Here is a 288,358-nt window from a genome sequence, read left to right as displayed (position 1 = left end):
TTTGGACTTCAAAGTTGGAGATTTGGTATTTCTTAAAGTGCCCAAGACACACTACGCTTCATTGAAGGGTGGGAACAATAAGCTAGCTCACAGATTTTATGGACCATATTTGGTAGTGGACAAGGTTGGAGAGCTTGCTTATAAGCTTCTACTACCTTCTTCCACTAGAATACATGATGTATTTCATGTTTCACAGCTTAAGAAGCAAGTTGGACCTGAAGTGTAATATTGGAAGAGTTGCCACCAATGGATGAAGCGGGACTTGTTATATATGAACTTGAAAGTATTATTGGAAAGAGAGAAAAAGTGCTCAGAAATCGTACTCTTACTAAGTACCTCATTAAATGGAGGTGCTTACCTATAGAGGAATCTTCTTGGCAACCATCCACTTATGTGAATGATTTCCCTTGGTTATTGCAAGATGATACATGACAGACTGTGTAGGGATAGCTTGCTATGAGATATTTCTGTTGCCAATAAAGCTGTCCTGACGTTATTAAAAATTCATTTTGACATTATGGGGTGATACTAGGGATTGTATACTTCATTTCTATACTTCATATGTGTCATTTGGACCATTCTATCAGAAGTTATGACAGTTTTTGTAAACCAGCCCTGTTTGGACAATAGCCAATTTACTCACAGTTTGGTATACATAAAGGTCTCTCTTATATGGAAAGTGCTTTCCTATCGTATTGGAGCTACATGGACATGATTAATATCATCCTTGGCTTGGATTTGGTCCATTTATCTTTGGTTTTGAGGACAAAACCATCTTAGGATGGGATGGTTTGTCATAAAAGAAAATACCTTGATACTTTTGTAATTGGGAATCACGCTAATTCCATACCTTGTAATTTCCAGCCTTTGTAAATTCAACCCTTGCCTATGTAAATGTTCCCTTAACTTTGGAGATGAGGAGTTAGGATAAAGAAGGTAAGAGGCTAAGAGAAGACATCTTTTGGTTCATTCAAAAAATTTTAATGTTCACTTTCTTGAAGATAGCTTCCTTCTTGTTAGATGAAGCATGGCTATCATGTATTCTTTGGAATTCTCATCATCAATACATGGCAAGATGTCTTGGTGCAATAGTTCTTTGTTACTTTATGTCTAATTCAGTTTAGTTATATTTCTTGTTAGATTTCTTTTCCTGGTTGAATGCTTCATTACATTGGTATCAGAGCCTTGCTTTGATCCAAGGAAGGCTTTAGTTCCATCATTTTCATGATTATGACCTTGCTAGGGAGGTCATTGTCCATGTACAATTTGGCTACAGCATGTACAATTTGATTACAATACGGTTTGGTTTGGTTGGAACCATGGATTTCTGTGTCTAGTTGACTGGTTGTGACTTGCACAGTAAACCGTGGTTAGAATTGAAGTAACTGTCATTAATCTTGGTCAAGAAGGCAGTTCTTGGCATGATCTTGGTCAAGATGGAGGTTCTTGGCATGATCCAGTGGATAATGGCAGACTCCAGCTAACTTTATCAGGTCGTGGTCCATTTTGAGGTCTTTTTGGAGGTCTTTTGGCAAAAAGAAGGCTACAGGCATTTGGAAAAGGGTAAAACCTTCACTACTTTTTGGAACAAACACGTTTCTTTCTCTCTCTTCAAGCTTCCATTGAAGCTCTTGTGCAAGAAATCTTCTTCCATTTCACTACCTTGGCTCCTCACTTGACTCCAATGGTTTCCATGGTACCTTGTGCTTGAATCTATAGCTTATAAGCTCTCTACGGAGCCCCATTTTAACCATGATTGATCTCGTTTTTCTTCAACAATAAGGCAAGCTGATTTTGCGTTGTTTGCACTTGAAGATCCCTTCTCCCTTCTGCTAGGGTTTCTTCTCGGACAGCAGGAGCAGATCTCGGCTGTGCTCTCTGCCAAGGCTTAGTCAAAGTGATAGAAGACTGTGGACAGCACCAAAGAACTTATGCACAAACTCCCCAGCATCGATCTCGTTTAGCAGTGAGAGGTTCTTGGCTTTTTCCACAATAGAGATACTGGGAGCAAAAAGCTTTGTGGACACAGTACTATGATCCCCCCAAGTACCAGGAAGCATAGTTTGTAATACAGTTAAGAGACGTCCCAAAAACAAATCTCTGGCTGCAGTAAAGCTTCAATTGGATTCCATTGCAGCAAGGGCTTGTGCACGAAGTCCGCACTATGGGAAGATAATCTCCAAGTCCTGTGATCAATGCAAGCATCTCGTCATCATTTCCAAAATCCCATGTGCCATCCACGAGCTCGGAGAAGTCCGCACTGTTCTCTGTATCGGAAATCCTGCGTATCATCACTATTCCAAGTAGAAGTAGCTGGATTAGGGTGTGTTGCTTCAGATGTGAGAGAGCTGGCCCCTTTCCCCTCTACTTTTATGAAGCTCATGGCTGTCTCTAAACGCAAGGTTAGCAGGTCGCGTAAAGGGATACGGAACAGACCTAAAGCTTTGAAGCCCTTTCTAGTGATTATCAAATGCAAGACCTGTAGTCGGGTTAAGCTTCCTCACTTCTCCTTCCCAGGATGGAACAGAAGCATATCGAATGCTTAGAGTAAAGGAAGAGAAAAACTGCTTCATCTCATCTGTTCACTGAAACTATGACAACGACATTCTTCACTGTGCATCCTAGAAAGGCCTCTGCTATCTCCTTCATTTTAATCAAGACCATGGAGGAGATCTCCTCGACAGCAAACCTCTTAGGAGGAGGACTTGCACCTTCTCATTTCCCTCACCATTAAGAATCGCAGCCTGGACAGCAGTACCATAAGCAACTGCCTTATCAAGGTTGATGCTCTTGCAGAGCTCTTTCCCATTGAAGAAACATCGTGAATGATGCTCTTGTCCATCTTTGCATCCCTCAAGCACTTCTCCACTTTCTCCATACATTTCCTGAACAAATCCATGTTGAGCTTCTCAAATCTGGTTCGAGTAATGGTGGAATAGAAATCAATACCCTCATACAGAGAGTCAATCTCAATAGTTATTTGAGCAATAAATGAGAGGGTTCTCTTCGTTCTCTCACATGCAGTTCTTAGCCTGTGTAAAGCCCTTGCATTACCAGTGATATCTTTATTGTACTTCCTCTTAAATTGAATATGGTTCTGTCAAAGGCTCTTTAATGCACTCCAGAATCTTCAGAAGGATTGGAGACTCCAACTTGTTAAGCATTTTTTTTTTCAAGAGCTCTCGAGGATTTGGATGATCTCAGCAAAAACATTACAAGCAAGTGGAATGATGAGACATCGTTGTGAGGCTCGCAGCCATCCTGAATAGGATTTTCTAGAAGGATGCGGTGTCTACCATGTAATAGCACCAACCATCCAGATTCTTCGAACTACAGATCCTCACATGTCTATACAGGAAGGCAATCTATGTCATCTGCCTAGTGTTCAAAAAAAAAACCATTAAATCTACATATTTTGGAGCTTATCCTTATCTTTGGAAGACCAGCAAGCTAATCACAAGGACTGGCAATTCATATGCTATAAATGTAAAGAACGATGGACTCCTAGTCATGACAACTACTACAAAAACAAACATTTTGCTACAGCCATTGTTTTGGAGGATTCAAGTGAATATGAAGAAGGGGATTACCAAGTTCAACAACAAGAGTTTTATGGAGCTAAAGTTGAAGACAAAGTTGAAGATAAAGCTGAAGATAAAGTTGAAGATGAAAATGAAAATGAAGATGAAGATGAAGATGAAGATGAAGATGAAGACAAAGAAAGGATTGATATTAATGCAGACAATGTAGTCAAAGAGCAAGGTAACATGGATTACCAAGAAAAAGAAGACAACTATGATGATGATGACATACAAGAGGGCAGCATTGGGTATAATGAAAGATTTCATGAGTCCATTCATTCCCAAGAAGAGTGTGATCATGACAATTTTAGCAATGCATTTCAGCCTATATCTCATGAGGATTTTATTGAACTTGATTATGATATAGTATTTCAGTGGACATAGAACATGCTTACTTGGATGATATTATGCAAAATGAGGATATCTATGCTCATGATGATGATCTTTATTTTTCCTATGATCCGGGATCCTATGAGGGTGCTTATGTGGATCATGGGCAGGATTGGTCATACCCATTTGACCCGGGTAATGATACCTATTCTCATGATGATTATCTCATTTATGACAGTTTCTATGATGGATTTCCTTTCGATCCGGGTGAGGGCAACAATGACTTGATGGATGATGACCATTATTTGGGTATCCCATATGATTCGAGATAATATTTTGCCTCTTTCCTATGTCATGGAGCAAGGAACAGCCTACTATCATAATTTTCTATCAGAGAAATAATGTGTATAACTTCATCAAACACGGAAAATTTTGTCATGAGATGATAATTTATGTTATGAACTTTATTTCTAGAGTTCATACGCCTCAATCGGATGATTCTACTGAAAGTTATGCTCATTTTTCTTCAGCTCCCTGTTTCAGGCTTGTTCACTATTTCATGGCATTTTCTTCTACAAGTTGAAGACTATCCTTTGAAGATCTTTTCTTGGAGTTACATTTGGGTTTCAGCTGCTATTATCCTTGTAATCATTGTACTTCAAGCTTTGAGGACAAAGCTTCTTCAGGAGGGGATGGTTTGTCATGTAGGAAATTTTGGCATGTAATTAGGACATAACCACAACCATAAAATGGGCTAACATTTGTAAATGTAACCAAAAGGCTAGGTTTAGCTATAGTTTGGCTAGGGTTAGCTATAGCTATAAATAGGAGAACATCCACTAATTGGGGATATCATGCTATTATGGAAGATGGAGTTTGGTTTTGTTCTCTCTGGTAACCATTTCCATTTTTGGTAGTTTAATGGCAGCTAGCATTAGATTCTTGTTTCTTTCTCACTTTCTTGTCATTTCTATTTGATTCTAGGCTTGAATAGGCTAATTTAGTCTTAGGCTAAGATCCCTTCATTACATTTTGTCATGTAGGAAATTTTGGCATGTAATTAGGACATAACCACAACCATAAAATGGGCTGGCATATGTAAATGTAACCAAAAGACTAGGTTTGTGGCTAGGGTTAGCTATAGCTATAAATAGGAGGACATCCACTAATTGGGGATATCGTGCTATTAGGGAAGATGGAGTTTGGTTTTGTTCTCTTTGGCAACCATTTCCATTTTTGGTAGTTTAATGGCAGCTAGCATTAGATTCTTGTTTCTTTGTCAATTTCTTGTCATTTCTATTTGATTCTAGGCTTGAATAGGCTAATTTAGTCTTAGGCTAAGATCCCTTCATTACATTGGTATCAGAGCTTTGCTTTGATCCATGAGCAAGGTCAATTTCATGTCACTATCGAGTTTCAAACATTAAAGACAGGGTACTACAGTTAAAGATTTAGCTACAGGGATTGGTTACACCATAGCTGTGACTAAATAGGTTCTTCTTCAGCAAACCATGGTTATTTTGAAGCATTTTACCAAGATCCAGGGAAAAATGGTGGAGATCTCCCGAGTTTAGCAGGTCATGACCATTTGGCAGGGTATTTTGGAGGTCTTTGGTTCAAAATGGGCTACAGGAAGTTGGAAGAGACTAAAAGTTTCACTACTTTTTGAAGAGATAGGGTCTTCTCTCTCTTCCAAAGCTTCCGTAGCTAAAATCTTCTCCTATCTCTTCCCCCAAGCTTGAATGACCTTCAAAGCATCCTTCATTTGATTCTCTTTGCCCAGGGCTCACAGTAGATAACCATTTTGATGCAAAAAGCTGTTAACAAGTAAGATCTAATCAAAATGCACTATCCTAAAGCTCTATGTGATAAACATAGAAGGTAAGGGAGGAGGAGGGTACAATGCTTCTGGCTACTACATGAGCCTACTAATCTTTGTAGAGGATTACTGTGCCTGCTGAGATTGCTGCGTTTCTACTGTTGAATTGTTGAAGCCATAGTGTCTGAGAGCTGCAGCGGCGGATGCACCCTACAACAAGGCATGTCAGTGATACCCTATAGATGTATGGGAGAGAGAGAGAGAAACTGTCAATGAAATAAGTTCAGGGGCATGGCAGACGGCGGATGCACCCTACAACGAAAGTTTGGTTGTTTAGAGAAGAGGAAGTTTGACTGATCGAAGGCGTGAAGGAGGGCAAATGGCTTCTTGCTCTTCTTCGTTCCCTGTGGTTTCCTCTCTCCGTTTCTCCTCTTCTTAGGACTTGCCATGGCCTCTGCGGATGTGGAGTTCCGTTGCTTCATCGGTGGCTTGGCCTGGGCTACTGATGACCACGGCTTGTGACCCATTCCGTCCTTACGGTGAAGTTTTGGAGTCCAAGGTTACCAATGACCGTGAAACCAGAAGATAGACACACGAGGCTCATATCATCAAAGCTTGCGTAGGAAGCTCATCAAAGCCACAAAGGTCATCAATAGCTTTCAATTCTTTCATAAATGCTTGTGTTGATGCAAGGTCTACCGAGGAAGCCAATAGATTGAAGTAGGAGAGGCCAGGGTTGTTGAAGATGTTCATCTATTGTTATTCCTCTTTTCTTCTTCAACTTCCACAACTCTCAATCTCCTGTTGATCGGTTCACTTTCATCACCATCATTGAGGTCATTAAGACCTCCTACATCTCTAGCTTCAACATCATTGGATGCCATAACCATCTTCAATCTTTCTACTTCCCATTGAGGGTGGAGGCTTTGAAGGAAGGCAGTCGATTTCAAGACCCCTTGTGAGCTTCATTTGGTCAATAGCAGAGCCCGATATCACAAGAAGTGATGAAAATTGTTGCAAGGCATCTTCAATAAGAAGATTATATCTTCATCATCCATTCTTCAATCATGGGGCAACAATGGAGTCCATATGAAGCTGGGAGCTTATGCTACATTGAAGCATGTTGAAATTGGGATTTCTGTGGATCTTTGCAAGCTGAAGACACATTCCACAAGTCCATGTGAATCACAGGAAGTAATGAAAATTGCAGCAATGCATCTTTAATAAGATTATATCTTCATCATCCATTCTTCAATCATGGGGCAACAATGTAGTCCATATGAATCTGGGAGCTTATGCTACATTGAAGCATGTTGAAATTGGGATTTTTGTGGATCTTTGCAAGCTGAAGACACATTCCACAAGTCCATGTGAAAGGTTTGAAGGATCCACCAATTCCCTTCTCCTCTTCATCAACCATTCAAGGGGATGTTTCCACCTACTTCAACATTCTACAACTCTCTCCTACTCATTTGAGTGTCTCCGTATTGGGGGTATTGACTCAAGTTGGATAAGAAGTACTCAAAACACTTGGAACAGGGCCAAAACAGCGTGCTATAATAACATGACAAAATTGGTAATTTTGCTACTGGAAATTTTCGACTCATTCTAACAAGAAAAGAAAACTTGGAGTGGATACTAGACATCACAAGCTTTGAGTGGAGCTCTCAAATGATTCATTTGGACACATATTTCTCAAGTTAGAGCCTATTTAGTACCGGCAGTTCACTAGCAGTTCACTGTGGACAGTTCTGGAAATTCTTAAATAGAGAGGGGTATTGCTACTCCTAAATTCAAACCAGCATTTCTACTTGATAGTAGACATCTTAAGCTCCGAGTCAAGCTATCATACATTTTATTTGGACTCATATTTTTCAAGATAGGGCTAATTTTGTACCAGCAGGTCACTATGGACAGCATGTATAACAGGGGGTAGAAACATGTAAGTGTGAGACCTATGCTCAATCAAAGGCAACAACCTAATCATCAGCATTCCTATAGACATCAAGTGCATGAAGGGCATTGTTCTTATGATGATAGATCTCATAGGTATTCTCCTTATGGTCACCAAGAGTATGCAGGGAATTACCATATGGGGCAGCATTCAAATGTTCAATATGGATAACACTCATTTTCAACATCAAGGACAACCTCAAGGACATTATTTCCAGCCACAAGGTCATGGTATGCAGTATGGACAGCAAATCCCATTTGCACAAGGAACTTGGAATAATGAATTCCCTAGGAAAGGCTCATTTGGTAACTCTTTTGGACAGCAACACCATAATGGACAACAGCACCACAATGGGCAACCACCTCAATATGAGAGAGAGTGTAAAGAGAAAATTGTCATCTCAAATTTCAAAGGGGAGAATCCTTCACCTACGGAGTTGGAGGAGCAGTTTGACAAATTGGAGATGTACTTTTCCCTTTATCCAAGGCCCGAAAATGCCAAAGGGAAGTTTGCAACCCTTCATTTAGAAGGCTATGCATATACTTGGTGGAGATATATGACAATAATTGGGCATGCCTTCTTAACTTGGGAAGCACTAAAGAATGCTACGATTGAAGTATTTGTCTCTCCCATTGAAAAAGAGCACTTGGAAAAGAAATGGTACACCCTTGAGCAACGTGGTCTTCCGGTTAGAGAGTATTCAAATCAGTTTTTAAACCTCTCAATGTATGTTCATGGAGTCTGTGATAGTGCCAAATTGAATAAGTATATATTTGGTTTGGAGTCTACCTTATCATCCGAAGTTGGAGCCATGAAGCCTACATCTTTGCAAGCTGCCATTCAATTGGCTGAGCGTTATGGGCAGAAATACAAGAGTTTCCAGCCAAAAACAGGGCATTTATTTCAGCCTACATAGTTCCCAAAGACATCAGGCCATTATGGGCATGCAAGGACTAATTTTCAGCATGGTGGAAAGCCAATAAATGTTCATAGCAATACCTACAGCAAGATACCAACTTTTCCCACTATTTATGGGCCAAAGCAAGGCAACAATTTTAGATCTAATACTGAAAATAAGTTTGATGGAAAAAGGACTGATATTAGTGCCAAAATTTTAGCCCCTACCCAAGGCAAGCATGTGTCTAATGACAAGCTCAAAAAAAGGTATGCCAAGGGCCTATGTTTCAAGTGCGAGGAGAAATGGTCACCTGACCATAAGTCCAAGTGCAAGGCTAAGAATTTGAAGGTTAGTATGATTTTTGAAGACGATTCTGATGCTAAACCTATTGAGGGAAGTCTAGCACACCTTGAAGGATCTACTACTCAAGAAGAGATGCATGAAAATGAAGAGAGTATCCCTAACGAGTTTTATGACCCAATGGATGGCTTTCCTTTTGATCCAGGTGGTCATTACATGGATGATTCTTGGACTGATTTACATCCCTCGCTATGTTCCATATCAAATGACGCATGGAGTGGTTCAAGAGAGGACAATACCCTACGCCTCAAAGGCCAAATCAACGGAAGGTCCGCTCACATACTCATTGATACGGGCAGCACACATAGTTTTAATAATTCCAAATCACTCAATGGGTTGAAATTGAGTACACAGGATATGCCTTCTTCCCTAAAAATCCAAGTGGCCAATGGAAACTTTGAAAATAGTAATCAATGCTGCCCAAATGTTCCTATCACTCTATCTCCATTGTGCACTACGTTAATGAGTTTGATCGCATTAGAAATGGTTCCCATTGACATTATACTTGCCTGCAATTGGCTGAAATCTTTGGGCAGGTTTATATGGATCCTAACAAACTTGAAATGGAATTTTAATGGTGTGGACAACAAGTAATCCTACATGGTGTTGAGAAGAAGAAAATAGAGGTGACCAGCCCTAAGAAGATTAAAAAAGAGATAAATGCAAAGGCATGCATGTTCACTATTCTTCTTTCAAAGATTGATGAGGATCAGCCCTCTCCTTCTACCAATGACACAAATCCATGTCTTTGCAGGTTGTTGAAGGATTATGATGATATTTTTTAGCCACCTTCTTCTCTTCCTCCCAAAAGAGAAGTGGATCATCCTATAGACTTACTGCCCAACATCAAGCCTATTAACAAACCACCTTATCGCCTCTCCAAGGTGGAAAGGGAAGAGGTAGAGCGTGAAGTGAAAGAGCTATTAGAAATGGGTTTTATCAAGGCAAGGCAATCGCCTTTTGCCTCTTCGGTCCTTCTTACAAAGAAGAAAGATGGCTCTTTTCGCATGTGTGTCAACTACTGCGATCTCAAAGTCACTATCAAGAATAGGTATCCAATACCTAGAATAGATGACCTCTTAGATGAATTGAAGGATGCTAAGGTGTTCTCCAAAATTGACTTGAGATCGGGGTATCATCAAATACGTATGAAGAAAGGGGATGAGTTCAAAACAGCCTTTAGGATGGAAAGAGGCCTCTATCAATTCATGATTATGCCTTTTGGTTTATCCAATGCTCCAGCCACATTCCAATTTCTTATGAATAAGATACTTCAGCCCTTGCTATTTCAGACATTTTTGGTGTTCTTTGATGACATTTTAATCTATAGCAAGAGCAAAGAGGACCATTTACAACATGTAAAAGAAGTCTTCGATATATTGACGAAGCACAAATTGTTTGCCAAGGCAACTAAGTGCTCATTTATGACAAAGGAAGTTGAATACTTGGGTCATATAGTGGGAGAAGACGGAATCAAAGTGGATCCTAAGAAGGTACAATGCGTCAGAGAATGGCCTAACCCAACTAATGCTACTTCTTTAAGAGGTTTCCTTGGATTATCATCTTTTTACTGTAGGTTTATGAAGAATTATGCTCATGTTGCAGCTCCTCTGACCAATCGACTAAAAAAAGGGGACTTCTTTTGGGACGAAATTGTTGACAAGAGCTTTAATGAGCTGAAGCAATTGCTTGTTTTAGCACCAATACTAGTTTGCCCTAATTTTTCCAAGACTTTTACCATCTACGCGGATGCTAGTGGTAAAGGTTTAGTGGCTGTTTTGGTTCAAGAGCACAGTGTCATTGCATTTGAGAGCAGAAAATTCGATGATAAAGAGAGGGAGATGCATGTATACGAGCAAGAGATGCTTTCTATTCTACATGCGATCAAGAAATGGCATCATTATCTCGAAGGGACACATTTTAAGGTCAAAAGCGATCATAGGGTGTTGAGGTATTTCCTCTCACAACCCAACCTTTCTCCCAAGCAAAAGAGATGGTTGGCTACCTTGCAGTCACATGATTTTGAAATAGCATATATGGCTGGAAAGGATAACGTTGTGGCTGATGCGTTATCTTGAATGTAGACATGTAGTTTATCTACAGTATCTACAATTTATAAGGATTGGATAAATGACATCCAAGAAGAATATGTGCTGAATGAGCATGATGTCCAGATTTTACAAAAATTGCAACAAGGACATGATGAAGAATTTCCAAAGTTCAAAGTGCATAATGGACTCTTATGGTTCAAGGGTAAAGTGTACTTGGTTCCTAACAGTAAATTCAAGCTGAAAGTGCTCCATGAGATGGATTCATCACCAATGGCTGGACATTTGGGTCTTTTCAAGACCTTTGACAAGGTCCATAAAAGTTTTTATTGGAAGGGTTTATGGAAGGATGTCAAGGAGCATGTATCCAAGTGTTTAGAGTGCCAACAAAATAAGGACTCCACTTTATTACTAGCCGGACTCCTTCAGCCTTTACCTGTTCCTACGGGCAAATGGACCAACATTTCCATGGACTTTATAACAGGATTACCTACTACTAGTCATGGATGGAATAGTATCTATATGATTGTTGATAGATTAACTAAATCAACCCACTTTATTCCAACCAAAATACAATATTTAGCAAGGCATGTGGCTGAGCAATTTATGGAAGGTGTGTTCAAGCTGCATGGTATTCCAATGAGAATAGTATTGGATAGAGATACAAAATTTATGGGAAACTTTTGGAGAAGTCTATTCTCTTCTATGGGTACTTTTCTCACTCCTTCTACAACCTATCACCCCCAAACCGATGGGCAAACGGAAAGGGTCAATCACTGGGTAGAAGTGTACCTTAGGCATTATTGTCATGACACACAAGCTTTATGGGATCGTTGGATCCACCTTTCCGAATTTTGTTATAACAACACGTATCACATGAGCATAGGTATGCCTCCATTTGAAGCACTTTATGGGTACCAAGTCCAAATTCCATCAGTTTTGTTTCATGAAGATGTCAACCCCCAAGCAAAGGAAGAGTTAGAAAGGATGGAATCGCTCATGGGACAATGCAAGGACAGCATAAGGAAAGCACAAGAAGTAATGAAAGCAAATGCAAATGAGAAGAGAAGACATTTGGACTTCAAAGTTGGAGATTGGGTATTTCTTAAAGTGCCCAAGACACACTACGCTTCATTGAAGGGTGGGAACAATAAGCTAGCTCACAGGTTTTATGGACCATATTTGGTAGTGGACAAGGTTGGAGAGCTTGCTTATAAGCTTCAACTATCTTCTTCCACTAGAATACATGATGTATTTCATGTTTCACAGCTTAAGAAGTATGTTGGACCTGGAGTGCAAGTATTGGAAGAGTTGCCACCAATGGATGAAGTGGGACTTGTTATATATGAACATGAAGGTATTATTGGAAAGAGAGAAAAAGTGCTCAGAAATAGTACTCTTACTGAGTACTTCATTAAGTGGAGGAGCTTACCTATAGAGGAATCGTCTTGGCAACCATCCACTTATGTGAATGATTTTCCTTGGTTATTGCAGGATGATACATGACAGACTGTGTAGGGATAGCTTGCTGTGAGATATTTCTGTTGGCAATAAAACTATCCTAACGTTATTAAAAATTGATTTTGACATTATGCGGTGATACTAGGGATTGTATACTTCATTTCTATACTTCATATGTGTCATTTGGACCATTCTATTAGAAGTTATGATGGTTTTTGTAAACCAGCCCTGTTTGGACAGCAGCCAGTTTACTCACAATTTGGTATACATAAAGGTCTCTCTTATATGGAAAGTGCTTTCCTATCATATTGGAGCTACATGGACATGATTACTATCATCCTTGGCTTGGATTTGGTCCATTTATCCTTGGTTTTGAGGACAAAACCATCTTAGGACGGGATGGTTTGTCATAAAAGAAAATACATTGATACTTTTGTGATTGGGAATCATGCTAATTCCATACGTTGTAATTTCCAGCCTTTGTAAATTCAGCCCTTGCCTATGTAAATGTGCCCTTAACTTTGGAGATGAGGAGTTAGGATAAAGAAGGCAAGAGGTTAAGAGAAGACATCTTTTGGTTCATTCAAAAAATTTTACTGTTCACTTTCTTGAAGATAGCTTTCTTCTTGTTAGATGAAGCATCAGTCATGGTTGTCATGTATTCTTTGGAATTCTCATCATCAATACATGGCAAGATGTCTTGGTGTAATAGTTATTTGTTACTTTATGTCGAATTTAGTTTAGTTAGATTTCTTTTCTTGGTTGAATGCTTCATTACATTGCTCTGATACCAATGCAATAAAGCTAACCTAGCTAGCCTAAACTAGCCTAGCTACTTGTCCAATCATGGATAAAGAAACAGGAAATCAACAAGATAAACTGAAAATGGAAAGAGATTAACCTTCATTAACATGGCAAGCTTCCATAGCTAAAAATGGAATACAAGAAAGAAAGTTACCTAAAACAAGATATCTTCAAATGATCAAGAGATAATGCTACATTTGGCTGGCTGTCATTTTATAGGTAAACCCCAGCTAACCCTAATTAAGGTTTCTTTACACATGTATGCCCTGATTCATAAAGGTATTTACAAAGGCAAAATAGGAGGGCCAAATTTCCTACATGACAAAAGATCAATGCTCTGATACCACTTATCAAGGAGAGGGCTGAGAGGTGAGATAAAGAAGAGCAAAAGAGAGAGAAAAGAGGACAGAGAAAGAGTGTCTAGGAGAGAGAAATACTAGAAAGATAGAAAAGAAGAGAGAGAAGCCATGAAAGCTATGAACAAGGAGGTGAGATGAGAGACAATAATTGTATTATGATCAAAGATGCCAAAAAATTACATGTCTTATACATTTTATACCTACGTCATTGTGACATGGTATTATTAATAACTCTCTCACTAACACATATATTACAAGCTTCTTACAATATGGGCAAGAGTGCTTATCACCTCTTAATTTCTCTTATGTATCCATAAAAGTAGAAGCCTTAAAAAGGATGTTAGATGATATGCAAGAGCACATCAAGGCAATCTGATATCACATAAAGGTTGCACAAGATTGACAAAAGACCTAAACTGACCCCAAATTGACTAACCAAACCTTTAAGAAAGGTGACATGGTTTTTTAAAGGGTTCGACCTAGGAAAAACTCCCTATCTCTTGTGAAATATAAAAAGTTAAGTCCTAGATATTGTGGACCTTATAAGATCACAAAATGCATTGGAACTCATGCATACAAACTCGCCTTACCCCCTCATCTTAAGATCCATAATGTATTTCATACAAATCTACTCCAAACCTATATTCCAACCTTGAGCATATCCTTAATGATGAATAAGTTGTAATTTCAACTCAAGGAATCCTTGAAGTTTGAGACAGTCCTAGAACTTAGGGAAAAGTGCTTGAGGAATCATACACTACAAGAATATTTAATTCAATGGAAGGATTTCCTCTAGAAGAAGATGCAACTTGCATAGATGAATCTATCTTTCTAAAAAAACACCCCGAGTATCTCTCGAGATGAGGACATCTCAATTTCTCAAAGGGAAAAAAAATGTAACATACCCAAAAAATTTGCAAGGGAATATATTTAATTCATTATTTGAAAATGGCTACATTAAGTCAATTAGTGTTTTTTTGGACCAAAATGAAATTTTAACAAATTAATTAAGAACTCTTCAATTTTTTATATAAATTAATTTAAATTTTAATGGTTTATGATTAATTGTTATATATTAATTTTTTATTTATTTTGCTAAATTAAAATTTATATATATAATTTTAACTATTTAATAATTAATTTCAAGTTTTAATAGAGTTTTGAAATTTTAATAAATTCATAAATAATTTTAAACCAAAAATCCCCCTTCTCTTAGTGGAAACTTTTTTCAAGAAAAAAAAACCTTATATTAAACCCATAAAGGATGGAAAATAAGTAATTTTTTTGTCATAATTTAATTTAATATTCCTTTTAAATATAAAACAATAGAAACACCTTTTATAATAAAAACAAAATTAGTTCCCTCCTTCCAAAAACTCATAAAAAGACAACCCCCTCCCCCAATAAAGGATGGGCCATTTTCTCATTTTCAATACACAATCACAAGTCAACTCTTATGAGTGAGGGAGCAATAATCTTGAGTTAGAGATGAGAAAACTCTACATGAAGGAGCTAAAGGATATTAGTATGCCATTGCCTTTTCAAAAATTTCTTCTTTTCTCATCCCTATTATCCATGATGGTCCCTCACTGACACATCGACATAGTGGGATCCTCTAGTAGCCACAATGCCAAAGTTCCAACTGTTGATACAACCAATGTATAATATTTCATTCTTTATTTTTTGTTAAAATCAAAATTGTACTTAAATTTTTAGGAGATTTAGATCAAAATTTAATATTTAATTTTATGATCATTAAATAATTGAAATAATACCAATTTTTTAAAAAATTAGGATGAAAATTAAAAGTATTTCCTTTAGTAATAAAAACTCCTTTAAAATTAATAGAATAATCCTTATCTTATTATTGCGATATTCTTATATTTTAAAAAGAAAAAATATAGCTAAAATAATATTAATAATTTTAAAAATACATGAGAAAATTAAATTAAATTAAATAAATTAGTTTTAAAATTAAATTTATTTAATTATGGCTAGAAATATTAGGTTTATGATATTTTAATTGAAAAAATTAGTAAAGTTTCTTGAAATAACTAGAATCATTGTGAATTTACATGAAAATATCATTAACACCTAGGTTAAGCAATCGTAAATAATTGTTAAATTCATAAACTTAGATTTTTTAGTAAATTAAAAATTAAATTTATCATTATTTAATTCCTTGCATAAATTAAGATAGTATCTCAAATTGTTGAAAATTGTACTCATTTTACAAAGAAAATTTAATCAGCGTCTTGGTATTAAATAAGATGTGCTCACATGTATGAAATTAAAATACATATAAATACGTGAGATAAACTTGTGTTTATGTTTTGAAAAGATTGATTGGTAGAAGAATTAGTAATTGATTGTGATTGCCTTTAAATGTGATAGAAATTCTACTAATTACGTCCATGGCCTAAGCAAGCAGATGGGAATGAGGTCTATTGCCATCCCCAAGACCACCTCGGTTACTCTTCATCTAGAGTTTTTGTTGCCTAATGTGGTTGACCACCACTAGGCATGTTTTTGGTCTTTTGTATAGGAATGTTCTCCCTTATGTCAAGCAAGAACTAGTGGGGCTCTGGTTTGAGTTGTAATCTCAATCCTAAACCTAAGATAGGGTTGGAAACCTATTCCGTGATTTATGCACCTAAAATTATTGCTTGACTCAAATTCTTAACCTTTTTGGACTTAGGTCTCAATTTCATGTGAAGAAGATTATTGAGAGATTTATTTGTTCCTACTTTTGGTTCGAATTTCTCACGAGTGCTCTAATAGTGGCAATGCAATTAGTCATGTCACTAGGCCATATGGTGGTTGCACACATATTCCACAAATTGTTCCTCTCGAATTCTTGGTTGTGCTTCCCACTGTTGGCACTTCTAGTGAGTAGATGCAAGAATTAGTGCTACTCTTTGCCTAAGTGATGCACCTTGCAAGGCATGATTGCATCCATTTCAGTTCTCCATGGGTGCCCAAACTTATGGGATTATGAATGCTTACTGCCTTGTTGATATCCCACTTATGTATCCTACCACAATCTTGAGCTTGTTATCTTATAACAAATTCCTCTCTCTTTAGGCTTTTAAAGTGCATGTTCAAATCTAGTTCACTCAATACTTATCAATGCAATTTTTCTTAATTTACATCTCCCAATTGCATGTGCTCCATGTTTGCCCCTCAATGTGACTATCTCCTCTCCTCAAAATTCTTTCTCAAACTCAAGTTGGCCCCATCAATCTCCCAAAGCAATGTCATTATGACTTCGGACAACCTTTATGGTCATTATGAAGGTCTTGCTACAAATTCAATAGTAGTTGATTGAATTGCTAGGGTCACTAGTAGAGTATTTTTGTTTCCCACCTCGATACCGTGATACATTATGAATACCAATTGTACCTCTTAATGATTGCTCTCAAGCTCGTAGCCAGTGTTTGAGTTTCCTACCTTGATACCTTGATGCATTAAGGGTACCAATTGCACCACTTAAGGGTTGCTCTCAAGCTCATAAACAATGTGGCTCCAAATCTATTTCATTGCAGGTCCTCTTGGGTTTTAGGAAATAGCTATGAATGTTTAGTTGACTTATCGTAGCTTTCTAGCCCTTTGACCCACATGCAATATCCTTTATCCCATGCCTCTATTTGCCTAAGGTGTTATGGGCTTGTGTACCACTAAGCTAACCCTAAGTTTATGGTGACCTAAGGAAATGTGGATCTCCCTAACAGAAGGTGAGATGTGTGAACTTGTGAGTGCCTTTATACCCTACATAAAATGGTGGCTCTATTGGCCTAAGGTTGTATGTATTGTTAAAACATTGCAAAACAAACAAAATCTAATAAATGAGTATAGAATACACACAATATGAGAAAAAATACTTTTTTAATTTCAAATAAACTGATACAAAGATGGCTCTAGCCACCCATGTGCTTCCATTATGAAGCTTACATGGAGATCCAAACAAAAGATAGTTGAAGAGCTTAAGGCTAGCTAAAAGAGAATTGGGTGAAAGACAAATCGATGATAGCTTGGGGGTCTTTCTTATCGGCATGTCCAACCATATTATGAATCTTCCTAGTTAAGACAAGAAATATTCCCTTTACATTAGATTGAGGGCCTTGCATCCAGACCCCATCAAAGGGGCCAATGGTCCCTCTAAGAGCCCCTAACTAGGGCAACTTTCATGGCCCCTAGATCCCAAATTAGGGGCCCTTGATAACTCCCACACCCCACAATTCAATGTAGTGTGCTTCAAGTTGCTACAAACTTATTGTATCCAACCCAAAGGCTAGATCCATAAAGGTCACCTTTTTGCTATCCGATTACATAGACCTCATTTGATATACACATCAGAATCCCACCAATGCCTGAGCTCACACATGGCTTCTCCTCATAATGGGGGCCTTACAACTTAGAGCACCATAGATAATTGATGGCACCTTACAAGGCTGGGGCATTCATCATAGCTAACACCCCCCCTCAATATCCATGAACTATATCCTCAACACAATGCTGAGTCTATGAAGGTGAACTCGAAGAAGATCCTTTGTAAGAGATTTGGTGAAGATATTTGCTCCATTCTCCTCCCTTGATCAATAAGTTTACTATCCCATTCTTAATCAAATCACACACATACTGATACTCGATTTCAATATTTTTGGCTCATGCATGAGACACTAGATTTTTGGCAATGGTGATGCAACTCTGATTGAAAGAAGGTTGACCATACATAGGACATAGTAACCTATAATAAGAAGGTCATCCATATATAGGACATAGCCTTTTGAGTCTATGGATCATATCTTCATAGTTGCCTATAATTAGAAGGTCATCCACATATAAGACAATTACTACATACTTTCACCATCCTTGTAAACATATGACTTAGAATCTAAGGCACATCTATTGAAAAATAATTCAAGAAGGAATTTATCTATTTGTTGGTGTTGGAAATACAATCCACACTTGCTAGAGAAAATTAGCTCACTATTAATGCAGCAATGATGTGTTGACACTAGGTTTGAATACTAAGCCAAATGGAGGAAGATTTCCATAATTTCATAGACCAAAGGTCATCCATCACCTTAAGGTAACGAGGGCTAGATGGCTAGCCCAATTATAGAAAATTTTTGGTTAAGTGCATACTGGCATGAATGATTCTAGGATGGGTGACATCCCGGAAAGGGGAGGTACAAGGGCCCCCACCCAGTTTCTAACTAATGGTACCATGCTTTGGTGGCTTGTTTTATCCTATACAATGCCTTCTTTAGCTTAAAACTTTGTGCTTAAAATGCAAGACCTCAAACCCTAGTGGTTGAGCCACATACACATCCTCCTTGAGGTCGATATTTAAGAACATTGAGTTAATATCCATTTGGTAAATTGGTTGCTTCTTATGGGTAGCCACTGCAAGTTTTGTGCAAATAGTGGTCATTTTGAAAGTTTGATATTGGCTATGTGAGAGCAAAGTCCTTTCTTTACTTTATTCTTTGAGAGCTCCTTGATCCATTGCTTTTCCCTCAACAATTATAGTCATAGGATTACTACAATCAGAGCTATTTTACCTAGCATGGTAATGGCATTTTTGGTGGTATGATTACGAATTGGTAACCTTTTCTTCTCATACTTCCTCCTACTTGACTGTACAAATAGCTCTTGAGATAGACTCATAGTGGACTACTTCACTTGATGATAAAGTGAGAAGGTAGTGGTGAGTTCAACTCAAAGAGTTTGAAGAATTTTGCAAGAGAAAAGAGATTAAGTGCCAATTGATGATGCCTCATACACCTCACCAAAATGGCATTGTGGAATGCTAAAATTGCACCATTGTGGAAATGACAAGGTGTATGCTTAAGGGAAAGGGATTGTTTAACCAATTTTGGGCAAAATTTATTACTATTATAGTTTGCATCCTCAATTGGAGTTAGATAAATGCTCTTAAGGACAAAACTCCTCATGAAGCCTATACTAGTAAAAACCATCTATCTTGCACTTTAGAACTTTTGAATGTGAATGCTATGCAATATTCCAAAGGATAATTGGAATATGTTAAAAATAAAAATCACCAAATATATATATTCTTGGTTTATAGTGATGAGAAAAAGGGTTACCAATTGTATGACTAAGAGACAAAGAAGATCATAGCAAGCCGTGATGTGGTATATAAGGAGCAACCACATATAGTGGAGAAGGAGAATGCAAGTCACTATTGCTTGAGAGAGAGAGAGAGAGAGAGAGAATAAGTGAAGGATTGGGGTAGTGAAGCTCTTCTCTATCTCTTGCTTTCCTTCTCTTCATCTCATCTTGGTAAGAGGTTGAGTTTGAGATTGTACATGAGATTGAGATTGTGAGAGACTAAGGAATCTAGTGAGGTGAAGCTTTCTTCATCTTACTATCCTCCTTCTGCTTCTATATCTTTTTCTCTTGATGTGGTGGGTGTGTCTGTGGTGGATGCAAAGGAGCTAAGGTGTTTTGCTTTTAGAGAAAACACTTGGATCATGGAACTATCTTCAAGCCTTCAAGCTTCAAGCTACAACATAGGAAAGTAAGTTGGTGAGTTCACTACACCTTGACACCAGTCTTGTGTTCCTTGCTCTCTTGGGTAGGAAGGAAGGATGTTTGATGGGTAGAGTTAGAGTGGTGAGATAGTTAGGTGAGAGCTAGTTAGCTAAGGAGGTTGAAGCGTCTAAAATAATAAAGTCTATCAAAATTTCTTAGATTGTTGTACGTTTAGCCCAACATTTTAGTTCCTTATCAAGACCAAGGATGGATCAATTATTTGAGACCATGTCCCAGAATAGGAGACTAGCCCCATTCATTGTGGATTAGATTGGTGAGGAATCATTGTTTGTGTTCACAACTTTCCTACTCTGAAACATACATGGCTAGGCTAGGAAGACCAATCAGAAAACTTGATTGCTTCACTAGTCTTGGGTTATGATACCTTGTGTCGTGGATTTCACTATATCTTGGCTAAGCATGAAATGTTGTAGTGATATGTGCTTGGCATGATAAAAAAGCATCTAGGATCTGGTTTTTGTCATAGTGGTCTCTACATCACCTCATTAGAAAGATAATAGGGTTTGGGTTTGCAATATCATCACATCATTGTGTGTTGGATTGCCTCTTGGATTTGAAATCAAGTTTGTAATAAGTCAATTAGTGTTACTGTAGAGACAAGCTCAAGCTCATCGCCAAGACCCACGGACTACTTATTCTTCAAGCATTTCAAGCGAGCACTAATGGCTACCTCTCACATAGCCAACGTGCCATCCCTCTCTACGAGTGTAGTGAGCTTACCTTGATGCCCAATTGCGTTTCTTTCTCTCTCAAGCACTCCAATAGCTCCACGATTCTTGATGCAAGCTCAAGCATCCTTAAACCTCCACCTTCAAGCTCCATCCTCCATAGCCACACGTGAGACAAGAGAAGAGAAGAGAAGAGGAGAGAAGAAGAAGAGAGGAGATGGTGGAGAGCTTCACCTCCTTGATCCCTTCCCCTCAAGCACTCACTTCCTCATACTCTCACACTCCCTCCCTCAAGCATACACAAGCAAGCAAAGAGAAGGCAAGAAGAGAAGAAGGTGAGTCTCTTGTTGCCATACATCAAAGAATGAGCTCTCATTCACTTTTTGAACTTTATATACAAAGCCCTAATTCCCCTTTGGGTGATCATCCCCTTTTTACATGGCCGGCCATAGCCTAGGCTCTTTTTTCCATTGTTCTCCTATCTTCCTAGCTTCCTTCCTACCGCCCATCTACATTTACAATTTGCACGGGTCAAAGCCCATGGGTCAAAGCTTGGCACTCTTTAAGTAAACCATGGTGCACCTTGTGCTCTTTCACAGAAGTATTGACTTGCGCTTTTTCTTGTGCGCCTCTCTTAGATTTAGGGCTTTTTCACATTTCTTGTGTTTCCCGATTTTTATTGGTGTGACTTTGTTCTCCATTCCGCTTTCTCCTTGGCCTTGTCTTTTGCTTTAGATTTTCTAGATTTTCCACCTTGTTCGTCTGAGGGTTAACATTATCCCCCTCCTAGTTGAGTGCTAGTCCCATGGCACTTGCTGGGTGGTGAGTTGGATGGTGTTGTTGGGATAGCCAGGTGGCTTTTTGAGTTTGTATACAAGCCGTGTTGGGAGGTGGGTTGGTGGGATGTGTAGAACTAGAAGGTGCTGGAGTTGGGAACGAACCCTAGTGTTGGAGGGATTTATGGAATTGAACAGCTCTTGCGTTGGATATGATCCCTGGTGCTAGAGGAATTTATGGATCTATTAGAGGGATTTATGGAATTGAAAGGTCCTTGCATTGGATATGATCCCTGGTGTTGGAGGGATTTATGGAACTTAAAGGTCCTTGTGTTGGATATGATCCCTGGTGCTAGAGGGATTTATAGACCTGTTGGAGGGATTTATGGAACTGAAAGGTCCTTGCATTGGATATGATCCTTGGTGCTGGAGGGATTTATGGAGGAATTTATGGATCTATTAGAGGGATTTATGGAATTGAAAGGTCCTTGCATTGGATATGATCCCTGGTGTTGGAGGGATTTATGGAACTTAAAGGTCCTTGTGTTGGATATGATCCCTGGTGCTAGAGGGATTTATAGACCTGTTGGAGGGATTTATGGAACTGAAAGGTCCTTGCATTGGATATGATCCTTGGTGCTGGAGGGATTTATGGACTTGAAATTGACAGTGGTGTTGAATGGATCCTGGTGGGGAGAGAGGTTGATGGGCGGAACCATCTTTAAAATTGAATATGGTGTTAGGTGGATCTATCTCCTAGCCCTCTGCGGTTGCCTTCTCCTGCACTCTTCCAAATGAGCTTCTTCATTTACTTTTTGATTGGGGCTGTTGTGTCCATTCCTTGCTTTGTTGTGCCTACATGGTAACATGTTGCATAAGATGGGGAGTGCATTGCATGGATGATGGGGTCTTTAGAGTTGGTGGTTGGAGCCTTTGTTTGTACTTGGGGAAGGAAAAGAAGGTGCACTACCTACGGGTGTGCCTAGCTTACTGTGAAGTGCATGGTGCCGGTGCTTGTGGAACTGGGAGATGGGTCCCAACCTTGGGCAAGTCTTCGATGTGTCCCACACTTGAGGACCCGGTTTGTGCATAGGGGAGGTGCGGTGTATGTAGCTTAGGGTGACAGGTATAGCCATGGGTGAGTGTTATATCCCTAGGTGCGTCGTGCCCTTGAGTTGCCCTAAGCGTGAAGTGGGGGATCAAAATGAGGCTAGGGGGTTAGGGATGGAGCCGGCAGAGACCAGGGCCACCGAACACATTAACTTGAGAACCGCTAGGTGCAGTGACTGTGATTGATCTGCAACTTGCAATGTCTTTTTTTTTTCATTTCTCTTCTTTTCTTTTCTTTTCTTATTAAAAAATGAATTAATTATAACTCATGTTTATAGTCGTGATAGAAGTTAGTCTTCGTCATCTGAATGGGGTGGAGATGGGGGGATTAATAGATTTATTAAGGAATCGGTGGCTTTGGAGATACCCCTTGAGGTTTAGGTGGGACTTTGAAGGGTGGTGGTGGAGAGGAATGGATGATTGTAGCGGGTGAAGTGGCTAGCATTCATGTCCTCTAGAGGAGTTAAGTCAATTGCACTCGTGTGCTCCAACCAAGTTCAATCACTGTCCTTGTGTCTAACTCCTTTCTCTACCCTCGTTTGTATTCTATGGTATTGATTTCCCTTTCACTTTCTTCACTAAAGGAACAACAGTCCTCATATTCGTCATCAGAGCTGTCTTCGTCCGGTTGCTCATCATTCTCCTGATTCTGAAAATTCTCTTCTTGTTGGTTGAGGATCAAGGCCCAATTGTACTTCAAGTTTAAATTGTGTACCTTGGATCATCACCATTCGGGCTCATCCAAGAGGCCTTGGAGTGGCTTAAGACTCATTGCTAGATTGCTAGCCAATTGATTGGTCAAGTAGCCTAGGATTTCCAGAAGCTCTCGTCTATTGTTTGGGACTCAGAATGCAACAAGATTGGTTCTTCCACTTAGGCTCCTAGTCATCATGCAAAATGGTATTGACGGTGTGTCCTTGAGCTTACCAGTTGCCTTGATGGCTTGTTTGCACTCCTCAGTGTTTGAGAATGGTAGATAAATGGTAGCAAGAACATGCATCTAGTCTCACTCATCCTCAGGGCACGGGATATACTTGGTAAGGGCCCTATAGGATCCCCTAGTGTGTTCGTAACCCCTAAGCATGGTGGAGATGGTTCCAGGTCGACACGGGTCATCTTCCATGTGTCCATCTCCACTCTTACGGCCTCCATTTGATTGTCAAAGAAGGTAAGACCGTTGCCCCAGTCCTCCACGACTCTCGCGTTGCGTATCCAAGACCGGCCTAGTAGGATGTCGTAGTCCACTCCCTTCATTACTATAAAGTCAACAGAGAATTGGATTCATGAAATCTTCACTAGCCAATTTTTCAACACTCCAAATGGTTTCACCTTCATTCCGTTAGCCAGTGTGACGTTGAACTTAACAGTCTGGACCAGTGGGTTACCCCAGATTTGGAGTACTACATGGCTTAGCACACTCACTCCTGCCCCTGTGTCTACAATTCCCTTTCTTGTGACATCCCCCAGAGCTAGGACTGGCAAGACTGCATCCTTTCGTGCCTTCTCAAAAAGCATTGACATGCAAGGATTTAGGTGTGGAGTGCAGCGTCAGACTTGGTATTTGAGTTTTTGCATCATGCTCAGGCAAGTCTGTGGTAATTGGATCATTTGATTTTTCAACCCACTGCTTCAACTCTAGCCATAATTTTGGATGCTGCCTAAGTAGGTCACCTAAGCTCAGAGTTATGTAGGTGGTCACTAGTGTATTTAGGAGGTTGCTAGTCACTTACCTCTCTTCTAAATTTGTGGCTCTTGGCCAATGGTCTTGACTATTTTGCTGGCTCGAAGCATTTAGCCTTTGTTTAGGTGGCCCTACTTGCGGTGCCATTGCCTCCCTTGATTTTGGTCATGGGAGGGAGATCAACATGCTTATACTTGAGAGATTATTGATCTCGTCTTCTAGTATGGGCTCCGTACCCTTTAGGTGCTCATGGGCCTCCTTCACCCATTCCTTCACCTTCTTGAGTGCTTCAAGTTGGCGCTTTGGGTTGGGATACTCCCTGACCCTAGCACTCCCCTTTTCAATCGTCCATGGAGCTAACGTTTCTTCCTCTGCATCCCCGACTTTCTTTCCAACTGGTAGTGTTGTGACACTTTCGATTTTGAGGGTGACCTTGGCTTCTGGTCTTTTCTTCCTTCAACTCCAACTCTTCTTTCCAACCGAGGTTGTGTCAAGGTTGCTAGGCCTTGGCAATGATATGCCGGCCTGCTTCGTCTATGCACGGGTCATGACATGTAATGGGATAGGTGTGGCCTCCCCATCGAGTGTCTCCACATCGAACAACCCCAACAGAACCGATGGCTCATTCACCGAACTAGAGGATTGCCTCTGTCTAGGGCCATGAACAAACAGATGAGTGATTCTATATTCAACACATCTCAAGTCAGTCTTATCTCTATTTGCTTGCTTCCTCTCAGGGCAACGCGAAGAAATATATCCTGGGTGACTGCAAGTCCAACACACAATTGGATCTTGGGCTTGCCCTCCTAGGCCTCTTCCTCTTCCTCTACCGAATGCCATCACTGGTACTGGTCGATAGTCCATGAGGATAGCATTGCCTTTGTCATTGTATGACACATATGGGTTTAGATAAGGCTCGTCATTGTTAGGCTCATCCACATAGTGGACTGGAGTATCACTAGGTGGATGGGTCACGTAGGGTCTAGGTGGTCTAGGGATACCTGCTGGATTTATGTCCATCCTAGGAATGGATGGCTTGGCATCATTAGGTGCTGGGAGAGCCAATGGGGCTCCCCTTCCAATGAAGTTCAGTGGCTTGTTTGCAAAGTAGGGTTGACCGTAAGGCTACGGGTAGTGGAGCCTCCGAGGTAATCGACAATGCATGGTGTCATGGCCAAACCTACCACAATTAGCACAAGGTCATGATCTAGGGTCCTGACACTCAACTGGCAAGTAGTTTTTGCCACCACAATGCACACATTGAACATGTGGGTTCATTGGTTGCCTCATCATCTCTTGTAGTTTGGCTATGTCCATCCTAATCTCTGCTAGCTCTTGCCTCGAATCAGTGCCCTTCCCTTTGTCTTGCATGCTTGGGTCTGCTCTTTCACTCATTGTTGAGGCTCTCTCAGAAATCCTTGCACTGAGCTCTTCTTGCTTCAAGCCTCTAGAGCCTTTTTCCTTGAGCTGGTCATCCACTCTAATAGCTTCTTCAAAGACCCTTGCCAGTGCATCTCCCTACAAGCTTGAGTTGCTGGCCAAGGCTTTGTAGAGCTCTTCGCTTCATATTCCGTGGATGAATATGATGGATACCGCCCTTTTGGTTAGTCTCTCGCCCACGGGAATTCTCTTGAAGAGACTCCTCGCATGGGTTACATAATCTCAAATATCCTCTTTCTCTTTCTGCTTGATGTTCATGAGTCGCACGAACAGGTTATCCGAATATCGAGGTTCAAAAAATCTCTTAATGAAGAGATTTTTCAAGCCATTGAAATTGGCACACTCCATAGCATCTAGACTTGTGTACCAGGTCTGACCCTTGTCACCTAAGCACTGAGTAGGATCTGTAAGGTTGTTGGCCTTGCAAACTTGCTCAAATTGCTCCATAAAGTTGTACGGGTCATCGGTCGCTTGGTATTTGTCCAGCTGCTTTGCTACCACGGGGATTTTCGATTGGCTCTTAGATCCTTGGTTGACTCCCAACACTGTCAGTAGCGATGTTGCCAATGTTGCAATGCTTTGTTCTACAGTCATGTGATCTATTAGCCACTTCGTCAAGAGCTCACTCAACGTTAGGTCTCCTTCTAGTGCTCTCTCTGACCAATTTTTGCTTGCTAGGGCTAGCACTCTCTAGATCTCTCACATTTATAAGCTCTGGCGTAAGTTCCTAGTTTGTTGTTTCTGGTTACATGCAACTAGGCCTTGCAAAGCCCTGCAAGCCAACTTCCTTTCCTCTTTGAAGTCTGCTATGATGTCCTCTATCTGTCTACCACGAAATTCTAGCCACATTTGAGCATCGTATTTGTTCACTAACTGCTGGGTAACCTCAGGAAAGTCTCCTAGGTTAAGCTCCTCATTGCTTCTACAACCTGAGCTTCCCTCTTCCATGTCTAGGACCTCCTGTAAATTTTTCGATCAAGTTGATAAGGCTAGGTAGATTCACTTCTATGATAGTGCCTAGTCCACGGCTTTTGACTGTGTTCTTTGCTTGGGCCTACCTTTGGGGATTCAATCACCCGTCTATGTTTTTGGGTCTTCTCTTACTGGTGGGTTCCTTCAAGTTCTTAAATCTGGGAAAGTTCCTTGTTAATTACAACCAGTCCTCAACTTACCCCCACTCTGTGAGTGTGTGTTCTTTTTCGTGCACTATGCGAAATCAGGCTTTTAGCTCTTTTCAAGTGTGCTTCGAGTGATGGAAATCAGAGTCAGTGAGAAAACAAAGTGTCTGTAGCTCTAGCACTCTTGTCTATGGGTTGGCTTAACAGAGTCGTGTGTTCAGTTCCTAGCTATTCTCGTCGGCTTCTAGGGTGTTTTTTTTGCTGCCCTATCCCGTTTGGCTCGGTCAAGGTCGCGAGTTGGGGTCTTGCAATCATCCCACAACAACAAACACCCTTTCAGACTGTTCGACCACAATCTCTAGGTTTGTAACTACTTGTGAGATGTTCGGTTGGTTATTCTGGCACGGGTCACTCTTTTCTTAGTCGGGATTCATAAAATTCCCAGGTTTTCCTTCTCAATCTATGTCCAATTTATCAATGTTTGATTCTCAGAATCGGACAAGATCGGGTTCGATTGTCACAATCGGACAGGTGTGTCCGATTGGACAACTCGAGTTGGTCCGATTGGGATATGTCCGATTCTCAAAATTGGACATAGTTGGGTCCGATTGTCACAATTAGACAGGTGTGTCCAATTAGACAACTAGAGTTGGTCCAATTGGGGTATGTCCAATTCTCAAAATCGGACAAGGTGCTTGGTCCGATTGGGGTATGTCTAATTCTTGGAATTGAACAGGGTTGAGCGTCCGATCGGACGAAGTGGTGTCCGATTTGAAATTGGTCCAATTTTCAAAATTGGACAAGGTGTTCAATCATAGACCAAGTGGGTTTGTTGTCCAAGTTTGATTCTGGGAATTGAACGGGTCGCTCGGTCTGATTCTGGGAATCAGACACTATGGAAGGCATCTGATTTTGCCAACCAAATTGTGTGACAATCACGTTTTCACCACAAATCTCCACCTAAATGTTGCTAGTACCTATAAGGACTTCAAGGAATCAAGAAGGAGTGTAGGGAAAGGGCATATTATACCTGGATCTCATCGAAAGCCCCGATATGCTCTGATCGATCTGACGTAAGCCTGGACCTGCAAGCTCTCTCTCTCACACACACACACACAAAACCAGGAGTGCAAATGAGGTTTTCCTTGGTCATCCAGGACCTTAAACCCTAGCTGGTCAGCACCTGAATCTTTCCAATCACTCCACCTACGACTCCAAGACAGCTGAGCCTTCTTCTTTTCCCATTTTTCCATGTTATTACCCTATTCAGGACTATTTTATAGCAATGAACTCCAAGCTTCCCACTCTGATTTTTTCCTTCATATCCTACTCTAAATGTGACAAAAATCAAAAGCAAAGTACTGAATTAATTTCTCTAACCAAAAATACTTACTTGTAGCTTGGATTAAAACCCAAAGCCTCATATTTATCTCAAGCTTCGGTTCGGGGATGAAACCCTTACTTCGATACTCAATTTGAAGCGCTCAAGCTCGAATTCGTTGGTCCCGAAAAAATGGAACCAAAATGTAGAGGCAAGTTGAAGCTCACCGCCAAGACCCATGGACCACTTATTGTTCAAGTATTTCAAGCAAGCACTAATGGCTACCTCTCACATAGTCGACGTGCCATCCCTCTCTACGAGTGTAGTGAGCTTACCTTGATGCCCGATTGAGTTGTGTTCTCTCTTAAGCACTCCAATAGCTCCAAATTCTTGGTGCAAGCTCAAGCATCCTCAAACCTCCACCTCCAAGCTCCATCCTCCATAGCCGGGTGTGAGACAAGAGAAGAGAAGAGAAGAAGAGAGAAGAAGAAGAGAGGAGATGGTGGAGAGCTTCACCTCCTTGATCCCTCACCCTCACGCACTCACTCCCTCACACTCTCACACTCCCTCCCTCAAGCACACACAAGCAAGCAAAGAGAAGGGAAGAAGAGAAGAAGGCGAGTCTCTTGTTGCCACACACCAAAGAATGAGTTCTCATTCACTTTTTGAACTTTATATACAAAGCCCTAATTCCCCTTTGGGTGGTCATCCCCTTTTTACATGGCCGCCCATAGCCTAGGCCCTTTTTTCCATTGTTCTCCTATCTTCTAGCTTTCTTCCTACCGCCCATCTACATTTACAATTTGCACGGGTCAAAGCCCAACGCTCTTAAAGTAAACCGTGGTGCACCTTGTGCTCTTTTACAAAAGTATTGACTTGCTCTTTTTCTTGTGCACCTCTCCTAGATTTAGGGATTTTTCACACTTCTTGTGTTTCCCGATTTTTCTTGGTGTGACTTTGTTCTTCATTCCGCTTTTTCCTTGGCCTTGACTTCTGCTTTAGATTTTCTGGATTTTCCACCTTATTCGTCTAAGGGTTAACAGTTACATCATTGTGCATTGTGTGTAAGCATTGATATAGCTAGGGTTTTGTTTTTGGCATCAAGTTGATTCGATTGCAATATCATTTCAATAGGGATAGGTTTTTTTTCTACTTCCAATTATTGTCATCAAATTGCTTTGGCTCATCTACATCACAAATAGTCTAATTGTCACCACAGGCACCCTAGCACTCTAGGCCACACAACCACATAAACATAGGTGCTTAGCCACATAAACATAGGGACTCGGCCACCTTTGCACTCATGTGCATTTGAATCAGTCACCTTGGCACACTTGGCCACACAATAGGCACTCATGCACTAAGTCAATCATGCACTCAATGATGCACACACACCATAAGCTGGTTGTGCACATAACTACCACCTTTTCATTCCTCACATAGACTTTGCCATATGCCTCACTTGTGCACATAGTTGGCCTTTCTCATGCACTGGGTCACTCATGCACATAATTGTCACCCACTTATACACATGATCTTCATTTACTCTACCCACATGATTGTCTTTCAACCATGCAGATAACCACCGCCTTTATACTCGTGCATTTATGTGCACTTGATTTTCATTACTCATGCAAATGACAAGCATTCACACTAATACACATGACCGTCATTTACATTAATGCATATAACCATCATTCACACTAATGCACATAACAGCCATTCATTGATGCACATAACCATCACCTTTGCACTCATGCACATAGATTGGCATAACACACTCATATCCATAATTAGTTGTGCATATAGGCACATAGTAGCACACCTTATCTAGCTTCTCTCATAATGTACAATAGGCACTCAAGCACAATAGGCCTTAGTTACTTAAAAATCACATTTTCACATATCCTCATTAGTTGTCACATTTACTTAACTCACACATACACAAGTCATATAAGCCACTCTTGCACTAAGGGCACTTGTGCAACACTCAGTCACATGCACTTAGGTCACACCTAATTGTAGCTTAGGGCACGATATGTTTAGGCAATATGAGGATACACATACTATGTCTATTCTAGGCATATATTCATGCATGGCCACCTCCATCTTTGCATATAGGAACCCACTACTTTCAAGCACACACCCACCTTCATAGCACCCCATTCTCACTTTAACACCCACCTTCATAGCACCCACTACTTTCAAGCACACACCCACCTTCATAGCACCCCATTCTCACTTTAACATCATGTAGCAAGGGTTGATCCATTGCATCCATTAGGCATTACACATTAGGCCTTCATTCTCCCACATTAATTTAAGAAAGGGCACATTCACCTTAGCCATTTGAGTTAGAAGTTGGCCTTGCTTCTAGAATTCCTCTAGACCCAAGACTTGAATGGGGCATCACTGCACTTGATTAGGATTTCGTAGGAACTCCACACTTTGTGCCACATTGTAAACTTGCATTTAGGTGCATTTAGGAATATCTTTACACCTAGCCATTAGGGTTTTCTCTTAAGAGTAATTCAATACATTATCTTGCAACTAGAAATTGTAGATTGATCCACTCGTAATCATTTAGGGTTCCATTCATTCAAAGTAATGATTTTACCAAAAACTAGAAAGGATAATTGAGTTGGTGAAGCCATTTGTGCTCTTGTTTTTCATGGTTGATGAGGAAAATTTTGTGATGGGCCATATTTATTGACACTCCCACGAGGCACTTAAAAAGATAGAGGAGCTCACATCTTCCAAAAATCACAAAATAAAGGGTTAATGTTAAACTTTAGAAAGATGTGTGACCACCTATTGCCAAGCAACCAAGGCAAGGAGGCATATTTGTAACGAGTAAAGTATGCATACAAGGAAGGGAGGTTCACGGATTCTTGATAGATTGTTGCATCAAAGAGTTTGGTAGCACAACTTGATGGAAAGATTTTGGTTCTGACTCTCAAGCTTCAAATATAGCTACATTGATATTATTTATTCCTGCTTCATCTAGTAGGTCTGAACAAAATCAATCTATATTATGATATCATGCACTCAAAGTATAGGAATAGTTTGAAAGTGTCTAGAAATAATGACTTGGTATACTACTTCTCCAATCTGTGCATCTTACATAATCCCTTTGTTATTGCACCTTGTGTAGTGTCTTCTCTCATCATCAAGAAATATAAACCAAACCCATGAGGTCATAGTAGAAGGAATTAGAAGTGAGGATGAAGGTGAACTCGAAATGGATACTAATATGGATGTCATTGAGAAAATAGATTATTTGATACATGTAGTTGTTGAAGAATAAATCATTTGAATAATCTTTTGTTCATTATCTCTTACTTGTAATTATAAAGTTTTAATGTTCTTATATGTTTGTGATTATTAACTATTATCATGGACTATAGTGATAGGAATCTTATCTTGTTTAGTTAATTAATACATCAAGCTAACACAAAATATATTATTGAATTAGTACAAACTTTTGATGCTTTATCAAATACTCATTTTTTATTTTAAGTTGAAATCAAGTTAGTACAAAAATATATAGTTAAATTTCTTCAAACTTGAGATGGTTTATCAAATTCTTATTTTCTATTTTAAGTATATTATTTAAAATCATAATTACAATATATAATATAATTAGAAATTTACTAAAAATCTAGTACCCCTATGTTATGTGATAGAGGACATCTTCTTGATTTTGAGCTAGTTATTTCTGAGTGATTGCTCAGAGTAGACTCTTTGTTATGCTTCTTCTTTGCCATCTTGGACTTAAACTTTATAAATCCAAGAAGGCATAAAAGAAAATGTATGGCAAACCCCTATTTTGGCATGATACATAAAACCACTAAGCTACAAACCGAGAAGTATGATCTCCACTATTATGTTTCAATATTCTTCAAAGTATTTTCTTTGAATAGTTGGCGATGCATTGAAGGCTCTTCAATAATAGCTAATAGATCTAACTACAAAAAATTTCATATGAAAAATATTTTTAATAGAAAATATGTTTCATACAAAAGGTTATTGAAAACATCATAATTGTGGCATTATATCCTTTATACAACTATATTGACATATAAAATATATTTTTAAATAATAAGGGTATTGGATCTCTCTAAACACACCATGAAAATAGGGCAAATACTACAAGAAAATCTATCTTGTTACATAACCAAGCTCGTTCTTCATGCTTCAATCAACCATAGGAAGAAAAAGAACACCATGAACAACAAATTCTTACACAACATCATATTTAAGATCTTCCATGGATTTATCATAACAAATCTTCAATGTGTCTTCATAGAAACCACCAAAGAACCAAAGAAACAAAAAGAAATGCTCAATCTTGAATGGAACTAATCACATAGCATTCACATTTCCGAGTCTTCATAGTCTTTCTCTCAATCTCTCTCATATAAATACAAGGTTTCTTCATAGAAAATGTCTATCTCTCATGCACAATCTCTCTCACATGTGCTCTCTCTCAATAGAACATGAGAACAACAAAGAATAACTCTCAATAATCCTCTCTTGGTCATGGATACACCTCCCAAGAGATATGCCTGATATGAAGAGGCACGAGAGCCACTATAATGACCCTTCAAAGCTCATCAGTGTCACTATCACTTCAAGTCTTCAACAACTATTTTTACACTTGAGCTAGCTAGTTCGAGCTTATATTATTCCCCTTCCAAGATTGAAAAACGTTCCCAAGCTAAACATTCATCCAACAAGACATATACAGAAACATACAAAGACTTACAAAAGGCATACAAAAAGATCGATAGTACATTAAATAAGATCAATAAAAAGCACAAAACCATACAACTCATACAACGACTTATAGAACAAGACACTCTCAATCATTCTTCAAACCACTTACCTACTATCTCAACCTCTCAAATAGAAAGAAAATAGATCAAGATAATGGCAAAAATAAACCTAATAGCACTAAACAAACACACCACAGCACCTAATCAAAACATCATAACTCAACCAAAAACCATAATGAACTTCTCAAGCCTACTCAAACGATTCTAGAAGACTCCAAAATACTTCCAAACTCATCAAAAAATAATCAACCACCACAAAGTTAACCATCAAGCACAAAAAAAAAAACAAAAAATAGGCAAAAAAATCAATTCAGTCCTCAACATATCCCTACACTTAGATAGGGAGCATCCTCGTCACAATCTTGGAAAAAGAGTAATACTAAGCTCAAAACCAGCTAAGCACTTCTATCTTGAACATCGATCGATTAGCATCCACGAACCAACCTCAATCCCATCAAGCTTCAAAATAGCCTACATCTCTTAAAAAGATTCATGAAAGAAAACACCTTGAACCATGAACCAATTCTTATCTTACAAAAGATAATCAAACAAACTAGTAAAGGATAGAAGAGGTTCTTTGATTCAATCGCAATTCTTCAAAAATTCAGCCATATCAAAAAGTCAACATCTTTGAATCTCATCACCTTACTTGAACCATGTCTCCATAAGGATACAAATCAAATACACCCACTCGCAAACTCATAAAATATCTGAATGACACCCCAATAAGAGAGAATGAAAAGAGATTCTAAAAAAGATCATCCACCAAATACAACCAAGAAGAAACCATCAATGAAGTTGTCCTCTTTTAAATGCATGATGATTCCTGAACCTATCCAAGGAATATGCCTCATCAACGAATGTCCTGGGAGGGTTTTGCAAAAATTGCAAATAACGCATACTCTCCGCAAGTACAATGTAATAGCTAGGAAAGAATGAGCATGGAAATACAAAATATCCAAGTGTTAAATGTCAATATCGATATTGGAATTAAGGTATAGCTTTGGCACTAGCTTTGGATCATTATGAGAGTGTTTATGCATGAAAGCCAAAAACCATGAAAAATGAGTAGCTACACGAACTAAAGGATTTGCTAATTGGCAATGGGTCTTGGCAAACTAAGTGTGAGTTTGAAACACTTTTGAAGGAACATCCCATTCTCTTAGAAATACACACTAATTAATCTGAGAACTGGTTAAAACGATTTTTCAAACTCTAGTGTCTTCTTGTAGGTACCTATGAATCAAGCTCAACATATCCACTAACCAACTAAGGTGGATAAAAAATAAGAGAAGTTGGGGAAGGAATGGGAACAAGAGTCAATGGATGAAGGAGAGGATAGGCAAAGTCATTAAAGAAAGGAAGTGATAGAGATAGTATTTCACGGAAACAAACAAAATCCAAAAAAAATGGAGTAAGACCATAAGCTAGAAAGGTAGAAAGGACAAAAGTAGGAGATGACTGAAAAGGACTAGGAGAAAACATACAAGTAGTAATGTACGGACAATGAGTAAAGATAGGAATATGAGGATTGAAAGAGGGTTGGAATAAAAGAGAGGGAATAACAGAAGAGGGATTTGTGACAAGGGAAAGATAGGCTTCAAACCTATGAGATAATTGTTGATAGCACATTAAGGAGAGAATGGAAGGCCCTAAAGTTGAACTGTTGATAGTACGTTAATGATGGGAATAAGAAGCAAGTTTTAAAAGGAAAAATTTAGGCAATGTAGGAAATAAGATTTGGCACCGTCAGTTTGTTATTATTCTATACCAAAGTAGGGACTTTCAACTATCTCTAATTCAAGACCATAAAGTCCATTATAGAATGCCAAGAAGTCTCAGAACATTTGGTCACTTTAGAGGGACATCCCTGAAAAGCTTCATCCATCTTAATCTCAAGGGAATGAACATATTAAACTACCTGAAGGAATACATCCCCTACATACCAATTGATATCCTCGTCATCCGAAATCAATAGAACACCTCTAATATACATGTAGGATATCAACATGGTGTCAAGTGGCACAAAATCCTCAAAAACCATATTGACAGCTTCTATTAGGAGATCTGATGACCAAGGACTATCCCAACCATCTTCAAGAGGAGACAAATCCATAGTAGATAACTTAATATAAAATGCCACTTTTTGTTGTTGGTAATAAATAAAGAATAAATGATCCCATGGAACATATTCCACATACTACTCAAAGACTCTACACAACAACTCCACCCTAGTTTGTAAGCATTCCACATTATCTTTAAACAAAGGACACAATGTAGCACTACATTGAAGAGCAACAAAGTTCATGGGGAAAAGCGTGGGCACTAGAGAAGAAATAGGACTTGGGAGAACAAAATGGGAATGAGCTAATTGTTCTTTAGAGCCCCAAGAGGAGCACCAAGAAAACAGGGAATCTACTACAAGAAAATTTATCTTGTATAATCAACAAGCATGTTTTTCATATTTTAATCAACCATAAGAAGAAAAACAACACCAATCTTCTCAAATCTTCACGTAGCATCGTATAACAATTCTCCCCAGATTTATTACAACAAAACTTCAACACATTATTCATATTCTTCACCAAAAGGACAAGAGGACCCAAAGGAATGCTCTACTTTGAATGGAAATCATCACATAGTATTCATCTTCAATAGCTTCATAGTCTTCATAGTCCCTCATAATCTCTCACTCATAGATACATTGTTTTGGATGGAGAATTTGCTATCTTTCACTCTCTATCACTCTCACACATACTCTCTCTCAATAGTATATTTGAATCATCAAGAATAATAATCCATAACCCCTCTTTGGTCATGGATACCCCTCCCAAGATGTATGTATGATATGAAGAGTCACCAGAGCCACTACAGTGTCCTTTCATAGCTCAACAATGTCACTATCACTTCAGTCTTCACTTGAGTTTTCAGTATCTACTATTTTTCACTTCTTTGAGCTATTTTGTATTTGTATTCATCTCTTCTAAAGATTAGAAAACTTCCCCAAGCTATGCATTTATCCCACATAACACTTATAGAGACATACAGAACAGAAATAGAACAAAGATAGAGGCTCTACAAATGGTCAATAGAGGGCCTACATAAAGTCATCACAAAGCATTTAGCTAAAATAAAGCCATCAAGAATCAATCAATAAGATTGCAAACACTTTCAAATTCCATCAAATATCATTTCATTCTCTTATACAAAAGGAAAACAAAACAAAACAGAAGCTCAACATAACCGATTGGAACCCATCAAGCACTCAATAGAATCTTTCAGCACACCATATCTCCACTAAAAAACATCATGAGCTTCTCAAACCTATTCAACCTTATCCAAAACTCTCTAAAACACTTCTAAGACAATCAATTATCATATACATCATACAAAAATCACCCAAAAATCCAACAAAAAAATAGCAAAAAACGTAGCCATATAAACCCTCAACATATCCTTATACTTAATCAGGGAGTGTCCTCACAATCTTAGAAAAATAGAAAAAAAGTTTAAAATATAGCTTAGCTTGATCTTCCGTAACATCTTCAAGAAACACCATCCAAACACAATCCCAACTCATAACCTGCATCCAAGAAAGAATGCAACAAAAGGAAAACACCTTTATCCATTAACATAACTTAAAAATAGAAAATTGTGAAAATTTTATAAAGGATATAATTGGTTTTTACATCTTGAGCTATCCATCCATCATTATCACCACAAATATCCAAAAAGATAGCTTCTTAAATAAGTTAAATATCCAACCACCACGACCCCATCACAAAGTAAAATAACCATCACACATAGAAACTAAATACAAAACAACCATCTGAATGGCACCTCCAAAAGAGAGATATCATTATGAATAATCAATAATACATCCATGGGTATCAATGAAGATGATCTTGCTTAAAAGCTTGGCGATTTTGGAAATGATCCATGGATAGAGATTCATCTACAAAAGTCTTGGGAGGATTTTGGAAAAACTGCAGGCAACACATCCTCTCCATCAATATAAGATACCGGCTAGGCAAGCAAAGGGCATGAAAGTATAATATATATTGTTGGTAGGGATCAATATCTACATTCACATTCATACACAATTTCAAGATTGAATTCTGATCATTATGCGAATGCTAGTGCATGTACGCAAGATACCAAGCAAAGTGAGTAGTTATTCTCATTGAAGGGTCTAAAGACCGAGAATACTATTGAGCAAAATATAGATAAATTTGCAAAGCTTGGCTAACAATCGTTCATTCCTCTGGAATCAGCGGCCAATTTATTTAAGGTCCTATAAGAGAATCTGATGAAATCCATCACCATCATCTGAGGATCTTTTGATCAAAGCTTGTATACCCACTAACACAACAACTAAGGGGGATGAGGGATAAAAGTGGTAGGAGAGGGAAGAGGAATGTGTAAGAGAGGATGAAGGGATGGGTAAGCAAAATCATAAAATGAAGAATGAGTTAAGGAGGGATTAGCTAAGAGTTTAGGGAAATCAATTAAAATGGGTGTTAACAAGTATGCTAGAGAAGTGGAAATGATGGTTGTGGATGGGGAAGGACAAGAAGAAGGGGGAAAAAAATGATCCTTAATAAAAGAACAATGGGTGAAAATAGGGGTTTGAGGAGCACTTTGGGTTTGAAACAGAAGGGGTAAAATAACCTATGGATTAGATTGATAAAATGAAAGATAGGTTTCATATCTATGGGCCATCTGCTAATAATAAGATAAACAAGGCATTGTTGGACCTAAGACAACAAATCTGTGATAATAGGCATCAAAGGAGGAATTAAAAGGAGGTTGTTTGGAAAGGTGGGCTAAGAGGTCCACCCTCAATTGGTTAGTATTTTGCACATGAGCAAAGACTTTGGTTTGAAGCTGATTCAAAATTACAAAATCAATCATTGTATGCCATGAAGTCTCACGGAAAGCAACCACTATGGAGGAATATGCCTGGAACATCTTATCTATCTACAACTCCAAATGTCTGATATACAAAACACCTTGTAATACTACATCCCCCACAAACCAAGACAAGTCTTCACCATCTGGGATCAACAAGTCACCTCGCAAGTACATGTAAGATATAAGCATGGTATCTATAATCAGAGAATCCTCAAAAACCATTTTGACCACTTTAGTCAACAAATCAAAAGACCAAACTCCACTCCAACCATCATCTGGAAGACACAAATCTATTATTGACAACTTAACATAAAAGGCCAACCTATGTTGCTGATAATGCATAAAGGAGTGATGAGGAATGAACTCCTAGAACTACTCAAATGAAGACCACAAGAAGTCTATTCTTGATGACTGAACCCTTTCCACCTTGGCTTGGAATAAAGGGCATAATGTGGCATTTCTTTGAAGGATAGCTAAATCTGCAAGGGATAAGGAAGGAACTGGCTGCATAGAAGGACTCTGTGAAGCATAATGAGATTGAGCCAATTGTTCCTTGAGCTATTGAATTTGAGTATTGCTCTGATCTAGGATAGTTGTAGTTGATTTGAGATTTTCTATCTAGGTAGCTATCAAAGCTTTTAGTTCTTGGGCCTCCTTCAACAACCTATCCCTCTCCTCAGTCATAGTAACAACTTGGGATTTAGTCTCTACCAACTAAGCTTGCAAAGAAAGTAGAGATCTCCTCTTTCTGGGTATCAATGACCTTAGTTTGTTGCTCCATCTGTATATAGAGGTCAAAAAAAATTTCTTTGGAAAAGGCTAGCTCAATATTAGATTTATTCAACTCCTCCTTGGACTACTGAACCTCTTCATAAAAAGAAAAATAAAGTTGTTGGATACAAAGTAAACTGAGAGTTCAATAGAGCTCTGGATGTCTTTGCACCAAAAGAGAGTTGGATCTCTTGTCACCAGATATTGCACAGAGGGAATGGAAATATCTAGAGTACTAGCTCTATGTGCTCTGAAAATATTTGGCATTGTAAGACAAGTGGGTAGTGTACTCCAAGATTGAATAGGAACTGGAACTGAAGGAGTGGGAACTGGTACTAATTCAACCACTCACTTAAGATGCTTCCTCTGAATAACCATAGGAGGGGGAGAATCATCATCCTCAATGATAACAACATCACCTTCAATAGGAGGAGGAGGAACCTCTGGAGTATTAACTGGTAGTGTGGGAATTTCCTTCGCAAGGGTAGCATATGTCAAGAAAACATAGTGTTAATAACCAAATGTGACATTAGTCACATTACCCCTCGTGGCTTAATAAAATGCTGATCCATTTTAGCCAAGAGATATGAACTCCAATCAATGGTGATACCTTTCCACACCATACAAGAAGCTGTAAATAACTCCTATGAAAGATAATTAGAAGGGGTTTTGACGTGTCCTGAAGAAACTAGCACAATTGCTTCTAGAAAGGATTGGAAATCATGGATACACTAACTCCTAAAGTAGTGATAACCTGCTTAGGATCCAAGACATCTTGGGTTTGCTTCTGTAATAGCTTTAGAATATCCTCATTAGAGAACATTTGATAGGCAATAGGAAAAGGTTTCCCATGGTATGGTAAAGAAAGAGCTTTGCTGAGGCTCTTAGGTGTCATGAGAATAACTGTATCATGAACACAACCATACCTCTTGTTGTAAGAGGTTAAGAACTGATTACATATGTCAGAGTCATCTGCGATAAGTGGTAGTGGAACAGCCACAAATTTGGATAACCCAGCCTTAGTAATAAGGCATGAATCCAACAATAGTGAATAATCATGCGACACTAAGGAAACATATTGGACTAAAGTACGAGGTGCCATTCAGATGGTTCACACACGCACACACCACACACACAGAAAATCACAAGAAATACATGCAAAAGAGAAAAATAACAACATATAAGTTATCAACAACAAAAAACCCACATGGACCTGACCGACTGACCAACCACCCTAAGCAATCCACATCCTGAAAAATATCGGCATGATCTCTCCACTTACGCAATTGAAAGCTTCGTGAAATGCATACAAACATGCACCCAATATCCCTGTATATCAGGCAGAAAAGAAAAAGAATACACAATGTAACCTGACTGAGAGCAACATAATCAAACAAAGACTAGACTGATCCAAATCACAACACACTAATGACTAGACCACAAATGACTAGAACGGTCAATAAAGACTCAGACTGGTTAGCACGTCACCCATCCCATGTAGCGCTTCATTTAGAAGGGGAATTCTGCAATGTGAGGGAAAATGAAAAATTTAATTGAATGTTCATTTTACATATTAATTAACAAGGTGTGAACTTTTATTAGATGATAAATCTTATTTAAAAAATGATGGTTCATTTTATCCATATAAAAAAAACTTATTAAGCTTTATGGTGCTTGTTAACGTCCTTGGACTATGTCCCAACTCAATGTCTCTAAACACAAGTTCATTTTTAAAAAAATTAATGTGTGTATAGCACATTTTGGTTTTTTTGTTAGTGCGTGCACTTATGATGACAAGTTCATTTTATTGTAAATTGGAAAGGTGTATTTGGCGTAGGAAGTGCGTGTTGCTACGTGAACTACTAGTTTATTTCAATTAATTAAAATGTGTGTTCAACATGAATGCACATGGAAAATGTGGTCAATTGGTTCCTTTTAGCAATTAGTTGTGATGTTTGGTACAAAAAATAAAATAGGGAGAGGAACGTGATACACACGGGAGGGGGTGTGAATGCAAATAAATATGAATACACCCCCAACAACTAATGTGATGGGAAAAACCACAACCACAACACAATCCAAAAAGCCATCTAGCTAGCTAGAAAATAGATATCATAAGAAAAAAAAAACCAAAACACAATATCTAAAAAATTTCAATGTATTTGGGTGTTTTTGTTTTAGGTTTTTTTTTTCAAATTAAAAAGTTAGATCAACATGATGTGTATCAGTGGATTGTAACAATTGGAACCATGTTGTGTTGGGTTGTGTCTAGGTTTTCTTTGCTTTGAGGTTTGTATTTATTTTTGTTTCCCTTTTTATGTTGTTTTGGCATGGTTGTGTTTGATTTTTATTTTCATTTATTTCAATCAACAAAATTTTGGCTAAAAATTGTACATGGGAATCCACTTTATTTTTTGATAATTTTTAGTATATTTGGCTATTTTTTTAATTTTAAAAATATTTTTTAAGGAATTTACTCATTTGAGGAGTTAATTCTTATTCAAATAAATATTTTTTCAATTTGTTCTGAAAGGTTTCAATGCATGTCAATGTGCCATAATTATGGAAGAAATTTGCTAAACTTTTGTAAAAATTTTAATATATTTTTTACTTTTTATGCTTTTGTAAAGATTTTATTGAGTTTTGATGAAATTTCAAAGTTTTATGAAGTTGTTTTAATTTTTTTATATTTTGATTGGAAATTTTTTAGTTGATGAAAATTTATCAAAGTCTTCACAAAATTTTTAGATTTTATCTACTATTTTTATGTAAATTTTCTCATTTAATTTAAAAGTTTAATGGTTTTTGGAAGTATTTTAATGTTTTTCGGGTTTTTTCATACGTTAAAATTTCAGGAATAGGGTACCCAAGTGTGGACAGTGTTTTGACTACATGTGAATAGCAACGCCACAGTACGAATGAAAGAGGATGCAAGTCCTCGCGTGTGAATGGTGGCTTACAACACACGAACTCACGAATGCACGTTTCCACACGCAAACATCAGCAAAATCACAAGCAAGACCACCATGCGCATGACAGGGGCTTGCAAAAGGGTGGTCACAAAGGTATGAAACCTTGAAGTGCAATTAATAACACACACATATCCATCACACAAGGCGTTCATGGGGTGGAGAGGGCATTTGCACAGAGGGTAAGGGTAAGGGTGGGGGGTTAAAATAAATGGGGGGGGAGGGGGGGATTAATGTTGGGGGGGTAAGTAATGTGGGGGGTAAATAATGTTTTGGGGGGCGGGGGATATAGGGTGTGGGCAAGTAAGATTAGTGGGGGGGTAGAAAATAGGGTGTGGGTGGGGTAACTGAGTTAGATGGTGGGGGGGAGGGGTAGCAGGGTGGGGTAGGGCGGGGGTGCGGTGGGGTGGGGTGGGGTGGGGTGGTGGGGGACAAGTAGGTGGTAGGGGGGGATAGTGGGGCGGGGTGGCATGGGCGACGGGTAGGTGGTAGGGGGGTAATAGGGCGGGGTGGCGGGGGTAGCAGGCAAGGTGGCAGGGGCCGCTGGGGGAAGGGGCAGCTGGGGGTGAGAAGGGGAGAGGAGAGGGAGGGAAGGGGGGAAGGGATATGGCGAGAAGGGAAGGAGGAGGAAGGAGGGGGGAGAGGGGAAGAGAATGCATAAAGGAGGGGGCCAAGGTGAGAGAAAGAGAGAGAGAGAGGGAGAGAGAAGGGGAGGGACATGAAGATGGTAGGGAGGGTGAGAAAATTTTTTGGTTGTTTATTATTGTTATTGTTGTTGTTGTTATTGTTGTAAAAAAGAGAGGTGTAAAGCGTGCCCCGTGCATCCCGCACATGAACACAAGCGCAGGGGGGGGGGATTTTGTGTTGATGGGAACGACCGGGGATGGGTGTGAATCCAAGTGATTGAACGCAACACGACGAACAATGGAAACACGTGTCAAGGCAAAAATTTGCCGTGTACATGACACGTAGGGGTGAAAATTCAAAAATTGAACGGGAAAATTAATTCAAAGAGATCCACGCATCGGATGAAGATATCGTAAAAAGCAAAATTGGGCAAGGCAATGGGAGAAATGTCACATACAATACGTTTGACATGTTTTTCAGCAAAGATGGGGGTTCATATGGAAAAATATAAAAAATCAGTCATTAAAAAGCACATGAAAATTAATTTCACAAAATCTATCAATCGAAAAAAAATGAAAAAGGAAGGAAAATCATCCATAATGAGGAGTTGGACATGCCTATCATGTCAAAATGCAGTTCCGATGAGAATAGGACCCGTTCATATGGAAAAAATGAGAAAAATACACTTGAAAATGACATAAAAATTAATACGGAAAGATCCATCAATCAAAACTAAGAGAAATGAAAATAAAAAATATTTGTAGGGAAGCGTCATATAGAATAGGTAAGGTCAAACACGGGTTTGTGGGTGGTAAGGCAAGTTCACACAAAAAAATTTGTAAAAACGATCACAAAAACACATGTAAAAATTAATAACACGAAATCGGTGGGCTAAAACATGATGGACAAAAAATAAAAACTATATAGGGTAGCATGCCAAACAAAAATATCTAATTAGAGTTGAATTTTGAGGAGAATAGGGCATGTTTACATGGAAAAAGAAAAAATTTACACACGAGAATACTTGAAAATACACAATAATTAATAATGGAAAAATTGTGCATCGGAATGACAATTACTAAAAAGGAAAATGTAAAGGGGAAGGTGTAGGTTGGGACTATTAGATTAGATCACTGTTCCAAAGTAAAAAAGATATGTCGTCTGCTGTAGGAGTCAGGTGCACTGAGAAGTTGCAAGATATAGCATACCAAGGGAGGCAGCTTTGAAACTACATCTTGGAAGATTGACTAATGATTTAAATGATTTGGAATTTGGGGTATTGCCACCTTTTCCATAGCCAACTTCTTGTCCAAGGGTGTTTGCCATCTTTTCTTGGAGCGAGGCCTGTAATGAGACAGGGAATTACTTTTTTTTCTCCCACAACAGATTTTATTTCTTTTTTCTTTTTTTTCTCTTCTTTTTTTCCTCCTACTCGCAAGGGTGTTTCCACCTTTTCTCAAAGAATAGTTAGGCATGATAGGGGACCAAAGTCCTTTGCACCCATGATTGATATACGTTTATGTTTTTTTTTTTCAAAAGGAGAATGGCAAGAGTACCATGTATCAGAACCATCCGCGCCACCTCTACTGGATCAGATGAGAAGAAAACAAAATAGACGTGGGAGGTGACGGTGAGGGTCTAGCAAAATGAGGCCACCTCATTAGAAAGAGCATGATGATTATCAGTAGTAGCATGAGAAGAAGTACAATGTGACGCCTAAAGGGTCGGTTAACTGAGATTGTCAAGATCCCCAAGGAGAGAAATACTTCTTAAGGAAATAGCCATTAATTAGGAAGGGATCATTAGAGATATCAATTGTTTGTACTTGGATAGAGCCATTAGGGTTGATAGTAATTACCTTATAGGGGCCCATTCAACGCTGTTGAAGCTTGCCTAGAAACTTGCCAAAATGTGAATCATAAGCAAGAACTAAGTCGCCTTAAACTCCTTATGCTTGATGAGGCTATCATGATAGGCCTTTCGTCGAGCTTGTGTGGCTTCCATACACTGTAGGGCTATCCTACGAGTCTCATCCAAACATTCTAAGTGCAAGAGATGGTGCTATAGGGACTCATCATCTTCCAAGTGCTCTTTGATAGCCATGCGTAGAGAGGACAATTCCGGTTCAATAGGGAAGATGGCCTTTGTGCCATACATCAGTTGGAAAGGGGTATGTTCTGTAGCAACCTTATAAGAGGTTTTGTATGCCAGAGGGCCTCTATAAGTTGATCGTCCCAATCACAGTGATGTGCAGCAATCATCCTTGTCAAGATTGAGCAAAGGATGTGATTAGTGACTTTGACTTGGTCGTTGGCTCTGGGGTAGTAAGGGGTGGACTTGCGATGGCAGATCTTATATAGCTCTATCAATTCTTCCATAATCTTGTTAAGGAAGTGAGTATCTCTTTCACTTACCAACTCTAGTGGATTGCCAAAGCAAGTTATGATATTCTCATATAGGAATAGGGTCACACTCTTGCCATCATCCCACTTCAAAGCTTTGGATTTATACCACTTTGTAACATAATCAGTACATACGAGGATGTATCCGTTCTGCTTTCTTCTAGTGGGAAGATCGATTGGGCCCATGAAATCAATTCCCCACTTCTCAAAGGGCTTTATGGGAAGGATGGGTTGCAGTGGCATGGCACTAGTTTTGGAGGCTTTCCCATTCTCTGACAAGCATCACAATGTTTGCAGTAGTCATAGGCATACTTGTGGAGGGTCAGGCAGCAATATCCTGCAAGCAAGGCCTTTCTGGCTGTTGCTTCTCCTACAAAGTGTTCTCCAAAGGGCTCATCATGACATGCTTTTAGCACTACTCCAATCTCATCTCCTAGCACACATCTTCGCAACATTGCATCTTTGCTCCTCTTGTACAGAGTGCCCACCTAATAGGGTATAAGAGGTTAATTCCAATAATAGCTTCTTCTTCTCATGGCGGTTGAAGATACCAGGAGGATACTGTTGAGTAGCCAAGATGTTGGTTAGGTCCGCATACCATGGGGTTATAGTTTCGGCTAGAAAAAGAGAAGCGTTAGGGAGGTCAATGTCATCCTACTCCTCGTCGTTGCTCTAAGGGATCCGTGACAGATGATCAACTAGGGCATGTGAGCAACCAAACTTGGTAACCACTTCAAAATCAAACTCTTGGAATAGAAGGATCCACCTCATCATTCTTCCCTTCACATTTTCCTTGTTCATCAAGAAGGACGGGGCCTCATGATCCACAATAGAACTTGAAGTGAGCTGATAGTAGGTAGTGTTGGAATTTCTCTAAGGCAAACACCATTGCCCATCACTCAAGCTCTATCACTATATAGTTCCGTTCTCTATCGGTTACTTTTTGACTTGGATAATAGATAGGTTGATCTAACTTCGAGGAGCCTTTTTGGCATAAGACTGCTCCTAGCCCTTCTACAGATGCATCAGTGTGTACATGGAATTCCTTCATCCAATTAGGAGGTTGCAAGATGGGTGCTTCAACCAGACACTACTTCAAAGTGTTGAAGGCCTTGTCACAATCATCTGTCCAAATAAGCTCTACATCTTTCCTTGCAAGCTTATGCAAGGGGGCTACCTTTGTCACAAAGTGTGCAATGAACCTTCTATAATATCCCACATTGAGGAATCCCCTCAATTATTTAAGGTTGGTTGGCACTATTAAAGCTGCAATCTTCTCGATCTTAGTAGGATCTGTCGCTATCCCTTGTACAGAGAACAATATGGTCCAAAAGAACTCCTGAAGAGAGTCCAAAGATGCATTTGTCGGGGTTGAGCGAGACCACATACTCTCAATATCTGTCAAAGCACTGTTCTAGGTGTCCCCAATGCTCACAGATTAGGCTATAGACATAGAAGTCATCTAGGTATACCTCAATGAAATCATGCAAATGGTTTTGGAATGTGGCCATGATCACTCGTTGGAAGGTAGTAGGAGCATTATACAAAGCCCAAACGGCATCACTCTGTAAGCATAGGTTCCCCGTTCTGTTGTGAACATTGTTTCTTATTGATCTTCTTCTGTGATCTAGACTTGGTTGTATCCACTGAATCCATCCAAGAGGAAATAAATCTCATGGCCGGACACTATGTCCAACAGTTGGTATGTGAAAGGAATAGGGAAACAATCCTTCTTAGTCTTAAAGTTCAGCTTTCAAAAGTCCACACATATTCATAGCTTTCCATTCTTCTTGGGTACTACCATGATGGGTGAAACCCATTCACTATTGGCCACTAGATAGATAAACTCAATTTCAAGGAGCTTCAGCAATTGGGCCTTCATTAGGGTAGAGTAATTTGGATTCGTGCGCCTCTATATTTGCATCACATGCTTGTTATCAGGCTCTAGGTCGATGTGATGTTGACACACCATGGGATCAATCCCCTTTAAAACTTTGTAGGACCATGCAAACAGTCCAAGTTCTCTTTTAGAAGGTCATGCTGCAGGACACTGAAAACTAATTTTTCAGAAGACAATTACCCACCTTTAGGTGATGTTCAGTACCATCTATATCCATGAATGCTAATTGCTTTTCACCTTTCAGTTCATGGATGAAGGTCCCACGGATTGCTTCTAGATAGAGATCTGACTTCTTCAAAGGAGCGGTCTTCTCTTCTTTTGATTCTCTACTAGAAGCAACTTCCTCTTTCAATGAGGGCTGGGTTGACTCCTTGGGATGTTGAAATGGTATCATTGATATTTCGAGTTTGGTTTGGAAATTAGTTACTTCTTGGCTCAAGGACTTGTCTTCTAAGGATGCATCTAGGGACATCACACAACAGGAACCTTCTAAGTTTTGCTTGGACTGTAGGACTGGTGGCTATTGGCAAGGTGCATCATCATCATTCTCTCTTAAGAAGGGTGACTTAGGGTGACAAGAGCCACTACTGAAATAAGTCTTATTCTGATTAATCCATTTATTGTGGATATTTTGCATATGATGTGACTCATTAGCTAGTCCAAAGGGTACCATAGTCATTCTATCTAACAGCATGGGATCTTTGGTTTTGCAGCCTTTGGAACTTCTTCATCATTTGTATTCTCCTCAAGCTTGATGGATTCTTCCAATGCACTTTTATGATCTTATTTTGCACTACCATCATCATTGTCCTCTTCAGACTCTATTTTTTCCTTTGTAGGGACTGTGTAAGAGAAGAACGGATTCTCTATTGTATCCTCTGCCTCTAGTTCTGCCTTTGACTCTACTCCCGTCTCTGTCTTTGCTTTTGCCTCTGTCTTTGTCTCTATCTCTGTCTTTATCTTCTTTGTCTTTGTTACCGTCATGTAATAGGGAGAACAATACATCCATACCTTTATCTCACTATCAGAAGTGATTTTTTGAAGTCATTCTTGGGTCAGGCAAGAGGTCTTCACCCATTGACAAAGACTTTTCTTCTTTCAGGGGTTGTCTTACAATGCCCACTATCAAGGATTGTGCCTCCATTTTCTAGGAAAGGATTTGTTTGACAACTTCTTTGTCTCCTAATGCACCATTTATTACTTCGTTGGAAGAGTCTATTAAGACTTCAACGGAAGTGGATCCATTACCTTTTTGTGAGCCATACAACTTCAACACCACTTTGTTGACTCCTCTACCAAGGGTTAGAGTTCCTTTGAACCAATTTGTCTGTGCCCTTGCTTCAAAAAGTGATGGTTTTCCCAACATTCGAGGATATGAGGTTCGGTAGGAATTTCGTTATATCACCAGATAGGTCAGGCATATTCTCTTCTTACGAGGGTTGTCTTCATATATAGGAGAATGCCTGAAGGCTTAATTTTGTTTTGGTTTTCCATTTTGATAAGCCACTACATAGGCTGCATACCTTGCAAGCCTAGATCCTTCATTGTCACATCTGTCATTATGTTCATTGATGATGAGCCTCCATCAATCAATGCATTTGCTATAAAGCATCCTTCAATCCACATGTCAATCTCTAGGGTACTAGGATCCAAGAAGGCATTAGCCACATCCACTTCTTTCACAGGCTCTAGGGCTTCACTCGACTTAGGGACAATGGTAGGAGAAATCTTTCAACCTCTTCTTCTTGTCAGTATGCTTTTGAATTTCCTTCGATATAGCTAGAAGACAATGTCAACAACTATCAGAATGTTAGGTTTGGTTTAAAGGCATCTAGGTCTTTGACCAAGTCATATTCTTTGATAGGATCTATGGGCTTCTCCATTTGCATCCTCTATCTCTTGGATCCCTGGTCCTATCTCTGTAATTGTCTCTATATCCTTCTGTATTTGCTGGATGGCTCTGTACTATACCATTCTATTTTGTATTGTTTTGTTTCTCCTTGGGAAGATTGAACTCCATTGTTTTGGTAGATGGTTCTCTTTTGGAGCTGTGGGTTCTCTTTTCTTTGCATGTGTTACTGCGGCAACTTCCAATTCCACCAAGTTAGAGATAGGTTCTTGGGTTTTCTATTGGGTATCAGTGGTAGCTTTCACAAGAGCTGGACTAGGATACTCTTTTGCAGTGTGGCCTTCCCCTCTACATCTACTACATAAGGGTTTGTAGTCCATGGATCTTCTAGGGTTTGGATAGTTTGGTGAGATATGTTCCTTTTCTCTGCATTTGTAACACTCCACTTCTGATCTCTGGCTATCGCCAAACTGTCAAAACCTCCTTGGGCCAAAATTAGGATTGAACTCTCTAGGCTTTGGTCTAATATCCTTCGTGGTCATCTTGGATTCCAACAAGTTGAATCTTGCTTCTTCGTCTTTCTTCCTTCTTTCATACATCTCCTTCAAAGAGTAGTCCTTAAATAGTACGAACAAACGGTTCTAGGGATAATTGATTTTTTAGTACATTTAGTAGCTAAATGTTCCACTTGATGGCACTTTCTACACCATGTACTAGATTGCATCACATCTCTTTCACCTCCTATAGGACTGGATATGTTGGTGATATTCACCTTCAACATCTGTAATTGTTCTGTAATCACATCCATCAACTCCTTCTTGATGCTTGCAACTGAATTGGACAGATAGTCCTTCAAAGTTTCACCTCATGGAGTACTTGCAGTGGGGTTTTGGGAAGCCTCTAGAATCACTGTATAAACTAGTTGGGTTGATCCAAAGGGTCCTCTATTCTAATTTTGATTCAGAGCTCCTATTGAGGTTGGGGGTTGATGGTTCCAGTTGGTAGGGTTCCACTATTGTTATTGAGTCACCAATGGGGAAACTGTTTGAGGCCATTGTTGTTGTGATTGCACCATTATTTGAGGTACTATCATCTATGGCCAATGTGGATTTGGTGCACTATACTGTAGCATTGTTTACATCTGAGGGTAGGGGTAGGGAGCTGTCCCTAGGATTACATTTGGTGGGTATACCATTCCTAACATGGGAGGAGGTAAGACTCCTCTTCCTAAGGTCATCGACAACCTTGCTTCAACTTCATCATACAGTCTTGCACCTTCCACTAGCTTGCAAGTTGACTAGTCTTTTTAATTCCATAAACTTATGAACTTTTGGTTGTAGGACTCTAAGAAAAACTCCCTTCTAGATGCCTTCATCCAAGTAATGGTCGGTCCATCTCTTCAGTATGGATTCCATTGTAGAGAAATATGCTTCCATTCATTCACCAGAGGTGACTTAAGCTCATGAACTTCTCTTGCATCCGTTCTTCAAAACCTTCACGCCTAAATTTAGTAAGGTACATTTCTTCTATTACCTTCTTTTCAATGTCTCTGAATTCAACTTTCATTCTACCATAGAAGGAAATATATTTAGTTCTAAAGCTATCGATACTCATTCTTCTAAGGTTCGCCATAGTGACATTGCCCTGATAATATCAACTTCAGAGGTTTCAATAGCGTAGATTGCGAAGAACACTCTGTCTACTAGCTTCCAATGGGTTGCTAATTGGAGAAACAAAAGGTTGTTAGTGCACCAAGCATCTCACATATCTTGCTGTTGAGCACATTCTTTATGTTCTTCATCAAAAGGACAAGAGGACACAAATGAATGCTCCACTTTGAATGGAAATCATCACATAGTATTCATCTTCAATCGCTTCATAGTCTTCATAGTTCCTCATAATCTCTCACTCATAGATACATTGTTTTACATGGAGAATTGGCTATCTCTCTCACATATACTCTCTCTCAAAAGTATATTGTAAGAGTCACCTTAGGAGCCACTACAATGTCCTTTCGTAGCTCAACAGTGGCACTATCACTTTAGTCTTCACTTGAGTCTTCAGCAGCCACTTTTTTTCACTTCTTTGAGCTATTTTGGACTTGTATTCATATCTTCTAAATATTAGAAAACTTCTGCAAGCTACATATTCATCCCACAGAACACTTATAGAGGCATATAGAATAGAAATAGAACATAGACTGAGGCTCTACAAATGGTCAACATAGGGCCTACAGATAGTCATCAACTAAAACCATCAAGAATCATTTAAGAAGCCTTCAAACACTTTCAAACTCCATCAATTATCATTCCATCCTCTCATATAGAAGGAAAACATAACAAAACAGAAGCTCAATAGAACCAATCAAAACCTATCAAACACTCAATAAAATCTTTCAACACATCATATCTCCACTAAAAAACATAATGAACTTCTCAAACCTATTCAACCTTATCCAAAAATCCCTCAAACACTTCCCAAACAATCAATTATCATATAAATCATACAAAAATCACCCAAAAATCCAACAAAAAATAGCCAAAAACATGGTCATATCAACATCAACATTCTTTCAACTCTTTAATCTTGTAGCCTAACTATCAATAGCAATATTAGTGGATTGCAACTCCTCAATCTAAGTAGCTACTACTAATGCTTGTAGTTTCTTGAACTTTCATGGATACTCTCTCTCTCTCTCTCTCTCTCTCTCTCTCTCTCTCTCTCTCTCTCTCTCTCTCTCTCTCTCTCTCTCTCTCTCTCTCTTTGTGTGTGTGTGTGTGTGTGTGTGTGTGTGTGTGTGTGTGTGTGTGTTTAGTAATAGTCATCAACTGGGTCTTGCTATCACTAAGTTATGTTTGTAAAAGGAGGATATATTAGCCTTTTGATTTTTCAGTAATTGAATGGAACATTCTTCATTTGTTTAAAAGAATCCGATAAAGTTTTCTTTATGGAGCTAAACTCAGCAATAACTTTATACAACTCCTCCTTGGTTTGATGCATATTCTCATTAAAAGATGAGCATAAATGTTGGACACAAGTTGTAACTATCAACTCAATAGAGTGCACTGAATGTACTGGCATAGGAAAGGAATAGCCTCTCTTGCCATAAGGTCATGAAGGAAAGAATCTTGAATCTCCACATTACCTTCTCTTTGTGCCAAAAGCAAATTAGGGCAAGTAAGAAACATAGGAAGAGAACTTCTCGATGCGGTAGGATCAATGATAGGAGGAACGTGATACCACCCACTTTAACCTTTTGCATTGGATTACCACAAAAGAGCAAAGTAGTAGTGTCATCCTCTTCAATAGGCAAAGGATCCTCTACAGGAGTAGGAGGAACAACAAGTGGATATGCATATCCTATGAGGGGGTAGACTAGGTAATGATCACATATAGATAGGAACCAAAGGTCACATTGGTTACATTACCCTAAGTGACCTATAGCAAGTGTTAGTCTATCTTTGTAAGGAGGTAAGAACTTCAATCAATGTTAATGCCCTTCATTGCTATCCTAGAGGCAATGAACAAATACTTAGATAGGTAATTTGTAGAATCTTAGCTAGCATGAACCTATCCTGCAAAAACTGGCATAGTTTCTTGCAAAAAGGACAAAAAGTCATGGACACTGAGACACCAGAAGTAGTGATAACTCATTTAACATCTAGGGTATCTTCATGATTTCTTCATTATCTAATAGCTAATGAGATGCCAAAAAGGGTTCTCCTTGATAGGGAAGAGACGAGGCCTTCCCCAAACCTCTGGGGGTCAATGTGAGGGTGGTATCCCCAACAAGACTTTCATGCTTGCTATACGATGAAAGAAAAGCATCGCACATAGGGTTAGATCAATTGGAACAAGAGGCAAGGCACAACCCACAAAGTTGGATAGCTAGCCTTTTGATTAAGGTCTAATTGCAACAAGGGAGAGTAGTCCTTGAAAACCGTGGGAACATACTAGATAGGCTAGGGTGCCATTTAGATTTGCACAAAACATATACACCATAGATACGTAGAAAGATGCCTAAAAATAGCAAACATAACACTGATAAGATTTTGACCAAAAAATGACATACATACGACACAACCAACCATCCTAAGCAAACTACAATCCTATATAAAAATTTTGATATGACCTACACACATGTGCAATTGATAGCTTTGTGATATGCAACACATGGGCACCTTGATTCCCATATGAATGAGGCAATAAAAGCAAAAGAAATTTCAAACCATATCTCTAATGTAACCGACAAAATACCATGAAACAAACAAACCACAGCACATCAACAACTTTGTACCATGGATTGGACTTAATTGAACACAGGTACAGAGACTCATTATCAAATTGTGTTACCCAAAAACCTCATAGCGTGTTCATTAATTAGGTGAGAGATGTGTAGCATAGATGGATTGAGATTTTGATGTCATGTGGATTTTAAGAAATTATTATCAATGGGTGAATTTTTTAATTAGATGATCAACCTTTTGTTAAATTGATCGGTGCATCAAGCACAATCTAGGACTACGATCGCAACTTATAGGGTCTCTAAATGCAAAATTTGCTAATTAAAAATTAATATGTATAAAGCACTCTTTTGCCAGCGCATGCGAGAGTGATGGTTGGTTTATTCTATTACAAATTAAGTGTGTATTTGGTGCACGGTGCCCATGCAATGTGAACAATTGATTCCTTTTATTTTATCGAATGTGTGTGTTTTGGGTGCGGATACACGTGTTAGATGTGATCAATTGCATTCATTTATCAATTAAATATAAGTTGTCATGCACAAAAAAAAAAACCTAATGGGTGTGTGAATATAGCCCAATCTGAATGAGCATATAGAAAATCAACCACCACGTCCATGAAGAAAACCAAAATGCAATCTAGCAAATCTGAAAATTTATTGTGTGAGAAAGAAAAAATATCATGTATATTTTTAGGAAATTTTATTTGTTTTTATATTTTAGGAATTTTTAAGATTTATTTAAATTTTTGGATTTTAAAAAAAGAACCAATTGGTAAGGTAGCTAGCAACAAAAGATTTGGAAAATTCTATGGTATTATTTTGGATTTTTCTTTATTTCTTTATATTTTAATATTATTTTTAATCATTATTTTAATTTTAAGGATTTTTAATGTAATTTACATTTTTATGGGATATTTTTAGTTTTAAAAAAATTATGTCAATTTTTAGCTTATATTTTCTATTTTAAAATTAAGGTTTCTTATTTTTTCTCTATTTTAATACTTTTTACTATTTTATTTGAATTTTCGGTGTCTTGTTAAAGGTTTTCAACGATTTAAATTGGCGGAAAGGCGTATACCTGGACCTGCTATGCTGCACGTGAACAACAACTCTACGGTATGACCAAAACCACATGTGTGTCCTCGCACATGAACAATAGCAAATAAAATCCACATGAGCACAAAATGAACCATGACAATCCACATGCAAACCACAACTAGCTAGGGACACGTAGGAAATTATTAGTCGTCATGTGTGTGAACATTCGCAAATATGCGTGGCAACAAGGGGCATAGTTTAGCATGGGAATAGGGGGCACTTGCTTTTTGTCTGTGTTTTTCCAGTGCAGCGGGGGGTGTAGGTGCAAAAAAGTATTCTTAAATGGGGAAATGGGGGAAAGGAAGAAGTTATGCAAGCAAATTGGGGGTTAGGAAGGGGTAGGGGAAAGGGGGACTTATGAGGGGGTGGTTTGGGGGGGAGGGTGGTTTATCCAGTGCAGCGGGGGGTGTAGGTGCAAAAAAGGATTCTTAAGTGGGGAAATGGGGGAAAGGAAGAAGTTATGCAAGCAAATTGGGGGTTAGGAAGGGATAGGGGAAAGGGGGACTTATGAGGGGGTGGTTTGGGGGGAAGGGTGGTTTAGGATGGGTGGTTGGTGGTGGGTTGGGTGGTGGGTGGAGGGTTGGGTGAAAGGTGGCAGGTGGCAAGTGGCAAGTGGAGGAGAGGGGGAGGAGAAAGGAGACAGTGAAGAAAATGGCGACAATGATTGGGCAACGCCATAGACAGGGGGAGATGGTGCCTTGGGGGAGCCAAGTCGATGAGGGCAAGAGCAAAGGGTAGCCATAGAGACGGTTGGCAGCAGCTCCAACATTGCATCAGTGGGTGGCACCACAGATAGAGATGACAAGAGTGACGGCGAATGGCCAAGGTGGCCAACGGGCGGGCGAGAGCGGAAGACAAGGAGTAGGAGGCAATTACTAGATGATGGCAACGGGCGATCCACAACTAGCGGGCAGGGGAAGGGAGGAGGAAGAAGGAGGAGGAGGAGGCAAAGAGAAAGGGGAGAGGGAAAGGGGATGGAAGTTGCAAGGAAGGTGAGAGGGGAGAAAGAGAGAGAGAGGGAGAGAGATGTAGGAAGGGGTGGTGGGAGAGAGAGGGAGGGGGAGGGTAGAGAACACGGCCCCCTAGTCCCATACACATGCATAGGGTAGGGCATAAAAATTTACACTAATGGGAGTGGAATGTCATGCGAAAGCACGAGTGAGGTTAACGTGACACATAAGACAATGGCATGTATCATGAAACTAAAGGCAGATGTTCATGCGGGCATGCGGAGACAACACATCCAAAAAATCACAGAAAAATTAATTGCAAAACATTTGTTCATAGGATTGATGGGCCAAGAAAAGGAAATTTGGGCAAGGCAAATGGAGGAACTAACTAGACAACTCAAATAATGCATCCACATCAAAAAGGGACGTTCACATGGAAAAATACCCAAAATTACAAACAAAATCAGAAATTAATAACAAAAAATCATTATGCCAAAACAAAGTATAGGAAGAAGGAAAAATATCCAAGTTGACGAACTGCACAGGACTATCAAGTCAAAACATAGTCCTGACAAGAATTGGGCACACCCATGTGAAAAAACTTCAAAAATGCATAGGAAAAATATCCAAGATCTGTCAAAAATTAAGAATAACCAATCCATGTAGTGGAAATATGTACTATAAAAAGAAAAAATATTCAAGAGAATAGGAGCATCGGGATATAAGGTCAAATCACAATTCAGACACAATGAAGACATCTGCATAAAAATATACCTAATTTACATTTAAAATTTTAAATTCATAGTAGTAAAACCATAAGATAGAACTAGGGGCTATAAAAGGGAAAAGTGTCTAGTTCAAAGGGAAAAATAGTGCTATAACATCACATAGTGATTCCAGTGAACTTAGGATGCAGTCACATGGAAACCTGGAAAATAAAAACATTGCAGAAAGGAAAGGGGAGAACTTGCGTGTAAGGGGTATGACATGAGGGATAGGTGAGGAAGGAACCCCATTAGGTATAGAAAACGAATCTCCATGTTTGGAGATTGGATAAGGATGTTTTCAGGATTACATGTAGAACAGATGTGTGTAAGAACGTATCCCCACACTTGAGTCTTTAACAAGCCAATTATGTTGATCAATAGGGACCTAAACATTGACACTTGCAACCCAACCCTTGCGTCTCCACACTTAAAACATGACATATACACATAAACACAACCGATAGAGTTAGAAGCACTTGGCATGTTCAACATTTGTTTGTGGTTGAGAATAATTAGCATGTGAGCTATTAAAGGCGTTCATTGTCATTCAAGGGGTTGACATCGCGACTAGAGGAGGTATCATGGCTCAACACAATATGCTCCAATCAGGGTAGTGACCATGTAGCAACACCAAGGAGGTATCACTCTTGATAAAGACCACCAGGTTGTTGTTGATAAAGCACAGAGCTCTCAATCTCACCAACCACTCAAGTTGAGTATGATAGAGCAATCACTCGCCCTAGGTACTCACAACACTTGAAGAGGGATGATAGGAACCCATATCTCACACTCGATTTAGAAATAGACAAGAGGATAGGTAAAGGGGGAGTATACACTATGCACACTTGATGTGCATTAGTGTGTCCCAACCCATCTGGCATAGGTGTGAGAAGGAAAGCTAGGGAGCCTTGCGGTGCAATGCTTGGAGTGACATGTCCTATTATGGGTGTAGAGGTTCATCTTGTGTGTATAGGGAAATAAGAACGTACCTGTCAGCATCGTCATAACATTCCTCAATCCTTACCTCTCTGTTGGTGAAAATAGAAGGTTAGTCGTGATTTGCCCCCCTTGTCTCATGCTTGATTACTAGTTACAAGAGGGCAATTTGATTCATGACACCCATTGATGTAATCCTTGTTGCCACTTGTACTAAGGTTGTATGCCTTGTGTGCAGTTGAGGGTGTAGTCATGCATCCCACCTTATGCCACGTATACAGTGCAAGAAAGAATGGCCAAGGAGCCTTGTAATGCCATATGCAAAAGAGATCGAGCTTTGTATATTAAGAGGCCCAACCCATGCATGCAACACCCCATTTACACAACTCACCTCTCATTTAAAATTAAAGGAAAATAGACTAGTCACTCACCCCACCCTCTATCTCATGCTCTGTTGATAGATACAAAGGGTAGCCCATACTTACATCCCCATCTAGTTAAGATAAAATCCTATATCACTTATTGTCGATGAAAATTGCCTTAGGCTTGGCGATGATGTCAAACGGTGTCTGTTGATAAAGAGGCATACCCAAGGAGGTAGCCGATAGATTAGAAACTTAGAATGTGTGTAAGAGTATTCTATTTGATGTAGGAGTTAGATGCACTATGGAATCACAAGACACAATGCACCAAGGGAGATGGCTTCAAAATTGTAGCCTGGAGATTTCAACTAATGACTCAACTACTCTAGACTATGGGGTGCCATCACCTTTTCCACAATCATCTTCATGCCCAAGGGTGTTTGCCACCTTTTCTTGGAGCAATGTTTGTTATTATGATAGGGAATTTCTTCCTTTTCTCCAATAACCATTTTTTTCTTTTTCCTTTTTCTCTTTACTCTTGAGGGTGTTTCCATCTTTTCTCAATGAGTAGGTTGATATGGCAAGGATTGAACTCCTTTTCTTCCACGACTATTGTTTTGTTTTTTTGCCACGTCGATTGGATTGAAAAGGAAGGTAATTTAGTAGATTCAAAAGCACAATCCAAGATAAACAAGCTATTGCAAATGGCAGCAAAACAACCCCAATGGTGGAGGCTGGTGGGTCGAATGGCAGTGCTATCCTTAACACTGAGAAGTTGGATGGCACAAATAATAGCTTGAAAGTTTTGATGCATAGGATTGGGAGGAATTGGATAAGTTATGTAAGTCTATAATCATTTTGTCACTCTCTAAGTAGGTATACTATAATGTTTTCTCTAACAGGCAGACCATTTGACAATTATGGGATAAGATTTGTAATGTCTATGATAAGTAGAGCCTTGCCTCTCAAATTTATTGGCTGAAGTAACTTACAGACCTTCGTATAAAGGAGGGTACCTCTATGTACACCCACTTAAATGAGTTTTATTCTAGTTTCGACCACTTGTCTTTGTAAGAAATTGAATTTAAGGATAATATTCCTTCTTCTTACTAATTACATTGCCTAAGTCATGGGACATATTTTGTACTATTATGCATGAAAATATGTATGTTGATGGATTGAAATTGTAGGATATAGAGGGTGTGCTCTTGAATGAAGAGGTTAATAGAAAGAATGTAGATGCTTCCCACACCTCTTATGCCTTGACAATCAAAGGAAATAATGGTAGGAGTGATATTGACCACCATGAAAGAGACCCTTAGTAGTCTTGTTCTCAATCATGAGGACAATCTCACATAAGTCCCATGGTTGTAAGTCAGCATTGACTTGTCAGTATTGTGGTGGGAAGCAAGGTCATATTTGGCCATAGCATCATAAAATGTGTAATGACAAGTGTAAGGAAAAGGAAAAGGATAAAGTGTAGGAAAACAATGATGATCATAGCATTGTTCCTAGCAATTTCAGTGTCAAGATTGAGGAGATTAATGTCATACAGATTGATTTTGATGAGATGACTACATACTTGCAACTTCTTTCTTAATGTTTTGCAGTTGACTAATGCCTCCTCTACCTATGCTCTTTGTTGGCTTCTTGGTTGAGGGGCTTTATTTCATGTCACCCATCATCGAGAGTAGTTCCACTCCTATTATAGCATAACAAGATCTGTGAGATTAGGTAATGACATGGCATTAGATATCGTTGGTATTAGAGATGTCCGGATGTAGTTTTCTTCAAGTAGTATGTTTACTTTGCATGATATACACCATGTTTTGACTTAAAAGCCTACTTTCCGCTTGGGACAATTGGATGATGCAAGTTATGCTTTCTCTTTTGGTGATTCCTCATGGAAGCTTACTTTTCGCTTAGGACAATTGGATGATGCAAGTTATGCTTTCTCTTTTGGTGATTCCTCATGGAAGCTTACCTATGGGAATCTTGTCCTAGTACGAGGTGCCTAGTCTAGCACTCTTTATCCCTTACTCGTATCTAGGTCTATTGACCATGTTTTGATAGTGGATGCAGTATCACATGTATCATTATGTCATCATTTCCTTGGGCACACGTTTTTAAATAAAATAAAAATGCTTACCCATTTATAATATCTCCCGCCCCTTGACTATAAGTGTTTTGATTCTTGTGATCATTGTCTTTATGGTTGGTAGACTTGTAGTTTACATAAGAAGTCTAGCATTGCACGCATGGGTGAGCCTCTAGCTCTTGTTCATTCTGATGTTTGTGAACTTATGCCCTACAAGTCTTTAGGTGGCACGAGTGATTTTGTTACTCACATTGGTGATTACTCACATAAGATCTAGGCATACCCCATAAAGAAAAAATTGGAAGTCTTGGCTATATTTTAGCATTGGCTTGCTTTTGTTGAGAATATGTTTGGGTATAGGTTGAAATGCCTATGATCTAACAATGGGTATTGGCTTGCTTTTGTTGACAATAGGTTTTGGTATTGGCTTGCTTTTGTTGAGAATAGGTTTGGGTATGGGTATTGGCTTGCTTGTTGGGGGTAAAGGCGCCTTTGCCTAACTACTCATGTATTACTACATTGACAGTACCCGCCACTGCATACTGCAGGTGGCGGGTGCTCGACACTGTCACTTTATTTTTTATTCTTTTAGTGACAATTTGAATAAAGGAAAGCCCGGTCACACATTGTGACTGTTAGAGTTCCCATTTGGTCTCTCTCTCTTTCTTTCTCTTGCTCTCCTGCCATAGCTCTTCCAAGTAAGCTTTGATCCTTCTCACCTTTCAAACAACTGGTATTAGAGCATGGTTGCTCGAGCATTCTGACTTGGTTTGTGACTCCTTTAGCTTCCTATCAATTACCTACACTCATTGGTTCTCCTTCCCGGCAACCATATAGCCGACTCTCTCGAGCTCCCATCACTTCCCAACTTCCCGATCACCTACCCGTCCCATTTGGGCACCCTCAAGGCATTACTTCAGAGTTATGGAGCTCTCTTTTGTCACAGGTTTTGTGAAGTAGGGCATCCATGTTCTCTTGCCTCTTGTGATGCCCTCTCTACCGGTGACTTTTCCCTTCAAGAGGGAGCTCATGGGGGTCCTTGACTACTCCCCCAACCTTGCATTGACCTTGCCCAACCCTTTCATAGGCCCTAGATCAATTTGGGCTAGCTTAAAGACCTACAAATAATTCATTGTTTACTTCAGCCCCCCCTTAGCACTCATTGGCGGCTTGAAAATACTTCATTTGGCACTTGGGAACACCTCATTGATGCTCGACATTGGTGGTTATCATTGGCATTGATTTGTGGATTGATTTACCTCAATCTAGGACTATTTTTCACAGTCCACAGGTAGTCACAAATGGTGTTACGTCAACATTTTATGTTTATGCTTAGTTGGCATTGACATTGGTTGCTTGATTGGTCCCAAATGCTCCGTGAATGTTAGGGGAATGTATGCCTATGATATGAGATGCTTTTGAAGCTAAATTTGCTCAGTCATTGATTGTTTTACACAGTCCACAAGCAGCCCAAAATAGGGCAGCTAGCCCCTTATCATTACACTTTATGCTCATGCTACATAGTCATTTGATGCCCGATTATGCTCGATTGGTGCCTATACATATGGGAAAGTATGCCTATGGTTTCCCTATGGTTTTAAGCTTGGATTGAGCCATTGTTTGCTCAATTTTGGACATTTATTTGCTTCTCTAATATTAAGGGTTGAAGCTTATTTTCTTATGTTTGGATATGCATGTTGGATTCGGGCTATGTCTTGGATGTATACATTGATGTAGTGACTCTCGAGGATCGACATAGCTTGGATTTGCTCTCAAATAATTGGTTGATCACTATGCATAGCATTGGGATCTTCATCTCTGATGTACTTATGGCATATACTTTGCTTATGTCTAACCAGTCTTGACATGCTTGGCCTATGCCACAACTACATGTCTGTTACATTGTTTGGAATTGGATGCTACTAAGCCTTGCTTTGTCTTGACATTTGATTGCCCGAAGCTTACTTTGGCTATTTCTCAGCTTGCTAGAGTTATAATTTGGATGTACTTGATGTTTATGGATGCTATGTACAGATGCTATACGGCCTATATGCTCATGAGGTCTTATTCATGCTTGATCTTGGATCTTCTGGCATTGGTGCTATCATATGCCCTTGTTGAGCTTCTTTGCTTGATACTTACAGCTTTTGTGCTAGTGGGAGTGTCTTGATATGCTTGACAGACATTGAGCAGGCGGTTTATACTACTTGAGCATTCGGATACTTGAGACTAGGATCTTCACTTGGATGTTGCATGGTTGATATGCCATGGTCCTCACATATGTACTTGGGCTTATTTGGGCTTTTGCACTCCCTGAGCATACACCTCTTTGTGTCAGGTCTTGCCAATGTTGTGTACACTTTGCCCTATTACACAGGGGGAATGCCAGCTTACTGACAGATTCATTTGACATGCTTGGGTGTTTGCTTGATATCCGTATGACTGTCACATGCTGATTTATGCCCGCTTGATGTTGGTTATGCTTTGACAGTAAGTGGTGGTTGACTTGGTGCAATCATTTTGCCTACAGTTTGCTCTCATTGTACATGACTGTAATTTATTACAACAAGAAGTTATGCATGGAATGACATGGAATTTTCATGCTGAATCATCCTAATTTTATGTACTTTTGATGGTACTTGGTGCAGCATCATTAGCTATCAGTTCGTGGTCATTTTGCCTTGGTTTTTGTGGTATTTTGATTGTTTATAGCAAAAAACAGTAAGCGATTTTAAACTGCATGCACCATTTTGGACTATAGTATGACTTCTTCTTCCACTAACAATGCTATCTTCAACATCATTAAGCTTGATGGTATGAGTTATGCCTATTGGAAGAGCCAAGTTTGGTAGGTATTGGTGCAGAAATCTCAGATCACCCACTAAGGATGCATGGCAAGTAGCCTGAAACTATGACTGATGACGAATGGGATGAGCTTAATGAGTTACGCAAGTCCACCCTCATCTTGTCTCTCATTGAATAGGTGCATTACAATGTAACACAATATTAGGGAGTTTGGGAATCTCCCAATTCCCATTTTTTGAATACTAAAAAGGTGGCACTCAGATAACATGCCCATAAGTTTCTCAAAACCATATGATATGACCTATCATTGGAAAGCACTTGAAAAATGGAATCTATTGAGCTATAGAGCGCTCGATTTGGAGTCATATTGTTCAAGTTATGAGAAATACAAATATTTGACCACGTGTCCCAAACTTATGGGAAATTCCCATATTCCCCAATATGGTGTTATGTGGTTGAGGAAGCACAGAGTGCTTGGTAGCTTTGGGATAATATTAAGAACCTCTATGATAAGAAAAGTCCGGCAAGTCAGATGTATTGGCTGAATGGACCTGCACATGAAGGAGAATTCTGAGTGAGTCATGGGATGTTTTTTGCACTGCCTTATGTGCTCTTGCTACTATTTTGAACTTACTTGATGTAGAGAGTGCTCTTCTGCAGGAAAAGATCAACTGTAAGAACTTGGATGCCTCTCGTGTGTCACATGCTTTAACTCTTAGAGGCAGAGATGGTAATGGAAAGAATGACCGTGGGAATGGCCATGGAAGAGACAAATAGAAGTCTAGGTCTAAGTCGCATGGTAAGTTGCGTAGCAAGTCTTGTGGGAGAAATGCTAATGTGACATATCATCATTGTAGCAACAAGAAGGGCCATATACGCCCATAGTGTCATGAGTTGCACAATGAGAAGCGCAAAGAGAAGGGGAAAGACAAAGTACAAGAAAAGTCCTATGATCACAACATGGTACCTGCGAAATCCAGTGTGAAAATAGAGGAAATCAATGTCATGCAGATTGATGACTCTGATGGGGAGTACATACTTGCAGCTAGTTCTTGTGATGCTATGCCATTGACCAAGGTTCACTCTATGTATGCGCAGTGCTAGCAATTGGATTATGGTGCTTCATTTCATGTTACACCATGCCATAAATGGTTTCACTCCTACCACATTGTCTCTGGTTCAGTTCACTTGGGTGATAACAAATCACTTGCTATTGTTGGCATCGGAGATGTACGGCTGCAATTCTCTATTGGCAGTACTTTTATGTTATAGGATATACGTCATGTACCTACGCTTCCACGTAGTCTTATGTCTGTAGAGCAACTTGATGATGATGGATTTCATGTTTCATTTTGAGATTCTGTGTGAAAGATCTGTCAAGATTGTGGGAGAGAAGGAAGGAGTCTCACTTGTAGCTTTCTTGCTTGCACAATGGGGGAATACACACAAAGGTGGAGGCTGAAAATAGTTTTCCTCTTCTTAGTTTTGTAAGCCAAAAGAACACAAGTACATAAAAATAGAAGAACCCTATATATGGGTCTCAAACCAAACTCAACTAACTAAGATGGCATACTAACTGAGCCACGAACTAGAGTAGATAAGGATAGCTGTCATCTGGCTATTATTCATGGGCGGTGTACCAACCGCGTGTGCAACTGACAAGTCGGTGACATAAATGCACAACGGTCACCCTGGCATATCACGAGTGGAGCTCGATATCTCAACACTCCCCCTCGAGCTCAATCCCAATTCCTGCACACCAAGCAGGTCTCTAAACTTGCGCAGCTTCTCTGCGCCCAATGCCTTCATGAAAATGTCAGCTACCTAATCCTCTGTGCTGACATAAACTAGATCAATAAGACCTAGTAAAACCCTCTCCCGCACATAGTGATAATGCACCTCAATGTGCTTTGTTCTAGCATGATAGACTGGGTTATTTGCCAAGTGTATACTACTCATGTTGTCACAATAAATGACAACTGGCCCATCTGTAGGCTGGTGCATATCATAAAGTAGCTTATGCAACCAAGCTACCTCACATGCAGCCATTGCTGTGCCCCTGTACTCAGCCTTTGTGTGCTCGACAAGGCAACTGTAGGCTGTTTCTTGCTACTCCAAGTGACTGCAGCACTCCCAAAAGAGAACACATATCCATTGGTAGATCATCTATCAGAAATACTACCAACCCAATCAGCATCAGTGTATCCATACAACTGTATCTGAATCCCAGTCTCATAAAGTAGTCCATACTGCAATGTGGACTTCACATACCTGAGTATGCGTCTAGCCGCATCCAAATGCGGTTTCCTTGGAGCTTGCATAAACTGACTTACCAATCCAATAACATAGCTCAAATTTGGCCTGGTAATGGTCATATAAATCAAACTTCCTACTATGCGTCTGTACATAGCAGGGTCTTCCAAAAGCTCACCAGCATCTGCGCTCAGCTTCACATTCTGCTCCAAAGGAACTGAAATAGGCTTATAGCCTATCATCCCATATTTGGACAGCATGTCCAATCCATACTGCCTCTGCAAGAGCCATATCCCACTTGGTGATCTAATCACCTCAATGCCCAAGAAATAACGCAGCTCTCCCAAATCCTTCATCTCAAACTTCTACTTCAATAGCATTTTCACATGAAGGATATCTTCATCATTATCACCTGTCATAATCAAATCATCAACATAAATGACAAGTAGCATAATACATTTCTCTGTTTTTCTCACATAAAGTGAAAAATGTGCCTTGGAAATTTGAAAGCCAATAGTGACAAGATAATGTCCTATCTTGTCAGACCATGCTCTAGGTGCTTGCTTCAAGCCATACAAGATAATGTCCTATCTTGTCAGACCATGCTCTAGGTGCTTGCTTCAAGCCATACAAGGCTTTCTTCAACTTGCAAACAAACTCAGGATGAACAACATGCACATAACCTGGTGGCTGCTCCATATAGACCTCTTTTTGCAAATCACCATGCAAGAAGGCATTCTTTACATCCATCTGATGTAAAGACCATCCCTTTGATGCAGCCATAGCAATGACTTCTCTTACGGTTGCCATCTTTGCAACCGGACTGAATGTTTCTTCATAATCAATGCCATATGTTTGTGCATACCCCTTGACTACTAATCTTGCCTTGTATCTATTCACAGAACCATCTGCATTGTGTTTCACCTTATAAACCCACTTACAACCAATTGCATTCTTATCTTAGACAAAGGTACCAATTCCCTTGTAGCATTTGCTTCCAAGGCATCAATGTCTTCATCCATGGCTTTCTCCCATTTTTCTTTTTCCATGGCTTGCTCAAAAGAAGTGGGTTCTAGTTCCTGTATCACTTTGACCATATATGTATAGTGAATGGCTGTAAATCCATCATATTTCAGCCTATCCATAGGATACCTAGCTCTGGTAGACCTGCGCAAAGTAGGTTCACTCCCAAGTGCTCTCAAAACATCCCTGGTCTTCCTTAATCCAGGTGTAACAATAGAAGGAATACCCAACTCATCATCAATGCTCTGTTCTGAGCCACTGGATTCACCATCCACATAAGAGTGACCTGCATTCACATCGAACATGGGCTGAGCTACCTTCTCTTTTCCTTTTCGTGATACCTGCATACCACTATCTGCATTGCTTTGAGAAGATTCTCCTGATCTCAATCTGCCTGTCCATGGCGAAGAATGTGAACCACTGCTAGAGAACACTCCAGGTCCACTAATATCTTATCACTGCTGCTGTGAATTCTGTGCAGCATTACCATTTTGTGCATCTACATTATCAATCACATTTACTGGTTTATACCAGCTACTCATCTCATCAAAAACAACATCTCTTCTCACTGTAAACTTACGAGTAGAAGGGTTATAGCATCTATACCCTTTTTGCTGCAAAGAATAACCAATAAAGATGCACTTATCAGCTTTTGGATCCAACTTGGATCTCAACTCATCTGGCACATGAACATAGGCAATGCAACAAAAAAATTTCAAATGAGAAATATCTGGTTTTCTACCAGTATACCTCTCCTTTGGATTCATGCCATGTATTGCTGCAATGGGAGTCCTGTTCATTATGTAGACTGCTGTAGCAACTGCCTCAGCCCAGTAAAAATCTGGCAGGTCTTTTTCATTGAGCATGGCACGAGATACCTCTCCAATATGCTTGTTTTTTCTTTCTGCAATTCCATTTTGCTGTGGGGTATGACTACATGAATATTGCTTCTTTATACCATGCTCCTGCAAGAACCTTGCAAACTCATTTGAGAGGTACTCTCCCCCTCCATCTGACCTTAGGCATTTTATTTACAAGCATGTTTCTTTTTCAACCATAGCTTTAAGAGTTTTGAAATGCCCAAAAACTTCACTTTTCTTTTTCATAAAATACACCCAAACTTTTCTGCTATAGTCATCAATAAAAGTGACAAAATAATGACAGCCTCCAAGAGATGCAGCTTTAATAGTCCACACATCAGAGTGGATTAATTCCAATGGCTTCTTACTCTCTTGAACATGTCTAGGAAATGGATTCCTTGCCTGTTTTTCAAACTGACAGGCTTCACATACCTTATGCATTTCTGCAACCTTGAATTTAGGCAATCCTGCAACAATATTTTGGGCTTGCATTGATTTAAGTCGCTATACATTAACATGACCAATGCGTTTATGCCAGATATCAATATCTGCAACTACACCGGTCCCATGTGAAACATTGCTGCACTTAATTCAGGCATGTCTGCATCCAACGTAAACATTCTGCCCTTCTTATTTTCTTTTGCTACTATCAGGCGACCTTTATTTTTCATATCCTCAACAAAGCATCCATGAGAATTAAATCTGACCTGCAAGCCTTGCTCAATTTGACCAACAGAAACCAGGTTCTTGGTGATATTCGGGACATGAAATACATCCGACAGGTATTTCTTTTTTCCATCCTGCATAGACAAATGAATTTTTCCAATCTGCACAATAGGATATGCAGTATCATCACCAGTCTCCACAAATCCTGGTTTTTCCATTTTCCTTGCGTCCTCATCCATTCTGCATGACCTGTCATGTGGTTTGATGCACCTGAGTCAATATACCACACATTGTTGCTTTCTTCTACACTTGTCACAGAATTGGTCATGTGGTGCACCATAAACAAATGCTCACTTCTGTCATCACCCTGTCTACTAGAAGATGCATAAATCTCTTGTTGCAATTTTTCAATCATGATGTCATTCTGTTTTTTATAGCAGTCTTTAGCCATATGACCCATTTTACCACAGTAGTAGCATTCAACATTGCTGTTTGCATTTTGGCCTCTTTGCCATCCACCATGACCTCTTTGGCTCCCCCTGCCTCTAGAGTTACCACGTCCTCCTCCATAGAACTAGTTTTCTTGAGTTTGCTGTATATTCTGATTTCTACCACGGCCTCCAGATCGGCTTCCTCTACCTCTGCCTCTACCTCTTCCAGCATTTGAGTAGAAGATAGCTTCTTTTGAAGTTCCTCCTGAAGAAGATGCACCACCATTTCTCTGCTCCTCAGAAATTAGAAGAGCAATCAACTCCTCAAAATCAGGAAATCTTTCATGGACGGAAATGGATGTTCGGAACTGTGCATAATCCTTTCCTAGACCTTTCAAGGTCACAGAAACTAAATCATCATCTTCCACTGGCAACCCAATGGAAGTAAGTGCATCTGCAATCTTCTTCACCCTCATGTGGTAGTCATTGATGCTCATACTTTCTCTTTGCACATTGTGCAACTCTTGCTTGAGCTGCATTTTCCTGGCTTGCGTATTTGTGCTATACATTTTTGACAAAGTATCCCATGCCTCCTTTGGCGTACTTGCATCCTGAATATGCACAATCATAGAGTCTGAAATACTGATAGACAGCCAGTACATAACTTTCTTGGCTCTCTCATGCCATGCTTTAAATGCCTGCATTTGCTGTTGATTGGGAACATCAGGAAGAACTGGTTCTTCTTCATTCCCTGCAACGAATTTCCAATATCCTTTTCCCATAAGGAAATTCGTCATTCTTAACTTCCATGCTTGGAAGTTGTTCTTGTCAAGCTTTTCAGTGACAATCTGTGAAAGAGAATCGGATGCCATTACAGAACACTGCAAAAAATTCTGTCACTGCAAAGAACATAGCTTCAGCCTCACAAGGGGAAATCTGTAAAATTGATGAAAGTGGTATTTGACCACACAGTCACTTCCTAGTGACGATTTTGCATCAACAGGTAACAAAGATGATTCTGTAACTCCCAATGTCTCTACGCACAAGCATATGATGCAATTTCTACAGTAACTTTTCACCGACCTGTAGAACAATGGTCGCACAGCATAAAACATGGCCTTTTCCTGAGTGCATGCAGAAAACTTCTGCCTCCAAAACAGGCCCCGAAATGACCTCAAATCAAAAAAACAGAGCAACCAAGGGCTAAAGCACTTACCCGCAGCATATACTGCCCTCTTGCTACACCGCGAAGGGCGTCTCAATCTGAGACAATGCACTCTTGCACTTTCTGGCTGTGCTACCTGCAGAGACTTGTTCCCAAAACAGAAAAATGAAAGCAACACTGGTCCTCTTACCAGAACACCGCGAACTTGGTTTGCTTTCTTGAGCTCCTTACCACGAACAAGGCTCTGATACCATGTCAAGATTGTGGGAGAGAAGGAAGGAGTCTCACTTGTAGCTTTCTTACTTGCACAATGGGGGAATACACACAAAGGTGGAGGCTGAAAACAATTTTCCTCTTCTTAGTTTTGTAAGCCAAAAGAACACAAGTGCATAAAAATAGAAGAACCCTATATATGGGTCTCAAACCAAACTCAACTAACTAAGGTGATATACTAACTGAGCCACGAACTAGAGTAGATAAGGATAGCTGTCATCTAGCTATTATTCATGGGCAGTGTACCAACCGCATCTGCAGACAAGTCAGTGACATAAATGCACAACGGTCACCCTGGCATATCACGAGTGGAGCTCAATATCTCAATAAGATCACCCGTAGCAAGACTTGTGCTTGCTAGAGGTGCCAAGGCTGGCAGCCTCTATTCTCTTGTAGTTGATGGGTCCTTTGTTGACCATGTTTTGTTAGTCAGTTTCATCCCACATGTATCTGTTTAGCATATGTGTTTGGGCCATATATCCTTGAAGGGAATGAAAATGCTTTCTGGTTTGTAGTACTTATCGCCCCTTGACTATTCTTTGATTCATGTGAGCATTGTCTTTATGGTAGACAGACTATGAATATGCATAAAAAGTTAGGTAGGATACACATGAGTGAGCCCCTGGCATTGGTGCATTCAGATATCTATGGGCCCATGCCCTGTCAATCTATGGGTGGTGCAAAGTATTTTGTGATGTTCATTGACAATTTCTCGTGTAAAGCCTGGGCTTACCCCATTAAGCTTAAGTCAAATGTCTTGGTTGTATTTCAGAGATGGCTTGCATTGGTTGAGAACCAGACTGGTGGGCATAGATTGAAATGCCTTAGGACTGACAATAGGGGAGAATATGTGTCACATGCCTTTGAGCAGCTATGTGACGATAGGGGTATTAAACGTCAATTGACCGCCCCCTATATCCCACCTCAGAATGGTTTGGCTAAGCAGATGAATAGAATCATCCAGGAGTTTGTATGTAGTATGCTTAGCCATGCAGGCCTACCACAGAGCTTTTGGGTTGAGGCAATCAGTACAGATGTGCATATCATAAATAGATCACCTCCTAGTGTTTTGGATTTCCAGGTTGTAGAGGAGATATGGACTAGAAAACCTCCATTTTATGCGCATCTACGTGTCTTTGAATGTGAGCATTCTGCCATGTGTTCAAGGACAATCATACTAAGCTGGATTCTAAGAGTGTCAAATGCATTTTCCTTGGCTATGGAGATGTAAGTGAAATGGGTTAGTGCCCTCTGGGTTCTGCAAGTGTGAAAAGTCATCCGCAGCCATGATGTAGTCTTCCATGAAGACAAGATGCATAGGCAGTGTGAGAAGATGGTGTGGAAAGTCACCCGTAGCCATGATGTAGTCTTCCATGAAGACACGATGCATAGGCAGCTTGAGAAGATGGTCAAGATATGTAGGGTTATATTCCAGGAGGAGCCTTGTGCTCTGGTACAACCCACATATCCAAATGGTCAGTCTACAACAACAGTTGGTACACATGGCCAGGGTGTTGGACAGGATCCTAGACATGTAGCAGACAAAGCCTAGAGTGAGATGGTCTACTAGAGTTAGACGTCCACTTGATCTATTTGAGCTCTCGATGCATTATATCTTGGTTACAGATGTAGGAGAGCCTCTCACCTATAATAAGGCTATGCGCAGGGGTGATAGTAACTCCTGGGAGAGGGCTATGCAGTCTGAGATGGACTTCCTGCACATAAGAATATGACTTGGGATTTGGTTGCATTGCCTAATGACAAGAAGGCTTTGCCATGCAAATGGGTGTACAAGGTAAAAAGTACCCCTGGGCACCCCAAGCTCGCTTATAAGAGGCAAGACTTGTTGCTAAGGGCTTTAAAAAGAAGCATGGAGTTGACTTTGATGAAGTCTTTTCTCCTGTGGTCAAGATGACCACCTTACACTTGGTTTTGGCCTTAGTCGCGCATCTTGACTTGGACATGTATCAGATGGATGTCAAGACTGCATTCTTGCATGGGGATTTACATGATGAGATTTACATGGAGTAGCCCAAGGGCTTTGCATAACTTGGCAGGGAGCACCTAGTGTGCAAGTTGAAGAAAAGTCTTTATGGCTTGAAGTAGACACCTAGGGAGTGGTATCATAAGTTTGATGCCTTTATGCAGTCATAGGGCTACAATAGGTGTGCTATGGATTTGCATCTTTACACAAAGTTAGCATGTGATAGCTCATTGCTTATTTTGGTACTTTATGTGGATGATATACTGATAGTAGGGAAAGGTCATGATGAGCTGGATGTTCTTAGATCTCAGCTGAAGAAGAGCTTTGAGATGAAGGATTTGGGACAAGCTTATCACATTCTTGGTATGCGCATTAAGCACAATAGGCATCATGGACTACTCTACCTCTCATAGAGGGAGTACATTCATAAAGTCCTTGAGCATTTCCACATACAGGACGTGAAGCCTATTGGCTATCCATTGCCTTCTTATGTGAAGGTTTCATAGGCCTATTGTCTGCAAATAGATGAGCAGAGGGCTGAGATGGCCAAGATCCCTTATCCATCAGCCGTGGGCAGTTTGATGTATGCCATGATAGCCACTCGTCCAGATATTGCCTTTGCCATTGGTGTTGTAGCACACTATATGGCTACACCTGGCAAGAAACATTGGGATGCCATGAAGGGTATCATGAGATATCTAAAAGGCACATTAGATATGTGTATTTGCTATGGTAGCTAGGATATAGGAGTTGAGGGGTACACAGACTCTGATTATGCAGGACATGTAGATAGTAGGAAGTCCACTTCTGGCTATGTATTCACCTGTGCTGGAGGCCCTGTCTCTTGGGTGTCCAGGGTTCAAAAGTGTATGGCTCTCTCTACCACTGAGGCCAAGTATGTTGTAGCCCCACTGATTTTGCAAGGAGGCCATATGGTTAGGCCATTTAGTTCACGACCTTGGGATTGATTCTATACTTATGCTGCATTCGGATTCTATGAGTGCTATTCAACTAGCCAAGAATCCAGTCTTCCATGCAAAGACGAAACACATTGAGGTGAGATATCACTTCATACATGGGGTCGTGGAAGACAAGTCTGTTGACCTTGTTAAGATCTCCACTAATGAAAATCCTACCAATTTGCTCACGAAAAGCCTCACTACTAAGTGCTTTTCCCTCCTTAGGAGATTGATGGGCGTTGGATGAGATGACATTTTTCCTCATCCTATTGTACATGTGTACATTGTACTGTCTTTTCTTTTTCTTTTTCACTCCTCACTGGGGCAAATTCACCTTTAAGTGAGAGGTTGTTGGCGGTAAAGGTGTCTTTGTCTAGCTGCCTGTGTATTACTACACCGACAATACCCGCCACTGCACACTGCATATGGCGGGCGCCTGTCACCATCACTTTATTCTTTATTCTTTTAGTGATAGTTTGAATAAAGGAAGGTTTGGACACACATTGTGACTATTAGAGTTCCCATTTGGTCTCTCTCTCTTTCTTGCTCTTACTCTCCTGCCATAGCTCTTCCAAGCAAGCTTCGATCCTTCTCACATTTCATTACTTTTGTTGAGAATAGGTTTGGGTATAGGTTGAAATGCCTATGATTTGACAATGGGGGCAAGTATGTATCTAAAGTCTTTGAATAATTTTGCGATGAGAGGGATATCAAGTAACATTAGTTGACCGCCCCATACACCCCACCCAAGAATGGTATGGTTGAGTGCATGAATAGGATGATTTAGGAACGAATTCGTAGCATTAGTTGACCGCCCCATACACCCCACCCCAGAATGGTATGGTTGAGTGCATGAATAGAATGATTTAGGAACAAATTCATAGTATGCTTAGCTAGATAGCCTTATTGCAACACTTTTGGGTTGAGGCAGCTACTAATGTCATATATTTGATTAATCTATCCCCATGCACTACTCTTGACTATCAAGTTATAGAGGGGGTATGGTATTGAAAACCTCCATTATATGCTCATTTGCATGTCTTTGGTTGCGACACTTTCTACCATGTTCCCGAGGAGAAGTGCAATAAGTTAGATCTTAAGTCCGTGAAATGCATCTTTCTTAGTTATGGGGATACAAGTATGGGCTATTGCCTATGGGATCCACAAGCTTGGAAGGTCATCCACAGCCATGATGTTGTTTTTCATGAGGAGAAAATACATAAGTAGCCTAAGCAAGTCATTGAGGTATGTAGGGTAATATTTTAGGAGGAGCCTCCTATTACTATACAACTAACTAGATAGCATGCAGCAACTAATGCTCCAACGGTCCAGGACCATGATGTTAATCAAGATGTATAGGCCCATAGCCTATTTTGTGATGGTCTACTAGAGATAGATGGCATCTTGATCAATTTGTGCCCTTTATGGTGACAATGTTGGTGAGACTCTTACCTATGATGAGGCCATGTGCAAAGGTGATAACCACTCTTGGCAAAGGGCCATGCAATCAGAGTATGAATCACTACAAAAAAATCATATGTGGGATTTGGTTTCTTTGCCAAGTGAAAAACGTGCTTTGCTATACAATTGGATATACAAGTTGAAGAGTACCCTTGGATGTCCCAAGCCAGCCTATAAGGCCAAATTGGTTGCTAAGGGTTTTAAGTAGAAGCATGGTGTTGACTTCAATGAAGTCTTCTCTCCTGTTGTTAAGATGACTACTCTATGCTTGGTTTTAGCTTTGGTTGCAAAGCTCAATCTAGACCTATATTGGAAGGATATTAAGACAACTTTCTTACATGGGAACTTACATGATGAGATTTATATACAGTAGTCTAAGGATTTTGAGGAAAAAGACATGGAACACCTAGTGTGAAAGTTGAGTTATGGCCTTAAGCAGGCACCTAGGGAATCGTGTCATAAGTTTGATGCTTTCATGGATTCCCAAGGATATACTTGTAGTGATATGGATCCATGCTTATACACAGCCTTATGATTTTGGTACTCTATATTGATGATATGTTGATTGATGCGAGCACTCATGATGAGCTAGATACCTTGAAAAATCAACTCAAGAAGAGCTTTAAAACGAAGGACATGGGATAAGACTTGCATATTCTTGGGATGCACATCATATGAGATCACTGTAAGGGTCTCCTTTCATTGTCGCAGAAGGAGTACATGTAGAAAGTTCTCGAGCAAGTTTCATATGTAGGATGTCAAGCCTATTAGATGTCCTTTACTTTCTCATGTGAAGGTTAGTTTGACTGATTATCCATCGTTTGATGAGCAAAAGGCCGACATGTCCAAGATCCCTTATGCATTTGTAGTGGGCAGTTTGATGTATCTCATAATAGTCACTTGTCCTAACATAGCGTTTACCATGGGAATTGTGGCACACTATATGACTACACCTAGCAAGCAACATTAGGATTCTATGAAGGGTATTACCATGAGGTACCTTAAGGGTATTGCAGATATGCACATATATTATGGTGGCTAGGATATAGGAGTTGTGGGATACACTGACTTTGATTATGCAGGACATGTAGACAATAGAAAGTCCACCTCTAGCTATGTCTTCACCTTTGCCGACATCCATGCCTAACTGCCTGTTTATTCATTACACTGATAATACTTGTATGTCTATATACTGCAAGTGGCGAGTGCCCATTGCTATCACTTCATTCTTTATTCTTTCAATGATATTTGAATAAGGGAAGGCCAGCCACACATTGTGACTATTAGAGTTCCCACATACAATGTCTCTCTCTCTCTTGCTCTCTTGCTCCATCCGCCATAGCTCTTGCTTTGCTCTTGCTTTTGCTTGTGTGCTTCCACTCAGGCTCTACCTTTTATGAGTGAGGGAGACCTCCATATGCTAATTTGCAACAATATAAACAAAACTAACCACATTGAACTATACATGTAGCTCTACAAGGTGTTTGTTAGAAACCATAAGGCCACCCAAGTCCACATCAAGCAAGAGCTAGTAAACATAAAGCATAGTAATGACCTAACAATACACCAAATGAGGGTGGCAAATATCATTGGCTAGCAACCAATGATGTATTATATCAAAGGCTCCAAAAACAACAATGAGCACCAAACATTTATGGACATGACCAGGTGTATACTTGGAAACAATCAACTAGTATAAAGTTGCAAATGATACAAATCCTCTTACAAACTTCAAATGTCTCATTCATTTTTACAAAAATATAAATAAAACAAGCTCATTTGATATATAGAAGTCCTGAAAGAGATCCTTGACAAATTAGACCTCAACTATGAAGATATGATAGATTCTCTACTACAAACAATCATGTACTAGCCTTGCTAGACTCAAAAACCAAGGGAATCTCTATACATATAGTCAAGTTGTTGCACTCCAAATATAAGGTCTCCCTTGGGGCATTGTTAGAAGAGGACAAAAATGCAACTAATGATAATTGAAGGATTCATGAAAGTCAACCACCACGCATACGATCATCTGAATAGGGAGATCTACAACAAAATCTATGAGAAGAAAACCAACCCATTCAAAAGCATCATATAGAGAACATGCAAGTAATTAAACATGCTTCTTCATTAGATTGCAATATACTTAGCAAAAATAAATAATAACTCTAACAACTACAATGCTCTTTGTAGAAGTTTAAGTAGAGGTAGCCCTCCAAGAAACCCCCTTGCTATCGATGCCGTGATATCTACCTCAATCAATATAGATATTGCCATCTCCTCAAGTACAACTTCACCAACCTCGAACAATATACACGAGCTAATTTCAAAACGATAATGCAGGGACTCATGAATAGACACTTCAAGTACAACATAATATGCAAGTGAACTAATAAAGTATACATAGGCTATATTACAATATCACAAAAAGAGTACAACAACACACAAAGAGGCCCATCCAAAAGACGAAGAAAGACATTCAAACCTGTCATCCCTTTGAGGATACTTCAAGATAGAACCAACAACAAATAGCATATACAAGGCGAGAAACCTAGAGCAAACAACAATCCTTTTTTTATAATGCAATGAAAATATATATTAAAATAAAAAAACGTTGGCCGAGGACCGTGGACACCTGATATAATATGTAAAAAATATTAGTTTTGGAACAGAAGAAATTGCTATTCTTCTTTTCTCTCTCTCAAAGTGGATCTCTCTAGTCTCTCCTAGAAAAGATAATTCTGTTTTAGATTTTGATATCTTCTAAAATTTCATAAACAAATGAATATTGACTTTTTGGCTGCGCAAACCTCCTGATGATACTAGGACCAAAAATTTGGGCGCCCACAGGTTTTAGCTTGGAAAATGGAATAGGGCAGCAACTGCCTCCATAAGTTAGATATTTTTGAATTCACAGGACACGTCGGCCGTAGTGTCTTATCCAGTGTTTTAATTTTGGAAGAAACACGACTTCCCCCTCCTCATTTCTCTCATCGCTCTAAACGCTCTCTCTCTCTCTCTCTCTCTCTCTAGTACTGTGTTTTCGTTTCCATCTATGGCAGTCTCCCCTCTCTCCCAAATCCAAACCTTGCGTGGCCATTCTCTAGACATTCCAGCTCCTCATGTAGTGTCTCGCATGATCCCTTCTCTGCAGGTCCGCGCCACAATTGCCACTCCAGCACCGTCGTCGTCATCGTCCTTTCCTCCTCCTCCTCCTCCTCCTCCTTCTTCCAGCTCAATGTCCGGCATTCCAAAGATGGAGCCCTTCAACCGCAGTCGAATCAGCCGCTTGGTCCGGGAGCCGTCTCTGCTGGAGAAAGCGGAGAACGCAGTTGCGGGTGAGAGAGAGAGAGAGAGAGAGAGAGAGAGAGAGAGAGAGGGAGCAGCGCGCGCGTGTGTGAATTAAAATGCTTCTGTATTCTCAGATCGCTGTACAATGCTGGAAGGTGACGATGCGTATAGATGCTGGGAAGCCCTGTTCGAGTTCGAGAATCTCAAGGTTTGCTCCTTAAGGCAGAAATCATTCATATTGTTGCGGCGATCGCTGATAATTTGCGTAGTATTTTTGGAGGTCTCTTATCATTGTATTGGCTAGAAATTGTACTAATTCTGATTGGTGCGATGGACTTACAGGAAGAATACACAGTACAGTGCGACGTGGCCTCCTCGGAAGAGAGATCAGCAGCCTGCCGTCCCCTCGAGAGGCTGGAGAATTTGGTGAGGCAGTCCAGTGGAGTCGCATCATTGATAGAGAATGTGAGGATGATTGCAAAAGGCAACAAGATGCGTAAGCAGCAGCAGCAAGAGCTTATAGGAGGCCATAGCCAAGGTCAGGATCAACAGAAGCCTACCGTCACAGTTACAGCAGCTTCAGATTCTTCTTCCGGCTTCAGCAAGGACTTACTGGAACCTGGTTCTCTTCCCCCGTCCGAAGAAGAGCTCGAGCTCGAGAGAAGCTCCCGCATGCCCGAATCTCCCTTCACAAGACTCTTGAGAAAGATGGGCAGCCCTTCTTCCTGGTCCAGCCAATCGGATAACTATGAAGCAGCATAAAGTCATAGAAAGCGACCATAGTATTGTAGACACATGGTTTATCACTCGTGATGGTCTCCGCCTCTCTTTGGTCATATTATTGTAGATACATGATTGATCACTATGTGATGATCTCTGCCTCTTTTTGGTCTAAATGGAGCTGGCGTTCACTAGTCGTAGAGGCAATCTTAGAGTAATTTTGTACATGTGAGTAGTAACTCTGGACATGTGAGTAAATTTTCTAGTATGGTGCTCATTCTTTTTGTTGCCATGAGCAGGTTTTAATCTCATCATGTAAATATATCTTTGCTCTAGAATACAATCTCCCATTATAAAAACATGTTTCCTTGATCTATCTCTTTAATTTAATGCTTCTTGTGCACATCTATAATTTACATTACATTCAATTACATTCAGTATTAATTTGATTGTGGCTTGGATTTTGGTAATAATCAAACCTCCAAAGTTATTTCCATTCTCATAAAATTTTTGTAACCTAAGTTCAGAACCCCCCTAACCTAAGTGATACATCGCACTTGTTACTCACTCAACACGGCACATAAAGGTAACATGATATGTGAGAGCAAGGTATACTCTTGTATTATTCATTCAAAGAAGTAGTACAACATAGACACATCCCAAGATTGTACCCTCATAATGCTGCACATAAGAGGGTTCACTAATGGATATAGGGAATTACACATAGAGTGGAAATCAAGCAGGGCTCAGACTTGTCACTATTACTCTTTATATAGGTGTTTTCGATGATAACACCATGGTATAGCTATAAAGCCCTTACACTCACCCTTGCCTATTGGATTGCTGAGGAAGATAGTGTCTATTTGACTCATTCGGGGTCTCAATATAGCTCTTTCTAACAAGCTGGCCGGTGTCTGTTGGTCTAGAACTTGTGGAAAGATGATTGTGGGGTCTTAACACAGTCTATTATTAGACTAGTTAGTGTCTACTGCACTAGGACTTGGGAGTCTTAACATAGCTTTTTCTAGCAAGTTGGTCAGTGTTTGTCCATCTAGATTTGGTAGGGCTCTTTTTTGAGTTTATTGTTGTTAGGGTTACCATGCGAGTTTATCCTCTACTCAAGTACATTTGAGGAGTGGAGGTATTACTGGGCCTATGATCGAGAATCGTTCGTTTGGAGGGGCTCAAGGGGCATTGGAAGTAGTAGGGTTCTCCTTCATCTAGATGACGAACTCGTCTTTGCCATGCTCTCACGCCTTTACTTTTGAATTTCAAGTGGCTTCCTTGAGAGGACACTTGCGCCACTTGGTGAGGTACTCGAGGTATCCTTTTTGTTTTCGGCATCAAAGGATTGCTTTTACTTCAAAGGGTCTGTTTGAATGGAGCATTGGTACGTGCCGTCCCCATTGGTTGTTGGGATAGAACTTGTGCAGAAGACGAGCATGAAAGGCATTATGAACACATACTTTCTGGTAGGTCGAGTTTGTAGGTGATTTCTTTCAGCACTTGGGTGATGCGGTAGGGTCTATAGTAGCGGTGATTGAAATTGGGGGTCATATTCTTGGGGAATGACATATTCTTAGGGCTGACCAGGACCATGTCACCTTTAGTGAATAGTATGGCCTTCCTCTTTTTGTTGGCTTGCTTGGTCATGGTGATTTTGCTTTGTTTGAGGCTTTGCTTTGCTTTGTTCAAGGCTCCAGATGCTAAGGTAAGTGGGGTGATGACTTCTTTTCTTATGGCCGATTCAAAGGGCGTGTAACTCGGCTGAGTGGATGGAGTTGTTGTAGTGAAATTCCAAGATATCAAGGAATAAGGCCAATCTTTTTGATCCACCCAGGCATAACTCCTGAGGTAGTCTTGAATGCCTTGGTTGACTCGTTCTATTTGTCCATCTATTTCAGGGTGGAAGGATGATGAGAATCTCAACTATGTTTCCAGAGCCTTGAAGAGTTCCTTCCACATGTCACTCATGAATCTGCCATCTCTATCTGATACTATAGCTAGGGATAGGCCATGTAGTTTGAACACATGTAAAGAAGAGGCGAGCTCTCTCCTTGGTGTTCAATGGTGGTTTGGTAGGGATGAAGTGGGCTTGCTTGGAGAAGTAGTCCACCACTACAAAAATGATGGTGTAACCATGGAATTTGGAGAGCTCCACAATGAAATCCATACTGATTCATCCCATGGGCGGCTTGGTATGGACATAGGTTGAAGTAATCATGTTGGCTTTGAGCGTGGTGCTTTTACAAGTTGGCAAGTAGGATATGTTTTGATGTAGTCAATGACTTTCCTCCTTCATGTTGGGCCAAAATAACTGGTTTCTAAGTGCCTCCAGGGTTTTGCTTTGTCCTTTGTGTCCTCCTAGTTTCCCATCATGTATTTCATGGAGGATGAGCTTCTTCAGCTCTACATTGTTGGGAATATACAATCTCTTTCCTACAAATAGGATTTCCTCCTCGAGGGTGTACATTCCATGCGGGGTCTTGTCAGCTTCCACATCCTGTATAATTTTGTGCATGTCTTGGTCCTGATCCAAGGCCTCCTTCACTAACTCCATGAAGTTGCTACTGACCATAGTGACGGTTTTCAAGTTAGCTTTACAGCTCAAGGAATTTACTGTCGTCTTGGTGGAGCCGGGCTTGTGTTTTATCTCCAAGTCAAATTCAGCTATAGGAAGTCTAGCTAGCAAGCTTGTTTTGCTGATAGCTTGGGTTGGGATTGGAAGTATTTGAGGGAAATGTTGTCGGTGAAGACTATTGTGTGCTTGTCTTAAACATAATGCTTCTATTTTCTGAGGCAGTGGATGACTGCAAGCATTTCCTTCCCATGTGTGCTCCACCTAGTTTCAGCATCTGTGAATTTCTTGGATTCATAAGCTATGGGGTGGCCTTCTTGCACCAGCACGTCCCCAATGCTATAATCGGATGCATTTGTGATCTCAAAGGGTTTGGTGAAGTGCGGTACCTTCAAGATGGGGGTTTGGCTCATGCATATCTTCATCTGCTCAAAAGCTTCTTGTTGCATGCTACCCCATGTAAAAGTGTTATCTTCTTTGGTGAGGTGGAAGAGGGGGGGTGGTGATGAGGCTGTAATCCTTGATGAACCTTTTGCAAAATACTGTGAAGCCAAGGAACTCCAGCACTTCCCTTACAGTCTTCAATACATGCCATTTTTGGATAGCTTCCACTTTCTTAGGGTCCACTTTGATACCAGCTGCTCCCACAATGAAACCTAGAAGTTCTAACTCCTTGACTGCAAACTCACATTTTTCTAGTTTGGCATATAGCTTATGTTGCCGCAGTTTCTCAAAGACTAAGCATAAGTGTCGCTTGTGTTCTTCTAGCGTCTTACTATAGACTAGTAGATCATCAATGTAGATAATGATAATGACATCTATTTCAGGTCTAAAGACTCCATCCATGAGGCCACAAAATGTTAATGGCCCATTGCTTAAGCTAAATCCTAAGACTAACCATTCGAAGCTACCATATTGGGTTGCTGAAAGTTGTTTTAGGGATGCCTTCTTCTGCTATGCGAATTTGATGGTAACCTGGCTTAAGGTCTATGCGGCTAAAGTACTTGGCTTCGTGTAGCCTATCTAAGAGATCCTCCACTAGGGGCATGGGATATTTGTTTTTTATGGTGATTTTGTTAAGCCTGGCCCTATAATCTACATATAGTCTAAGTCCCCCATCCTTCTTCTTAACAAACAGCACTGGGCACCAAAGGGGGATTTGCTGGGGCAGATGAAACCTTGTTCCTCTAATTCAACCAGCTACTTCTTCAATTCCATGAGTTTGGTGTGATTCATGCGATACACTCAGGCCGGTGGGGTGGATCCTGGAATAAGTTCAATTTTATGATCCACATCCCTTTTGGGTGTGGTAGACCCTTGGGTAGCTCTGCTGGCATTACATCTTTGAACTCCTCAAGTATCTCTGCCACTTCTGTGCTACTTCTTTGATGTTTGGGCTCCTTGGTGTCCTCTTGCCCAATGGGTCGAATCATACATAGGTAAACCATGTCTCCTTACTTGACGGATTTCTCCACTTGCTTGGCACTGCAGTTCATGATGCGTGGCCTAATAGGGTTCCCTTGACCTTGCGTTGCTTGGGTTGGCACTCTTGGTTGATTCAGACTTGACTTCAGTATTTGGCATGAGACTCCTGACTTGTTCTCCTTCATTTACACTTTGATTGGTGTCCTGCCTGGCAGCTGCATTCTTTCACAGGGTACTCTGACGCCTTCTCCTTGCATGTCTAGCATAATCTCATTAACTCTCTTCCCAATCATTGCAATGGCATATTTGTCATAGAATTCTAAGCCTAGGATAAATTCAAAATCATCCATGGGGATTACTAAGAAGTTGAGTTTTACTTTCCATTTTCCAGCTTCTACTTGTACTACAAAGACCTATTTCACTTCTTTGGCCTCTCCTTGTGCGAATGTTATTGTTAATCCTTCTGGGCCTTAAACAATTTTGATCCATGTTTGGTTGCGCATTCCGGAGTGACACAATTGCGAGTGGCCTTTGTGTGCACCATGATAGCTTGATTCCCTTCGCTCACTCTACCTTTGATGTATAGGTGATGGATTGTTGCTACTCGGGCCCCCATGCATCCGGGCCGTGCAGTAACTGTTCCCACTCTTAGGTGGTCCATGCTTTCATCACTTCCACTTGGGATTTCTTGGATATGCGAGGGTTGTGGTTCCTCTCCTCCATACGCGCTAGTGGCGTTCACCTTGGACCCGCTTGATGAGGCTGTATCTTCCATTGGGCATCTATTTTGATAGTATGGACCCCTGCATCTGAAACATCTGATCCCTGTGGTGGGCCTAGGGGTCTCCACCATGTTGGTGTTGAATCTGTTCTGGTTCCTCTTGGCTGTTCTCCTGCCTTCCAAGTCCACTAGTCTTTCTACCATTCTCATGGCATGTGCTAAGCTAGTTGGTTCATGTCTACATCTCTTCTAGCTCATTCTTGCATCCCAAACAAAAATCCATGTAATTTGGTGTCAGTGTCCATGTTTGGTAGATGTAGCATGATCTGCATGTATTTGCTTACGTACTCTTTCATCTTTCCTTGTGTTTACTTGAGGTTTCTCCATTCATCTCTAACTTTGAATTTCTCCATCTTTGGAATGAAGTAGTCTTTGAGTTCCTCCTATAGTTCTTCCCATGAAAAGATGGTGTGACCTTGCTCTTGTTCCAGTAGGTACCAACTAGCAATGTCCTCCTCCAAGTAGATGGATGCCACCTCTATCTTTCTATCTTTAGTGATTCGGGCATACTTCAAGTATCTGTCCACCTCTGCAATCCACTTCTTCAGGACCAACCCGTCTCTCTCTTCTTTGTACTTGGCGGGGTTGGGGCATCTTGAATTTGCCATAGTTGTCTTCTGAGCTGTCATTATCTTTCTCTTCTCTGCGGTTGTGCTTCTTATCCTTCTTCTTGTCCTTCTTCTTACTTCTTGCTTCTACTACATTCTCCTTGTCTTTTCTTGTATCTTGCGCTCTCCTAGAAGTCTCCTCTCTACCTAATCTATCCATCTCCTCTTGCATTTTATGTCTTTTCTCCTCTTTTTGTTGCTGTAACACCCATTCTCTATAGCCCTGCTCCACCTCTAGTTTTTTTCTTCTTTCCTCTTTCTCTTCCTTCATATGCATGTTCCTCCAAATTGACTCTAGCATGCTTGATATGCCCTCCAACTGCCTCTCCAATCCGGCTACCTTCTCTTCTTGGGCTACTCTCCATTCTTGCCCTCTATTCTTCTTCTTCTCTTCCATTGTTGGGATGGGTACATTCTCTCTGTCATCCTCTATGTGGTTGGTGCAGGGAAACCGCGTTTCGCCTTCGGGTGGTGGTCGTGTTGTGGGGAAGCCGTGTCACATCTTTAGATGATGCATGATGTCGAGGTCACTATGTCAGGGCGTCACACCAGGGTCAACGTGGCGCGGGGCGTCATGACATGGATCATTACGACTCATTCTCTTCGGGGCACTAGATCTTCTCTCCTGCTTTTGTGAGCACTCCTTCACTCTGAGTAAGAGTTGCTTTGATACCAAGTGTGATGCACCTGCACTTGTTACTCACTCAACACGGCACAGAAAGGTAACATGACATGTGAGAGCAAGGTATACTCTTGTATTATTCAATCAAAGAAAAGATACAACATAGGCACATCCCAGGACTACACCCTTGTGACGCCCTACATAAGAGGGTTCACCACTAGGTATAGGGAATCACATGTAGGGTGGAAACCAAGCAAGGCTCAGAGTCACTACTACTCCCTATATAGGTGTTTTCTATGATAACGCCATGGTATAGCTACAAAGCCCTTACATCCCCCCTCCCCCCCACACACAAAAAAAAAGATGGGGTTCGTCTTAAACACCTTTATTCTGAATTGCTTTTCTTTCTCTCTACCTCTACAGTTTCTTTCTCCCCTATTGGTAGTATTATATGCCTATGAACACTTGTGTTGCTTCCATCCAAAGGTTATACTTGATTATTCTCCTTCCTTTCGAGCTAAGGGTTTTGAGGTCAAGGCTTCCATCTCTTAGACTAGACTCGATGATCACTTCCAAGGCTAGTGTAGGGGACTTTGTCATACACTTCCATAGCTCTACATGAAAGTTTTTAGGGGCTTCTCCTCATTTGTCCATGGAATAGGCAGCCATTAAATGTGATGGCCAAGTAGATGATCTTGTGATTAACTACTAGCTTACCCCCAAAATTTAGAGGAAATTGATAAAACCTTTTAACATTGCCTTTGAAATTGTTTTGGATCCATAACAATTTTTTTGTGGCAATATCCCTAGGCCAATCGAGCATTTGAGGTATCTAAAGAACATTCTTGTTTTTAAGACTTTAAAGCCTAGTTGACTTACTTACTCAAGTGGTTCCTCAAAACCCACGTATAGAATTTATGTATTAGCCATGCCTATTATTTTTCTTCATTGGAATGGGAAACTCTTGCAAGGAGTCATAGTACTATGAGCTTACTTCTAGTGTGTTAGCAACTATTGATGATAGGTACTAGATGAACACTCTTGCAATCAGAGAGTCATCATAGTGCGTCACTTCTTGATCATTGATCTGGGTGATCATTTGCTTGCTTTGCTTCCCTTGTATAGCTATGAAGAAGTTCAATGGGGAGGGGGGGGGGGCATCTCCATCAAGAAGTCATCTTTCTTTTAGTTGCATTTTTATAGTTTCAAATTTGCCACACTTAAGTTGTAATGCAATCTTCAACATATTGTAAGAGCCAAGAAACAATATTATCATTAGGGTAACAAAGCATATAGAATGGTAAGCACTAGCTATATATTTCCTCTTGAGTATAGCTCTATCTCAATCATGCTTTTTGGTAAGGTTAGTTAGTTGTTAAACACTTTTTTAATCTCTTGCTGATGGAACCTAGAACAGGCCGGCACTGGCTCGTGCACTACCCGGACCTCTATCACACGGGCTCAACAACCCCACGGCCTCGCGGCCAGGAGCGTTGATGACACATACATTGCCTTCCTAAACATCTTGCGTTTATATTATGTCGTTTGTAGTCCACTCTTCTCTCACCCACTATTCCTCAGAGGGAGTCCCTTACACATTGCCTAATGGCACGAAGCACAAACAGAGGGGGTCCTCCAACGGCTGAATGCCGCCACCCCTCTGCGACTCTCCTACACCTTGGGGATTGGCCCCTCGGTGCGTCGCTCAACATATAAACATTTCGCACAAAATTCACTCAAGGTACCATTTAATCGTATACAGGAATGTACCATCGTCCTTACTTCTCTTTCCCCTAGACCCCATGCCTAGCCTATGGCTCAGTGTGTCTTGTCTCTCACTCAACGTGGGTCAAGGTCCTAATGAAAGCAATTGCTGTGCATCCAGGATTTCTGATACCTTTAAATATTTCCATGATTTATGCATAGTGTGGATGCTAAGTGCTCAAAAAATTATAAAATCAATATTGTGCACATGCGAAAATCATCCTTTCAATGATTTTCAACTACCATTCTTATGTGGCGTTGCAGAACCTAGCACCGAGGAAACCCTCGTGCTACTAGGCCCTTATTTTATAATTATTCACCGACCTATATGGCATGCTAACAAAGACCAGCAATCTTTTCATCATTTTACTCCACATTTAGACATATTTTAACCACTCTACCCTCCCATCGATCAAATGTTGCATTGTTGCATAGATTTATAAGCCGTTTTGCCATCATTTTATGTGTAAAGAGCGGGAAAAACACACTAGAACAAGAAGGTGGGGTTGAACTGAGGCAAATCCTCATGCTTCAGTCCCCACCAACATTCACAAACATTGTTCTTAATTTTCATTAATTTTTCGCATCCAAAATGCATTTTTTCCCTATTTTTTGTGATTTTTCTCTATTTTCCTTGTATTTTCTCTTATTTTCTGCATTACTTTATTATTGAAAATTCAAAATAGGTTATGGGATGTGGCCCTTAGTTCCTTCTTGCAATAAAAATGAAAATTTAGTTGGTGTTCCTATTTATTCCTCCATTTTTATGCCCAAAAATATTATTTTCCCTTGATTTTCCATATTTTACGTGTTTTAGTGTATTATTTTGAGTCATAAGATGCATGTTTTTCTGATTTTCTGATTATGATCAACAAGTACTCATGGAAAACAGCAACATAAACAATTTTTAGCCCACATGAACAACATTTTATTAATCAAAAGCCATGAAATCTCAAATTTCCTTTGAAAAAATTGAATTACCACATATTTGCGTGTTTCGGGTTTCATGTCCATGGCTGCAAATCTGAAAATCAGCAGCACTTCATGCTCATGACGATCACAAGTCACCAATTCTAGCCCGTGGAGCGATCCGATCGATGCCGGACAAGCCTCCACAATTCTTTCTTCTTCTTTTCTCTTCCCACATGAACCTGCCTTTAGAGGAGAGACAGGGAGGAGAGAGAAAGACTGATTTTCTCTCTCCCTCTACAGGCTGCCATTTCTCGCGTGGACCGGAGCGATACGGAGCGGAGGATGAATGTAGTGGCCTACTGTAGTTGCTTCCATGGCTTACTTTCAAGCCATCATCTCCATTTTGAGGGGGGGGGGGGGGGGGGGGGGTGCCGTTTTTTTCAGCGCCTGCAGCACGCCGCCCCCCCTCAATCACGTTTTTTTTAGGGAAGGGGGGTGCCCCTTCCTAAAGGCACCCCTTCACTTCTCTTTTTTGGGCACCTCCCAATTTTTGACCGGGCTTTTGGCCCTTTTCCCGTCTCTCTCGCATACGGTGTCCGAATCGCGATCTGAAAATTTCTGTGAGCTCGTCTCGGCATCCCGCACTGACCGATAGCTCCACTGACTGCCACAGGCACATGGAAAAATTACTTAAAATCCGCAAGTGTTGCCCGGGCATCCTTAGAGCACTTTGACGCTTAAAATCGAGCCGCCGCCTTTGACATTGGATATTTTTCCCTTGATATTCATAATTTTTAGCTATTTTTAAGCAATTTCCGGCACCAAAATTCCGCTCTCATTAGCGACCACGGGATAGGGCAACTCAGCCCGTCGAATCCACGAACATATCTGCACATAAACAACCAAAGAAGCATCAAACTGATACAAAACAAATATATAATAAAACTCAGCACAATGCTCCCCCTACCCCTGGACAGAACCAAGGCATGACATCCACAAGGAGTAGGCCTAGCATCATCTAATAGAAGATCCGAAGCGAGTCACTAACCAGCTGCTCCAACACAGCCAAACTAAAAAAAACCTATCAAAGAGGTTGCCCTAAGTGGTAGTCTGAACTACTTACCAACTAAAGACAACACAACTAGGAGCTCCTACAAGGCGAGGACTCCTATAGCCTGATCAAGGAGTATTTTCGTTCAGGACATTTCTTCTTTTAGGGTTTTTATTTTATTGACATACTTGGGCATGGAAAAAGAAGGGAGCTGAGCGTAGTGACCCAAGGAGAACAGGGCATCGGCCTCAGGACCTGTCTTGGCACCCAAGAACCTACCAAGCCCTCGCAAGGCGACACTTAATCCTTTTCTAACGCTCACTTTTATTTTCGCTCCAACCTTCCTTGTTTTGTCATTTTTTCCCAGCAAGAAGCCACCCCTAGGAAGACAAGGTATCGGCCCCAGGTCTGAATCGTCCCCAGGAACCTACCAGGCCTTCACAAGGCAATGATCAACTGCTTATACATTTTCATTTCTTTTCTTTTCATTGATAGGGATTAGAACCCCTTTTTACACACCTTCGTATTTATATTCATCTTTTAGGATGTACAGGGTTTCTTGGCATCATCATTATAATCTTCTGGCAGGCTTCTCTAACTGCCTCACTACTAACAAGAACTCCTAGAATTGCTGCCTAGCAGGCTAGCAGAACAGGGCCATGAGGACTTCCTTCTAAAATAGGTCTTTCGATGCCTGACAATGTCTTTACAGGAGGCAATGATTACTCCGACCTCCCTCAAACATACTTAGCCTAAACCTGGGACTTCATGCCTTGGTTGCTGGTCCCCAACAAAAATGTATCCCCTCGACAAGTACAAATACACATATAACAGGAAAGAAAGGTACTCGTAAAGGAGAGGTATCACCTGGATTGGCCACAAGAAGCTGCCATCGCAGCAAAGGCTCCTCCAGGCTTCACCAAATTCCACGAATCGGCCCTCTTGGCCTAATGAAATCAAACAATACTATGCATAACATCCTCCTGGAAACAACTATGATAGACATCAAAGCATACCATTCCCAGGGGAACAGAGGCTCGTAGCCCTAAACTAGGTGCATTAAATTATGACCCATCCCTCCTGCGTATATCGCAAGAGGTGTTCGCATCACATGTCGTCTAATTAGTCTGTGGGTCCAAGATAATAAAGGCAGATGAGTCTCGCTTACCCTCTGCATCACCCAGGTCAACCATCGTCTGCCAAAGAGGGCATGTTCAGAAAGCATACCCCACAAACGACCAGGTCCTGTATCACCATCAATAGATATATCGGGACAAGGGCCACAATTAAAGAAGAGGTCTTCTTCATACGCAAAATTAGCCAATGAATTGGCAAACTGATTCCAATTTCGTGGAATCAGCTGAAAAGACACTCTATCAAATTCGTCTAGCACGGCTATGGCATTATGATGGTACATGCAAAGGATGGGGTTTCGTACTGTGTACATCCCATTGAGTTGATTTAAAACCAACTGAGAGTCCCCTTTCACCAATAACTGGCGGATACCACCCTTCTTTGCAATATTCAAACCCATAATCAGGGCTTTGTATTCTGCCATATTATTGGTAAAATTCACCCCGAGGTAAGCAGCTAACTTCATGACAATGCGTCGTCGGGGGTCTCGGATGACAACTCCTACACTTCCTTTTTTGCATGCACCCCTGGACGCCCCATCAAAGTACAAGGTGTACGTCCATAAAGGGTTTACATATCCCGCCATCTTGAACTCTACTTGTAATTATGGTAATCGAAATTCAGCATATTCAATGGGTGGACTGTAGGCTCCATCCCTCCATCATCATTGAATTCAACACGGATGCTCGTCAAAATTTGTAGGCAGTGATAGCAAAAGACCTTGATCTCCCAAATAAATGTCCCGCCTTCTTGCTCAGTCACCTTATATCCTTTGCTCCACCAAATGAGCTTTCCCTGATGATACCTCTGTTCTAAATATGGGTGTTCTAAATAAGGGATCAGATGACCCATCAACCTCTATCACGATTTCCTTGCAGATATTTGATTCGATCTCGCCTAGACATGCAAGGCAGTCATAGTATTAGTGCAATCAGAAATAATAAGGTTTAATCTTATTAAGATTAACCTTATTTTTAAATTCTATCCCCTCAAGGTCAGCTAACAAGACTGTGGACTTATTCTTTCCTATTCTAACGATCCTATAGGGCCCGTCCCATTTGGGCTCTAGCTTGCCTGGAAATAATTCACGTCGTGTGTCATAATACAGAACAAGCTGTCCTTTCTTGAAGGTGTATTTCTTGGCTTTGAGGTCGTGTAGCTGCTTCATTCGGCGCTTCGCCACTTCTTGGTGCAATAAGCTCTCCAGCTTAAGCTCATCTTCATCACTCAAAGAATGATTGATGGCAAACCGAATAGTCGGCAGCTCAATCTCTAAAGGCAAGACACACTCCTCCCCATATACTAACTTGAACGGGGTATGGCCAGTGGCTCGTTTGAAAGTCGTATTATAGGCCCACACTACCACGTATAACTTTTTATCCCAATCCCGTTTCTTTTCCGACACAATTTTGGACAGGATGCCCACAAGCTGCTTGTTGGTGCTTTCAACTTGCCCATTGGCTTGCGGGTTATATGGGGTTGTCTTGTTATACTTGATTTGCCAAGTCTCTGTCAAGCTTTTGATCACCTTGTTCAGGAAATGGGTTCCGCGGTCCGACACTAATTCTTTCGGCGGACCAAAACGGCATATTATCTGCTCTAAAAGGAAACTAGCAGTTTCTTTAGCATCATCTTTCCTTGTTGCACGTGCTTCTGACCACTTTGTGAAGTAGTCAGTTGCTACAATGATATACCTCTTTTGCGCAGTCGACGACGGAGTAATAGGACCCACAAAATCTATTCCCCACTTCTCAAATGGGAGTGTCGCCATAATAGGGGTGAGTGGTCGTTTCGTGTTCTCTCGACTATCATGTCGTTGACAAATATCGCATCTCTTAACATACGCAAACGCATCCTGGAAGATGGCAGGCCACCAATAACCTGCTCTTAAAGCCTTTTGTGCTGTAAGCCGTCCAGCAAAATGGCCGCCACAAGCAGAATCATGACACTCTTCCAAAATGAATGGCACCTCGTCAGGCATCACACATCGGCAATAGATGTCATCAACCCCTTGCCGATATAATGTACCTGTGATCAAGGCAAACTTTAATGCTTGCTGCCTAATTTTCCGTTTCTCAGCTTTAGATAATTCGGATCCCGTCTCTCCCGTCGATAAATAATGCGTTATTGCAGTGTACCAGGAGGGAATAGATGCCGTATCTATTTTAAATAACAACTCCATGTCACTACCTTCAGCCACAGATTCTTTCGGCTCCCCAATGTCCACAAGACATTCCACGATGCCTTGCAACCTTGGTGGCTTACTCCTGATTTCATAATCAAATTCCTGCAAAGTGATTAACCACTTTGCTAGACGATCAGGTGGCTATAGCTTATTCATCGATAATCGAAGTCCCTCCACCTTCGTATAAAGCACAACTTTCTCATAGAGAATATAATGCCTGAATTTCTTGGTCCCAAAGACCATCGCTAGACAGAACTTCTCCATGTAGGTATAATTGATCTCTGAAATGCCCAATTTCCGACTAGCAAAGGCTATCGGATGATACCACTTCTCTTCCCAAATTTGGGCTAAATAGCAGCTAATACTATACATGGTGGCTGCTGAGAATATATAGAACACCTCACCTGTTTTAGGTGCTTTTAAAACGGGAGCTCTTGCTAGCTCTTGTTTCACATCCTCGAATGCTACCTTACAAGGGTCACCCCATTCAAACAAATAGCTGAAGGACAATAAATTTGTAAGCGACAACGTTCTTTCTGCCAAGGCATTGATGAATCTACGGTAATAACCAACCGAAGACAGAAAGCTATGAACTTCTTTCGGAGTGCGTGGTGGACCCATGGCAACTATAACTTTGACCTTCTCGGGGTCTGTCGCAATTCCTACCGAACTGACCACATGACCCAGCAATAGCACATAAGGTATTCCAAAAATACACTTCCGTGGGTTTAGGGCAATGCAGAATTGTCTACAGCGCTCAAAGCATTTTCTTAAAATGATTAACTGCCTTCCTCTCACGGTGGCGGCCCCTAAGTCATCAATAAAAACCTTCAACTCTTCAGGGGATATGTCACCGAATGTCTTATCTGCTGTTCGTTGCCACGAACCAGGGACATTGCATAAACCAAAGGCCATCACATGGTACGCAAAAGTACCAAATACAGTAATAAAAGTTGTTTTCAACTTGTCCTCTTCTGCAATTGCCATCTGGTTATATCCTGCAAAGCAATCCATAAACAAATATATCTCCCTACCCGCTAATTGATCCAAAATCTGGTCAATAAATAGCAACGGGTAGTAGTCCTTAACTGCCTGCTTATTCAGCTCTCTAAAGTATACACATAATCGGATTTGATTATTCTTCTTCTTTCTGATCACAACTGGTGAACACCATTCCGTGTGTTGCATAGGAAAAATCAAACCCGCTTTTCGAAGCTTCTGTAACTCTTCAAAAGCCCGTCCCTCAGTTCGAAAGGCATACGTCTCACTTTCTGCCGTACAGGACGATTGCCCTCTTTCAACGGAATTGTATGAACAGCAAGACTAGGAGGAATGCCTCTCAGCTCATCATAACTCTAGGCAAAGATATCATGGAATTCCTGAATCAAGGCCACATAGTCCTCCCTTTCTGCTGTGATGAGCATAGAACCTAATTTGATTGGCCGCGAATCATCAGGCGTACCAAGGTCTAGCTCAATAACATCTGCATCTCTTATATGATCTTGGCTCTCTATCGGCTCATTCAAAGTGATCTGATAGATGTCTTCCGTGGTGGATCCCTCTTTGGACTCATCACTCGATGATGTCTCACTGGCAGATAAATCTTCTAATGTCTCCAATTCTATAGAAGATAGAGGAGCTCTCTCACTCTGCGGGGACTCAGGATAAGCATCAACCACCACACGTTGGGCACCCCTGCCGAATATTAGTCGACCGATGGGTATATCTACTTGGCAGTCTGCTTGCAAGATCCAAGGTCGTCCGACTAATACTTGGTAACTTGGACGGCCTACAAAACGAATCACCCTAAAGTCCAATAGGCATTCTACATTTGCAACAGTGACATGGACCTTAGTAATGCAGTCTTCCGGCTGCCTCAAACTATCATCTGCCATTCTGAGAATTGTGGAGGTATCTTTCTGGATCACAAGACCCAACCTTTCCATCAGTTCAGAACTCATAATGTTAACAGATGATCCCGTGTCGACAATGGCATAATCTACTAATATCCCATCGACATAGGGCTCCAACCCTTGGGCAATGCTTCTCAGCATGCTCGAACCAATCATCACCAACTCGCGCAATACCCAAAGGTTCTACGATATACCCTGTACGTAGGATCTTTCTAAATTCCTTGCGCACTCCTGGGGAAAGCTTAATCAGCTCTGCAGAAGATTTACATCTGGCTTGACTTCGCAAAGAGAGCTCGCCAAATTGAATTCATGATAGTTCGATAGAGCTCGCTTTTCACGCCAAACCATCCGCTCTTTGGGTTGCTGAACCGGCTTTATTGCCTCTTTCTTAACTTTCACCTTCTTCTTTGGTAGTTCCTTATCGGCTTTACTCTCCACGGGCTTCAAAGGTCCCCCTTCCATGGTAGGATCCAAAACTTGCGTTCCTTTGTCGCCTTGTTTAGGGTTTCCATCAACATGCTTATCCTTGTCGGCTTCTCTACCCTTTTGACCTCTTGTAAGGACAGCTCGCAGATTAAAGGCTTCAGCATCATTAACGCGTACAGCCTCAATCAAAATAACCCCACTACCACTGGGTAGCTCCTCCACTGTAGTCTTTGGCCGTTGAAGTATTTGTTTAGGCCCGTCTTCTCGTTGGGAATCATTTCCTTGGGCACGATGATTAACAGGCCCTAGCTGCCGACTACTGCACTGGAGGGAACTGATCTTACTCCAGCAAGTAGCTGCTAAATGGCCGGATTTTCCACAGATGTCGCACTTAACATTTGGGCAATTTCTTGGATAGTGTTGCCCACTACACCATTTGCAACTAAACCTCGAAGGTGCCCTCATCTGGGTATCTACTTCCTATCAAATTTTGTTGTTTTTTAAGGAAGTTGACATCAACGGCTATTTGCCGATATTGCTCCGTAATCATGTCGGTATAATGCTTCATCATGTCCTTAACCTCGCCAAGAACATTGGAAGCACTCGACTCATAGCCTTGGTCATGACCATGTTGTTCCATCGGCCTAACTATTCGATTAGGCACTGGTTGTTGAGCCACAGGCATGGTATTAGAATTGACTGCCTGGCCTCCACCATTTGGAGCCATTTGACTGCCCGTAGGCATCGACATGCTAGGGGGAGCTGGTAATAAAGGCACATTTTGCATCATGTTCCCTCTCCTATTAGGGTTAGCCATCGCTATCCCTTGGCCACTACTGCCATTGGCCATCGCCACATTGTTTCCCAATACTAAACCCATATTCGAATTGCCTCGAGAAGCATAGGCTGCTTGTAGTCGGGATTCCACCTCTTGTGCTCGTGTAATGGCAGTATCTATATCCCCCAAGGGGACACTACTCAACTGCAATTGGATGTTAAAGTCCAAACCATGTAGGAAATATTGCAATTGGGCAGCTGCGGGGATAGGAATAGAGGTGTCCAACTTACGGAAAACCTCTTTTATTTTCTTCGCATAAGCACGAATATCCTCGTGTGGTTCTTGGCGGGTCACGTTGAGTACACGCAACCAATATTGCCCACCCCTTTCAGGGGCAAACTCCCTTCGAAAAGCTCCATAAAATGAATCAATATTCAATATGGTTCCGACTTCTAAACCATGATACCATATAGCGGCTCTTCCTTTGAGAGTCATATTGAAGAACATCATTAAATGTCCTTCTTCTTGAATGCGACAGTTAAACATCAGCTTTTGAAACTCCCTAATGTGGAGTTCCGCATCTTCCTCAACTAGGCCATTAAAAATGGGTAGCGGGTAACCTAGAGCTGGCAAATCCGTCGTTCCTGCAGGAATTGCAATAGGCTGCGCCATGACGAGGATTGGATTTACACTAGGAATAAGGGAAGGTGGGGTTACACCTCCCGCACTTGATGTAGACTGGCTTATGGAAGAAAGGGGAGCACTAGGGCTTCCACCTTCTCCTAACTTACTGCTTGTGATCCCAAGACCACTAGATCCACTCCCTCGTAAGGGTTCAGCACCGCTACGCTTAGGGGAATATCTCCTTAAAATTTCAGCACGTCACCTAGCTCTTTCGTCTCTTTCTTGCTTTTGGACTTCTGCTAGATGATGCTTATCGATAAATAATAGATCAATTACAGTATCCTTGGGCATTAACTGCTAGTTGGTCCCTAGATAACCAGGATTCGAGGACCGCCACTTTTAAGCGGCTCCCGGCAGACGTACCACTGATGCCATCTAGAATGGGCTGGCACTGGCTCGTGCACTACCCGGACCTCTATCACACGCGCTCAACAACCCCATGACCTCGCGGCCAAGAGCGTTGATGACACATACATTGCCTTCCTAAACATCTTGCGTTTGTATTACGTCGTTTGTAGTCCACTCTTCTCTCACCCACTACTCCTCAGAGGGAGTCCCTTACACATTGCCTAATGGCACGAAGCACAAACATAGGGGGTCCTCCAACGGCTGAATGCCGCCACCCCTCTGCGACTCTCCTACACCTTGGGGATTGGCCCCTCGGTGCGTCACTCAACATATAAACATTTCGCATAAAATCCACTCAAGGTACCATTCAATCGTATACAGGAATGTACCATCGTCCTTACTTCTCTTTCCCCTAGACCCCATGCCTAGCCTATGGCTCAGGGTGTCCTGTCTCTCACTCAACGTGGGTCAAGGTCCTAATGAAAGCAATTGCTGTGCATCCAGGATTTCTGATACCTTTAAATATTTCCATGATTTATGCATAGTGTGGATGCTAAGTGCTCAAACAATTATAAAATCAATATTGTGCACATGTGGGAAACATCCTTTCAATGATTTTCAACTACCGTTCTTATGCGGCGTTGCACGAACCTAGCACCGAGGAAACCCTCGTGCTACTAGGCCCTTATTTTATAATTATGCACCGACCTATATGGCATGCTAACAAAGACTAGCAATCTTTTCATCATTTTACTCCACATTTAGACACATTTTAACCACTCTACCCTCCCATCGATCAAATGTTGCATTGTTGCATAGATTTATAAGGTGTTTTGCCATCATTTTATGTGTAAAGAGCGGGAAAAACACGCTAGAACAAGAAGGTGGGGTTGAACTGAGGCAAATCCTCATGCTTCAATCCCCACCAACATTCGCAAATATTGTTCTTAATTTTCATTAATTTTCCGCACCCAAAATGCATTTTTCCTCTATTTTTTGTGGTTTTTCTCTATTTTCCTTGTATTTTCTCTTATTTTCTGCATTAGTTTATTATTGAAAATTCAAAATAGGTTATGGGCTGTGGCCCTTAGTTCCTTCTTGCAACAAAAATGAAAATTTAGTTGGTGTTCCTATTTATTCCTCCATTTTTATGCCCAAAAACATCATTTTCCCTTTATTTTTCATATTTTACGTGTTTTAGTGTATTATTTTGAGTCACAAGATGCATGTTTTTTTGATTTTCCGATTATGATCAACAAGTACTCATGGAAAACAACAACATAAACAATTTTTAGCCCACATGAACAACATTTTATCAATCAAAAGCCATGAAATCTCAAAATTCCTTTGAAAAAATTGAATTACCGCGTATTTGCGTGTTTCGGGTTTCATGTCCATGGCTGCAAATCTGAAAATCAGCAGCACTTCATGTTCATGACGATCACAAGTCACCAATTCCAGCCCGTGGAGCGATCCGATCGATGCCAGACAAGTCTCCACCATTCTTTCTTCTTCTTTTCTCTTCCCACATGAACCTGCCTTTAGAGGAGAGAGAGGGAGGAGAGAGAAAGACTGATTTTCTCTCTCCCTCTACAAGCTACCATTTCTCGCATGGACCGGAGCAATACGGAGCGGAGGATGAATGTAGTGGCGTGCTGTAGTTGCTTCCATGGCTTACTTTCAAGCCACCATCTCCATTTTGAGGGGAGGGGCGCCATTTTTTTCGGCGCCTGCAGCACACCGCCCCCCCTCAATCACGTTTTTTTGAGGGAAGGGGGGTGCCCCTTCCTAAAGGCACCCCTTCACTTCTCTTTTTTGGGCACCTCCCAATTTTTGACCGGCCTTTTGGCCCTTTTCCCATCTCTCTCGCATACGGTGTCCGAATCGCGATCTGAAAATCTCTGTGAGCTTGTCTCGGCATCCCGCACTGACTGATAGCTCCAGTGACCACCACAGGCGCATGGAAAAATTACTAAAAATCCGCAAGTGTTGCCCGGGCGTCCTTAGAGCACTTTGACGCTTAAAATCGTCCTAGGTCGAGCCGCCGCCTTTGACATTGGATATTTTTCCCTTGATATTCATAAATTTTAACTATTTTTAAGCAATTCCCGGCACCAAAATTCCACTCTCACTTGCTTTGGTCAATAGTCCTAAGGCTCATTTCCTTCCAACAAACTTTCAATGATTAGAATTCCTTGTCATTTAAAAAGATCGTGTTGAACATAAAAAGATTTCTTGTAGGGGCAAAGACATTCAATTTTCTCATCTTGAGAATCTTATTGCATGTCACTATACGGGCCATTGAGCACAACCCCCTAACATTGCATGAGATTATAGAGAGAACTTTTGTGTGATCTTGTCCATACATGCGATCAAAGTTTTAATCAAGCCAATCATCCCTTTCATTTGCAATAGGAGCAAAGATGTTGCTATCAACTAGGATATTTTCATAACGTGTGGAAACCTTGCCTTTAGCAAGCAAAAAAGTTAGGAAAAAATCGGTTAACCTCCCTACCACTCAAGACAATAGCCTTTTTTAGCACCACATTGGTATATTTAGGAAATTCCATAGAATATTTTTAGACCTCAACTTTTAGTGAGTCCATTCATATTGATTGCCTATCCTTTGACCCTTTGGTCCACATATCCTTGTGCTCTAATGTAGACTATCTCTTGACTCCTTAACCTTGTAAATTCCTTAGCGTAGTGGTCCATTATCTACTATTAGTGCTACTGCTGAGCTATCCTACAAACTATGTCCACTCATAATCCTTGTCTTGATAGGAAAAGCTCAGTGAAACTTCCATCCATTCAAGATGATAGCCTTTTTTAGCACTACATTGATATCTTTAGGCATATCCCCACTGACTATTTTTAGACCTCGAATTTTAGTGAGTCCATTCACATCGATTGCCTATCCTTTGACCCTTTGGCTTGTATACCCTTATGCCCTAATGTAGACTATTCCTTGACCCCTTAACCCCATATAAATACCTTAGCATAGTGGTCCATTACCTACTATTAGTACTATAGTCAAGCTATCCTATGGATCATGTCCACTTAAGATCCTTGTCTTGACATAGGGGCATGCCCTTGCAAGCTTCTTGAGAGACACTTTGCCTTTTCATTTAAGTCATTTGTTCCTCTCCTATTCTTTCAGTTGCTTCAAATAGATCAAGAATTCTCCCTTGAGGGTTCTTTAATTGGGGGGTATTGAATTGACTCACATGTTGTGATGGTTCCTTGTTGTTGCTACTCTTGGTGGGTTTATTTACTAGCTTCTTAGATACTTTTGCTTTGTTCTCCACCTCCACCTTTTGATGTGGTACCTTTTCTAGGTTGGGGGGTTACAATTATCCAGACTTTTTCTAGATTTCCCAAAAAAAAAGAGTGTAATGACTAGTGTGATGGCAAAGGTAGCATGAATATGGAAATGGGGAGAACCTAACCTCCAACACCATCTCAATCCATGTAGGTCAAACAACTCAAAGTAATTTGGTGTTTCAGTACTTATCCACACTATACATGCCTTCTTCTTAGGCCAAAGCACCTTGTTGACAAGGAGCAAGGATGTACGATACTTTGCCTAATGATTTGGCCAAGGTGCTAACCTTCCCATCTAGTCAATTAGGGAGACTATGGAATGTAATCCAAACAAGGTAATCATGCTATAGTGAATCCTTCACTGAGAATTGTGGTGTGACGAAGGTAAGGTATGCATGAAGGTAGCTTGATACTTGGATGTACATGCTAGTACCCAATCTCTCTCTTGCTAAAAGTCAACCAAAATAAAATAAAAATCATTATCCACAATCTTATACTACCAAGTACCTACCCTAGTAGGTCTACACGAACAATCAAACAAATTCCTTCCTCTTCTTTTGAGATCCTATCCATGAAGAAGAGATAGAGACCATATTGGAAAAATTTTGCATATTGCTTCTTAGGTTGTTGGAGGGAGAAGGTGATCGACACTATGTGGATTGTGGCCTTTCTATTTGTAGCTTGTTGTGCCTTTCTCTTTAGAGAACTATATGATATCACGCTACATAGCCTTCTCAATCTCTTCCATTCTGACCTTCCCATGTTTCATTGCTGACAGGAAATCAATCCCCATTTTTGTCTCTTCTATGATTTTTTCCTTCCTGCATCATCCAAAGGGTCCCCCTCTATCTCTTCTTGTGACCTCTTTCCTTGACATACACTCTTCATGGCTAAGCCATCGAGCATTGGCCATGTGTTTGCTTGCCTTGCATTAACTTTAGTTAATGTATGTTAATTAGTGCCACCTCCACATCCTTCACATGCACACACACAATCTCTTCTTTCCAAACACTTCTTGCTTTCTTCCTAAAAAAGTGATACTTAACAATCTCCCACTTTTCTTCTTTATCTAGGTGTGTTCCATAACATTTATTGGTTATTAAACTATATACATCATGTTATACTGAAATAAAAGATTTGAGAAATTACTTTTTCATCAAATGAAGCATCTTATGTATGACATTGTCACCAAATTGGGGTGAGGTGTATTTTACTTTTGGTAGGTGTCACTTTATTGACCTTTTATTCAAAGTGTAGCCATAGCCTTTTCTTTCTTAACACCCTAACCTTTGTAGATGTGTGTGAGTTGATTAATAAAATCCAACTTTAATGGTTTTATAGCAAGAAGACAATTCACTATAAAAAGATATAGAAGTGTGCTCGTCAAATTAAAAGTCACAAATAGAGTACATACTACCATGGGTGGTCGAATGGGTGCCTTTTCCATGGGTACAAATTTGGGTGGTGGGGGGCCATCTTGTCCACTACAGTTCATACAAAACATATTCTTTTATGTTAAAGTAGTGGTGCACATGTGCTCATTGGTATTGGTCTTGAAGGTAGATACATGGTTGTGCCTATTCATCATTGATATTAAAATGGTGGGTGGGATAGCGATCCATTTGTCTTTAGGGATGCTACACATTGTCTATTTACCATTTCAGTGGATGTTGTCTTATGGTGGGCATTTTTGTGTTAAGTTTATAGCATCAAAATTTATAGCACAAAAGTAATGATAGTCCACTTGTGAAGGCTTTTGGTGAAAGCTTAACAATCCTATCCATGCTATTGGAAAAAGGGAGCACTATAACATTACCCTAGTAATTGTAAAGGCCAAAACCAAAGAGAGAATGGGGTTTAAATGTCACATCAAAATCATGAAAATTCTCATGAAACTGTGGGATTGTACAAACTTCTTCAATATATGAATTGTATGTGTAGTTCATGTAGTTCTTGACTTCCACTTTCAACATTGATTTGTGTGTTTGAGTGTGCGCATGCGTGCATGTGCTAATGGTTATACAAACTTCTTACCCTTCTACCCACAAGTATAATTTTCAATCTCAAGGTGTTTTGATTGAGTGAAGGTCAATGCCTCCAAAAAAGAATGTTTCTACCCTAAGAAGGTTGAACTCATTGAGGTCTCGAAAGGGTGGTACAAGTCCCTCTTCAAAGTCAAATACAACATCAACTAACATTAGGAAAAAAATGAACTCACAAATGGCCTTTTAGTCCCCCCTCTCCTCCTTAAAACAAGAAAAAGAGGAGAGAAGAATAGTAAAATAATCCTCTTCTCTCTCCACTTTTGCAATCTCGTTTTGCCTTTTTTATATTATCTGCAAAGATATACTCAGATTCGTTCTCTCTCCTCATTCAAGAAGTATTTTTCAACCAAATTTTATATTAAAAAATAAGTGAGTTACGGGAGTGTGGTGCTTCATTTTCAATGCAAAATGATTAATAGATACGAGGCAATTGATTTTTTAATCGAGAACAAGGAAAATGAAATTTTGGAAGTTCCTTTCAAGATATTTTGGCGATTTTTTATATTCTAGCTTTTGATCAAAAAACAAACCAACTAGTCAAATTTCATGTTTTTTGGAAATGTTTTTGGAGGTAAAATAGAAATTTCTAAAATATGAAAAGTCTTGGACAACCCTACCCTCTGAGCTATTTTCCCCCAATATCTATACTCTCTCATGGCTCTATTGTGACCTCTTCTCTGTGTTTATGCAACCTTCATTAACAGAGTGAATTACTTACACCCTCCTTTCCCTTGGCACTCTTGTGTGCCACTTTGTGCATCTCCACTCTACCTCCTGTGACAACCAAGCTCGCTCCCCATTTCTATTAATAGTAAAATGAATACAAGAAAGAAGGAGTTGTATATTCAGGTAGAGATTGAATACGACCAATTATTCAAAAGAACCCAGCGTACCAGTGTCAATCCTCAGGTTTTATAGAGTTATAGGCAAATGGGATTGAAACATGTGGACTTGTGGGTTGATGGGAGAATCTACCAAATTGACCCCTTAAACAATAGACCTCCAACTTTCTTAGGAATCAAAAATTTGTTGAAGTATGTGTGTGAGGGTGAAAATGGGTTGCTTGGTTACATTAGGTGGCTCAATGATCAGGCATTCAAAGTATTTACAACTTGCCAAGCAACCATAAAAAATTGTCATGATGTGATCGACGCACATCAACTTCATATACAACAACTCATAGGACAAGTGGTACAGCTAAATGACACTATAATTCAACAAAAAAATCAAATTATTTCAATGCAGGACACTATCCATGACATTGGTATCTCATATGAGGAGGCAAAAGCACAATTGGATGACCTGAGAAAGATAAACAACAAGCTAACACAAGAGCACAAATGAAAGAAGAATCCAATCAATGAGTTAATTGTGAATAACAGCCAGTGGAAGCGACATATCAAAGCATGTAAGGTAGCTCAGAATGAGAATCTAGGTGAGGGTGAGATTGGATCATGTATTAGTAGATTGCTGAAGGCAAGTGCATTAGAAAGCACTTTGAGAAATCCTAAGTTTAAGGCTATGAAGGAAAAGGTGATTGAGTGCACATTAAAAGATGTGTCAAACGAGTTCTCAGCTGTGGATGCACAATCTATTTGTGACATGGCTGGTATTAGCACAACGACTTACTCAAAGATATTCAAAGGTGTGAAGGCTGGGTTTTTTTGTGTGCTGAAGAGAAATATAATCGTGCCTCTTCCTCAACCTTCAAAGTTAATAGGGGCCTGACGACAACTTAATACAAAGGTTTTAGAGCTGATATGAGATCCTATGCATGTTCAATGCATGGAAACACTAAAGGTTGGGACCAAAATTGCATATGAGGTGAAGTTCACCGAACTCAACAATTACTATTTAGATTTGTACAAGGTGTAGTTGGCAATGGTAATGTACTACAATATGTTTGTTGAGGAATGTAATGGTAAATTGCAGTTATAAAATTAAATGAACGTGAGGTCATCAAAGGAGTAAAGCTTGAAAGAGTTAGTGTAACTTTGATGAATAGAGCTTTACAATTGACAAGAATAACCCAGGGAACTTTAGTGTTCAATCCGAGTGCCATGTGTGGTGGCTCACTGCATTTGAAGTTCCTAAGGAAACATTCAAGGTGCTGCAATTGTTCTTTATGCACACAAGCATTCCAAGCATCATCAATTATCAGGACATGGTGAGATGGTCTCGGTTGAAGGGTATGGTCAATACTTGATTGAATGGCATCTTGTAGGAGACTTGAAAACTTTAAAATGCATGTGTGGAATTTCCAAAGGTGCAAATACAAAGAATCCATGCCTGTATTGCTTGACAGAGAGGGTGGAAGGAAAGGATAGAAAGAAGAATTGGAAAAGGATAAGTGCTGCACTGACACACAATAGAGAAGATCCCACTTGGAAGCCCATCTTCAACATTTCATTGGATCGTATTCACATTTGTTCATTGCATGCTTTTGTCAGAATCATGGAGAAACTTGTATATGAATATACTTGCTTTGCTTATAGGATGCAACCAAAAAAAGAAGCCATTGCAACATGTAGGAATGTGGAGCGAGTGCTATAAAAAATTGGGCTATACAAGCATCAATTGACAATTGAAAAAGATGAGAAGAGATTAGGAAAATCTGGTAACTTTCCAAAAAAGCCTTGCTTTGGAGGAGCAAAGGCTAGGAAGTTTTTCTCAACGCCCATCAATGAGGAAGGGAATATCATGGTTCATAGGCCGTAGGACTACGATGGGTGGAAAAAGTTACATTTTGTAGTTCTTGATCAAAGTAATGGAGGAAAAACAAGGTTGGCCAAAGCTATGGTTTGGATAAGTCTTAACAAATTGGCTCCCTTACTTCGCAAGATGGTGTTTAACAATGAAGATAAGCAAGAATTTATTGATGCTGTGCATAGCTTCTACGAAAACAAGGTGGAAGTGTGAGGCAAAAGCTCTATCACACATTACATGGTACGTACTAGGTTAATATTTTATAATTGTATGAATTGTGTAAACTATTGAGCATAGTTTTCATCATGTGTGATATGTGTCTTTGTAGCATATCCTTGAGGCACATGGGCCATACTTTGCAGAAAAGGGAAGCATCGGAGTTTGATCCACACAAGGGATGGAAAATTCACATTGGATAGCGTGTGGTGCATAGTAAAGAAAAATCGATCATGGTGGAGGGGTGAATGGTAGCAATCCAATGATCCAATTGCTATATTGATGGTATAGGATTATAGTAGCAGATGAAGCTAAACTCTCGTAAAAGAGAGTAAATGAAAGTGTAGATGAATTGGCTGCGGACATCATGGAATCATATCATGTTACTAAAAGAGTGCGGTATGAAGCCTCAAGTGCCAAAGAAAACCATGCCAAGTGGCTAGAAACAAGGCTTTGACAAGGTAGCAAATGGGTTCGAAGAGAGCTAAGATAGTAACATGAACAATGTGTTCAGTGTAAATGCAATCCATAGCTTAAGAGAGAAAGAGAGAGTGTGCATCTATGTGAATTAGTCTTACGGTTTAGGGTTATATAAAAGAGGGTTTCACTTTCTATCTTGTTCATTGAGTTCTCACATCTCTTGTGCAAGAAAGATGGCTAGGTCTAAGGTAGTTGCAAATAAGCTTCTGCTCAAAGCCCCATATTGTGTTCAGCCCCTTGGAGCATCTACTAGCTTAGATGCACCCCCTTTGCAACCTAACCCAACTTCCTCAAGCCGCCCTCACAAGGGTCCTCCTCAGTATTCCCACAAAAAAGGCAAGTGGAAGCAACGTACAATGACCTTGAGAGAAATTAGGTGGTATCAACACTCTTTTGATCTCATCATTCCGAAGGCGAGCTTCTCAAGGCTTGTTCATGAGATTGTGCAAGACCTCTACCGCACAGAAAGCAGGAGGTGGTTTTTGGCACAAGGTCAGGATAGAACTAATCGCTTCACAAAAGAATGTCTTTATGCTCTACAGTGTGCTATAGAGACTTTTTAGTTGACTTGATGACTAATGCTCAGTGTTGTGCAATACATGCGAAGCGTATCATTGTAACTTTCAAGGACTTCCAATTTGTAAGAAATCTTCAAGCAGTAAGGGATGCATTCGTTCTAATGGAATGAACACAGTTTGTAATGTTATCTTTTTTGGCATAGTGTTCTCCTCGTGCATTGGGCATATGACTATGTTTCGGTGCAAAATTGTTGTATGCACCCTTAAAATATAAATTAAATTTTTACTTTTGTCCTTCACCCTCAACTTTGACTGTGAATCTTCGTTGTATTTTCATCCATGTATACACTTAACCCATTAAACACACACTCCATACACTCTTTACTCTTTGACTACCACACATGAGTTTGCACATACACACTCACACATCACACACACTCCATATACTTTCGTACCTAGCACAACCTAAACCGACACACATCCACAAACACACCTTGTTTAACATCCCCACCTCCACATATGCATCCATCATACTACACTAGCCCTAGGACTTCTACACTAGCTAAATACTTCTACATTAGCACCTTGACACTAGGACACTAAACTTGGCCTAACATTAGCCACACTTCTACACTAGATCATAGGAGCTCACTTCCACCAAATAGTTTGCACTCCACATAGTAGGGTGATCTCACATACATTATATTTTACTTATGCACTTACACTTCCACACTACTTTCTCTCCACATGTCCCTTGTCCACACCCCATTACTCTTACACACACCCAATTCCATCCACACACTTGTCTACCCTTTCACAACATTAATTGCATTTAGTTGCATCTAGGAGGTAGCCCTTGCATTGTGCATAGCTTATCTTGACACATTACTATCTCAGTGCTTATGATACATGTGATATTTCTTGCACAAGTGCACCCTAATTTTTGAAAGAAAAAATCTTGATTTTGCATATCTCACTCTATCTCAACACATTACCATCTTGGTGCTTATGATACATATGGTATTGCTTCCACAAGTGCACCCTAATTTTTGAAAGAAAAAGGCTTGAATTTGCACATCTCACTCTTGTATGTTCAAAGTGTCTCAAGTATCTTGAAGACTATATGTTTTGAAATCATTTTGTTGGAAGAAGCATTAAAGTGCCTTGATAATTCACTAAGAAGCTTGAACAAACTAAGGTCAAGAGGCCTAGGAAACACTTTGTCACATCACAAAGACATGGCACACATAGCACCTAGGCAATACACATTTGGCTAACATCACCTTGGGACATTTGGGATCATAGTGCACAACCACAACAATCATTTTTACATCTAGGCATAAGGGACTCTACAAATCAAGGGGGGATCATCCAACCAAATTTCTCACTTCAAATTATTGTATGGGCCCAAAGAGTAAGATGCTATTGACTAAGTTGTCATAAATCCCAAGCCAAATTTGAATCATTTCAAGTCTCAAAGTGCACCAAGACTGAAGTGATTGAGAGAACAAAGCTACCCAATGAGCCCATAGTTTCAACACTTGTACTCAGTGCATGATCGTAAGGAATATTTACCAAAGAGAGATGATTTAGAAGGATAATAACTTTAAGAAGCAAATTTAAGAGATCTAAGAAGAATTGATAAATCTAGAGCTTCAAAATAGTAGAAGCACACACGAGGCTACACAATACTTTGACTTAGCAAGAAGAGTCAAAGAGTTTGTGATCTAGCTATTAAGAGCCTTGTACTCAATTGATGTGCTTACTAGTAGATTAGACTATGAATCCACAAGTATTGAACCCCTAGGAGTCAAATAACTTGATGTGCTTACTAGCAGAGTACACTATGAACTCACGAGTCTTGAACCCCTAGGAGTCAACTAAGAAACATATATTCCCATCCAACTATCCATTGACAAGATGATTGAGCTAGAAACTTAAAAGCCAAGGCCAAAACTATTGGAATAGATGATGATAGATAACTTCCCAAATGTTGACCTTAGATACATCGAGTGGAGTATCACTCATATGTATCATGATTGTTCAAAATGCAAGGCACTATGAACTCACGAGTCTTGAACCCCTAGGAGTCAACTAAGAAACATATATTCCCATCCAACTATCCATTGACAAGATGATTGAGCTAGAAACTTAAAAGCCAAGGCCAAAACTATTGGAATAGATGATGATAGATAACTTCCCAAATGTTGACCTTAGATACATCGAGTGGAGTATCACTCATATGTATCATGATTGTTCAAAATGCAAGGCACTGATATCATCGTAATTAGATCTACCAAGCCTAATATCTGATAGGTCAAAGTCATAAACATTGACATGAAAGATTAGGAGTTGATACCTCTTGCATATCTTAGGGTCAAACTAATTTCCAAGAAAGAGCTCATCAATGATGCTCATTGATGAAGGTTTCAATTCCAACATCTTCACTTATCATGTATGGAATCTAGATTTGGTCAGCCTAAACTAGTCCCTACATATGTAGTCATTAGGCCTTATGGAGGATCACCTTATCCCATCCTAGGATGATGTAAGATTCTTCTAACTATAGAGATTGAGAGTGTAATCATAATTTTCTATGTGCTTCCAAACCAAGAAGATATAGGCAAGGAGGTCCTACTTGGAAAACCTTTCAAGCGTGCAACCAAATGCAATGTGGACTATGAAGCACATAGAATACAGTTGAGCTTACCATATGTCCAAATTGTCACAGTTTTTAGTAAAGGCAATATTATTTCTTTTCTCAAGAAGGGCAAGAAGCATGTCTTAGAGTCAAACCAAAACCCTAGCGAGATAGCTAGAGAGTGCTAAAGAAACTGCTTAAGGCACACTATGACAAGAGAGAGACATTGAGTAATACTCCTTTTGGAACCAATAGAAATACCAAATCTACTAGGACCACTATACCAACTTCTCTAACTATCAAAAAGATAACTTCATCTAGAAGAAAGATGAGACCTATGGTACACAATTCGAAGAAGCATCGATGGGGTGAGTTAGCACAAAGCCATGATGGGTTCCCAAAGAGTTGCTCCTTGCTTGAGGGTTTTATATGAGAAATTATTGGATATGGTTACCAAAACCACCCACACAATTGCCTCCATTGGCCATAGCCTAAGTCCTAACAATATCAAAGTGAAAGAGAAAGAGACCTAAATGCAGATCTAGGGCAAGGACCAAGATACTTGAGGAGACAAAAAAGAGTAAGTCAATAACTAAAAAGTTAGTTCTTGTGACACCGGATCCCACAATGCTAGAAGAGCAATCGATTGAGACGGTTGCTAATCCAAAAGAGGAATCATTGTGTTTGAGAAATATTGACCCAAGAGGAGGACATTGAGCAACCACTTCCTAGTGAGTTTTCTCACATTGACATAAAAAGTACAAAGAAGAAGAAGATAGAGCCCTCAAGTGTTGACAAGCAACAACCCATCATTGTTGCTGGCCCATCCTCCCAACTTATGTCTCCCAAACCAAAAGAACATTTGTTACCTAAATAAATCCAAACAGAAAATCTAGCAACAACAACCTAGTATAGTTTCCCAATCAAAGAAAAAGGAGGGATATCTAATAGAATGAGAAAATGTTAAAGGATTGACAACTTTCATTTGAGAGTGTTATTAAGAACATAGCTAGGAATTCCTAGGCTGAGACTATTTCCAATCAGTCTAAGGATCCAATGCATAGTTTTCTTTGACTGTCATGATTGACTAGTCCATTGAATCAAAAGTTACTACCTCCAATTCTAGGGTGGAACCCACATAATCATAGCCTTCGAATGCAACCAAGATTGTCATTCTTGTTGCAAAACAAGCCTCTTATGATTTTGCCTTATAATAGAAACTCTAGCGTAAAGAGAACAATGACTCCATTTATTCCTAAGTCATGTTTCTATTGGCCCAACCCCATGGCACACTTATAGCCTAAGGGATCTCTTTTAGAAAAGGTGGATAAGTCAATGTAGCAAGAAGATCAAATGGAGGTTCAACATCAGAAGGATCTAGAGGACATAATATCATCACTTGCCCATGCATATGTTCATGCTGATATTGGAATTTAGATTGTCGAGAATAATAAGCTCTTAGAAAGGCCTTTGACATGGCTCGAGTACGCACATATCTATTGGTGTTATCCAATAGTCATGGGAGAATTCATAAAGCAAATGACCAAGCCAGAGATAGAGAAGCATCGCTTGATTCCCTATTCCATACTAGGTAGTGTGCGGCAATCAAGAAAGATGTTATGGCATTGGATCGAAAAGTAAAAGCTCAAAGTGAGTTTGAAAGAAAATGGTATTCTAGTTGAGGTTTAGCTTGCAAGTTATGATAGTTGTGATGTGTCTGACTGAAGAGCCTCTAGTGGCACAAATTTTGGTGGTCCATCAAGAGATATTTCTACATGATACCATCTAGGAGTCCTTGGAATATCACAAAGTTTTCCACCTACACTCACCTAAGTCTACTTTATAGGGGGAAGGTTATGGCCATTCCCACAAAAGGATCGACCTAAAATCAGGTTCCTACTATTGAGATGGCAAGCTCAACATGTGAAGCTATTGATGATGGACAACTTGGTTAGATAGATCCACATGTCTTCACTTAGCATTCAGTGGTTACTATGATCCTCACATGGATATTGACTTATCGCTTATTATATTTTATTTGTTATACCTATCCTATATCTAGAATAATTATAGCACTAGTCAATTAGTATAGTCACCTACGCACTATTTGACTTAGTAGGTAATTTTTCTTTATGTTGTATCTTATCTATACTTTTTGTACATTGAGTTACGTGAGAAAAAAGAAAGAAAAAAACTAGCATGTAAATGTTTTGGCTTCCATCTCTCTTCTTGTGCTCTTGAGCGAGCTTCTTCTTGTGTGTACTATATGTGTTTGTTGCAGTAACTCAAGCAAGTCTCCCCAATATGCAATTTGTAATATAGTATTAGAGCAGCATAAGTGGGAAAGGTTGATTTTGAAGATTGAAGTAAAGGAGAAGGAGCAAGGATTCAAGTAAAAAAGCAATCACTAAGAAGCTCTCCCATTTTTTTCTATTTTCCTTGGATAGTGCTTGTGGAGGTACTAGAAGTAGGAGTAAAAATCTCAAATTACTGTGAGATTTGGTCAGCAACAAGAAGAGCAGTGTATGTGTTGCAGATAAGCCCTTTAAGACATTGCCACATTCTTTTTAGCCATTTGAGGTCATTTCGATCCCTGTTTTACCTCCACAAAGTTGCAGACAATAATTTTAGGATATATTATAATTTTGAGTGTATCAATCATTCTTTGATACATATGTTGCAAATTTCAAATCTATATGTTTTAAATGTAAAAAGTTCATATGCAGCTTGGACAAGCTTCAAGAATATGTTTTCAACAAATACAAATGCATTGAAGATTTAACTCAAGCAAGAGTTGAATACCTTGAGAAGAAAGGGAACATATCTATAGATGAGTATGTTTTAAAGGTGAGAAGCATTGCATATACCTTAGTAGCTATTGATGCAATGTCTGATGATGATGATGATTTGGTCTCATCTAGTTTGGGTGACCTTAATAATGAGAAGTCTTGGAAACCTTTTGCTATATGTATGAAAGCCATTTTCAAATTTTGACAAGTTAGTCTCTCCCATGATCATTGAAGAGAGAAACATGCAAGGTGAATCATTTGGAACAAGTAGTGAATATGTCGAAGCTTTTTCCTCAAGTTCATGAAGGGGATGTGGCTAGTCCTCCTTAAGAGGTCACAATATGGGTTGTGTTAGTGGTAACCAACAAAATAGATTAAATCAATAGTTTAGTGATATATAGATTTCAAGAGGCCATGGTAATTCTAGAGATAGGGGAGTTCTAGAGGAAGAGGTGGATGGTAGAATAGAAGTTTTAGCAATTCTAGTATTGTCTGTCAATATTATGGAAGAATAGGTCATATTGTAGCCCATTATTTTGATAAGGACATATTCATAGTGACAAGTTGCAACAAAAAAATTATGCATTGTCTTCAAGAAAAAATAAAGATACAAATGAGTGTTTGTTTGTCATGCAACATATGATGAATGTTGTTACAGGAAAGCGGGTATGTGATGATATATGGTATATTGATTTAGGCACATATAATCATATGACCAACCATACTAAATGGTTTAGAGAGATATATGACTTACAAAGTCTAGGTTATGTAGAGACAAGTGATTATTCATGTTATCTAATTTCACATATTGAAAAGGTTTCTTTGTCCTTATATGATAGTCAAACAAAGTTTTTATTAGATATTGGATATATGCCATCATTTATAAATATTTAGTATTTTATTAGTCAAATGGTAGAGCAAGGGCTATAGGTTAGATTTAATGAAAAGTGTTGTTTTGTTGAAGACTTTAATAATAATTGTAAGTTGGTTGTAAAGGGAAGAAAAGTTGACTACATGTTTACTTTGGATACTAAAATTATTGCTACAAATGTTGTTATGTATGCTAAAGAAAAATGTGTGGTTGTAGACATTAAAATATAGCACAAATATATTGGACATGCAAATCTGTAAAGACTAAAATTAATACAATCCAAAAGGTTTGCTACAGATTTGCCTACATTCAAAGTTACAGAATTACATAAAGTTTGCGAAGCACATCAATTTGTGAAGCAAGTAAGGCAACCATATTCACATGATAGAGATGTAAGCAGGAATATACTTGATGTAGTGCATACAAATTTTGGAGGCCTACCCAAAATGTATTCCTTAGTGGCAATAAGTATTTTGTGACATTCATTGATGATGACTCCAACAAACTCTAGGTATAATTCATGAAGAAAAAGAGTGAAGTCTTTGAGCACTTTAAAAGTTTCAAAGCTATTATTGAAACAAAAATAGGCTTAAAAGTTAAGTGCTTGAGGTTAGATGGGAGAGACAATACCTCTCTAATGAGTTTAGTGTTTTTTGAGGTCTTATGGGATAAAGTGATACTTCACATGTAGGTATACTCCACAACAAAATAGGGTGGTATTAAAAAAAATAAACATATTGCAAAATTTGTAAATGTAAGTTGGTTACAAAAGGCAAATGGCATTATGAAGAGACATTTAATCTAATTGCTAGGATGACAACTATTAGATGTGTGATTGTTTTAATAGTAGCAAAATGTTAGATTTAATAGGAAATTGATGTAAAGAATGCTTTTGTGCATGGTGATTTGCAAGAAGTGGTGTAGATGGAGCAACTAGTAGGTTATAAGGATTTAGAGCATTCCACACATATAGGTTAAATAAGGCACTCTATGGACTGAAACAAGAAACTAGAGCATGGTCTAACAAGAGCAGAGAGTATAGACTGAAATACTTCCGCGAACACTCTTTCGCATTCACTCACCACCAGGTGTTTTGTTAGTCCACGCACTCTTTCAAAGTTGTGCCGCTCCCATTTTCGTGCCTTCTCTTCCATCTTTTTCCTTCCCTCCTCCATTTCTCAAGATAGCATCACTACCACATGTTGTTGCTCATTCACTAAGTCTAGCATCTGTGTATTCTTCTTATTGTGGTGGTTTAACTACTCTTCTGATGTTTTCCTTCCTTGTTCTGCAACAATGGTAAACTGCAGTTATGCCTCTGCAAATCTCTCTGACAGTTCTTCCTGGATTTGCTCATGGCTTTCTAACTCTGCAAAATGCAGTCTTCTTTCTGTTATTGCCATAGCCATGAGAGCTTTCACATCTCTTTTTGTGTTTTCCAAGTCATCTTTCAGCTCCAGTGTGCTTCTTCTAGTGGCATCCTGCCTTTCTTGCTCTAGGACTTGGATCTCTCTTTCTAGTCTTCCTTGCTTCTCTATTTCATACCACAGCCGAAACACCAGGGCGTCCTCTTGCTCTTGATGTTGCTCTTCCGATTCTTGGCTTTCTTCCTGCTGGCTGGTGCTTCTCTAAGCGAGCGGTCCTTTCCATTAGCTCATCATACTGCTGAATTAACATTTTCTGACTCTTTAGAAGAGCTAGTACATCCTGTTCTTCCTCCTCCAATATTTGCCTCAAATGATCCTCATTCTCTTGAGCTTCCTTGGCCTTGGCATCCAACTGCTCTTTTAGGGCCTTAAGCTCTTTTTGATGATCTACGGCTTGCTTGGACACGTTGAGCCTCAAAGCTGCCGAAGTTTCCTTTTCAACATCCAACTCTGCCAAGGTTTCCATCTCTGCCAAGGCCACTTTTTTTTCCTCCCTGGCCATGCTCAACTGAGTAAGGAATTCAGCCACATATGCGTCGTAGTCTACTGCTAGTGACACTATGAGAGGGGCCATAGTGGTTGATGCTTCTAGCTTCTGCCGCTTAGGGTCTTGCCATGATTCTGCATGTGCTACAACTGGCCTCTTTGTTCCTGCTTTGAGGGCAATCTTCGCCAAATATTAGTCAAGAGCTGTATCATTGCCATTAATTGAGCCGTGTCCACAGTTGGCACCGACTCCTATGTCGTGGTGGGTGTGGTTTCAGTTGGGAGTGGCACAAGGGAAGAGGGGAGGGGGTGTTGTGGGGCCTTGCCCTTTCCTGCAACCACTGGGGTTGTTTCTACACTGCCACCAACTCTAGCCTCATGATGCGGGCTTAGTGGGCTCATCTCTCCCCCTCCACAGGTCTCTTCCACGGACCTGTGAGTTGTCTCTGCCAAATCCATAGCTTCCTTCCTACTCATTTCTTCAGCTTCATCTTCAGCTCTTCTCTTCCTCTCATCCTCGGCTCTTCTTGAATCTTCTCTGATCCTTTCAAATTCTTCATTTTCTTTTCTCCTTCGTCCCTCCTCCATTCTCTTGGACTCTTCTTGTGCTCTTTTCAACTTAGCTTTCTCTTCCTTGCTTAACTTTCCCTTCTTCTGTTTTTGGATCTTGGCAGTCTTCGCCTTTCCTTGTGCTCTAGCTTTGCCTTGAGTGGATGGTGCTTCAGGCTCTTCTTTGTCACTAATGGTGCATTACTGGATTTGTCTTCCTCATGGTGTAGTGGCTGGGAGGGTGCTACTATCTCTTCAATTCCCCCTGCTTCCTTGGTGGCCTCGTGAATAATGACCATCAATACACCACTATATCTGATGGTAGAAGCCTTGGCATAGGACTTCTTGCGGGCGGATCTCGCTGTAGAGGCTGGGGACTCTCGTCCAGCTGTTGCTGCACCCGTAGCAAGGGCCTTTGATGTTGTCTTGATGGTCTTTATGATGAACCCATTCCAATCCACTTTCTCAGGGAACCCTGCCATTATGATTTCCAACACCGGGACACTAATCCTGTTTATCAAAGCATTGTATCTCTGTCCTGAGAAGAGGGCGTGGACCATCTTTGCTTGCATCTTTACTTCTAGGTTTGGGATGTCTGCCAAACTTACTCCATCCATTGTGTGCACCTCACTCCTGTTCATCCCCAGCATGGCATATACGTCACTTCTATGATGCTTCACAGCCTTGGGGGCCAAGCCAAGGGCCTTCTCCACCACTGCAGTGTTAAGCGATACCTCCACCTAGTGGGCAACATCCCCTCTTCTTACTGTCACTGTGCCATAGTTCCTATGAGCATCAAAACTCCTTAGGAACTTTGTGCAAGCATTGTAATCCACCACTTGTCCCACTTTCTCCACATACTTCCAGAGAGTACACTTGTCCACCCCAGCTGCTTTACTGTTGGCTCCTCTAGAATGGCTTCGTCCAGGTTTAGAGTGTGCTTGAAGGTGAATTGATTAAATCCCCGTGTCCCCACACCTATCTCGTACTTGGCTTGTTCTTCTTCCGTGAATAGAAGCTTACCGGCTTTTTCCTGTCCTGCCATTTTGGGTACTTGCCATGCAACAATACCCATAATTAGTATTGATGGTGTAGGCAAGATTGAATTATGGCATTATGAAAGAATTAAACAATTAGAAAAGCTGCACGAGAACGTGAAATTTGAGAAATAACAAACTGAAAGAAAAGACATGAATTTTCCAAGTGCACTTTGCTCTTAAGTTTTTATGCGTAGTTCAACTCTTCATTATGTTTTTCTTTCGTGTTATGTTTTTTTGATCACCTTACCCCCTCCCCCTCCTGGAAATATGAAAATTCTTCCTAGGATTGAATAGGACGAGGCAAGGGCATTGAAGCACAGTGTGGTGTGTTTAATTTGACAACAGCCACCACTGGTAGAAATTTGGGTTGTATTCCAATTGGGCATGATGGTCAAGTTCATGCAGTCTAATGGATGCTTGCGTGATACACGTTAGGACATCATGTAGCACATCACCAAATTTGAGGCGGCTAGCAACATATAGCTCTTCTTTTGTAAGGACTTGGTCGATGTAAGGGTGGGCCAATAAATGGTCGTCAAGCAGTTTGTTACATAGGATGGCCATAACCCTAAAAGAAGTAGGAGCTACGTATCGACATTCATCATAATTTGGCAACCTTTCTGCTCCCATTGGAGGCGTAAGTCATACCATTGCTGTAAGAATGAAGAGGTAGAGTTTGCAAGACTCGAGCTCTTCAAGCTCTTAGATTGGTGCAAAGCCGGCAAGCTTTCGGTATGAGGTCAACATCCTGCCAATGATTGCTTGCTCCTTTGAGACTTCACCACTAGCGATAAGCTCAGCTGTCTGCAACCTTGGGAAATTTGATGGTCATGAGCTCATACTCTTCCCAGGTGCATGGTAAAGCACGGACTTCAGAAGCAAGTGGCTCATCAAGAAGGCCAAGGTCTAGCTGCTCATAACTTCGGGAAAAGGTCATGAATGTGCTATCCAACATTTTAATGCAAGTAACCAAGTCATCACCCGAATTGGCAGCCAAGGTCCTTGGCCATAGCAAGAAATGAGTGTTGCTCATATGAAGGCCTAAGACTTGCTGGTCGCGGCGGTGGAACACAACTAGATGGATGCATTAGCAATGATGTTCTACTAGATTACTCCTTGGGATGAGCATTCGCTTGTTTCTCCTACGGCTTGGAAGACATGCAACCTTCATCGTGAGCTACTTTGAGCATGCAAGAGTCGGTCGCATTAGATGATTGTGGGACATTTAGCTACTGCGTAAGTTGATGGGTTTGTGAGATCTTGAGAGACATAGTGGATTCATGCTGCACATGATTGATTGGTTGAGCCTCTAAAGACTTTTCTCTGGCATCAGTAGTGGCTGGTTTAGACCCAACGGGTTGCCGCTTTGGCCAATAGATGGGCTTAGGTTTTGGGGCTTCGGCCTTTGTGGCTGTCATAGATTTGACAGCTTGGGTCTTAGGTATGGTTGGTTGTTTAATGAACACACTGCTTGAAACAAGTATGGCCGCAAGCTGTGTAAGGGGTTTGTTCTTAAGGACTGATGTCTCAGGCACCCAGATCCAGTTGTTGCCCTCATAGTATCCTTGAGCACATAATAGGGTTATGGGGACCCATCACGACTTAAGGGTGCATTTATGGCTTTGGCGTCTAGGCTGCTTTCTAGGATTTGCATGAGAGTTCCTAGGTCTGTGGGGTTGAGTTTGCTTATTGTGGGAAGGCTTGCCTTCATGTTTAGGTACCCGTTGAAATGTAGGTTGCTTAACCTTAGGAGTGGGTTTGGTGGGGTGGTGTTTTGTGGGTTGAGTGGGGTGTGACACATCACGACCCAACTCCTTAGCCTTAGGCATGGTCTTCTCTATTGGTGGAGTGGCGGTCTTCGAGGGACCTACACTGCCCTTGCTGAAAGTTATCACGATGTGCACATTTCCTATGGCAAGGTGGATACGCTGCACGTCGTAATCAATGTAACAATGATTTTGCTTTTTGAAAGTACTCCCTAGTAGCGACAGTTTGCCTGCCTCCTTCATGTTGGGCAACACATAGATGATGATTGGCAAACTTTCAAACTCAATAGAGACAACAACTTTGCACTTCCCAAGGAGTGCATAGGAGTCGCCCCCAAATGGGCTAAGTTTAGCATTAGCTGGGTGCAACTGGGGTTGACCAATGAGGGTCCAATGAGCATGGGTTGGGATATTGACATTAGCTCTCTCATCAATCAAAGCATCAAAATGTGTCTTTTGGGCTGTGGCTGTGATTCGTAAATAAGCTGGAGCAACAACTTCCTTATCATCCTCTATCTCGGTGATGATTGTGACACAGACATTGACAGGGGCCTCTATCATAGGGGGCTCATGTAAAGGATGTGTGGGAGGGTAGTACTTCTTCATGCAATTGCCATTGAAAAATCCTATGCTCTTGCCTTCTAGTGTTTCAAGTTCGACATTTCCCATCCTATTGATGGCACGCACTCTAAAAGGTCCTAACCCTCGGAACTTGATTTTTTGCTTATGGCCCTTCACAAAGTACAACAACACAAGGTTGCCTTGGTCAAAATCACATTGTTTGACATGATAATCAAACCACATCTTTCTTCGCGCCTTTTCACAAATTAAAGTGTGGGTGGTGATGAGTCTAGTTTCAGTGAGTCATTCCAACTCGATAAGACGGTTAGTAGTCCAAGTCTCTTTCCCTTTCCCTATCCTTAAGCTAGGGATAAAAAATTCTAAAGGTAGGATAGCCTCGGTTCTGTATGTCATCCTGAAGGGCATTTGTCCCACAGCCATTTTATAGGCTCTTTGATAGGCCCATAAAGCTGCCATGAGCTTGTTATCCCAGTTGCTACGAGAAGTGAAAACCACCTTTGTGAGCACGTTGACCGGGATCTTATTCATGGATTCTGCTTGGCCATTGGCTTGGGGATAGTACGGTGAAGACTTCCTATGGATGATCAAGAAGGTTGAGAGCAGGTGGGCCATCAACTCATTGATGAAGTGGGTGCCATGGTTGCTCACTATCTCAATAGGGCAACCAAATCTCGAGATGACTTGCTCCCATAAGAACTTTGCTCTGGTCCCTACATCGTTCTTCCTTGTGGATCTTGCTTCAGTCTATTTTGTCAAATAGTCACTTGCTACGATGATATATCGAGCCTGTGAATACTAGGCCATAGGATTAATGGGTCCGATGAAGTCAATGCCCCATTTCTTGAAAGGTTGTCGTGCTATTACAAGGTTCAATTCCATTTTTTCCTTCCACGCAGGGACCTTGGTCCTTTGGCACTCATCACAGTGCTTGACAAATCTAGCTGCGTCACGGAATAGCATGGGCCACTACAGTTGAGACTGCAACACCTTGTGGGCTGTCGTGTCTCCACTGAAATGCCCCCTAGCAATTCTGGCATGTGCCTCTCTCAACGTGTCGTGCATCTCATATTTTCACACACACCTACGTAGCAACCCATCTTGCCCTAACCTATAGAGTTGGCCAGCAATCAACTGATAGGGTTGGATCTTCACAATAAGCCTCCTAAGCTTGACCTTCTCGATAGGTCCCTCCAGTAGACCATGTTCGAGCACGTGGACGATATTGTCAGCCCAGTATGGCATTAAATTAGCCTTGAATAATTCTTTGTCACTGGACATGCCAAAGAGATGCACCTCTGGAAGGTCATCCGTTATGCCTTGTCCAGCGGCTTTACCTATGGGTATGCGGGACATGTGATCTACCATGTAATTTGTTAGATATGCTCAATGCCCCACCCTCATAAGATGCCACCAATGATCCATGGTGCTCAAAGTTGTAAGGCCCCCATTATGAGGAGAATCTATATGTGAGCCCGGACATTGGTTGAGTTGTCCTGACTTGTATGTCACATGAGGTCTATGTGAACAGATGGCAAAAAGGTGACCGTTGTGGATCTAATCTTTGGGTTAGATAGAGTAGTTAAGCTGGTACCAACTCAAGGCACATTGCATCGAGTTGTAGGGTAAGAGAGTTATCAGGGGCCCTAGCCAATGGTAAAGGGAATATTCCCTAGAATATTCCATGGACAACTAGTGGAGGTGCACATGGAAGGTCAACAGACACATGTGCATATGGAAGGTCAATAGACACATGGGCACATGGAAGGTCAATAGACACATGTGCATATGGAAGGTGAACAGACACATGTGCATATGGAAGGTCAACAGACACATGTGCACATGGAAGGTCAACAGACACAGGTGCATATGGAAGGTCATCCATCATGACCCCCTTCACAAGCTATAAAAGCTAAACCCCTTCACAGCCATCAATTATCCATCTTTCACCCAGTCAGAGTTGTTCCAGCTAGCCTTAAGCTCTTCATCTATCTTCTATCTAGATCGCCATGTAAGCTTCACAGTGGAAATGCACGGGTGGACAGAGCCATCTTTGTATCAGTTGTTTGGAGATAAAGAAATTTTGTTATTCTCCTCTTACCTGTTGTGTATTCTCTATCTCTTTCTCAGATTATGTTTGCTACGCTGTGTAATTTTTTACATGGTATCAGAGCCCAGGGGGCTCTAGGGATCGAAGAGTGCGCAAGAGGCAAAGGCTTCAACAGCAAAGAGGAATGATGTCGTCTTTCAGAAGCAGTTCTGGCGCATCAGGAAGTGGTGCAGGAGGTGATGATGATGTACCACCTATTCAAACACTGAGGATTCGTCCACCAACCTTTAACAAAGGCAAGTTAGATGGTACAAACTACACCTTATGGAAGTTTAAAATTACAACTATCCTTGATTCTTATGAGCTTTTGGAGATTGTGCTAGGGACTGATGCAGAACCACAGCCTACCACCGACCCATCAAATTCTAGTGTGATGATTCCTCTGAATGCAGATCTTCTACGAGCTTGGAAATGAAGGAATGCAGATGCATTGTGTGCCTTAGTTACAAGCTGTTCTGATAGTGTTTTGACGTTGATTCAGCATACAACCAAAGCATTAGATACTTGGAATGTACTGAGGAGTCAGTATGAAACATGAAACCAAACAAGGATTCAAAACTTGGAGAATCAACTAACAGCGAAGAAGTTTGCTGAAGGAGAGACGGTTGAAGCATTCATCACTCGGATTAAGACTCTGCGCGACCAGATAACTGGCATTGGGATACAAAATATTAGCAAATAGCTAGCTCAGAGGTGTCTTTGGATTTGTCCACAATAGTTTGATGGACTAGTAACTGCCCTTAATGCTCAGGTGAGACCTCAAGCTTTGACTTTTGAGGAGTTTTATGCATTATTGATGGAGGAGGAGTTGAGGTTGAAAGCTTGAGAAGGAAGCAACAATGGAGATGCTGCATTCTCTGCCAATGCAAAAGGCAAAGGTGGTTCCTCCACCAAAAATGATGGGGACAAAAAGAAGAAGGGCGGTAAGAAGAAGTTTCAAGGAGAGTGCTTCTACTGCAAGAAGAAAGGACATGCAATCGCAGATTGTCGTGTCAAGAAGGCAGATGATAAGAATGGTACCCTTACAAGTAAAGGGAAAGAGACAACCACCAATACGACTGAAGCAGAGTTGGAGTTATTCATGGTGACCATTGAGGAAGTGTGCTCCTCGGCGCAAGAATAATCTACCACTGACTCATGGGTGTTGGATAGTGGGGCCTCCCGTCACATGACCAACAAGAAAGGTCTATATAGTTCTATGCAGCCTCTACAAGAATCCATCACTGTGATGATTGGAAATTATGCAAAATTCCCTACTGTAGGCATATGTACTATTTTTTGTTTTGCTGCAAATGGTGAAGTCAAAAAGATTTCAGATGTGTTGTATGTTCCTGAAATTAGGAGAAATCTATTATCAGTTGCCATAACTGATCTTGGTCATGAAGTGAGGTTCAAGAAGACAGGTGTAGAAATTCTTGAAAGTGCTAGCAATATTGTTGGTAAAGGAGAAAGAAAGAACAACGTATATGAGCTAAGTGCTCTTACAGCCACTGCTAGAGTGGGCACAAGTAAGCTTTGGCATGAAAGGTTTGGACACATCGGATTTGCAGTGTTGAAGGAGATGCAAAAGCAAGGTATGGTTGCTCACCTACCTAGAGTGACTGAATTGAAGGAACCATGTGAAGCTTGTATGATGGGCAAGCAACAGAGAAAGGCATTTTCACATGAAAGCAAGAATAGAGCACAGGCTCCTCTAGAGTTGGTGCATGCTAACTTGTGCGATAAGATGTCTACACAGGCCTTGGGGGGATCTTCTTATTTTATGTCAATTGTCGATGACTACGATAGGAAGATGTGGGTGTACTTCCTTTGTGATAAGGCTCAAGCTTTTGGTGAGTTTAAAGAATGGCTAAAACTTGTTGAGAATGAAACAGGGAAAAGTGTGAAGAAATTTAGAACAAATGGTGGTGGTGAGTTCAACTCAAAGGAGTTTGAAGACTTTTGGAAGAGCAAAGGATCAAGCGTCAATTGATGACGCCTCGCACACCTCAGCAAAATGGTGTTGTGGAATACAGGAATCACACCATTGTGGAGATGGCAAGATGCATGCTAAAGGGCAAGGGATTGCCTAACCATTTTTGGGCTGAAGCTGTTAATACTGCAGTCTACATTCTAAATCGGAGCTACACAAAGACTCTCAAGGAAAAAACACCTCATGAGGCTTACATTAGTAAGGAACCATCTGTCTCACATTTCAAAATTTTTGGATGTGAATGTTATGCACATGTTCCAGATGAGAAGAGAAACAAGTTAAAACCAAAAAGCAGAAAATGTATCCTCTTGGGTTATAGTGATGAGCAGAAGGCTTACAAATTATATGACCAAGAGGCAAAGAAGATCATCGCGAGCCGTGATGTGGTATTCAAGGAGAAGCCGCATACAGTGGAGGAGGAGAAGACAAGTTCTTCCACTTTATCATCAAGCGAAGTAGTCCACTATGAACCTATCCTGAGAGTTGTCCTTATCCTTAAGGAGGAGGAAGCATCATCTTCAAATGATGAGGAAAAAGCTCACCAACCTGACATCACCCCACCGGAAAAGCCATTCTCACGTTGGGTGAAGCAGCTCTATGACCACAATAATCCTATGCCTGCATCTGTTGAGGAGAAGAGAGACAGACTAAGGAGGTCTCAGAGAATAGAGGAGCAAAGGAGGGCTTCTGCTCACATAGTCAATATGGCCTTGATGGTTGAGATTATGAGAGAAGTAAAGGAGCCAACTAACTTGGAAGAAGCACTTGTAGATCTAGCATGGAAGGTAGCTATGCAAGCCGAGTATGACAACATAATGAATAATGACACTTGGGAGCTAGTGGATCGGCCAGCAAAGCGGAAGATTATTGGCACCAAGTGGATCTGAAGGTAAAGTACAAGGCTGATGGTACCTTAGAAAAGTATAAAGCCAGACTGGTTGCCCAAGGATTTTCACAGGTTGAGGGGTTTGATTTTCAAGAGTCATTTTTCCCAACTACCAGAATGACCACTATTCGCACAGTACTTGTAGTGGCTACCCACAAGCAGTGGTTAGTTTACCAAATGGATGCTAAATCAACTTTCTTAAATGGTGACCTCAAGGAGGAGGTGTACGTGGCTCAGCCACCAGGGTTTGAGGCCCCCCATTCTGAGAACAAAGTGTGTAAGCTGAAGAAGGCATTGTATGGGCTAAAACAAGCCCCCAGAGCATGGTACCAACAGATAGATAAGTTCTTTTTAAGCTTAAACTTCAAAAGATGTGCCACAGATGCTAAATTGTATGTTTATAGGGATGGTAAAAAGTCTGTAGTGATTGTCCTATATGTGGACGACCTTCTTATTATAGGTGACTATGAAGATATGATCAACCAAACTTGAAAGGCTTTGAGTTCTGAGTTTGAAATGACAGCCTTAGGCTTGCTGCACTATTGTTTGGGGATTGAAGTCTGGCAAGAGGGAAGGATCTTCATCTCTCAGAAGAAGTATGCATGGGAGATCTTGAAGGCGTTTGGCATGATTGAGTGCAAGGTGATAGCTACACCTATGGAGGTGAATGAAAAGTTATCCATGAGGATACATCAGCACTAGTAGACATTGGGAGGTACAGGAGGTTGGTCAGTAGTCTAATCTACTTGTGTAACAACAGACCAGATATCAATTTTGCTGTTGGTGTTTTGAGCAAGTTCTCAAACAAACCTCATGAGAGTCATTGGAAAGCTCAGATGCGGGTGCTCAGATACTTGAAGGAAACTCTTGACTATGGTATCACATACAGTTCCGGAACTTCTCTTGTGGGGAATTATGACTTAGATTGGGCAAGAGATAGTGATTCCAGGAAGTCTGTTTCTGGTTTTTGTTTCTCTTTAGGTTCAGGAATTTTCTTTTGGATTAGTAAGAAGTAGCCAAAAGTGGCATTGTCTTCTATCGAAGCAGAGTACAAGGTAGCTTGTTTTGCTACATGTAAAGCAGTATGGTTGAGAAGGATCATATGGCATATGGGAGTGTAGGATGAAGAATCAACTGTGCTGAGACGTGACAATCAAAGTTGCATCGCCATTGCCAAAAATCCAGTGTTTCATACATGCACCAAACATATAGAGATCCCGTATCACTATGTGCGTGATATGATTGAGGATATCATAGTGGAACTGGTGAACTGTCCAACAGAGGAGAATGGAGTGGATATCTTCACCAAAGCACTTACGAAGGATCTGCTTCAAGTTCATCATCAGAGACTTGGCATTGGGCCGAGGATATAGTTCACCTACGGGTGGACATTGAGGAGGGGTGTTAGATATGCTCGATGCCCCACCCTCATAAGGTGCCACCAATGATCCATGGTGCTCAAAGTTGTAAGGCCCCCATTATGAGGAGAAGCCGTATGTGAGTCCCCGGACATTAGTTGAGTCCTGACTTGTATGTGAGATGAGGTTTATATGACTGGATGGCAAAAAGGTGACCGTTGTGGGTCTAATCTTTGGGTTAGATAGAGTTGTTAAGCTGGTAGCAACTCGAGGCACATTGCATCGAGTTGCGGGGTAAGAGAGTTATCAGGGACCCTAACCAATGGTAAAGGGAATATTCCCTAGAATATTCATTGGCCAACTAGTGGAGGTGCATATGGAAGGTCAATAGACACATGGGCACATGGAAGGTCAATAGACACATGGGCATATGGAAGGCCAACATGGAAGGTCAACAAACACATGTGCATATGGAAGATCAACATACACATGGGCACATGGAAGGTCAACAAACACATGTGCATATGGAAGATCAACAGATACATGTGCACATGGAAGGTTAACAAACACAGGTGCATATGGAAGGTCATCCATCATGACCCCCTTCACAAGCTATAAAAGGTAAACCCCTTCACAGCCATCAATTGTCCATCTTTCACCCAGTCAGAGTTGTTTCAGCTAGCCTTAAGCTCTTCACCTATCTTCTGTCTAGATTGCCATCTAAGCTTCACAATGGAAGCACACGGGTGGAAAGAGCCATCTTTGTATCAGTTGTTTGGAGATTTAAAAAAATTATTTTTCTCCTCTTATTTGTTGTGTACTCTCTATCTCTTTCTCAGATTATGTTCGCTACGCCGTGTAATTTTTTACATAATGTTGTTTCCCTTTGCGTACAACCACAAAGAAGTCAAACTCTAGAAGAAACAATAACCATCGTGCAATGCGTCCTGTAGCGCAAGGCTTGTTCACTAGATAGAGCAATGCTCGATGGTCAATAAGAAAGGTGAGGGTGTAGCCAAAAGATAATGCCTAAATTTCTTAATAGCAAACACCATGGCTAGCCCCTCCCTTTCTGCAATGGAATAGTTCATCTTTGTGTCAGTGAGCTACCTGTTAGCAAAGCTCACTAGGTAATCAAGGTTGTGTTCACCAGGTTGGCACAGAACAGCTCCAATGGCAAACTTAGATACATCTATATGCACATGGAACGTTCTGGTACAATCTGGGGCTCGTAAGATAGGTGCAGTGGTAAGAGCCTTTTTCAATTCTTCATAAGCATGTTGGCATTCTTCCTTCCACTCAAATACAATTAGCAGCTTGTACAATGGTCTTGCGATTAGTGTATAATTCAGTACAAAGAGCTGATAGTACCCTATGTGACCTAAGAAGCAATGAACACCCTTATAATTGTTGGGTGGTGGCAAGTTGACAATAACCTTGATCTTTGAGAAATCAGTGGCAATACCATTCTTGGACACCATGTGCCCTAGGATGCATCCGTGTTTCACCCAAAATTGGCACTTCAGGGGGTTCAAAAAGAGATTATAAAGTCAACACCACTCAAAGACTGCCCGTAGTTTCTCTAAGTGTTCCGCCCAGCTAGAGTGTATACATAGATCGTCCACAAACACCTCTAGCTCACATCTGAGCATGTCTTTAAAGATTGTGCACATCAGGCGTTGAAAGGTTGCGGGCATGTTCATTAGCCCAAAAGGCATAACGATGTAGGTGAATATCCCCCACTCCATAGCGAAGGCAGTCTTGTGCCTATCATCAGGGTGTACTCGCACTTGATTGTAGCCCAAGAAGCCGTCCAGAAAACTATAGGCTTCTTTACTTGCCACCCTCTCAAGCATGTGCTCGGTGTATGGCAATGGGTAGTTATCTCTCTTCGTAGCGGCATTGACTTTCTTATAGTTGACGCACCCTCGGATCTTTTCGTTTTTCTTCATAACGATCACTATTGGTGATACCCAGTCCATATGCTTTATTTCGTAGATGAATCCTGCTCTCATGAGTTTATCAATCTCCTCTTTTACTGCATGGGCATGCTTTGGATTCATGGGGTAAGGGCATTGTTTTACAAGGACAGTGTCCGAGACCATAGGGATGTTGTGGGTCAAAACCCTGGGGTTGACTCCCTTAAGTTCATCCAAAGACTAGGCAAACACGTCCATGTACTCTCATAGGAGAGCATCAAGGCTAGCCTCCTCATCCTTAAGTCGTCTGCTATGAATACAGGTCGAGGCTTCTCACCTTCCCCTGCTAGGTTGACTTCCTCGACCTTGGCGGGTCCTTCAATAGCTCGGTGGTATGGCCCTGCCTCTTTGCACCTAGCAAGACCACCACTCTGTCACCCTTCTTGAACCTAGTGAAGCGTTTGGGTAGGTCTTGTGGTTTCTTCTGTCGTTTTGCATATGACTCTTTTGTTTGTTTCTTTCTTTCCTCCTTTAGCCGATTGCACCTTAGGTGGACCAGTAAGTCCCCCTTGGTGCATTTGGTTTTGGATGGCATGGGTATTTCAAGGTCAATCTCCATACAGACTTCAAACTCTGAGTTGAACTCACAGTCACTGGAGGAAGGAGTCTCCCCTGGTGGTCGTAGTTGAGTAGGTGCGTTTGTCCTAAACACATGTACCACTAGTGGTTGGGCAATTCCAGCCTGCTCATAATTCACTGCCCTTATGCATTCCAACCAAGAGCGATTGCAATCCAATCTCATAACTCCTCTCTTGATCTCATATGCATTCCTTTCTCGGGGCTTGGAGTCTACTCTTATCTGCTATATCACCCTTCCATCAGTATCATACTCCACACGGTATCCATTTCCTCCTCACTCTCCTCACTAATGGAGGAACAACCCTCATATTCATTGACAAAGCCATCACTCCTTGACTACTTGTCGTCTCTTGGGTCCTCCTTTCTAGCCTCTTTCTCGTTGGTGAATAGAGCCCAATTGTATAGCAAGTTCAGGTCGTGAACTTTGGTCCACTTCCACTTGTACTCACCTAGGAGGTAACTAAGGGGCAAGAGATTAGCGGAAGTATTGCCCTCCATTATGCCTGTCAAATACTCTAGAGTTTCTTGGAGTTCTAGCTTATTATTTGGGACATCGAAAGTGACAGGTTTGGGCCAACCACACGCACTCCTTGCCATCATGCAGAGTGGTACTAAGTGTTCCTCATCTGGCGTGCACATGGCTTGTGTGGCTTGCTTATACCTTCTCATCGTCTGAGAATGGGAGATAGATGTTTGCAAGGACATGCATCCAATCTTGCTCATCCTCAGGGAAAGGGATATACTTGGTCTACGGCCCATACGATGTGGTTGGTTGTGTGTCACCCCTCAGTGTGGTTGAGATGGCATCTAGATCAACAGGTGTTGTCTTCCAGGTATCCATCTCCACCCTTACTACTTCCTTCTGATTCCCTAAGAAGATTAGACCGTTGCCCCAGTCCTCGAAGACTCGTGCATTCCTCCTCCAAGGTCGGCCTAGCAGGATGTCGTAGTCCACTCCCTTCATAACAACAAAGAACCGAATGCTTGTAATCTTCATTGGCCGATTCTTTAAAACTTCGAATGGCCTTACCTTCATTTCATTTTCTAGTGTGACATTGAACCTAGCACTCTCGACAGGAAGGTTTCCCCAAGCTTACAAGACTGTGTGGCTCAAGACACTAACCCCTGCGCCCGTGTCTACGATTCCTTTCTAGGTCATGTCTCCTAGGGTCAGGATAGGTAGCATAGTGTGCATATTGGTGCCCTCCCAAAAAGCATTTACATGCAGAGATTTAGGCACTGAGTGCAGTATCAAGCTCGGTATGTGTGACTACATCATGCTCATGCAGGTCAGCAACACTTTGCTCAGTTGGTTCCTCCACCTAGTGCTTCAGTTCCAGCCAAAGCATCGGATGCTGCCTAAGCAGGTCTCCTAGGCTTAGGGTTACTAGGGTGGTTACTAATGTCATGACGAGGTTACTTGTCATTTGTCTCTTCTCCATTCCCACACCTCTAGGCCATTGGCCTTGGGTGTTTTACTGGCTCATGGCTCCTAAGCTTCTCCTGGGTGGTGCTGCTCCTAGCATAGGCACATCTCTTGATGGTTGAGAGGGTGAGACTGGGGTGCTCACACTAGAGAAGTCCTCAGTTCCATCTTCTATGATGGCCTCAGCATCCTTCAAGTTCTCTTGCGCTTCCTTTACCCACTCCTTGACCTTTTCAATCGCTTCTAATTGGCGCTTTGGGTGGGGGTACTCCCCTACCTTAGCACTCCCTTTCTCTACTGTTTTTGAAGCGGTGGTTTCAACCTCAGCATCAGTTACCTTCTTGCCACTCACTAGCGTCATCTCTCTGTAAGTTTTGAGAGTGATCTTAGCGTTGGTTTTCTTGTTTCTCCGCCTACGACTCTTCTTCCCTATTGAGGCAGCATCTAGGTTTCTAGGCCCAGGCCTGCCGTGTTTGTGCATGTGTCATGACATGCAGCAGGATGGGTGTATCCTCACTATCAAATGTCTCAATGCCAAACAGCCCCAAAGGTACTAATGGTACATTGCCTGAGCTTGAGGACGGCTTTTGTCTAGGGCATTCCTTGAAGAGATGGGTGATGCCACACTCGGCACACATGAGATTAGCTCTCTCCCTATTATCCTGCTCTTTTTCTAGGCATCATGTCGATATGCGACCAGGGTGACCACAAGTCTAGCATGTGACTAGGTCTTGGGTTGGCCTTGAAAAACCTCTGCCTCTTCCCCTTCCTAGCGCCATCATCGGCATTGGTCAATAGTCCATGAGGACCGGATTACCCTCTTTATCATACGAGATGTAAGGGTTCACATATGACTCCTCATCATTGGGCTCTTCCATGTAGTGGATGCGAGCATCACTCGGTGGATGTGTCACGAAGGGTTCAGGTGGTCTGGATATGCCCGTGGGATTGATCTCTAATCTAGGAACGGTCAGTTTTGCATCATTAGGTGCTGGGAGAGCCAATGGGGCTCCTCTTTCGAAGAAGTTAGGCGGCCTATTTCTGTAGTATAGTGAGTTGTATTGATGTGCATAAGGAAACCTTCTTGGCAATTGACAATGCATTGCATCATGGCCAAACCTTCCGCAATTTGCACAAGGCCTGGATCTTGGATCCTGGCACTTGGCAGGGATGTGGTTGCCTCCACAGTGCACACACTGGACATGCGGTCTAGTGGGTCTCTTTACCAACCCCTGCAACCGTGCTAGCTCTATCCTGACTTTGGTTAGCTCTTGGTCTTGTGCCGTGCTCTTGCCCAAGGATCTTGCATGTCAGGGGCTGATCTCTTGCTATAGGTTGTGGCTTTCTCTCTGGTTCTTTGGCTAGAGCCATCTTGATTTGAGCTTCTAGCGCTTCTCTCCCTAAACTGGCCATCTACCCTTATTGCCTCATCGAAAACCCTAGCAAGCACATCTCTCTGCAAGCTCGAGTTGCTTGCCAGTGCCTTGTAAAGTTCATCACTGTGGATTCCATTTATAAAAATGGTAGAGACCGCTTTCTCGTTTGGTCGTTCGTTGGTAGGGATTCTCTTAAATAGGCTATGTACATGAGTGATGTAGTCTCTAATGTCCTCTTTGTCATTCTGATTGACATTCATCAGTCGGACTATGAGGTTGTCTGAATAGCGTGTCTCTAAAAATCTCTTGATGAAGAGATCCTTAAAGTGATTGAAGTTCGTTCGCTCTGCTACGTCTAGGCTGGTGTACCACGTCCTTCCCTTATCACCCAAGCAAAGCCCGAAAGCTTGCGAGCATTGGGCGAGGTCTGTGAGACCGTTGGCTTCGCAAACCTACTCGAACTGCTCCACAAAGCTATAGGGGTCATTGTTGGGTTGGTACTTGTCCATCTGCTTGGCCATTCCAAGGATCTTGTTGTGGCTCTTCGCCCCCTATGTGACTCCTACACTTGTGAGTAAAGTGGTGGCTAGCACAGTTGCACTCTGTTCCGCAGCTGTGTTGTCTATGAGTCGCTTGGTAACAAGCTCACTCAGCGTCAGGTATGCCTCTAGCTCCCTCTCCCTCTCTGTGTTCGGCCCTGTCGTGGACTTACCAGCTAAGGCAAGAATGTGTCATGTCTCGCGCACCTCTAAGTCTTGCCGCAATTTCCTCGTCCTTTGCTCGTGGTTGTACGTCGTGATGCTTTGCAGCACTTTCCTAGTTACCTTTCTCTCTTCCTCAAGGCTCATAACTACTTCCTCAATCGGTCGTCGTGGATCACAGTCCTTGTTAGCCGGTCGTATTGGTTGACCATATGTTGCAATTCGATTGGGAACTCGCCCAAGTCCAGCTAGTCATCCTCTTGGTCCGCATCTGCTCTTGATATTTCCGCAACCTCTCACTCCACTAGGTTGTTGATTAGTCCAATTAGCTCGAGTAGCGACTTGCCCTCAATCCTATCGTCTTTGAACTCTTCGGGGTCTTCAGGGTCTTATTAACGGGGCTCGTGACACCCAACTACGTCTCAGGGTCTACTCCTACTGGTGGGTTCTTTGAATTATTATGATTCTATGTGAGTTCCTTGTTATTGAAAGCAGCTGTCAATTTTATTCATACTTGTGCTTAATGCTTTCCAGTGCATAGTACCAAATCAGGCTTTCTCCCTTTTAGTGCACTTTAAATGATGAAATCAACCTGGGGTGTGAATGCAAAATGAACAATGCAAATTCCGCTTTTTCCCCTTTTATTCATAGCCTAATATGACTCTAAGTGCATTCCCTGGCTGTCCTCTCATATTGTCTAGGGTCTATGCTGCACACTCTTCACTCCGTCAAGGCCGGATTGGAATCTGAGGGTCAGTTTTAGCCCTAAGTCTCGTCTGTTCTATGGCCTGCTACTAGAGGTTGACTCTAGGCTGCCTATGTGTGGTTTCTCCAATTTCTGGCTTCTAAGAGCCGGGTCAGGTACTCAAGGATGTTTGGGGATGTGTTCGGAGTGGCCTTAGCCTGAGGAGGTGGCTTACTTACTAGTTTAAAATGTTATGCCTTGGTGGTCCGATTCCCAGACCATCCGATTCTGGGTGGTCCGACTATCCAAGTTGGACTATTTGATCGGACCGGGTGGTCCGATCCTAGTCTTGGTCCCGACTGGAGTTGGTCCGATTGCCCAAGCCAAATTGTCCAATCGGACAGGTGGGTCCAAGTCTAAAAATGGGTCCTATTGCCATGTGGCAAGGTCCGATTGGCAGAGTCAGACAGTCCGATCACATAGTTGGTCCGATTGGACCAGATGGTCCAAGTCTAAGGTGGTGCGTCCGATCGAATGAGTGGTTTGATTGAACCACAGGTGGTCTAGCTGGTAGAGTTGGACAGTTCGAGTGTCCGATTCTGGGAATTGGACACGTTCAGCTTGGTCTGATTGTGTTTGCCGTGGTGCAGTTGTGAGGACACGAGTGACGAATGCTACACGTGGGGGTTTTGGTACAAGCTCCAACTTTCCTGATCAGACAAGCACAACTCAGAGAAGGTCAAGGAATACCTAGAATGGTTGGGCGACAACAAAACGATCGGATTGAACCCCTTCTGTACGTGCACTCACACACACTCTCTCAACCTCTCTCTCTCTCTCGATGTCTGACTGCACAATGAGGCCTCCCCTGACCTTTTGAGCCTCTTATTGCCTTGCTCAAATCTCCTTCAACCTTATGGTTGCCCCTCTTACACCCATCTACTCAAGTTTTAGATTTTATGCCCCTTTCTCCTAGTTTTTAGCCTATTTTCAACAACAAAAAACCCTTTTGCTTTCCCTATTTCCTTGGTCCTAATCCTATCCAAGTGCATCAAAAATAAAAAACAGTGGAGGTTGATTTACCTACTTGCCTACTCAACAACAAATCAAAATACTTACTTGTTCCGGAGATCAAACCACCTAAATCTCCTATCTATCTCAAGCACTGGTTTAGGCTGAAGATCAAACCACCTAAATTCGAAGCGTGCGGTGCTCAAGGCTGGATTCCGTGTCCCGGCAATGGAACCAAAATGAAGGGAGCTACAAGCTTAACCCCCGAGACCTATGGACCGCTTATTGGTCAAGCATTTCAAGCCAAGCGGCCATGGCTACCTCTCACATAGCCGACGCGCCCTCCCTACCTATGGGGTGTAGTGAGCTTACCTTGATGCCTGATCAAGTACCCTCCTCTCCCGTGCACACTGATAGCTCCACGATCCTTGAGGCAAGCTCAAACAACCTCAATCCCTTTCCAACAAGCTCCATCCTCCATAGCCGCGCGAGACAAGAGAAGAGTAGAGAAGAGAAGAAGATGAAGAGAGGAGATGGGGAGATTCTTCTCCTCGGTCCCTCACTCTCACACACTCACTCCCTCACTTCCTCACACTCACTCACTCCCTCTCTCAAGCACAAGTAAGAAGGCAAGAAGAAGAGAAGAAGAAGAAGAAGAAGCTTTTTGCCACACACAAGAATGAGCCTCTCATTCACTTTTCAAGTTTATATACATGCTCTACTTCCTCGGGCGGTCATCCTCAATTTTTACATGGCCGGCCATGGCCTAGGCCCTTTTTCTCCATTCTTTCACTTCCTAGCTAGTCCTACCACCCTTCTAAGTTTACAATTTGCACAGGAGGGAGCCTGGCGCTCTTTTACAAGGATTTGAGAGCGCCTTTGCATTTAAAGGTGCGCTTTTTTGCTTTTAACTCCTCCAGACTTCGACAGCTGCACCTTGGACTTTTGGCGGTTGTACCCATGCTTTTGGATTTTTTTCAGACTTATTATTCTTCTGGGCGCCTTCTCCATGCCTGCCCTACGCCTTTTCCTGCTTCTCAAATTTTTATATTTTCCTCTTTTTTTCATGTTGCTGGTGTTGTAGTAAACATTGTCAATATTGGATTTTATGTTGTAGATGTAAATCACTCACTTTATGTGAGAAAGGGTAATGCATATTTGATTGTCATAGTCATCTATGTGGATGACTTTATTATTACAACAGGTGATAGTGACAGTGGGATTGCTAATGTCAAGAGCCTTTTGAAGCAAAAGCTTGAGATGAAAGATTTGGATGAGCTAAGATAATTTATTGGTATTGAGGCAATCAGATTTGCTAATGATATATGGCTATCCCAAAAGTAGTATGGCTTGGAAATGTTATCCAAGTATGGTATGATGGCATGTAGGCCTCTTTTAGTACAATTGGAGAAAAATGTGAAGTCAAGTGCTGATGTTGGGGATGAGGTAGAAGACCCGACTATGTTTAGGAAGTTAATAGGGGAGTTTGATCTATATTACAAGGCCATACTTAAGCTATGTTGTTGGACTTGTGAGTCAATTTATGCAGGTATCTAGGAAGCCTCATTTGGATGCAGTCATATGCATATTGAGATATACAAAGCCCAACTTGCATTATAGAATTTTTTATAAGGGAGGTAAGGATGTGCAGGTGTTTGGATACATAGATGTAGACTGGATTGGTAACAAATTTGATGGAAGATCTACCAATGGATTTATGTCCTCCCTTGGTAGTGTAGCAATTACTTGGAGTAGCAAAAAACAACCAATGGTTGCTTTATCGAGCCCAAGGATTTAGTTCTTTAAGTAAGTCCCAATACACTATGCCACACATATGAACAACCTCCTTAATTAAGCCTTTTACAAAAGGTTCCTTCATGTAATTTTTAGGGCATAAGCATGAAAACAATGTCAAATAGTCCTTTGAAAGCAGTGATCTTTATTTAAGATAAGTGATTACAATTAGTTATGCCTCTCCAAGTAATGAGACAACCTCCATGGTTCCACTTTATTATCATTATCTAGAATGAGCCTTCCAATGTGCACATTGGTATCACAAGGTCTTCTACTCCATCTTGGAACTAGTAGCACCAAATTATTAGCTTGACCAGAGCCCCATTGTTCCCATCTTACCATAGGAGTGAGTCTTCCCTTTGTGGATGACTCATCACACTAGCATTGGGTGGACCTAGCTCTTAAAGAGAGAGCCCTAGTGTTACGTGTCTGCCTAACACTTCCCTGGTAGCACGTTTTAGTGGTTCATTGGGAAACTATCCTAAACGGCTTCACCCGGTACTTGCGAGATTGCATGGGGTCTATTGTCTAGGTTTGCTAGAGTCCGCACCCTGTAATGGAAGGTACCGGCCATCCCCATGAGGATCAACTTGCAAGCTTAAGGTCCTAATTTGATACATCAGCTAGCTTCATCGGAGGTGTCCCACAAGGGCTTCTCATTTGATTGGAGTGATCGTAGTTACCCTTGGTTCATAGAGTGTAACACTTTTTTCTAGTAACTGGTTAGGATTTAGGGAACCTTAATAGAGTTCTGGCATAGTCGTCATACATTTCCTCTAAGATAAAACTTATCATTGCTCAAAGCATTTTCCAATGTACTTGCCTTCAACAATCTACTAATACATGATCCAACCTCACCCTCACCTAGGTCCTCATTCTGAGCTATCTTCATGCTTTGATACATCACTTCCACTGGCCACTATTCACAATTAACTCATTGATTGGCTTTTTTTTTTTGTTTGCGCTCATGTGCTAGCTTGCTATTGATCTTTCTCAGGTTGTCCAATTGTGTCTTTGCCTCCTCATATGAGATACCAATGTCATGGATAGTGTCCTACATTGAAATAAATTGATTGTTTTGTTGAATTTTAGTGTCATTTAGATATAGCACTTATCCTATGAGTTATTGTATATAAAGTTGATGTGCAACGATCACATCATGACAATTTTTTATGGTTGCTTGGTAAGTTGTAAATACTTTGAATTCCTGATCACTGAGCCGCCTAGTGTAACCGAGCAACCCATTTTCACCCTCACACACATACTTCAGCAAATTTGTGATTCCTGAGAAAGTTGAAGATCTATTGTTTAAGGGTTCAATTGGGTAGATTTTCTCATCAATGCACAAGTCCACATGCTTCAATCCCATTTGCTAGTAACTCTGTAGAACCTAAGGGTTGACACTAGTACATTGGGTTCTTTTGAATAATGGGGCGTATTGAATCTCTCCCTCAATATGAAGCTCCTTCTTTCTTATATTCATTTTATTATTAATAGAAACAATGAGCTTACTTGGTTGTCACAGGAGGTAGATTGGAGATGCACAGAGAGATACACAAAGGTGCCAAGGGAAAGGAGGGTGTAAGTAATTCACTTTGTTAATGAAGGTTGCATAAACACAAAGAAGAGGTCACAATAGAGCCATGAGAGAGTATAGATATGGGGGAAAAATAGCTTAGAGAGTAGGGATGTCCAAGACTCTACATATTTTATAAATTTTTATTTACCTTCAAAAACATTTTCGAAAAACACGAAATTTGACCAGTTGATTTTTTTGAATACCAAAAGTTAGAATATAAAAAATCTCCAAAATATCTTTTAAAAAACTTTCGAAATTTTATTTTTCTTATTCTTGATTTAAAAATTAGTTACCTTGTATTACTAATCATTTTGCATTGAAAACGAAACACCACACTCTCATAACTAACTCCTTTTTGAATATAAAATTTGGTTGAAAAAGGCTTCTTGAATAGAGACATATTCACCAACTAGGATAATTTTGTTAAAGCTACAAAGTTCTCTAAGTGCCATGGGAAACTTATAGCTTAAAATAGGTAAAATATCTATGCTTTGACTTCAAGTTGTAGAGACGTCTATGTGCTTTATGAAACTATTTTTTTGTATGATGAGGTTTTGCTCTCACACACACACACACACACACACACACACTCTCTCTCTCTCTCTCTCTCTCTCTCTCTCTCTCTCTCTCAATATTAAGAATTATATTATTCTACATGAACTTGATCAAATTAAAGGTGCAAAATTGATTAAAAACCAACTTTTTATGGGGAAGCCTCATCCACATTCTACCAATGGCTCATAAATGAAAAAACCAAAAGGATACCAACACTCTGATTGAAGATGAAGAGGGCCACGAATGTTTTAATTAGGAAAGTATTGCTAACGTATTTGGCTATCATCTTACTACTATTGTTACTAAAGGTTTGATGTTAATGTTGAAATTGGCCAAGAAATAGGGAAAACCCTACAAGTGCAATATCACAATGCTTCTAGAAAGCCCCTTTATATAGACAGACCTGAAGCTAGTTGTCAACAATATGAGAAAGGGTTAGCCACATGAGCTATATGGCAACCTTATAGTTTTTGTAGGTGATATTAGGGACTTGTGCCATTAACGTATATGATAGTCTCTAAATCACATTATGGCAATATGTATTATCTCTCTTACTGATGTCAATAAAGACCTAGTTATGTTGATATATTAACCCCTTGATAGACATAAGCTAAAACATTAGCAATCCCTTACAATGCTCAATATGTATTGTGAAATACTTTAAAATGCATTGGCATTTCTTGTCAAGTTTCCATTGGCAGCTATACAGGTGTGTACACATACTCACAGGGAATAGTGAGCAACAACAAAATGAGAGAGATTGTTGAAAACATCACACCCACTTGTGCAAATGATGAAGAAAAGTAAAGGTTCTAAGATAATATAGTACCACACCCTAAGACAATGCTCACACAAGTGGATGGATGAGGAAGCATTCACACTAGAACAACCAGAGAAACACAAAAGTGTAACAAACCCCCTAGGCTTGGAGTAAATGATGTGAATGTATACATGGAATAGCACATCAATCCCCAAATTGTATAAGTCTTACACAAGGCTTTAAAGTTTTCTCTTGCAAGAGCCTCAATAAATTCATCTATCAATTCTTTGGCATAATGATAATGCACCTCAATGTGCTTAGTATAAGCAGGAAATACTAGGTTCCTCACAACTTACATGGTACTCTAACTACAATATAGATATGAGAGGGGTTTTCCACATTGAAATGAACCAAAAGGTGTCTACAACATACATATTCCAATGCAACAATAAACTTTTCCATGTATTCAACCTCACAGGGAGATGTATTCAACATCACAGTAGACAAACACTACCAATTTCATTGTTGTACCCCCTCATTAGGTTACTATAATTGACCAAAATCAAGTGTGCCTTACTAAAATAAATGTAAAAAGCCATTAGACATGTCCATGGAGCCTAGACATGGCTAAATTTGTACTTTATAATAAAGAGCTAACCTACATGTTTAATGAATATCACATCTCTATTGACAAAAAACTTCTGTGTAGAGGACCGGTACTAATAGTATCCTCTAAATTTCTACACTATATTCAATGAACATATATTTGACAATATTGAAATAACTTGAATATATGTGGCTCTTGCACCAAAGCATATGCCAAAAAAGTAAACTCCCATATGTGACACCACTAGATTTAAGCCCGTCTAGCCTTATAAGGCATACATGTAGCCATGCATTTATGGGATAACAATTGAGAATATATATTGAAAACACCATAGCATCCAATCAAAATTTTAGGGGAAGCTTATTGTGTGAGAGCATACAATGAGCTATCCCTAGGGTCTTATAGCCACACTATTTTGTTTGTGAAGGCATAGTACATTGGTGAAGAAATACCCCTCTTGGCTATGAAATAATTGGTTATAAAAAATTTGATTTGATGCTAGGCATAACCGTCAAGTACCAAGCATTCTTAGCTTGTGCTCATAGATAGACACTATGGATGTAATGAAGGATCGTAAGAGCATCGCACAATAAATACTCAGCCAAGCTAGAGGATATACGTGATGCATCAGGGATGATGTCATCAATGTTTGGAAGCTACTCCTTGAGATTCTTTATGTGAGTATGTATGCATCAATGGGATCATACTGTATCTTGAGATGTTTCCGCGAACAGGAAAACACACACCTCATTGCACCGATGAAAAAAAGAGAAAGACGATGCAAATTTCCTTCCGCATGCTCTCAACATGCCGAGCCTCAGTCTCTGAAAATTCACAAAGCCCCAAATTTTGGTGAAGGAATTCGGGCTCAAAATCGAAAATCTCCAAACTTTTGGGTGGGCTTTGAGGGTTCCAGCAGAAAGCCGCAAAACTCTGTGGTAGCCTAAAATTGACGGGAAATTTGAGGTCTGTACCAAAAAGTCTCTAGTCTGGCAGCAAACTAAGCAGGGAAGAGTTGGTGGAGATGTCTGCCTTGGTGGGCACAAGAACAATTAGTGGCACTTGCAGCTGCTGCTCTGACGCTCGGTGCGACTAGAGAGAGCTAGTGCTGGGAGAAGGTATGCAGGGTGGTGGCAACAGCAGATAGGTGTGAATAGTGTGACGAGCGCTGGCGAGTGGAGCTGAGAAGGCGTTGTGCCTAGTTGGCGCGAAGGGCAATGGGTGCTAGCAGCACGTGGCGCTGGAACACTAAGGCTGCAGGGAGGCGCAACTGGAGACACGAGATCTGGAGCAGAGGGCAAGAACCCTGCAGGCGCACAGTAGTATTGGCAGTGCCGATCATCGGAGGTACTCCACGACTGGCTGAGACACAGCCACCACCTAAAGAATGCGAGACCCGACTTCCCCACGTCGACAACCCCGAAATCCAAGGTGCGACTTTCCATGACCACATGAAAGACGCCAGAGGGAATGCACCTATCCCTACAATGGAAGAGAGGAAGAAGAGCAGAGGGCAAGAATGGAGAGTAGCTCAAGAGGAGAAGGTAGCTGGACTAGAGAGGGAGTTGGAGGGCATGTTAGCTCTATTGGACTCGATTTGGAGGAACATGCAAATGAAAGAGAAAAAAGAGGAAAGGAGAAGAAAATTACAAGTGGAGCAGGGTTACAAAGAGTGGGCATTACAACAACAAGAAGAGAAGAGAAGACATAAACTACAAGAGGAGATGGATAGGTTAGGGAGAGAGGAGACTTTTAGGAGGGCGCAAGATACAAGAAAAGACAAGGAGAAGGTAGTGGAAGCAAGAAGTAAGAAAAATGACAAAAGACAACCATAGAGAAGAGGAGAAAAGTGATAGTTCAAAAGACAACAACAGCAAGTTCAAAATGCTACAATCCAACAAGTACAAAGGAGAGAGAGACGAGTTGGTTCTGAAGAAATGGATCGCCGAGGTAGACAGATTCAAAGTTACAGATGAATGGAGAAACCTCAAATAGACACAAGTGAAGATGAAGGTGTATGTCAACAAATATAGGCAGCTCATGCTGCAATTACTCAACATGGACATTGACACTAAGCTACATGGATTCCTATTTGGTATGTAAGAATGGGAAAAAAGAGATATAGAGAGACAGGAGCAAATCAATTTAGCTAAGGCCATGAGGATGGCTGAAAGATTAGTGGACCTAAAAGGGAGGAGGACAGCCCAAGGAAGTCAAACTAGATTCAACACCAACCTCAATAGCAACTCTTGGATCCTGAGACCCAATACCCTTAGAGGCCCATTCCTGGAGACGTGGAGTCAAACCTTAAGCATAACCCCAGCTGCATCACAATCCACCTTAATACCAAGAAGAGTAGTTGGTAGATGGGGGGCAACCACTACGAGTGCATCATATGGGCCCATAGGATCAAATACATCATGGTGGAGACCCCAAGGCTCAACCATAGGGATTAGATGTTTTAAGTGCAGGGGACCCCACTATCAGAATAGATGTCCCACAACAACACAACCTCATCAAGTGGGTCTAGAGTGGCAACCACTAGTGCATATGGAGGAGAGGTGTCACAACCCCTGTGCATCCAAGAAATCCCGAGTGGAAGTGATAAAAGCCTAGACTATCCAAGGGTGGGGACAGTCAGTGCTCGTTCCCAATACATGGCGGCCCATGTAGTAGCAGTCCAACACTTATACAGGGTCAGAGTGAGTGAAGGGGATCAAGCCATCATGGTGGACACAAGGGCCACCCACAACTTCATCACACCAGACTGCGTAGCCGAACATGGGCTACAATTGTCTAAGGCCCCAAAAGGATTAACAATAACTTTTGCACAAGGAGAAGCCAAGGAGGTGAAACAGGTCTTTGCAGTGCAAGTAGAAGCGAGGAAGTGGAAAGCAAAACTCAACTTCTTAGTCATTCCCATGGACAATTATGAAGTCATCTTAGGCTTGGAATTCTATGATAAGTATGTTATCGTAATGTTTGGGAAAGGAGCTAATGAGATGATGCTAGATATGCAAGGAGAAGGCGTTAGAGTATCCTATGAAAGAATGTAGTTGCCACGCAGAACATCAATCAAAGTGCAAATGAAGGAGAATAAGCTTGAGTCTCATGCAAAATGGCGAAACCAAGTGCAAGTCAACCACGAGCACCAACCCAAGCACCGCCTTGCCATGTTAACCATATTAGGCCTTGCATCATGACCTACAGTGCCAAGCAAGTGAAGAAGTCAGTAAAGCAAGGAGACATGGTGTATCTATGCATGATTCGATCCATTGAGTAGGAGGTCATCAATAAGCCCAAACTCCAAGTTAGTAAAATAGAAGTGGCAGAAGTACTTGATGAGTTTAAGGATGTAATGCCATCAGAACTATCCAAGGACTTACCACCTAAAAGAGATGTGGATCATAAGATTGAACTCATTCTAGGGTCCGCCCCACCAGCTAGATCCCCTTATCGTATGAATCACACAAAACTCATGGAGTTGAAGAAGCAGTTACATGAATTGGAAGACGAAGGTTTCATCTGCCCCAGCAAATCCCCCTTCGGTGGCCCAATGTTGTTTGTCAAGAAGAAGGATGGGGGACTTCGACTATGTATAGATTATAGGGTCCTTAATAAGATCACTATAAAGAATAAGTATCCCATCCCCCTAGTTGAGGACCTCTTAGATATACTACATGGAGCTAAATACTTTAGCCGCCTAGACCTTAGGTCAACGTACCATCAGATTTGCAAAGCAAAAGAAGACATCCCCAAAATAGCTTTTTGTACCCGATATGGCAATTTTCAATGGCTAATCTTAGGTTTTGGACTGAGTTATGGCTAGGAGTCTTTTCTGGCCTCATGGATGGAGACTTTAAGACCCAAAATAGATGTCTCTATCATTATCTACATTGATAATCTCCTAGTCTATAGCAAAACTCTAGAGAATACAAAAGACACTTACACCTAGTTATTGAGAAGCTGAGACAACACAAACTATATGCCAAGCCAGAAAAATGCGAGTTTGCAGTATATGAATTAGAGCTGTTAGGATTCTTTGTAGGAGAGGTTGGCATCAAAGTGGACCCTAGAAAAGTAGAATCCGTCAACAATTGGCCTATGTTGAAGACTGAGGGAAGTGCGAGAGTTCTTAGGTTTCACAGTGTTTTGCAAAAATTCATCAAGGATTATAGCCTCATCACTCCACCACTATCCCACCTTACCAAAGAATATAACATGTTTGCATGGGAAAGCGAGCAAGAGGCTACTTTTGAGCTGATGAAGAAATATATGAGGCAAACCTCTATCTTTAAAGTACCCAACTTCACCAAGCCCTTTGAGATCTCCACAGATGCATCAAATTATAACACCACATTAGAGAATTTGGGAAACTCCCAAGTCCTACTTTCAAATAAGGGGTCACCCATGCTTCAAACTGAGACTTGAGAGACAACCTATATAGTAATTAGGGGACACTCCACTTTCAAGTAAGGGAACCAGATTTGGCTATGTGGCCAAATATTAACTATATTGGGAATTTCCAAACTCTACGAGAATTCCCACATTCCTTAATATAGTGTTTTATGGCATTGGAGGTGTGTTGTTGCAAGAGGGCCACCCCATAGCTTATGAATCCAAGAAGTTCATAGATGTCAAAACCATATAGAGCACTCATGAGAAGGAGATGCTAGCAGTAATTCACTGCCTTAGAAAATGGAACCTATTTGCCAAACAAGCTCGATGGCTCAACTTCCTAGCAAAATTTGACTTGGAGATCAAACACAAGCCAGGATCCACCAAAAAGATAGCAGATGCTCTAAGTTGCAAAGCTGATTTGAAAGTCATCAGTGTGGTTAGCATCAACTTCCTCGAGTTAGTGAAGGAGGCTTTGGAATAGGACCAAGACATGCACAAGATTATAGAAGAGGTGAAAGCTAACAAAACACCACATGGTATGTATATCCTAGAGGAGGGAATCATGTTTGTAGGAAAGAGATTGTACATTGCTAACAACGTGGAATTGAAGAAAGTCATTTTACATAAAGTGCATGATGGAAAATTAGGTGGACATAAGGGACAAAGCAAAACACTTAAAGTACTCAGAAAGCAGTTCTTTTGGCCTAACATGAAGGAAGAAGTCAAAGAATACATCAAGATATGTCCTATGTGTAACTTTTGAAGACACCATGCTCTAAGCCAACATGCTTACTTCAACCAATGCCGGTACCTAGCCAACCATGGGATATAATCAGCATGGATTTCATTGTGAAGCTCTCTAAATCCCATGGTTATACCATCATTTTTGTAGTGGTGGATTATTTCTTAAAACGAGCTTACTTCATACCTGCCAAGCCACCATTGAATGCCAAGGAGGTAGCCTGCCTCTTCTTCACACATGTTTTCAAGCTACATGGTTTACCCTTAGCCATAGTGTTAGATAGAGATGGAAGATTCATGCGTGACATGTGGAAGGAACTCTTCAAGATCTTAGAAACATAGTTGAGATTCTCATCATCCTTCCACCTTGAGACAGCCACCCCGAGATAGATGGGCAAACAAAGAGAGTCAACCAAGGCATTGGGTGGACCAAAAGGGTTGGGCCTTGTACCTCGATTTGCTAGATTTTCACTACAACAGCTCAATCCACTCTGTTGTAGGCTACACACCCTTCAAGTTAGTCACAGGAAAATAAGTTATCATACCCCTTGCCTTAGCCTTTGGAGCGGCCAAAGCTGAAGATCTGGATGCAGAAGAATTCTTGAAGAAATGGAGAGACCACAATGATGTAGCTAAGTAGACCCTAGAACAAAGCAAAATCACTATGACAGAACAAGCCAATAAGAAGTGAAAGGCAATACTCTTTACCAAGGGAGACATGGTCCTAATCAACTCCAAGCATAGGTTACTCCCAAAGAATATGAGTCCCAAATTCAGTTACAGCTACTATGGACCTTATCGCATTACTCAAGTGTTGAATGAAGTCACATACAAAATTGACTTGTCAGAAAGTATCTGTGTTCATAATGCATTTCATGCTCGACTTTTGTGCAAGTTCTATCCCGACAACCAATGGGGGCGGCATGTACCATTGCTTCATTCCAATGGCCCCTTCGAAGTAGAAGTATTCCTTCAGCGCACCAGGAACACAAAGGGTACCCTAAGTACCTCACTAAGTGGAAAGGACCCCCTCTCAAGGAAGCCACTTGGATTTCGGAAGTACATGTGTGTGAATGTGGCAAAGATGCCTCACCATCTAGCTTAAGGAGAATCCCACCAATTCTTCCAATGTCCCTTGAGTCATCCAAACGAAATTCATCATAGGCCTAGTAGTAACGCCTCCACTCTTCATATGTAATTAAGTCAAGGGTGGGGACTTGCATAGTAGCTCGAATAAACCAAAAGACCTCGAACAAGTCTAGATTGACAGACATTGACGAGCTTGTCAGAAAAAGCTGTGTTAAGACCCCTAAGTCCTAGTGCCACAGACACTGGCCAGTTCGATAGTAAAGGATGCATCAAGACCTCGCTAATGTCTCAAGTCCTAAACCGGCATACACTAGCTAGCTTGTTAGCAGAAGCTGTGTTAAAACCCTTGAGGAGTCAAAATAACCTCGACTCTTAGATTGCTGAGGACAATGATCCAGTAAGTGGAGGTGAGTGTAAAGGCTTTATAGCTATACCATGGTGTTGCTACCGACAACACCTATATAAAGAGTGGTAGTGACTCTGAGTCTTGCTTGGTTTCCACTTTACATGTGATTCCCTATACCCAATGGTGAATTCTCTTATGTGTGGTGTCTCGAAAGTGTAGTCTTGGGATGTGCCTATGTTATAGTGTCTCTTTGACTAAATAATACAAGAATATACCTTGCTCTCACATATTGTGTTACCTTTCTGTGCCATGTTCAGTGAGTGAACAAGTGCATGTGCCATGGTGAGTGAACAAGTGCATGTGCCATGTTAAGTGAGGCGAGTGTATTTGGTGGACCACACTTGTGTCAAGTACGGGAGGAGCACAAGGCGAATTTGGAGGTGTTGTAGTGTTTGGTGCAGTCGGAGGAGCAGCTGACAACGTCAGGAATAGGGAGGAGGCGTAGGCATTGCGAGCGAATTTGGAGAGAGGGGGATCAGGTTCTTGCTCATGCAGTCGAGCCACGCGTTGGTGGTCGGGGCCATCAACGCTCTTTTCAAGAAGACGCACGCGCCCGCCGAGGCAATCAACTACAAAAGAATCAACTATGGGTCGTTCAACCCCACGCCTTCTCTCGCGTCGGTGATCGTCAACCGCTTCAAGATGCGGCCCGATCATGCCAAAAGCTTCCACCTTGGCAGCATGGGCGGCCGAAGTGAAAGGCTGCCCCGGGACCTGCTATGAGTCCATCGGGATCCCTGCAAGTATGCCGTCGTGGCCAGTTTCGTGGTGCTAGAGGCATTCTACCTCGAAGGCAAGGAGTTGCCATGATGGTCACCGATTGTTCTGTGGAGCCGGTTCCTATCGAGCAGGACGGTGCGGACCAAAACGGAGCTGCTGACGGCGACACGCAACGCGCTGCACAAGAGTGTACGCGGAGGGCGTGGTTGGAAGTTGGAACGGAGCTGATCATCAAGGTGATGGGACAGGCCCTGACAACCAACATTTAGCGACTGGCCCTGCTCTGCGGGTCTGGTCCAGCCGAATCACCTTTTCCTTTTGCACCCATTGCCTGGATGGCAGTATGCTCCCGTCCACTAGCAACCATCGCAAATGTAGCAGGAGTCGGATCACTTTCAGTATGCTCCCGCCCACCAGTTAAGAGTCAGAGGCTATGTGAACTGCAGCCGTATCGTCCACGATCATTGGGTGGATGCAGAAGCGTTGGAAGGCCAGCTTGAAGTCTGGCACGTACTAGGGCCCATGCCAGCAAGCAGCCATGCCATGCTTCCAACTAGATGTCTGTGCCCCTTAACTACCGCCTTGACTCGCGCCGCCAACTCCGACCCACCCATCACACTCTCTTCAGCAAATGCTTAAAAATCACTTGCAGTACATACGAGAGCCTAAGGTGGTAAACTTGGAACTACGGATGCGATTCCCATGGCGTGGCATATGCTACATGTGCGTGTATCTCTGTTTAAGTATTTTGTAATGGAATTTTCTCACGAGTTCTCATGAGAAGGGGGAGGGGAAGGGAGGGAGAGCAGGGCAAATTTTAGTAACCACAATTTTGAGTTATGTATATGTAATAAAAATTGACATGGTTTTAAAAGCATGCATGCAACAATTACAACTAGAAATTGGACTAGGACAATGGAAAGCTCACAAACCAATGGAGCTATAAAGTCAATGAGCATAGAAACTTCACATGCATGTGACACACACACACACCCATACACATACACATGTATGTTGGCCAAACATGTGTAGTGCACACACATATCCCAAAGATCAATTCATTATGATGTTTGATTTATTGCACGTGAGGATAGTGCTCACCTTCCTCATGCACTCTCAACCCTCAAAACTATTCTCCTTCCGCATGTACTCTAAACCCTCAAAGTTTCATTAAATCTTTATTATACTCTACACACACACACACACAATCCCTTTCCACCCCCAATTCACACCACTCATCATTTGAAAGTACTTATGCCATGTCCATTCAAGCTCATGTATACAAATTATTTGTTTTAAGAATAATCACAATAAGGCTGCCTCAAAAGAGAGAAAGAGCCGTTGAGCTCGCGCACGCGCTGGTGTTTTTGTCCAAGTGGTATTTTCGTCCGAGTAGCCTGAAAAGTGCCAACGGAGAGTCTCGCGCGTGCTGGTGTTTTCATCTGAGTGGTGTTTTCGTCCGAGTGGCCTAAAAAGAGCGCGCACGCTGAATACGTGTTCGTCTGAGTGGCGGGACGTCCGAGTGCGCATGCGCTGAGGGACATCCGCATTTTCTGTCTGAGTGCACACTGACCTGAGAGAATGTCCGAGTGCAGAGAGAGAGAACGTCTGAGGGCGTGATAACGTCCAAGGGAGTGTGCGTCTGTCTCTCCCTCTGTGTGTTTGGGCTGCGCTGCGCAGTGAAGCGCTGCAGTCTCTTCTGGATGCCTACGCTGCGCGTCTTCTACCTCGAGTTGTCTCTCTCTTGTGAAACTCTATCGCAGATAGAACGATGGACCGAGATATCAATATGCAATACGTTGATGTAAACCCTGATGCATTCTGGGCGTGGAATAACAATCAGCTCTGTAGGGGCATGGCCGGGTCACTAAATTAATCTTTTGGGAATGTCGTTGGCAACCCATTATTCAATGGTTTATCAGCTCAACAAAATCACAATGGCGTCTGGGGAAGGAGTCAAAGTGGAGGCTTTGGAGGTGGAGGAGGCGAATGGGGCCTGGGAAACGGACCAATCAACATGGGAGGCCCTTTGGACCCACTGGCAAGAAGCGGTGGAGGCAGCCCCTACCTCCAAAGGGAGAGCCTCAAAGAAGCTGAGAGGTCTGACAACCAAGCAGCTTCTGGAGGTCAGCAGAGCTCTCCTCAACGACGCGAACATCAAGCTGAGGGTGGATCACAAAAAGGGCATTCTAACACCAACGGCATCCCCAAAGAGGGCCAAACTCATAGTAACTCAAAAACAAACTCCACCACCACAGCAGGTAACAAAGTACCTCTTTTGGTTCCAGCAGGTGAGTTAAAAAGATGCAATTTGTTGTATCAATCTAGGGCTCTAATAGGATTATGTCATGGTGCCCGACCCCCAATGGAATTTCTAAGGACATGGGTACGAACCAACTGGGAACCAATTGGGGCTAAACCAATAGTCATACATTATCTCCCAAATAGTTATTTCTTATTCTTGTTTGAGAATGAACAAGCTGCCCTGACCATCTTGAGCTATGGGCAATGGATGCTCAAAAGCTCATTGTTATCTCCATTCAAATGGGCCCCGGAATTCGACCCTACAGGCCCAAAGCCTACTTGTATACCTGTGTGGGTAGAGTTTCCCAATCTCCCACTGAATTTGTACCCATTCCTTAAGATGTTATCATCCCCAATAGGCAGATTGCTGGGACAAAGACCGTACACGAACATCAATCCTAGATGGCACCCCCAACTGTTGATAGAAGTAGATCTCAGTAAAAACCTTGTAGAATCTTTGCTAATCTCTGACTCGGAGGGAAATTTTATAAAGGACCAGCCAGTCCTCTATAAAAATCTTCCCAACGCATGTTTTAAATGTCCCAAAACAGGGCACTTCATTAGAAATTGCCCAGAATGGAAAAATAAGGAAAAGTCAAAGCCCCAAAAGGAACAAACCCCTCCTCCAACTGAGAAAGCCCAGTATGATGGCTTTCAGGCAGTAAATAGGAAGGGGAAAAACAAGAATCAGTCAGCTCATAAAAACAGTAACCCAACTAAGAGTAAAAACAATAATGCCAATAGATTTTCAGCACTTCTAATGAATATAGAGGAGGAGCCCACTAGTACATTAGAGAAAGGAGAATCTAGTAAAGATAAGGAGGGTAAACCCACGGAATCTGATAATGATGATGTGATTATTGAAGAGACTCAAATGGAGGCCAATGATGAAGGGAAAAATAGGGAGAACCCCATCATAGACCTCAACACTCAGGATGACACTGAACTAACTTAGGCTGAAGAGGAGGAGCTACCACATGGGGGAGACATCCCCCTAAGTCCCCCTTTAGGGAAAAGCCCAAGAAAAGATGGAACTGGGGCACAAAACTCTAAAAGAAGATACTCTAAAGTAGAGCAGAGTGCTAGTAACCCATTTGGGCAGGGTAAGGAAGCTAGTAAGAAGGGAAAAGCTAAAAAGAACTAGATTTACGATGATGATGGACAAACTGAAAATTATTTCTTATAACACAAAAGGGCTAACAGACCCTAAAAGGGCAGTAATCCTCAGGGAATGGCTAAAAACTGATGCCATTGCCTCGGATATAATATGCCTACAAGAGATTAAAGTCACTGAAACCCCCCTACTTAAGAACTTAGATAGAGTATCAAGAGATTACATATGGTTCTCAACCAAACACACAAATAGGAGAGGGGGAGCCTACATAGGAATCTCGTCAAAGTTGAATGACAAATTGCTCAAAGTCACTCATGATGTTAATGCTAGCTGGGTTGTAGTGCACTTCAAGGATATAGATGAGTTTGCAATTGTGTCTATTTATGCACCTAATTCCTCTACGGAGAGAGCTAGAGTTTGGGATACCTTATAGGTAATCAGCTGTCCCATCATTTTGGCTTGAGATTTCAACATGGTGGAAACCTCCAAAGATAGGTATTTGGAAAAAGGACATAGTATTTCAGGTAAGGAAAAAGATAAATGGTTAATTACTAAAGCATTTCATGGTCTTAATGATGTCAGTGAGGATTTGGGATTCACTTGGGAATAATCAAAGTGACTGTCACTTAAGAAAGGCAAGGCTTGACAGGTTTTATGTATCAGCAAGTGCTGGCCTCATATGTCAATTGTAGGTCCAAAGTCCTAGATAATATTGTGTTGTCAGATCATAAACCCATTCAGCTTGTCCTGTCAAATTATGGGCATACCATTAAGGCTAGGTGGTTTCATACAGACCCTCGGCTTTTCAAGAACCAGAATGTAAGAGACACTCTTTGCATGATATGGGCTCTTTCCTTTCAACAAGAATGGTCACCTGCCCAAGCTTGGACTAGAGCCATTAGAGACACCTAACAATATCTTAAAGAGGCCAAGTTACAACAAGTTAAAAGTACAAGGATTAGTAGAGCAAGAAAATATGCTGAATGTCAAACACTTGAAAAAAGGGTTGACTAAGGGGAAACATACCTTTAGCCTCAGCTGCTAAGGGTTAAACATGAACTGAGGTTAGTTGAAGAGAAAGAGGCCTCTAGTATTCAACTGTTTACTAGGCATTGGTGGGCTGGAAAGGCTGACAGACCCAACAAAGAAATGTTTCAGATTCTTAAAAATAAAAAAGACAAAGACACAAGTCCCCCTGCTTAAAAGAGAGGATGGAACTTATGCCCAGAACAATGGAGAGAACCTCCTTATTGCCAAGGAGTTCTTCTCCAAAATGTTTAGTACTCCTAGGGAGAGCAGTTTGGATGACACTGCAGCTAAAGCCAAGATAGCAAGGGTAAGGAAGAAGGTAGTACCTTCTAGCTTAGCTAACATCCTAGAGGGGGACATCACAGAAATTGAACTAAACGACACCATAGATTCTTTAGCAAATGGAAAGAGCCCAAGGCTTGACGGTCTGCCCAATGAATTGTTTAAAGAATTCAAAGACTTCCTAATTCATCCTTTACTAAAAGTCTGAAGAGAGTCTCTCAAGTATGGGGCTTTGCCACATATTATAAATGAAGGAGTAGTAAAACTAATACATAAAAGAGATGAGAAGGAAAGCCTAACTAATTGGAGACCTATTACTTGCTTGACCTCAGCTTATAAAGTATATGCAAAAACTCTAGCTAGAAGATTATCAAACCATCTGGATAAGTGGATCAGAAAGGAACAAAAAGGTTTTATAAAAGGAAGATTTATACTTGATGCTATCATTGCCCTTTGGGAAGGCATTGAGCATGCTCAGAAAGAAAACCAAGATTTTGTCTTCTTCAAAATTGATTTTGATAAGGCATATGACAAGTTAGAATGGGATTTCATACTACAGTCCCTTCAAGATATGGGACTTGGTAAGAGGTTTATTAAATTTGTTAGCACCCTGTTTGGCAATGCATCCACAAGGATTGCAGTCAATGGACAAATGACAGAATCTTTTCCTCTTAGAAGATCCATTAGGCAAGGCTGCCCCCTGGCTCTACTCTTGTTCGCCATTGCTGCAGACTCTCTAGGGTGGTTAATACAAGATGGAGTTGATAAAGGGAATATTTAAGGAATCAAACTTCCAAATAAAAAGGATATGGTACTTAATCAGTTTGCTGATGATACTAACAGCACAGTCAACAATGATCATGTTTCCCTTGTTGCATTTTGGCAATGCCTACAAATTTTCTATAGAGCTTCAGTGTCAATCACATAAATCCTCAAAAGACAGGAATTAAAACCCTGATAAGTCCCTCTCCCAGGTGGCTGATAGAAGCTGGTTGCAAAGAAATAGAATCTAGTAAAGTTTTCAGGTTGCTAGGTATTCCTATGGGCTTTGATGTGACTATGAAGCAAAGGTGGGACTGGGTGATAGATAAGATAAGCAAAAATTTTGAGAAATGGAAGGGATGTCAGCTCAATATGGCAGGAAGAGTGCTTGTGCTGAAACACATTCTTATCCCTTCAACAAAATATATTTTCTTGCAGGCTAGAAACCCTCAAAGACGGATGAAACAACTTGAGAGGTTGGGCAAAAATTTCTTATGGAGTGGGGATGGGGATAAATTCAAGATACCTAAAGTATCTTGGAAGATATGTACAACATCCAAAAAGTTGAGAGGGCTAGGCCTTCCTAATCTTCATAGCCTGGTTGAAAAGCTAGCGGCTAAGTGGATTGCAAGAAGCCTGAACAGAGAGGAGGAAGATTGGATAAACCTTCTGCATGCTGCAACAAAACATTTTCAAGTGTCAATATGCTCCAAGTGGAAGGGACTTGATCCTCTAACAGTAGCAATAAGCCCTGTAAATATAAAAACCAAAAATTGTTCTCAACCAACCAAAGGAATTTGGGAAGCCTGGTTCAAATACAAGGGTCTCCTTAGGCCTTCTTCCCAAATCAATCTCACACTCCCTTGGAGCTCCAGAGATTCTAGCTGGTTCAGCTTCTTTCATGAAGCAATAGAAGACCAAGAGGCCAATCTGGCCTATAAACTATATAAAAAGAGGATAAAAACTTGGGGTAACATATGGGACTATAAAGACAAAAACTGGATTCAAGAGGAAAAGATGGGTGAACTGTTTAACCTCAAACAACATGAAACTGAATTTTTTAAGGGGAAGGAAAATGTTATGGAACCAACATAGAGCAAAAGGAATAAATCTCAACCAACAATTTAACCACAGAGGGGTGTGTTTGCAAATTGACAAGTCACTACTTCCACTGCCTGATCTTAAGATAAACAATACTCAATTGTGGTACAAACTTAATGCTAGATGACATATTAATTGGAATGTAAATCAATGGAACTACAGATTCAACATGTGGTCTGCCTCTATTCAACCTAAAATTTCTTGTCTGGTGTGGTTGATTACAGTGAAAGGCCTCTAGACTAATGAGAGGGCTCTGAAAGTTGACATAGGAAATGGAATATGCCAAAGGTGTGGTATCCAAGTAGAATCTATCACTCATTTGTTTCTTAATTGATCTCAGAATACTAACATATCTTGTTTACTGCAGGTAAATTACTTGGAAAGAATTATTGTTAGGGGAAATTTATGGTGTATCCCCCCTGTCTGGAATTGGCTGAGAAGCCTCTATTTATGGAACATATAGATATGCAAGAATAAAATGGTGTTTGAAAATCAATTTGCTGATCCTCTCTGGGATTTTAAGGCTGACTTGTTTTTGCAGGAAAAAAATGAGGCAAAGAAGATCATTCAACAATGTGAAGACATCAAGAAAGACAACAAGCAAGAAGATCAAGAAATGGAGGTGACAACCATGATTGCAGAAATTTAAAAAAAGGCTGTAGAATAGAATCATGAAGAATGAAGAGAATACACCTTCTCTAGGGACTGCAATATTAGAACCAAGTCTAGGAAAATAGAAGAAAAACTAGCTCTTGCTCAATGATAAAGATATGGTCTTTTTTTATCCAGATTGCTCCCCTGTAATGGAGCTTGAACTACTACATATCTTGTAAATTTTCCTTTTAATACATACTTAAAGCTTCCTACAAAAAAAAAGAATAATCACAATACCTCTACATAAAAAACATTTCTTACCTTTTTCATGGTTATAGGGGTTATGCTAAGTCTCTCTTTTAATATATTTCCCTCCTTAGTAAATGAAGGATGACATTGATAATTCACCCAACTTACATGAGAGCATACATCTTAGAAAATGTATGCCATAAAAGATGACCACTCAAGGCTGATGTATTCTTCTAATTTCTTTGCTTTCTTCATATACATCATGCTAATATGTGTTCATGGTGCCAATGTTAGCTTGTGCAACACACTTGCAGAAAGAGAAATTTTCATGGTGTCAATGTTGAATCACAAAAAATATCTCAAACATCTCCCATAATAGAGAACAGTTTGAAGAATCTAAACATTACAATGGATGACTATGACAAAAATTCCTTTTAACATCTTAGAGAAATTTGAGAATTCTTAAACAAGAGAAATCTATACAATGTACATCTAATTAAATGACCAAATATTGAAATCTAGATCGCATGCTCTATAAAGATGTGACCAAGGTCTTTGGCATGTCGTCATTAAACTTTTGGGCTTTGGGAAAAACCACAATACATTTGAGCTAAAAGTTCAAAACATGAGGGTGAATAAGCATAGAAAGCCAAATAAATTCTTCGCAAAAAAGGCTCTCTTCTTTTTTGTTTTTTGTGTAATGCATGCCATTTTTGGCTTATTGGGATGTTGCCCAAAATCCCCAAGCAATAGGGCACCATCCAAAAGATGGCAATGTCGCAAAGCCATGCTGCAAGCTGGGAGGATTCGATCTATGGACCGAGAGAAATGCACACACCCACCTCAAGCAATCAAGCTACAACTCATTTTAATGTTGAAGCCATTAGCCAACCTATTAGTAGAAACTATGTTGCCATCTATTAGACACTTTTCTTAAGAAAGCATGTCACTGGGGTAACGGGAAATGCACTTTCCCTACATTTATTTGTCTCCCATAAGAAAAGTTGCTTCGACAATCTCAAAGAAGAAAGTTGGAATATTAATTATAGCTAAGTGAAGAGATCAACTTCGATTTTCTCTTTATATCAAAGACATTGTGCAACAGTTCAACTTATTTAGTGATGGAACATGGGCTCACCATGAAGGGCTTCAACTTTCAAAAGTTAACAAAAATTAATGTAAGGGGGGTTTGAATTTGAAAGGAATGAATTTTCATGCACAAGTGTTACCTTTATAAATAGTAAAGATGAGAGAGAGAGAGAGATTTGAAAGTGTTAGGATAGCAATTAACAGAGTATTCGAGTATGAACATAAAACAAGAGTGAAAAAAAGTGGGCCTAATTCGAGAAACTACAAACCTAGCCAGCCCACTTCTATGTCGAATCAGGTTGAGCCCAGCTCAGAAAAGGAATGTGTTAATGAATACACAGCACGCGCAAACTGTGTCTTAAGTTTGTAACTTACGGTTGAAGAGAAAGAATCGAGGAGTGAAGTCGATGGATTATGTGTGGCAGTGGCTGCATCTTGAATCGTTCACAGTCACCCCCAACCATTGTGATGAGTGGCCGACATGCGAAGTCTCTTGAACGAAAAGGAATTCTGCTGTCTCTGTCACACAGGGCTTGGGTCCGTCAGCAACTTCCTCAACTCCTTTTTGTTCACCTGTGACGTTTGTAAAACCAACCAAAGAAATGAATGATCAACACATGGTTTGAACTCAAACTCCTGAAGACAAACATCTTTTCGCACATAATGATGATTTCTCATTACCTTGCCCATTGCGTTTCGAGGCATTGCCTCCCATACTTCCAACCTTGTTGGGATCTGTAAGCGAGAACTCTTCATTTAGAAATGGAGGCAAAGGTACGTGCTAAACAAGTGAGGGGAATAAGACACTCGAGATTATCCAAATCCTCAAAAAAACAACATTAGAAAAAAGTGGAATAATTATCCTCACATAACCAAGAAAAACCCAATTTGAGCGTTTATTTTGTGCTAAGGCCAAGGCCCAAAAACGCCAAACAAGCATCCCAATCTCTGACCTTTGCATGTCCCATAAATTTGCTGTAAGGCGAAATTCATCCCCAGCGGAATTCACATTGGCCAAACAAACAGCACAAGGATGAGCACACCAGATCCTAGACAAGATAGTAGATACCAAAACTCCCAAACACACATCATAACTCTGCACTTACCAAATTTCCCATGGCCATTAGAATCATGTGTGGACTCAAGTTGTAGGGAGCTGAAGAACAGAGTTCTTTTGCATGCTTAGAAGCAACCCCCTAAGATCTTGTATTTGTGTGGCTGAAAGGAATGCATTTCAAAGAATTGGGAGTGTCTAACTACATCCACTTGGAATCAACACGAAAGCAAGATGAACTAAAATGAATGCTGGAAATGAAGATGGCAATGAAGGCTATGAACTGAATTGTGAATCAATGAAGAGAATTCCATACAATGTAGCCCTTGCATGAGGTACAATGTGTACCTGTAATGAGGGCATGAAGGAATGAAGACTAGAAGGATGCTGGCTGACTATGATGAAGTGTGGCACTGCAGTGACAAGCTCCCCTAAAGTAGGCAAACATCACTCCTATCATCTAATAGGCCCTCCAACCACATCCACTAACTGTGTCTCCAAGTATTGGAAGCATCCAACCACATCAACTCATTTGGATCTCAATGAAGTGTCAGAATGCACCTGCAAGTAAGATAGCAAAAAGAACATGGAAAATACAGATGGCAATGAAGACAACAAATTGAATAGCATAAGCGAAGATGTGTGAATATAATGCCATATACTGCTCAAGATACGATATGTTCTGGTAGTGAGGGCATCAAGCAGTAAGCCCTATCGCACCTGGTGCAAACCAGGTTGGTGGGGTCTCTGAAGGTTCCTGCAAGCCTCATGGTTGCACCTCATATGCCTCTTAGGGGGGTTACTCATGAATATATATATGTATCATGTGAGTTTAAAATAGGCGGTTTTAAAAACACAATTTTATACTTTTTTTAACATACAGAAGGGGTGCCAAGGGTTATGTTTTATTCAAGAAAAATTCATAGATAATGACATTTATAAATAGGCCTTGAATGCACATGATATGTAAGATATATATAGTGGACCCCCTAAGCTATGCCTATAGTTATACAATGTATGAGGAGTTGGAACAAAACTAAAAAGGTTGATGACAACATGTCAAACTATTCCTTGCGATTGGCGGATGACTGCAATGACATTTCTATGGACCAATAGGAATCAATTATGCTTGTTAACCCTGCTAAATGACTCCAAATTTGGATAGGTTGCAGCCTTTGGTCCTTATTTTTGTCCGACAAAAGTTGTATGTGCAGTTTGGAGGGAGACAAAATCAATCAATTTTCAACATTCTTTAGAAACGAGGATGAGAAGGGAAACAGGAAAAAAAAAACAGACAGACATTTTCATAGGGTGCAATTGTGTGGTCTCACTACCAATGGGTGTGGCCCGGCTCTAAGGACCAAAAGGATGGCCAGCTGAATTTAATTTAAGAAAGTATCCAAAATGATAGGCTTTCTTAAAATAGGCAACCAAGACTGTGACCTAGTAGCACCCAGAGCAGTTTGCAGCTTGACATCATCATCTGTGCCCTGCTGCTGCTGCATTTTCATCTGTACAACTGTGTTTTCAAATTTCTGCCCAAAAGAGGCTGCCCTGCTGGTGTCATCATCATGACTTACTTTCATCACCATTTGACATCATCCTCCAAATTGAGCTCTCCCCTGAGGACTGCATTTTGCTCCCTCTGCTGCTGGCCACATCATCATCAGCCTTGGTAGATCTGTCACGAGTACGACACACTCTTGGAGCTGTTCTCTGCGTCTCCAACATCACTCTTAGCTCACCTCATCCCCATTCTCTAGACACAGAGTTTTAAGACCAAGTTGTAGCATATTCATTCCTATCCATTCATCACTTACATCTAGGTCTTGATGAGAAAGCTTGGCACTCAAGAGCACGTGAAAACGCAAGAAGAGATATCTCAACCATCCTCTAAAAGAAGTCCGCCTCAAAGCCTATCTCTTTGGCACCAATATCCCCCTCCATGGTGGCTTTGAGGGATTGGTACCAGCAGTCTCCTTTCCGAATGCAAGATCATCCTCAAATCGAAGTGATCCACCCCACATCCAAATACATTATCATTGAACATGAATACGTAGAGATTTCGAGGTGGAGAGGTGAGAAAGTCACACAAGAGTTGACCTCTGCTTAACTTTAGTCATTGTCATTCTCTATGTACTTTTTGTCAATACATTTATCATCATCAAAAGTGACTTGCATTCCACAATTTGCTAAAGAAGAAATGGACAACAAATTCTTCTTTATCCCTATCACATACAAAGCATCCTGCAAACGGAGAGTAGAGCCATCAATGGCTTTCAAAGCAATCTCTCCAACACCTCTAATAGGATAAGATGCATTGTTGGCACATTGCACTGAGCTCTTATGTTTGAGATCTAACTTGTCATACTCCTACAAATTTTATGTATTATCCCAATGACTCTTCTTACAACTTGAAGGAAGGTGCACTACAGTTAGAGTATGAAGTTGATGAGGATCCAGAACTCCAAGCCCAAGGAGGACACATTGACATGGGATGGTGGCACACCTAGGCTTATCTAGTCCCATCAGAATTGGTGCAAGGCACACAATTTTCACATTCAACTAGTTCTTTGTTAACTCCATCTAATGTGCAGGCTATGTATGTAAGTACTCATGATAACCTTGACTCATACCAAAATGTGAATGTTAATAGAGGTGGATCAAGAGTGAGAACTTAGAAGACAAGGTTATTACTCTCATTCACTTTCAAATTCTAGAGATTTTAATTTTGGTGCATTATAATATTATCAAATGCCATCCATCCCACCCACATCACATTCATTCCAGTACCCAATCACCATCACATTCACCCATCCCATACCACAACACACTAGTGGGTGGTACGTATCCTTTACGCACATATCCTATAGTTCCATCCTTATCTCACAACTGGGGTGGTGGGGATGCACTAGTGGTGAGGGTCTACTCCCGCGCCCCCCCCCCCCCCCCCCCAAACAAAGTATCCATGGGAACTACACACAAGGGTATCCATCCCAAGCGTATCAAGCCCCAAATATCACCTAGATGGCCACACAATTTGTGCACATGCCAATGCCTAGTCGGCCGCCATCCTTGTGTCCTGCAATTCCACCTTCAATGGGTCACTTGCCACAAGTCACCAAGCCAAGAACCTTCGTGCTACATGTGGGTATTGGGCCAAACATTTGCCTTCCCACCATAATCCACCCATATGATACCTCACTTATCTTTCTATCTTTTTGCTACAACCCAAAAAATGCATTTACTGACAAAGATGTGTTTTAGTGGGTCAAATATTACTACTTGCTCAGGCCTTCTATGGCATATGTTGGATTCACAAGACTTGTGGGGCCTTATTAGGGGCTGAAACCCTAGCTAGAACCTTGTTGGTCCTCGTGTGAAGCCAAGTTCTAGTTAATTTGGGAAACAGGGATAGGGAAACAATAAACAATAGTCTAAAAGTTTCAGCCAATTCACCCTGCAGCGTCGAGTCGTGTTTGATGCGTGTTGATAGCTCCACCTCCGCCTACGAATCGTGTTACTTAGTGCCTTCGGCTTGCAATGTACAAAGTCCCTCTTTTGTGAATATGAGCCTTGTCCTCAAGATGGACCATTTTGCGAACTTTGATGCCGTGTCGTGTTGAGGTGTGTGTGTCAAGTTGTGACAGGTGCATGTCGAGTTGGGAAACGGTGCTGTGATGTGACACATCGCGGTCTTGCAAGATACCTCCAACATAGCAACTAGAAATGTCAGAAACGTTTAGAAACAAAACATTAGAAACGTGTTTCGTAAGTTTCTTTAAAGGGGGGGGTAAAATAAAAAACGCGGGTTTTTTTATATAGGGATTTTTAATAGTTTTGACTAGGAAAAGAGGTTCTAAACCTCTATGGAACTCTCTCTTAAACAAAGAATGGCCAATTGACCTTGAGTGATAATAGAGTCAATTGAGAATAATACGTTACATATCCATGATCCATTATTGACTTGTCACTTATGTCAAAGTTAGTTTTTGAACAAGCTATACTATGGTTTAGAACTCAAACATTATGATTCGTACATATCATATAAAGAAAGTTAAAATTAACATATAAATAGCCTATCTACAATGTGGACTGAGTCAAGTTGCAACATCATGATTCTCATTTCAAAACAAACTAACAAAATACCAAAATTGAGAATAAATCATAATATATCATAAATAACTCATAAATGAGACTAAAGTCATATAATATTCAACTCTCAAGACAAGAATAGATACTTGATTGACAAAGTTCAATAACTAAACAAAATTACAAAAAAATCAGTCTCTTGTTCAAAATCTTCAGCCCTCATGAGTCATTACCCATCATCATCATGTTTAATATTGCCCAATAGTTTTTGTAAAAAAAAACATGTTTTGGGTTCCAACTTATTTTATACATTTTATTTATTTATTTATTTATTTATTTTTAAAAACGCCCAAACTGATGGGGGATTCCAAGGGCCACAGACTGTCACACTTGGTATGACATTAAAACTGTACAAAGGTTCTTCAATATATCAATGTGCTACATGTGTGCAGTTATTTAAAAGGGAGAGATCGTGTGGTAGTGTACTAAATGTATGCAATGTATGTGTGGTTGGGGTTGAGGAAACTTAAAAAATAGCTAAGAGACAGAGTACGTGAGGTGAGTTTTTTCTTTTTTTTTTGTGTTGGTTGTGTTGGTACAGCCATTTTTTATAGAATCTGCCTTACCATTCAAGAGTCCCTGAAACGCATTACGCCATTTCGGGGAACTAAGATATGAGGTAGTCCACTCTTGGAAAGGCAAAAATGCTACAGCTATAGTCAAGCTCATGCAAGGTCTACTCCCTCAATTTCACTCATAATTACAACATTTTGATCTTGGCATTTGTTCTGTGGGCACAATTAACCGATTGCAATGTGGCTCCTAATAAGGACTTATTGAATAAACCATGATGACCTAAAGGCCAAGTTGGCCCAATACCAGTATCTACTTACCAAGTTTATTGCCACCAAACCCCCAATGTTTGATGATGATTGTATCCAACATATTTCTTAATAAAATGCCACCTAAATATTTCAATGAGTTTTGAGTGTTAGCTCTTATATTAGACATGATTGTTTGACCAAGTTCATAAGAAACTCTATTTGCTATCTTCAAAGGGGCTCTTGTTTCTGCTCCCCAAAAGAAGAAGCAATGGAAAGACAAGAACAAATCCAATCTTAAAGGCTAGGTAATTCTCCATCTAGCCTAAAAGTGCATTGGTCAAAAAGTTTGTGTAAGTTTGCAAGAGGCCATTAATGAAAGGCAAAGCCTGAGTGGAGGCACACGAGCAGAAGCAAGGGCCATGGCGGATGGAGCAAGAGAGCAAGAAAGAGAGAGAGGGAGACACAATATATGGAAACTCTAACAATCACAATGTGTGACCGGTCTTTCCTTTTTCAAATGGTTACTAAAAGAATAAAGAATAAAGTGACAATTATGGCCGCTTGCCACTTGTAGTGTACAAGTGTACGAGTACAGTGTACAATGAATAAATGTGGACGACTAGACATATGCACCTTTACCCCAAACAACCTCCCACTTGAAGGCAAATGTCTCTTAGTGAGAAGTAAAAGAAAAAAAAGTACAAGATGTACAAAGAGTACAATAGGATGAGGAAAGATGCCATCTCATCCTATGCTTATCAAACTCCTAAGAAAGGCAAATCATTCTGCTGAGACTTTTATTGAGTAGGTTTGCCAGATTCTACTTAGTCGAGATCTTGGTAAGCTCAACAACCTTGTCCTCTACCACCTCTGATGAAGCAATAGCGCATCTCAATGTGCTAATGTCTTTGCATGGAAAACTGGATTACGAGCCAATTGAATAGCACTCATAGAATCCGAATGCAAAGTAAGAGTAACAGTAATATCTGCATCCTCGCCATCCAAGAAACAACACCTCAAATAAAAGTGAAAACATACCTAGAGATAGACTTTCTACTATTTACACGTCCTACATAGTCAGAGTTAGTGTAACCCACAACTGTAGTATGACGTATCCTAGCCCAAGGTTGTTAGGTACAAAAGATACGATACTGTACGATATGATAAACTACAATACTAATTGGTACCTTATGATTTTATAAGATATGGTACAATATTAGTACGAAAAAAAAAACTTGGTTATTTTGGATTATAGATAATAGAACACATGTTTAGAGCTAAAATAGCAATGTCGCTTGAGTTAATAGGATGAATACATGAGGGTAACAAGGTAAAACCTCATGCACAACATGTGCAATGCGCTACTAGAAGACAAATGGAAGTGTATACATAAATACATTGTACAACAAAGTAAAGTGTAGGGTGGATGGACAAAGAGGCTTCTTGTGTGTGTGTGTGTGTGTGTGTGTGTGTGTGTGTGTGTGTGTGAGAGAGAGAGAGGGGGGGGAGGGAGGGGGGGATGATGTTCTTGGAATTGCATATTCATCTTGGAAGTTGGGAGAGAGAGAGAGAGAGAGAGAGAGAGAGAGAGAGAGAGACACTTGAAATTATGATAATAAATATAAGGCTTAGGAGTTGGAAGATATTGTGTGGTGTAGTCTTCATAGGCTAAAAATAGCATGTCTTTTGGTACGAATTGGTATGGATACGTACGGTTTGGTACGGTAGGAACTGTACAGAACAACTAGTCCATACGTAGTACAAATGCAACTATGTCCTAGCCGCCATAGCAAATGCACATATTTGCAATGCCTTTCAAGTATCTCATGATACCCTTCATGACGATCCCAATGTCACCTACCAGGTATAACCGTATAATGTGCCACAACTCCCATTGCAAATGCTATGTCAGGACGAGTGGCTGTCATGGCATACATCAAATCACCCACTGCACATGCATATAGAACCTTGGCCATCTTGGCCCTCTCATCATCTGATTGTGGACAATCGATCTAACTAATCTTTACATGAGAAGGTAAAGGACAACCTATAGGCTTACCATTCTACACATAAAATCACTTACTCTGTGGATGCACTCTTTTTGGGGCACGTAGAGAAGTCCCTTGGAGCGATTACGCATAATGCGCATACCAAGTATACCTAAGGCCTGTCACATGTCAAAGCTCTTCTTGAGACAAGTCTTTAAAGCATCTAGTTGAGCATGAGTACTCCCTGTTATAAGCCAACAAGGTTTTGAATTCCGGGCTATGAAGAAAATATGTTTAGATTGTGAAGCTCTTTACGAGCTAAGAACCTCCATCATAGTTCCATAGAATGGATGATGACTTAAAATCTTATAGTTTTCATTTATCCCCTTACGATCCCAATCTCTATGTATGATCTATTGCAGAGGGGTCAACTATGTGTTGTTGTATATTGATGATCTACTAATCACCAACTCAGATATATCTATAGTTTCCCATCTCAAGGCACACTTAAGTTCCACTCTCAATTACGAATATGTGCATTCATGGCCTGAAGAGATGGCCAACTGCTTTACAGGAGAGATGCATTGGAATTTCTGAAACGGAAAAGAACTTTATGGCTGAGACACTGCATCATTTTTAACCCTAAAACACCAATTATGTCATGCAGTAAGTCAGCCTCAAAGAATGACCAAAACAGCACATTAATGGCCTAAAAGAGATGGCTAAACTGCTTTATAGGAGAGATGCACTGGCATTACAGAGTACATATGTGTAGTTGCTATAACCCCAACAATACGCCATTTTAGCAGAGCCTTCTTTTGCACCTGCCATGAGGAGTATCTGGCGATTTGAAACTGTAAATTTTGGGCAGTGTTTCCTAGACATACATTCCCTCAAATAATGTGTTCAAGTACTGAGAACTGAACTTCTATCATTATTCAACATGCTACTGGCAGTTTCCAGCCGGCAGTAGTGATTGGCTTGCCCAATCTAGCAGCAGATTTCATGGTTTGTATGAACCAGGGCCATCTGCTAAATCAGTGGGACTAAAAGTTTCTTCGGTAGGCTTTTTATATGATGATTTCAGCACATCAACTAACACTTACGTCTTGACAATCTCAATATTGCTGGACATCCTGAGAGTGTTGATTTAAGGAAACCAAGAATATGTTTTCTTCCATGAGACTACCTGCCGCTTGCCCCATAAGAATTAATGCTGGCACTACATGTACATATTCATTTCGTGTTCTGTTCAGGCTGTGAAATGGACTCCAAGTAGCTTTTGGAAAAGGGAAATCAGAGTCGTCATTAAAAGATACACAGATAACCATGGGAGTCTCATTTTTTCAGCTGCTGGTTTTTAATCAAAACTTCATTTGTTGAACTCATTGAAAGGAGGTTGGCAGCTTACTTTATAAGGAGCCAATCTTTCCTTGGCCCATGCTTGGAGCTGCGCTAAGTCCAGTGCAGGCTCCCCTTTCCCTGCTGGTGTCTCATTACTGAGAACTACCACTGCACAAATTGCTTCTCCACGATATAAATCTGCTATGCCTATAACTGCACATTCTGCAATGGCTGGATGCTGTTATATGCACAGTAGAGAGGACAAAAGTATCATTATTGTTGAACATTTCCATTTTACTGACAAAACATTTCAAAATCTACCTGAACTACACTCCATTCCTTATGATATATAGGGCACTTGGCATATTTAAATCAACTTCCATGTGTGCAGAAATTTAGAAAACTAGTAAAAAAAGACCATCACTTTCTCTTGCCTGAATAAGGCACACACCCAAATGCCCACAAGAGGACCAAGGTAAGTGTGCAGAACTTAGGAAACTGGAGAAAAAAAACACTATCACTTTCTCTTGCCTGAGATAAGGCACACACCCAAATGCCCACAAGAGGACCATCTTCCCTACACATATTAGAGAAGAGAGCAAGATAAGACCATGCTGGCATTGTTCATATGTGCAGATAGGATAGAATCAACAGAGAGCTCAATCGCACTGGGATTCCCCTCCTTGGTGAACCTACCAAGGTGTCCAACCAAGTATGCACCCATGAACCCACAAACTCAAAGTTATGAGACCCTCTAACTTTACAACACCACCTTTGAGACAAAAGAACACTTTTATTTGAGAAAGAAATGAACTTACTTCTAATAAAACAGCTTCAATTTCCAAAGCAGAAAGCTTGTAACCTCCAACCTTCAATATATCAACACTGCTCCCTGTTCAAGATGTGCATACGGAAAGATTATCAATAAATCAGCATCCTATCACTGCCATCCAACCAAGATCTCAAAGATGGCACACAATGTTTATTGTACCGCAAATGTTAGCACCTTTTAGCTTTCCAGGGTCTCACTCATGTAGCTAAGGAAAATTTGATGATAGCATATCTATCCAAAAGCACTAGATACCACAAAGTAAATGCCTACAACTCACAACAAATACTTCATAAAACTTACTTCCCAGAATTATAAAATAGCCATCTTTGTCTGTGGTAACAGAATCACCAGTCTTGAAATAGCCATCTTCTCCGAAAGAGTCCTTTGTTATCTAAGCATTAATAGTGAAACATAAGAAACTATCCTCTTTCACAAACCGCTACTAGTTTCAGAAGGACTGAAAGTTGGATCTAATCAGCTTTTAGTGAACATGTAGGATGTTCTATGTTGACTAAATGAAATCCAAGATTCTGTATTCCAGAAATATGAAGCGCACACAGCACTCAAACAAGTATCATACAAAGAACTCAGTCTCATGTATACAAGGTGGATCAAGTGATGCTGTTTTATTTCAACACAATATTTCTGGGAGACAACCATCGCCTTCAAGTAACAGGCTAAGTGATAGTTCAACTTGCAAGTTGTTGGTGAGGTCAATTAGAAAAGTAAAGCTTATCTGTTGTATCAGTCACGATATATAGAACAGGCCATTGATAACAACAGTATCTCGTTGGAATATTTACTTTTGACTTTAAGTAATCCTTAGTTGTGCAAGCTTTCACATGAACCATGTTTTCATTACCCAGTTTTCAGTGGATATAGTAAGTGTTTTACTTACACCTTCACCAAGAAAATTGATGTTAGGAGAGAGAGATTGATCAGCTTCACAATTCCTTCAAGGCATTCAACCTAGAAGTGTAAACTAGTGAGACCACTGGACTAGATTGTTATCATTACAGAGAACAGATACTTTTGCATGACAGAAGCCATTTCAGCCAATCCTAGCACTAGACCACAGATAGTCTTTGTAACCAACATAGTTTCCCCTGGCTACAATTGTGTTCCAGCAATATTACACATGGCAATATAGTCATCTAATCATCTAGAGAGATATGCTGCACCTTTACCAATCAAATTCCTAGAGGAAAAGTCAACAGCAGTCTCAGCACGTTTTTGGCTATCAAAATTAATTTTTAATTTATCTTTCTCTGTGTGTTGCCTAAAGAATGATTTAATGTATTCAAAGTACTCTTGGCATTCTCAGCCCCATACTGTTCTAAAATCCTTACTCCAGGGCAAACGAATCCTCTTGCTGGAATCCATCACCCACATAGGGACATCTGGCATGGAGGAATTATCCTCAATCGTCACAAGCTTCTAAGGACTAGTAATCTATTATCAAGTTCTTCACATTAGTTTAAGTCGATCCACATTAAAGACCAGAAAATATTTCACATGGACATTCCATCTAATCATTCTAGGGCCGTGACCAACTAACAGAAACCCCATGGGCAAATTCCAGAAGTGTGACCGGCACTCCATCATTTTCACGACCCCTCAGTTACAACTGGGACAACCAATGCCGTTAAAAGAGGTCTTGTGACTTCCAACTGAGCAGACAGTTAAGCTGCACAAACTTAGGTGTTCGAGGTGGCACTTCTGGTATCTCTGGAAGTTGAACTGGCCTTTGCTTCATGTATTTTTAATGTGACTCGAGCTCAATGATGATGGTGGTGGTTTCTTGTGTTTGAGAGGAACTATTACACTCCAGCACCAGTGGCTGTCCCTGTGAGCACAGTTGTGAAGGCTGGGTGCAAACAGCACCTGCTGGTGGTGTGAGTACTGATTTTGTGATCACCATGCACAGTCACCAAATTCCATGAAGGGAACCCTTCTGTTACTGTGGCTGTGAGTCTAGACGAGGAGGTAATAGTAAGGTATGATTGGAGTGGGTTTGCAACTGTGATGGCAAAATGCAAGACACTCACAAGCTCATTGGTCTGACTTCTTTTTATCTCGCCTTGCCTAAAGAGATCATTACAAATGGAAGGAAAGGGTTCTATTGACCCTCTTGTACTTATTCATTCTCTCCCTTATGGTAAAGTTTCAATGCAATATTCATGACACCCCAACAGCATGCAATGCCCCTTCAAAAACATGGCTTGAGTTTAACTCACCATGTGTTCTCCAGGTCAAGTTGCAAAGTTGAATATGGCACATTATGTGTCATTCAGCTAAGAAAACGGACATTAACAACAAGATATATGCATGTAGCATATAGCCTATTTATCCTTACAAGTATATACTTGACCCATAGTCATCTGCACATGAGTGTGCACACTACGTCCTGAAATATGGACATGAAAACTAAACTGCAGGCCTTGACAGTGTTATTTTGGAATTATGTGCCACAAAAATGGCCCTGAGTTTTACCATGTTGAAAGCAATGCCGTAAAAATAACCTCTAATGTCAGATTGAGCAAAATCAATTTTACCTGCTACAGGGTTTTTGAGAAGGAAAAGAGTGAAGTTGAAAACTAAAGAACGGTTATATAGCATTCATATAGCAACTAATTTCAAATATTAAAGACTCAACCTGTGGTTGGCGCCAATATTCCTTAAATAATGATAGACTCTTTACACACAATTCTCCAACACCAGGAGTGGCACTATCATCTTCTGCTATCTTAACCTGACAAATTTGTAAAGCACCACCCCAGCACCAAAAACAATACACAAAAAAGTTAAACCTGCTTCTAATATCTTCAATTTGTTTATGTAATTAATTATGTCGGTGGGCTTGCACACTTAGTTCAGTAGAAAGCATGTGATTTGTTAATTTACCCAATTGTCAAACAATAGTCTAACCTGTACTCCTGGAAGAGGCTTGCCAACAGTTCCTGGTTTTCTCTCCCCATCATAAGGATTTGATAATGCCATTACAAACTGCAAGGTCAAACAGGTGAAAATCAGTTTTCTTTCAGAATGATACCAGACTTCAGCCCAACTGAGGGTTTCATTTACCTCTGTCATACCATATCTTTCTAGTAATCGATGCCCTGTCAAACTTTCCCACTCAGCCATGACAGGTTGAGGAAGGGCTGAAGATCCACACATCTGCGATCAAGTCAACAAATAATAACAGCATACACATCTTCAGAATGACCAGTCATAAGCAATCAATCAATGAATAGTGGATAGTCATGTCATCACACAACACACAAAGGGTCTCTGTAAAGGCATGTTACATTTCATGCACTTTATCAAGGCCAAGTACGGGGCCATATTGTAAGGGAATCAAATGGAGCTTCCTTGGGCCTTGCTGGCCTTAGCACTAACCGTATTGTGTTTGTTTGCACAAAAATAGATTTTGGAATTGACGAGAAGCTTCCATTATGAAGATACCAAAAAGCTGTTGCTTTCTAGAGTTCAAGAAAGCATTTTACTCTGTCGCATGATCTCAGCTACTAGGGCCATACTGGAAATTCAACTTCTCCTAGCTGGATTTCCAGCAAGGATACCCATCAATCTCGACACCTTGAAGGTTCTTAGCAGAAAGGGCTGCATAAAGTCGAGTAAAGATGCAACCCTTACCTAGGTTGTTCATCTCTGTGTTTATAAGATCACAAATTGATAGACTTGGGGGACCTAAGCACCTTGACTGAATTGGTGCATACATTAGGGTTCTGGCTTAAGCTTGAGTCTGTTTGTTAAATTTTCATGGTCCAACCTGATGACTTCTTAGTATTCCTGCTTCATCTATACGAGTGTTCATCCTGCACCCACCAAACATGTAACCTCTACCATCGTGGCAGAGGATTACATACAAGATTAGAGCAGTTTAAGCCAAGGAACCTGCCCTCTTTTCTGTCTTTTGTCACTAGAGTGTGAAATGTGAATGAAATATTAATACTTTAATTTAATTGTACACAAGAGAGTAGGAGCAAAAAAGCCTCACAAAGGAACTGCTCGCCTGCTGTCTAGCTGCACCGCCCCCTGGTCTAGTCACCTCCGCCTCCCAGTCCCAACCACCGTCACCACCTTGTCTTGCACCTGTTGCATGTCCCTGCCGATGCCTCCCTATTCACCAGTTCCACCTCCAGTCACTGCCAGCTCAATAGTTGCTCCCTCCATCTGCAGCAACATTCCCCCCGATATCACAGTAGCTAGCTCAGTAGATCCTCAGCAGTGGCGCGCAATGGAAACCTTTGGTCAGACGCCGGTGCATTCTACAAGTGCCCCCCTGTCAAACACCTTTCACGTCATCCTTTCTCAAGAACAGCTCTTATCCGTCCGTGCCACACAGCTGGAACTAAAAGAAACAGCAATCTTTGGACAGGTCATAGGACACTCTCCATCCAGAGCCCAGCTTCGGGATTGGCTTCACTCCAAGCTACGCATTGGCACAGCGCAGATTGGGGAGGCAATAGATGAGGTGACCTTCGGTAATAACCCAATGACTGCAATCTTCCAATCTGAAGACATGACACCAGAATTCCAAACTTGCTGACATAGGGAAGTCAACAGATCCTTAAGTTGCTCAACATTAGTCGAACACAACTCATTAGGAAGCCCATCCCAACTAGGGCTTTTCCTTTTAGGCAAATGGGACAGTACCTCTTCCACTTCATCCTCCGAAATATCAGCCTCCATTAAGGCTACCCATTGTGGCTGAACCTGATGACTAACCAAATCACAAATGTATCCACAAGCAAACTGTATAGCGTCAAAAAAGAATCTCTTGCAGGCCCAACAATGATTTATAAAAATCCACACACATCTGAATGATGGCTGCAGGATCTGTCACCATAGCACCTTGCTTGTTCTTCAAACGCACAATATTTTCCCGGGCGTATTTCTGATGTAATCGAGCAAAGAATTGATGAGATTGACAATTATTGTCATGCAAAGCTTCCGCTCTGAACAGTAATTTGTATTTAGCATATTCCTCTTCCTGTAAAGATTGAACTTGGCCTTCCTGGTCTAGTCACCTCCACCTCCGAGTCCCAACCACCCTCACCACCTTGTCTTGTGCCCAATGCATGTCCCTGTCGACGCCTTCCTATTCACTAGTTCCACCTCCAATCACCGCCAGCTCAATAGTTGCTCCCTCTGTTGTGCAGCAACATTCCCCTCGATATCATAGTAGCTAGCTCGGTAGGTCCTCAGCAGTGACGCGCAACGGAAACCTCTGGTCAGACGCCGGTGCATTTTGCAAGTGCTCCTCTGCCAATCACCTTTCACGTCGTCCTTTCTCAGGAACAGCTCTTATCTGTCCGTGCCACAGGGATGGAATTGAAAGAAACAACAATCTTTGGATAGGTCATAGGACACCCCATCCAGGGCCCAACTTCGGGATTGGCTTCACTCCACGCTACGCATTGGCATAGTGCAGATTGGGGAGGCAATAGATAAAGGGACATTAGGTAATAACTGAATGACTCCAATCTTCCAATTTGAAGGCATGCCACCAGAATTCCAAACTTGCTGACATAGGCGAGTCAACAGATCCTTAAGTTGCTCAACATTAGTCGAAAACAACTCATTAGGGAGCCCATCCCAACCAAGGCTTTTCCTTTTAGGCAACTGGGACAGTATCTCTTCCACTTCATCCTCTGAAATATCAGCTTCCATTAAGGCTACCCATTCTGGCTGAACCTGGTTACTAACCAATTCATAAATGTATCCACAAGCAGACTATACAACGTCAAAAAGAATCTCTTGCAGGCCCAACCATGATTTATAGAAATCTACACACATTTGAATGATGGCTGCAAGATCTGTCACCTTAGCACCTTGCTTGTTCTTCAAACGCACAATATTTTTCCGTGCATATTTCTGACGTAATCGAGCAAAGAATTTATGAGAATGACAGTTATTGACATGCAAAGCTTCCGCCCTGGATAGCAATTTGTATTTAGCATATTCCTCTTCCTGTAAAGATTGAACTCGGCCTTTCAACCATTTATATTCTTACTCCTAAAAAGATTGAACTCTACATTTAAACGATTCAATGCATGTAAGCAGGTCATCAGTAGTATCCCTTGACTGATACAGAGACAACGAGTGAGCCAACAAAGTTTGCGAATGCTGCAATTCAGCTCGAAAAGAAGAAGCATGCTGAATAACAGACTATCAGGACAATGCATGTGCATTATCCCTAAAAACAACCCATGCTTCCATCCCTCCAAATAGGACCCTCGAGCTAACAGAAGCAATCAATTCCTGGATACATTCCGAAAACTCATTTTGCAACAAAAAAGACAGATTGAAACATAGAGGCAAATGAGCAAGCAAGGCCTCAAAAGCATGAACTGGCCTATGAGTCAAATCAAAAACCAAAGGATAGTAATCTAACAAGACATGTTGTTGCTCCACCCACATATCAATCACTAGACAAAGAAAAAAATCACTCTGACAAATGTAGATTCGACATCACCTACAAATACAATGGATAATACATTGCCACAGGGGAGCCATACACCACCGCTTCAATCTCTCCATGCTAGACAGGCCCATGTGTGACATCTTAAGATGACCACGCTCCATGAGCAGTTCCACACTGCACTTGTAGTGCATCTATATTGTATCGAGTCTGTATACCATTTTGTACCTACTCACCTAGTTCACCATAACACTAGATAGTAGCTTTACAAGGACTTGGAAAACTTCCCAGACATTTTGTATGTAACCTTTTGGTCTCATAGACCAACTTGGCCTTTTGTAGACGTTAATATAACTTTCTTTCTTTCTTTCTCTCTCCCCCCCTTTGACCAGGAGTCGCAGGTATGACAGACGACGACAACGACCACGTCCCGCAGGTCTGATGGGCAATGGTAGCGACAAGCGACGGCCGCGATCACGACCCGCAGGTCTGACGGGCAGCGGCAGGTCTGACGAGCGCTCAGATGAGGGCCCCATCTCTTTTTTTTTTTCGTAATGGATGTTACATTTATAAAGTACTAAATGATAAAAGAGTTACAAAAGTCATGGCAAAGACGCAGAGGAAATTGCCATATGCCAGGGAAGTAAGTCCTCCCGAGGGAGTAAGTCAGAGTGCCGAATGAGATCTATCTGCCAATGCAAGAGACCTTTAAGCCTAGCAATATGTCCCTGAACATTAGAGGCTGAATCAAAAAGAAAAGCATTCCGAATGGTCCAATTGTGCCAACAGCCGTAGTATCTGAGAAAGTGAAACAAGATCTTCATATGCGACTGAGTCGGTGTGGGGTATTTAGGCCGCACAAAAACCCAATCAAAAGGGCTTAGCGAGAAACAAACCACTGCTCACCAAACCCCTGACAAGAGTGACTAGATTTTTCTAGCGAGAGGGCAAGAAATAAATCGATGACGGGCCGATTCCACACTGGTGGTGCAAAAGAAACAATTGTCGTTGGAGATTCGACGCTTGGAAAGGGCTCAAGCAAGAGGAAGACCACCAATCATCACCCTCCAAAGAAAGACCTTGCATTTGAAAGGTGTCTTGTTCAACCAGCCCTCCCATCTCTCTCTCTCTCTCTCTCTCTCTCTCTCTCTCTCTCTCTCTCTCGATAATGGATAGTTGTATTAATTACCGAAAAAAGTCCCCCTCTCTCTCTCTCTCTCTCTCTCTCTCTCCCTCTCTCCCTCTCTCTCTCTCTCTCTCTCTCTCTCTCTCTCTCTCTCTCTCTCTCTCTCTCTCCATGAAGATAGTTGAATTAAGAAGTAAATATTTACATCAGACCATCAAGTCAACAAAGAAAAAACAGACAAATGAAAGTCCACCAAGAATAGAAATATCACATAGAAAGGACAACCGGTGTTGAGCGAACAATATCCATCCAAGGAGTAGCAATGTTAGGAAGAACCAAATCAGCTCATGCCATAGAGGAGATCTACTATAACTCTAAACCACGAACATGGGCCACATGACCATGGATGCCCAATGTTGAATCAAAAATAAAGGCATTCCGAGTACGCCAAATATGCCACATAGCTCTCCATCTAAGGAAATGGAAAAGGCAAGAATAATATGAATTCAAAGTAGACATAGAGGTCATCTTTCCCATAATCCACTTAATGAGCTGATATCTGGTGTGAGTTGCCAACGACCACACACAAGAAACAAAACTCGAAATCTATCCAGCAACAAGGCAAGAGACAAAGAGATGAAGCAATGTCTCATCACATGCAGTGAAAAATATACAACCACGAGCAGAGATCTTCCGACCACACAACACATCCCCAATTGGAAGACCCCCAATAAGCAACCTCCACATAAACACTTTACCTTGATAAGGAACCTTGACTTCCAAAGTTGGATGAATCTTTCCTACCACTTTTATTTTGCTATCCCAAATATGCCATGATTTACTAGCCTTTCTAGTGACCCATCTCTTAGCCTCCACCATCTAATGATATATCTCATTAGCTGACCTTTTCTCAAAATCAAGACGCACAAACATCCAATCTCACCAAGGACTGCTCTCTAACCCATCATGCTTCTGCCGCCATTGCGCCCACCCAGTGCTTCCCCCGCCTCCCACAGCATTACGCCTCCCCCTCCTCTCACCTCCCAACCTTTCCTCCCCTCCGTCCAATTGCGCTACACTCCCCCTACAGCCTCACAAGCTACGCCCCCCTCTCCCGCCAGCTCATCCTCTATCGCCCCCCCCCTCCACCCTGCTGTGCTGCGCCTCCCCTCCATCCAGACGCACTGAACTACCCCCCCTCCCCCGGCCCTGCTGACCACTAGAACTCTTGCATGGCCCAAAGCCTGTAACTGCGCCCACGCGGTGCCCCGGCCTCCGTAGCCCTACAGTCCCCATGTGGCAATCTCCACTCACGTGTTCCGTAGACATCCGGCCATCCATGGAAACAAGTGCCTCCCGCACCATCGGAAAGGAGCATCCGGCCCCCCTCCTCGCTATCGAACACCCCCCCCCTCCGGCAGCACAGTAGCGTGATTGGTAGGTTCTTAGCAACGACACACAATGGAAACCTCTGGTCAAACACCGGTGCATTCTACGAGTGCCCCCCAATCAAACACCCTGTCCTCTCTGAGGAATAGCTCTTAGCCGTCCGTGCCACAGAAGAAACAATATCTTCGGTCAAGTAGTAGGAGACACTCCATCCAGGGCCCAACTTCGAGATTGGCTTCATTCCACGCTGCGCATTGGCACAACGCAAATCGTGGAGGTGGCTCTAATCGGTCAAGGGATCTTCATCGTACGACTCACCTCGGCAGACGCAGCTCGTGAGCTACCAGCTAGTTCACCCTACGCTTCCACGAAGGGGGTCATCTACATGGTCCCCTAGTATAGTGGTTTAACAGTGGAGGCTTTCGCACTCCACAACGGGTGCCTTAGACACCCGGTCACCCTACTCTTCCCCGGACTGGCAGTAGAGTATCGCCAGTTAGTGGAAGACTTTGGACGGCTCTTTGGCACGGTCCTTCTCGCCTCTTTCACGGACACAGTGACAGCCACAGGAGTCCCAAAGGTACAAGTGGCAGTGAAAGAGAGAAGAATATACCACATTTACCAGAGATCGAGGTAAGCGAACACTCTTTCACACAGCAGGTTACTGTGACTCGGCAGCCAAGGCAATGCCTGTGTTGCCATGACTTTGGGCATCAAGCAGCACAGTGCATGTGCTTCGGAGCCAAGGCGGCCTCGCCAACAGCCCCACAGGTGGATGCGGATGGCTTTACGTGGGTCCAGAGACGACAGAGAGGGAGATGGCAAGGGTGGCCGTAGCCAACCCCTCAAACACAGCTACGGCAGCAGGATGTAGAAGGGTGAGCATCAACCCCCCCCCCCCCCCCTCCCTACCCCACCCGGCAAGACCACAGGCCTACACACCCACCACCCACAGAGGCGTCACATACCACTTCACCTAAGGACCCACACCCCCCACACCCTCCCCCCCCCCTCCTCCCCACGGTCCCCCCTCCCTTCCAGAGCTACCGCCCCCTCCCTCCCCAACACCCGCCTTGCACACCTGACCACCCCTGCATCCCTCAATCCTCCCCACCATCACCCCCGCCGACCACCCCCCCAATCCCCACCCAGTATAGGCGACCCACCCCCCTCCCCAACCATAGGAGGTGAGGAGCCCCATATGCCGACATCCTCCACTCAAAAGCAGTCAACCCCCCCCCCCCCCTGCCCACACAACCACCAGTTTGTCTACCCATGCCACTCGGCACACCTTCCTGAGACAGGCACAACTACTACCACAAGAGTTTTTTCACAGTGGGCCGTGGTACTACCTCAGAGTTGTGGAGAGCGTAGAGTTCCCACTACCCCTAGAAGTGGAAATCTTCATGATACGCAAGTCAAGGAGCGGCAAGGTCCATCTACTAGCACCACCGGATGGACCAAACTTCGCTTTCTTCCTTCAGACCTCTCTCACGGGACACTAGACGATGCCTCTGATAGAGCAGGAGGGTGAAGAGCCAAGTAGCAGATCACATCTCCCGTTTCTCCCAACACTGGCTAGGTTACATGATGGATATCAACTGGTGGGTTGGGGCAAAGGTCCCACATCTGAGCATTATCTTTCAAGCCCCCCCCTCCCCCCCCGGCAATGGAGAGCTCCGATGGATGTGATCAAGTGGCCCCTGGCACAGGCGGCCCAGTCCTACCAATGCACACAGTCCCATCTCTCAACCTGGTTGAGAGATGCCCTGGTGGTACCACCAAGCACATCCATCACCCCCATGGTTCGCCCGAGGGCCACCATGGGGAAATGGAGTTCACCGTCCAAGCTGGCAGCGAAGCATATCCGCATGCCTCATAGCTCCTCTTCTTCATTAGCAGCCTCCACACCGAACGAATGCTTGTTCGGTCAGTCACAGGTTTCCCTATGAGCTTACATATTGAATCCTGAAATGTGAACACCCTCCACTATAGTGGAGCACGTGGTTCCAAGAAGTTGATTGTTCAGCACGAATTGAAGCCTGCCTTGGTCAGACGGATCGACATCTTATTGTTATAGGAGCACAAGCTCACTCTTGCCCAAGCCCACCGGGTAGGGAAGGTACTCTCAGGCAAGTCACACACTTAGTGGAAGGACTCCATCGGTGCCCACGGCAAGAGTGGAGGGGTATACACCTAGATTGGCCAGAGCCTCACTGCCTGTGTACGAGACCATGGAACGATTGTGGCAAGGAGGGTTCTATGGATAAGATTGGATATTAGGGACTCATGCCTTGGAGTCCTCAATGTCTATGCCCCCACTGAGGTCCAGACGCGCAACAAGTTCTGGGTGGAGATTGCAGCAAGACTCCTAGAGGTGGACTCCTATATTGTTGGAGGAGACTTCAACAACCTGGAGGCCTTAGAGGACTAGTAGGGTAGAGGCAGAAACTACTAGGGCATGGCTGGGGAGGAGCAAGAGGAGCAAGAGGCATGGGAGGTCTTCCTACTGGTAGTAGGAGCTCGTGATGCTTGGAGAGACCTAGATTTCCACAGGAGGGAAAGGTCGTTGGGTTCTCGTGGGGATACAAGCCGCTAGGCGAAGTCTTGCTGGAGCAATTGGATAGGTTCTATATGGGAGAGTGGGGAGGCTCTCGCAGAGGCCAGATAGGGTAATTGGCTCGCACCACTCTGTCCGATCACTGCCTAGCCCTCCTGACAATTGATACCCTAGCATCTTCCCTAGGTACACGATCATGTCGGATCCTTGACTCCATCTACAGGAGGAAGAAGGTGAAGAGAGAAATTGAGCAGACTTGGACTAGGGAGTGGGCTAGGAGGGACCGGATCCCAGAGGAGGTTGCAGAGATCCTAGTTGAGTCAAGCAGTATCTACCAATAGAAAACCCTACAGGCCAGGCAGTAGAGCTGGGAGGAGGAGAGAGAACTCCAGTGGGACCTAGCAACCACGCAAAGATTACTGCAAGAGACACCAAGGGATCCCATCCTCCACACTCAGGAGGTGCATGTACGAGCAGCCATCGCCAGTCTAGAGGACAGGCGCTCGAAGTTCTCATTCCGCACCTCAACAGCCTTTTGGGCGAGAAAGGGGGACACGATGTGGAAGGAGTTTTTTCAGGCACACCAGCCCCGCACCTCACGAGAGCAGATACGTAGCCCTTGGGATCAGTATGGGAGGATTCACTCTAGCCCAGATGAGCTGATGGAGATTGCCGCTAAGTACTACAGGCACCTTTTCCAGCAGAAGAGAGGCTCAACCAAAGGACAGTGTTGTAGACAGTAGGTCTAGGATCGCATCTTGTCCCTCGTCACAGAGGAGATGAGATGCTCCCTCCTAGACCCCTTCACAGAGAAGGAATTAGAGGAGGCTTTCCACACACAAGACGGACAGAAATGCCCGGGAGAGAATGACCTCTCTAAGGCTTTCACCACCTATTGAGAGGTAGTGAAGGACCCCTTACTGCTGGCTTTCCAAGAGATTTTCAGTTCAGGTCAGATGCCAGGGAGTCTATCGGCAGGTCTTATCAATCTCCTCCCCAAAGGGGGAGACTAGTTGGAGCTATCCCACTGGAGACAGATCACCTTGTTGCCAGTTGCCTATAAGACACTAGAAAAGATGATTGGTAGGTGACTCCGCCCCGTGCTTCCAAACATCATTCATGACACACAGACAGGCTTTGTCCAGGATAGAAGCATCCTAGACAATGTCTTTACCTTCTTTGAGGGGACAGAGTGGGCCGAGCATAGTGGTCAGGGATTGGCTATACTACTCCTGGATTTCGAGAAAGCCTATGACACGGTGGACTGGGACTTCTCGGAGGGCACCATGGAGAGGTTGGGCTTCCCCCAAGGATGGATCCATGGGGTCTCCTCACTTTACAGATTGGCTACCAGTAGGGTTCTCATAGGTGGCAGGAGAGGGGAGGAGTTTCGGCTGGAGAGATCGGTACAGCAAGGCTGCCCACTGGCCCTATATCTGTTCCTACTCTTTGGAGGGGCAATGTCTCACTTCCTCAGATCACGTGTGAGCAAGTTACGCGGCCTGTGACTTCCGATGAGAGAGGAGACACAACTATTAGACTCAAAGTACGTAGATGATACAGCACTTTACATAGAGGACGATGAGTTGATACTGGAGAGAGTGAGACTAGCTCTCGAGGTGTTCTATACTGCAGTGGGAGCGAAAATCAACTGGTGGAAGTCAGTTGGTTTTCTTGCAGACCTGGACTCTAGTACGAAGTGGGGCGTCCACTTGGGATTTAAATGGGTGTGCAGAGGGCAAACTGTCCATTAGCTAGGGTTCCAAGTGGGACTCGACATCACTCCCGCCTAGCAGTTTCTTCCAGTCCTGGACTCTATTTGGAGGAAGCTGACCTATTAGAGTGCTGCTTGCCTCTCCCTAGCAAGCTTAGCCCTAGTGGTCAACCAAGTCCTCCTAGCGACGGCTTGGTACATCGCCTCATGCTGGTGCTTCTCATCGTTCTATGTAGATCAAGTTCATTGCCTAGTGCAGAACTCCCTCTCGGCCGGGTCGGACAGTTCTAGGGACTCTCAGGCATAGATGGCGTGGGCGACCATCATCTAGCATCGTTCAGAGGGAGGTCTTGGGATCATTGACCCAAAGTATCAGAGTATGGCCCTTTTGGGCAAGCTTGTAGTCTGGGCTCTCACACAGGGAGGGCAGACCTGCAAGGTCCTATATAGGAGGGTCTCCAAGAGTGCAGACGGAGGCTTGGTGGGGATTGGAGACCGTCCTTGAGATGGATCTTCACGACGGCCTAGATCACGCCCCCTAGATACCCCTTCCTACATAGCCTACTTCATGTGTGGCAAGGTCTCCCTAAGGCCCTAATTCAGAGCCCCCCAGGTTGCCAAGAGGAGATAGGCCGCTAGCCGGTGATCTGGAACCCCCAGGTCAAAGATCAAGAGGGGGTACACATCGGCGAGCGCCCCCACATCTAGTGGGCTGGTTGGGAGGCCGGCCTGGCTCGCACCATCAAGACCTAGCGAGAGGTGTACAAGGTGGACAAGGAGGCGTTGCAACAGGCATCAGGTTGCCAGAGAGGAGTCGAGTTGAGGAGAAGGGAAATTGACGCAGTAATACCTTAGCAATGGCTTGGTCCCCCGGTACAAAAGTTAGTAGAGCTCGGCGCGGAGGTACGGGCCGCTAAGTTTTCACCAATAGGTATCCCTCTACAGATGGTAGGCAGAGTGCGCGGTGCCCCGCATGGGACTTTCTTCACCGTATAGGAGGGGGACATCTGGCCCTTGATAGAGGGCAGGAGGATGAGGCGATAGTTGTCCTTTCGTGGAGGAGGATTCGGGTGGTTGGCCTTCAAGGGAAAACATGGCGTTTGAACCCCTATGTTTTCTGGGAGGAGCTCTGGGAGTGGCGCCTATGGATTTGGGACGGCATGCCACTTGAGTTGCTGGAGTGGGATCAAGGAGAGTGGCTATGGATGGCCACTGTGGTCGCCAAGAAGCCACAAAGGTTCCTGGAGTACACAACCAGGATTGACAAACACGTGCTGATGCAGGACATGGACTTGGCGCCGTCACGTAGCAGGTACAAGGCGGACAACAGCATCACGGATGCTTTCCGATGGACTTTCAGGCGCCGCCTATGAGATAGCTGGAGACGCCGAGGAGGGTATCGTATTTCGTTTTTTATCTGGATGGCATATCTGGAAGGCAGGGTATCAGGAGGTTTTTGGAGGAGAGAGACTTTCTGTACATGAGACTTTGGTAGAGCTATGGATCTCCATCATCCACTCCCTTCGTGGCCGATGGGACTAGGTGTAGGGCGAGTCTCGAGCTCGTCAGGAGCTCGGTTTTCACTATGTGCACGTGGGGCTGCCAAGACTTGTTTTTCGTAATGCAGGCAGGAAGCCCCAAATGGCGATACACCCCCCTCCATGGCTTCTTGCCCCCATCCCCCCTAGACCCCCCTGAGAGGCCTGTATATTTGATATATCTCTGACTCTGCATCAGCTACAGCTAGTCTATTGAGCATGAGTACTTCTTTGTATTCAAGGTTTTTTCTGAAGTAATATAATTAGCTACACTTTGTTTGCAAAAAAAAATCTCGCCAAGGAGACGATGGTTGTAACACACGCAAAGGAGAGAATCTCAGAAGCCTATCATGTATGGATGACCAAATCTCATGATATCCTCAAGGCACCTGAAAGTGCTAAGGAATACGCCAAAAAGAATAAAGATAGGGCTGCCCAAGAATGACACCATCAAGGACTGTCTACAACCCCAAACGAGCCATCCGATAAAACTTGTCTTGCCGCAAATCTTTATCAGACCAATCCAAAAACCTAGAGGTAGCATCTCCTGTCAAGATGCAATCATATGTGAAAGGAGAAAAGACAAGGAGACCTTAATAGGCCCCATGGAATTAAAGCATATGCCACAATGAAGCGTGAATAACCGTGCCACCATGAGAGATGCCAGTCCTTTCTATGAGAAATTTTGCAATATCTTACCAGGGATGACTCTCTACACAATGTGCCTGCAAAAGGGCTAGTCTCAAAGCAGCCATATGCAAATTAACATCGAATAAAGCAGCTCCCCCCATCCTTTTAGAAGTAGTCACCTGCTGCCACGAAATCCACAGCTGGCCCGAACAATTCCCTTTCTTTTTCCACAACATGAATCAGATAGGCTGAACCAGTTCCAAAAGAGACCTCTTAGTCCAAGGAACCAATGTCAGAAAAAACGAAATCATACTGATCATAATGCATTGAGCAACTTTAAGTCTCACGTGAAGAGGCCAGCCTTAAGATGTCCAATACATGAACCGTTCATAAAAACAGGATGACATCCAATCAAGCAAGGAACAGGGAGCTACATCCACACCAATAGGATAACCCAAGTGTCTGGTTATATCTCCCTTAGAAATCACAACTCCATGCCAACCCAAGGCCTACAAATCATTTTCCGTGCAACAAAGCTGTGTAGATTTCAGAGCATTAATATGAAGTCTTGATACCAAAGAAAAAGGATTCCACGCAACCATTGCCCGATTAACATTAGTACAATCAGCCTTAAGGAACATAAAAGAATCATTTGCCAAAGATTGACCCACAAGTTGAGTACCACTGGGAAGAGTCAAGCCAACTATCTAGCCTTGATCAACCAACTTATCCAACAATGAGAGCATCGGGTGAGTGACCAAAGCAAACAGCAAAGGGCTGAGAAGGCAGCCTTGCCTAAGAGATCAAGATAACGCAATTTCTTCCGTGATCCCTCCATTAAGAGCAAGACGAGCCACAGCTCCCTGACCAATAGTGTCAACCAGAGAAACCATGTGAGGGCCAAATCCCATTGTAGACAATAATTGCCACAAAAAAGACCGTCTAACATGATCAAATGCCTTCTGAATATCGAGCTAAAGCATTACTACTTGCTGTCCTGAAGTTTTAGCATAGTCAATTCCCAGTTGAACATTCAAGATGTTATGCATGATATTCCAACCTTTAATGAAACCATATTGACGTGGATGAACCAGGTGCGGAAAAACTTTCCCCCATGAAGAAGCCCCGTCTGCCAAGTGACAAGGAGGTCTGCAAAGTCTACCAAAGCTCCCGACGAGATAACGAATCATTCGGAGCATAGAGGCCAAGTAACCATAAGATTTCCCCTTCGAATAAAATTTCAATCACCAAAAAGCGGCCATGAACATCATTTTTAATAAGAACAGGCTGGTATTTGCCATGTACAATCATGAGCACACCCGAATAATGCATGGCTTGTTTCCCTGCATAAAACAAACGAAAGCCATGGCAATCCACAACTTTTCCGGCTTCACGGTGACTCTTGTGCTCAACAGCGCACAGGACATCCCACTGATTCTCATACAATACAGTCCACACGGCATGTTGCTTGTGTCGAGAACAAATTCCTCGCACATTCCACGTGGCTATTTTCATGTATATTCAAAACAAAATCAGGTACGAGGCCCAGCTTGCCTCGATTTGACTTTGTCGGCGAGAATGTCCAGGACTCCCTCGTCCAAGAAATCCGCCAACACCGCAAAAGAGTTCTGAGGACCAGATTTGGAAGTAGACGGCATATCTGCTGGCTTGGGGTTGGAACGGGGATAACGACGGTCCCACGGGGTAATGACGTTGCCTCTGTTATCAAAAGCCAGCTTAGCAGGTGGATCCTTTGGACGATCCGAATACATTTTCCTAGCGGGCTGAGGACGGGGGGCAGAGGAAACCATAGCAGGAGTAGAGCGCTCGGAAGACAACATTTCCTTCCTGCGCATATACGTACGCATGGAATCTTGTGAGGTAGTAGGCACAGTATTCTCCATGCCAGCAACAACCCTGTTGCCTTTTTTTGCACGTACTTCAACCCAATCAGTGGCACGGGAATCCAAACCCGAAACTTGTTGTTTACCTTTGGCCAGAACTTGGGGCTGGTGGATAGTATCCAGCGACGGAGCATCACACACCATACCTTCCATGGGCGGCACAACATGGCCAACATCTGAACTGTGTTGCTGTTCCGGGCATTCGGCCATAAAATGCCCCAACTGTCCACAGGAAAAGCAATGTCCTGCAAAATTGCCCCATTTCAAACGAAAGTGTAACGGATGCATGCCAGAGCAATTGAGGCGTAACCAAGCAGGCCTTTTTCTTGCAGTGTCCCATAACATACACAAGCGGTTGCGATTCACAGCCCTGAGACTGGGAGGGACCAAAACAGTGCCCACCGCGGCCATAGCATCCTTCAATAGTGGCCAATAAACAGCCGGACAATTTTCGACTTCTACCCACACAAGGCATTCACGTTGCAGCAGACGCTGAAAATCTGCCATTGGGCGCCATGGAACCACATGAACCAACCGGCGATCAAAAAACAAAGGCAGTTTAGACAGGAGAGCAGCAGGGTGCGTCTCCGATTTCAACAGGACCTCAAAAAAACCTCGGGACCCAACAAAAATCTCTTCAACACATTCCCCTTGTAGCAGACTGTGCAGCCACTGGCGAATACGGGAAAGCAGCGGGATTCGACCAGTGAAGAAGAGTATCACAGCGCGATCATAAAACACCGAAAAGGAGCGTAGGACAGTTTTTGGGTCCACGGTGGCTTCCAGAACATCATCAGGTGCAGAGTCAGAAAAGACTTCCTGATTATGTTGAACATAATCGCCAAGCAAAGTGTTGGCAAATTCCAGCAAATGCTCCCAGTCAACATCCTGAGAGTCCACAGAATCCGAAGCAACCTGAGCATAGGAACGATCCTGATGAACACCTATCTCTTCCGAAGTATGCTTGGTACGTTTACCCGCAGGCTGGATGTCAGGACCAGGGGGCATCTCTTCATTGCACGGAACCGTATCCTCAGGTTCCTCAGCATCAGAATCCGGACCAAGTGCTGCCACCGTTTGGTCTATGAAATCCAGATCCAAACCAGCCATCGTGTATCACGATCTGATCTCGAAGGAGGACTGACCCTCTCTCTCTCCCGCTCTCTCTCTCTCCCTCTTTTCTGTACAGAGGCGTTGTCCAGGGGTGTGCTCTGCAAGGACAGCTAATGAAAGCGGAGCTTTACCTATCACCGTGCAGGGGCAGAAGGGCGAAACAAAGGCCTGGCGGTCTCAACGGCAGAGCGGGACAGGCTGGGGCGTAGGGCAGGGATCCGTCGGCAGCGAAACACTAACTAACAAGGCAAAGGGGCGAGAAGCAGACGCAAAGGTCACAGCTTAGGCGGGTGAGGGGCGCAGGCGATGGGCCGTCCAAACGCAGGGCGGGGGATTCAGCGGCCGTGGACAGGGCATCAGGGGTAGGCGACGGACCTGGGGTGAGCACAACGTCGACTGACAAGCGATGGCGGAGAGGTCGAATAGCGGGCAGCGGGATCGGATGGCGAGCAGGTCCAACGAGCAGGTCCGACGGCGTGCACGTCTAAAGGCGGACAGGACTGACAAGCACCGACGGCGACCCAGACCTGTAGGTCGAACGGCCGACGGCAGGCAAGCGTGATGGCGGGTTGGCCGACAGGTCAGAAGACCAACGGCAAGACGGCACACGCAGGCAGCGACATCACATCCTTCACCATCGTCTCGCCGTCATGCTCTCTCTCTCTCTCTCTCTCTCTCTCTCTCTCTCTCGTGAAGATAATTGAATTAAGTAGTAAACATTTACGTCAAACCATTAGGTCAACATTGAAAAAAAACTGACATAAAGAAAAGTCTATATAGACTCTAACGCAAAAATGTCACATTGAAAGAACAACTGATGTGGAGCGAACAGTATCCAGCCGCGGAACAGCAATGTTAGGAAGAATCAGATCAGCAGCAAACACCATAGAGGAGATTTGCCACAACACTAAACTACAAATTCGGGCCACATGACCATGAATGCCAGATACTAAATTAGAAATGAAGGCATTCCGAGTACGCCAAATATGCCACAAGGCTTTCCATCTCAGGAAATGGAAAAAGCAAGAATAATCTGAATGCAAAGAGGTCATGGAGGCCATCTTTCCCGTAATCCACGAACAAGCTGCTATCCGGTGCTCAGTCAATGAGAACCATACACGGAAAACAAAACTCCAAATCTGTCTCGCAATAGGGCAGGAGACAAAAAGATGAAGCACTATCTAATCACATGTGGTACAAAAACACATCGACCAGCAAAGATCTTACGAGCACACCGCACATTTCCAGTAGGGAGAGCCCCAATAAGTAGCCTCCATATAAACACTTTTCCCTGATACAGAACCTTAGATTTCTAGAGCTGCATGAATCTATCCTGCCACTTCTTTTTGCTATCCCAAATATGCCATACTTTATTAGCCTTACCCGCGACCCATCTCTTGGCCTCCACCATCTGATAATATATCTGGTTAGCTTACCTTTGCTCGAAATCATCAGGAATCACGAACATCCAATCACGCCAGGGAGACAATAGCTGCAACGCGAGCAAAGGATAGTACCTCAAAATTCTGTCCTATATGGCCAACCAAATATCATGATATCCTCTAGGCACCCGAGAGTGTTGACGAATACGCCGAAAAGAATAAAGATGGGCCTGCCCAAGAATGACACCATCCAAAATTGTCTGCAATCCCAAACCAGCCATCCAATTAAACTTGTCTCTCTGCAAATCTTTATCAGGCCAATCCAACAAACTTGAGGTAGCCAGTACTTCACCTTGCAAGCAATTCTCCTCCTTACAAAAATCAAGAGGGTGCGAAACTGCAAAACCTAGCATCACCTGCCAAGATGTGATCATATAAGAAAGGAGAAAGACTGGGAGACCTTAATAGATCTTGTGGACTTGAGCACATGCCACCAAGAAGCATGAATAACCGTGGTACCATGAGAAATGCCAGTCCTTTCTATAAAAAATTTTGCTCTCTCGACTCTCTTTTTTTTCATGAAGATAATTGAATTAAGTAGTAAATATTTTACATTAGACCATCAGGTCGGCTTAGAAAAAAGCGGAAGATAACAGTCACAAAGAAAAATCTACATTGACTCTAGCACAAAAATATCACACTAAAAGCACAGCTGGTGTGGAGCGAATAGTGTCCAGCCAGGGAGTGGCATTATCAGGAGGAACCAGGTAAGCACACACCATAGAGCTGATTTGCCACAAGAATAATCTGAACTCAAAGAGGTTATGGTGGTCATCTTCCTCAAAATCCACGAACAAGCTGAAATCCAGTGACAAGTCAATGAGGACCAGACATGGAAAACAAAACTCCAAATCTGTTTTGCAACAGGGCAAGAGACAAAAAGATGAAGCACTGTCTCATCACATGTGGTACAAAATATGCATCGCCCAGCGGAGATCTTACAAGCACGCAACACATTCCCAGTAGGAAGAGCCCCAATAAGTAGCCTCCACATAAACACTTTTCCCTGATATGGAACCTTAGATTTCCAAAGCTGGATGAATCTGTCTTGCCACTTCTTTTTGCTTTCCCGAATGCGCCATACTTTATTTTCCTTGTTCGTGACCCATCTCTTGGCCTCTACCATCTGATGATATATCTGATTGGCGGACCTTTTCTCGAAATCATTAGGAATCACAAATATCCAATCACGCTAGGGAGACAAAAGCTATAATGTAGGCAAAGGATAGTAGCTCGTAATTTTGTCCTGTATGGTCGACCAAATAACATGATACCCTCTAGGCACTCGAAAGTGCTGGCGAATGTGCTAAAATGAATAAAGACGGGCCTACCCTGGAACGACACAATGCTGGACTGACTGCAACCCCAACCGAGCCACACAGTTAAACTTGTCTCTCTACAGATCTTTGTCACGCCAGTCCAACAACCTAGAAGAGGCCAGTACTTCACCTAGGAGACAATTCTCTTCCTTGTGAGAATCTGGGGGTGCCAAACTGAAAAACGTAACATCGCCTGCCAAGATGCGATCATATGGGAAAGGAGAAAAGGCTGAGAGACCTTAATAGCTCTATCCAGGGATGAGACTGTAGACAAAGAGCCTGCAAAAGAGCTAACCTCAAAGCAGCCATATGAAACTTAACATCCTATAGAGCTACTCCCCCCATCTTTTTAGGAGTAGTCACGTGTTGCCATGAAATCCACACCTGACCCAAGCGATTACCTTTCTTCTTCCATAACATGAATCTAATAGGTTGATAGGGACTTCTTAGTCCAAGGAAGCAAATGCAAGAAAAAGGAAATCATGCTAATCATAATGCATTGTGCAACTTTAAGTCTCACATGGAGAGACCAGCCTTGTGACTTCCAATACATAAACCGATCATGAATACGAGATGCCATCCAATCCAACAAGACACGCAGAGCCACCTCCACCCCAATAGGATGACCCAAATGCCTAGTTATATTCCCTTTGGAAATCACAATACCATTCCAACCCACAGCCTGCAAATCATTTTCCGTACAAGAGATCAGACTGGATTTTTGAGCATTAACATGGAGTCTTGATGCCATAGCAAAAAGTTTCCACGCGACCATTACCCAATTAACATTGGAGCAATCAGCCTTAAGAAGCATAAAGGAATCATCTGCCAACTATTGACCCACAAGTTGGGCCCCACTGGGAAGAGACAAATCAATTAACTCACCTTTATTGGCCAACTTATCCAACAAAGAAAGCATTGGGTGAGTAACCAATGCAAACAACAAAGGACTGAGAGTGCAGCCTTGCCGGAGAGAGCGGGATAAGGTAATTTCATCAGCGATGCCTCCATTAAGCGCAATACGGGCCATTGGCCCCTGACCAATTGTGACATTAATGTGACATTAAAAGTGATATTTAATGTCACATTAAGGTCATAAATGTGGAATGTGACATTAAAAGTGATATTTAATGTCACATTAAGGTAAATTTAGGGGAACATGCACGAGAATGACCGTCCGGGCTCTTGGGCGCCCGAACGGGGTTAAGCGGAGCCTAGAGAGTAAGGGAGTCCAGGAATAGTAGGACTCCAGGAAGTTGACGGCTGGCAAAGGGATCAGGTTTGGGGGGCCAGCACTTATCTAGGCGTGGCTGGGAGGAGAACGACACTCGTGCTTTCCATCGTTTTTGAGTTTTCTGACTCTCCATCATCTAACATTGGTATCAGAGCCTATGGTTCAACGATCAGATCCGTTAAACTGTCAGAAATCTATCAAGTTGTCAGTCGCCAGTCAGGCCGTCAGTCTTTGTAACGTCGCGTGAGCACCAAGCGACGGGCTATGAAGAAAAACGAGGAGGAGAAGCGCCACGTCACATCGCTGAAAACGAGACGGGACGGGCCGTCGGAACGCGCCGTGAAGGAAAACAAAAAGAAGTGCAGCGCCACGTCACATAAGTGACACATCTTACGTTACGGGCAGAAACGTTACGGGCAGAAAAAGACGGGCAGAAAAAGAAAAAAAAACGTGGGTCGTGAGGACCAAACCAAGCAAGGACCAGATCAGGCGTGGAGCCACCAGTATCAGACGTGGGTCATGAAAAAACGTGATTCTGTCATGATTGCTGTTGACGGATAAATCCGACTGCTCCTGAGACGGATAGAACTGCGACTGCTGTGAGAGGGACAGAAGAATGTCATACACAACTGAAGCCACAGCCTACCATTAAAAATCAGGGAAGTACTTTACTTTTTTACAAATTTCTTATTTTTGCTTTCCAATTCCAGTGTATTAATGGCAGAAAAAGGGAAAGAAAGGGTAATCGAAAGTTCTAGTTCCGGGGATCAACCTATGGTAGATCCCCATGAACCAGACATACAAGAAGAACAATGGGAAGAATTTTTTGCCACACGAGAGCAATTCGATGATCTTTCTGCTCGTGTGCAAACTCAGGGGGTTCAAATGGAATTTTTAACTCAAACACTTACTGAAATAAAATCTCAGTTAACTTTATTGTTGGAAAAAGATAAAAATAAGAAAGAAAACTCAGATGTCCCATCTTCATCGAAAGATTTAGATATGACTATGCGAGATCCTAAAGAACCCCAAACTTACCATAAATTGAGGGATAATCCGGTTTTAAAGGATATGAAACCACCTCAATTTTACGGGGAAGAAAAAGATAGGAATAAAGATACAATCTTTAATTTCCTCCAAAAATGGGAAGATTTACATAAATTAAAAAATACCCCACCACATCTCCAAGCACTGGAGGCCAGTTTAACTTTGGGGCCCAAAGCATATAAGTGGTGGCGAACCTTAAAGGAGGCGAATAAAATACCTGAAACTTGGGCTCAATTTGAATCCGTCTTTTTAAAAGAATTTCTTCGTGAAAATGAAATGGAAAGAAATTGGGAAGATTGGGATTATGTCAGACAAAAGGGACGACCCCTACTGACATATCTAGAGGAATATCATGAGATAATCCTCAAATTGGAAGGAATTGATGAATTCCAAAAAACAAGAGGATTCATTAGGGGGCTGGATAAAGCCTGTAAAAAGGAAGTAAAACGGAGTTTACCTAAGACGCTTGAAGAGGCAATTAAATTTGCATTAATCTATGAAGATAGTATGCGTCCAGGTACACTCACTAGTCCCACTGATACGGAGCCCGCGTCTAAGGAATTGGAAACCTCAAAATTTGTGGGCAAATTTAAAAGAAAAATGCCATTTTTCAAGGGTAGAAAACAACCTTTTGAAAAGAAACCATATATGAGGCCAAAGTTAAGTCCTGATGACTTTGATAAGGCCAAAAAAGAAAAATTGTGTTTTAATTGCCTATCCCCTAACCATGCTGCTTGAAATTGCCCTCAAAAGAAAAAGGGGGAAGACAAAGGAAAGGACAAGGGCAAGGGAAAAGAAAAACAAATCCATGTAGTGCAGACCTTAGAATTAAAGGGCCATGAAAAGTATAAATCTTTAGAGGTCTTGCACATGGATGTACAACATAAGTGTTGTATGTCAACTTCTATGTGGCAACCTACTTTTGGGCCACATGATTTACTTAGAGTACATGGATTGATAGCTGGAAAACGGGTTAGAGTCATGATTGATGACTCTGCCACACATAATTTTATAAATTATGCACTTGTCAAAAAATTGAAACTTCCCCAACAAAATAGTGAGCATCAATATGTTGTTCATATGATGCAAGGCCAAGACAATAAAATATGGGATACAATGGTATCCAATTTGGAAATCGAGATTCAAGGATATAAAGATAAGCTTGATTTCCAAATAATGAACATGGAAAGAGCTGATATTGCTCTAGGGAGGGAGTGGCTATGGGGATTGGAACCATCCTTAAAACGTAGCTATCACCATAATACACTGGAATTTGAAAGGGATGGTAAGACTTTTGTCATTCAAGGTGAACATGAAGTATCTGATAATCCTTTGTTGTGTTCTACTGAAGTTCAGAAGCTGATAAAGAAGGAAGTTTGTGAGGTATATATGTTATGGTCTCTTCCTGTACAGAATACTTTTACTTTCTGTAATATAAAGCAACAATTTTCTTATGTTTGTGAGTTGAATGTTAATAATGAATTAAACAGTTTGTTAGATGATTTTAAAGATGTGTTTCCTTCTGATTTACCAAGTGGCCTTCCACCTGATAGGGGTGAAATAAATCACCCAATTGATATAAATAAGGATACACACCCAATTTCAAAACCACCGTATAGGTTAAGTGAAACACAGCATCTAGAAGTTGAAAGACAAATTAAGGATTACCTGGATAAAGGGTTTATTCAACCCAGTAATTCACCTTGGGCTTCACCAATTTTATTGGTAAAGAAAAAAGATGGTTCTATGCGACTTTGTGTTGACTATAGAGCACTTAATAAAATAACGGTGAAGAATAAATTTCCTATGCCCAGAATGGAAGATCTTTTTGATCAATTACAAGGGGCAAAATTCTTCACAAAGATAGACTTAAGATCAGGCTATCACCAAATAAGAATTAAGGCACAAGATGTTTCCAAGACGGCATTTCGTACTAGATATGGGCATTATGATTTTTTGGTGATGCCTTTTGGCCTCACTAATGCACTAGCTACCTTTATGAAGCTGATGAATAGTGTTTTACGGCCCTATCCAGGACATTTTGTAGTAGTTTTTTTTGGAACACTTACAATTAGTATTCCAACTGCTAAGAACACATTCCCTTTATGCGAAGAAAACTAAATGTGAATTCTTTGCACAAGAGGTCAAATATTTAGGGCATATAATCTCGAAAGAGGGAATCAACATGGATCTAGAAAAAGTAAGGGCAATTATTGAATGGCCACCTCCACGGAACTTGGAAGAGCTGCAGATCTTCCTAGGTTTATCTGGATTTTATCGTAGATTCATTCGAGATTATGCCAAAATAGCTATTCCAATGACAGACCAACTTAAAGGGAAAGGGAAAAGTTTTAATTGGGGAACAGACCAAAGTGAAAGTTTTCAAAAACTTAAGGTAGCTATTGCTACAGCTCCAGTATTATTAATAGTGGATCCCAATAAACCATTTGTGGTTGAAGCTGATGCCAGTGATAAGGCAATAGGCGCGGTCTTATTACAAGAAGGTCGACCAGTTGCTTTTGAAAGCAAGAAATTAGATCGTGCAAAACAGAATTATTCTGTGTATGAGAGGGAGCTGTATGCAATAGTACATGCAATGAAGAAATGGAGGCACTATTTGTATGGTGCCAAACTTTTGATTTTATCGGATCATGAAAGCATTAAGTGGCTTAATGATCAACCAGATTTACACGGGCGTAACGCCAGATGGGCCGAACTCCTCCAAGAGTTCGATTATGAGATAAGATATAGAAAAGGAAAGTATAATATAGTAGCTGATGCACTCAGCAGAATGCCCATCATTAATGAATTGAGTTTTACTCAGTTCACTTCCAACTTGCTTGAATCTTTAAAAGGGAAATGCCAGGTTGATCCGGCATATTCTAACATATGGGAAGCAATAAAAAATGGGGATCCAAATGAAAGTGCTTCTACTGAGGAAGGAATATCTGAGGATGTTCAACAAGGAAATGGAGCATCAGGGGTTGCTCAAACTGGATTCAAGTGGAAGAATTTTACCATTGATAATGGTTATTTACTCTACAAGGGTAGGGTATGTGTCCCGAAAGATATAGAAATAAGGCGCCAGATACTCTTTGAGTGTCATGATACCCCTACTGCGGGACATCCAGGAGTTAATAAGACTTATAGTCTTATTAAAAGGCAGTTCTATTGGCCTGGAATGAATAAGGACGTCCTTGACTATGTGGTCAAATGTAATAAATGCCAGGTTAATAAAGCTGAAAAATTAAAAATGGGAGGACTTCTCCATCCATTAGAAATTCCTTCGGGAAAATGGGAGAGTATCTCCATGGACTTTATTGTTGCTCTACCTAGAACACAGAGGGGGCACGACTCTGTGTGGGTAATTGTGGATAGGTTAACCAAAATGGCTAGGTTTATTCCAACTTCAACTGATGTTAAAACACCAGAATTGGCTAGATTGTTCGTAGAGAACATATACCGATTGTATGGCCTTCCGGCAAATATAGTTTCTGATCGGGATAGAAAATTTGATAGCCATTTTTGGCGTGCGGTATTTAGGAAATTGAATACTAAACTTAGCATGAGTACGGCGGATCACCCGCAAACAGATGGGCAAACTGAAAGGGTTAACCAAATCCTTGAAGATATGCTTAGGGCATATGTAAGTAAAAGGCAAACTAATTGGGAAGAGTATTTACTGATAGCAGAGTTTGCATATAACAGTGCCAAGCACTCTTCCACTGGATATAGTCCATTCATGTTGATATATGGGTTTCAGCCCAGAGCTCCTTTTGCAGTAGGACTGCATAAGGAAAAGGTTCACGTAGCTAAAGACTTTTTGGAGGATATGAATAGTATATTAAAATTTGCTCAAGAAAATATTAAAAAAGCTCAAAATCGAGCTAGAGCATATGCAGATCCTCACCGAAGAGACATCTCCTTTGAAGAAGGAGAATTGGTCTATCTTAAGGTGCCTGAATAAACTAAAACTATGAAAAAGGGACATTGTCCAAAGCTTTCACCAAGGTATTGTGGTCCTTTCATAATACTTAAAAGGGTGGGAGAATTGGCTTACAAGCTCCAATTACCTGCTGGTAGTAAAATACATCTAGTTTTTCATGTAAGCAAATTAAGGAAGAAGCTGGGTGATTTGGATAATCTAATCTTAAATGATGATATTGAGGAGTTATTCTATGACCAATCTGATCCACATAAACCAGAAAAAATATTAAATGTTCGTAATAGGCGAACGAGGAATACTATTTATCAAGAATGTTTGGTTAAGTGGAAAGATTGTTCAGAAGAAAGCTCAACATGGGAGCGAGTAAGTACTTTAAAGAAAAGGTTTCCCGATTTACAGTTAGACCTTCCAAGTATCGTTTTCGAGGACGAAACCGATTCTTAAGGGGAAGGAAATGTGACATTAATGTGACATTAAAAGTGATATTTAATGTCACATTAAGGTCATAAATGTGGAATGTGACATTAAAAGTGATATTTAATGTCACATTAAGGTAAATTTAGGGGAACATGCACGAGAATGACCGTCCGGGCTCTTGGGCGCCCGAACGGGGTTAAGGGGAGCCTAGAGAGTAAGGGAGTCCAGGAATAGTAGGACTCCAAGAAGTTGACGGCTGGCAAAGGGATCAGGTTTGGGGGGCCAGCACTTATCTAGGCGTGGCTGGGAGGAGAACAACACTCGTGCTTTCCATCGTTTTTGAGTTTTCTGACTCTCCGTCATCTAACACCAATAGTATCCACAAGAGAAACCATATGTGGCCCAAAACCCATGGTGAGCATTAACTACCTCAAGAAAGACCAGCTTACATGATCAAATGCCTTCTCAATATCAAGTTGAAGCATGACCACCTGCTGGCTTGAAGCTTTTACAAAGTCAATTCCCAGTGAACATTCAAAATGTTATGCATTATATTCCGACCCTTAATGAAACCGTATTGGCGAGGATGAACAAAATGTGGAAATACTTTCTACAATCTGTTGGCAATGATTTTTGGAAAGATTTTGTATAATAAGCCTATAACAGAAATGGGTCTCCATTGTTTCAAAGTAGGAGAGGGAACCTTGGGCAATAACCGAATGAATACAATCTTCCAATCTGAAGGCATGGCCTCACAATTCCAAACTTGCTGACACAGGCAAGTCAATGAGTCCTTAAGTTGCTTAACATTGGTTGAAAACAACTCATTAGGAAGCCCATCCCAACCAAGGCTTATTCTTTTTGGCAAATGGGACAATACCTCTTCCACTTCATCCTCTGAAATATCTGCCTCCATTAAGGCTACCCATTCTGGCTGAACCTGATTTCTAACCAAATCACAAATGTATCTACCAGCAGAGTAAGCAGCGTCTGACAAAATCTCTTGGGGGCCCAACAATGATTTGTAAAAATATACACACATCTGAATGATGGATGCACGTTTTGTCACCATAACACCTTGTTCATTCTTCAAACGCACAATATTTTCCCAGGCATATTTCTGATGTAATCGAGAAAAGAACTGGTGAGATTGATAGTTGTTATCAGGCAACGCCTCTGCTCTAGACAACAATTTGAATTAAGCCTATTCCTGTTCCTGTAAAGATTGAACTCGGCCTTTCAACCATTCAATGCCTGTCAGCAAGCTGGCATAAAGACAAAGAACGGGCCAACAAAGATTGTGCATGCAGCGATTCAGTACGTAAAATGGAAGCATGCTGAATACCAACCTGTCGGGATAACATACGCGCATTATCCCTAAAAATAGGCCATGCTTCCAATCCTTCTAATAGGACCTTGGAATGAAAGGAATCAATTATTCACTAAATACATTCCAGAAACTGATTTTGCACGAGAAAGGAATGATTGAAACGAAGGGGTAGGTGGGCTAGGAGAGCCTTATAGGCATAAACAGCTCGATGTACCATTTTCAAGATCAAAGGATGGTGATCAGACAAGACATGCTTTCGCTCTATCCACATATCAAGGACTACAGGGAAAAAAGAATCACTTAGACAAACATAGATCCTATCCAGTCTGGCCCATGTGTTTGGATGCTGAAGAGAACGATAAGTATATCCTGAGTGTGCGGGATGCAACCAAGACCACATGTCCTCTTTCAAAGACTCAACTCCAAAATCATCCCAAGCCTGACGCTCAAGACCATCCATAACCGAGTATTGAGAAGTTGTCCAATCCATAGATGTACAGGCATTGAAATCACCCATTACAAAGCCTTGACAAGCCATAGCAAGGAAATGCAAGTCATCGCAAAGCTGACAACGTTCACGAGGAGTAGAAGGAGCATACACACCCACCAGCCATAAAAATTCTCCCTCATATTGGATTTCCAAAATCATGAATCTATCTCGACGATCTTGAGAAATCAAAGATGGTTGCAACGAAGATCTGACGGCCAACATCACTGCAGATTTATGTGGAACACACCCACTATAGAAAACCAAGGGAGAAGCACGCTGATTTCCAACTTGAGAAGTAGAAGGAGTATCATACTGATCATAATACTTCGAGCAACTTTTAGTCTGACATGTAAAGGCCAACCTTGAGATTTCCAGTACATGAACCTGTCATGAATCTGAGAGGCCATCCAACCCAGTAAGGCACGGGGTGCTACCTCCACCCCAATAGGATATCCCCAAGTGTCTGGTTATATTTCCCTTTGGGATCACAATTCCATGCCAGCCCAAGGCCTGCAGATCAGTCTCTGTACAAGAGAGAAGTGTAGATTTCTGCATATTAATATGAAGACCAGATGCCAAAGCAAAAAGATTCCATGCCACCATTGCCCGATTAACATTAGTGCAATCAGCCTTAAGGAACATAAAAGAATCATCTACCAAAGATTCACCCACAAGTTGAGCTCTCTCTTTTTTTCGTAAAAGGTAATTGTATTAATTACGAAAAAGGTACAAGTTTACATGATTACAAGATACACTATGGCTCTACCCCATCATGTGTACACACTAACTCTCTACTAGAACCAGACGACCAAAGAGTTACAAAGTCATGGCAAAGACACAGAGGAAATTGCCATATGCCAAGGACGTAAGTCCTCCCGAGAGAGCATGTCACAGTGCCGGAGAAGATCTCTCTCTCTCTCTCTCTCTCTCTCTCTCTCTCTCTCTCTCTCTCTCTCTCTCTCTCTCTCTCTCTTTTCGAAATGAAAGTTATACTCTCTCTCTCTCTCTCTCTCTCTCTCTCTCTCTCTCTCTCTCTCTCTCTCTCTCTCTCTCCTTTTCTTTTCTTTTTTCGAAATGAAAGTTATACTCTCTCTCTTTTTTTCGTAAAAGGTATTTGTATTAATTACGAAAAAGTACAAGTTTACATGATTACAAGATACACGATGGCTCTACCCCATCGTGTGTAAAGAACACACTATCTCTCTACAATAACCAGGCGACCTAAGAGTTACAAAGTCATGGCAAAGACGCAAAGGAAATTGCAATATGCCAGGGATGTAAGTCCTCCCGAGAGAGCATATCAGAGTGCCAGAGAAGATCCATCTGCCAATACAAGAGACCCTTAAGCCTAGCAATATGCCGCTGAACATTATAGGTGGAATCAAAAAGAAAAGCATTCCGAATGGTCTTGTTATGCCAACAGCCCCAATATCGAAGAAAGTGAAACACAATCCTCATATGTGGTTGTGTCGGTGTGGGGTATTTGGGCTGCACAAAAACCCAATCAAACATGCGTAGCGATAAACCAACCACTGCTCGCCAAACGGCTGACAAGAATGACCAGATTTTCTTAGCGATGGGGCATGAAATAAATCGGTGACGAGCAGATTCCACACTGGTGGGGCAAAAGAAACAATTGCCATTGGAGATTCGGCGCTTGGAAAGGGCTGAAGCAAGTGGAAGACCACCAATCATAATCCTCCAAAGAAAGACCTTATATTTGAAGGGTGTCTTGTTCAACCAGCCGTCCATCACAGTTGCCCTCCACCATGACCGGGATTTACGCAATCCCCATAGAGTATTAGCTTTAGTAACCAGCCATTGATGATCTTTAATCAGAAGATGATACACCTGGTTAGCTGAAGCCTTTTCTAAATTCAGTCGGCCTGCCAAGTTCCAGTCCTGCCAGGGACGATCCGAAGCAAGGGCAGGAAAGGGGTGTCTGCTCTGGAGCACCATCAAAAGCTGTTCCCATAAATGCCTGTATCCACTAGGAATCCTGAAAAGCCCCCTGGCTGTACGAAAGGATATCAAGACATTGAGACTAGAAAGGGTGGCATCTGCGACTGAAGTTAATCCCAAACGTGCCATGCGGTTGAATTTTGGTCGAAGCTCATGTCTACCTTCCCACGAAAGCAACCGCGAGACTACCAATAATTCCAATTGAAAAGAATTAGTAGCCAGGCGATTCTCTACTGGATGCCACTGAGCCTTCGGGAGGACCAGTCTCCAGGAACATACCAAATGGGCAAGCAGAGATGAAGAAGGACTGGAGAACCAAGAATCCGCATTAAGAACATGCCACCAAGAACTCCGGATTTGAGTATTTCCATGCAGAAGCCCGTGATCCTCAAGAAAATAACGGGCTATAATGACCCATGGGTGATGATCTGAGCACATGGCGCAAAAAAGAGACCAACGGAGCGCCAGCATATGAGTTCGGGGCAACTAAAATAGCCCCTCCACCCATGCGTTTGGGGGTGCACGCATGCAACCAAGAAATCCAAGAAATGCCTGCATGCAAGGAATCTTTTTTCCACAACATGAAACGAATAGACCGAGTAAGAGCATTCAGTGTAGTAGTGGTCCAGGGCAGCAATGGCAAGAAATATGTGAGCATTGGCAACATAATTGTCTGGGCTACTTTGAGGCGAACATGGAAGGGCCAAGCTTGAGACTTCCAATACATAAACTTAGCTGCCAGCTTGTGTGAAATCCACTGTAGTAGCTGCTTTGGGGGAACATCAATGGGATGAACGTTTATATGAAGCGTTATGGGCCTATAGAACTACTTATAAGGTGACAGTGCAAAATACACCCTTCAATTTAGTTTATGGAACCAATGCTATATTCCCTATTGAGCAAGAGTTGCCCACTTTACGAGTAGCTCTATCATTACGACTAGGTGAGATTGAATCTTTGAAACAACGGGTTTTACAATTGGTAAAGTTGGATGAAGAGAGATTATTAGCTTTACAAAGTTTAGAAGCAATGCAAAAACGTCGTAAAGCATGGCATGACCAGAATATTAAAGTGCGGGAGTTTAAAGAAGATGATTTAGTTTTACTTTATGATAGTCGTTATTATAAGTTTCCTGGGAAGCTTAAAATTCGTTGGTTAGGACCTTTTAAGGTTGTTCAGGTTTATGATAATGGTTCTCTTGATGTGCAGGATATTAATCCTGAAACTGAGATATTTAGAGTCAATGGCCTGCGCCTTAAACATTATGACTTAGGATAGCTCGGTATAGTTAGGTTAGTAGTCAAAATAATATTTTGACTAATCTACCTTTGGATTTCTTTTCTTTCTTTGGGGGGGGGGGGGGTGGTTTAAATCGGATGCAGGTATGGCTTTTCTGTGGATGGATGCACTTTACTCTCGTCTTGATGCTGATAGTTCTGATCCTATTCATGTTGGGCTGTATAGTATTCCGCATTTTCAGACGCATGAAAGGTTTTTGTATGCACCGAGGGGAGAGGCCTGTTGTGGTTCTTCTTTTGTGATTATTTTTTGTTTACAGTACCATCCACCATTTGGTTGTAGGTCTTGTCAGCGGCATTTATTTGTGCATGCGCAGCTTCTGTGTTGGCGGTGTTGCACATACTTTCGACGCTATGGTACCACTGCCATGCAAGATATGATTGGTTATACCTACCAGCGTCATGATTATACTAGTGTTTTTTCTCCTGAGCGTGGTGCTGGTCAGTCTAGGGTAGGTAGAGAGCAGGCAGAATTTGCGAGATATCGTTCCACTGTCTACCGCTTTACTCCATCTTACCATGATTTGCAGACTAGAGTTCCATGTCCATGTTGGGATTATATCTGTTGGTGTATGGATGCGACCGAGGGGCATTCTTTAGATGCTTTACCAGTGGCACCTATGCCCTACTATGATGATGCAGCTTCGGCTCCGCTTCATGATGTGATGGAGGTTCTTAGTGATGCACCTGATAGCGGATCTGTGACCTCTGATGTGCCTATGCTAGAGGTTATTCCTGAGCATCCTGTAGTTGATAATTTAGTTGCTAGGTTTGACTTAGATAGCGTGGATGATTTTGGGTTAGGGTTATTGTTTGCACTAGAAGATCTTAGAGCGTTTGAGGATTTTAGTTTAGATCTTTTGTTTTCTTAGAGTCTTTTGGTTTTTACTTTATTCTACATTTAAAAAGAAGGAAAATTTTATTTTTATTTTTTTTAACGTACCAAATAATCCTTTTAAAAAACTTTTGATTTATTGTTAACTTCATATTCTAGGTTTTTGCGCACCTTAGCTTAGTTAGTCTTCACCTGGTTAGGTAGTTAGTTGCACACACGGTCGAGATACTCCTTCAGTGCTAGGAACTTATTACACGGGAGTTTGACTAGGTGGCCAATTTCTAAAGGAGTTTCATTCTTTATTGAGCTAACCTATTAATGGTTTAGTGGTTAGTGGTTACGTTCTGTGCAGGTTTAATGATTTTTGCAAATTTGTGAATCACTACGTGTTTATTCTCGCATTATTTTGGAGCCGCCACGTCAACATTCATAACAGGTTGTTTCATATCTAATCTATCTATTTATATTCGTTTGAAATAAAGGACAGTAACAATCTCTATAACTTGATTGAAATAATTTAGAGATTTCACAACCTAAGTAATTACAGAAGGAACATAAAACATTTAAAACATAAATACACTGAAAGATACATAAACAATTTATTCTATATGAGAGTCCACTCGCATGGGATGGGACTTAGTACCAGGGAGTGCTTAAAAGGGGGTGATGTGTGTGCATGACATAGTGAATTCCATTGTATGGATGTCTAATTAGGAATCCAATCGAGTTTTCCCTAGACTTTTTGTCGCTTTTTAGCGATGTGGGGTAGCTGAATAACAAGGTTCTCTCCACGAAATTTTGACTAGGAGTAGAATGGAAGAGAGATGCTGAGCTGGTGAGTATCTTTGCTTGTCATTTGCCTAGGCAAGGTGACTGATATTATGTGCTAGATTAGATTCCTCGCGCGACGCTGTTGAGCTAAAATGTTTGAAAGTTCAATTTGGTGATGTATTCCTAGCCTTCTAGTCATTCCTATAAGTCACGAGATTCAAAACTAAAGTAATAATAATAAATTAAGTTCGGGAGAGTCGATCTATTTATTCTTCTAAAAAGACAAAGATTTTTTTTTTTTTTTTTTTTAAACGCCCTGAGACTGCAGGGTTGGAAAAAAAAAAAAAACCAAAAGAAGATAACCATCGCCTCTGAGGTCCTGGTAGGCTGTAGGGATTTCCTTGACGGATGCCCTGCGTCCGATGCCTTGCATCTCTTTGGGATGGGACCTTTTGGAAAGGAGAATAAATATATATACTCTTTTGACTTTTTTTTTTTTAATCCAAAAACAAAACAAAGAAAAGTTATTCTTAAAAAAATCAGGAAAGATTGGAGTTAGGGACCATTTACTGGTTGTTCTAGTAGAACATGGAGGGTTAGCAGTTAAACCATAGGAGTCCTATTTGGTATTGTAGTATTAGATTGCCTTGTTTGGGTTCTTTGATAGGCATGGACCTTATCAGTGACGCTATTTCAGAAGCAATATTTCTAGTAGGATAGTAGTGTGGCAATTTATTGCCTAGAGGGATTATTGTTGTTTAGCAGCTCTAGACAGCTTCCTAGTTGGTATATTCTATGCAATGGATGATGCTCTGTTATGCACTTTAGTGGGTAGAGTAAGGGGAATGTTAGTTTGCACTAGTTTTTACATAATTTCCTTGACATGTTTGTATTATTTGCGTTTTACTATGACACCAATCAGTATTTTTCTACCTTTGCAGTGTCTACTAGTTGTCCATGTGTGGTTTTGCAGATTTTGTAGCTGTGCTCGCGAGGATGCTTCGCAATTAAGTGCGGGAGAGTATATTTTTTCTTGAAGTTGCGTAGCAGTGTTCGTGATGCTGAATGTTCGTGATGAAGATGTGCTCGTGAGGACACTTCGCAATTAAGTAGGGGAGAAATGACAACACCTAGAAACAATGCCTAGCATTGCAAAACTTTTTAGCAATATTCTATACAATTGACACATTGTTACCAAATTTTCACATTAATTTAACGCAGATGCGATCGTAATTTCGTCTTTGGAGGACGTGTCTCTGTAGTACGACAAGTGGAAAATCCTAGTTCAAAGGATTTTTGTGCTAGAGGGTGGACTTAGGAAAATACCAAATAGAATTCGATAGTTTTATCTAATCAGAAGGGATTATTTTTTATTAGTGGAACCATGAGTATTTGAGTTAATATGAGCAAGGAGGGGAAACATTTTGATAATGGTAACCTCATAGACAAAAATGCAAGAGAGGTTGGTCGTATAATGAAAGTGGAAAAGTAGCTAACATTTTAGCCTAACAAAAAAAAAATATTATGTAAGAGAGGATGCTAGTTGAAGGAGAAGGGGGGGTATTCTTTTATGTGTTATGGTTCTAAAGGTTAGGAAATTAGTTTTTTAAAAAAACCATAACTAAAAGAAAAAATGTTGCATGTGGATTTGAAGAGGTTATGACCAAGGAGAGGGTGCCCTCATCCTAGGGGGCACATCATAGTGGGAGATGAAGAGAGGGAGAATGGGAAAAGACTAACTGGAAGAGGAAGAGGAAAGGGAGAGGAAGTCTAAAAGCCAATTGGAGAAGAGGAAGGGGAGGAGTTAGTGGAAGTTGAAGAGTCATGAGAAAGAGAGGAGGGGGTACCATCCTATAAAGAGGTAGAGAGAGCAAACTAAAGGGAGAGAAGGGCGCCATCATCAAGAAGGGGACACTATCATCCTGAAGGAAGTGCCATCAATTCATGCCATCCAAGCAAGAGGATTTGAAGAAACAATTGAAGTTGGAGAGAGCAAGAAGAGAGAATTGAAGCCCATGCCTATTCCATAGCCATTACCATGTCTTCTCCTTCTACCTCCATTTTGGAGCCTTTCTCTTCTCTTCTCTCTTAGTCATCAACATAAAACCATGAAAACTAAGCTCGTATGTTTGGACTTAATCAAGATTAAGTCTTAAAAGAGTTACAAGTGGCTTTTCCATGGCAACAATGCAATTGACCAATTGATCTCTTGGGAGAGAGAAAATGATGAGCTCACCATTGGGAGCGATTAGATAGACTCCCCTTTGTTGGACTACAAAGGACACGGCTCCCAAAGACGCAATTACGAATCTCGTACTTTACGTAAGTGCCTTAACTTGTTTAACATTAAAAAAATAATTTTACATAAATATTTCTTTAGTTTGGAATTTTTATAAAATACCTTTGAATCTCAATTTCAACTCTGGATAGTTTTTAGAATTTATGTAGGTCTTATTTTATTTTAAAAATCAAAAACTTTTAAAAATATTTTAAATGGCTTAAAAATGATATAGATAAATTTTTATGAAATATTTGGTTAAACAATTATGAGATGTGATATTTTTTTATAAATTATGTATTTTTAGAAGTATTTTTAATTTTTTCTAGAATTTTTGGAAACTGATTACTATATCTTAAAAATCAAAAATAGTTATTTTGGATGAACATTTCATTATTTTTTGATAAAAATCATGTTTTTAATTCAACCAAAAATTAGGATCTTCTATAGAAAACCTAAGAATATAGTTTTGGCTGTTTTATGAAAAGTTCTTAGGGTTAGAGAAAAATAAAATTAATTTGATGTTATCTGTTTGTTTGAACATTATTAATATAAAAGATGATGTGTCTAACTTTATGTAAATTAAAAGTATTGACGAGGTATTAAGTTATATCAACATTAGAAAAAGATATTTTTTTAAAATAAAATTAGAGTTTATGGGATTGAGGGATGTTAGTTGATTTGATAATAAAAGGAATGAGAAAGAACTATAGGGTTTATGCTTTGAAGTTAATTCGCGAAGGGATTAAAATCCTAGGGTTAGTATTTAAGCGTCCAGTATAGAAATAGAGATAAAGAGTAAGATTAAGCAAACTTTTTGAGTTTTCGATATTAAATTAGTTGGACTACTACAAACAAGTGTCGTAACTATTGAGGAAGGCTAGTTCAAATCATAGAAATTAGTTATCAATATCACCTATTCAGTGCAACAACTCCTAGGAGTTGGCTTGACATCCGGGTTAAAAGTGGCTTGGTCTTTGGACAGTCATATGGTCCGCAATCAGGTTTTGCAGAACATGTAAGCTTCTATGGAGACAGATATTTGTGAGGCGGAGGTTATGGATGTTTTGTTACACTTGCCCAAGGATAAAAGTCCTGGTCGGGATAATCTCACCAATGAGTTCTTTGAGGTTTTTGCTACCCAACTGGCGAAACCATTGAGGGAAGAAGGGTGTAGCCAAGACCAGAGATCTTGCCTAAGAATGGCAAGGGCCAACTCATGCCACCTACGACTTTCCGGCGCGTCCATTACCGAATGCTCCAATGTGGACTGCGAAGAATCAACACACATATTGAAACCCCCCCATCAAAAAACCCCGTCTGCCAAGTGACAAGGAAGTCTGCAAAGTATGCCAAAGCTCCCGGCCAGATAGAGGATCATTCGGAGCATAGAGGCCAAGTAACCATAAGATCTCTCCTTCAAATAAAATTTCAATCACCATAAAGCGGCCATGTACATCATTGAAAATAAGAACAGGCTGATATTTTTCATGTACAATCATGAGCACACCAGAATAATGCATGGCATGTGTCCCTGCATAGAACAAACGAAAGCCATGGCAATCCACAACTTTTCTTGCTTCACCGTGACTCTTGTGCTCAACAGCACACAAGACATCCCACTAATTCTCATGCAATACAGTCCACATGGCATGTTGCTTGTAGCGAGAACAAATTCCTCGCACATTCCACGTGGCTATATTCATGTGTATTCAAAAGAAAATCAAGTACGAGGCATAGCTTGCCTCGATTTGACCTCTTCTACAAGAATGTCCAAGACTCCGTCATCCTAAAAATCAGCCAACACGGCAAAAGAGTTCTGACGGCCAGATTTGGAGGTACACGGCATATCCACTATCTTGGGGATGGAACGGGGATAACGACGATCCCATGGGGTGATGACGTTACCTCTAGTATCAAAAGCTAGCTTAGCAGGTGGACCCTTTGGACCATCCGAATACACTCTCCTGGTGGGCTGTTGACGGGGAGCAGAGGAAACCATAGCAGGAGCAGAGTGCTCTGAAGCCAACATTTCTTTCCTGCGCATATAAGTACGCATGGAATCTTGTGGGGCAGTAGGCACAGTATCCACCATGCCAGCAACAAGCCTATTGCCTTTTTTTGCACGTACATGGACCCAGTCATTGCCACGGGAATCCAAACCCGAAACCTGTTGTTTACCTTTATCCAAACCTCGAGGTGGCTGGGTGGCATCTTGCGACGGAGCATCACAACCCATATCTTCCATGGGCAGCGTAACATGCTCAGCTTCTGAAGTGCGGTGCTTCTCTGGGCATTCGGACATAAAATGCCCCAATTTTCCACAGGAAAAGCAGTGTCCTGCAAAGTTGCCCCATTTCAAACGGAAGTGTAAAGGATGCATGCCAAAGCAATTCAGACATAACCAAGCAGGCCTTTTCCTAGCAGTGTCCCATAACATACACAAACGGTTGCATTCACGGCCCTTAGGCTTGGGGGGACTAGAACAGTGCCCACAGCGGCCATGGCGTCCTTTAACAGTGGCCAATAGACAGCCGGACAGTTTTCCACTTCAACCCACATGGGGCATTCACGTTGCAGCAGACACTAAAATCTGCCATTGGGCACCATGGCACAACATGGACCAAACGGCGATCAAAGAACAACGGCAATTTGGACAGGAGAGCAGCACGCTGCGCCTCAGATTTCAACAGCACCTCAAAAAAGCCTCGGGGCCCAACAAAAACCTCTTCAACACATTCCCCTTGAAGCAGACTGTGCAGCCATTGGCAAATACGAGAAAGCTATGGGATCCTACCAGTGAAGAAGAGTATCACAGCGCGTTCATAGAACACTGAAAAGGAGCGCAAGACATTTTTCGTGTCCACAGTGGCTTCCAGAACATCTTCAGTTGCAGAGTCAGAAAAGACTTCCTGATTATGTTGAACATAATCGCCAAGCAAAGTGTTGGCAAACTCCAGCAAATGCTCCCAGTCAACATCCTGAGAGTCCACAGAATCAGAAGCAACCTGAGCATAGGAACAATCCTGACGATCCATTGTCTCTTCCGAAGTATGCTTGGAGTGTTTGCCCGCACACTGGAAGTCAGGACCAGGGGGCATCTCTTCTGTGCACAAAACCATGTCCTCTAGTTCCTTGATGTCAGAATCCAGACCAAGAGCGGCCACCGTTTGGTCTATAAAAGCCAGATCCAAACCAGCCATATTGTACCACTGCGTATGCAGGTCAGAGGCCGAGTGAAGAGCTCACGGGAGGCGGAAACGCACAGGCCTCTCTCTCTCTCTCTCAGGCAAAACAGGCCCTACACTGGACTAGCATCTTCAGTCGTGGCCTGTCCCAATAACGTGAGTAACAAGGCACAACCCTCAAAGTGCAGGTGCAAGAGGGCGAACCACAAGCGGGCAGACGACGATAGGGCTGGGCAGTCGAGGGAGAAGGTCAGGGACGAAGCGACGTTCAACAAGGCCCACAGTTCAAGCGGACCGGCGCGAGCCGAGGCGGACGGCGCGGACGGCGCGAACCAGGGCAGATGGGCGCGAACCAGGGCGAACAGGCACAGAGCCCGCAAACGACAGCAGGACGGGTCAGGCAATAGAGGCGACGGGCCAGATGGGCCAGACGACGGACGGAAGGTCGCGCGACGTGCCAGATGGGCACAAAAACAACAAGACTGACAGGCAGGGCCGACAAGTCAGATGACCGTCGACAGGGCGGCACGAGCAAGCGGTGCCATCGCGATCCCTCTCTCCAAGTAAACTCACTCTCTCTCTTCTTCTCTCTCCCTCTAAAGTTATACTCTCTCTCTCTCTCTCTCTCTTTTTTTCGTAAAAGGTAATTGTATTAATTACGAAAAAAATACAAGATTACTTGATTACAAGATACATGATGACAATCCAAGCCATCATGTGAAGAGGTTGAAAGAACTACAAGTTACAATGTCATGGCAAGGATGCGGAGGAAATTGCCATATGCCAGGGACGGAAGTCCTCCGTAGAGAGCAAATCAGAACGATGGAGAACAGCTAACTGCCAATACAAGAGGCCCTTAAGCCTCACAATATGCCGCTGAACATTAGAGGCGGAGTCAAACAAAAAAGCATTCCGAATAGTCCAGTTATGCCAACAGCCCCAGTATCGAAGAAAGTGATACATGAGCTTCATATGAGGCTGTGCAGGAGTAGGGTATTTGGGCTGGCCAAAAACCCAATCAAAGGGGCGCAGGGTGATACCAACCACCCCTCGCAAAACAGCCGACAAAAATAACCAGACTTTCTTAGCGACGGGGCAAGAAATAAATCGGTGGCGGGCGGATTCCATAGTAGTGGTGCAAAAGAAACAGGTGCCATTGGAGATTCATCGCTTGGAAAGAGCCGAAGCAAGCGGAAGACCCCCAATCATCACTCTCCAAAGAAAGACTTTATATTTAAAGGGTGTCTTGTTCAACCAGCCCTCCATCACAGTTGCCCTCCACCATGACCGGGATTTACGCAATCCCCATAAAGCATTCGCTTTAGTAACTAGCCATTGATGATCTTTAATCGGAAGATGATACACTTGGTTAGCAGAAGCTTTGCTCAAATTCAGCCGGTCTTGTAGGTCCCAATCCTGCCAGGGATGATCCGAAGCAAGAGCAGGAAAGGGTTGTCTGCTCTAGAGCACCCTCAAAAGCTGTTCCCATAAAGGCCTATAGCCACGAGGGATCCTGAAAAGCCTCCTAGCTGTACGAAACGATATAAGCACATTGCGACTGGCAAGGGTGGCATCCGCAACCGAAGACAAGCCCAAACGTGCCATCCGGTTGAATTGTGGTCTAAGCTCATGTTTACCTTCCCACGAAAGTAAACGCGAGACTGCCAGTAATTCCAATTGAAAAGAGTTAGTAGCCAAGCGATCCTCCGTTGGATGCCACTGAGCCTTTTGAAGGACGTGTTTCCAGGAACATACCAAATGAGTAAGCAGCGATGAAGAAGAACTGGAGAACCGCGAATTAGCATTAAGAACATGCCACCAAGAACTCCGGATTTGGGTATTGCCATGCAGAAGCCCATGGCCCTCAAGGAAATAACGGGCTATAGCGACCCACGGATGATGATCCGAGCACATGGCGCGGAAAAGAGACCAACGAAGTGCCTGCATGTGAGTTTGGGCATCTAAAATAGCTCCGCCACCCATGCGTTTGGGGGTGCACGCATGCGACCACGAGATCCAAGAAATACCTGCATGCAATGAGTCCTTCCATAGCATGAAGCGAATAGACTGAGTAAGAGCATTGAGAGTCGTAGCAGTCCAGGGCAACAATGGCAAGAAATAAGTGAGCATTGGCAACATAATTATCTGGGCTACTTTGAGGCGAAAATGGAAGGGCCAGGCCTGAGACTTCCAATACATAAACTTAGCCACCATTTTCTGAGAAATCCACTGCAGAAGCTGCTTTGGAGGAACATCAACACCCAAAGGGTAGCCAAGATGCCTGACAATGGAGCCACGAGGAACAACCAGACCCTGCCAGTCCAAGGATTGCAAATCCGACTCCGTGCAGCTTAGAATGGCTGATTTGAGCGCATTGATACGAAGGCCTGACGCCTGACCAAAGAGACCCCAAACATCCAATGCTTTTCAAAGGTTATCCTTGTCCGCACGCAAAATCATAAAGGTATCATCCGCCAAGGATTGGCTAATGAAGTGCTGTCCTGTAGGAATCGACAGTCCGGCCAACTGAGAAGACGCAGCCATATGTGATAACATGGAAAGAACTGGATGTGTCGCAAGGGCAAAGAATAAAGGGCTCAAAGGGCACCCCTGTCTGACAGAACGGGCAAGGACAAATGGCTCAGTAACACCTCCGTTCAGCATGACTCGCGAAGACACCGCAGCACTAATGGTGTAGATCAGACGGGACATCCGAGCACCAAAGCCCATAGCAGACATAAGTTCAGCAACGAAAGACCAGTCCAGATAGTCAAAAGCCTTTTCCAAGTCCAGTTGAATCAGTACGACCTCCTGATTAGAATGCCTGGCATAATCAATGGCCAATCGGGCATTCAAAACATTGTGTAGAATATTTCGGCCCTTAATGAAACCATACTGGAGAGGGTGCACAAGGGCAGGGAGATGCTTATGGAGCCGATTCGCCATTACTTTGGAAAAGATTTTGTACATGGAACCCATCAAAGAAATTGGGCGCCACTGTGTCAACTTAGATGGCGAAGGAACTTTTGGAAGCAGTTTAATAAGTCCTTGTTTCCATAAGGGAGACATGATCCCCATTTCCCACACCTGCTGAAACAAAGCCTGTAATGGTTTCGCCAGTTGGGTAGCGAAAGCTTCAAAGAACTCATTGGTAAGGCCATCCCAACCCGGACTTTTATCTTTAGGCAAGTGTAACAAGACGTCCATAACCTCTGCCTCACCAATATCTGACTCCATAGTAGCTTGCATGTCCTGCGGAAGCTGATTGCGGACCAAGTCATAAAAAACCGAACGGGCCTAAGTAATTTGGGCCGAAGGTGGAGAAGCGGAACCGAGAAGGTCACGGAAATAATTCCTGCACATATGCACACTAGTCTGTGGATCCAGGATAAGGTGGCCTTCTGCATCCTCGAGTCTGGTCATATTCTCTCGAGCAGAAGAGGCATGGAGAGCTCGAAAGAACTTATGGGTCTGACATGCACTATCTTGCAAAGTCTCTATCAGATGTTGCAATTTGGCCTACTGATACGATTTTAACTGAAAGTCTTTAATAAGATCGGCCACCCGCATGGCCAGTGCAAGCAGAAATGCATCATCCGGAGTGTCCACCAGCAGGGAGCGAACCAAAACCAGCAACTCCTCCGCGACCTGTCGACGGCGCCGACACAGAGAGGCATGATAGATCCCATACTGCCGAGCAACCCGCTGCACATTAGAGAGCAATCTTTCAAATGCCACAGTGCCCTGAGAGGAAAAGTCCAAGAAGAATCTGTCAAGCAATTGCTGCATATAGCCCTGAAAAATTGCATGCTTCAAGTAGGACGAATTGAAACGCAAAGGGAGTCTCTCCAGAAATTGCTTGAAAGATGCAATGGGTTGTGCAAGCAACTCGAACTGCAAAGGGAAATGGTCCGACAAGGCATATTGCTGCAGCACTTTTATTTCGAGCATCTCAAGCAGAAAATCATCATTCTGCATGATATATATACGGTCCGACCGCGACCACGTTGTTGCATACTGGGCCGAATGGAAAGTAAAGCCTGTAGAAGACGGGTGTAGCCAGGACCAGAGATCTTGCTTAAGAACAGCAAGAGCCAACTCATGCCACATACGACTTTCCGGCGCATCCATTACCGAGTGCTCCGATGTGGACTGGGAAGAATCAACACACATATTGAAATCCCCCATGAAGAAGCCCCGTCTGCCAAGTGACAAGGAGGTCTGCAAAGTCTGCCAAAGCTCCCGGCGAGATAACGAATCATTCGGAGCATAGAGGCCAAGTAACCACAAGATTTTCCCTTCGAGTAAAATTTCAACCACCAAAAAGCGGCCATGAACATCATTTTTAGTAAGAACAGGCTGATATTTGGCATGTACAATCATGAGCACACCCGAATAATGCATGGCCTGTGTTCCGGCATAGAACAAACGAAAGCCATGGCAATCCACAACTTTTCCGGCGTCACTGTGACTCTTGTGCTCCACAGCGCACAGGACATCCCACTGATTCTCATACAATGCAGTCCACATGGCATGTTGCTTGTGTCGAGAACAAATTCCCCCAACATTCCACGTGGCTAGTTTCATGTGTATGCAAAACACAATCAGGTACGAGGCACATCTTGCCTCGATTTGACTTTGTCGGCGAGAATGTCCAGGACTCCCTCATCCAAGAAATCCGCCAACACCGCAAAAGAGTTCTGAGGACCAGATTTGGAAGTAGACGGCATATCTGCTTGCTTGGGGTTGGAACGTGGATAACGACGGTCCCACGGGGTAATGACGTTGCCTCTGGTATCAAAAGCCAGCTTTGCAGATGGACCCTTTAGACGATCCGAATACATTTTCTTGGCGGGCTGAGGACGAGGGGCTGAGGAAACCATAGCAGGAGCAGAGCGCTCGGGAGACAACATTTCCTTCCTGCGCATATATGTACGCATGGAATCTGGGGAGGTAGTAGGCACAGTATGCTCCATGCCAGCAACAATCCTGTTGCCTTTTTTTGCACGGACTTCAACCCAATCAGTGGCACGGGAATCCAGACCCGAAACCTGTTGTTTATCTTTGGCCAGAACTTGGGGCGGGTGGATAGTATCCAGCAACGGAGCATCACACACCATATCTTCCATGGGCGGAGCAACATGGCCCGCATCTGAAATGTGTTGCTGCTCTGGGCATTCGGCCATAAAGTGCCCCAACTGTCCACAGGAAAAGCAATGGCCTGCAAAATTGCCCCATTTCAAACGAAAGTGTAACGGATGCATGCCAGAGCAATTGAGGCGTAACCAAGCAGGTCGTTTCTTTGCAGTATCCCATAACATGCACAAGCGGTTGCGATTCACAGCCCTGAGACTGGAAGGGACCAGAACTGTGCCCACAGCGGCCATAGCATCCTTCAATAGCGGCCAATAAACAGCCGGACAATTTTCCACTTCTACCCACACAGGGCATTCACGTTGCAGGAGGCGCTGAAAATCGGCCATCAGGCGCCATGGAACCACTTGAACCAACCGACGATCAAAAAACAAAGGCAGTTTAGACAGGAGAGCAGCACGGTGCGTCTCTGTTTTCAAGAGGACCTCAAAAAAACCTCGGGACCCAACAAAAATCTCTTCAACACATTCCCCTTGTAGCAGACTCTGCAGCCATTGGCGAATACGGGAAAGCAACGGGATTTGACCAGTGAAGAAGAGTATCACAGCTCGATCATAAAACACCGAAAAGGAACGTAGGACAGTTTTGGGGTCGACGGTAGCTTCCAGAACATCTTCAGGTGCAGAGTCAGAGAAGGCTTCCTGATTATGTTGAACATATTCGCCAAGCAGAGTGTTGGCAAATTCCAGCAGATGCTCCCAGTCCACCTCCTGAGAGTCCACAGAATGCGAAGCAACCTGTGCATAGGAACGATCCTGAATAACACCTATCTCTTCCCAGGTATGCTTGGTACGTTTACCTACAGGCTGGATGTCAGGACCCGGGGGCATCTCTTTAGGGCACGGAACCATATCCTCCGGTTCCTCAGCATCAAAATCCGGGCCAAGTGCTGCCACCGTTTGGTCTATGAAATCCAGATCCAAACCAACCATCGGGTATGACGAGCTGATCTCGAAGGAGGACTGACGCACAGTGCAGATCACTATCGGCTGAGTTGGAAATCGGTATCCCTATAAGCTGGGTTTGCACACGGCGGAGGACGACCCTCAGGACGTCACACGAACAGGTTGCAGGCGTTAAAGTCTGGGGCGACCACCACAGTGGCTGACTGGCGAGGGCAGCGGCTCGCAGGCGTCGACGGGGCCACAGCCACACTGACGCAGAGGAAACGAACACAGGCAGCGCAGGTGGGCGGTCGTCAGGCAAGCCGGATCCGACAGGCACAGGCAAACAGGGACGGGACAAGCGGACAAGCTCCAGGCGTCAACGGTGCGCACTGTCAGGGTGCGCAGGTCAGGCGAGGGCAGGGACAGGACGAGGCGATGTGGCGACGGGGCAACCTGGCTCGTGGACGACGGGGCGCACACGCGTCAAGGCAGTCAGGCGACTGGGCGCGCAGGGAACGGGCCGCTCAGGCGACAGGGCGCGCAGACAACGGGGCGCGACGGGCAGTCAGACGACGGGGCACTCCGACGACGGGCAATCAGATGACGGGGTGCGACGGGCAGTCACGCGACGGGCACTCAGGCGCGACGGGGCACGCAGACGACAGGGCGCCTCCCTCCCTCCCTCCCTCCCCCCCCCCCCTCTCTCTCTCTCTCTCTCTCTCTCTCTTCGTAAAAGGTAAGTGTATTAATTACGAAAAAAGGTACAAGTTTACATGATTACATTATTACAAAATACACGAGGGCCCTAGGCCAACGCTCCCTCCCTCCCTCCCTCCTCTCCCTCTCTCTCTCTCTTTTTTTTCGTAAAAGGTAATTGTATTAATTACAAAAAAAAGGTACAAGATTACATGATTACAAGAGACACGAGGGCCCTAGGCCAACGTGTGGGAAATCCCTGTACTAATACACGAAAAAGGTTACACCAATCATGGCAACGACCCAGAGGCAATTGTCATATGCCAGGGAAGCAAATCCTCCCGAGGGAGCATGTCAGAGTGCCGGATGAGATCTATCTGCCAATGCAAGAGCCCTTTAAGCCTGGCAATATGTCTCGGTACATTAGAGGCCGAATCAAAGAGAAAAGCATTGCGCGTGGTCCAAATGTGCCACAATCCCCAGTATCTGAAAAAGTGAAATAAGATCTTCATATGTAACTGTGGCAACGTGGGGTACTTTGGGGCGCACAAAAACCCAATCGAAAGGAGTTAGTGAGGACCCCACCACTGCGCGCCAGATTTGCGACAAGAGTGACCAGATATTCTTGGCGAGCGGGCAAGAAAGAAATCGATGTCAGGCCGATTCCGCAGTAGTGGTACAGAAGAAACAATTGCCATTCGAGATTCTACGCTTGGAAAGGGCCGAGGCAAGAGGAAGACCACCAATCATTACCCGCCAAAGAAAGACCTTGCATTTGAAAGGTGCCCTATTCAGCCAGCCCTCCATCACCGTTGCCTGCCACCATGACTGCGATTTCCGCAGTCCCCAAACAGTATTAGCTTTCACACCCAGCCATTGGTGATTTTGAATGAGAAGATGATACACCTGATTAGTAGAGGCCTTATCCAGACTCAACCGGCCTGTAAGGTCCCAGTCCTGCCAAGGACGATCCACAGCCAGGGCAGGAAAGGGTTGCCTACCCTTAAGCTCCGACAAAAGCTGTTTCCATAAACCACGGTATCCGCGCGGGATCCTGAAAAGTCTCCTAGCAGTCCGAAACGATGCGAGGACATTGCGAGTGACAAGGGTAGCATCCGCAATCGAAGTCACACCTAAACAGGCCATGCGGTTAAATCTCGGTCTAAGCTGATGTTTGTCTTCCCATGAAAGTAATCTCGATACTACCAACAATTCCAGCTGAAAGGAGTTAGTCTGCAAGCGGTCCCCCACTAGATGCCAACCGGCCTTTTGTAGCACCACTTTCCAAGAGCCGACCAAGTGCAGTAACAGAGAGGAAGAGGGACTGGAAAATCGAGAGTTAGCATTAAGGACACGCCACAAGGAGGCCCGAAGTCGTGTATTACCATGGCATAGCCCGCTGTCCTCAAGAAAATAACGGGCTATAATGGCCCACGGATGATGATCCACACACATGGCACGAAAAAGAGACCAACGAAGAGCCAGCATATGAGTTTCTGCATCCAAAATAGCTCCACCACCCATGCGTTTAGGGGTACATGTATGTGACCATGAAATCCACGAAATACCTGCCTGCAGTGAATCCTTCTTCCATAGCATGAAAAGAATGGGATGAGTGAGAGCCTTCAAAGTAGTAGGCGTCCACGGCAGCAATGGCAGGAAATACGTTAGCATTGGTAGCATAATTGTCTAAGCCACTTTGAGGTGGACATGGAATGGCCACGCTTGCGACTTCCAATACATAAACTTCGCCACCAGTTTTTGTGAAATCCACTCCAGTAGTTCCTTTGGCCGTACATCCACCCCCAATGGGTATCCAAGATGCTTGACAATGGAGCCACGGGAAACCACCTGGCCCTGCCAACCTAATGACTGTAAATCAGGCTCCGTGCAACTGAGTATGGCTGATTTAAAGGCATTGATGCGAAGACCAGAGGCCTGACCAAAGAGCGTCCAAACATCTAATGCCTTTCGAATGTTGTCCCTGTCCGCCCGCAAAATCATAAAGGTGTCAGCAGCCAAAGATTGGCTAATGAAGTGCTGCCCCAAAGGAAGAGACAATCCTGCCAGCTGAGCAGAAGCCGCCATTGAGGATAACATTGAAAGAACCGGGTGAGTCGCCAGGGCAAAGAAGAGAGGACTCAAAGGGCAACCCTGTCTGACCGAGCGTGCAAGGACAAATGGCTCTGTAACGCCACCATTGAGCATAACTCTTGAAGAAGCCACAGCACTAATGGTGTAGATCAATCGGGACATCCGAGTACCAAAACCCATAGCAGACATGAGAGCTGCAATGAAAGACCAGTCCACATAGTCAAAAGCCTTTTCCAAGTCCAATTGAATCAATACCACTTCCTGACTGGAGTGCCGCGCATAGTCAATAGCCATTTGCACATTTAAGATATTATGCAGAATGTTGTGGCCCTTAAAGAAAAAATATTGGAGAGGATGCACAATAGCTGGAAGGTGCTTGTGAAGCCGATTCACCAGCACTTTGGAGAAGATTTTATACATCGAGCCCATCAAAGAAATTGGTCTCCAGTGTTGCAGCATTGACGGCGAAGGGACTTTTGGAATCAGTTTGATAAGGCCTTCTTTCCATGAGGAAGGCATGACCCCTGTTTCCCAAACCTGCTGAAACATAACCGTCAATGGCTTCACCAGCTGCGTGGCTGAGTTCTCAAAGAATTCATTAGTGAGACCATCCCAACCAGGACTTTTATCCTTAGGTAGGTGTAACAAAACATCCATAACCTCCTCCTCGCAAATATCCGCCTCCAAAGTGGCTTGCATATGAAGTGGAACCTGCTGGCGGACCAGATGATAGAAGACCGAGAGGGCATGCGTAACCTGGCTAGAAGGCGAGGGAGAAGAACCAAGAAGTTCCATAAAATAATTTCTGCACATATTGACAATGGTCTACGGATCAGTAACCATGCGACCTTCCGAATCCTGGAGTCGAGTCATATTTTCGCGAGCAGGAGAAGCATGCAAGGCGCGAAAGAACTTATGAGACTGGCAGGCACTATCTTGCAATGTGTCAGTCAAGTTATGCAGCTTGGCCTACTGATAAGATTTCAACTGAAACACTTGAATAAGATGGGCCAAACGCATCTCCAATGACAGCAGAAAATCATCATCTGGGGTATCCACGAGCAACGAACGGACCAAAGCCAGTAAGTCCTTTGCTGCATGTCGACGTCGCCGACAGAGAGAGGCATGATGGATCCCATACTGCCAAGCAACCCGCTGCACATTAGAGAGCAGCCGTGCAAATGAAGCCAAGCCCTCAGAGGCAAAGTCCAATAAGAACCTCTCAATCAATTGCTGCATATAGCCCTGAAAATTTGGATGCTTCAAATAAGAGGAGTTGAAACGTAAAGGGAGCCTATCCAGCAGCTGCATAAAAGGTGCAATAGGTTGTGCCCGCATCTCAAGCTGGAGGGGGAAATGGTCCGACAATGCATATTGTTGCAAGACCTTCATTTCCAGCAACTCGGGAAGAAAATCATCCCCCTGCATGATATACATTCGGTCCAACCGCGACCAAGTAGTTGCATATTGTGCGGAATGAAAAGTGAACCCTAAAAAAGAAGGGTGAAGCCACGATCAAAGATCTTGCTTAAGTACGCGCAAAGCAAAGGAATTCCACACCCGGCTTTCCGGCGCATCCATTACCAAATGCCCTGAAGTGGACTGAGAAGAGTCAACACACATATTGAAATCTCCCATCAAAAACCCCCTTCGGCCAAGTGACATCGAGCCTTGCAAAGTCGACTAAAGATCCCGTCGGGATACGGGATCATTCGGAGCATAGAGGCCCAGCAACCATAAAATCTCTCCTTCAAATAAGACTTCGATTACCAGAAAGCGGCCCTGCACATCATTTTTAACAAGAACACGCTGGTATTTCTCATGGACAATCATCAGCACGCCCTAATAGTGCGTAGCATGTGTCCCTGCATAAAACAGACGGAATCCATGACAATCCACAACTTTTCCTGCTTCACCGTGACTTTTGTGCTCAACTGCACACAATACATCCCACTGGTTCTCATGCAAGACAATCCACATGGCATGTTGCTTATGGCGAGAGCAAATGCCTCGCACATTCCACGTGGCTATCTTTATATATCTTCAAAAAAAGGAAGTCAGGAACGAGGCGCCTGTTGCCTCGATTTCACCTTGTCCGCAAGAGCATCCAGGACACCCTCATCCAGAAAATCAGCCAATACTGCAAACGAATTCTGGCGACCTGCTTTAGAGGTAGAAGGAAAATCCACTGCCTTGGGAGTGGGGCGGGGATAACGCCGATCCCAGGGTGTAATCACATTACCTTTTGTATCAAACGCCAGCTTAGCAAGTGGGCCCTTGGGACCGTCTGTATAGACTTTCCTTGTAGACTGATTACGGGGGGCAGACGGGACCATAGTACGCGCAGCATGCTGTGAAGTGAACATTTCTTTCCTGCACATATACGTGCGCACAGAATCCTATGAACCATTAGGCCCAGGATCCGCCAGGCCTGCATCCAACTTTTTACCTTTTTTGTGGCTTGCCTCAATCCAATCAGTGCTACGGGAATCCAAACCCAGGACCTGTTGTTTGCCTTTATCCACGACATTAGGCGGCTGAAGGGCCTCTTGTGCCGGGGCATCAAGCACCATGTCATCCTTAGGCAACACAGCATGCGCATCCTCAGAAGACGGTTGTCTTTCGGGGCATTCGGCCATAAAATGCCCCAATTTACCACATGAAAAGCAGTGTCCTGCAAAGTTGCCCCATTTCAAGCGAAAATGCAAAGGATGCATGCAAGAACAATTGAGGCGAAGCCACGCAGGCCTTTTCCTGGCCGTGTCCCATAACATGCATAAACGGTTTCGATTCATAGCCCTGAGGCTTGGGGGAACCAGTACTGTTCCCACAACTGCCATCGCATCCTTCAACAATGGCCAATAGACCGCCGGACAATTTTCCACTTCCACTCACACCGGGCATTCTCGTTGAAGCAGACGCTAGAAGTCTCCCATAGGGCGCCATGGTACAACATGGACCAAGCGGCGATCAAAGAATAATGGCAAATTGGACAGGAGCTCAGCTCGATGTGTTTCCGATTTCAACAGCACCTCATAAAAGCCGCGAGGTCCAAGGAAGATCTCCTCAACACACTCCCCTTGCAATAAATGGTGCATCCACTGGCAAATATGTGAAAGCACTGGGATCCTGCCAGTGAAGAAAAGTATAACGGCACGGTCATAAAACACCGAAAAAGACCGCAAGACTGATTTCGAGTCGACCGTGGCTTCCAGCACGTCATCAGTTCCCGCGTCAGAAAAAGTTTCATTATTATGCTGGACATAATCGCCAAGCAGAGTATTGGCAAAGTCCAACAAATGCTCCCAGTCAATCTCCTGCGAATCCACAGGATCAGAGGCAACCTGCGCATAGGAACGTTCCTGAGGACCCATTGGCTCGTCAGAAGTATGCTTGGAGCGTTTGCCCGCAGGCAGCAATTCAGAACCCGAAGGCATCTCCTCCGTGTACGGCACTATATCCTCCGGCTCCTCTGTATCAGAATCAAGGCTGCCACTGTCCGGTCCAGAAAATCCATATCCAGGCCAGCCATACTCCTGTCTTCTCTCTCTGTCAGGGTCTCTCTCTGTCAGGGTCTCTCTCTCTCTCTCTCTCTCTCTCTCTCTCTCTCTCTCTCTCTCTCTCTCTCTTTTTTTTTTCGTAAAAGGTAGTTATATTAATTACGAAAAAAAAGTACAAGTTTACATGATTACAAGAGAGACGATGGTTCTAAGCCATCGTGTGGAATCTCTCTCACTCTCTCTCACTCAAACAAGATTACTTGATTACAAGATAGTTGATGACACTAAGCCATCGGGTGAAGAAATGCTCTCACTCTCTCTCTCTCTTTTTCTGATTACAAGAGGCACGAATGCCCTAAACCACTCTCTCTCTGTCTCTTTCAGATTACAGGAGGCACAGGAGGACAGGCCACGTGGCATGTGACTTATGGCGAAAGCAAATGCCTCGCACAGTCCACGTGGCTGGCTTGAGATATCTTCAAAAAAGGGAAGTCAGGAACGAGGCGCCTGTTGCCTCGATTTCACCTTTTCCGCAAGAGTATTCAAGACGCCCTCATCCAGGAAATCAGCCAATACTGCAAACGAATTCGGGCGACCTGCTTTAGAGGTAGAAGGGAGATCCACTGGCTTGGGAGTGGGGCGGGGATAATGCCGATCCCAAGGCGTAATTACATTACCTTTGGTATCAAACACCAGCTAAGCAGGAGGGCCTTTGGGGCTGTCGGTAAAAGCTTTCCTTGGGGACTGATTACGGGGGGCAGATGGGGCCGTGGTACGCGCAGCCTGCTGTGAAGTGACCATTTCTTTTCTGCGCGTATACGTACGCACGGAGTCCTGGGCAGCAAAAGGGCCCGGATCCGCCAGGCCTGCATCCAACTTTTTACCTTTTTTTGGACGTGCGTCAATCCAGTCAGCACGACGGGAATCCAAACCCAGGACCTGTTGTTTGCCTTTATCCATGACAGGAGGTGAAGGAAGGGCTTCCTGGGGCGGGGCGTCAAGCACCATGTCATCCTTGGGCCGCACCACCTGCGCATCCTCCGAAGACGGTTGCCTTTCAGGGCATTCAGCCATGAAATGTCCCAGTTTACCGCATGAGAAGCAGTGTCCCGCAAAGTTGCCCCATTTCAATCGAAAATGCAGAGAGTGCATGCCTGAACAATTGAGGCGAAGCCACGCGGGCCTTTTCCGAGCCGTGTCCCATAACATGCATAAACGGTTGCGGTTCATTGCCCTGAGGCTTGGGGGAACCAGCACTGTTCCCACAACTGCCATCGCATCCTTCAACATGGGCCAATAAACCGCCGGGCAATTTTCCACTTCCACCCACACCGGGCATTCTCGTTGAAGCAGACTCTGGAAGTCAGCCATGGGGCGCCAGGGCACCACATGGACCAAGCGGCGATCAAAGAATAGTGGCAACTTGGACAGGAGCTCAGCTCGATGCATTTCCGATTTCAGCAACACCTCGTAAAAGCCTCGAGGACCAAGGAAGATCTCCTCAACACACTCCCCTTGCAATAAATGGTGCAGCCATTGGCGAATATGCGACAGCACTGGGATCCTGCCAGTGAAGAAAAGTATAACCGCACGATCATAAAATACCGAGAAGGATCGCAAGACTGATTTGGGGTCCACTGTAGCTTCCAACACATCATCCGTTCCTGCTTCAGAAAAAGATTCATTATTGTGCTGGACATAATCGCCAAGCAGAGTATTGGCGAAGTCGAGCAAATGCTCCCAGTCAATTTCCTGCGAATCCACAGGATCAGAGGCCACTTGCGCATAGGAACGTTCCTAAGGACCCATTGGCTCATCAGGAGTATGTTTGGAGCGTTTGCCAGCAGGCGGTAGTTCAGCACCCGGTAATTCAGAACCCGGAGGCAGCTCCTCCGTGCATGGCACCATATCCTCTGGCTCCTCTGCATCGGAATCAGGGCCAAGGGCTGCCACCGTCCGGTCAAGAAAATCCATATCAAGGCCAGCCATACTGTTGTCTTCTCGCTCGCACGCTCTCTTGCTCTCTCGCTCTCGTCCTTTTCTGTACAGCAACGCTGTCCAAGGGCGGGTTCCACAAACACAGGCGATGAAATTTGAGCGTTACCTGTCAGCCTCAGTCGCGGCCTGTCCCACGAACGCGTGTGGCAGGACGGAATCCCAACAGAGCAAGGGCCTGAGGGTGGAACAGAGGGCTGGCAGTTGACGGCAGCGGGGGATAGTCGAGGGCGCAGGGCAGGAGCCTCGGCCGCAGAAACCCTAATACACACGGCAGACGGACAAAACGCAGGTACAGAGCCCGCAGCGCAGGCTGGCGATGGCAGGACGAGGAAAACGAGGGACCTACAGGCCGCCAGGTGAGGGGCTCAGCCGCAGGCGACAGGCCTGCAGGCGACAACTGCGTCAGAGGAAGCGACGGGCTGCAGAGGTAGGTGACGGGCCTGGCGGGCACGGGCGTCGGCAGCTGATGCTGCGCTGCCACAAGACGGCGCCCGCGTGCAGAAGGGCGCTCACAGGCCGGCCGACAGCGACGCGACAGGCGCGTCAGGGCGTCGATCGAGGGCGCAGGGGCAGGACGCGGACCGCCGCCATCGCGCTCCCCAAACACAAAATCTCTCTCTCTCTCTCTCTCTCTCTCTCTCTCTCTCTCTCTCTCTCTCTCTCTGTGTGTGTCAGGGTCAACCCCGCACGCTGACGCAGAGGAGTCTACCACAGGCGGAGCAGACGTTAGGCAGGGCGGATGACAGGCGAGGCAGACATCAGTCAGGGCGGACGTCAAGCGGGGCAGTCGTCAGGCAGGGCGGTCGTCAAGCAGGGCAGACGTCAGGCGGGGCAGCGTTTGACAGGTGGGGCAAACGCCAGACGTCGATGCAGGCGGGCAGACGAAGTCGCAGCAGCCGTCCAGCGAGCAGGCGCGGACGAAGGCGGGCACAGGGACAGACGACAGGGAAAGATTGACGGGTGCGGGTACAAACGGGCGGTGGTACCTACGACGGTCGTGGCCACGAGAGGGACTAACGGACGCAGCAATGGCACGTCCCGACAGGGACCATGGCTGCACAGGGTCGACGACTCGCTCGCTAGGTCAGGCGGGATGAAGGTCCGCCATCGCTCCACTTTCTCTCTCTCTCCGCGTGTAATCTCTCTCTCTCTCCCTCCCTCCCTCCCTCCCTCTCTCTCTCTCTCTCTCTCTCTCTCTCTCTCTCTCTCTCTCTCTCTCTCTCTCTTTCTCTCTCTCTCTCTCTCGTTCGTAAAGTTTGCCTAAATTAAGAAATACTCAGATGTAAAAGTCCATCTGGCTAGCACAGAAAATCCATATTCACCACCGGAAACCACACCCCCAAAAAGTGACAAGTCAAAAGTGTGACAACAAGAGAGAGAACTTATCAAAGCCCTTGAATAGCAAGAATATCCTACACCATCACACGAGCAATGAACGAAGTGGTGTGAATAATCTCTAACCATGGAGCAACCACATCGCAGATGACAACCTCTATTGATATCATAGAAGCCACTTTGCCACAACAATAAGGCTCTAAAGTGACCAATATGACCATGAATTCCAAACGCAAAGTCAAAGACAAAAGTACTTCTATTACGCAAGATTTGCCAAACTCCAAGCAATGTAACAAATAAAAACAATGAGAATGTTGCGGCTACGTGTCAATCTTTGCAAGAGCCATGCGCGACTAGTAATTCTTTTAAATGTTACCGAACTCCAAATCCTTGAAATACTTATGTGGAGATGGACGCACAAAATGGTGCAATAGATTGCTACAACTATGTAAGTCAAAGATCTTGTATGAAGGTGTGGTCTTTGTCTAGAGAGTCCTTATTGGAGGCCTCCCTACTGGTGATATGGTGTAGCAAAGCAAGATTGTTGGTGGCCATTGTGTGCTTCGCACAACATGTGTGGAAATTAGATTGTATCCATATCACCAAACCATCCCCCCCCCCCCCCTTTATCATCCTATGGTACATTGCATTTGCTGAAAACTACACAAAATCATCAAGGTGGGTGAAACTGCAATCTCTCCAAGGATTTGAATCCTGAAAAGCCGGAAGAGGAATAAGCTCCTAGAAAACATACCCAATACACTTGTCCTTTTGGCCTATCCTTGTACCACGTAGCCTATAGACTTGTCCACTACATTCCCCATGTCAAATCCTTATTGCCGATGCAATGGTCACCATTCCAACAGCAAGGGGTACTAGAATTAAAGTTCATTTTTTATTGAAACTCTCAGTGAAGTTTAAAATCATTAAGTTCATTTCTCATTCTGGTGACATTGGCTATCCATTGACGTCAATCTACAGCAACAATCACTAGTGGGACAACAGTTTGTACACCAAACTGTCATCCTTGTCCATGGTCTAAAGAAAATTACCGCAAGGGGTGTCAAGGTTGGAGCCAATCAGTTTCTGTGCTTTGAGTAGGAGCATTCCAGCACTTGTGTTTCTGAGTATTTTGTTTGCTGATTTACTATTTAAGGTTTTTTGTGCTTGCTAAGTTAAAGTTGTACTGCTCTCTAGTTTCTAAAGGCCAGTTTCACTTTCCTAGCCCTTCCATCCTTGCATGCAGGCTGGACATCAGGCCGCTGCAGGGATGTAAAGGATAAAAATGAAGATGCAAGAGTTTCAGCCTGCATTTCAACCTAGAAATCCCAAAACTGATGTGCTTTTGCAATCAACCCAGGCTACACATCTCAGCCATGCCAGCTTTGCGTCTTACTTCAGATCCCAAACAACCCGCAACAAGCTGGCTCTTCTGTGTTTTCTGCCCAAAGATAAGGCTGTGATTCTTCCAATTTCTTTTTCTTTGGAACTTCCAGCTTGATAATTGCTACATGAAGGGCCATAGGCTGTAGCTGTCTCTGGAACCTCAGTATGCATATTGCCAAAGATGGAAGATAACATTGTGACATGTACAATAAAACAACCCTTTGCTGACAAGTTCTTCATAGGCCAAACACCATAACAACAGACATTATTGAAAGCCTGGCTGATATTATCCAGTTCGTTGGTAAACACATCCAGGGTGCCTTCAACCTCATGAAAGAGCAGTAACTAGAACTTGTATATGTTTGGAGGCCCGGCCCCTTCTCAAGAACATGTGATGCAATGGTGCAAAGATAAAGCATTACAAACACTAATTGTGGCTTTTACCTGACCCAAATGTATAGACTGACTAGCCCTATTGGGCAGCAAGCCTCAGGTAATTGGCTCCCAGCTTCGTTTCTTGTTGGTAAAATGCTGTGGCATCTATATGTCGTCCTTAGTGATGTCTATAGCAGATTTTCTTATTTGGATAGGAAAAAGGAAGGTGTTTTCAGTCCATACACCCAATTTAATAATCTGGTGCTCCACAAGCCTAAGGCTGTTTTTTACTAAGCCACTACTTTGTAGGCCATAACTACTACTTCATAAGACAATTTTTGACCATCCAACCTTTATAAACTCCTTTACTCATACGGATTTCAAGCTGTTCATGTCTAGGTTGTATGTAAATTCTGACACACTAAACAATGCATCAACCCAATCACTAGCTTTCAAGGATCCTAGATAAGAAATCTGACTGTACCATGTCTTTGGTACTTTTGTTCATTCCCTAATTGCTGCAGACAGGTTTTGAGATTGATGAGCACACTATACACTATAAACATGCAGCTTCAATCATTATGTATATAAACAAATTAAAGACAGAATTGTATTGCTTTGAAAAAGCAGATGCTGAAACAGCCTTTTCCAAAAGACAAAATGTGACACACATTCTACCTTAATTATAATAGTGAAAGCAGGACATAGAACAGCATGTGCTCTAGCAAATGGGACAAACCATGAGACGCAACTGACGAGCAGCTGATGCAGCAACTTTCTGAGCATCCTCATCCATGCTCTTAAACCCTTGAAGCAAGTAAGAGTACATAGTGGGAACCTGTGTGATTTCCTGCTGGATTAGTGCACCTCTTGCCATGACCACACATCTAAAGCATTTACAATGGAAAAATAGATTATGTCAAATTGACATGAGAAAAATGAAATCTTCCATACACAAAAAAACAAAAACACTCTTTTCGTTTTGCCATTGCTTTGTCGTGTGGCATGCACTTAAATTTTTCATGTGAAATCTCTTTTTTTTCGTGAAGGTAATTGAATTAAGTAAATATTTTACATCAGACCATCAGGTCGGCTTAGAACTCTCTCTCCAAAAAATATATACATCAGACCATCCGGTAAGGATTCTCAATCTCTCTCTCTCTCTCTCCCTCTTTTCGTAAAAGGTAATTGTATTAATTACGAAAAAGGTACAAGTTTACATGATTACAAGACACACGATGGCTGTAAACCAGCGTGTCAACTGTCAGTACAAAACCTGGACAGAGGTACACAAGTCATGGCAAAGACACAGTGGAAATTGCCAAATGCCAAGGAAGTAAGTCTTCCCGAGGGAGCAAGTCACAGTGCTGAAGGAGATCTATCTGCCAAAGCAAAAGGCCTTTAAGCCTGGCAATGTGTCTGGGAACATTAGATGCCGAATCAAAAAGAAAGGCATTCCGAGTGGTCCAGTTGTGCCAGCATCCCCAGTATCTAAGAAAATGGAACAAGATTTTCATATGCAACTGTGCCGGTGTGGGGTATTTTGGGCATATAAAAACCCAATCGAAAGGGCTCATCGAGAAACCAACCACAGCTCGCCAAACCGCTGACAAAAACGACCAGATTTTCTTCGCAATAGGGCAAGAGATAAATCGATGACGGGCCGATTCCACAGTAGTGGTGCAGAAGAAACAATTGCCATTAGAGATTCGACGCTTGGAAAGGGCCGAGGCAAGAGGAAGACCACCAATCATTATCCTCCAAAGAAAGACCTTGCATTTGAAAGGAGTCTTGTTCACCCAGCCCTCCATCACAGTTGCCTTCCACCATGACTGAGATTTCCGCAGCCCCCATACTGTATTGGCTTTAGTGACCAGCCATTGATGATCTTAAATCAGAAGATGGTACACCTGGTTAGCCGAGGCCTTTTCCAAATTCAACCGGCCTGCCGGGACCCAGTCCTACCAAGGGCGATCCACAGCAAGGACAGGAAAGGGTTGCCTGCTCTGGAGAACTAACAAAAGTTGTTCCCACAGATTGTGGTATCCCCGAGGGATTCGGAAAAGTCGCCTGGCAGTACGAAAGGATATGAAGACATTACAACTGGCAAGGGTGGCATCTGCAACAGAAGTCAATCCCAAACGGGCCATCCGCTTAAATTTTGGCCGGAGCTCCTGTTTGCCTTCCCATGAAAGTAATCTCGAGGCTGCCAACAATTCCAGTTGAAAAGAGTAGTATGTAAGCGGGCCTCCACTGGATGCCAACTAGCCTTCTGGAGAACCAATTGCTAGGAGCCAACCAAGTGAACAAGCAGGGATGAACAAGGACTTGAAAATCGAGAGTCTGCATTAAGAACATGCCACCAGGAGCTTCTAATCTGTGTATTACCATGCAGAAGCCCACGGTCCTCAAGAAAATAACGGGCTATCACGGCCCACGAGTGATGCTCCACACACATGGCACGAAAAAGGGACCAACGAAGAGCCAGCATATGAGTTTCCGCATCCAAAATGGCCCCCCCGCCCAAACGCTTGGGAGTACATGTATGCGACCACGAAATCCACGAAATACCTGCCTGCAATGAATCCTTCTTCCATAACATGAAACGAATGGGCCGCGTGAGAGCATTCAAAGTGGTAGGAGTCCAGGGCAGCAATGGCAAGAAATATGTAAGCATTGGCAGCATAATTATCTGAGCCACTTTGAGGCGAACATGGAAGGGCCAAGCTTGCGACTTCCAATAAAGAAACTTCGGTGCCAATTTCTGTAAAATCCACTGTAGCGGTTGTTTTGGCCGAACATCAACCCCCAAAGGGTACCCAAGATGCCTGACAATGGAACCACGGGGAATAACCTGGCCCTGCCAGCCCAGTGACTGTAAATCGGGCTCCGTGCAACTGAGAATAGCTGATTTGGAAGTATTGATACGCAGACCAGACGCCTGACCAAAGAGCGTCCAGACATCTAATGCTTTGCGAATATTGTCCTTGTCCGCATGTAGAATCATAAAGCTGTCATCAGCCAACGATTGACTAATGAAGTGCTGACCAAAAGAAAGAGACAATCCGGCCAATTGAGCAGAAGCTACCATGGAGGATAACATCGAAAGAACCGGATGAGTCGCTAGGGCAAAGAAGAGAGGGCTCAGAGGACAACCTTGTCTCACAGAGCGTGCAAGGACAAAGGGTGCTGTAACACCACCATTTAGCATAACTCGCGAAGAAGCCGCAACACTAATGGTGTAGATCAAGCGGGACATCCGAGTGCCAAAGCCCATGGTAGACATGAGTTCTACAATGAAGGACCAGTCTAAGTAGTCAAAAGCCTTTTCCAGGTCCAATTGGACCAATACCACTTCCTGATTAGAGTGCCTTGCATAGTCAATCGCCATTTGTACATTTAAGATATTATGCAGAATGTTACGACCCTTAATGAAACCATATTGGAGAGAATGCACAATGGCTGGAAGATGCTTGTGGAGCTGATTCGCCAGTACTTTGGAAAAGATTTTATACATCGAGCCCATCAACGAGATTGGTCTCCAATGTTGCAACAGTGACGGCGAAGGAACCTTTGGAAGCAATTTGATAAGCCCATTTTTCCATGAGGAAGGCATGAACCCTGTTTCCCAAACCTGCTGAAACATAGCCGTCAATGGCTTCGCTAGTTGGGTAGCGGAACTCTCAAAGAATTCATTGGTGAGGCCATCCCAACCGGGACTCTTATCCTTAGGCAGGTGCAACAAAACATCCGTAACCTCCTCCTCACAAATATCTGTCTCCAAAGTAGTTTGCATCTCATGTGGAACCTGATGGCGGACCATATCATAGAAGACTGAATGTGCATGCGCAACCTGCTCAGAAGGTGGCTGAGAAGAACCAAGAAGATCTAGGAAATAATTCCTGCACATATTGACAATAGTCTGAGGGTCAATGACCATTTGACCTTCTGAATTCTGAAGCCTAGTCATATTTTCTCGAGCAGGAGAGGCATGCAGGGCGCGAAAGAACTTATGAGTTTGACAAGCACTATCTTGTAAATTCTCAATCAAATTGTGCAATTTGGCCTTCTGATAGGATTTCAACTGAAACTGTTTAATCAGGTTAGTCAAACGCATTGCTAGTGACAACAGAAATTCATCATCCGGAGTGTCCACCAACGGCAAGCGAACCAAAGCCAGTAAGTCCTCCGCTGCATGTCGACGCCGCCGGCAAAGAGAGGCATGGTGGATCCCGTATTGTCGAGCAATCCGCTGCACATTTGAGAGCAATCGTTCAAAGGAAGCAGTGCCCTCTGAGGCGAAATCCAATAAGAATCTATCGATCACTTGCTGCATATAACCTTGAAAGAGTGGATGCTTCAAATAAGAGGAGTTGAAACGTAAAGGGAGTCTATCTAGCAATTTCATAAAAGGAGCAATGGGTTGTGCAAGCATCTCAAGCTGGAGAGGGAAATGGTCTGACAAGGCATATTGCTGCAAGACTGTCATTTCCAGCATCTCAGGAAGAAAATCATCATCCTGCATAATGTACATGCGATCCAATCGTGACCATGTAGTTGCATACTGCGCCGAGTGAAAGGTAAACCCCGTAGCAGAAGGGTGTAGCCAGGACCACAGGTCTTGCTTAAGTACAGCAAGAGCAAACTCATGCCATACCCGACTTTCTGGAGCGTCCATCACCGAATGCCCTGACGTGGACTGCGAAGAATCAACACACATATTAAAATCTCCCATCAAAAAACCTCGTCTGCCAAGTGACAAGGAGGTCTTCAAGGTATTCCAAAGATCCCGGCGGGGTAAAGGGTCATTCGGAGCATATAGGCCCAGCAACCAAAAGATCTCTTCTTCAAATAAAACTTCAACCACCACAAAGCGGCCATGTACATCATTTTTAATAAGAACCGGTTGATATTTCTCATGCACAATCATAAGCACACCAGAATAATGCCCGGCGTGTGTCCCCGCATAAAACAGACGAAAACCATGGCAATCCACCACTTTTCCAGCTTCACTGTGACTCTTGTGCTCTACTGCACACAAGACATCCCACTGATTCTCATGTAATATAGTCCACATGGCATGTTGTTTATGACGAGAACAAATACCTCGCACATTCCACGTGGCTATCTTCATGTACATGCAAAGAGAAGATCAGGAACGAGGCACCACTTGCCTCGATTTAACCTTTTCTGCAAGAATATCAAGGACACCCTCATCCAAAAAATCTGCTAACACAGCAAAAGAGTTCTGACGGCCAGCTTTAGAGGTAGACGAAATATCCACTGTCTTAGGGATGGAACGGGGATAACAACGATCCCATGGTGTAATCACATTCCCTCGCGAATCAAAAGCCAGCTTAGCGAGTGGACCCTTTGGCCCGGCGGTATAGACTGTCCTGGTAGACTGGTTACGGGGAGCAGAAGAAACCATAGTACGTGCAGCGTGCTCAGAAGACGACATTTCTTTCCTGCGCATATACGTGCGCATGGATCTCTCTCTCTCTCTCTCTCTCTCTCTCTCTCTCTCTCTCTCTCTCTCTCTCTCTCTCTCTCTCTCTCTCTCTCTCTCTCTCTCTCTCTCTCTCTCTCTCTCTCTCTCTCTCTCTCTCTCTCTCTCTCTCTCTCTCCATGAACAAATGTATGGGATCACTGCTTGCCAACTGACCGCTAGTGGAGGAGTGTGCAAATGCAAGGTGGAGAATAGAGATTGTGTACTGACAATGGTAGATGAGTCCAAACACAGCATCCAATAAAGCAACTCCTCCAAAGCATTTCGAAGTTACTATGCTGCCAAGATTATCCACACTTGACCCAAATGATTGCCTTTCTTTTCCATAACATAAAACAGATAGGCTGCACCAATTCCAAGAGAGACTTCTCGGTCTAAAGAAGTAAGGGTAGGAAATAAGAGACCATACTAATCATGATAGATTGTGCCACTTTAAGCCACGCATAAAGAGGTCAGCCCTGATCTTTCGAATACATAAACCTATCATCAACTTTGAAGGACATCCAATCAAGCAGTCCTACAGGAGAGACTTCCACACCAATAGGATATCCCAAGTTTCATGTAATGTCTCCTTGGGAAACAACAGCTCCCTACCATCCCAATTCTTGCAAATTTTGCTCCATACAAGAGATACATGTTGATTTTTTTGCATTAATATGAAGGCTCGAGACCAAACCAAACCAAACAAACTCCAAACTACCATTGACCGATTGACATTAGTTCGATCAGCCTTGAGAAACATAAAGGAATCATTTGCCAAAGATTGACCCAAAAGTTGAGAACTGCTCGGAAGAGAGAAACCAACAATCTCCCCATTCTCCACCAACCGATCCAGCAAAGAAAGCATGGGTTGAGTGACCAACACAAACAATAAAGGGCTGAGAGGGCATCCTTGATGAAGAGAATGAGATATAGCAATCTCTTCTCTACCTCCCCCATTACACACAACACGTGCCATTGCATCCTAACTAATAGTGTCAATAAGAGAACTTATGCAAAAACCAAAGCCCATGGTAGACATCAATTGCCACATGAAGGACCAGCTAACATGATTAAAAGTCTTTTCAATATCTAATTGGATCATAATTACCTATTGGCGAAAGGCTTGGCATAATCAATTCCCATTTGAGCATTCAAGATCTTATGCATGATGCTCCGTCGCTTAATAAACCCAACTGATGAGTATGAATCAACTATGGAAACACTTCTTGCAATCTATTGGCAATGACTTTAAAAAGGATTTTATATAATGAATCCATGACCAAAATGGGCCTCCATTGCTTTAAAGTGGATGGGGAAGGAACCTTAGGCAAAACACCAATAACTACCATTCTACAATCTGCAGACATCGATCCAAATCTCCAAATGTGCTACAAAAGGCATGTCAACGGGTTCTTCAGCTATTCCACATTGGCTGAAACAGCTCATTAGGGAGGCCATCACAATGCAAGTTTTTCCAACGGGGTAGATGGAATAGCAATTCCTCCACTTTTTCCTCTCTGATATCTCCTTCCATCAATTCCCTCCATCCAAGCTTAACCTAACTTCGAACCAAGTCACAAATTTATATTGGAGCATACACATAATCAGAAAGAACTTCCTACAAGCCCAATAAGGATCTGTAGTATTCAAGGCACATCTAAATGATGAATGTGGATTCAACAACCATTTCCACTTACTCATTTATCAATAGCATAATATTCTCCCGGGCATATTTCTCACCCAGATGGACACAAAACTAATCATTCTAACAATTATTATCATGCAAAGCATCCAAACAAGCCAACAATTTGAACATAGTGTATTCTTCCTCTTGTCGAGGTCAAACTCCACATTTCAACCATTCCAAGCATGTGGCCAAATCTTCAAAGTTGTCCCCGACCTAGTGCATACTCAACGTATGTCCCAACAAAGAGTGCAAATACTACAATTCAGCATGAAAATAGAGGCATCCTGAATACCATACTCTTGGCACAACACAAGTGCATTATCCCTAAAAACGGGCCATGCATCAATAACACAAACAAAACCTCCATGCTAAACTGACCAATGAACTGCTGCATGTATACCCAAAAAAATTGATCCCTCAATAGAAAGGACTAATTGAACCATGAAGACAAACTGGCAAGAAGGGCCCTGAAGGCATGCACAAAAACCCAAAAAGCATCCTTAGGCACCCAATCCTCTCTGGTCAGACGCCGATGCATTCTGCGAGTGCCCCCCTGACAAACACCTTCGCATCGTCCTTTTTGAGGAACGGCTCTTATGCGTCCGTGCCACAGAGCTAGAACTGAAAGAAACAACAATCTTTGGACAGGTCGTAGGACACTCTCCATCCAGGGCCCACCTTTGAGATTGGCTTCACCACACTACACATTGGCACAACGTAGATTGCAGAGGCAGTTCTCATGGGTCAGGGGATCTTCATGGTTTGACTCACCTCCGCAGATGTAGCTCGTGAACTAGTGGATTGCTCACTTTATGCCTCCACGAAGGGGGTCATCTATATGGTTCCTGGTATAGTGGCTTCACAGTGGAGGACTTTGCACTCCACAACAAGTTTCCTAGATATCCGGTCACCCTTCTATTCCCTAGACTGGCGATAGAGTGTCATTAGTTAGTGCAGGAATTTGGATGGCTTTTTGGCACAATTCATCCTCCCTCCTTCGCAGATGCAGTAATAGCCACAGGAGTCCCGAAGGTACAGGTGGCTGTGGAAGATACAAAGAACGTGCCTAAGTTTCTTGAGATTGAGGCAGAGGCAGACTCTTTAAGGCAGCAGGTTATTGTGACAGGGCAGCCTAGTTAGTGCCTACGATGCCATAACTTTGGGCATCGAGCAACAGATTGCACGCGTTTCGGAGCCAAGGCGGCTGACCTACAGGTGGAAGCTAACGGTTTTACACGAGCCTAATGACAACAAAGAGGGAGATGGCAGGGGGGGCCTTAGCCAGCCCCTCAGACATAGCCACGGCAGCAAAGAGCAGGAGGGTGGGTGACGGGCCCCCATCAAAGCCCCCTGCAAAGCTTCCCGCCCATCCCACCCAACAGGATCACAAGCCTCCACCCCCACCGCCCACTAAGGCGTCACAACCCACCCCACCTGAGATCCCCCTGCCCACCCCCACCTCATGGATTGCCCCTCGACCCTATCCCATAGCCCCTCCCTTCTGGGGCCACTCACCCCACTCACACCCGCCACATACTTCCGATCACCCCACCATCCCTCACTCTTCCTCTTCCCCACCATCTCCCCTACCGACCAGCCCCCTTGATCCTCACCCAGTATATGTCTCTTCCCCCCCCCCCCCCCCAACCCGTTCCCTCCCCCTTCCACAGGGGGTGACAAGCCTCACACGCCCATATCTTCTCCTCGACAATAGCCCAGTCCCCCCCCCCCCCCCCCAACACAGCCACTAGCTCATCTAGCCCAACCACCTGCCACACTTTCCCTTGACAGGCGTAGTTGCTTCCACAGGAGTTTTTCCAAAGTGGTCCATGGTCCTATTTGAGAGTTGCGGAGCGCGGAGAGTTTCCACTCCCTCTGGAGGTGGGGATCTTTGTGGTCTGTAAGTCAAGGAGCAGCAAGGTCCATCTACTAGCACTACCGGATCGACCCAACTATGTTTTCTTCTTTTGGACCTCTCATTCAAGAGACTCGATGATGAAACAGATAGAGAAGGAAGTGAGGGTCTAGGTTGCAGACCGCATCTCCTAGTGGATGCGTGAAGGAGGGCTAGCACTCTTTTCTTAACAGTGGCCTGGGTGCATGATGGACATTAACTGGTGGGGTGGAGCCGAGATCCTACATCTGAGGATTATTTTTCGAGCTCCTACCCAATGGAGCTCACTAATGGGTGTGCTCAAGTGGCCCCTCGCACAGGCTGCCCACTTCTACCAGTGCACAGCGTCACGCCTCTCAGCCTGGCTAATGGACACCCTAGTTGTACCGCCTGGAGCATATATCACTTCCATGGTCCGTGCCCGAGACCCACCATGGGGGAATGGAGTTCACCCTCCACGCCTGCAGCCAAGCGCATTCACATGCCGCATAGCTCTTCTTCTTCATCAGTAGCTTCCACACCAAATGCTTGTTCAATCAGTCACAGGTTTCCCCATGGGTCTACACCTAGCATCCTAGAACATGAGCAGCCTACACTATAGTGGGTCACGTGGTTCCAAGAAATTAATTGTTCCGCAGTAGGAGGTGCAACCTGCCCTTGCCGGATGGATCCACATCTTACATCTTCAGGAGGATAAGCTTAACCCCTCCCAGGCCCATCTGGTGGGAAAGGTACTTCCAAGCAACTCACACACCTACTGGGAGTACTCCATCGGTGACCACGGCAGGAGTGAAAGCATACGCACCTCTATTGGCCCGAGCCTTATAGCCTGTGTGTGAGACCACGAGATAATTGTGGCAAGGAGGGTCCTATGGATCAGACTAGATCTAGGGGACTCATGCTTTGGATTCCTCAATATTTATGCTCCAACTGAGGTTAGGGTATGCAGCAGGTTCTGGATGGAGATTGCAACAAGACTTCCAGAGGTGGACTCTTGGATTGTTGGAGGAGACTTCAACAACCAAGAGGCCTTAGAGGACCAGCAGCAGGGCAGAGCCAAAGATTTTCAAGGTATGGCAAGGGAGGAGAAGGAGGTGTTGAGCTAAAATATGCATTACTTGCTGATTAGCCTCTTAAACAACCCCAAAACACACTAAAAATGCTCTTTCAGAGTAAAACCCTAAAACGGGGAGCGGTTCGAGAGAGTTCAGTGGAAACCCTAAAACGAGGAGCAATTCGAGAGAGTTTAGTGGAAACCCTAATTTTTGGGGCGCCCTTCCACATCTGTAAATAGACATGCTCCCCCCATTCAACCATCATCCTTGTTTGCAAGTTACACTGGCCCACACACCCTCTGATGCTGTTGGCGCCCAGTTTCCAGCCTGCAGCCCACCTCCATTTGCTGTCCAGACATCATCGACTGCAGCCACATTATCTTCAGCCTGTCCATTGCTGTAGGCAACAGCTCGCAGCTGCTGCTGGGGACTGCTGCAGACTGTCCCAGACTGATGTTCAGCCTGCTGTCCATCATCTCCACGGTCAGCTCACCTGCGTTTTCAGCATTGCAGGCCCTGACACTCTCAAACACTGTTTCAGCCCTGCTGTTTACAGCAGACAATGCACAGTTTCCAGCCTCCAATCAGTGGTACACTGCTGCGTTTACCAATTTCCAGCCTCCAAACTGCTGCTTTTTGGTGACCAGCCTGCTGCCATTCACTATTCAGCACTCCTACACTCCGAGTGGTGGCCACAAACTTGGGATACATTCAGTGGACACCACACTCGGACATTGCTGTGCCCTTGGGCACACTGTACACTCTTACATTCATTTACAGCATTCATTCACTTTAGAGTTGTGTTCTCTCTCTCCCTTCTTCTATTTGTGTTTGAGTTTTTGTGTTTGACTTTTGAGTTTTGCGTTTAGGGTTTGAGTTTTGCCCTCTGTGTTTGTGTCTGTCTATTTGCGTTTCTATCCTGGTGGTACACTCTGTGTCCTCAATTCAAACCCTAGCAATTTCCTTCACATGGTATCAAAGCCAGTGCTCTTGTAAAGAGTATCCTGCAGATATTGTGGAGAGCTAGTCTTTGTGCAAGGCACACAATACAACTCGTAACCAAATCACAATGTCCCAGACACCTTCTTCTCCAATTCCCATAATGTCTTATCAGGCTTCTCCATCATTGGAGGCCTTGAGACGGCATTATGGACTCGGTGAGGAGGACGACACTCCACCTTCACCATATTTCACTAACATGACAGAGAAGGACTTTGAGGAGTACTATCGCAACAAGTATGGTGATGTTTACACTCCTCCTACCAGTTTGCTACCACATCCGGACCGGTTGGTGAGGCTGGTCACCTCTCCGATCATGGAGGACATACGGCATTCGGAACGTCTGGCGATCCATCTTCATCATCTCAGCCAGGTCCAATGTCAGGTTTGTACAATTCTTTTGTTTTGCATGAATCAAAACCGTCATCTGTTTCTTCTTTTGAGGTACAGGATCTGGATGGCTTTGCGTATGTGAACTTCAATAGAGGGAGCTCATGAAGTAGACGAAATTCAGGTACATCTACAGCTTCTGTTTCATTTGAGCATATCACATACACTTCTCACTTCCCTCCCATCCCACCCTCTTCTATATCACACCTCTCATCATCTTTCCAAAACCTTGGATTACACTTTACATCTGCATCACACACCCTAGGGGTTGGATCTTCCATCTCCGCTCCTAGCACCTTTTCCTTCTCCACCCCATTCTCTACCTCTTTGCACCATGGTACTTCGTTAGGGGGAATGCCACCCTTTAACACAGTGCCTCTCACCTTTCAACACATGAGCACACCCATAACTCCTCAGACGACTCCTCGGACGACTGTGGTGGGCATTCCCCTCACTATCCCCAGCTTCACATCTCCCATGACCACTCATAAGCAAGGTTTTCCATCCTCAGCTTCTTATGGTGCGTCTTCACATTGTCCTTGGGTTACACCTATGCACAGATTCCCATCTTCTGCTCCCCGTGTTCCCGTCCCACCTCCTTGGGTTCCTCATGTGGTTACCATGCCCATGCTTAGTCAACCCATCCCTACCTATGGATCCACCTTGCACACTACACGCGTGCCTGGTGGCCACTCTAGGGCCCATTCCTAAGTGTACTCCACTCCCCCATCCTACCCACACTACACTTTTTCACACTATCCATCTCCGAGCACTACCACTCCTGCTGCAACGGCCAAGAATGCCTTCACGGATAAGACACATTTTAACAGGTCAAATTTCACCACTTGATCTAATTTCATGCAACAAGTGCTTGAGTCTCAGGGTCTTTGGGACCTCATCATTGGTCTAGAGCCTATACCGAACCCTCGACTAGCTCACCCTGATTACATCCGTCAATGGCGAGCCCACAATGCCACAACCAATGTTGAGCTGATTCAAGGATTGCTTCCTGATTTTCACTCTCAATTGCAACACTTCCCACTCGCGTCAAAGCATTGGAGTCACCTTCTCGACCGCTATGCGGCTCATGATCGTACTCGGCGCATCAATCTCGACTTTGAGCTTCAAGAGTTCTCTATTAAGGAAGTGGATGATCTGAAAGTCAAGCTGGCTTAATATAGACGGTTACTTGCCAAGTTTGCCACTACTACCTCTCCAAAGTCAAATGACGATCAGGTTACATCCTTCTAGAATAAGTTGCCCGACAAGTACTTCAATTTCATTCAACACATCATCTCCCAACCTAGATTGCCAACCTTCTACGAGTTTCAGTGTAGTTCTTGCGTTACGCGAGGCTCTATGATCAAGTCCACAAAAAATCCTCATCACAACCTTATACAGAGCAGAGGGGATTGGTTGCCTCTTCTTCGGGAGGGACAACCACTAGTGGCAAAAAATCGCTAGATCCGAAGGCAAGTCAATCAAAAGGTGACTCCTCTTCCTCAAATGATGGAACCAAAGAATCTAGACCTATGTGGCAGCAACTCCCTCAGAAAAACCGATTTTGCACACATTGCCAAAGAGCAGGCCATGTGGATGAGGAGTGTCGCTCCAAGGCCCAAGGTCTTCCACCTAAAAAGCCTCAGCAAACCACTATGGCTACACAGTCCAGTGGGGCTATGCCCTCCGCTCCTGCTTCATCTGCTCCTTCAGCACTCGTTGTTATTGCTGTTGGACATGTGGCTTGAGTACAACCTTAGCAGCCCATCTCTTTCACTACCCCTGAGGAATTGGCTGATTGGTTTGCAGGTTTCGATCCCGTTGCACTTCATGCATCCATCTCACATTCCTCTCCACCTCGTCAAGCATTCCCTTGGTAAACCCTTGCTACTGGACATACGCGATGGTAGCCACCTTCTTCAACTCGCATGCCTCTAGGTCCTTTCGGATACCCTAGGTCAGTCTAGCATTCATTTTTCGCCCACATCCATTTTTTTTGTCTTCCGTTGCATTTACTCACGCACATACACATTCATAGAATTTATTTTGAGTTAGATTTTCTTACTGTTCTGTTTTGCTTTGGAGCATCTCACCACTAACCTCTGTGTTTGCAAATTCTCATCTCTTTTGCAGGGTTTTGTTTTTCAATGTAGGGCAAACTTGCAGATTGCTTTGGTCCTCCCTCGACCAGAGACGTGGAGATGCGCACCGTTCCTTTCATCGTTTCATCATCCTAGAAGTGCTTGCTCTTCTTCCAGAATGGTGGTCTTCCCTCCCAAGGCGGATCATGCAGCATCTCTCTTGATGCTATCATGGAGGTGACTTCTACCTTGCTCTTCTAGCATGGTGCTTTATCCACTTCATCTTCTTTCATTTCTTATGGTTCTCGGCACCATATGAAGACCGACATCAAGCTCCTCTTCCTTCTTCGGCATCTACATCTAGGTTGAGAGGGGGTTCCTACCCTTCTTGGTATTCTAAAGCCTTCAGCACTTTGTCTTTGACATTGGCTTCTTCCCCCTGTTGTACCTTACCCTTTGCATTGCATGATTACATCATCCTTGTACTAGGGTGCTTGGGCAAGTGAACAATTTTCCCACGAGGGACTCTGTCCAAGTCGCACTACTGCATGGGCATTCTTCAACATGTAGCATACTTTGCATCTCATTGTGCAGAGCACCACTTGCGCGGATCCTAAGATGTTTCCACCAACGGCTATTGTTCCCACACCACCATCCTTCTTCATCACACGGATACCTCATCACCTTTGTTTTTTTGTCATCGACACCCTGAGTGGATGGGTTAGCTTGTACTGTTTTGTGATGTGTTGGGTATACCCTCCCTACTTCCATCTTCTGGGTCACTTTTACTCAATTGGCCGCATCCCATCAAATTTACTTCACTTATTCATTCAAAAAAAAAATCCACGTAGTTCCATCCGCCTTTGTAGGGCTTGGTAGGCCATTGGGCAGCCAATATGCACCCTTTGTCCGATGCCCTGTCCTCTCTGGGGTGACTACTTGGATTCCCTTGGTAAGATAACCATCGCCTCTGTAGTCTTGGTAAGCCACTGGGCAGCCGACGTGTATCCTTTGTCCGATGCCTTGGCTGCTTTGGGGTGGGATGCCTTGGGATACATAAACATCACAATGGCTGGCCTAACCTTTCAGCTCAGTTTTGGGCCTCAAAGGGGGTGTTGAGCTAAAATATGCATTACTTGCTGATTAGCGTCTTAAACAGTCCCAAAACACACTAAAAATGCTCTTTTAGAGTAAAACCCTAAAATGCGGAGTGGTTTGAGAGAGTTCAGTGGAAATCCTAAAACAAAGAGCGGTTCGAGAGAGTTTAGTGGAGAGTCCTCACTATTGCGTTTGCTGGTGTTCGACATCCGAAGGCTGCCTTGCTGCGATTTGGGATCCGTTCAGAGTACGACACACTCTCTAGCTCATTACCCCTGCCCTAATCCTTGAGATACAGGAGTTCGAGGTTCAGTATTCATTCACTGCATAGTGTGTTTGCTGCATGAGCATTGCATTATTAATAGTCATATCATTTTATTTATTAACTATGTTCATTGTCTCTGAGTTACCTTGACCCTAACCCTAACTCTGTTCTTTTATCAGTCTGTGCTTTGTCGTACGGTTTCTGTATATGCTTCTATGTTAGGGTATTTTCTTTACATCTCTCTCTTTTTTTTTTCAAAAGGTAATTGTATTAATTACGAAGAAGGTATAAGTTTTCATGATTACAAGATACACGATGGGTCTACTCCATCGAGTGTAAAGAGGACACTATCTCTTTACAAGAACCAGATGACCTAAGAGTTACAAAGTCATGGCAAAGACACAGAGGAAATTGCCATATGCCAAGGACGTAAGTCCTCCCTCGAGAGCATGTCAAAGTGCCCAAGAAGATCTATCTACCAGTACAAGAGACCCTTAAGCCTAGCAATATGCCACTGAACATTATAGGCGGAATCAAAAAGAAAAGCATTCCGAATGGTCCAGTTATGCCAACAGCCCCAATATCGCAGAAAGTGAAACATAATGTTCATATGTGGCTGTGTCAGTGTGGGGTATTTGGGCTGCACAGAAACCCAATCAAACATGCGTAGCGATAAACCAACCACTGCTCGCCAAACGGCTGACAAGAATGACCAGATTTTCTTAGTGATGGGGCATGAAATAAATCGGTGACGGGCAGATTCCACACTGGTGGTGCAAAAGAAACAGTTGTCGTTGGAGATTCGGCGCTTGGAAAGGGCTGAAGCAAGCGGAAGACCACCAATCATCATCCTCCAAAGAAAGACCTTATATTTGAAGGGTATCTTGTTCAACCAGCCGTCCATCACAGTTGCCCTCCACCATGACCGGGATTTACGCAATCCCCATAGAGTATTAGCTTTAGTAACCAGCCATTGATGATCTTTAATCAAAAGATGATACACCTCGTTAGCTGAAGCCTTTTCTAAATTCAGCTGGCCTGCCAAGTCCCAGTCCTGCGAGGGACGATCCGAAGCAAGGGCAGGAAAGGGGTGTCTGCTTTGGAGCACCATCAAAAGTTGTTCTCATAAATGCTTGTATCCACGAGGAATCCTGAAAAGCCTCGTGGCTGTACGAAAGGATATCAAGACATTGCGATTGGAAAGGGTGGCATCCGCGACTGAAGTTAATCCCAAACGTGCCATGCGGTTGAATTTTGGTCAAAGCTCATGTTTACCTTCCCACGAAAGCAACCGCGAGACTACCAATAATTCCAATTGAAAAGAATTAGTAGCCAGGCGATTCTCTACTGGATGCCACTGAGCCTTCGGGAGGACCAGTCTCCAGGAACATACCAAATGGGCAAGCAGAGATGAAGGACTGAAGAACCGAGAATCAGCATTAAGAACATGCCACCAAGAACTCCGGATTTGGGTATTACCATGTAGAAGCCCATGATCCTCTAGAAAATAACGGGCTATAACGACCCACGGATGATGATCCGAGCACATGGCGTGGAAAAGAGACCAACGGAGTGCCAGCATATGAGTTTGGGCATCTAAAATAGCCCCTCCACCCATGCGTTTGGGGGTGCATGCGACCAAGAAATCTAGGAAATGCCTGCATGCAGGGAATCCTTCTTCCATAACATGAAACGAATAGACCGAGTAAGAGCATTCAGTGTAGTAGCAGTCCAAGGCAGCAATGGCAAGAAGTATGTGAGCATTGGCAACATAATTGTCTGGGCTACTTTGAGGCGAACATGGAAGGGCCAGGCCTGAGACTTCCAATACAGAAACTTAGCCGACAGTTTCTGTGAAATCCACTGTAGTAGCTGCTTTGGGGGAACATCAACACCCAAAGGGTACCCAAGATACCTGACAATGGAGCCACGGGGAATAACCATATGCCAATCCAATGACTGCAAATCCGACTCCATGCAGCTGAGAATGGCTGATTTCAAAGCATTGATATGAAGACCAGAAGCCTGACCAAAGAGAGCCCAAACATCTAATGCTTTGCGAAGGTTATCCTTGTCCGCACGCAAAATCATAAAGCTATCATCAGCCAAGGATTGACTAATGAAGTGTTGTCCAGAAGGAAGCGACAATCCAGCCAACTGAGTAGAAGCTGCCATATGAGATAACATCGAAAGAACTCGATGAGTCGCAAGGTCAAATAAGAGAGGACTCAAAGGGCACCCCTGTCTGATAGAGCAGGCAAGGACAAATGGCTCGGTAAGGCCTCCATTCAGCATGACTTGCGAAGACGCCGCAGCACTGATGGTGTAAATCAGACGAGACATTCGAGCACCAAAGCCCATAATAGACATAAGTTCTACAATGAAAGACTAGTCCAAATACACCTCCTGATTAGAATGTTTTGCATAATCAATCGCCAGTTGCGTATTTAATACATTGTGCAGAATGTTTCGGCCCTTAATGAAACCATATTGGAGAGGATACACAATGGCAGGAAGATGCTTATGGAGCTGATTCGCCATTACTTTGAAAAAGATTTTATACATAGAACCCATCAAAGAAATTGGGCGCCAATGTTTCAACATAGACGGCAAAGGAACTTTTGGAAGAAGTTTAATAAGTCCTTCTTTCTAGGAGGAAGGCATGATCCCCGTTTCCCACACCTGCTGGAAACAGGGCCGTCAATGGTTTCGCCAGTTGGGTAGCAAAAACCTCAAAGAACTCATTGGTGAGAATACCCCAGCCAAGACTTTTATCCTGGGCAAGTGTAACAGAATATCCATAACCTCCGCCTCACAAATATCTGTCTCCATAGTAGCTTGCATGTCCTGCAGAACCTGATTGCGGACCAGATCATAAAAAACTAAACAGGAATAAGTAATTTGGCCTGAAGGGGGAGAAGTGGAACCAAGAAGGTCGATGAAATAATTCCTATACATATTCACAATAGTCTGCGGATCAAGGACCATTTGACCTTCTGCATCCTGGAGTCTAGTCATATTCTCTCAAGCAGGAGAGGCATGGAGAGCTCGAAATAACTTATGAGTCTGACAAGCACTATCTTGCAAAGTCTCCGTCAGATGTTGCAATTTGGCCTGTTGATAAGATTTCAACTGAAACTCTTTAATAAGATCAGCCACACGCATTGCCAGTGACAGCAGAAATTCATCATCTGGAGTGTCCACCAGCAGTGAATGGACCAAAGCCAACAGGTCCTCCGCTGCTTGTCGATGCCGGCGACAAAGAGATGCATGATGGATCCCATGCTGCCGAGCAACCCGCTGCACATTAGAGAGCAATCGTTCAAACGAAGCAGTGCCCTGAGAGGAGAAGTCCAATAAGAATCTATCAATAAATTGCTGCATATAGCCCTGAAAGATTGCATGCTTCAAATAAGACGAGTTGAAACGCAAAGTCTCTCCAGAAATTGCTTATAAGGTGCAATGGGTTGTGCAAGCAGCTCAAGCTGTAGAGGGAAATGGTCGGACAAGGCATATTGCTACAACACTTTCATTTCGAGCATCTCAGGAAGGAAATCATCATTTTGCATGATGTATATGCGGTCCAACCGCGACCATGTTGTTGCATACTGGGCAGAGTGGTAAGTAAACCCTGTAGAAGAAGGTTGTAGCCAAGACCAAAGATCTTACTTAAGAACGGCAAGAGCCAACTCATGCTACATATGACTTTCCGGCGCGTCCATTACCGAATGCTCCGATGTGGACTGCGAAGAATCGACACACATATTGAAATCCCCCATCAAAAAACCCCGTCTGCCAAGTGACAAGGACGTCTGCAAGGTATGCCAAAGCTCCCGACGAGATAAAGGATCATTCGGAGCATAGAGGCCAAGTAACCATAGGATCTCTCCTTCGAATAAAATTCTTTACATCTCTCTCTCTCTCTTTTTTTTGTAATCTCTCTCTCTCTCTCTCTCACACACAACTACTAAAGATCAGACACAGTGACCAAAGAGACTGCAACACACCAAGGAGCCAAATTATTCCTACCAAGAAGACCCATATACTCAATAGTGCTCAATTGCCACTAAAGAAGACCTTGCAAACAGCCAATGTGACTATGCACTTTGAAAATGGGAATCAAAGATGAAAGCATTTGATATAGCCTGATTATGCCAACAGCCCCACAGCACATGTGGCTGCATGTATCCTACAAGTTTGGGATTGCAAAAAACCTAGTCTCTCGAATGCATGGAACCCCAAACAACCAAACACCACATGTAAGATAGTAGAGACCATATGTGTCTACACCAGGGCAAGCCAAAAACCTATGACAAAAGGTCTTCTTAGCTACACTACAAAAGAAAGAAGTCCCATTCGAAATGTTGTGCCTCAAAACGTAAGCAGCAGGTGAAAAATCACCCAATCACATCCGCCCAATGAACACTATGCATTTAAAGGGGGTGTATTAAGCCATCCCACCATCACCGTAGATATCCACTAAGCTCTGTCCTTGCAAAGACCCCACAAGAAATTGCAGTTATGATAGACCTCATCTGCAGATGCAAGCTTTAAATCAGCCTGTTGTTATTTTCCAATCTTGCCAAGGGCTTTCCAAAACCAGGGTGGGAAAGGAATTCCAAGCAAGCAGAGACCGAAATTGTTGCCCATAAATCATACTATCCTCTAGGCACATGAAGAGTCCTTCACAATGAGTGGAATGACCATAAAGTATTGCTTGCAGGCTCCAATGCATCAGCAATAGAGACCAGCCTAGTCTGGCCACCCTAGTCAACTTGGGGCCAGCTTCCTTCCTTGCATCCCAAGAAACAATTCTAGAAGCAGCCAAAATTTCAGCCAGCAAGGAATTGGCTAGCAATCAATTTTCTGTTGGATGCCAAGAGGTCTCCTTAAGTATCACTTTCTTGGAGTGGACAAGATGATTCAACAGCAATGAGGGTTTCAGCCATATGGGGTGATCAGGCATTAAGTACATGCCACCGTGAGGCCTGGATATAAGTGTTGCCATACAACACACATGTCATTCCACACATGTCGTTCAACAAAGTCCATGGAGGGCCATCATGTGCTTCTCCACATATAAACTTGCACCTCCCCACATTCGTTTAGGCATTATATTGATTCCAAAAAATACAAGCAATGATAATACATGTACAGGCTTTTTCCCACAGCATGAAGCAGATGGATTTTGCAATTTCTCACAAGGTAGTCCTTTGACCAGAGCAAAAATGGCAGGTAATGTGAAATCATAGGTATCATAATTTTCTGAGCAACCTTGAGCCAGACATGGAAAGGCCATGCTTGTGATTTCCAGTAAAAAAAAGTCTGCAATGCAAGTTGAAATTCAATCAAGCAGTTGCTTGGCTAGGACTTGTGCACCCACAGGATAACCCACAAGGGACATAAATAGATGACACTACAGCTGCCATATTCCTTAGTAAACTTGGTTTTTCTACATTGCCGCTCACATGCAATGGTCTAGACATTTATCATATTAGTCCTCATTTGTTCCTTTGATTTTGTTTCATCATAATGAGATACTACACATGATGAGGTATCACTTATGATCTCATAGGTTCCTTTTCTTTCTTTCATTCTCTTTCTCACGTGCAAGCGGGCATGTAATTAACTGAGAGTTGAGAAAAAATGAGGGTGAGTTTAAGACTTGACTATAAGTAGATTAATATAATGACCTTGAGCACACAAGGCTATGCTTTCTCATTTGACTTTGGTCTTTTAGATTGTAGCTCATTATCGACATCTAAACATGTAAAGGAATATAGGAGATAAATAAATTGATTTATTTTTGCCACTACAAGCTATTTAACTGCATGTATAACAAATTGACAATCAATTTACAGTGCCGTTATTCACTGAATACTCACTCCAGTAAAGACAGTAATAGCATTGGCAGTCTTGACATCATCTGCACAATAAGAGTCTGACCATCTCTTCCATACTCCTCGTACACTAAACTTTGGTAAAAATTCAACCTTACACATCAAACAAGCAAAAAAGCAATTGATCATTAGCTGAAGCCCTGCACCCGACAAAGCAGCTGCCAGACCTCCAAAACTGAAAGCAGCATTCTTTACAGCTAGAACTCTAATCATGATACATGAAAGTATAAAAGGGATACACAGCAAGGAAATGACACAACATACACATAGAGTGAGAAATCTAGCAAGAATACTCACCATGCATGTAAACAATGCAACTTTCACCATTGATAGCTCTGCTCATATCTCTCTCCATGGCAATGTCACAACATTCAAGAACAGTGAACACTTTGGTGCATTACATAAATATATATGTGGGTGTGGTACATTTAGGTTACAAGAATGCTATAGAGACTTCAAGTAACTTGAGCTTTTCTAAACGAAGAGTCACCAAAAAACAAGAAATAAATTGGGTATTGCAGAATCTTTATGGAACTTTGTAGACACTGGAATTTCAATTCCCATTGAGAAACGCAAAACTCTGAACCATAGGAGCAAGACGGACGGAACTGAGGTTCTGAGCTATGGTCGTGACTGATCACTGAGAGCTAGGAGCAAGACAGACGGAACTATGGTAGTGACTGATCACGTAGGTCACTGCCATCACTGAGGTCACTGTCCCATTCCACTCCAACTGGTTACACTGGTCTGTAACCTGTGCATCACACGACACACTAGGACTGCACCCCTGGACTGCAGTTCTGCAGGTCATGATCATACTAGGACAGCCTTGCCCACCAGTCCATTCCAGGTGCCACATCAACTCTCCAAGGTCAGCACACAACGGTGGCAGTCAAATTTTCTCCATGTAACATTTGGACAAAGCAAGGGGGCTGCTTGTCAAAAGCAGGCAGGGTTGCTCAAGCTGAGGGCCTGCTACCTCACTGGCCATGGCACCGTCTCAGCTTCCCAAAATTATATGCTACAGGTAGGGTTTCAGGCCTACATGCAGAGAGAAGATTATTACCTGCTTTGCTGAACCCATGGCCTCTACTCCCTCCGCCCTAGCAGCACTATTCCAAACAATGGCTGCCCTTTCCACATCACTCATTTCCTCCTCACAAGATTTACCATAGGATCAGCAGAGCGCCAAAAATTCAGTATCACAAGATCCCACACAGCAGCCAGAAGGAGAAAACTTGATCCATGAGACAATAGAGCTGGTCCATCCTCCACCTTTGGGACTCCAGTGTAGGCCCCATAGCTCCCACAGCCAATACTATCCCACAGATCAGGTTCGATCCTGACACAGAGCTCAACATTAGAGATAGAGTGGCAGCCTTGGAGGTGTCATCTCTGGCGTGCCAATTGGTAGGTGACTGACCACTAATGCACCCATTGAAAGACATGATACAGGCACTCTCACAGGTACTCTAACGAGAGTCACAAAGGTAACCCCATTGGGGAAAGGGTGCTTCAGGGTCAGCTTTAGCACACCAGAGAAATCTATAGCGGCACTTGCTACTAGCCCATTAGACATCAGAAGTGCACCTGCCTTCTTTGATAGATGGATTGAGAGCAAGGATTACTCCATGCTCGGAGATGGCACAGCTATCATGGTACACCTCCCTAGCCTCAACAAGTATTTATTGCCTCATATAGCCCGAATTGGTAGAGATTTTGGGCATGCCATTCAGTAGGACAGGACCTTCATAGAGGCAGTGGTGGAGGGACAACCTCAGCACCCACCAGTCAGAGTTATGATCTCTACTTCAACATTGGACTCCCTTCCTCAAGCCATCAAGATTCCATCAGTGCACGAATGATGTATGATTCAGACGATATATTACACTGGTCTCCTAGGATAGTGCTTCACTTGCAGGATGGTAGGCTACCTTGCAACAGACTGTGCTGCCCTAGGATGGAGCAAAGGAGACAAAATACTACCCCCACCTGAACTCCTTTTGGGATTGAAAGGATGAAGGGGGAGGCCCCTTGCCTTGCAAGAGAAGTGAGAGGGAGCCGCAAAGGAGATGAGCCACTAGAAAAAGGAGCCAGAGACAGAGACAAAAAGAGAGAGGGGGGCGAGAGTAGCAGGCCGAGAAACAATGGATAGTTCCCACACCTGCTGCACACAGGAATCTGATTGCACCACCTAAGGCAACAAAGACAACTGTACATGAGGTTCCCTCTCACAGGCCGCAGGAAATAGAGGTTCAGCCACCTGTGGTATCACCAGCAACTGGAGCAGCAATGACTCCCCCATGTGGAATGGAGCAACTAGCTCACAAACCCCAGCCCTGTGAGGCAGTGATGGACACACTTCGACCACTTGAGATGGATCCCGTAGTTGAGGTCTCCACTGAGCAGTTTGTTGCTCAAGTCCCTGATGCTCAGCAAGAGGGAGAGATTCTCATGGAAAGAGGGGTGGATCCAATTACTCATTAGAGGCGGGGAGGGAGGGAGCGAGGAAGAGTTTGGCACAGATTCAGATGATTCTTTAGACCCCATTGAGTTCCCTTCTCTTCACAAGATTGCAGGAATTGCAATGATAAGAAAGGTTTGACTTGGTGAGCATTGGCTTCATGTAGTACAAGATTGGGGCATCCTTATGGCAGGGAGAGCACTTATGATATCTGTGACAGTGGAGAAGGTGTTAATATGTTTGTTGGTCATATATGCCCCTAATAGACAGAGGGAGAGAACACTTTTCTAGAATACGCTTAGTCAATCTCTACCTCATGATAACCACTGGATTGTAGGTGGGGATTTTAATATGGTCGAGGAATTCGAGGATAGAAGAGGCAGATGCATAGACACTATCATAAGAGGAGAGCAAGCAGCTTGGAGGGGTTTTATCTTTCATATCAAAGGACAGAACCCTTGGTTCATGGCACGGTTTGACAAATTTATAGATTATTTGCAGTTCTCCAGAAGAAATAGGACAGCTCATGCTAGGATCTTCTGCCAGTTGGACAGATTTTATATAGATGACTGGGCTTGTGACAAGGGGGGTCTGGTCAATATTGTTCCAAGAACCACTTCATCAAACCCACACCAATACTATTGGTTCTTATGGAGGAAGGCATAGGAACAGCTACCAGCATCAGAATTCCTTTACACTTGTATTATGATGAGGAATTGAGGGAGGATATCACCAGGATTTGAAGGGCCAAGGCATTTTCAGCGGGCAGAGCAGCTAGAGACTTGGATGAGAGTTTGCAAGACTTGATCTCCTTTCTTAAGGAGAAGGCTAGGAGCAAGAGGGAAGCTATCTTAGAGAGAGAGAGAGAGAGAGAGAGAGAGAGAGAGAGAGAGAGTATATTAACGTCTCTAAAAGGCCAATGTGGCCTATGAGACCCAAGCAGTACATACAATGATGGTGTGTTTCTCATCTGGAACGAGAAAAAGATGAAAAACATGCCTATAAGACTGAAAAAGAATGAAATAGTGTCCTATAAAAGGGAAACATGTCAGTGATCTGAAAGTGAGAGTAGAGAAAGGAAAACTCTCCATCAATGATATGTCTGTTCTCTAGGGAGGTGTATCTCTGCATGGCTGAGGCGTTTTGATCGTACAAAACATTGATGTGCCTGTAGAGGTACAGTGGGAAGAATGCAAAACATTGATCTCAGGCCATGCATCTCGGCCCATTCACTCAATGCTTGTTCCACGATAGAGCCATATATCTTGGCCAGCATGTGTCCAATCATGATAGTACAGTAGTTACTAGGTAGCGCGGGGTCTCCACTCTTAAAGAGCAGCACAATAATATGGTCTGACCAACAGGTTGGAAATCCCTCACAAACTGCCCTATTAAAGATGTGAGCCAGCATTGGTGCCAGAATATCACAAGCATGCGTGAAGTGTTCAGCCACTAAACCCTCATGATCTTGGGCTCTTCCATTTTTCAGTTTCCATATGGCATTCCTCACTTTTTTTTCTGTGAAAAATCTGCAATTTGCTGGTCTTGAGGTTGAGGGGAGTGGCATAGGTTCTTGGCCAGGAATATCATAGAGTGTGCAAGCATATCCCTGCCAATCATCCAGTCTAGTAATTTGTAGGGGTGGCTGGTTCTCGTGCATCTTTTTCCATGTTCTCTTGTTGTCCTGCCCCAAGAACATGGAATACATTTCTGTTTCTAGTCTGCTCAGGTATTCCTGCTTCTTTTTGCATACCAACCGTCTGAAGAGTGTTCGAGCATGCTTATGTGTACATATGCCAAGTGCCATCTCTCGCTAAAAACGTGCCCGTGTCTCTCTACACTCATCATCATACCAGCCATTCTGTGGGGCATTACCTCGTGGAGGTTTATCTGACGGTGTAGTGTGTGGGAAAGCGTATGCTGCTGAAGCGTGTATTATCTCGGCCAACTGTCCTGTAAACTCATCCAGAGAGGCCTGTGTGTCTAGCTCCCTCAATGCATCTCGCACAGTAGTGCTGTATATGTGTGAGGTCGCTTCCACAAAATCATAGCATGGTAATTTTGGTATGTGTGACTGTGCTTCGTGTATATGCCCATATTGCATTGTGAAAGCTAGAATAGCATGGTCTGCTACTAATCCAATTGGTCTATTTGAGATTTCAAAGCTTTTTATGTCAGGTAGCAAGTTGGGTGATCCAATCAAATAGTCCACTGTGCTTGACCCTTTCTTGTTATTCCAACATGTGAAGCCATTAGATCTTGGCCACTGTGGTAGCCCGTTAAGGATGGCCAAACCATGTGCACTTCCCAATGCCAGTAGGTGTGTTCCATATTCTGTTATCTCTCTATCTTGGGCTGATCTAACTAATCCCACTTCATCTAATGCAATATCTCTAAACATCTCATCACTAGTGTCAAAGAAAGCAGATTGGTTGTTTCCTGTGCGTGCATTAAAGTCTCCTGCTAGTAGAACATCCCCAATTCTCATGTATCCCATTATGTCCTCATATAGTGGTATATACGGGGATGCCTCTTTAGGGGCAAACTTAGAGTATGCAGGGGAAAAATAGCATATGGCAATATACATGTCTCGAGTTCTACTTGTACGCAACCTGATCCACATGTATCTTGTCTCTACATCTCTATGTACCACTTGGACTATATCTCGGAGCTCTTCTCTAAATAGAATTGCCACACCTCCTGATCCCCTCGTCCCTCCAGGCCGTCTAGGCTGAGGGCGATATACACTTTCCCATCTATATCCATATACATCAGGTAGATGGCTGTCTTTACATTGATGAGTCTCAGTATACATAGCAATGTCTATCCCTTTGAAAGTATCCTCAAAATAGCCTACATCTGTCTTAAGGGAGCCATTGCAATTCCACAGTGTGAACTTCAGGGTCTCATAGGCCGCGCACCGTCATGCCGTTCTTTTCTCTGTGATGATGACTCTTCCAACTCTGTATACAGCCCATTTACCTGCTTTCCGTGCCTCTAGAACACGTGGCATATTTTCCCTCCTGTGGGCTAACTGGGCTCGTGTGAGGTCTTCATCTAGGTAGATCTTTTCTCCTTTGAGAGCGATCCTTTTGGAGAGAGAGGCTCTCTTCTTTTCCAGGTCTCCAAACTTCAAGATGAGGACTTTTGTTTTTGTGTCAGCTTTCCCGACTCGCCAAGCCCCAATGATGGGTACATCTATAGCCCCAATTTTGGTGGCAAGAGCTGTAGCATCTTCAATTGGGGAGCTTTTCTCATCTAGTCCAACCACTCTTACGTGGAGTGCACGTGCCCGTCTTTTTGCCTCTTCTTCCAAGGTGGCATTCATAACTTCCACTTTGTTGCCATGCATTCGTTTGTTCTTTTTTGCCACATCTATCCATTCTGCATTTTCTTTGACCGTATTCTCAACATTCTCCATTTTCTTTTGGATGCCTTCCACCACACTTGCATAGGTGTGCATATCCTTTTTTAAAACATCCATTTCTTTTTGTAGTTCTGGTGTGGTTTGTGGTTCCTTTTGTGCGTCCAGTTTCTTTTTGCATTTCTCTAGTTCTTCTTGTAGATTAGAGATCAATGAGTCTTTCTCTGCCATGCATGCATCCAATGTTTGTTGCATCTCCTTTTTTAGTTCTTCCATCATTTCAGCTCGAACCCGCTCTTGTATGTCCTTTTCCATTTCCTTCCTCATGGTACGTATTTCAGCACGGAGTATGGTCAACATCTCCTCATATAGTGTTTCATTAATTTTGCGGGATGTCTTCCCATATCTACTCGACCCTGGAGAGACATTCCAATCTCGGATTTTACGCCCATAGGTTTTGTATCTTGTGTTCTTTGGCGGTGTATGAAACATTGTCTCCATGGTTGGTTTTGTGATTCCTTCATTGTCAGTTTCTTCCATCATGATTATAGTATGCGCTATAGCATAAAACTGTTTACAGTCTGAGTAGAGTAGTAAACCAGTAACATAAACTATCACTCTAGCATGAACTGTCAGTATATCATAGACTGTCAATGTGACTGCATCATAAGATATGACTGTAGCATGAACTCTCAATGTAGCATAGAACTATCAATCTCACATAAACTGTCACTGTAGCATGAAATGTTAATGTGTGTCAGTCTGAAATCACGCAGGTCTCCAGTCCACACAGCATGCAAGGTTCACATCAGTCTGAGTACATCTGCAATCTCAGTGCATTCACAGTGTCTGCATTCATGTCAGTCTGAGAGAGTGTCTGCAATCTGAGAGAGTGTCTGCATTCGCCACTGCTCCCACAGTACATTCAGAGTGTCTACATTCATGTCAGTCTGAGAGAGTGTTTGCAATCTGAGAGAGTGTGTGCAATCTTAGAGAAAGAGAGAGCTACTAGAGCCTCATTGGCAGCACTTACAAAGGGAGAAGGAAAGACAACAAGGATGTAGGTGGGTATCACAGAGGATGTATGCAGCCAAAGCGGAAATAGCTGCTATGAAGGAGGCTAAATCACAATATAAGTACCATGTGGGGGGCTCTTTCCAGACACAAGTAGGAGATAGGCTGAACAAAAAATTCTTTCGCAAAAATTCTTTCGCACCACAAGTCCTAGACACTCTAGACAAGGTGTTAGGTGACTTAGAAGAGCAGATGGATCCCTTGCCTAAGGGCCACAAGAGGTTGGTCAGATGGCCACAGATTATTACATTGCTTTGTTAGGCATGACGATGAAGCCTCAAGGATTAGAGAGGGTAGAGAGATTGTCTGGCAAAGTACTAGGAGAATGGTCACAGAGAGAATAAGGATACATTTGATTGTCCCATTCTCTCTTCGTGAAGATAATTGAATTTAGTAAATATTTACATGAGACCAAGAGGTCAACATTCTCTCTATATCCCTCACATTCTATTACATCAGACCATCAAGTCAGCATACTCAGTCTCTCTCACACTCTCTCTGTAGAATTTTACATGAGGCGTGCAAGCTCCCAGAACAACCTATTACATAACCAATTCTAATAAATCACACAGAAAGAACAGCTAGAGTAGAGCAAACAATCGCCAGCCAGGGAGTAGCAATATCCGGAAGGACCAGGTCAGCTGACATCATAGAAGTGATTCGCCATAACACCAATCCACACACACAGGCCACCTGCCCATGGATGCCCGATGCCGAATCAAAAATAAAGGCATTGCGAGTACGCCATATGTGCCACAGGGCTGTCCATCTAAGAAAATGGAATAGGCACGAACAATCTAAAGGCAAAGGGGGCATAGAGGACATATTTCCCATAATCCATGAACAAACTTATATACAGTGCCAGGTCATCGAGAACCACACATGGGAAATGAGATTCCAGATCTGTCGCACAACAAGGCAAGAGACAAAGAGGTGAAGCAATATCTCATCGCATGTAGTACAGAAAACGCAACGCCCAGCAGAGATCTTTCGGGCACGGAGCACTTCTCCTGTTGAAAGACCCCAATGAGCAGCCTCCACATGAACACTTTACCTTGATACGGAACCTTAGACTTCCAAAGCTGGATAAATTTTTCCCACCACTTCTTTTTGCTATCCTTGAGATGCCAGAGCTTATTAACCTTCCCCATGACCCATCTTTTAGCTTCCACCATCTGATGATATATCTGATTAGCCAACCTTTTCTAAAAGTCGTCAGGAAGCACAAACTTCCAATCACGCCATGGATGCAATGGCTGTAATGTAAGCAAAGGAGAGAACCTCTGAAGATAGTTTTATATTGACGACCAAATGTCCCTGTATCCACGAGGCACCCTTAAGTACTAACGAATATGCCTAAAAGAATAAAGGCAGGGCTGCCCAGGAATAACACCATCACAGACAATCTTCAACCCTAACCTAGCCATCCGATTAAACCTATCTCACTGCAAATCTTTCTGTGACCAATCCAACAACCTTGAGGAAGCTAGTATTTCTCCTTGTAGTGAATTTTGCTCCTTACGAATATCCAGAGGACGCCAGATTGCAAAACGAAGCATCTCTTGCTAGGAAGCAATTAAATGAGAAAGGAGAAAAAACTAGGAGACCTTTATAGGCCTCGTAAAATTAAGCACATGCCACCAGGAAGCATGAATAATTGTGCTTCCATGAGAGATGCTAATCTTTTCTATGAAGAATTTGGCAATATCTGACCAAGGATGACACTGAATACATAGACTCTACAAAAGGGACGGCCTCAAAGCGGCCATATGCAAATTAACATCCAACAAAGCTGCACCCCCCATCCTTTTCAAAGTGGTCACATGCTGCCAGGAGATCCATACCTACCCCAAACGATTGCCTTTCTTTTTCCATAGCATAAATCTAATACGCTTGACCGAATCCAAAAGGGACTTCTTAGTCCAAGGCAGCAATGGCAGAAAGAACGAAATCATACTGATCATAATGCATTGAGCCACTTTTAGCCTAACATGTAGAGGCCAGCTCTGAGATTTCCAATACATGAACCTGTCATGAATTCGGGATGCCATCCAATCCAACAAGACATGGGGAGCAACCTCCACCCCAATAGGATATCCCAAGTGTCTGGTTATATTGCCCCTCGGGATCACAATTCCATTCCATCCCAAGGCTTGCAGATCATTCTCCGTACAGGAGAGAAGGGTGGATTTTTGAGTATTAATGTGAAGACCTGATGCCAAAGCAAAAAGGTTCCAGGCCACCATTGCCCGATTGACATTAATATGATCCGCCTTGAGGAACGACAAAGGAATCACCTGCCAAAGATTGACCCACCAACTGATCACCGCGAGGAAGAGATAAGCCAACTATCTCACCTTGAGCTACCAACTTATCCAATAATGAGAGCATCAGGTGAGTTACCAAAGCAAACAGCAAGGGACTTAGTGAACAGCCTTGCCGAAGAGACTGAGATAAGGTGATTTCCTCCGTAATCCCTCCATTAAGAGCAATATGGACCACAGCACCCTGACTGATGGTATCAACTAGAGAAATCATACGCGGCTCAAAACCCATTGTAGACATCAATTGCCATAAAAATGACCAACTAACATGATCAAATGCCTTCTCAATATCCAGTTGAAGCATAACAACCTGCTGGTTAGAAGCTTTGGCATGATCGATTCCCAGCTGGACATTCAAAATGTTGTGCATTATATTCCAACCTTTAATGAAACCGTATTGACGTGGATGAATGAGATCATGAATTCTAGAGGACATCCAATCAAGCAATGCTCAAGAAGGAGCGACTTCCACACCAATGGGATATCTCAAGTTCCGCATACTATCTCCTTTGGAAACAACAGCTCCCTACTAGTCCAATTCTTGCAAATTTGTCTCCATACAAGAGATCCATGTTGACTTTTGAGCATTAATATGAAGGCCTGACACCAAACCAAACAGACTCCAAACTCTCATTGTCCAATTGACATTAGTTCGATCAGCCTTAAGAAATATAAAGGAATCATTTGCTAAAGATTGACCCAAAAGTTGAGAACCATTGGGAAGAGATAAACCAACAATCTCCCCACCCTTGGCCAACCGATCCAACAAAGAAAGCATGGGGTAAGTGACCAATGCAAAAAATAAAGGACTGAGAGGGCATCCTTGATGAAGAGAACAAGATAAAGCAATCTCGTATGTAACTTCCCCATTAAGCGCAACATGTGCCACTACATCCTAACTCATAGTGTCAACAATAAGAGAGCCCATGTGGGAACCACAACCTATGGTAGACATCGATTGCTGCATGAAAGAACAACTAACAAGATCAAACGCCTTGTCAATATCTAACTCGATCATAATTACCTGTTGGCCATAACCAATCCCCATTTGAACATTCAAAATATTTTGCATGATGTTCTATCCCTTAATGAACCCATACTGACAGGAATGAATCCACTATTGAAACACTTTCTGCAATCTGTTGGCAATGACTTTGGAAAGGATTTTATATAATGAATCCATAACAGTAATGAGCCTTCATCGTTTTTAAGTGGATGGAAAAGAAACCTTGGGTGGTAGACAAATAACTGCAATTTTCCAATCTACAGGCGTTGATCTAGGTCTCCAGATGTGCTAGCAAAGGCAAGCATTTTCCACTTTGGCTGAAAATAGCTCATTAGGGAGGCCATCCCAACTCAGGATTTTTCTACGAGGTAAATGGCATAGCACTTTCTCCACTTCTTCCTCCATGATATTTGCTTCCATCAATTCCCTCCATTCAAGCTTGACCTAATTTCGAATCAAGTCACAAATGTATCTACTACGAGCAAAAAGAACGGAATCAAAAAGAACTTCTTGTGGACCCAACAAGGATCTTTAGTATTCAAGGCACATCTAAATGATGGATGTGGGCTCAATAACCATTTCCCCTCGCTTGTTCATCACTTGCACAATATTCTCCCGATCATATTTCTGATGTAGACCAGCAAAAAGGTAATGAGTTTGACAATTATTATCGTACAAAGCATCCAAAAAAGCCACTAATTTGAACTTAGCATATTCTTCCTCTTGTAGAGCTTGAACTCTGCATTTCTGCCATTCGGAACATGTTGCCAAGTAATCAAAGTTGTCCCCAACTTGTTGCATACTAAGCGAATGTCCCAACAAAGAGTACAAATACTGCATTTCAGTACGAAAAACACAAGCATGTTGAATGCCATATTGTCGAGACAAGGCACATCCATTATCCCTAAAAATAGGCCATGCATCAATACCCCCAGACAAAACCTATGTGCTTAACTAGCCAATCTCTCTCTCTTTTTTTTTCGTGAAGATAATTGAATTAAGTAGCAATGTTTACATCAGACCATCAAGTCAACTAAGAAAAACAAAACATACACAAATCAAGGCGAAAGGCTATCAGGACTCTAACACACAAATATCACACAAAAAGGACAACTAGTGTGGAGCGAACAATATCCAACCAGGGAGCAACAATGTCAAGAAGAACTAGATTAGCTGAAACCATAGAGGAGATTTGCCATAACATGGGCCACATGACCATGGATGCCCAAGCCAATCTCTCTCTCTCTCTCTCTCTCTCTCTCTCTCTCTCTCTCTCTCTCACACACACATAAGAGATAATTGTATTAATTAGGAAAAAAAGTATAAGATTACAAGATACAGGATGGCTCTAGGCCATTGTGCATAAAATCAGAGGCATCAGAGTGAAGGTACGAAGGAACCAAAGTGACAAAACGGGGGCAAAAGAAATTGCAATGTGCCAAGTAAGTAGATCATGTATAGGGAGAATATATGCTAACTTGATCAAGTCTAGCTGCCAATGAAGAAGCCCTTTCAAGCTTGCTATATGACTCTACACACCTGATGAAGCATCAAAGATGAATGCATTCCTCATGGTCCATATATACCAACAACCCTAAAAGTGTAAGAAAAAGGAAAGAGCACTTTCATATCCGCATGCACAAGATCCACAAACTTGGGATGTCCAAAGACCTAGTCCTTTGGAAGCATCGGTAGCCCAACCACGCGTAACCAAATGGCCGATAGTAGTGACCAAACCTTCCTCACAACTAGGCAAGTAAGGAACCAATGGCAGGGGGTTTCGACTCACGTCTAACAAAAAAAAGTAACAACCATTGGAAATCCTTTACTTGGAGAGTACCAAGGCAAGGGGAAGCGCACAAATCAACATTCGGGAAATGAAAACCTTGGATCAAAAATGTGTTTTATTAAGCTAGCATGTCATCACCACATTTTCCACCACACTTGGCCTTTCTTGAGACCCTTGTGGTATTGCCTTTCTCGATAAGCCAGTCCTTATCACGAATAAACAAAAGAAATATTTGATTCACAGAAGCACAAGCCAAAAGGAGCCTACCATTAATCAACCAATCCTGCCAAGGGGCCACCTAGTCGAAAGAGGGGAGAGGCTACATGGTCCGTAAAGAGGTGGAGATGGCATTCCACAAATTGCAGTAGCCTTGGGGGATATGAAAGTAGTATCAGGGCGATTTGAAGGACATAACAGCCCCATTGATGGGTACAAGACCATTAACAACTGTGACAAGTCCCAAGCACGCCATCCTATTCAACATCTGCCTTTGTTTCTCTTTGCCTTACCAGAAGAGCAACTTCAAAACCGCCAACACTTCCGCTCTCAAGAAGTTAGCCACCCCCGTTCCGGAGGTGGGTGTCAAGAAGATTTAGCAAGGACCGATCTCTAGGAGCGGACCAAATGATTCAACAACATAGAAGACTTCAGATGGATAGGCTATTCAGCATTAAGCACATGCCAGCATGAGGCAGAAATCCTGGTGTTCCCATGCTTGATACCCGGAGTCTGAAGGAAAAATCTAGCAATCAAGGACCACAATCTTACCCATCTTGTCCCCTTCCATTAACTGCCCAGCATCCTCAGCTAACAAATTTCCATCAGATTCTGCCAAATCTTTATCATCCCCATTTCCAATATGCTGGTCTAGAAAGGCCAGATCAATACCATTAGATTCTTGCAAATTCTCCATATCTCAGGAATACACTTTACACAGTTTATTCCAGCCTTGAGTAGCTGTCACAAAACAGAACTGAACCTGTCTCCTTTTAAAGGCCGTTGTGCCTTAGTTGCTCTGCGCAAATCTATGCTCTGCTATACTGTTTGTATAGACCTTTAACAATCACCCTCGCTCAATCTTACCCGGAATGAAAGCAGGTCATCACAGACAGACCCTCGCAGTCAACGCAGCAGGGTGCCACAGGAAAGTCGGGACAGATCAGGTCAACAGTGTGCACATGCGAACTGGGACAGAGGGCCAGCTGGGCAGAAAACGAACCTCAGGATGGCAAGGGCCAGAGTGAAGTTGACGAACAGGCCAGACGGGAGCCTGCACGATGTGAGCCAGGACTGAGGCAGCACATGATGCTACAGACATGCATCTCTCTCTCTTTTTTTTTTTTTTCGTAAAAGGTAATTGTATTAATTACGAAAAGCACAAGATTAGTGGATTACAAGATACATGACGACAATCTAAGTCATCATGTGAAGAGATTCTAAGAACTACAAGTTACAACGTCATGGCAAAGATGCAGCGGAAATTGCCCTATGCCAGGGACGTAAGTCCTCCCTAGAGAGCAAATCAGAATGCCAGAGAAGATCCAACTGCCAATACAAGAGGCCCTTAAGCCTCGCAATATGCCGCTGAATATCATAGGCGGAGTCAAAAAGAAAAGCATTCCGAATGGTCCAGTTATGCCAGCAGCCCCAATATCGAAGAAAATGATACACGAGCTTCATATGTGGCTGTGCAGGCGCGGGGTATTTGGGCTGCCCGAAAACCCAATCAAAGGGGCGCAGGGTGAAACCAACCACTCCTTGCCAAACAGCCGACAAAAAGAACCAGACTTTCTTTGCGATGGGGCAAGAAATAAATCGGTGGCGGGCGGATTCCACAGCAGTGGTGCAACCCATAAAGCATTCACTTTGGTGACGAGCCATTGATGATCTTTAATCAGAATATGATACACTTGGTTAGCAGAAGCTTTGCTTAAAGTCAGCCGGCCTTGTAGGTCCCAATCCTGCCAGGGATGATCCGAAGCAAGGGTAGGAAAGGGTTGTCTGCTCTGGAGCACCCTCAAAAGCTGTTCCCATAAAGGCATGTATCCACGAGGGATCCTAAAAAGCCTCTTGGCTGTACGAAAAGATATAAGCACATTGCGACTGGCAAGGGTGGCATCCGCCACTGAAGACAAACCCAAACGGGCCATCCGGTTGAATTGTGGTCTGAGGTCCTGTTTACCTTCCCAAGCAAGTAAACGCGAGACTGCCAACAACTCCAATTGAAAAGAGTTAGTAGCTAAGCGATCCTCCGCTGGGTGCCACTGAGCCTTCTGGAGGACGTGTTTCCAGGAAGACACCAAATGAGTAAGCAACGATGAAGAAGAACTGGAGAACCGCGAATCAGCATTAAGAACATGCCACCAAGAACTCCGGATCTGGGTATTGCCATGTTGAAGCCCCTGGCCCTCAAGGAAATAACGGGCTATATCAACCCATGGATGATGATCCGAGCACATGGCGCGGAAAAGCGACCAACGGAGTGCCTGCATGTGAGTGTGGGCATCTAAAATAGCTCCGCCACCCATGCGTTTGGGGGTGCACGCATGCGACCACGAGATCCAGGAAATACCTGCATGCAATGAGTCTTTCTTCCATAGCATGAAACGAATAGACTGCGTAAGAGCATTGAGAGTCGTAGCAGTCCAGGGCAACAATGGCAAGAAATATATGAGCATTGGCAACATGATAGTCTGGGCCACTTTGAGGCGGACATGGAAAGGCCAGGCTTGAGATTTCCAATACATAAACTTAGCCACCATTTTCTGTGAAATCCACTGGAGCAGCTGCTTAGGGGGAACATCAACGCCCAAAGGATACCCAAGGTGCCTGACAATGGAGCCACGAGGAACAACCAGACCCTGCCAATCCAAGGACTGCAAATCCGACTCCGTGCAGCTGAGAATGGCTGATTTGAGGGCATTGATGCGAAGGCCGGACGCCTGACCAAAGAGGCTCCAGACATCCAATGCTCTTCGAAGGTTATCCCTATCCGCACGCAAAATCATAAAAGTATCATCCGCCAGGGATTGGGTAATGAAGTGCTGTCCTGTAGGAAGCGACAGTCCAGCCAACTGAGAAGAGGCTGCCATATGAGATAACATCGAAAGAACTGGATGTGTTGCAAGGGCAAAAAATAGAGGGCTCAAGGGGCACCCTTGTCTGACAGAGCGGGCAAGGACAAATGGCTCAGTAACACCTCCGTTCAGCATGACCCGCGAAGACGTTGCAGCGCTAATAGTGTATATGAGACGAGACATCCGCGGACCAAAGCCCATAGCAGACATAAGTTCAGCAACGAAAGACCAGTCTAGATAGTCAAAAGCCTTTTCCAGGTCCAGTTGAATCAGTACGACCTCCTGATTGGAATGTCTGGCATAATCAATTGCCAGTTGAGCATTCAACACATTGTGTAGGATATTTCGGCCCTTAATAAAACCATACTGTAGAGGGTGCACAATGGCCGGGAGATGCTTATGAAGCCGATTCGCCATTACTTTGGAGAAGATTTTGTACATTGAACCCATCAAAGAAATTGGGCGCCACTGTGTCAACTTAGATGGGGAAGGAGCTTTTGGAAGCAGTTTAATGAGGCCTTCCTTCCATGAGGAGGGCATGATCCCCGTTTCCCACACCTGCTGGAACAAGGCCTGCAATGGTTTCACCAGTTGGGTAGCAAAAGCTTCAAAGAACTCGTTAGTGAGACCATCCCACCCCGGGCTTTTATCCTTAGGCAAGTGTAACAAGACGTCCATAACCTCTGCCTCACAAATATCGGACTCCATAGTAGTTTGCATGTCCTGCGGAAGCTGATTGCGGACCTGGTCATAAAAAGCCGAACGGGCCTGAGTAGTTTGGGCCGAAGGTGGAGAGATGGAACCAAGAAGGTCACGGAAATAATTCCTGCACATATGCACAATAGTCTGTGGATCCAGGATAATGTGGCCTTCTGCATCCTCGAGTCTGGTCATATTTTCTCGAGCAGGAGAGGCATGGAGAGCTCGAAAGAACTTATGGGTCTGACATGCACTGTCTTGCAACGTTTCTGTCAAATGTTGCAGTTTGGCCTGCTGATATGATTTCAACTGGAATGCTTTAATAAGATCAGCCACCCGCATGTCCAGTGCGAGCAGAAATGCATCATCCGGAGTGTCCACCAGCAGAGAACGAACCAAAGCCAGCAGATCCTCCGCTGCCTTGCGATGCTGCCGACAAAGCGAGGCATGATAAATTCCATACTGCCGAGCGACCCGCTGCACATTAGAGAGCAATTTTTCAAAAGACGCAGTGCCCAGAGAAGAGAAATCCAAAACGAATCTCTCAATCAATTGTTGCATATAGCCCTGAAAGAGTGCATGCTTCAGGTAAGATGAGTTGAAGCGCAAAGGGAGTCGGTCCAGAAATCGCTTGAAAGGTGCAATTGGTTGTGCAAGCAGCTCAAGTTGCAGCGGGAAATGGTCTGACAAAGCATATTGCTGCAACACTTTGATGTCGAGCATCTCGGGAAGAAAATCATCATTCTGCATGATATACATACGATCCAGTCGCGACCATGTTGTCGCATACTGGGCCGAATGAAAAGTAAACCCTGTAGAAGACGGGTGTAGCCAGGACCAGAGATCTTGCTTAAGAACAGCAAGAGCCAACTCATGCCACATACGACTTTCGGGCGCGTCCATTACCGAATGCTCCGATGTGGACTGGGAAGAATCCACACACATTAAAATCCCCCATGAAGAAGTCCCGGGGTGTACTCTGCAAAGACGGCTAATAAAAGCTGAGCTGTACCTGTCACCTTGCAAGGGCAGAAGGGCGAAACAGAGCCTGTCGGTCGCAACGGCAGGACGGGACAGGCTGAGGTGCCGGGCAGGGATCCGTCAGGTCAAGGGACAGGGCGGCAAGGGCGGCCGTGGACAGGGTGTATGAAGCCGAGCGTCAGAGGCGGCGATAGACAGGGCGCCAGGCGAAGAAAGCGTGGGCGGCGGCAGGCGTAGGGCGTCAGGAACCAGGCGCGAGGGGGGTCGTCGGCGGTGCAGGGAGCAGGCAGGACGAAGGTCTGGGCTGAACGGAACTGCAGGCGGCGGCGGGACTGAGGAGGCGCAGGTACGCGGCGAGCAGCAACGGACCGGCAGGTGGGCGACGTCACGTCGGGCAGCTGTCGAGCAGAAGCGAGCGCGCGAGGAAGAGGGGGCTTCACTCCGCGTCAGCGCAGGCGACGCGAGGGCGTGCAGGGCCAGGCGAGGGCAAGGCGGCACGACGCAGACAGGCGGAAAGGTACGGGACAACAGGCGGCGCCTCGATGTTCAGTCGTCGCTCACCAGACTTCGATGTTCAGCCATTGCGCCTCTCTCTCTCTCTCTCTCTCTCTCTCTCTCAAGTTTCAAACTTCCTCGATCATCTCATGTATCTCTCTCTCTCTCTCTCTCTCTCTCTCTCTCTCTCTCTCTCTCTCTCTCTCTCTCTCTCCATTCATTTTCATAATAGGTAATTGTATTAACTATGAAAAAGTACAGGATTACAAGACTACAAGATGCAGGATGGCTCTAAGCCATCATGCATGAAAAGATGCAAAGTCATGGCAATGGAACAAAGGAGATTGCCATATACCTGTTGCCGTATACCTAAAGGAACTAAATCCTCCCAATAGAGAGGATCAGCATACTAGATAAGATCTAGCTACCAATGCATGAGACCCTTGATTCTAGCAATATGTCCTTGGACATCTACAACTAAATGAAAGACGAAAGCATCCCAAGTGACCCAATTATGCCAACAAGCCCAAAATTTGAGAAAATGTAATCTTCACATGTTGTTGCGAGGGGATGGGGTATTTTGGCCTAGGAAAACCCAATCAAAGGGGCACAATAGCGGATCAGCCACAGTTCTCCAAATATCTTCAAAGAAAGTCCAAATTGATCCTTCCTAAAGGGCAGGAAGTAAATCTATGACGTGAGGACTCCACATTGGTCATGGAAAAGAAGCAACTACCATTCGATATTCGACGCTTTGAAAGAGCTAAAGCGAGAAGCAGCCCACCAATCATCACTCACCAAAGAAAGACCTTGCATTTAAAAGGTGTCTTATTTCGTCAGCCCTCCATCACAATCATCTTCTACCAAACCTTAGATTTATGCATACCCCAAGTCGCATAGGCTTTATCAACCAGCCAATGATGATCCTTAATCATGAGATGGTAAACTTGGTTAGCCGAAGCCTTTTGAAGGGTGAAATGGCCAAGAAGATCCCAATCTTGCTAGGGACAATTAGGAATAGGTACACGAAAGGGTTGCATAGGCTAGCCTCTACAGCATCCTGTCTAGTTGAACCCATAACTCACAATACCCATGAGGAATCCGACAAAGTCTCCTAGTTGTGCAGAAGGACATGAACACCCCACGGCTCACGAGAATGGCATCAACAACAAAAGTCAAACCCTAGAAGAGTAGCCACGACACAGCTAGCAACTCTTGCTGAAAAGAATTAGCCACCAAGCAATCCTCTGCAGGATGCCACTACACCTTTCGAAGAACTAGTTGCCAAGAGCAAACCAAATGATTCACGAAAGAGGAGGATGTCAAAAAGTGGGCATCAGAGTTAAGAATGTGCCACCATGAAGCATGGATGCTCGTATTACTGTGGATGAGGCCCCAGTCTTCCAAGGAAAAAAAGGACAATAAAGACCCAAGGTGATAGTCAATGCCCATAGCTCAAAAGGGTGACCAGCAAAGGGCCACCATATGAGTCTCTGCATCAAGAATAGCTCCACCACCTATATTTTTAGGGGTACAAATCCAAGAAATCCACGAAATTACTGAATGCAAAGAATCCTTCTTCCACAACATTATGAAGTGGACATGCTTCATAAGGGCATTCAAAGTGGCAATAGTCCAAGGCAAAAGTGGTAGGAAGTGAGCATTGGTAGCATGATAGCCTGTGCAACTTTGAGACATACATGGAAGGGCCAAGCTTGGGATTCCTAATAGAAAAACTTCACCTCTACCTTTTGTGAAATACATTCCAGCAAAACTTTGGGCTGAACATCAACCCCCAAGGGATATCCCAAATGTTTGACAACGACAACACTACCACGAGGTATGATCGAACCCTACCATCCCAACGATTGAAGATCAAGTTCGGTGCAGCTGCTGATAAGGAAGGACTTTGCAGCATTGACACAAAAACTAGAAGCATGACCAAAGAGATCCCAAACATCCAATGCCTTGTGGAGATTATCCCTTTCTGCATGTAGGATCATGAAGGTATCATCGGTTAAAGACTGAGCAAAAAAGTGTTGTCCAAGAGGAAGGGACAAACCAGATAGCTGCCTAGTGGCCACCATATAACATAGTAAGTAGCGGATGAGTTACCAAAGCATTGGAAAGATAAAAACAAAGGACTCAAAGGGCAGCCCTGTCTGACGATATGTTGAAGGGGAATGGGATCAGTGACACCACCATTTAACATTACTCCAAAGGATGCATCAACACTGCTCATGTATATCAACTAGGACATATGCCACCCAAATCCCATGATATGAATAAGTTCTGCAAAAAAGGACCAATCCACATAATCGAATGCCTTTTCCAAGTCCAACTACACTAAGACCACTTTTTGATTGTTTTAAGAACATTCAAGACTTGCCAAACCCAATTCTCAAGAGCATCCATCACCAAATGCCCAGAATTAGACTACAATGAATCCACACACATATTTAAACTCCCATCAGCAATCTTGGTCTGCCAAGTGTCAAAGAGGCTGTCAGTCTACTCCACAGATCACATCTAGACAAGGGATCATTCAGAGCATAGAGACCAACCAGCCATAGGACCTCCCCATCAAGCACAATTTCAATTACCACAAAGCGTCCATAATAAGTCCCTCACAATGACTCAGCTCAAGTGTGTATAGTCATCCTAGTCTTAAAAACGTTCCAATAATGTTGTTGTGACAATGCAGGGTATGTACTTCTTTTCCAATGAGAGATTGCTTCCTTTATGTGGAATTGGCAGCAAATGTCTCCTCTTATTGCTTATTGCTACATAGACCTAGAGATTCTTTATGCATCAACCATAGATACAGGTTCATGGAATCAGTTGTGCACACCGAGAAAACAGACTGCTGATATCCCTTTGGAGACATCTGGTGGGGGCCTTGCCTTAGGGGTTTTCCTTCCATAAGGAAAGATTGCACAGCAGCTTTGCAAGAAATTCCTCATGTATTGTGGTATTGCCCGGAGGCAATTGAATTTCAGGACAGATTGTCAGGGTAACCACAAGCCAGACTTTCTGGGAGGAGTTTTGCAAAGTGCTTGTTGCTTCTTTGGATGTGTCTCACCACCATCACCAGAGTATGCTTTAACCCTGTCATACACACGAATCCGGGTGCTGCAGATCATCTCCTTTGCTAGGAATCATTTCATGTTTTAGATTTCTCAGCTCCCATCCTTCACATTTTTCAGTGTCTTTTTTCCAATCACTCCAAGATTCTTGAAATTTCAGAGATCTCCGCTTATCAATGACTAGAGATGTCGTCTCACTGTTTATGACATTCTTCCTGGTCATGGTCACATTGATCATGATCTTTGTAAATTAACATATGTTAAAACAGGGGTTCTATATATAAATAAACATTTGCACGAGCAGGGAGATTCAGATGTATGTTCCATAAAAGGAACATGGAAAGAAGAGGACGGGGAACTGAGATGTGGATGTATTATAGGATTTTCTTGGAGATGATGAGAGGGAGGGAAACAGACAGTCATAGAACAAGGGCCTAAGGGATGCACAAAGAGGGAAGAGGACAGGAAGGGGGCAGACTGGACATGAGTGGCAGGGGGCAGACTGGGGACAAAAATGGCAGGAGATCTGCATTCACACATATTGATTATGGAAAGTTTACCCCAAGAACTTTAATCGACATCTGTAAGGGGATCCTACCTTTCAGAACCATAATTTTCAAAGAAATCAGTATTTGTTGGGCCCTGGGCTGTCTCTTTAGCCCTTGATGGTTGTCCTAAGGATAAGTATCCACAGAACAAAGTGTAATGACCAACAAGATATTGTTAGTTTGAAAGAGATGAAAAGACAATAATAGATATCTCAAAGTCACAACCTTGCATGAAGACACTTCGAAAGACAGAAGATTGTCGAATAATGGTAAATTTGATAGAGAAACTATCAACGATGAGCTCGATTAATCAGCTTTATCTGACTTCAAAAGCAGTAGACTTGTAACATCTTGTTCGTTCTAAGAAACAGAACTCATAACCAGATCTCCAAGTACACTTTAGGCCCAAAACTAGGTCAAATCACTTAGTACATATCCTACTTATGTATGTCAAGTGCTCAGATAAAACAGGAAGTGACCAATTAGCATTACCATAGAGCCTGCATATAGAGGTGCTAGGAGACCATTAAAAAGTCCATGAACATCTATAAGAAAGTAAAGGATGAATTCTTGACAAGTTTGACACAACCTAACAAAACCTCCTGTATTATGTTAAGAATAGAATGATTGCCTCACAAATAAATTGATTTCATCAATATGGCAATATCAAGAATAAATTATCCAAAAAGGATACGATGCAATGGCAGACAATGAAGAAACCGGTCATCCTTGCTGTATCTCCAAGCCTCACTCAGCATTTTCACCTGCATCAACAGCATTAAATTTCCAATAATGGAAAGGAGCTAGGAATCCTAAATCAAAAGTTGCAAAATTAGAAACACATGCCATTCTCAAACATTGATATTTTTCTAAAGAAGCATCCAAAACAGTAAAGATGCCAAAAATGATGTAAACAAGTTCTAGTCTTCACAGGCAGAAGTTTCTTAGTTGCAAAATTCCCAGCAACCTTATCTGTATGCTAGCCAGTCTGCTTATTGGCAAAATTCCGAGCAACCTAATCTCTATGCTAACAAGTCTGCTTATTGGCAACTCCGTGGATTCAAAAATACCCCAGCAAGGGCCTACATCCTCATAAGTATGCTCATGAACACATGGGTCCCGCTTGTTGACACTCTTAACAGTGCTCAGAATAATAAGAGCAACAAATATGAAAGTAAAAATTTATGAATCTGTTATATTCCAGACAGCACTCCAAGGCACAAACCATACGACACTTTCACCTTGCAACCCCTTCTTTAACTTTATGACCAATGTACCTCTCATACTTTACAAGAAAAGGGCCTTCAATACAAAAGTTCTCCAACCTATAGGTAATGAAATATGTTAGCAAGCTCATCTCAGCAAACTTGGATAATCCCTTATGCACTCTGTCATCAAGCAAAGCTACTTACCTAATACTCATTGTTTATTTGCTTGGAATACATTCCTTCACTTGGAATAGTTTCTAAAAGGCTAAGGGTGATACATTTAACATGAATGAAGAGGCACAATGGAGAGAGTCTGCTTATCAACTGTGGACCCTCAATGCTGATCTTAGCGGTATGTCTCATAGCAATATGGAATGGTGGCAATGGCAGCCTGGAATGGGGGATCACTGTTCTCTACTGGCTGGAATGTTCCCTGACCTATTTCAATCATTCCCTACACAAAATGTTAAAAGAAGGAGAGAGGTTGTAGGGAACCCAGCATTCCACCTGCCTGCCCCCATCAAGTCTGTGTTTGTACTTCAGCCTTCAAACATTTATGGCTCTTGAGTCTTTGCTCTTTAGACCTTTTTGGTAGTATGCACTTATTTTGCAACATTGATTGGCCTTATATATGAAGTTAAGTTGTTTATGTCACAATTATGAAAAATTCCTAAATTTAACAATTTTTTCGTTTCATTTCCAACCCCATAATGGGGCCTCCCCATTCCTATCGTATTTGTTGTTCCATATTCCTAGTAGCTATGGTATGTCTACCTCTTTACTTTTACTTGTATTATCTTACATATGGCATTCAGTGGTCATTTGCCCTAGTAAACCATCGGGGAGTGTGGAGTCCGATGATGAGTGGGATTACCTGCGGAGGCAATAACTCTTTGTGAATATACCCTATCACATTAACTGGCAAGATAGTTCTAATTTATGTTACCTTCCAGATACATAGGAAATGCCTTTGTACACAATCTTCTAGGTTGGGAGTGACTAGATATGAGGAAAACGTGTACCACAAAGACCCTTCAATTAAAAGGGAATTTTCTCTATACGGTTTGATTAAAGAGTGTACACACAAAGATCCTTCAATTAAAAGTGCACGTATGCAGACCCTTCAATTAAAAGGAAGAAAAAGTTGTCAGTAATAAAATTATCTCAAATATTTATACGAGGGGTCTATTTACACCAGCTTGAATGTGAGTGCCCATTCCATGGCCCCTGACACCTGATCTTTTTTAATGGCAAGTTCTAGCACCTTCAATAGCTCCTCGCTATTGTCTCTCAATTGCTCAGCGCAGCTGGCCTCACCCATTCTGAACTGGACATTATGGGAGTGATCTCTTGAAGGCTTCTCCACTCCAATTGGCCTATGGTGGCCTCCCCTTACATCAAGCTTTCATTTGGAGAGGGGCTCACACTCCTTGGCTGGCAATCTTCATCAACAAACTTCATTGACCATGGCACTTTTCCTACCACCTTCAGATCCATTTCATATCCTTTGGCATTCTGCCACATGCGGGATTTAAGAGGGGGTGTTAGCAATCATGTGTGTCTGAATGGCCATCTCCTGCCTATAAGCCTCAATCTCAGTCAAACAAGAACATTAGGAGCTATGACACGATCATTGTCTATCAGTCTATTTGTCCAAGACACTTAAGGTGGCTGTCCTTCCTACACATTTCACCAGGAAGCATGATTTCCTTCATTCCAAGCAAGCACTTTTGCCACGTGGCAAGGCACACTCTCTGTACTGGCAGGCAAACCTGGACAGCCCTTTTTTACACCAGCAGCAGTTTAGATTGGTCCAACCTGCATTCACTGCAGGTCGGCCAGGATCAAGTCCCCCATAAGTTCTTGTTCTTGCTATCTTACCTGCCCCACTCTGTTGAGAAACCCATTTCATTTCACACTTACAGCCCTAAAAAGGCTGGGCACCCTTATTCTAGGGTGCTACTCTAGATGGTCCAATGCCAATAAATAGGGCACAGACTTCATTCATTAGCGCACACTACACACGCTTTTCATTCATCTTATCTTTCCATCCGATCCACTCCTCCATCTCTCTTATGCCTCGTGGATGCTTCTTACAGGACTGGTTGTGCTGCTGTTTGGAGCTATCTGGCAGCAGCCTGTTACATCTGGAGCTGTCGCCATCATCAGCTGGCTTTTGCCCAGCCTGCCACACTATTCAAGACTGCTGCCCACCTGTTTTACATCATCAGCATCTGGGTTCTCATCATCAGCCTAGGCAGATTTGCGTTTTGCTGTCCTTCCCCTTCCCGACTTTGCTTATGGCTCCCTTTCTCAGTTTTCAGCCTGGGCAGATTTGTATTTTGCTGCAAACCCTCCTACTGTTGCATTTGCTGCCACAGCAGGCCACACATCTGTTTTGCAACTCCTCAAGCACACGGTGATTGCTGGTTATCATCTTCTCCACTCTGGCAGCCCCTACGGACTACGTTTTGCTCCCTCTACAGCTACAGCATCTAATTTGATATCCTACTACCCGGAGGACTGCATTTCGCTCCCTTCATAGTATAGATCCCCTACACGTGTTGCCATCTGATAGCCATGACAATGCAATCATCTCAAAGCTTTGCTCCATCGTATCAACATGATTCAATGTTAATCATTCTTCACTCTTCTTCTTTTCTAATTTTCTTTGTCATAGTGTTTGGTGTATGCTCCGTGTTTCTCCCTACAAATCCTACAACTTCTTTACATGGTATCAAAGCAGAGGTGCTCAAAGAGCTAAAAATCCTCTTCATCAATGAAGGTGAAGAAGGGTTGCAGGAGTGGTTCAAGTGCACCGTTTTTTTTTTTTAAATTTAAGGGGGCTTTGTGTGTGTGTGTGTGTGTGTGTGTGTGTGTGTTAGGGCTTATATAAGGGCTTTGTCAATATACCATGGCATTGCCTACAAATGTACCTATATAGTGAGTAGTAGTCACTCTAACCCCTGCTTGGTGTAATTCCCTATACCTAGTAGTGAACCCTCACTTGTGCAACATCACAAGAGTGTAGTCCTGGGGTGTGCTTATGTTGTATCTTTTCTTTTATTAAATAATACAAGAGTATACCTCACACTCACATGTCGTATTATCTTTCTATGCCCTGTCGAGTGAGTGATTGAGTCCAGATGCATTACAATTGGTATTAGAGCAACACTTGTTTGCAGTTTAGGAGTGCTCACGTAAGCAAGAGAGAAGATCCAATGCCCCCAGTTGTGTCGTGAGACCCCACATTATGACGCCCTATTACACGACACCCCATGTTGTAACGCCACAATGCAACGCCCCCAATGTGGCATACCATCCAAAGGCAAGGCACAGCTTTCCCACGACACAACTACCACTCGAAAGCAAAACACAACTTTCCCGCAATGAAAACCCCAAAGCCAAGACACAGCTCCCCTACGACATAACACCTAGAGCCAAAGCCCGGCTTCCAACAACACCATGGGAGACAATGCAGCGAATGCAACTAACCCTCCTGCTGCTGGGGCTGAAGACAACAGGAAGAGTCGAGTCAAGAATGGAGAGAAGCTCAAGAAGAGAAAGTAGCTACATAGGAGAGGCAATTAGAAGGCATGTCACACCTACTAGACCCCATCTGGTGGAGCATACAATAGAAGGAAGAAGAGGAGGAAAGGAGACGGAATGCTAAAGGGGAGCAAGGGTTTAAAGAGTGGATGAAACAACAAGAAGAGGAGAAAAGACATAAACTACAAGAGGAGATAGATAGGTTAGCTCTAGAGCAAGCAACTAAAAAATACAAAGAGAACTAAGGGAAAGTGAAGCCCTAGAAAACACAACACAAACAAGAAGAAGAAACAAGAAGCAAGGGACAAATGATGGAGAGGAGAGTGAGATGGATTGATCTTAAAAAAGTGGATCACAGAGATAGATAGGTACTTGAAGTATGACTGAAGAGAGAAAGAAGAGAAGTGGCAGCCATGTATCTCAAAGAGGATGCGGCTAGTTGGTACCTGTTAAAACAAGAGCAAGGCCATACCATCTTCTCATGGGAGGAACTACAGGAGGAGCTGAAGGACTATTTCATCCCAAAAATGAAAAAATCCAAGGTTAGGGATGAGAGGAGGAAACTCGAGCAAGCACAAGGGAAGATGAAGGAGTATGTCAACAGGCATCGGCAAATGATGCTTCAACTCCCAAACATGGATACAGATGCCAAGTTACATGGATTCATATTTGGCATGCAAGAGTGGGCAAGAAGAGAAGTAGAGAGATAAGAACTTGAGTGTCTAGCTAAGGCCATAAGAACAAAGGTTGCATGTCAGCTGCCCAATGGCCTACCAAGACTACAAAGGCAATGGTTATCTTACCACGGGAGTCCAACTAATCACCCCAAAGAGGCCAAGGCATCGGACAAAGGGTGCTCGTCGATTATCCACTAGCCTATCAGGACCTTCAAAGGCAAATGGAACCACATTGAACTCTCTTTTTTTTCTTTTTGGTGAGAAGAAATGGTTTGCAGCCTATCCAATAACTATGCCCCGTTGGAAGAATGAAAAGAGATGGTTGGATTCAACACATCATAAAAAATTCAAGCTAACCCAACCACTCATGGATGTCAATGACAAGGGAAAGAGGTGAAGAATATGGTGAGGTGGTGGTAAGGTGGGGAAGAACCACTAGTGGAGATAGCTTAAGATCTGCCCAAGTGTGCTCTGCACAATGAGATGCAAAGGGTAGTGTGCTACATGAAGAGAATGGGGATGCAATAGTTGCCACTTGGACAATGTCCCTCGTGGGAAAATTGTTCACTTACCCAAGCACCCTTGTACAAAGATGATGATGGTCATACAATTCAAAGGGGAGATATAACAAGGGAGGCCAATGTCAAAGACAAGTGCCGAATCCTGTAGAATACTAAGAAAGGGTAGAAACCCCCTCCATTGAGCTAAGAAATGCATTACATCCTAATTAGCCTCTTAAACAGCCCAAAACATGCTTATTCAATGAAAAACGTAAAAATGGTACACGGTTCAAGAGAGTTTGTGAAAGCCTAATTTGAGAGGGTCCATCCACATCTATAAATAGACATGCTACCTCCATTCAATCTTCATCCTTTTGACCAGGTTTCTCAATCTACCATGCAAATTTCAGCCATCCACCACCTACCATCTGCTGTCCAGCCAACATCGACTACAACCTATCACCATCCAACCCTAGGGGGCCTATTTCCAACCATCGCCCTGCTATTTGGAGGTGTCCATCTGCTACGTTATCATAGCACCTAATTAGCTTGTGTTTTCAACATCTGGTGCTAGGCGACATGCTGCTACTATCTCTCCCACCAAGCGATTGGTCCAGTACTTGCACTTTTACAGTCCAATAGGCTGCCTACATCAACAAACATCTCTCCTATTGTCACCTAACAATTTCTCTGCCTCAAGTGACCAATTTTCAACCTTCTCTAGTGGTACACTACTACGTTTACCAAATTTCAGCCTCCAACTACTATGTTTTGTTGACCAACCTCCTCCCTTCATTATTCAATACTCTTTCATCTCCGATTGGTGATTACAACACTGAAAATCTGTCTCAGACATTACTCTCTAACACTACTACTCTACCCTCAAGCGCTCTGTACACTCTTCATTCATTTACAGTTTTCATTCGCTTCAAAGTTGTATTCTTTATCTCTCCTTTTACTTGTGTTTGATTTTGTGTTTGAGTTTTGAGTTTTGAACATTTGTGTCTGTATCATTGTGTTTTTGTCAGGGTTGTACACTCTGTGTTTCCTCAATGTGAACCCTAGCAGCTATTCCATTGTTTTCTTCACATGGTATCAAAGCCAATACTCTTGTAAGCTCAAGCAACCTCAATCCTCCTTCTTCAAGCTCCATCCTCCATAGCCGTGTGCAAGACAAGACAAGAGAAGAGAAGAGAAGAAGAAGAGAGGAGATGATGGAGAGCTTCTTTTTCACAATCCCTCACCCTCACGCTCACTCCCTCTCTCAGACACACACAAGCAAGCAAGGAGAGAAGAAGAGAAGAAGAAGAGACCCTTTTGCCACACACCAAAGAATGAGCTCTTCATTCACTTTTTAGGTTTATATACAAAACCCTAAATCCCTTGGACACACATTCCTTTTTTACTCCCCTCATTACCCCTAGGCACACATATCCTTTGACCTCTCAAACACAAGGATTTTCATTCTCTGCTTGTGGTGCGTCATCACACTTTCCATGGGTCACTCCTACGCAAGGATTTCCATCTTCTGCTCTACGCATCCCTATCCCTCCACCATGGACTCCTCATGCAATTACCATGCCCATACCTAGTAAATCCATGCCCATTTTTGGATTCACTGTGCACACTTTCCGTATGCACAGTGGGCACTTTGGGGTTAATTCCCAAGTGTACTCCATTCCCCCACCCTACTCTCATTACAAACCTTATCCATCTCCTAGTACTACCACTCTTGTTGGAACGTCCAAGAATGCCTTTACAAACAAGACTCGTTTTAACAAGTCGAATTTCACCACTTCTTCAAACATCATGTAACAAGTGCTTGAATCTCAAGGACTTTTGGTTCTTGTTGTTGGTCTAGAGCCTATGCCGGAATCCTTGATTCGCTCACCTTGATCACATCCGTCAATGGAAAGTGTGCAATGCCACAACTAATGTTGAGTTAATACACACGTTGCTTCCTAAGTTTCACTCTCAGTTACAACATTTTCTCCTTACATCTAAGCATTGGAGTCATCTCATTGACTGCTATGCGGCCAAAGATCGCTATCGATGTATCAATCTTGATTTTGAGCTTTAGGAGTTTTTTTATTAAGGAAGGGAATGATATGAAAGTCAAGTTGGCCGATATCTGCAATTACTCGCGGAGTTTGTCACTACTAGCTCCCTAAAGTCCGACAACAATCAAGTCACGTTCTTCTCGAACAAATTGCCCAAAAAATACTTTTGATTTATTCAGCACATTATCTCCCTAGCTAGATTGCTGACCTTCTATGAGAGTGTCAATGCTTGCGGTACACAAGGCTACATGACCAAGTCCACAAGAAATCCTCCACACGTACTTATTCACAAGAAGGCTGATTGCATCTTCCCATTTGTTATCTTACTTTTTAGGGATGGAGGTAGTTTGATCTAGGGATAGTATTTTTGTGTCACAGCAAAAGTATGCTTTTCAGTTTTAGTGGACCAATATTGCACGGATGAGACACGGCCTATAGCCACGCCTCTTAATCCCACTGTCCATCTTTCTAAGGATATCCTAGGTTAGCCCTTCTACAAACACACTTATAGATCTATGGTAGGGAAGCATCTTTGGTTAATTCACACTAGGCCAGATTTAGCCTACTTGCTTAGTTTGCTTAGTCAATATTTCATTGTACCTAGAATGTTACATGGGATTACGTGTTTTCATGTTTTGAGATATTTGTAGTGTAGCTATTCTTATGGCCTAACTTATGGATCTGATTTATGTTTCCAAGGATACACCAACTCTGATGAAACAGGAGATCCTAATACCCGGCATTCCCATGGCAACTACCTCTGTATCTTGGACACAGCACCCATCTCTTCGGCCAGCCATAAGCAAGAGATAGTGGCGGCTTCCACAACTGAGGCTAAGTATAGGGCTCTTTTTTATGGTACCACAGAGGCTATCTATTTGAGGAGCTTACTAGCGGCACTTCAATTTCCATGCGACTCTCCACCGTTGTCTACTGCAACAACCAGAGTGCCATTGCCCTTGCGTGCAATCCGATCATTACACCACGGATGCAACATATGTGGGGGTCCACTTCCACTTCACCAAAGAGTGGGTTGAGCTAGGCACCATACACCTAGAGTTTGTGCCTTCATCCGCTAACTTTGCAAACATATTGACCAAGGCAGTCAATCGAATGATGTTGCAGTATATTCTACCCAAGATCAGCTTGGATACACCTTCCCCTACTTCTTCAGATTGACAGGAAGAGGACAATTCCCTTCCACTTTCCCTTCCAATTCAAGAGGGGACAACTTTCTTCTCATGGTGGTGACTAGATGTTGTTTACAATTTCTTTTGCAAACATTATGTATTTTGTATTTTGTATCTTCATTTGCACCATCTGGATAACATGATCATAAAAGGGCGCTCGGACAAGTAAACAATTCCCTTGCGAGGGCACTATCCAAGTGACACCATTGCATAGCATTTTACACAAGCATGATCACACATACATTGCCTCTTCCGTACCTCAGTGCATTGGCATTTTGTTCTATAAGCATGCATCTATGCGCATTTATTCCTTTTTTATCTTCTGAGTGGTCGACTCTAGATGCGCCATATTCGTAGCATTGCACATGGTCTCCCTTGCTTGCTTACCTTTGCTAGCTTGCTTTTCGCACATGGAGCTAACATAAGCATTACATGCTGAATTATCCACTAAAACAACCCCAAAAATGCTTAATTAATAAAAACCCTAAAATGGTACACGATTCAAGAGAGTTTTAATACGGTGCACGATACAAGGTCCCGAAAATTTCCATAAATAGGCATGCTGCCCTCCATTCAGTTCAATCTCGTTTTTGTAAGTTTAACGCCCTCTAGCTTCACTGCCCACACCCCGTTCGTGGAGGACATCTCAATCAAAGCTGTCTGATGCTGTCTACATCAGTCTGGCACCTATTCCAACCTCTTCCTTGCTGATTCACACTGTTTCCAACTTTCCAGTCAGGCGATTGCTACCAATCACATCACTATTTTCGTACAACCCCTCCACATCAGCATATTGCTGTGTTTGCAGACTCCAGCTGCCACCCAACCATCAGCAACCACTTTTCAGCTGTCGCCATCAGTCTACTGCTGCTGCCTTGTCATCTGCTACCTTCATTTACTATGCAAACTGCTGCCACATCATCAGCAAAATCTGTGTTTGCACACACAGCTATGTTTGCTGCTGTTCAACATCAGGAGGCTGCCTTTGCTGCATTTCAAGATCCGTCAAGATTTTTGTCATTTGCTTTCATTTATTTTTTGTGTAAGGGTATTTCTTCACGTATACATGTTCTGGCCACTCAATTTGAATGTGCTCAGCCATTCTTTGAACAAATAACAAGATGTAGCAAAGGAAAGAAGGGGAATCCCTTCTAATAGAAGCAAGAGGAGGACATACATAGATTATTCACTTACTTCACCAAACTTCTTTTCGTGTATCTTTTCTCACTAAATAATGGTGATGATATTGTTTTCTAAGTTTGTGGACCACTTGCAAACTGCTAGTTCAATAAGTACGGAAATCCAAAGACCAGCTTCTTAGGCTGGGCCATGGAGTTGACCACCACACATGCCAATCAGGACAGGCAGAAGAAGACTTGGTCAGCGTAACCAAACTAGTACTGCAGAGTCTGAAGACAAAGACACAAGAAGGGGGAGACTCTTTAGAGAAGATAGCTACCCATAGAAGGCACAAAAGCTGTGGGGAGAATACAAGTGTTTCACATGCAAGGAAACAGGGCATATCACCAAGAATTGCCCTAAGAAGACTAACAAGAACTTGACTTCCAAGGATTGCCCTAAAGAGACTAACAAACTTGACTTCCAAGATGGGAGTCAAGATCATCAAACAGACTGATCCTCTTCCACCACAGCTGCTACCCTTCAGTTACAGTCCTTGAAAGACCTAGATACATTTTCCTTGGGTAGACATGCTTTTGTCCTTGCGATAGCATGCATTTGAGAATCTAATCCAAGGCAGGTTTGTCAAGAAGTTCCATCTGCAAACCATACGGACCAGTGTGGCACAGCCAGAGGAGCAGGACTGACAAAATAGGATTGCAAGATGATAGTCTTTGCTTTGCGTTTTTGTCGCTTGTCCTTCTTAATGCATTGTGTGCTCATGAATGTTTACTTACTTCTTGATCTTCACGTTTTATACATAGGTAGTACTATACCACTTTTTTGAAAGAAGTTCTCTAGTTTTCCTGAAGGATTGTACTTTTCAAAAGAATGTGGCTATCCAAATAGAGGAGGCTTTCAAGGTCAGAGATTCTTTGGCTTAAGTGGCAACTCTTTTAGATGTTGATCTGATCATGGAGCAGCCTTGGCTGTACGTCCCCATGGGCTTGTCAGATAACCGTTTCCACTTCAGGCTCATCAGTAATGAGGAATGATGTATGGTGTGAACCTTGCATGCCATTGTTGCATCTTGGCAGCTTGAACTCAGGGAGTGGAGGTACCGCATTTCTCACAACAAAAAGGATCTCCCAAGGGTTTACTAGAGAGCCCAATGAAGAAATTCAGGTATGAAAAGATGATTTTTAACCCAGGCAACTGCTGCAGACTGGCCCCTCAACTAACAGACAGGAATAGGCCTAACCAAACGAAGTCTAGCACCAAATAAGTGCTGCAGCCTGCGAGCATAGGGACTGTGAACTGCATCATATCATTGTCTCTGGCCAACTTCCAAGTTTAATTAACTCTGCTACAAACCCACTTTTGAAAGTGCGAAAGGAATGAACCTCTAATTTTCAACATCGAACTGCAAATTAGATGTGCTAGGCTTGTGGCTCTTTTCCCTCGACAGATGGAGGGGATTATTTGGACCCAAGATATGCCCAAAACAAAATGCACCTAGCTGACATATATGAATTGTGAATTAAAAGGACATGCAATCAAATAATGAAACACCATGTTTACCTGAGCATTCATGCCAGCATGCGTATGAACCACTCCTTTTGGTTTCCCTGTAGTTCCACTGGTGTATACAATCAATCCTGGAGCCCCACCTGTATAAAAACAGTACAATGGTGACTGGAAGCCCTGAATGGGAACAATATGCCCAAGAATATGCTTGATATACCTTCAATGGCAGAGAGGTTTGAAACCTCGGTCAAAACTTGTTCAAATGGGATACTATTTGCATCAGTTAACTTTGGAAGTTCAGTTTCTTTTGAATCAAAGGATTGAACTTGAGGAAGAATAATGAACTCAGAGGAACATTTATGAGCTACATCCGATAGCCTTTTTCGATAGTCCAGTGTGCTCATCACAACTGCAATGTCCTTCATTATCCACAAACAGATGCTTTAAGCTTGTGATAAAAGTTGATGCATAATTATTAGAAACAGCAAAGTTTCACGCAAAGGGAAGTACCGCATCTGTAACTACATGCAACAGTTCAGCTTCAGGATAGCTCAAAGCTAGAGGTACAGCAATACCATGACACAACCATGTTGCCCACACCCCTGCCACAAACTCTGCACCAGGCTTTGCAATAATACCCACTCGTGCACCCTTAAGGTCGTCAGAAACATTTGATGTAAACACAGCTGCAGTGGCTTCACTAGCATTGGTTACCTTAGCACTGTTCACTGCCTGCAATAAGAGAAGTATATCTATCACATTCATGCAGTATATGCCCCATGCAGGGCATTTTTAAGACCCAGACTGACTCTGTTTTACCTGATGCTGAAGAGCAAGTTTTACCTTTGAATTATGTGCTCTAAGTGCAGATTTCAGCTCATGGGAAATTGAAAGAGCGGATTGTAGGAGCTGTGCATAGGTGTGGCAGCTCTCATCTGTGGCAATTGCCGGTACACTCTGTCCCTTCCACCCGAGATGCACGGCAGTCCTAATTATCTCCATTCCAAAAGTGTGTGTTAAGGACCTGAATAACATTTAGCCATGAAGAAAATAGCATTAAGAAAAGAGTCATGTGGGTTACAATCCACAGCCACTTCCTCCACACAAACGAATTGACCAGTCCACTAATACTTCCAACTGAATACCTGATTGAGCAAGTTTACAAATTAAACCTCCAGAAGGCTGAATAAAAATGTAATCTAGTCCGAGAAAAAAGCATAAGGAGCGCACAAGCAGGCAGAAAATGAACGTAGAGCATCATTATACACAATGCTACCTATGTATTCGCCGTCTAACTCAATGAATGCACACCGATTGCTTAAATTCGAGAATTTGGGGCTGTTCTAATGAGTAGCGGTTTGTGCCCATGACGAATTGGAGAGAAGACATTTCATAGCGAAGCAACGGCAGACAGAGCAGTACCTTACAGGATTGCAGATTTTGCGTCTTGCGAAGGTCTATAGAAAAATTCAGACCAGCTTGTCCAGGGGCATGACGTGGAGTCTTAATAGAGCTAGGAAGGCGCTTTGGAAATCGACGTATGTGCGTCAGCCATGAGGAGCATGCCATAGCATTCGCATTTAATAACACCACCCTCACACCCTCGACACACGCACGCGGCACCCACACCCAACATCGTTCAAAAGTTTCGTAGTGCACACTGCGCACCAGTGAGCTTTTGCGTGACATTCCGAAACGGAAGCCCAAATGAAAGACGAAAGAAACTTTGACAAAGTCTCTCAAGGCTGGTTACACATCATGTGTCCGGACGCGTTTTCGACTCAAAGGGTTGGGAAGTCCAAAAAGTTGTCCTCTTACATCCGGCTTGCCCTACCGCCCACACTGCAAATTAATATCGGTTTGTTTTGGCAAAGTGAGACAAACCAGCATCAGAAGCAACAAACCTCTTTCAACAACCCCACTCACCAATAAACAAGATTTTCTTTTTTGTTTTGTGTTTTTGTGCCGAGCGCCAATGAGAACCATAGCCCAGTTGGTAGAGACAAGTGGATACCGCTGAACAAGTTGATACAAAACTTCTGAAACTTACTTTATTAATTTCTCATTCGGACAATGCGAATAGATGAGTCACTCTTTTATTTTGGGAATTTTATTGTGTTCGGCCTAGTCTATTAAACTGACCTAAAATTTTAAGGTCGGAACACCCTTCAAATGAAGTATTAGATGAAAAGTTGGGCAATCCTTCAAATTTGAGGCCTATAGTCACCACTAATGACTAACCAATGGCTTCCGCTTTGCTTTGCAATAGCTTAAACCTTTGGATGATGCTACTACAAAATGGCTTCATTGCAAGAGAAGTAAAGATGTTGCATGATCCGTTGCACCAAGCATATGTACAAAACAATCACAAACTGCATATACAATTTTGTAATAAAGTTCAACTTTATATATCACATCACAATCACTTTAAAAACACCAAGTGTATTTAGTGTTATTTATTAATTATAGCCCACACATCTCAAACAATATAGGCACAAAAATTCGTTAATGTGTATTCATATTCTTAGTGATAGCGTGCAAGGAACACTTGTATTGATTGAAATTATTACCCTTAATGATATTACTATCCATGCAAAATGAGACGATAACATCAAGCCCTACTAGCCCACTGTCCATGTAGCAAGTCATTTGATTACCATCGTTGTGGCACCTTAAACACCCTACCATTCTCTCCACATACCAACCTCACCACCTCAATTTTCATTGCTACCCTTAATGCCCTATCGGGCCCACCACAAGCCCGCCGCCTAGCTCCATTGTAACAACTTCAACACATTGTCACTACCTCCAATGCAATGTCCACTACTTGCATGCCTCCACTATGGTAGCTCTACCATGTGCCCACTCCAAGCTACCCATGTGCCTCCAGGTACTAATGTGGTCATTGCACTAGCTCCTCTCCACTAACTCAACCCTACCCACACCCTCTAACCACCAACTTAGACACCTTACTAATAGGTCCATGCAACCACCTTGCTATTTATATCACTTACCATTGTATAGAGTGTGCACACACGCACACGCGCACACACACACACATGCATATATATATATATATATATATATATATATATATATATGCGTGTGTGCGTGTGTGTGTGTGTGTGTGTAGAGAGAGAGAGAGAGAGAGAGAGAGAGAGAGAGAGATAGAGACAGATAGAGAGAGAACGTCATGAAATAAAAGCACACACACAAAGATAACACACAACAACCACCTTATTAATTGGAGAATGACTGAAAAATTCTCCAGTCATTTTAGTCAATTGCTACCACAAATCTCTTTTTCAAAAAAAAAAAAAAAGAAGGCAAGTGATATGGTGGAAGAAAAGACATTCAAGAGATAACCTAAGCCACTATGAAAAACAGATAGTAGAGATTCCTTTATTTTTACATATACTATAGATTCGAGATATTACTTATGCCACTATGGAAATTATCTGCTAGAGATTCCTCTATTTTTATAAGCAAGGCACACTTAGATATGACAACACAGAGTTCACTCCATGAATTGGACTATGCCCCACTATGATGAGGAGGCACACAACATAAGGTGCTATTGTTAACCCAAAATGGCAACAAGAGCTTTAAATCAAAGACAAGGCAAGGAAGAAGTTAGTCAAAGCTAGGCACTAAGAAGTCAATAATGGCCAACCAAAGAGCAATTGTATTGGAAGTATTAGAGATGGATGATGAAATCTTTTGGAATTTCATTGTACTTATCTTAGGAATCACTAGTTCATTAGGCTGAATAATTAGCTTATTCTCAATCATTGCCTACAACTATGAGTTTTTATGTAGTCTTGTAAAAGTGAGATCTAGACTCACTTTTGAGTAAATTGTAAAAACTCCCAAAGTCGAGATTAGTAGACCCACTATTGTTATAGAGATTGTAGCAAAAATGGGTAAAACGCACACCAATTAACAATATAAAAGAGAGGACTCATTGCAAGAGTACATGAGTTGAGGTTATCTACCTATGAGATCATATATACATAATGTGTAGGGTAAATAGAAGCCCTCATTCTTGTGTGAGCAATCTTTTGAGCCCATTCTTCTCTATCTTCTAATCACACTACTAGATTCAAAGACTGTTAATCATGTTGGCTACTTAGTCATTGAAGTTTTTCATTGCAAATTCTTTATAGGTAGATCATGTTATGGGAGCACTAGAGTGTGCTCAAGAGACTAGACTAGATACAATATGTATTACAAGAATTTTGGTTTCAAGATAATCCCATGTAGGGGGCACAAGGTACAATGATAACTTAACAAGACACGAAAAATCCCACAACCCGGGACCGTAGGTATAGACAATAGGACTCGATAGGATATGAAGGATCCAACAATCCAAGATCATAGATATGGATACAAGATATTAGAATTACAAAATCTCCCTTGACGGGGATGAACAAGATACAAGATAGTACTAGACAAGATCTCATACTACGAGATTACAAGATCACAAGACAACATGAGTATAATGAAAGACAAGACAAGACTAGATACCATGACTAGACAAGAACTCGAAGGTACTTACTTGGAAGTCTCAACTCCTTGAGCTCCCAAGACTCGCATTGGAAAGACTGAAGAGCTCTATGGCAAGCCCCTCCTTTTACAAGTGTTGGAGGGCAGCTAAAGATATTCTAGAATGTTCCATGATGACATCATCGATGATGCAAGTGATGACATACCATATCTTCTAGAAGGTTCCATGATGACATAGCAAGGCTACGTTCGCATGGTTGGCCCAAGGATGTCTTGTAAAGGGTGCATTCGCATGGGGTGTGGATTCATATGGCATGAGCAAGAATTAATCCGTACACTTGATCATGACATGTCTGTGACATCACCCCCTCCTCAAATGATGAGTTCCACGAGGAGTGGCTTAGTGGTTTGGTCCAAGTTTTGTTGGATTCCTCTTGTAAATTCTTTAACTTTGAAAAGTGCTCTTTGGAGATAATGTGTAGGTTCTTAAGTGCGATCATTGATGTCATATCATTTCTAGTGAACAAGGTATTCCAATCAACCTCGAGAGATCCTCGATTCTAAGACATGCTTGACCTCAAATTCTTCATGATCTCCAAATTGGATAGGTGGTGGGAGATTAGATCTTTCTCCTCTTAGTGTGTGGTGAGCTATGGTATGGCTCAAGCAAGGAAACATGAAAGACTGGGTGGATCTTCATGATGCTGGGGAGTTGGAGTTGGTAAGCAACTGGGTTGATCTAGGCTATGATAGTGAAGGGCCCAAATCTCTAGTGGTCTAGCTTCGTGGAGGGCCTTGTTGTCTGGAGGTTATGCACGAGTAACCATTATTTATCACCAACTTTATATGCTAGATGTTGGAGACGATGTTCATCCAAATAGTGCTTGTATTGATTCTAAGCCTTTTGGATTTGTTGCTTTGAGTTCTTGGTGTATATATGCTAGGTGTTTGTGGGAGCTTTCACTCAACCGCCAAGACCCACGGACCGCCTATTGTTTCAAACGTTCCAAGCGAGCTCTAATGGCTATCTCTCACCTAGCCGACGCGCCGTCGATCCTACAAGTGTTGTGAGTTTACCTTGATGCCCGATCGAGTACCCTCCTCTCTCTTGCACTCTGGTAGCTCCATGACTCTTGATGCTAGCTCAAGCATCCTCAAGCCTCCTCCATCTCCAAGCTCCATCCTCCATAGCCACGCGCGCAAGAGAAAAAGAGAGAAGAGAAGAGAAGAAGAGGAGTGGAGATGGTGAAGAGCTTTACCCTCTTGATCCCTCACTCTCACACACACACACACTCCCTCACACCCTCACACTCCCTCTCTCAAGAGCACACACAAGCAAGGAGAAGAAAAGAAGAGAGGAAGAAGAAGACTCATTTTGCCACACACCAAAGAATGAGCTTCTCATTCACTTTTCAACTTTATATACATGCCTAAATTTCCATGGGCAGTCATCCCCCTTTTTTACATCGTCGGCCATTAGCCTCTAGGCCCCTTTTCTCATTGTCCTTCTATCTTCCTAGCTTCCTTTCCGCCGCCTGTCTACATTTACAAATTGCACGGGTGAGAGCCCAACGCTCTTTTACAAGATTTCAGGGTGCGCATTTTTTCCCTTTTGCATTTGCCTTGGACTTTTAAGGTTGCCCTTGCGCTTTTGGTCTTCTTTCCTCTTCTTTCTTCAGTCGGGCTACCTTTTTTTCGCCTTTGCTCTACGTCTTTTCCACTTTCATTTGCTTTCTTTGTATTGGGGTTAACATTACCCCCCTCCTAGACGAGTGCCAGTCCCATGGCACTGCGGTGGGCCATAGTGGCTAATCACGTCGGCCTTTAGGCGGAATAGGTAGACCAGGGTTGGGAGGATTGAGAGGTGATGGAGGTTGGGGATGAGGACCAGGAGAGATTCCGATGTGCTTTAGGCTCCATGAAGATACTTGGCATTTGTCACACGGTTGTGGCACTGGTTACGTAGCCGATCGTCTGTTGAGTATGAGAGACGCTTGAAGCAATAAGCAATCCCTTAGGAGGATGGTATTGGAGGGATTTATTATGAAGAAACCCCTCAAATGCGGTTTGGCTTGCAAACCCGTGGCGTCGATTGAAGATCCTTGTCTTTGAGTTGAAGGTCTTCAATTTTGAGTTGAAGGTCTTCAGGCTCATGGAATCAATAAGCGATCCGTGGATCTTGAGGCATTGGGCAGGGATCATTGGACGAGGCGGGTCCAAGATCTATGCCAATGGCAGCTCTGCTTGACGTGATTCACTCAGGGTGGCCATCAGCAAGCAGGTGGCCAGATGCCAGTGCAGGAAAAGAAGTGTTGATTATTAAGGGAAGCCGTGGACGATCCTCCTCTGCGGGTAGCCCTGTCTGGGAGTGCGAACATAACCTACAAGAAAAGTTGTGCACTCCCTAAGGGGTGTGTCTGCTTGCTGTGTAGTGCGTGATGCGTGTGGTAGTGGAACCGGGAGATGGGTCTGACCTTGGGTAAGCCCTTGGTAACGTCCCACACTTGAGGACCCAGTTCATGCTTTGTTGGCGGTGCAGTGCAATTCTTAGGGTGATAGGTCTGAACATCCTGCCCTTGATGTGCCCTAAGTGTGAAGTGGGGGGGGGGGAGGGTCCTAGGTGCGGTGATTGTGGTGTGTCTTTCCGTCTTATTCTCTTCCTTTTTTTTTCTTTTTTCTCTTTTTTTAAAAAATAATAGCATGAGGAGGCGTATACATGGAGGCAAGCGGTACAAGGGCATGACAGGAGTTTACTCCTCGTCATCTGAATGGTGGGTAGGGGTTGGCAGAGGGCGGGGGGCCTTGTTAAGGAATTTTCGACTCAACAAGTAGCCTTTGATGTGGAGGCGGGTTTTGAGGGTGGTGGTAGAAAGGAAGGGGTGGTTGCACTGGGTGAATTTGCTGTCATTCATGTCTTCGAGTAGTGCACCACAGAAAGATGGCAAAAGAGAAGCACGCATCACGAGGCGAGTCATGGTGTTGCTGTCTATGGCATTGGGGTCAAAATAGAGGGGTGGGAGGTGGTGTTCTTGGGGTGCGGGCTCTTGGTGGACTAGGATCCTAATTAACCTAAGATAATTACAAGTGGTGACGAATGCGGGGTCGGGACAAGAGGTGAACTCGCTAAGGAATTTATCTATAGAGCTATACAAGTTGAGAGGGTGAAGAGAAGGGCGTCCCTATGGGAGGTGCTATTGGTATTATAGATGATGGGGAAATCGAACCTGCTGTGGATGGACGGATTGAAGTCTACCCCTACCCTTCGAGGATACGGCACAAAAGTGGGGTCGTTTCTCTCTGAAGGGAGGGTGTTGCAAAATGCCATCCACGCTTCTAGGTTGACATCAAAATGTGTCTCCTCCAAGTGGGTTGGCAATTATAGCCTTCCACTGATCTAGGTACCTGGAGGACTTTATCTTGCCAAAACTCGCGGTCCTTAGCTCCCCAAGCAGTTGGGTGAGCCTCACGCTCTGCTAACCACTTGGCTTTGAGCCTTGCCCCCATAGCAATGACATCCTCCACCAGTTGAATGGGCAGTACCCTATTCAAGGCAGTGGAAAACTCAAAGTGCAAGTCGAAGGGGTCACAGTTATACTCCTGCTGTTCCCAGATGATCAATTCGGCACGGAATTCAGCAGGGGAATCTTGGGTGTGCAGTAGGAGAGGGGCATGCTGTCTTATAACGGGTCTGGCATTCAGCTTTCTTCTTGCCTTCTCCACCATCTCTTTCCTGCAGTTGGTTTGGGCCGCTCTTCTCTCAGCAGATGTATCAGGGGGCTGCACTTCGGCTTGTTGTGGCTAAGGGGGGTGTGGGGATGTATTCCTCCTCCTGAGGTCCCAGATCGAGCTCTGGCTCACCCCCTTCTGCTTGCTCATCTTCTTGTGTTTTTGCCTCTGTGAAACCGAGGTCATCTATCTCTTGCGTCGTCAGGCCTACCTGTGCAAGATATCTCCTCTGCACCTATAGGCTCTACGGCGGGCCTCCTAGCTGCAGCGGCACGTGCAGGCCTGCTGTGAGAGCTCTGCGCGCAATGGTTAGTTTTCTTTGCATCTGATCATTGGCTTCATCTCCTTCTGGTTTGGTGGCGTGGAGCAGCGTATTGAGAAAGATGTGCTACTGGGCTATCATGGAGAGCTGGGCCGCCTCTGCTTGATTCTCAGCGAACACCCTATCTCCTTCGGCCTTGGCTAGCCGGCATGCTAAGTCCCGTACTCTCTGCTCATTGTGATCGGACCATTCTTTTGCCCTTCTTTCCATATCTTCCAAGCTCTTCCCCTGATGGAGGGTCATTGCCATGAGCTATTGCTGCTGCTGGGCCTCGAGCTCACGGTGCAGGTGGGACTGCTCCTGGCGTTCATTTGCGATTTGCGCATTGAGCTAGTCCAGCTTCACCTGCATCCTTCTCACCTGTTCTGCCCTTAATTGGTCCAGCTCTACAACTTCCTGTCTGATTTTGTCAAGCTGGCTTTGCGCTTCCAGGTTGATTGCAGATAACTGATCATTTTTGCGTCGAAGGTGGGCATTCCTTTCCCTCTCCCCGTTGAGACGCTCCATCGAGATTTTTCTTCTTCCCTCCCAGGCACCGTCACGTTCCTTCAGGGCTTTTAATTCTTCCGCCTCCTTAGTGCTGGCTTCCTCCCTGAGCACAGCGATTTCCCTTTGATATTCTGTTATCTACTTTGTTCTTTCCAGTTGGAGGGCGGCTTGTGATTCTCATTCCACTGCCAGCTCCTCCATGGCTATCCTCCTTTCTTGTCTGGCCCTTTGCAACTGCGAGAGAAGTTCCTTCACGTACTCGTCGTATTGACTTTCTAGAGGTGGGGGGTGGGGCATGGTCGTAATGGTGGCAACCTCTTCTATTTTTTGCCTTTTCAGTTCTGGCCTTGGCTCCAGTTCGGCTGTGGCTGCCCTTTTGGCTCCTGAAGCTGGGATGGCCACGGCCACTTCCCTTGCCAGCTCCCTTTCCACCAAAAACTGCAGCCAGGTGACCACATTGCTTTCGTTGATTTTTGGGGTGGGCCCTTGGGTGGCTGTGGCAAGGGGTGTCATCATGATAGGAGTGGCTTGCATGGATGGTATGAGGAGGGGGGAAGCTGGCCTGATCAGGTCCTTTTCTTTTCCTTCTGCAGGGGGTAGGGGCGCGATTTTCGGCACACCGGTGCTGGGACCGGGTGCCTCAGGTTGGTGCGGACCCTCTGCTCCTTCCTCGTCTCTTCTGTGCTGTTCCTCGATGGAGCGACGGGTTGCCAGCTCCAATTATTCCTCTTCCTTCCTTCTCAGCTCCTCCTCGGCCTTCTTTTTTCTTTCCTCCTCATCCCTTACTGACTCCCTTCGGGCCCTTTCCAGATCTTCCTTCTCTTTCTTCTTTCACTCCTCCTCTCTTTTTCCATGTAGGGCTTAGTTCGTTGTTCCGCATGCCTTTGTGGTGTAGCCTAGGATTCTCCCTCCTCATCGGCGTTTGTTTCCGTCTCATCAGACGACCTCTGCTGCTCTTCCGTGTGAGGCGTGGACTGTGACGGTGATTCGCCACTTTCCTCATCACCTCCCTCTTTGTCTTCTCCTGCTTGTCCCTGCCCTATCGCTTCTTGGATGATTTTCGTAAGGACACTTCCAAACCCTATGGTGGAGGCCTTGGAGGATGATGCCTTGCGGGTCGATCGGGACGACGGGGACTCTCCTACCACGGCTCTTCCTCCTGTCGCCAAGGCCTTTGCCAAATCATCAATTGTCTTTTTTACGAACCCATTGAGGTTCACCTCATCGAGCGATTGCGTCGCAATGCTGTCGAGCAGAGGTACATTGATTCGGGTCATAATGCTGTTGTACCTCTGGCTTGAGAACAGGGCGTGCACCATCTTTGCCTGCAGCTGAATTTCTTGGTTGGGGATGTCCGCTAGGCTAATTTCGTCATTGGTGTGAACCTTCACTTTATCCATCCCCAACATGACATAGATTTCCACCTTATTTGGCAGCCCTAGTGCCCTTTCCACCAACTCGGGGGTTAGCTCAATCTGCAACTGTCTGCTAGCTTCCTTGTCACGCACCGTGACAGTGCCCATGTTTCTGTTGAAGGTACGCAAGAAATCAGCGCACAGGGTGTAGTCTATCCTCCGGCCCACTGCGTCCAGGTACTTCTGTAGGTGGCATTGCTCTATGATTTGACGTACCGCCCGTTCTTCGATGACTACGTCTTCCAGGTTGAAGACGTGGCAGAACTTTAACTGGTTGAAAGCTCTTGTTTCCACCGTGAGGCCGTACTTTACTTGTTCCTCCTCCGAGAAGGAAAGCTTGCCTGCTTTGTCCTGGCTTGCCATGGTCGCCACCTGCACATTTAGCCATTTCCATTTTTAGTATTTTTTGGCAACTAATTTGCTGGACAAACAAAAGCATAGCAGATTTTATTGCCCATAGCCTTAACTTTGCCTTTCAAAATTCTATCACCACCTTTTATATTTGCATTTCAATTTTAAGCGTTTCACACTTGGTTTACTTTTTAGATTTTATTTCGTTTATCCCCTTACTTCCCCTTCCCCCCTTTGGAAAAGAAGAATTCGTCCCAGGATTAGAGGTTGTGGGGCCAAGGCGTTCATCTTTATTTGTGCAGGAGCCAAGCGTAGAAGTTGGGGTTATATTCCAGTTGTGCAGCGTAGTTTAGATCAAAGGGTCGAATTCCTACATGTGTGATGTACGTGAGGACATCTGTGAGGAAATCATCAGAGTCGACCTGACTTGCGATGTGGAGCTCTTCCTCTGTTAAGAGGCGGTCAAGATAGGGGTGCCTTGTGATATGTTCGTCCATGGGCCGACCCCGAAGAGTGGTTAACACTCTATACGAGGTAGGAGCGACGTAGGTGGGATCATACTCGACCGTTTTGATGGCTCGGCGTTGTTCGGTGTTGGTCATTATGCGACATCCGTCGACTTCCCATTGCAACCTAAGAGTGTACCATTGCCTCAAGAAGGGTGATCTCGTATCAGCCACGTGGGATAACCTTGCGATCTCTTGGTCGGTGATGGTAGACGTTGTCTGTGGGTCAAATGATGTGATGAGGCGTTGCTTAATGGCTTGCTCTTTGGAGACCTCGCTAGCGAGCAACTCAGCGGGGCAGAGCGAGAAGCTTGTGCAAAGGCGAATTCAAAAGTCTCCCAAGAGCAAGGCATATTGCGCACGTTTGTTGCAAAGGGTTCTGCTAATAGACCCAAGTCCAGGCAGTCATAGCTGAGGGCCAGTGCAACAAAGGTGGCATCGACCTGTTTGATGCAGTCCACCACATCATCTCCAATGTCCTCTGCAAGGTTAGCGGCCAGCGTTAGAAATGACTTTCGTTCATAGGAGGGCTTAAGGTTGACGGGTGGTTGAGGTTTGCTAGAACTGGAGGTTGTGACTGTACAGAGTTGCGGCTAGGGGTCCGTTTGAGTCAGTAACCTAGCTGTTGGCAAGATGGATGGGTCGAGTTTGATCACAGCAGTTATGCTGCTGCAGTCAGCTAGGCTGCGGAGCGGCGGGTTGACTTGATTGGATGATGCCACTTGTGGTGGTGGCCGTTGTTTGGGCCGATAAGTGTGTGCGACTCTCTTGGGTTGACGCGTAGAGGGGTTGGATGACTGGGGTTCTGGAGAGCATTGCTGTCCATGGTCTTGAGGCGTCGGGGGACATGGGTTGATCAAACTTGAGGTTGGCGTAGGACTAGTCCTTTTGGTAGTAGGGACCTTAGGGATCCACAGCAAGGCATTCCCCTCATAGTAGCCTTGCGCATGTAGGAGGATTTTAGGGATCCACCTTTGGTTAATCACGCGGCGCTGGCGGTGATGGCATCTTGGTTTTCGAGATTTAGATTTGTAGGTCTTATGCAGACATGCACGTCTAGTCCTAGGCGGTTCTCGAGGCTGTTTAGGTACCCATTGCAAGCAAGGCTGTTGGGGTTTTGCTTTGGTTGCTGCGGCCTGCGGTTTATGGGGATCTGGAAGCGGCAGATATGCATTACCCCCTCCTTAGTCTTACCTACGGTGGCTGTTTCTATCGGTGGCCTTGTGAACGGTGATGGTGTTACGAGGCCCTTGCTGAAAGCTGTGACAATGCGCATGTTGCCGATTGCTAAGTGGATGCGCTGCGACTCATAATCAACATTGCAGTGAGTCTGCTTTTTAAAGGTTCGCCAGAGCAATGACTCTATGCCTGCATCCGTGGTACTTGGCAATACGTAAAACAGCATGGGGACAGTTTCAGACTCGATAGAAACAACGACTCTGCATGTGCCAAGAAGCACGTAGGATTGAGCCCCGTATGGGCTTAATTTGGCCATTATGGGATGAAGTAGGGGTTTGCCGAGTTGGATCCAATGCTTGTGCGTTAAGACATTGAAATCTGCCCCCTCATCAATCAAGGCGTTGAAGGAGCAGGTTTGCTTGGTAGTGACCGTGACACGGAGGTAGGCGGGTTCTACAGGCTCCTCCTCATTCTTGTAGATTTCAGTAATTGTGGCTACTCGTATTTTGACAGGCGGTTCCACCATTGGTGGCTCATGCAAAGGATGAGTGGGAGGGTAGTACTTCTTGACACGGCTGCCATTGAAGAAGCCTATTCCTTCACCATCCAGTGTCTCAAGCTCGACGTTACCAGTTCGGCTGATTGCCCAAACCTTGAAGGGTCCGAGACCTCTGAATTTCATCGTTTGCTTATGTCCTTTAACTGAGTAGAGGAGCACTAGGTCACCCTGCTCAAACTCTCGCTGCTTGACATGTTTGTCAAACCAGCTCTTGCATCGGGCTTTCTCGCAGATAAGTGCGTGGGTGGCTAGAAGGTGAGTCTCTGATAGGCGTTCCAACTCGACCAAGCATTGCATCCATGCTTCCTTCCCTTCCCATCATTCTTGGAGCGCTATTCTCAGGCTAGGTATAAAGAATTCTAATGGGAGAATGGCTTCAGTCCCATAGGTCAGCCTAAAAGGTGTTTGACCGACGGCCATTTTATAAGCTGTTCAGTAGGCCCACAAGGCTGCCATCAGCTTGTTATCCCAGTCACTTCGTGAGGCTGAGACTACTTTAGTCAGGATGTTGATGAGAATTTTATTGGTTGATTCCGCATGGCCATTAGCCTAAGGGTAGTATGGTGAGGATTTGCAATGGATGATAAGAAAGGCGGATAGGAGATGGGCTATCACTTCGTTGATGAAGTGTGTTCCTTGGTCGCTAACTAGTTCGATGGGGCAACCGAAGCGTGAGATTACTTGCTTCCATAAGAACTTGGTAGTCGTCCTAGCATCGTTTTTTTGTGTGGCTCTCACCTGTGCCCATTTCGTGAGGTAATCCGTGGCCACCATGATGTACTTGACTTGTGAGTATTGGGCCGTGGGGCTGATGGGTCCTATGAAGTCAATCCCCCATTTTTCGAAGGGTTGGCGAGCAATAACAGGGGTTAACTCCATCTGATCCTTGCGAATCGGGACTTTTGTCCGTTGGCACTCGTCATAATGCTTGACGAATTGCTTAGCATTGCGGAAAAGTGTAGGCCACCATAGCTGGGACTGCAGTACCTTCCGTGCTGTCGTGTCTCCGCTAAAGTGTCCTCTTGCAATGCCGTTATGCGCCTCTGAACGCACATCGTGCATCTCATACTCACACACACATGCAGCAGCAGCCCGTCTTGCCCCAGCCTATAGAGTTGGCCTGCAATCAACTGGTAGGGCTGGATTTTCAGGATCAAGCGTCTAAGCCATGCCCGTTCTATTGGTCGTTCGGGTAGTCCATGCTCGAGCACTTAGACTATGTCGTCTGCCCAGTATGGTGTCAGATCGGCCCTGAATAGGTCTCCTTCACTGCACAGATGGAATAAGTGGCTGTCAGGTAGCTCATCCATGATGCCTTGTCCAGCGGCTTCTCCTGTGGGTATATGGGACATATGATCAGTCATGTAATGCTGTTTTCCCTTCCGTACCACCACGAAGAAATCGAACTCGAGGAGCAGGAGAAGCCATCGAGCTATTCGTCTTGTAGCACAAGGTTTGTTCACTAAATAGAGCAGGGCTTGATGGTCCACGAAGAAGATGAAGGGGGTGGCCAACAGGTAATGCCAGAACATCTTCACGGTGAACACCATGGCTAATCCCTCCCTTTCCGTTGTCGAATAATTCATCTCCGTCTCAGTGAGTTGCCTGCTAGCAAAACTCACTGGGTAATCTAGGTTATGCTCACCAGGTTGGCACAACACTGCTCCCACGGCAAACTTAGAGACGTCAATGTGTATGTGGAAGGTAATGGTCCAGTCCGGGGCTCGTAGAATCGGTGCCCTTGTTAGAGCCTTTTTCAATTCTTCGTACACCCATTGGCATGCTTCGGTCCACTCGAAGACGATTAGTAGCTTATACAATGGCCTAGTGATCAGCACGTAGTTCAGTACAAACCGCCGATAGTATCTTGTGTGACCTAAGAAGCATTGAACTCCCTTGTAATTACTTGGGGGTGGAAGGTCAACGATAACCCTAACCTTCGAGAATTCCGTGGCAATGCCGTTCTTCGACACCACGTGTCCTAAGATGCATCTGTGCTCCACCCAAAACTGACATTTCAAGGGGTTCAGGGAGAAACGATATAAGCGACACTGTTCAAAGACCGCGCGGAGTTCACCTTTTTGTAATTGACGCACACTCGGATCTTGCTGTTTTTCTTCATCACAATGACTATGGGTGATACCCAGTCTGTGTGCTCAATTTCGTAAATGAATCCAGCTCTCATTAGCTTGTCAATTTCCTCCTTGACAGCATGGGCGTGTTTTGGATTCATGGGGTACGGTCGCTGCTTGACCGGCGTTGCGTCCGATGTCATGGGTATATTGTGAGTCACAACACTCGGATCTACCCCCCGTAGCTCTTCTAAGGACCAGGCAAATACGTCCATGTACTCCCGCAAGAGAGCGACAAGACTCGACTCTTCCTTACCAGTTAAGTCATCGGCAATGAACACTAGTCGGGGTGTCTCCCCTTCCAGGGCTAGGTTAACCTCCTTGACCTTGGCTGGTCCTTTGATCGGTTCGCTTGTCTGCCCTTGACGCTTGGCACCTAGCAGAACCACTACCCTATCCCCTTTTTTGAATTTAGTGAATCGCTTAGGGAGGTCCCGCGGTTTTCGCTGCTCTTCTGATCATGTATCTTTGGGGTGCTTTGCCCTATCCTAGCGTGACCGTCTGCGTCTCAGGTGGATGGGTAAGTCCCCCTTGGTGCGTTTGGTCATGGGCGGCCTAGGGATCTCTGGATCGCTATCTGAAGTAACTTCCGATTCGGAGTCAAACCCTCCATCTTCGCTGGAAGAGGCAGTGTCCCCTGGTGGAAGCAATTCGGATGGCGATTCGGTTCTAAGTATTGACGTTGTTCTTGCTTGGGCTAGGCATGCCTACTCTAGGTCTATGGCCCCCATACATTCCAACCACGCACGATCACATTCCATGTGCATAACTCCGTGCTCCAGTCTAAGGGCCTGCCTTTTCTGTGGCTTGGCGTCCGCTCGTATCTGCTCAATTTCGCGTCCATTCGTGTCGTACTCTATGGTATCCACTTCACCCTCGCTCCCACTGCTGAAAGATTGGTAGTCTTCGTATTCATCGCAGGAATCTTTGTCCTTCAACTCTCCATCGTCTCCTAGGGCTTGGAATGCCCCGTCTCATTGGTCTCGAATCAGGGCCCAGCTATACACAAGGTTCAGCTCATGCACTCTGGTCCATTGCCACTTAGGATCCTCTAAGAGATCCTGGAGCAGTTTGAAGTTGGCAACCGGGTTACCCGCTAGCTGGTCTGCTAGATATTCCAGTACCTCTTGGAGTTCCCTTTTGTTGGATGGTACTTGGAAGGTGACAGGCTTAGGCCCTTCATGGAGGCTTGCTGCCATCATGTAGAC

General features: G+C 43.0%; 2 protein-coding genes across 5 annotated transcripts; one reads left to right on the top strand and one right to left on the bottom strand.

Moving 5' to 3' along the window:
• The first annotated feature begins 75,890 nt into the window (after window positions 1-75,890).
• MEE14 (maternal effect embryo arrest 14) lies at window positions 75,891-77,301 on the top strand. The gene is made up of 3 exons (XM_087673263.1): window positions 75,891-76,255; window positions 76,343-76,416; window positions 76,551-77,301. Exons 1-3 carry the CDS (start codon window positions 75,973-75,975, stop codon window positions 76,968-76,970), a joined length of 777 nt encoding a protein of 258 aa, XP_087529389.1. The 5' UTR covers window positions 75,891-75,972; the 3' UTR covers window positions 76,971-77,301.
• Window positions 77,302-150,821: 73,520 nt separating this feature from the next.
• Window positions 150,822-273,629, bottom strand: AAE13 (AMP-dependent synthetase and ligase family protein). 4 transcript variants are annotated; one of them, XM_087673406.1, is made up of 17 exons: window positions 273,393-273,628; window positions 272,809-272,989; window positions 272,476-272,697; window positions 272,183-272,384; window positions 272,020-272,108; window positions 260,830-260,899; window positions 260,628-260,680; window positions 239,214-239,321; window positions 219,108-219,206; window positions 164,052-164,144; window positions 163,896-163,973; window positions 163,624-163,719; window positions 161,268-161,358; window positions 160,954-161,027; window positions 160,203-160,373; window positions 151,515-151,568; window positions 150,823-151,406 (listed from the first exon to the last, which is right to left on the bottom strand). In XM_087673406.1, the coding sequence occupies exons 2-17, from the start codon at window positions 272,965-272,967 to the stop codon at window positions 151,356-151,358; spliced, it is 1,710 nt and encodes a 569-aa protein (XP_087529532.1). In that variant the 5' UTR covers window positions 272,968-272,989; window positions 273,393-273,628; the 3' UTR covers window positions 150,823-151,355. The 4 variants fall into 4 exon arrangements, with proteins under 4 accessions (XP_087529533.1, XP_087529532.1, XP_087529530.1 ...); XM_087673404.1 differs by having other exon boundaries at window positions 150,824-151,406; window positions 273,388-273,627; XM_087673405.1 differs by lacking the exon at window positions 273,393-273,628 and adding an exon at window positions 273,242-273,381 and having other exon boundaries at window positions 150,824-151,406.
• Window positions 273,630-288,358: the final 14,729 nt, after the last annotated feature.

Source organism: Lygodium microphyllum, chromosome 30 (assembly GCF_053477565.2).
Source record: "Lygodium microphyllum isolate KBCC chromosome 30, Lygodium_microphyllum_v1.1.10, whole genome shotgun sequence".
Taxonomy (NCBI): domain Eukaryota; kingdom Viridiplantae; phylum Streptophyta; class Polypodiopsida; order Schizaeales; family Lygodiaceae; genus Lygodium; species Lygodium microphyllum.
This window is presented reverse-complemented; position numbering and strand designations above follow the sequence as displayed.

What these genes read in the sequence shown, in the direction of transcription:
- MEE14 (XM_087673263.1), top strand. Translation starts at nt 75,973, where the DNA reads ATGGCAGTCTCCCCTCTCTCCCAAATCCAAACCTTGCGTGGCCATTCT. An exon ending in AGCGGAGAACGCAGTTGCGG is followed by an intron (nt 76,256 to 76,342) that starts GTGAGAGAGAGA and finishes CTGTATTCTCAG; the next exon opens with ATCGCTGTACAATGCTGGAA. An exon ending in TCGAGTTCGAGAATCTCAAG is followed by an intron (nt 76,417 to 76,550) that starts GTTTGCTCCTTA and finishes ATGGACTTACAG; the next exon opens with GAAGAATACACAGTACAGTG.
- AAE13 (XM_087673406.1), bottom strand. Translation starts at nt 272,967, where the DNA reads ATGGAGATAATTAGGACTGCCGTGCATCTCGGGTGGAAGGGACAGAGT. An exon ending in AAACCTCTCTGCCATTGAAG is followed by an intron (nt 272,109 to 272,182) that starts GTATATCAAGCA and finishes GTTTTTATACAG; the next exon opens with GTGGGGCTCCAGGATTGATT. An exon ending in ATGCTGGCATGAATGCTCAG is followed by an intron (nt 260,900 to 272,019) that starts GTAAACATGGTG and finishes CTGTTGATGCAG; the next exon opens with GTGAAAATGCTGAGTGAGGC.